We start from the raw sequence: 267,502 nt of genomic DNA on the forward strand, positions 1-267,502 counted from the left end.
AAAAAATCTTTCTCCTCTTCAAAAAACATCAGTGAGTGTCCATCAACTACCAAAATCCATATTCAAGTCTGATAATCAAGGCCCTTATTAAACCTGCATTCAACTCACCTTTTCATATAATTTTTATATAATTGTCCACAACTCCCTTTACTAACTAACTTGCAGGCAGGCTAAACTACTTATCAAACCCAAATATATTCATGCATTGGACTCTACCTCTATATCTCTGTATGTCAAAAATCTACCTATACTTTAAGGTCTCTTCAGAAATTATCTCACAAAGGATAATTCCCCTACCACCACCACCACTAGAACTACTTTCTTCTTTGTACTTTGTTTATGGTGCTTACCACAGACCAGTCCTGTCAAACAAGAGTTTCCTATGGTATCTACCTCAAAAAAGACTGTTTATGCCTCTACTGTCATATAATGCAGCCAGTTCACTTTCCAAGCACACATGTCACTGTTTTCTCTTCTTTCTTTTTCTTTCTTTTTTTTTTTTTTCTTTTAAGAGAGAGAGAGAAAGACAAAAGGGACAGGAGGGGCAGAGGGAGAGGAAGAGAGATAATCCAAGAAGGCTCAACACCCAGCGTGGAACCCAGCATGGGGTTAGATCTCATAACCCCAAAATCATGGCCTAAGCTGAAATCAGGAATCAGATGCTTAACCAACTGAGCTACCAGGTGCCCATCTCACTATTTTCTAATGCCATTTGTGGCAGAATAAAACAAGAAGTTACTGAGTGAAGACTCCTAACAGTTGAATGGCATCTTTCCCTTGAATTGAGAAAGATCTGGAGAAGGTAGGCAGCAGAGGTATATCTAGTTTGGCTTCTGGGCACCAACCTTTCTATATCCCTATACTACTTCCACCTTCATCCCCCAAGAGCCTGATCTACATGTCACTTTTTCTTATCCAAAACACAATGCTAAACCACTCCCCCTTCTCTCATATTCCTCTGAACTACCATTCTGAAATACCATTTACCTTTCCAAGTCTTAATGAAATGAAATAGCTTGAGTAGTTCAATTTAAGAGGAAGACCCTCGTGTCCACTGGCAGATATTTCACTACGTAGGGATTTATTTAGTTTCGTTAACAGATATTCCTGATAAGGCTGTGGGTGTGTATGGAAGGAAGTAAAGAAATAAGAGCAAACTGTCATTCGCATGTCAGTATGGGTTTAAATTATTAGTTTTTTCAGGGGAACATATTGTGGGATTAGGAATTCTAACTTAAAGGAAGCACAGAGAATATAATACAATCATGTTTTAAAATATTAATTTAAGAAATGGTTTAAAAGTAATTAAAACCATTTATTATGTTTAGCTACATGTGGATATGTAAACAAAAAAGCATTATTTTAATATACGAAAAGGAATAATTTGTAGTTCTGAATGTTCCGGCAAGTTTTAACAGAAAAGAATCATTTCTCTGATTTTAAATACTGTAGAATCTCATTCTTTTGTTTCTTTCTTTTTTTTTGGTTTTGGTTCTGATTACTCTTCAAAAAAATATTATCCCATAAGACAAATTCTCCAGCAATTTTGGAAAGGAACTCCGCATTTTTTTTTCCCCTCAATCTCCTATACCTAATAACAACAGCTACCATTTGAGAGACTGTTAGAGGTCAGGTACTGCACCAAGCATTTTAAAGATATCATCTCTAAACATGCAATATACACATTATTACTCCCAATTTACAGGTGAAAAGCTCAAAGAGGAGAGATAAATTGACACGGGCACACAGTTTCCTAACAGCAGTCAGAATCAAAATTCAGGCTCTCCCTGAGTCCCTGTCTCTCCCATTACTCTACTATCCCATGCTGTCCCATTCACATATGGGGACCTTATATACTTACTCAAATGTGAACTGCAGAGAAAAATCAACAAGGACAAAATACATTCTCTTCTCTTACCTTTTTTCTTTTTTTTTTTTTTAATTTAGTTAATCTCTACACCCATTGTGGGGCTCGAACCCACAACCCCAAGATCAAGAAATGCACGCTTTAATGACTAAACCAGCTGGGCATCCCTTTCTTCTTTAAATGGAGAGTTTTTTATGTCAGACCCAATTAATGATACCCATGATTCTTAAACAATGCCAAAGAGGGGTGCATGGGTGGCTCAGCAGGTTAACTGTCCAACTCTTGATTTCAGCTCAGGTCATGATATCAGGGGCCTGAGACTGACCCCATTTGGAGCCCCGTCTTGGGCTCCATGCTAAGTAGGGAGTCTGCTTCTCTCCCTCTCTCTTTCCTTCTGTTCCTTCCCCAGCTTGCACACTCTCTCCCTAAAATAAATAAATCTTCAAAGAAAAATACTACCAAATAAAAAATAAAACTGCTTAACCTTGAAAATGTAACAATAAACACAGCCTGTTCACCAGGCTAAGATAAAATACAAGGTTCTAAAATCAACTTTTCAATTAGTACTTACTATACATTTTTTTAATGTTTGTTTCCTTTAAACAATGACATTAAATGGGTCCTCTTGACTCAACTTCCAAATTAGCCATACATACTGCTATAAAAGCTATCTGATTCTAGATGAGCTTCAAAATAACTCTTTCAAAACTGTTAACAAGAGACTTTTGGTTCAAACTTCATAGTAAATTATTACCATTTCCCACATTTACACAACTGAAATAACACTTTAAAAGGACACTCAAGACTCTTTCACCAAAGTACAAATGTGAGACAATAATGAATTCAGGACTTTTGAGCTCCTCCATTCACATGAACCTTCACATCAAAAGGCTACATTTCTTCTGAACCAGTATAGTATACCTAGTAATATAACCACTAATTTACTTTTTGGAAGGATAACTTCCTTAACCGCACTGAGAACTATTTCTTCACCTGATACTTACAATTATCTTCCACATCTTTTTTGCTGTCTTCTTCTGCAGGGAACACTTGGTTTATGAGAGCCAAAAATGTCTAGCAAACAAAACAAAAGCTCATTAAACTAGAAGCTTATAAATAGTAAGAAAAATAAAGGAGATTAATTGGTCGCATACCTGTAATAACAGCAACAGTATGCTTTTCATTAAAATGTAATACAAGATCCTTCTATTTAATAAGTCACTAATCCAAAAAGAGGATAATAACCTTACTCAAATATTATCCATTTACCATGAATATGAAATCAATAATGGAAATCAATAAAAAAGATCCTATGCTCTAACGCCTAGAATGGGGCAAAGCAAGAAGCATGTTAATATTAAATTTACATGGTATATACTTTAACAATTTTTTTCTTAAATTTAATGTTTGTATATAAAGCAATTTTATTGTTTAAAAATATATATTAAATATGTGAACACTACAGAGTATTATTTAATTAATGCTATTGTTTGAGTAAGGCATATTAGACCCAAATTCCTATATAGAAATGTATCAGAAATCTAAACAGTATCCAAAACTATTTGGTTCATAAAATAAGTCTGTATTTATTATACCACTTAAATTTATTACACCACTTAAGATAGTATCTTGGAAGAGTGAATTAAAGGTAGTATCAGCAGCCTGGTTTTACTCCGTAAACTATAGCAGTAGTCTTATACTCATGCATGTATGTACATGTGTAGAACTCTAAATATTATTTTTAAATAATTGACCATTTTTCCTTAGAGTTTTATTTGATATGGATGGAAAGTTCAACCACAAGAGTAATTGTAATTGTTTGAGAAGTATAAATTTATAGACAACTGTTAGAATGACATGAATAAAATTTAATAGTCTTTAGATGTAATTTGAGATCACTTATTCTAAGTCATACCCAAATTAGAAAACTGTTAGGCCTAAAAACTCTGGACGTTACTTATTCGGAACCCAGCACACATGCTCTTAACGTTATAAATGTGCAAAGGTTTACAAGATAAATCACAAAATCAGAATTGATCCATAATGTACATTAAGTATACTAATGGCAATATAAAGTAATCTATAACTTATAACAATGATTCCATAGGAAAATGTATTAAAAAATAACTGTTCATGTCACAGACATTTGCCTTCTTTCACAGCTGTGGCAAAGGGGGTAAGGACTCGCCAGACCCCAGATTTTGGTTCTTTCTTGTTTGGAGACACAAATATAAGAGGCTCCTGAAAGTGGGGCAACAGTGGAAGACAACAAATTACTAAAATGGGAAGGTTAAGAGCAGGGGTAAAAGGCCAGTAATGAATCTTAAAAGATAGTTTCTCTCTCCCCTTCATCCCCTAATCATCACCAGCCCTCATCTTCTCCCCTTTACTGCCTACTCAGTGAGAAAGAAAATTTGTTTCATTAAAGCAATTGTTTTCTTTTTAGAGGGAGGATGCATTTTCTCCTATCAAGGGAAGATCACATAACAAAGCACACATTGATCACCAGCAGTAAACATCTACCACACATCAAACACAGCATACCAAGCTACAGTGACAAAACGGACAAATAAAAGTCTCTGCATTTGAGACGATTACAGTCTAGTAGGGAGGAGGACAGAAATATAAACAAATATCTCTAATAAAATATTACAGGCAGCTAAGAATTTTTAGCATTCCTCCAAAGAACAAATAATCAACAGTAAATTCTACTACATGGGAGGAGGAAGGAGAGACTGGGTATCTGTGGAAAAATTTCAGAAAGGAGGTGACCTCAGTCTTAAGAGATAAATAAAACTTGCTAAGCAAAAAGCTATGGGGAGTGACAAAAAGAGCCCCGTGAGCAAGGACACAAAGCACCCAAAACTACCTGATATATGGTGAGGGCATGATAAATACTGGAGAGGAAAGATGGAAGGAAAGGAAAAACAGACACACAAGTATAAGCATATGGCAAGAGCATGAGGAGGAGACTGTTGACTGATAAAAGATAAGACTAGCAAAGTGGAGAGAAAAAGACAATGTGGACCCATAATATGCCATATACTTAGGGCTTTAGCCTAAAGTCCAGTTTGCTGCAAATAGGGAACATGAAATCAATTTAGAGGTTCAAGATAGCATTTTTAACAGCAAAAAAGATATTTAAAAACATCAGAATGTATCACATGTGATAAGGATGTTTAATTTATGAGTATGCATACACACACAATACACATACTTGTTGACATATACAATCTATTTCTTATAAATATATACATATGCACAGTACACACATCAAATGCAATGTAAAATCCATTTCTTACTATTGGCCACAATCAAAAAAATGTTAAAGCCATTACTATCATCAGACATGTTCCCCACCAGAGCTACTAATTCCCTCTTCCATGCTTCTACTATATCAGCAAACAGATCTACTTGACTTGTCCATTAATTTATGCACTTAATTTCTTCATATTTAAAAGATGATGTTCTCTCTACCACGAATTACCTAAGCAAAAGACTGCTACTCTTATGGATCTTCTCAACTATATGGTTATTATGACATGTTATAATTTATTAAGACCCTGATGAGAGAGTAAGAGAAAAAATTAAAATTAGAACCAATCCCTGAGAACTTGTTAACTTCCAAAAAAATGTTTATGGAAAGAAGCTTCTTAGTTTATAGAATTAACTACAGATCCACAAAGTTTTCATAACTCCACAATTTAAATTTGAAATATTTTTATTGCTTCTATGTATGTACAGATTAATACTAATAAGGCAAAGTTGAAAGCACACAAATATTTAAAATAGGAAAAAGCATATACTCATAAATGAAGTTTCCTCTATGCCTGAACTGAATTATTTTGTCACCTGTGGATAAAACAAAATATATACAACAGAATATACCTAGGAAATAATACTTTTCATTTCATTGCAGCCTTCAATTTACTGTCCTTATAAAATATGCTACACAAAAATGAAAAAAAACTTTTTGAAGGATACAGAAAAGCTCACTAAATTTCTATAACCCTAAATATGCTACTTTGACATACTGATAATTTTGAATTAAATGCTCTTGAGAAGAAGCAAGTGCAAGAAAGCCATTTTCACCCTCCTTTTTATCCCTGAAATCAGGAGATAAAATTCCTATGTGAAAAGTGCCTGTACCAGGCAGAAAGAAGACATTCTTATCACCAGAGAAAGGAAATCAAGGCCAAGACAAATCTATACAAACTCTGTCATACTAACTCTTACCTTTCTAATTCCTTCACCACAATATACTGCCCCTAACCCAAACCCCTCTGTCTTATCAATTCTTCACAAATTTATTGTTTCTTTGTCAAAAAGGTAAGAGCTTTCTGCTCTGGTCACTTCTTTGGATCTTCATTCTCTTGTGAAGATATACACATACACATATACACATAAAAATATAATAAAAATGGTATGCTTTTCTACTGTGAATCTGTCTTATATCAGTTTTATTCTTAGGTCCACCCGGAGACCTGAAAGAGTAGAGAAAATTTTCCCTCCCCTACAACTTCAAATATATGAAAATAATTGAGCTTATTTATTAGCTCTGTCATTCTTTGAACACGTACAGCACTGTAAGTACAAATAAGTACTTGTTAATAAGAGGAAAAACTAGAAACACTTTGTGTTTTCTTTCTTGAGAGTATCTTTAATTGGCCTCCTCTAACACAGCACATTATATATTATGCATTTAGGTTCCTGGGTTGTTTACAGTAACAGAATAGTTTTCTCTGTGAAAAGACCTCATGAGAGATCCACCTTGTTTTTCTAAGGTTCCCAGAAGGATGGCAGTCATATGGCATTAGTTAACCATGTATCAGTAGAATATAAATTATTCACGTACAGTCTCAGAGTCTAAAGTAAACAGAAATGACATCAACAAATTTAATTCAGTCAGAAGATCTGTTTAACAGGAATATTTATTAAACTAAAAATTGTGAAGCTCTCCCACAAAAACAGACCATATAGTCCCCATGAACACTCAGAGAGACTCCTGATCATATTTTCCCCAAACTCCCATTTCATAATACTATCTAGTCTAAGGAAAAAAAGAAATAGATGCCATGTATACAAAATTAAAATATGCTTTTATGTTTTAAAAACTATCATTATAACAAAAAAAAAACAAATTGTAGTGAAAATATTAATAATAATAGATGGGTTTGCAACATTTAAGTATCTTTAAAAAAACTTAACTATCTTTATTTAATAGAAATATATTTATTCCAGGGGCGCCTGGGTGGCTCAGTGGGTTAAGCCACTGCCTTCGGCTCAGGTCATGATCTCAGGGTCCTGGGATTGAGCCCCACATCGGGCTCTCTGCTCAGTAGGGAGCCTGCTTCCCCCTCTCTCTCTGCCTGCTGCTCTGCCTACCTGTGATCTCTCTCTCTCTCTGTCAAATAAATAAATAAAAATCTTAAAAAAAAATTTAGAAATATATTTATTCCAACCCCACGCTAGTAAATTTGAGTAAATAAAAAGCTAAAAAAAAAAATCATCTAGAAGCTAAAGCAAAAAGCAAAATTTGATAAAATCCCATTTACTTCCCATATTTTTATTTTATAACATGTTGACTACATCACAGATACATGAGCTTTAGCAATATAGTATAAGGAATAAAAATGTTATTGTTCATATTTTATCATATAGCTATATCTTAAGAATGAGATAATAAAAGGCTCACTAGATTTCTGTCTGATTTTATGATAGGACATCGCTTTTTCCCTAGGATGTATACTTACACAATAAATTAAATAACTCACTAGAAAACTAAGATTCACTTACCAGAAAATTGCTTTCCCTTACACTGTGCTAGGAATATCTATTTCATTAAAAAGGAAGATATCTCGGGGCACCTGGGTGGCTCAGTGGGTTAATCCTCTGCCTTCGGCTCAGGTCGTGATCCCAGGGTCCTGGGATCGAGCCCCACATCAGGCTCTCTGCTCAGCAGGGAGCCTGCTTCCCTCTCTCTCTCTCTGCCTGCCTCTCTACCTACTTGTGACCTCTCTCTCTCTGTGTCAAATAAATAAATAAAATATTAAAAAAAAAAAAAAAGGAAGGAAGATATCTCTAGAAAAAAATCAAATTTTGAAATCTCAGCTGAGAAACTCACCTTGCCTTTTTGGTTCAAGGGTTCAATTGTTAAGCTGTCAGGGCCAATATCTACAATATTGCCCATCTGAAATCCATCTGTAGGGTGTGGCGCCCAAACGGGCTTTCCATCCTCCATTTTTGAAGGGAGTGTCCACTATCTCCTGTTTGAAAGGAACAAATAAAACAACATGAATAACTCTGGAAATTAAAAATAAATAACATATCTTTCTAGAAAGCTAACATGTAAGTTGTAATTCATAGAAACACATGTCGGCCCGCCACAGGTAATCCCCACCTCTCTCCATTTTGCCAACCCTGACCCCTTTTATCCACCTCTAGATAAGGACCAAGCAGAGACTATACCCTCAAGTAACATCTGCTCTGCTACTGCCTTCCTTCAACTGTGACTGTAGTGGAGTACTACACTTTGAGCAGTACAAAAACCGGGAAAAATGGTCACAGTTTTTACTTAATGCCCCAGTGTAGCTGATAACAACACTTCTTTTTATTACCTCAAGTATTCTGAATCACACAATAAATTCAACAACTGTCTTAGGAATAGTTGTTATTGTGTGGAGTTAACTAAGAGTTTAACAAAAGTCATCTTAAACCTGAGGGATGGGGCGCCTGGGTGGCTCAGTGGGTTAAAGCCTCTGCCTTCGGCTCAGGTCATGATCCCAGAGTCCTGGGATCAAGCCCCACATCGGGCTCTCTGCTCAGCGGGGAGCCTGCTTCTCCCTCTCTCTCTCTGCCTGCCTCTCTGCCTGCTTGTGATCTCTGTCTGTCAAATAAATAAATAAAAAATCTTTAAAAAAAAAAAAACCTGAGGGATAAAAATGAGACATGTGAAAGACTACCTCCCCTGAGAAACTTATCCTGACTATCTGAGACAACAGGAATGCCTCACCAATGTGGTTCCCTATATGTATCCTCACAGGTTTTTTTTTAACTGAAGTAAAACTTATACATAATACATAATGAAATGTACAAATCCTATGTATACAAGTTGGTGAGTTTCGACAAATACATACACCCATTTAAACGCTGCAATTAAACGCTGCAATCAATATATAGAACATTTCCATCATCCCCTGGCAGTTCCCTTATGGTCAATCACTAACCTCCATAGGGATCCAATGTTCTGGTTTGTCTCATTATAAATTAGTTTTTGCCCTTTCTTGAACTTCATATAAATGAAATTTTATAGATTTTATGTGTGGCTTCTTTCACTCAACAAAATGTTTTTGATATTCAACCATGTTGTTGTATATACTAGCCCACTGACCAATTATACCAGTTATTTACCTATTGTCCTACTGATGGACACTGGGATTGTTTCCAGTTTTTGCCTATTGTGAATTCTAATTTTTCAAGTGTTCTTATAAAGCTTCTTTCATGCTTAGCATATCTAACTTTTATAATTCAACCCAAAGTGTTCATGACATGTAAAACATTTAATTTTTAAAAGCTCGGATTCTATGAGACTAATGTGTAATAGTGAATTGGCTAATAAGTGATCCCAGATGTTCGAGTTTCAGCATCTCAATGGGAACTTATTTTTCTTTACTTATCTATACTTAAAGAAAAGTTGATGTACACACCATAAACTCTCCTCTTTTGCTGAATTTGCAAATCTGGGATTTCCCATGTGGATGTTCTCAGGTCTATTCTCTCATGAAAGTCAAGGACATGTAGTATGTAGTTCAGTCAAAAAGCTGTGAACTGCTGGCATGTTTTCAATATGCTTGTTGTTTAATGTCTTTTATGACATGACTACACAGTGGGATTTGCTTTTCCCAAACAGCAAATGCTATTAGGTTTATGTGTAATTCCAAGATAAGAAGTTTAATGATGATTCTCCATAGAAGTGAATCAGTAACACTGCTTCAGACTTACCACACCTATGTCTACACACTTTACCTAAATAATTCTATGTAGTCCCATGGCTTTAAGTACCATCTTTAGGTGAGTGATGCCCAAATTTATTGCTCTAGCCCATTAACAGCACTCAGTTGAGTTCTCAGGTGTTTATGTGCCTACTGGACATCTTCCCATGGGTACCTCTAAAAGATGTAACATTGCTATGATTATATTATTACTCTCTTCCACCACACCAGCCTGTTATTCCTTGTCTCAGTAAGGGCACCAACAACACTCAATTCAAATCAAACATGGAGTCATCCTCAGTTCTTCCAACTCCCTGCAAATTCATATCACTCCCCTAAACCTGTCAATTCTATCTCCAATAGGCATCTCATTTTCACCCACTTTTCTATATTGCCTCTGTTATCTAGTTAAAACCAACACAGTCTTTTACCAGGACTTCTGTAATTAACTTAAGCTGCCTACTGTTGCTACTCTTGTCAATCTGGATGGATCACCAGAAATCCTACTGAAAGGTAAATCTGATCATGTCCATCCCTATTCCATCAGGGCATGACCTAGTCCCCTCTATGTTCCCGAGGCCCAACACAGAGCAGGCAAGTTAATAGTCACTGAGTGAATGAATGAATTGTGCACAGAGTTTCGAAGAGTAAAAGGAGATGGTGAACTAAAAAGAGGTGAAAGGCCTTAAAAACCTAAGCTTGAAACTAAGCTCCAATGCTGACTAGCTCTTAAGCAAGTTACTTAATCTCTCTGATCATTATCTTTCCTTACCCATAAGTAATATCACTTACCTTACAGAATTGCTATGAGGATTAAGTGACATAAAACTGAGATCATCATCCTAATGGTACCCAACAGATACGTGTCATACTGCTCTCACTTATTTTCCCCAATATCTGTTGTTTGAAGCCACCAGTAAATTTTATAGAAAGTCTTGCTATTCTTCTAAGTACAGAGGGAAATTACAGAAGAGTTATGAAATACCATTTAGCAATAATTAAGTATCTGAAAAAAAAATCACAGGAAAATCCTCAAAGTCCCCCCCCCCCAAAAAAAGGCAAATTCCCTTGAACTATTCAAATTGCTTTCCCATTCTGAACCATTAGCTGCAACTTCCCAGTTAAGACAACAGATTTAAAGGTACACATCTGATGCTGCACCTTCATCAAATTCCTAAATCTACAGTAAACTGATTCCTTAAAAAGAAATCAGCCCACAAGGATGGGAAAAAACAAAGAGGAGACAATAGCAACAGTATTTTGGAAGTTGGAAAGCAAATGGTTAATAGGCAACTGACTCAGCAAACCTGAGAGAGCTGAATCTCAAGTCAGGAATAGGGAAAGATGAAGACAACCCAAATTATACCACTGAATCTCAAAAGACATAATAACTCCCATCACAAAGAAATTTCTAGAACCAAGTCCAAAAAGAGAGAATCTAACATAAGAAAGACTAAGTGAAAGTTGTTTAAGAAAGAGATTTCCTCTAACGTGCACTAACATGCACATACTCCACATTGCAAGGCAAATACATCCCCACTCCCATCACTACCCTGAAAGAAGCTTCGAGGTTACTCTCTGAAAAAGACATTCTCTGGAATGAGAACTAGCAGAACAATTAAGAGTGTGTGTGTGTGTGTGTGTGTGTGTGTGTGTGTGTGTAAATTGCCACATGCTGAAAAAAACTCTCTCCTTAACCAAACTTTAGTTAGGCAACTCTCACCCTGCTTCTTGACAAGGCCAGGCCACTAGGCCTTCCATGTTGGTCCAATCCTTGTTGGGTCTACGTAGGCCAGTTTTAGCAAGAATCCTGATAGGTCAATCTGGAAAAATTCCCTCTCCCTTGATATCTGGTTAAGTTTTTCATCCCCTAACTTTGACGTATAAATCCTTGAACTGCCTTCAAGAATCTCCTATCCTTGCTGTTTTCTCTTAGTTAGTTTGTATTCACTGACCCCCTCACTCTGCTTATTGGCTATATACCCCAGCTATCTTTGCTGTATTCATAACTGAGGCCCATCTCTCTCCTCTATTGTAACACCCTTTGTTATAGACTGTTATGGACTTAATTTTGTTGTCCCCCCCCCCCAGAGAATTCTTATTTTTTAATACATGAACACTAACTCCCAATATGACTATATTTAAAGATAGGGCTTTTAGGAGGTAATGAGGTTAATGACATCCTAAGTGGTGAGATCCTGATACAATAGGCCCAGTGGCTTATGAAAAGAGGAAAAGAGATCCCAGATCCCTCCCCCCACTCCACAATGGCCGTGTGATTATACAGCAAGATGGTGGCCATCTGAAAGCCAAAAAGAGAGTCCTCGCTAGAACTCAACCATGCTGGTATCCTGATCTCAGACTTCGGCCCCTAGAACTGTGAGGAAATAAATTTCTGTTGTTTTAAAGCATCCAATCTATGTCATTTTGTTATGGCAGACCAAACAGACTAATACACTCCTACTGCAATAATCCTGAATGGTCTTCCCTGTCATTTTAACAAGTGTTGAAATAATTTTCCTTTAATGACATAACAGCAGAAATGAAATATTCACTAGAAGGTAAAAAAAATAACGTTGACACAATTTTACAGAAAGCTAAGAAAAAAAGAGATAGAAGGGGGGCAAAGAAAAAGATATGAAAATTAGACAAATAAAAAGATTAAGCATCAAAATACCAGAAACAGCAGACATCCTGCCCCCCTAAAAAAACAGAAGGGAGAAAATTAAAATGCCCAAAGAAACTGAACTGAAAGGCATGATTTTCTAGATTTAGCCAAAATGCCCATTAAGTCCTCAATACAATAACTGGGAAACACACACACACACACACACACACACACACAGACACCACGTCAAATTTCAGATCACCAGAAATAAAGAGAAGATGCTACATGTATCTAAAGAAATCAGAAGAAAAAAACATGAGTCATATCCAAAGGATCATGAATCAAAATGACGTCAGCAATACTGAAGCAGGAAGTCAACAAAGCAATGCCTATAAAATTCCAAAGGAAAATTATTTCCAACTTAGAGCCCTGTACTTAGGCAAACAAGCGGCCTAAACTGGCACAGTATGACCCAAGAAACAGTCATGTTGAGCACTATCATCAAAGACATCCACTGACCTTGGACCTCATGAAGTTGGTCTAGATTCTCATCTAAACTTGTCTTACTCTAACTCTGTACCGATTATGTATTTGTGTCTGGAGAAACTGTGGATACTTCATATCCTCCCCTATTAAATTAAATATTATTTTCTACCTAGTGCATGGTTTATATTAGAATAAATCTCTTTTTTAATAAAGTTTCACTTAATTGTTTTTAGAATCCTACCTATAAGAAATTATCCTTCAACAATGAAGTCCAATTCATTCAACCCACAAAAGACAAAATTATTTTAGACATGTTATTATTTGTTCCCAGAAAACCATTCAGAAAAAAACCCACGCAATCAACGTTCACACTTACTAAAGCATGTTTGCTTATGAAGAATACTTAAAAAGAAACTACAAAGGAAATTTTAAAAAGACATCGCAATTCCCAGTGCAATCATACTGGAAACCTTAAACACATTAAAGCCTGATCACATATATGTATCATTAGAGTTAGGTTAGCAAATTTGAAATTCTTTTTTTTTTTTTGAAGATTTTATTTATTTGACAGACAGAGATCACAAGTAGGCAGAGAGGGAGGCAGAGAGAGAGGAGGAAGCAGGCCCCCTGCTGAGCAGAGAGCCCGATGTGGGGCTGGATCCCAGGACCCTAGGATCATGACCTGAGCTGAAGGCAGAGGCTTTAACCTACTGAGCCACCCAGGCACCCCCAAATTTGAAATTCTTGAAATTCCTTAAGTTTCTTAGAGAAAGAACAGAAATATTTTACAATATGCCGCCATCAATTAAAAATTACCTAGTTTTTAGAACTTAATTGACAACCATATTTTTTTAAGTAAGCATTACAGTAATCTATAGAAGTACAGTTGACCCTTGAATAACATGGGTTTAAACTGCATGGTTCCACTTGTGGATCTTTTTCAATAAATATATTGGAAATTTTTTTTGGAGATTTGTAACAATTTGAAAAAACTCACAGATAAACCACATAGTCTAGAAATATTGAAAAAATTTAAGAAAAAGGTATATCATGAATTTATAAAATATAGATACAGGTCAAATAAAATATATGTAGATGTTACTCTAATTTATCATTTGATACCATAAAATATATTTAAATCTACTAAAAAAGTTAAAATTTATAAAAATTTGCACAAACACAGACCATACAAGATACCATTCAGAGCTGAGAGAACCACAGACAGTACTGAATCATAGCTACATAAAATTAACTATAGTGCATGCTGTACTACAATAATAATTTCATAACCACCTCCTGTTGCTATTGCAGTAAGCTCAAGTGTTACAAGTATCTACTTAAAATACCATGTGACACTAATCATCTCTCAGTGAGCAGTTCATTTCTCCAGTATATTTTGTATTACAGTAAAAAGTGATCTCTTGCAGTTTCCCTATCAATAAAGTTGGGGGGGAGTCTAAAGTTATAAGCAGATGTCCAATTGTTAGGGTGGTGTCAGTACCCCATCCCCCCATGTTTTTCAAGGGTCTATTGTAATCTACAGAAGCACTAATTAGTCTGTAGAAGGAAATCTGTAGCCTTTCAGAGGCATTATGCTAACTTTTCATTTATTCTTTGTTTAAAGGTTAGAAGCGTAGCACCAGAAGTCTCCCTGGGGACCAGACATATTAAAGGTTACAGTAACAAACAATATACATCCATGTTCTTCCTTCTCAACAATTCCAGTGATAATCACAATATAAAAACCCTGGGCCACAAGCAGAAAGGGCAGGCCCATACCACAAAACATGAGCCATCACCTACTCCTTTACCTTCAAAGATTACACCTCAAATATCATAGCTATGATTCATAACAATGCCTTATATTTTATTGTCTAGGGTATTAGGAATTGAGTACTAACTAAAGGTAATTTAGAGCTGGGCTGAAAGAGCCAGAATAAGATATCAAAAAGGAAGAAAAGAGCATTAAGCAGGGTGTGCAGAAGTCTGCCTTCTACATAATTTATTCCATGAATTAATTAGTCTCCTATTATGTATTACATACTGCTAACTAGTAGGGATATAATAGTGAGCAAAAAGAGACACAATCTGGCCTTGTACAGCTTTCTTTTTTCTTTTTTAAGATTTTATTTTTAAGTAATCCCTACACCTAAATGTGAGGTTTGAACTCACAACCCGGAGATCAAGAGCCACATGCTCCACTGACTGAGCCAGCCAGGTATGCCGTCCTCACGCAGCTTTCCAATAGGACAACAATCAGCTGGAATAATGCAGTAAGTAAGACAGGCATAAACCCCTGCCCTCCAGGATCTTACATTCTAGTTGGGGGTAAGAAAGTGGCATAGATGTATCAAATCTGCTACTCTTTCATCTGGCCAGACCCTGGCCTCTCTGGTCAAAAGAATGTTATGCGCACCTTTGGCACACAAGCTTTAAACTGGCAGCTACTCTCCTCTATATCAGTATACCCTGAAGGCTATTAGCTTCTCTGGTGTGCAAATACTGTGAAAAAACAGGGCACCAGGTAACAGCTGGCTATGGTTGGTGTATTCTGTGTGTATCTAGCACAATCTTTCACTGAGCACTTCAGTTTCGTAAGAACTTCCTTATACAACAGAATTCTCCAAAATACTTCAGCAGGGTTCCATCTAGTCACTAAATTACCTTTGGAAAGACCTTCCTAGAAAACATTTCCAAGTTAATCTTGTTCTGCTAATTGTACCAAGTATGGGAATTATATGATTGCTGTAATACTGGATAACACATTCATTAAACATCAGTACTGAAATTTGCTATTACCTTGGTTTTATCAGCAATGACAATTCATTAACAAGGGGGATAAAATACCTACCACAAAGTCCAAACTCATGACAAAGAAATAAAATAAGAGGGGTGCAGCGGGGAGCCTGCTTCTCCCTCAGCTGCTCCCCTCTGGTTCTGCTCTCTCTTTCTCTGTCAAATAAATTTTAAAAAATAATAATAATAACCTTTGAGGGAAAAGGATGTAAGAACAAATATATGTTATGAGGCCAGATTAAATCACCCCACTCTCCTGCTATTGTTTATTTCTCCAAATGATATTGTTCTTTTTCATTGCACTTTTCTGATTAAAAACATTTTTAGGGGCACTGGGGTGGCACAGTCAAATAAATAAATAAGTAAAAATAATAAAATAAAATAAAATAAAGAGGGGTGCCTAAGGGCACTGGGGTGGCACAGTCAAATTAATCACTTAACTAATTAATTAATAAAATAAGAGGGATGCCTGGGTGGCTCAGTTGGTTAACAGGCTGTCTTCAGCTCAGATCATGATCCTAAGGTTCTGGGATAGAGCCCCATGTTGTGCTCCCTGAATCGTGGGGAGTCTGCTTCTCCCCCTCTCTCTCTGCCCCCAAACCCACTTATGTGCTCTCTCAAATAAATAAAATCTTTAAAAAATATAATTAAAAAAATCAGAAACCATCTCAAGATAATAAGATCTAAAACCTACCTCAATTTAATTGAGAAGCCTGATATGCACTCATTTTTTTAGTAAATATTTATCAAGCCCTATAAAAACCCAACCACTGTTTTAGCTTTAGATATTGTTGAGAAAATAAAAGCTCTGTTTCTCAGTCTACATCAAAAAAGACTAGAAATGTTGGGGCATCTAGGTGACTACGTTAAGCATCTGTCTTCAGCCCAGGTCATGATCCCAGGGTCCTGGTATCAAGCTTCATATCAAGTCCCACATTGGGCTCATTGCTAGGGGGGAGCCTACTTCTCCGTCCCCCTCTGCCTGCCACTCCCCTTGCGTGTGTTCTCTCTGTCAAATAAATAAAATCTTAAAAAAAAAAAAAAAAGTAAACAATGTCTAGGTCAGCTATGACACTCTTTCTGGTTTTAATAGTAGTAGGTCCAACTGATCTTAGCCATGATCCTGATGTACAGTTATACAATACTTCCAAATAAACCTCAGAAAGCCCAATGTATTCATTAATATTTAAAGCTAAGTCTATGACCATGTGATTCTTAGAAACAGACTCAGAACACCAAGGCTAACTTCAACTTAACTGGTACAGCTAAAATTAACTTGCCAACAAATAAAAAGAGGGTTAAAAAAATAAAAGCAAATATTTTATTGGTAAGTTCATTATATGGTTATTAAGTATTAAAAATATTTACAAAATGCTTTTAATTTCTCAAAAAACAAGAAAGGTCTCATATACACAACCTAACCTCGCACCTAAAGGAGCTGGAGAAAGAACAGCAAATAATGCCTAAACCCAGCCGAAGAGAATTAATAAAGATCAGAGCGGAAATCAATGAAATAGAAACCAGAAGAACAGTAGAACAGATCAACAAAACTAGGAGCTGATTCTTTGAAAGAATTGTAATAAGATCAATAAACCCCTGGCCAGACTACCAAAAGAAGAGAAAGGACCCAAATCAATAAAATCATGAATGGAAAAACAGAGATCACAACCAACAACAAAGAAATATAAACAACTATAAGAACTTACTATGAGCAACTATATGCCAACAAATTAGGCAATCTGGAAGAAATGGATGCATTCCTAGGAATGTATAAACTACCAAAACTGAAACAGGAAGAAAGAGAAGACCTGAACGGACCCATAACTAGCAAGGAAATTGAAGCAGTAATCAAAAATCTTCCAACAAACAGGGGCGCCTGGGTGGCTCAGTGGGTTAAAGCCTCTGCCTTCGGCTCAGGTCATGATCCCAGAGTCCTGGGATCGAGCCCTGCATGGGGCTCTCTGCTCAGCAGGGAGCCTGTTTCCTCCTGTCTCTCTCTGCCTGTCTCTCTGCCTACTTGTGATCTCTGTCTGTCAAATAAATAAATAAAATCTTAAAAAAAAAAAAGAAAGAAAGAAAAATCTTCCAACAAACAAGAGTACAGGGCCAGATGACTTCCCAGGGAAATTCCATAAAACATTAAAAGAAGAATTAATACCTATTCTTCTGAAGCTGTTTCAAAACACAGAAATGGAAGGAAAACTTCCAATCTCTTTCTATGAGGCCAGCATTACCTTGATCCCAAAACCAAACAAAGACCCCCCCACTAATAAGGAGAATTACAAACCAATATCCCTGATGAACATGGATGCAAAAATTCTCACTAAGGTAGACTAGCCAACAGGATCCAACAGTACATTAAAAGGATTATTCACCTGGGCTGCAAGATTGGTTCAACATCCACAAATCAATCAATGTGATACAATATATTAATAAAACAAAGGACAAGAACCATATAATCCTCTCAATAAATGCAGAAAAAGCATTTGACAAAGTACAGCATCCTTTCTTGACTAAAACTCTTCACAGTATAGGGATAAAGGGAACATACCTCAATATCATAAAAGCCATATACAAAAAGCCCACAGCAAATATCATTCTCAATGGGGAAAAACTGAGAGCTTTTCTGCTAAGGTCAGGAACACGCCAGGGATGTCCACTATCACCACTGCTTTTCAACATAGTACTAGAAGTCCTAGCCTCAGCAATCAGACAACAAAAAGAAATAAAAGGCATCCGAAACGGCGAAGAAGTCCAACTCTCACTCTTTGCAGATGACATGATACTCTATGTGGAAAGTCCAAAAGACTCCACCCCAAAATTGCTAGAACTCATACAGGAACTCAGCAAAGTGGCAGGATATGAAATCAATGCACAGAAATCAGCTGTATTTCTAAACACCAACAATGAGACAGAAGAAAGAGAAATTAAGAAGTCAATCCCATGTCCAACTGCACCCAAAACCATAAGATACCTAAGAATAAACCTAACTAAAGAGGCATGGGATCAGAACTCAGAAAACTATACTGGAGTGCCTGGGTGGCTCAGTGGATTAAGCCACTGCCTTCGGCTCAGGTCATGATCTCAGGGTCCTGGGATCAAGCCCCACATCGGGCTCTCTGCTCAGCGGGGAGCCTGCTTCTCCCTCTCTCTCTGCCTGCCTCTCTGCCTACTTGTGATCTCTCTGTCAAATAAATAAAATCTTAAAAAAAAAAAAAAACTCAAAACTATAGAACACTCATGAAAGAAGCTTAAGAAGACACAAAGAAATGGAAAAACCTCCCACACTCATGGACTGGAAGAACAAATACTGTTAAAACATCTATGCTACCTAGAGCAATCTATACATTTAATGCAATCTCTATCAAAATACCATCAACTTTCTTCACAGAGCTGTAGCAAATACTCCTAAAATTTGTATGGAACCAGAAAAGACCCTGAATAGCCAGAGGAATGCTTTTGATAAAGAAAAGCAATGCTAGTGGCATCACAATGCCAGACTTCAAGCTCTATTACAAAGCTGTAATCATCAAGAAGTATGGTACTGGCAAAAAAAAACAAACACACAGATCAATGGAACAGAACAGAGAATCTAGAAATGGACCCTCAACTCTATGGCCAACTAATCTTCAACAAAGCAGGAAAGAATAGCCAATGGAAAAACGAAAGTCTCCTCAACAAATGGTGTTAGGAAAATTGGACAGACACATGCAGAAGAATGTAACTGGACCATTTTCTATACCATACACAAAATTAGACTCAAAAATGGATAAAAGACCTAAATGTGAGACAGGAATCCAGCAAAATCCTAGGGGAGAACACAGGCAGCAACCTCTCTGACCTCGGCCGCAACAACTTCTTGCTAGACATGTCTCCAAAGCAAGGGAAATAAAGGCAAAAATGAACTACTGGGACTTCATCAAGATAGAAAGCTTTTGAACAGCAAAGGGAATAGTCAACGAAACCAAAAAGACAACCAACAGAATGGGAGAAGATATTTGCAAATGTCTTATCAGATAAAGGCCTAGTATCCAAAATCTATAAAGAACTTATCAAACACAACACCCAAATAATAATCTAATGAAGAAATGGACAGAAGGTATGAACAGATATTTATACAAAGAAGACACTTAAATGGCCAAAAGATGCATGAAAAAATGCTCAACATCACTTGGCATCAGGAAATACAAATCAAAAACCACAATAAGATACCACTTCATACCAGTCAGAATGGCTAAAATTAACAACTCAGGAAATGACAGGTGTTGCCAAGGATTTGAAGAAAGGGGAACCCTCCAACACGGTTGGTGGCAATGTAAGCTGATGCAGTCACTCTGGAAAACAGCAGGGAGGCTCCTCAAAAGTTGAAAATAGAGCTATCCTACGACCCAGCAAATACACTACGAGGTAACTACTCCAAAGATACAAATGTAGTGATCTGAAGGGGCACCTACACCCCAATGTTTATAGCAGCAATATCCATAATAACCAAACTATGGAAAGAGCCCCAATGTCCCTCAACAGATGAATGGATACAAAAGTACAATAGAATACTACTCAGCCATCAAAAAAATTGAAATCTTGCCATTTGCAATGACCTAGATGAAACTAAATGCTATTAGGCTTAGAGAAATAGGTCAACCAGAGAAAGACAATTACCAAATGATCTCACTCATATGTAGAATTTAAGAAACAAAACAGAGGGTCATAGGAGAAGAGAGGGAAAAATAAATCAAGATGAAATCAGAGAGGGTGAGACTCTTAATCAGAGGAAACAAACAGGGTTGCTGGAGGGGAGAGGGATGCGGGAGATAGGGTAACTGGGTGATGGACATAAGGAGGGAACACGATGTAATGAGCCCTGGATATTATATAAGACTGATGAATCAATGAACTCTACCTCTGAAACTAATAATATACTATATGTTAATTAATTGAATTTAAATTTTAAAAAAGTCTTTGTCTAGTAAAATAAAAAAACAAAGTTAGGCAGATTGCACAGCTGAATGCCAACAATAACAATAAAAGGTCTGAGTTGAAATTAAAAATAATAACAATAATGTGGAGATAATCTATACTAAGATAACCTGGTCAAAATGTAGATCATTCTAGGAAAAGTCCTATATTCTCAGAAACTAAACATCTCAGTTTATTTCAGAACCCCAAAATTTCTTTTACAGAGGGTAAAATACCAGAATAGCAAGATATTAATTTATCCCAGGTGATTCAGATTTTCCATACCCTGTGACTAATCTTGTATATTGTCCAATGATTACACCCAGAAGTTACTTAGTTTTGTCCTTAGTGCTAGATTTAAAGGTTACTTCTTAAAAGTTTGTCAGTCTTTTCAAAAAAGGAGTTTCTAAAAGACTGAAGACCTTAATTCACTGTCTCCACCATGGGATAATGTTGATGTCCCAATAAGCAGTTAATGAAATTTTAAGTTGGTCTTCAAACCCAAAAGAAAAGCCTTTTCTCCTGAAGAATCCTGCTGTATAAAATGTCCCCATTCTGCTCAAATTGAAATATTCTACAGTTTAAATCCCAGGCCTTGACTCAATGTTACTCCGATTTTTCAGACTAAAAGATCTTTATGTGAGCAAACCACATTCTGGACAGTACACCATCATTAATCAAGGTCATAAGAAGTTTGAACAATCCTTAGTCTTTTAAACACATCACTGACAACTCTAGCTTTTTACCTCTCCTAAAATGTGCATAATACAAGTTGATTTTCACCCAGAAACAGCAACACCATTTTAAGAGTTGACCCCAAGTCCAATCCAATTCAGTCCACATAGTTCTACTAAGATAGGTACTCATTAAATGGAAAACAAACTCTCAAAGGCTATGATCAGGAGGAATAAACTCTGAGAGACACAAATTACAAAGAGTAGAATGTTTTATTCTACTATAATTTCTCTCACTCTTACATAAACAAGATGACAAAACCTAGGATATTCAATAAAGTTTTCATGTAATTCATAAAACTAAGTGGTTTTTCTTTAACATTACTAACTTGGGCTGCATGTGCCTGGGTATATCACACAAAAACAAGAACTAAAGACAATTTTCTTCTCACAGCTGGTATGGAGTTCAATTCAATTAGTCAAGGAAAACAACAAAATGACAATAATGTTTCACAGACCACTCACTATGTACCAGACATTGCACTAGAGTACTGGAATATGTTATCTCACTTAATTTTTACTACATTCCAGTTTGGAAGTTTGGGGCAAATTGCCCCAACAGAGATAACTAAGAAATGAATGCAGGGAGAAGATAAGAAACCTGTGTGACCCCAAGTCCAAACACATAACCACTGCACTACACAGCTCTGCCTACTCAAACTTCTTACCTGTACCACTGGTTTATATTTATCAGGAGGTCTAAAAGACCTGTTTGTATAATATACTACATTGTCCTAACCTATTTTTTAATGGCACAAGAAATAAACATAACCTAAAAGATATCTAAAGACTTCATGAGGGGCATCTGGGTGGCTCAGTCAGTTAAGTGTCTGCCTTTGGCTCAAGTCACAATCCAGGATCCTGGGATGGAGCCCCACATCCAGCTCCCAGCTCAGCAAGGAGTCTACTTCTCTCTCTTCCTCTCTACACCCCCCACCACTGGCTTGTGCTCTCTCTTACTCACTCTCTCTAATAAAATCTTAAAAAAAAAAAAAAGACTTCATGAAAATCCTCTCAATACTTAAGTTATTTTTTTTCCTCACACCAGAAGTTCTTCACTTGAATGGTTTGTGCTATAAGATAAACATGATGACATGTGGAGTTAATTTTATCTTCCAGGTAACACTGCATTTAAATGACTAGCTGAGATTCAGACAAATATTTAATGGAGTAGAGCACTTCATCAGATTTTCATTTTATTGATTTAGTTATGAAATATTGTTACATTATTGTTTCTTAATTGACATATCAATAAAAATACGCAGTAAGAATATTCAGATATTTCACAAAACGAGAAACTTGAACTATCTTCTAAGTTTCTTTTTTTTTTAATATTTTATTTATTTGATAGAGAGAGAGACAGCAAGAGAGGGAACACAAGCAGGGGGAGTGGGAGAGGCAGAATCAGGTTTCCCTCAGAGCAGGGAGCCTGATACGGGGCTCGATCCCACAACCCTGGGATTGTGACCTGAGCCGAAGGCAGATGCTTAATGACTAAGCCACCTACGCACCCCTTGAATTTCTTCTTTTTTTATTTTTTATAAATTTTACTTATTTATTTGACACACAGAGAGAGAAATCACAAGTAGACAGAGAGGCAGGCAGTGGGGTGGGGAAGCAGGCTCCCTGCTGAGCAGAGAGCCTGATGCAGGACTCAATCCCAGGACACTGAGATCATGACCTGAGCCAAAGGCAGAGGCTTAACCCACTAAGCCAACCAGGCGCCCTTGAATTTCTTTTTAAATGTAATTTAATTAATTACTTCGAATCCCACGCCATAACTTGCTTTGATGACCGTATCTACAAAGCTATCTGTAAAAAAAAAAAAAAGTCTGGTCTCCTTTGGCTGGGATCCCCCTTACCTCTTCAACATCAGAAACTCCTGAGGCTTAATCCTTGGACTGTGTTTGTCTCTCCACTCTCAACCCCCTGCTTTCTTGTCTAGTCTTAAATATTTAAACATTACCTACATGCTAATAATGCCCAAATTTCTATCCTCAGGTAACACCTCTCCACTGAATTCCAGATATCTAGAGTTCATGGCCTACTTAATATCACTACTTAGGAAACCAACAGCCATCTCAAAGTTAGCATATCCTAAAACAACCTACCATCTCCCCTTTCAAATTTATTCCTTTTATAAACCTCTTCTTCTCTCACAAAATTACAATTTCATCCTTACTCCTGCACACACCAAAAACTCTGATGTCATCCTCAACTCTCCTCTCTCCCTAGAATTTCTACATTAAATCCTTTGACAAATCCTGTTGGATTTGTCATCCAGAATCTGACCAGGTCTCATCAGTGCAACCAGCTCCACTCTGTTCCTAGTCAACACTGGCTTTCACCAAAAGTACTGTAGTAACTTCCAGCTGCTTTTCCTGCTTCCTCTGTTGCCTACGCAGAGTCAGTGCTCAGTATGGCAGTTTGATCCTTTTATAACATAAATGATGTGGTATTCTCTGCTCAACATTCTCCAGTGCCTCCCATCTCACTCACATAAAAGCCCAACTCTTCACAGTGGCCCACAAGATTCTTCACAAATTGTACCCCCTGCTCATAAGTATTCTGGCGTAGTCTCCTCCCACTCCCCTTCTCACTCACTCTACTTGATTCATGATGGTCTCCTTGCTATTCCTTGAATGCACTAGGCATGCATCCATTTCAGGACTCTGGCACTTACTGATTCAATACCTCTGCCTAAAAGACACCAGTAAACTTTGCTCCCTAACTTCTTTAAGTCTTTGCTCTATTATCTTATCAAGGAGGCTTCATACACCACCTTTCATAAAGTAGCAACCCCATCCATCCACTCAAAACCAGCACACACTAACAGCCTTGCCTACTTTGTTTTTGCTACAGCCCTTAACATCTGACATATATTATTTACTTATTTAGAGTACAAGCTTCTTGCACCCAGAGGCTTTTTTTTTTTTAATTCACTGCTATGAATGTAGAAGCCTGAAAACAGTGCTTGGCACAGAACAGACATCTGTTAAACTGACAAATTAATTTTATAGCTCTGTCACCTATAAAATAGCTAGTGTTACTACAGTGAAGCAAGAAACCAAAAGCAAAAAAACAACAGCTCAGCTGGCCTACACCACCTCCATCACAGCAAATATAAACCTTCCATCAAGCTTTTTGAAATACTGAAAATAGATTAAGGAGATCCACTTGTACTTGAAGGCCCTTGAGATAGGAATCCTAGTACTTCTTCAGCAGTTCCCAGGTCCTGACTGCTCTTGATTTTGTTAGGGAACATACCTCATGGTATGCATTTGTAAATGGTAGTGTTAATCCATTCATATTCATTCAGCTTTGTACCAATTCCAAACTTTCTTTGGTTAAAGTAAGGCCCGATGTCACTTTTCTTATGTGACTAAATATTAAGCAAACAAGAATCTAAGGAAAAGAAGGCCAATGTCCATTCTTAGCTAGGCATTCCCACTTCACAGGAGAACTTTCCAAAAGTTCATTATATACTGAGATGGGTCTCTGATTAAAAGTTCTTAAATAATGAGAAAGGCTTTTAGGAAGCAGTTTTACAAGAGGGCATAAATTTTAACTTTTAATTAGTCATAGAGTAAATATTGCAGATTCCTCCAGACACTTGAGTTAAAAAAAAAACAAAAACAAAAAAGTCAACTTAATGTAATAGAATCAATAAATCTTTTTCACAGAATTAGTCCTCAACCAGATACCCTAGGATAAATGGGTAAAAGCCTCACAGTGAACCATGTTATCTAATAATATTTTCCAGTCTCTGGGGATAACAGTAATTTTACTCACTTTGAAAGAATAAACTGAAAAATACGAACTTTAGGAACAATTTTTCTTTCTCAACTACCAACCACCAGCAGAAAAGGCAACCATCAGAAAACTAAAATGCTAATTCTCTGACAAATCCATTCTGAAATAGCTCCTATAGAAAATACAGATTTACTTGATATCAGTTCTTCCCACTTTTATGAAGAACTATATAATTCTCTTGTGATGACAAATACTAACCCTCAAGCAGTAATAGAATGATGAGACTCTATAAGTACTTTAACAATAAGTCTTCCTACAAAATGTAATATCTTCAGCACATAATGTCACATATTTATGGGGGAACTGTTTGGGGGAAGTGAAATTTCAAGGGGCTTTGTACCATGAAGTAGTATTATTACAAATACATCCTGTGAGGATGTACTGAATTCCTATTATGATGTCAGGCATAGCACCAAAAAAATAAAAATTGTATTTCTCATCCTAAACAAAACACAAAAGCACACCTTTTTCTAAAACAAAACAAAACAGAAGCACATGTAGAAATAAAATCCTAAAAATCCCTAAAATTACAACATTATCTCCCATTGTCATTAAAAGAATTCCTACTAATTATTTCGGGGCAGGGGGAGGGGAGGTGGTACAGAGGCTAGGAAGAAGTACTCAAGAAGTAAGTGCTGTGTGATGTCTCTAAGTGGACAAAGTTAGTCTTAACCACCATCTCTTTCCTTATCTTTTCTCCAACTGAGAACACAAACTTGGGCCCAAAAAACAGGCAAAAATCAAGGCATAAGGGCTATTTTAATTCCCTGAGATGAAGACTCAAACACCAAACTACAAACCTTACTTTTCATTAAGTAAATGGGGGGCCGGGGGAGAGGGGTTGGGCGACAAAGCAAATATTTTCTTGCCTTATAAAGAAGTCTACATTTGCTTGCCTTATTAATTCCTTAGGACTAATACTTTTTTAAAATATTAATATGAACATTCCAAACACTGATGATATCTACTATGTTCACATTGCTTTTTTCTGATCTTTCATCCTCTCCCTCTCTCACGGATAAACATCTTTGTTCTTCCCTGGCCGAAGTGTTTCATATAATTAAGTGACCAAAGTAAAATACTCTTATATAGGAACATCAAGGCAGGATTACTTTGCCTGAGTGAAGTCAGCCCAGGGGGACTTACTTGGGCTTTAGAAAGAGCAATTTAAGCTGATCCTGAAGGTCCAAGAATTTCAACAAATAGAGAATTATGGAGTGGTATTCTAGACAAATAAAATGGCAAACAAATTAAAAAATATGGACGGTAACTGGAGGACAGACTGTGAAAGAGGAGAAGAAAAAAGATTTGGTGGAAGATGAAGCTGGAAAGACAGACCCATGTCAAAGTATAAAGGTCCTTAACTCTAATTCTTTATTCTATAGGCAATGATGAGCAAGCTAATTAAATTGGCATGTTGAAAAGATTACTGTGTTCTGGTAGAAGAGATTGTAAGAATTCAATAAGATGAGGGGAGAAAAACAAGATAGCAAAATGAGGGCAGTATCAGAGAGAATGACAGAATGGGGTAGATACCAGACAGCAAATAGTTACTAAGTGCATGAATGAACAAATAAACTGAACAGATTTAGTAGCTGACTGGGTACTAACTAGCTGACTGGGTATTTCAAACTCATGCATGCTCACTTGCTCTAATAAATAAAATCTTTCAAAAAAAAAAAAAGGAAAGAAAAATTAATGCTATATGTGAAATCTAATCCCTGATGTATGAAGATAGTTAATTGGCTATCAATTTTATAAGACTTGAGGCTTCTAGGTGGCTCAGTTGGTTGAGCAACTGACTCTTGATTTCAGTTCAGGGGTCCTGGGATTGAGTGCCGAGTGGGACTCCACACTGAGTAGAGAATCTGCTTGGGATTCTCTCTGTCTCTCTCCTTCTGACCCTTCCCCACTTACATGCACACTCTCTCTAAAATAGGCGAATAAATTTTTTTGTAAAGATTTTATTCATTGGAGAGAGAGAGAAAGAGAATGCACACAAGACAGGGAGCAGCAGGCAGAGGGAGAAGCAGGCTCCTGGCTGAGCAGGGAGCCTGATGCAGGACTCAACCCTGGGACCCTGGGACCATAACCTGAGCCAACCGCAGATGCTTTACCAGCTGAGCCACGCAGGCATCCAAGGTGAATAAAGCTTAAAAAAAAATTTTTTTTTACAAGACTTTGTCTCAGAGATCTACTACATAGCAAATTCAGTGTAGCAATCATCTTTTAAGGTTATTGTTCAGCAACTAGATTTTTCTGATATTACAATCTGTTGGACTGCACATAATACCTCAAATCAGATCTATTTGTTGCTGCTCATTCAGCTTAGCATTTCACACAAATGTGTTGGATAAATAAAATTAAGGAAATAGAGCAACACAACACATTCTCAAAACATGGTTAAAAACACAAAGTTTCACCTAACAGCTGCCGAAGTTTAGGCAAGAGTTAGACTTTTTTTTTAAGTAGATATAGATAAAAAGTAGATTTCTAAGTAACCAAATAAATCAAACAACATAATGAGTTAGAAAAATCTACCAGGACTTTTGATTTTCAGAGCAAGACCTGAGATAAACACAATTCATGTGTTATCATGATCCTTCATAAAAAGTATTTTAGGGCACTGGGTGGTGGTTCGGTTGGTTAAGCGTCTGACTCTTGATTTCTGCTCAGGTTGTGACCTCAGGATTGTGAAATGGAGCCCTGCATCAGGCTCCACACTGGGCATGGAGCCTCCTTAAGACTCTCCCTTTCCTTCTGCTGCTCCTCACCCTGCATGCGTGTGCATTCTCTCTCTCTCAAAATAAATAATCTTTTTTTTAACGTGCTTTATGATCCCAGGGTTCTGTAATGGAGTCCCACATCAGGCTCCCTGCTCACCAGGGTGTCTGCTTCCCCCTCTGCCCCTCCCCTTGCTCATGCTTACATACACTCTCTCACTCTCTCTGAAATAAATAAAATCTTTTAAAATAAATAAGTAAATAGAATGCGTTTTATGATACCACAATGGTTTTGTCAAGGTACATAAAAAAGTAATCAAATAATTAACTTTTCACAAACAAAATCATTCTTTTATATGTAAAACAGTGATTATATGATCCAAAGCTTCATACTTCTTTGCAGCTCATAAAGCATGACAGTATCTCAAAGGAATGTTATTTATAGGGTTAAAGGGCTTCAGTTTCCCTAAACAGTTTAAAATAAGCAAATTGTTGTGTTGTTTTTTTAAGTAGATTTCCCAGTGAAAACCCTCTCCACTACCACACACTGGGCATTTTGCCTTCACGCCTAACCACCAACGCAGCTGTGAATGGTTTCCTTTAAAACTGCTGCTTTCCACCTACACCGAAATCCAATCTTGAGCTTTAACAGTATCAACTTTATGAAGTCCCTAGTTATTAAGGTCAATTGAGTCCAAAACTTTAAGTCAGAGTAGTTTTAAGTACTCAGTTACTAGTTTTATAATTCATTCATTTTCTGGACTTAATTACACAGTGATTATTCAACAATTAAAATTCAACTCAGCTACAATTTAGTCTCAATTCACAAGAATTACCATCCTGGAATAGAATCCATTAGAACTACCGAGGAGTACTCTTCATGAAGGAAGAATTTCTTCATACCCATGGTTTGAGCCTGCTTTTTTCCTTCAGTTTAGTTGTTCACATTAAAGTAGTATTAACCACAACATTTTCATAAGCCCCATTCAATACTGATAGTGCTTCATAAAAATGCACTTTCATATTAATTTTTTATTGAAGTGATAAAAAAGTGGTTTTTTTTTTAACATTTTATTTATTTATGAGCACACAAGCAGGGGGAGCAGGAGAGGGAGAAGGAGGCTCCTTGGTGAGCAGGGAACCCCACACGGGGCTCAATCCTAGGACCGCGGGATCACAACCTTCACAACTGGAGCTGAGGCAGATACCATGAGCAGGCTTTTTTTAAAGCCAAATACGCTACTTTAAAAGGCTTTATAACCAACAACAGGGCCCTGCCCTTCGCTCTACCCTTCCCCAGCCCTTACATGCTTGCTCTGTAAACTTGCTGCCTGTCATTCTGGGACTTCCCCTGCACGGATCTCTCCTGGGTATATAGTATAATGGAGTCCTTTCATGTCCAAAGCAGTGTTTATTCTACCTTCAGACTTAAATAACAGATTGAAAACATATACAGACACACACACACACACACACCCCCCTGAATTCCAGCTTGGAAGTTATTTTTCTTCAGGATTTTAAAGGTATAACAAGTATTTTCAGCATCCAGAACTGCTATCTTTCAGATTCCTGATCATTTTATACCCCTCTCTGGTTCCTCCTCCAAGCTGCAAGCTTAAAGGATTTTTTCTTAATGGATGCTCTAAATTTCCATGATGACAAAGCTAAACGTACACAGCCTGAATTCACTATGCTGCCTCACTCTGAGAACAGATGCAGTCTTGAGGCGCACACCATACAAAGCTTAGATGTTCTGATACTACTACTACTACTATTTATTTGAAAACATGTTCCCCTATTTTCTGTTTTCTCTTTCTAAAAGTTCTATAATTTTATGCTCTACCTCTATGAGACTAATAATCTCATGTTCTCCTCTATTACCCATTTCTCTCTCTCTTTATTCTACTTTTATGGAAATGTCTCCCACTTAACTTGTAATTCTTCTACTGGAAATTTTATTTCTACAATCACATTTTTTATATCCCTGCATTACCTTTGTTGCTTTCTCATTGCTTTTTTCCCCTACCATTTCTGTTCTCTTCCGTAGAAAGGTCTTCCTCAACACATCTAGTTTTCCATTCACATTTAGAAGGCAATAAAGCTGGCCAAAAGCTCTGTGTAAATACATCAAGACTATCACCTGGCATACTTCATTCTAAAGCAACTAGGCAGTACTCAACTTTTTTGTGGGGATGTTCCCACTGTTAGCATCTGTTCGTCTTCCTATAATTAAGTTCAGTTTTCCGGAGAACTAGGCCTCTAGTCTTTGGCAAGATAATTAAGGACCTGGAGGCCTAACCTCTTCACCGACAGCTTTGCAACCAACACCACTGTTTTCTGCCCCAAGGCTTCACCCTAACCTTTGGAGATAACTGAAATTTCCAAACCCTACGTCTTTCAGGGATTCTTCAGTTTGATCTATCCATTCTTGTTGGTTTTCCTCACTGCAAGAACTCAGAATACAGATTCCTCTGCTTAACTAAGTCAGGTACTATTCCTCTATCCAAATTTGCTGAAATCCCTCATCTACTTTTACTTCTTCTCTTTGCCCTTTTAGATTTCTTTTTTTTTTATTCCTCTACTATCATTTTAGTGAAGTATCAGGAAAGAAAGAAGAGATAAATGTATGCAAACAATAAATTCGGGTTTAACAAGGAAAAACATTTTTATACAATGCACTGTTAATAATTTTCATGATTGCATTGGAAATATTTAAGAAACCTTGTTAATCTGACAATTTTAATCACTTTTTTTAAAAGCCCCAATATTCTATTAATACAATTATTCCTAACTTAAGAGATGGAGCTTAACCTTTGAAAGTTGCCATGAAATGCATTACAGGAGGGGTGCCTGGGTGGCTCAGTGGGTTAAAGCCTTCGGCTCAGGTCATGATCCCAGGGTCCTGGCATCAAGCCCCGCGTTGGGCTCTCTGTTCTGCAGGGAACCTGCTTTCTCCTTGCTCTCTGCCTGCTTCTCTGCCTACTTGTGATCTCTGCCTGTCAAATAAATAAATAAAATCTTAAAAAAAAAAAAAAAAGGAAAGAAATGCATTACAGGTAAGTGAATTATGCTTTCACTGACCTGTATTCTTACTAACTTTCATTATAAAATTGGAAATGTGTTCCCTAAATGGAAAGAGGTTTACTCCCAGGGTAGAATAAAATCATTTAAGATCTTTTAAATTTTAAAATCATTATGAAAAGAAGTTTACAGGTTGCTCAAATGTATACAATAAATAAAAGAGTACAGGGGCACCTGGGTGGCTCAGTGGGTTAAAGCCACTGCCTTCGGCTCAGGTCGTGATCCCAGCGTCCTGGGATCGAGCCCCGCATCGGGCTCTCTGCTCAGCAGGGAGCCTGCTTCCTCCCTTCTCTCTCTGCCTACTTGTGATCTGTCAAATAAATAAATAAAATCTTTAAAAAAAAAAAAAAAAAAAAAACAATAAATAAAAGAGTACAATAAAAAAAAATATATAAGTACCCAAAACTAGCAAAACCACTACTACTGGTCATCACTCTTCACATACTGTACCCACCACATGGCAGCAATCCCCAAAACAGCCTACATCTTTACTATTTTTGCTTCATTTCAATATTCTCAAATGCAAAATAAATAAATAAATAACTGCTACATTCTAAACGAAGTCTTACAATTGGATAAAAACAAATGTAGAAATATTCAAAGATACTCTATCACTGAATATTTTTTAGCGAAACCACTATTATTTTCTGGCAAAACAACAAAACACATGTCTGGTATCTTAATTTCTATGGCACAAATTCTTTTTTAACTTTACAGAAAATAATTATATGCTTCAGCCTATCTTCTAGAAAATGATAATAGCTTCTTTTGTTAATAAAAAACTAAAAATCCATATCATCATACAGAGTACCACATTAATATCAACAAAGCAAAAACATTTAAAATGTGTTGGATTGGATCAAGTCATGAAATAAATCTATCTTAACCCAAAACTTAAAAACTTCAAGTCAGAAAAAACAGTGACTGGTATGTCAATTCTTCAGCAGAATATCAGAATCTGTTTTTGAAATATGAACAATCAATGACCCATGTTATTGTATTCATTTCCAAATACAAAAACAAAGGCAGGGAAAACTTAAGTGACTCATCCATAGCCACATTAACAAAGAGCACTAAGACAAGGATCCTCTTTGTCCATCCACTTGCTTTCAAAAAAATTGTGCCAACACTTCTATTTTCTTTAAAAATCTGTTTCTATGAGAGCCCACTGGCAGAAATATTTTGTCACAAGAAAATTCTGCATTTTAATACATACTACTTTTTTATTTTTATTTTTTAGATTTTATTTATTTATTTGACAGAGAGAGAGCAAGAGCAGGGGGAGCAGTAGGAGAGAAGCAGACTCCCAGCTGAGCAGGGAGCCCAAAACTGAGCTCAATCCCAGGACCCCAGGATCACGACCTGAGCTGAAGGCAGATGCCAAAGAGACTGAGCCACTCAGGCACCCCTAATATTACTTAATACTAAGTTTTTTGTTCCCAGGAGAAGGATTCAATAATGTGCTGCAATAACATAACTGAAAGCCATTTAGAAATGGATTACAGTCAGTGTGGTTCAAGAGAAATCTTTTTAAATGTTCAAACCAGGGGTGCCTGGGTGGCTCAGTGGGTTAAAGCCTCTGCCTTCGGCTCAGGTCATGATCCCAGGGTCCTGGGATCGAGCCCTGCATGGGGCTCTCTGCTCAGCGGGGAGCCTGTTTCCTCCTCTCTCTCTCTCTGCCTGTCTCTCTGCCTACTTGTGATCTCTGTCTGTCCAATAAATAACTAAAAAAAAAAAAAATTAAAAAAAAAATTTAAATGTTCAAACCAAAGGTTTCTGCCTCAAAAGTATTCAGATTCTATAAAAAATCAGGGTGGCGGGGCGCCTGGGTGGCTCAGTGGGTTAAAGCCTCTGCCTTCGGCTCAGGTCTCGATCCCAGGGTCCTGGGATCGAGCCCCGCATCGGGCTCTCTGCTCAGCAGGGAGCTTGCTTCCTCCTCTCTCTCTCTCTGCCTCTCTGCCTACTTGTGATCTCTGTCAAGTAAATAAATAAAATCTTAAAAAAAAAAAAAAAACAGGATGGCAATACTTTTTTACCAATTTTACTTAAAAATTTAGAAAAAAATTTTTATTGTAATAACCAATGCTGAAGAAGTTATGGTGGGACTTAACAACTGAAAGCACTGCTGTGAAAAAAGTAAACTGGCATTATATTTCGAAAAACAGCGTGGCTATATACATATATCAAGAATGTTTAGACTTTTTGATCTAGTGCTATTTCTAAGCATCTATACTTGAAAAAATAATCAGAAGTTTGTAAAAATAATGTCTTAAGTGGTACTTACAAAAGAAGAGGAAGGAAAGGGAGAGTAGAATAAGAAGAAAACAAATGGAAAAGGGAAAAAGGAAATTAGAAATAAGATGTGACTTTACACAAAGAAAATTTTTAAATCTACACATAAATTACAGCAATAATAAATGAGTTCAGTAAATTTGTGGAATATAAAAGTGATATACAGTAACAAATTACATTTCTATATACCAACAATTAAGAGTTAAAAATAAAATTTTGGGGCACCTGGGTGGCTCAGTCGGTTAATTGTCTGCTTTTGGCTCAGGTCATGATCCCAGGGTAATGGGATCAAGCCCCACATGGGGTTCCCTGCTCAGCGGGGAGTCTGCTTCTCCCTTAGCCCCTCCCCCAGGCTCTCTCTCGCTGTCACTCTAGCTTTCTCTCAAATAAAGTCTTAAAAAAAAAAAAACTTTTAAAAAAGATATTATTTAAGGTAGCATCCAACAACCTCAAATACCTAAGAACATGGGGCACCTGGGTGGCTCAGTGGGTTAAAGCCTCTGCCTTCGGCTCAGGTCATGATCCCAGGGTCCTCGGGGTCTCTGCTCAGCGGGGAGCCTGCATCCTCCTCTCTCTCTCTGCCTACTTATGATCTCTGTCTGTCAAATAAATAAATAAAATCTTTAAAAAAAAATACGTAAGAACAAATCTAACTTAAAATTATGTGCATCTCGGGGCACCTGGGTGGCTCAGTGGGTTAAGCCTCTGCCTTCGGCTCAGGTCATGATCTCAGGGTCCTGGGATCGAGCCCCACATCGGGCTCTCTGCTCAGCGGGGAGCCTGCTTCCTCCCCCCCCCCACTCTCTCTGTGCCTGCCTCTCTGCCTGCTTGTGACCTCTGTCTGTCGGATAAATGAATAAAATCTTTAAAAAAAAATGTGTATCTCCCCAAAAATATTTAATTACAAAGCAAAAAACAGTAACTTTATATGTAAGGAGGCAGACACCATTTTAACGAAATGATCAAAATTCTGCTCAGTACATCATACCATTTCTGTGCTACTAGTGCCAAAAAGGTATGACCTAAATCTCATCATGAGGAAATAGCAGACAAATCCAAATTGAGGGGTGGGAAGGTTTTATACAAAACAACTACCTTGAATTATTCAAAAATTTAAAGGGCCCATGAAACACAAAGAAGATGAGGAGCTGCTCAGATGACAGGACACCAAAGCAACAAGACAACTGAATGTAACACATGATCTGGGATTTATTTTTGTTATGAATGACATATTTGGGACAATTTGTGAACTATGAATAATGTCTGCAGATTTTAAATTATTATAAACATTAATAAGTGTTACTTGTGGTCATGCAAAAGAATGATTTTGTTATTAGGAAATAGACACCAAAGTGTTTAGGGGTAAAGGAGGAGGTATAAGTATGCAACTTACACAATCAAAAAAGTCTAAGTGTGAGAGGTTGCACATGAGTGTGTGTGTAAAGAGAAAGAAGGATAAAGAAAATGTGGCAAAATGCTCATTTAAGGAATCTAGATGAAGGGTATGCAGGAGCTTTGAAAGAGTATTGTTCTTGCAACTTTTCCAAAAGTCTAAAATTAAAGCAAAGTAAAAGTTAAAAAAAAAAATACATGTAAGACTACTGCAGAAAATAGTAAGAATAATTAGCAAAGACCTAAATAAATCTATGATCCTAGATGAGAAGACTCAATATGGTAGATGTCAATTCTTTCCAAAGTGATCTCTAGGTTGAATGTAATCCCAACTAAAATTTCAACAGTTTTTTTTTTTTAAAAAACTCTGTAAAATGATTCTAAAATTTATACTGAAATATAAGGGCCAAGAATAGTGAAGACATTCTTGAAGAAATAGAAATGTAAGATTTACTATAAAGCTACAAAAGGACAGTGTGGTAATGGTGCATAAAGAGACAAACAGACCAATAAAAGAGAACAAAGATTTGTACATATATGAAATATACATATATACGATTTATGACAAAAACAGCAATACAGAATAAAAGCAATCCAGGGGAAAGATTAACTTGTCAATAAATGCTATGAGGAAAACTAAATATACATTTGGAAAAAAATATAATTTGAGATTTACTTCACATTATACTCAAATATACATAAGCAGGTTATAAATCTAATTGTGAAAGGCAAACAATAAAGACTTTAGAAATTCATACAGAAGATTATGTTCATGACCTCAGAAAGGGGAAACTCAAAACAGGAGAAAAAAAACTAACCACAAAAGAAAAAGATGAATAAAACTGACAAAGAATTTGTGTTCCTCATTACTAAACTACTTTTCCTCAAAGAAGGCACTTTTAGCAAAATTTTCATCTTTTTCTATGGCTCACAAGTTGGTATGACTTTCTTCAATATGAGAAAGGTTGTTACCCTATGCTTCAAGGAATTAACTTGTTTGGAAAAATCACAGATAAACCAAAGCAACTTCCACATTATATGAAGCTCATTCCTCTGTTAACCCAGCAATAGAATAGATTATACTTATTTACATTTCTCTTTCCCTTTTCCTGAGCTGGGATACCCTACCATTTAGTTGACACACAACAAAAAAGTCACCAATAAATGACTAAATAAATGAAAATTTACATTTAGTTAATGAGAAATACTACATGTATAATGAATCCATACATGTAAAATACAAGTATGCATTGAATACTAATATGTAATGAATTACAAAGGGATTTCTTACATCATTACACTTGTACCTCTTCCACCATTTCCATGGATTAACAGATTAAATAAATGGCTTTCAGTTTTTCTATAATGGTTTCAAACTCCAATACTTTTCCTTCTCAAGCAGGCTGATATTTTAGTCCTCTCTTCCATCCTCATCTTTTTCGCTGCCTCCTTAAAGCAGTACAAACGTCCCTTTCACCCTGCTCTGCTCTTTACTGCCACATACTACAGTCTGTTAGTTTTCTCCAGCCTGACTTTATTACACTCCTTATTCTAGCTTTCAACTTCACCTCCACGCTCTATATCCAACCTGAGTTGGATCACACTTCTATCCCAACACCCAAACCCTCAAATAAAGTCACCTTCATCCAGGATCTCTTAATCCACTCATACAGAAAGGTCCTTTCACCATGGTCCTACCGAAGGCAAACTGATGAATAAGGACTATATTCCAACTTCTTCCCTCCATTCCTTCACATTAAGGCAGAAACTGACTTCCTAAAACACAGCCTGCCTTTTTGCTCTGCCTCATTTAGAAGATTCACAAATATAAGTAAAATTCATGCAAACATGATTCAATCTAAACAACAAATTTCCAACTCTTTCAAAACTACTACCAAATATTAAATAGCAATAATTCCGGACCTTAATGAGGAGCCTTGCTGTTATTGTCAAAACAGTCAATTTTATTGATCTCTTGATACAGCTCAAGGCCTTGTCTAATTATGGTATGTGTCCAAATTACTGAGGCAAGTAGAATGTTTAAAAGAGCAATAACAAATGAGATATCAAATGTTATCTTAGAGGTGTAAACTACCCCCTCCATGAAATATTTAATTGTTAAAAGAAAGAGCTCCACCCTGTGAGCTGTCACCAAAATATAGGAAGGGTCAAAGGAAGGAGCACTGAAAGTCCCATTTAACAAGGCCACTTCAGTGTCCTAATTTCGTAAGTTGGGTTACTGGTTCAGTGAACACAATAATCATGTAACCCATGTAATATTCCTCATTCAAAATGAACAGAGACCTTATGCCAGCCAGTAGCCTATTTTCCAAAGGACAGAGAAAAATAAAGCTCTGAGAGAAAACTAGAGGCACTTTGAGGAATAAGAGATCTAGGCTATCTAGGGATATCAAAGACTATCACTTGTCTTTTTGTGAAAAGCTAAATTTGCAACACATAGATTTCAGAGACGTTCATCAAAACAGCCAGAATCCTTGGTCAGAGAGAGAATCTGTTTTCAATTTAAGAGACAGGAAGCACAAAAATAACAGATACAGGGCAAGGAAACAAGGACAGATGGAAAACAGGCTTAAAAGGGAAAAGGGAAAGAAGAGAAAGGAAACATGAATCTAGAGATGGGATATCAGAGCAAGGATGATAAATATAACAACCAAAGCAACAAACTGGTTAAGAAAAGAGTAATTTATCTGATATGGTAAACTAAATAAATAGCAGGCAAAGGGAAAATTAGAAAAAAATTTGTAATAATTGCTATGTTAAATACCCAAATTATGTCTTTTTTTCTATTTTTATTTTTCAGCAGCTATATAGAAAAGATTAAAAAAACAAGATTCTGTGGAAGCAGCAATAAGAGACTCTCATCTTGACTACAGGGTAAGGAAGGGACAGGAAAAAAAAAAGATAAATTCACAACAATATAAAGCTATTTTAAACTGATAAGAATTAAGACAATTAATATATGTTAATTGCATTTCAACCTATCACTAACTTCCAACAAAATGTCCAGCACAAGCTCAGGTTCAAAATGCAAAGAAAAGACATTTATGAAAATTCTGTTCAGCCATGAACTGTGAATTCCATTCCAAAGTTATTTCCATTACCCTGCCTGTGCATTAACAGACTCACCTCAGTTCAATATTTGGAGTTAGGTTACTCAGAATAATTAGTTTCACTCTGAGCTCCAGCACAGCTCCTCATCTGTCTATGTGTGGTTTAGGTGACACTCCACTCCTCCCATCCCTTTGTCTTATCTTATCTTGAATAGAAACAGTTTCTCCAAGTGACACTAGAGGAAACACATGCAATCTTGAAAACCTGGAAAGCTGAGTTTATCACAGAGCACAGATCAGCATGTCAACACCATTTTGGAGATGAAGATACTCAGACTGTATCTTTTCTCACTAGACTGCATGGCTTAATTTCTCCAAGTGTACCTTCTACACTCAGCATGTATTCTGTGCCCCAAGTATACTTAAGAGTCACCCTTACACTCACACAATTTACATTCTTTCTGCCAGAAAAACCTCTCCCTTGTTCTTCCCATAATGCATTTCTACTCACTGTTTCAAAAATTAAACAGATATGGGATTCTTAGGTCGCTCAGTTGGTTAAGTGTCTGCTTTTGGCTCAGGTCATGATCCAAGGGTCCTGGGATCCAGCCCCACATCGGGCTCCCTCTCTCTCTGCCCCTCCCCCTACTTTTTCTCTCTCTCTCAAATAAACAAAATCTTTTTAAAAAAAAATTAAGCAAATCTCTCTTCCTTGAAATCTTTCACAAAACCCTTCTCAAAATTAGATGCTTCTCCCTCTGCACCAGCTTTTAACTCCCTAAAACATTAGTTTCTCTCTACTTCGGTACTTTGTTGTTAAATTTTAATATCTCCCAAAGTTTAAAGACAAGAATCATGTCCTGTTCACCCATATACTGCCAGTACTTTATACAGTATATCAAATATAGGGAATTAAGTATTTGTTGACTGAACAGATGAGTAATGAATGCCCTCTTCAAGTCAAATGGCTAAACAAAGCTGCATGTTAGTTCAGATCATGTACAAACAACAAGGTTTTGGGAAAGCAGATATGTATCACCACTGCTTGATCTCTACAGAATTTCAAATCCAACACATACCTTCCCTTGCCTCTGCAAAGAACAAGAGATTCATAATATGCTTTCAGTATATTAACATCACATATTTAAAGTGTCCTATTTTAGCAATGATACTTGACATTATCCAAAAATGTTATTGAATATAACATGTAGTTCCTAAAATAAAACTGACACATTACAATAAAGTATCACAAATGAAAGACAACTTTGTGAATTAAAACATGTAAATATAATACTGTTATAAATATGCATGTTTTGAAAGGCATTTTAAGGGGCACCTGGCTGGCTCAGACGGTAGAGCGTGTGACTCTTGATCTCAGCGTTGTGTGTTTGAGCCCCATGTTTGGTGCAGAGATTACTTAAAAATAAAATCTTAGGGCACCGAGGTGGCTCAGTGGGTTAAAGCCTCTGCCTTCGGCTCAGGTCATGATCCCAGGGTCCTGGGATCGAGCCCTGTATCGGGCTCTCTGCTCCGCAGAAAGTCTGCTTCCTCCTCTCTCTCTCTCTCTCTGCCTGCCTCTCTGCCTACTTTGATCTCTGTCTGTCAAATAAATAAATAAAATCTTAAAAAATAATAATAATAATAAAATCTTAAAAAAAAATTTTAAGTAAGAATTTAAGTAACAAAATTAGGGGCATGGGGGGGTGGGGCAGGTTAATAGGTTAAGTGTCAGACTCTTTATCTCAGCTGAGGTCCTGATCTCAGGGTTGTGATTTCAAGCCCCATATTGTGAGTTCAAGTCCACACCCAGTGTGGAACCTACTTAACAAAAAAAAAAAAAAAAAAAAGGCAAAGTTAAAGGCCCTACTTTTAAAGTGTTTTTCCCCCTCCAGAAAAATAAGAAAAGTGACAGCAGAGTTTTAATTTTTTTTTTAATAGTTGAATAAGTTGGGTTTATTGTTGCAGTAAGGGAGAATTCTCATTATAGAGAATGGTGGGGCTTCTCAGAAAGAGGTATTAGAACCTATTTTAGAATTGTGGCTGGGGTGCCTGGGTGGCTCAGTGGGTTAAAGCCTCTGCCTTCGGCTCAGGTCATGATCCCAGGGTCCCTGCATCAAGCCCCACGTCCGTCGGGCTCTCTGCTGGGCAGGGAGCCTGCTTCCCTTCCCCTCTCTCTCTGCGTGCCTCTCTGCCTACCTGTGATCTCTGTCAAATAAATAAATAAAATCTTAAAAAAAAAAAAGAATTGTGGCTTTGGCTGGGTGATTTCAAGGAGCATCTAAGGATGCAAGGGTTTACTCTGGCCTGGATACTATAAATGAATGAGACCAATTCTGTGCCTCCAAGTGCCTCAAAGGGATTTAATTTTTTAAAGCTATTCCTATTAGTTATTTTCACTAAACAAATAAAGGACACATAAAACTACACACAAAGTGGCACCTGGGTAGCTCAGTTGGTTGAGTGTCCAACCCTTGATTTTGGCTCAGGTCATGACCTCAGGGTCATGAGACTGAGCCCCACACCATGCTCCCTGCTGAGCATGGAACTTGCTTAAGATTCTCTCTCTCTCTCCCTCTCCCTCCATCTCTCCCTACCGCTTGCATGCAGTCTCTCTAAAAAAAATTTTAACAATTAAATACCATAAAAATAATTCAAAAATATTGTTTACTATCTGCATAATCCTCAAGAAACAACAAAATTCAGAAGAAAATATACTATACTGTATAATAATTATGTGGTACTTTAGACCTTGACCATTATAAGAAAATTATAATCAAAACAGACAGAGGAAATCACTAATAAAAGTGAACTTAAGCAGTCCCTGGGTGGCTCAGTTAGTTAAATGTCCAACTCTTGGCTTCAGCTCCATAGTGATCTCATCGTCATGGGATTGAGCCCCCATGAGGGGCTCCGTGCAGAGGGCAGAGTCTGCTTCAGATTCTCTCTCCTTCTGCCCCTCCCCTGATCATTCAAACATGTTCATATTCTCTCTAAAATAAATAAATAAAATCTTTTTTTTTTTAAGTGAAATTTACGTCAGAGGAACTACTTGATTGGGTTATTTCATGATCATCTTTTTTTTTTAAAGATTTTATTTATTTGACAGAGATCACAAGTAGGCAGAGAGGCAGGCAGAGAGATGAAGGGAAACAGGCTCCCCACTGAGCAGAGAGCCCCTATGATCATTTTCTTTTAAAACCATATTCCTATTTGTTTCAGTTTGTTTATCTTAAAGATCATGGTACTACTAACCAAATACCAACAATGCATATATAAATTACTTAAATTTAAAAAACAACCCTCTTAATATGTGAATTCTAATTAATCCATTACTTGCCTATTTTCCACACCATTTTAAAATTTATTCTTTTTTTCTCTATTCCTATAAATCAGAATAGAAAAGGGTATCATGGTTCATATTTCATTAGATAAACTGTGTTTTCTCAAGTTTGGGAATTTTTCCCAAGGTCTTAGATTTTAAAAAATCTGATTCTAGAAACTGAAAAGCAAAGAAGGCTTTTTTCCCCAAATTACAACTCAATTCAAATGTAAACTAAACTAACTAAAATGAATCAGGGAAAGCAAATTCAGTGCTTCTTCATATAAAAATGACAATTTCAACTTTCTTTAAAATCTTTTAAACACAAAGTCTGTTTCAAAGAGCCAGCCATATCTCTGTGAAGAGTTATACCAGAAACCATATTTCACTCATCTTTATCATTAAATTCTGGTGTTTCTCCTTAAGAAAGGTATTATTTTATGTAATTAAAACAAGATACTTTTCACCTACCTTGGTGACAAAAATTAAAAACCTATAATGTCAAGTTTTCTGTTAGTGAGACTATAGTAAATTTTTTGAACCAGCACTCAGTATACACCAAGGATATTTCTTATACAACTGTGAGTAAAAGAGAAAATGCAAACAACCTAAATGTCTTTCAATGATGGTTTAATAAACTATGCTATATCTGAATTACAGAAAGTCATGCAGCATTTAAAAACAGTAAAGGAAGGGGTACCTGGCTAGTTCAGTCAGTAGAGCATTCTACCCCTAATCTCAGGGTCATGAGTTCAAGCCCCACACTGGGCACACAGCTTAAAGAAAATAATAATAAGTAAAATAAAAATTGTAAAGTGAATCTTTACCTTTCAAGATAGACACCTATGGTCTAATGTTACATTAAAAAATGAAGTTGCAAAACATTTGTAGAATACAAGCTCTTCAATGTCAAAAAACATACAAAACTACATTATTTTGGGACACCTGGATGGCTCAGTTGGTTAAATGTCCAACTTTTGATCTCACCTCAGGTCTTGATCTTGAGGTCATAAGTACAAGCCCCATGCTGGGCTCCACGCACAACTTAAAACAAAACATAACCCACTATATTATTTCTACAAGCCCAAAACTGCAATAATAGTAAAAGATACAGAAGTATACAAACAAAAATGATAACAATGCTCAGTTTCTAGATGGAAAACAACAAGGTGGTGATCTAGGGGTATGTCAACTGTATCTGTGTCATATTGTTTTGATTTGCTGTTGGCAAAGAATGCATTCTCTTATAAGTGATCAATTTTAAATGAAGACAATATAAAAAATAATTTTCAAAAAATTTATAGGGCATAACAAAGAATATAAAGAATTAAATAATAAAACTTCCCTAAAAACAGTCTAAAAGATCAGACTTTTCTTTCTCAGTAGAAAGAAAAAGAAAAATGATTATTATAACTTCAAAATAACTTTCCAACCATGCTCCAAAAAAAATTCCAGATAAATTACAATTAATTAGGAAAAAAGAGAAAAGACTTTGAAGAAAATAGAGCATAATATTTATTTGATTTGGCAATAAGAATTAATAAAGTTTTTAAAAACAGAAGATATATAACTTCTAAGTGGTGGCATTATAAATGATTTTTCTTTTCTCCTTTACACATTTCCATTTTTCAAACTTTCTGAAGGATAGCTATTAGTTTTATATCAGAAAAAAAAGTGATCTTTAAAATAACTTTCAGGGATGTCTGCAAGTCAGTTAAGCATTAGACTCCCGATTTCGGCTCAGGTAATGATCTCAAGGTTCTAAGACTAAGCCTGCACCTAGCAGGGAGTCTGCTTGAGAGGCCCCCTGCCCTCACCCAACTCATGAGTGCATGCCCACTTCCTCCCCCTCTCTCTCTCTCTCTCTCTCTCTCTAAAAACAAATAAAACTTGGGGCGCCTGGGAGGCTCAGTCGTTAGGCGTCTGCCTTCAGCTCAAGTCATGGTCCCAGGGTCCCAGGATGGAGCCCCACACTGGGCTCCCTGCTCAGCAGGAAGCCTGTTTCTCTCTCTCCCACTCCCCCTGCTTGTGTTCCTTCTATCACTGTGTCTCTCTCTGTCAAATAAATAAATAAAATCTTTTTTAAAAATAAATAAATAAAAATAAAAATAATAAATCTTTAAAGTAACTTTCTTCCAAAAATGTAATAAACTCTGTGAAAACTCAAACTGGCAGGGGTGCCTGGGTGGCTCAGTGGGTTAAAGACTCTGCCTTTGGCTCAGGTCATGATCCCAGGGTCCTGAGATCAAGCCCCGCATTGGGGTCTCTGCTCAGCATGGAGCCTGCTTCCTCCTCTCTCTGCCTGCCTCTCTGCCTACTTGTGATCTCTGCCTGTCAAATAAATAAATAAAATCTTAAAAAAAAAAAAAAAACCCACCTCAAACTGGTGCTCTAAGTGTGTATGTGTACACAAGTTCAACCTTTCTTATAGAGTCAACTTCTTCAACCCTGAGGCCAGAAAAAATAGCCCAGAAAACCTCAACATGAAGATTTAAAAAGGAGAATGTGCACAAAGTACTACATTAAGCTTTCTAAGTTTTCAAAAGGATTGATCTAACACTAAGAGATATACAAAGAAACACAGCTTAAATTATTTTCACATGTGGAAATGATCTCATCTCTGCCAATGTATCTGGCCATATCATCCCAAATTATCAAAGATAAGGTTCTTAAGAGAAATAGTTACCACTATGGTCTCATCTCCCTTAAAAAATCCTTTCTCAGAGTGCCTGGGTGGCTCAGTTGTTAAGCATCTGCCTTCAACTCAGGTCATGATCCCAGCATCTGGGATCGGGCTGGCAGGATCTCTGCTCAGCAGGAAGCCTGCTTCTTCCTCTCCCCTCCCCCTGCTTGTGTTTTCTCTCTCTCTCTCTCTCTCTCTCTCTGTGTCAAATAAATAAATAAAATCTTTAAAAAAAAAATCCTTTCTCACCATTATTATGAGTATTTTTTCTTTTTTTTTTTTAAGCAATATTCCAGTTTCCTGGGCTCATTAGCCCATGACTATCCCAATTTCACCATCTCTAAATGATTTTATGTAAGTGGGCTGACCTAGAGTTTATATTTGGAGAAAACAATTTTCAAAAGAAGTAGACAGGGGTGCCTGGGTGGCTCAGAGGGTTAAGCCTCTGCCTTTGGCTCAGGTCATGATCTCAGGGTCCTGGGATGGAGCCCCACATCACGGTCTCTGCTCAGCAAGGAGCTTGCTTCCTCCTCTCTCTCTCTGCCTGCCTCCCTACGTACTCTCTCTCTCTATGTCAAATAAATAAAATCTTTAAAAAAAAAAAGAAGTAGACAATATATTCACAGTTCAAATTTATAATTAACTTATTCCCTGAATTGATATTAATTGGGTACCTACCACGACAGGGCAAACTATTAGGCCTTGAACACCCAAGAATAAAACCAGAGTGTTTACAAGTAACTGAAGGAGAAAGACGAGTAAACTGTAGGTGATCAACACTTAAAAGTGCTAACACAAAAGTATTCACAGGTATGGGGACTAATGGTGATGGAGGTAGTGAAGAACAAGGCCCAGGACAAAGGAGATCCATTTCAATGAAGTATTATAAAAGATGAGTAGAATGAAATGTAAAGTGCTGATATGCTATTCATTCCAGGAAAACAAAACAAAACACCAATGTGCTCTACATACCAGAATTCAAACTATCTTGTAATTGTTACTAATTACTGTTACTAGAAATGCACTAGTCAACTCCATTAAAAAGCCACTTTTCATTCCTTTATAAGGGTAGCACTATGAATTTCTGATATACGCCATAGTCCCTCAAATGTATTACTAAACTTTTGACTAGACATCAAAATTGTTAACCAATAACAAAATAACATTAAAAAGTTAACAACCAGTGATGCTTGGCTGGCTCAGTCCATGGCACATGCAACTCTTTATCTCAGGGTCTAGGATTTGAGTCCCATGCTGGGAGTAGAGATTACTTTAAAAAATAATAATAAATAATATAACCCTTTAGGTGTGCCTAGCTGGCTCAGCTGGTAGAACATATGACTCTTGATCTCGGGGTAATGAGTTCGAGCCCCACAATGGGTGTGGAGATTACTTAAATATATTAAGTATTTTGAAAAAATACTATAACCCTTAAAAAATTTTTTTAAAAATAACAACCACACAAAGCTCAAGCTTTGAACAGCCCAACTGGAAAAGCAGAAGATCCTTTTACAGGTCATATATACCTCCTGACCTATATTTGGCAATCTGCTCCCAGACTGTCAACAGATAAGCAGCACAGCTCTCAAGGCAGAAGACTGATCTTTGGCAAAACCAGGCATCCACCTGGGGTACTGCTATCCCCATACACTGCCCTCATACGAGCCAAGGTAGATCTGGAACCTAAGAAGGTGTATTTCCAATCTGGATAGTTGCCAAAGTGTCTCATTCAAAGTATCCAGGGACAAGCGCCAGCCCAGCGTCCCATGCCAGAAGCCAAGGCAGCAGTACTTTCTGTACGTATTCTCAACCCAGAGGTAACCTGCACACATTTTTCTATGCCTGCTGATAGCCACAGGAGAATTTGCTCAGCCCAATTACTATTCTGACTCTAAACTCACCAGTGGCAACCCAGCAACCGCAAATTCCAAGTCCTAGGAGAATCATATTTACTGGAGAGAACACATTGGTCTATTGGGACATAACTAAGTTCTGTGAAAAATAGTAGCTTCTTTACAACATAGAAATGGTTCTATCAAAGTATAATCTTGCACACATTGCAATAAAATAATCCCCCATCTGAACCACCCAAGTTTTTAAGCACCACTTCACAAAATCAGGGAAGGGAGAGGAGATTAAAAGCTAAGGGGAAAACTCTCATTTCCTTGGTTTTCCTCACTAAAGAAAAATCTCTAAGAAATACACCATAACATTCTATACTTAAGAAACCATTTCTTAGAAGGTAGAAGACAGGGAGCCTAGGTGGCTCAGTTGGTTAAGCATCCAGCTCTTGATTTTGGCTCAGGTTACACTTTGTCTGCTCTCAGGGTTGTGAGGAGACCTGCATCAGGAAACCCCGATTCTCTCTCTCACTAGCTCTGCCCCTCTCCCCACCTCTCTCTCAAAATAAATTAAATAAATAAATAAAAGGCAAAAGACAGCTGTTACATGAAAAGTAAAAAACAACACTGCTTTGGTATTTTCATTAAAGATCTCAACACTCACATAACACACTAAATGCTAGTTATTCTCTAATAATGGCAAAAAGATCCAACAGAATATAAGAGGATATGAGCATATAACTATATAAAAAGACCGTGTCAAAAATAAAAGATAAGTTTGTTTAACCTCCTGGATTATGGAAGGAAAATCTCCAATTTCTTTAAATTTGTACAGGGCTATAAATAATGTAAATTCATTAATCCTACTTGGTGCCAAAATACTGAAATCATGTTTTTAAATAATATTCTTAGTAAATATATAATTCGTAACCATTTTTTATAAAAATTAAAAGACAAAAATGTTTATATTATGTTATATATAACACCTCAAGAAAAACATATTTGGTTTGGACTATAAATGAACATTCATCTACATAAATCATCATGCAGTTATTAAGTGGGGCTATAGCAAAGTGTTAAGGCAGCATCTAAGGATATCTAAGTAATTATCTAAGGATAATTACTTTTCTTTATTCAGAAGCAATAGTCACAGAACCCAAAAATCATAAATTCCAGGTACAGAAATGAAATTTCTCGAATCACCTTACAGAGATAAAAATGCATTTAATTTTTAAGGCCGTCCAATAAAGGGGAGGGGACTTATTTTTACTTTAATTTCATTTTTGTTAAAAATACACAGGTGTACATACAGGCACACACTAAAATATCCACCAAAATACCAACAATAGTGATTATCTATACATGGTAGAAATATCAAGGATTCTTATCCACTTCATTTTGGTTATGTGGATTTCCATAATGAACAAACAATAATTGTATAGAGGCTTAAAATAGGATTGATTGGTCCACAAAGTATCCTATAAACTAGATTCAACAAAATTAACTTCTGCTTCCAAATTCTGTAATGAATAACAAGTATGTCATTTTAATAATTTTCTTTTTAAGATTTTTTTTTTATTTATTAGAGAGAAAGTGTGACACATCAGTGGGGGAGAGCGGCAGAGAGAAAAAGAGAAGCAGATTCCCCACTGAGCAGGGAGCCCAATGTTGGGCTTGATCCCTGAATCCTGGAATCGTGACCTGAACTGAAGGTAGACACTTAACTGACTGAGCCATACAGATACCCCTAAAAATTTTCAGTAATTCTTAAGTCTCCACCATAGAATGTGTTCTATTCTTTAATTCCTCCATGAGATATCGAACATTTAATAATTACTATATAAAAACTGAATTTTTATAAAAACCTGGATGGCTGGTTAAGCATCTGCCTTCAGCTTGAGCCCCACATGGGGGATCCTGCTGAGCAGAGAGCCTGCTTCTCCTTCTCCCTCTGCTGCTCCCCCTGCTTGTGCTCTCTGTCAGAAAAATAAAATCATTTTTAAAAATTTTTAAACATTTTCTTAACAATTTTATTTATTTGAGAGAAAGAGCATTCCAGCAAGCATTAGCAGGGGGAGGGGCAGAGGGAGAAACAAACTCCCTGCTAAGCAGGGAGCCCAACTCGGGGCTCAATTCCAGGACCCTGGGATTATGACCTGAGCCAAAGGCAGATGCTTTTTAGGCAGGCACCTCTTTTTAAAACATTTTGATTGGGGCGCCTGGGTGGCTCAGTGGATTAAGCCGCTGCCTTCAGCTCAGGTCATGATCTCAGGGTCCTGGGATCGAGCCCCGCATCGGGCTCTCTGCTCAGCGGGGAGCCTGCTTCCCCTTCTCTCTCTGCCTGCCTCTCTGCCTACTTGTGATCTCTCTATCTGTCAAATAAATAAATAAAATCTTTAAAAAAAAAAACAAACATTTTGATCATCAAAAGTTTTCTCAGTATTTGACAGAAAGTTTTGTTTACACAGATTTAATACTAAAAAAAAAAAGAGAAACAACTGAGCTGCACACTGGAGTCATCTGAAGACCTTTGAAAAAGTACTGACATTTAGGTCTCACCCTCCTCAAATCTCAGATTTAATGGGCCCAGGCTGTGGCCCAGACATCAGGATTCTTTTTAAAGATTTATTTATTTGAGAGAGAGAATGGGAGAGGGAGAGAATGCCTAGGGGGGTGGGGGGGTAGGCAGAGAGGCAGGGAGCCTGAAGCAGGGCTGGATCTCAGGACCCTGAGACCATGACCGGAGCCAAAATCAAGAGTCAGGTGCTCAACCAACTGAGCCACTCAGGAGCCCACAAACATCAGGATTTTTAAAACAACCCAAGAAGTTATTCCTTCACTTGCAACAGTAACAAATATAAATCAAATCACACTTATGTTGATATGGTACTATTTAGAAAGTCACTCCAAATTCTCATTTATACTGCAGATAGGAATAGGGCAAATATTTCATATATTGTCTTATACAATTGGGAATTTTTAATGTTCAGGTTATAACTTTGATTAGCTGATTTCTTCCCCTAAATTTTATTTACCCAGAAATATACTGACCATCTGGAGTCCAAATATAAATACTCCAGCTGGGGTGCCTGGGTAGTTCAGTGGGTTAAGCCTCTGCCTTCAGCTCAGGTCATGATCTCAGGGCCCTGGGATCAAGCCCCATGTTGGGTTCTCTGCTCAGCAGGGAGCCTGCTCCCCGCCCCGCCCCCACGTCTGTCTGCTTACTTCTGATCTCTGTCAAGTAAATAAATAAAATCTTCAAAAAAAAAAAAAAATACTCTCTCCCTGCAGCAGCTCTTTCTACCCATGGGTCCTAATCGCTGTGCTTTAATAAAATCACCTTTAAAATAAATAAATAAATAAATAAATAAATACTCCAGCTTCTTTTGCACAGCAAAAGAAACAGTTAACAAAACCAAAAGACAACTGACAGAATGGGAGAAGATATTGCAAACAACATATCAGATAAAGGGCTAGTATCCAAAATCTATAAAGAGCTTAGCAAACTCAACACCCAAAGAACAAATAATCCAATCAAGAAATAGGCAGAGGACATGAACAGACATTTCTGCAAAGAAGACATCCAGGTGGCCAACAGACACATGAAAAAGTGCTCCACATCACTCGGCATCAGGGAAATACAAATCAAAACCACAATGTGATACCACCTCACACCAGTCAGAATGGCTAAAATTAACAAGTCAGGAAATGACAGATGCTGGCGAGGATGTGGAGAGAGGGGAACCCTCCTACAGTGTTGGTGGGAATGCAAGCTGGTGCAACCACCCTGGAAAACAGCATGGAGGTTCCTCAAAGAGTTGAAAATAGAGCTACCTTAAGACCTAGCAATTGCACTACTGGGTATTTACCCTAAAGATACAAACATAGTGATCCGAAGGGGCATGTGCACCCGAATGTTTATAGCAGCAATGTCCACAATAGCCAAACTATGGAAAGAACCTAGATGTCCATCAACAGATGAATGGATAAAGAAGATGTGTGTGTGTGTGTGTATGTGTGTGTGTGTGTGTATATAATGGAATACTATGCAGCCTCAAAAGAAATGAAATCTTGCCATTTGCAACAACGTGGATGGAACTAGAGGGTATTATGCTTAGCGAAATAAGTCAATCGGAGAAAGATAACTATCATATGATCTCCCTGATATGAGGAAGTGGAGATGCAACGTGTGGGGTTTGGGGGGTAGGAAAAGAATAAATGGAACAAGATGGGATCAGGAGGGAGACAAACCATAAGAGACTCTGAATCTCACAAAACAAACAGGGTTGCCAGGGGTAGGGGGGTAGGAAGAGGGTGGTGGGCTTATGGACATTGGGGAGGGTATGTGCTATGGTGAGTGCTGTGAAGTGTGTAAACCTGGCAACTCACACACCTGTACCCCTGGGGCTAATAATACATTATATGTTTATAAAAAAATTTAAAAATTTATAAAAAAAATACTCCAGCTTTGACGAGAAATAAGTACAGATAAATGTGTCCTCTGTTAAAACATACATTCATTTCTTTCCTTTTTTGTTCATTAATCAATTTCTTGGAGAGAGAGATATATATATACACACACACTTTAACAGAGGCCAGTAAAACAGCCCTCTGCAGAATTCTTTTACAAAGAAAACTAATGTAAGAAACAACCCTGCTAACTTATGTATGTGCCTTATAGTTTACATTTTTATATATTTTGGGGCAAAGGTATCCACATTACCTTTGTTAACAAATCTTAAGATTCTTTTTTCTTTAAAGATTTTATTTATTTATTTGACAGAGAGAGAGAAATCACAAGTAGGAAGAGAAGCAGGCAGAAAGAAAGGGGGAAGCAGGCTCCTTGCTGAAGCAGAGAGCCTGATGCGGGGCTCGATCCCAGAACAGTGAAATCATGGCCTGAGCCGAAGGCAGAGGCTTAACCCACTAAACCACCCAGGTGCCCCAAATCAAGATTCTTTAATTATATTATTATCCATCAAGGTTCAGCTGAATTGTCACTATAACATCAAAAAAACTCATGAAAGATAAATCAGTTATAAGACATATAATTTTTTTAAAAAGAGAGATCTAACTTTCAGTTAGAGAAATAATAGTCACTGGGAAATGTCTATAAAACTAAAGGCATAGGGGGGTAGTTTAGAAGTTTGAATACTAAATAGAAGACAACAAATATTTAATTCTTTACTAAAACAATAAGAGAAAATTATTTCTGGCCATGTTTTCAAATAGGTATCTATGGACTCTCTTTATGTATCTTTACAGTAATCTCCCTATGGTATCATTTTTTTTTATTAAAATGTTATAGATACACAATATTATTTTAGTTTCAGCTGTACCACATTGTTATTCAGCATTTATACACATTACAAAGTCATTATCACAGTAAATCTAGCTACCATCTGTCACCAGACGTATTAGAAATATTAACTACATTCACTGTGTTGTAAATTATATCCCCATATCTGATTTATTTTGGTTAGGGTTTGGGGTTTGTTTTTTTTTTTTTTAATTTTAATTGCAGTATAGTTAACATTGTTACATTAGTTTCAGGTGTACAATATAGTAATTCTACAATCTAAATATTACTCAAGATAAATGTAATCTTTTTTTTTAAAGATTTTATTTATTTATTTGACAGAGAGAGATCACAAGTAGGTAGAGAGACAGGCAGAGAGAGAGGGAGAAGCAGGCTCCCCGCTGAGCAGAGAGCCCGATGCGGGGCTCGATCCCAGGACCCTAAGATCATGACCTGAGCCGAAGGCAGACGCTTAACCCACTGAGCCACCCAGGTGCCCCGAAAAATGTAATCTTAAATGTAATCTTAATCCCCTTCGCCTATTTCACCTATCCCAGCACCCACCTCCCCTCTGGTAACCATCTGTTCGTTCTATTTTATAACTAGAAGTCTGTACTCCCTCTTGTAAAATAAAGAAAAATTCGTGTGTTAAATTCACCCAAAATAGACCAGATTACTGGCGTCTCAATAGTCTAAAACTACCAGGTAAAAAATGTTATTTAGGCATTTTACAACAGACACAATCTTAAAAATCCTAAGAGTAAAATGTTTGGACAGGCAAAATATGATTTTTGTAGTAAATACATTTAAATAACTAAAGTAAAAGGGAGCTCAGTTGATTGAGCATCTGCCTTTGGCTCAGGTCATGATCTCAAGGTCCGAGGATCGAGGCCCACATTGGGATCCCTGCTCAGAGGAGAGTCTACTACTTTCTCTCCCTCTGACCTTCTCCCCACCGCTTGTGCGCTCTCTCTCTCTCAAATAGATAAATCTTTAAAAAAAAAAAAAAACTAAAGTAAACTTATAATAGAAGCTCACAGAGCCTTCTCTTTCAAGAAATTTAGAGTAAGGTTAAGAGATATAAGGCAAAAGAACAAGAAGAATGGCAGGATCAAAAGGAGAAGGATTTTTGTTTGTTTCTGGTTTTTGTTGGTTAAGCTAGAAAAGACTCTGAGAGGTTCTTTCAAATTATTATTTGAATTATATACACCTAATTTGATTATATACACCTAATTACAAGTTTTAAGAAATACTCCCTTTTATAAGCTTAAGTGTTTATAGATGATATTATATAATATCTGGGATCTGATTCAAAATAATTTCAGGGGTAGTTTAAGATAAAGTAAAATAAGATCAGTCATAATAAAATAGTCATAAGTTGCTAACTGTTGAATCTGGGTGATAGGTACATGGTGGTTCATAGATCTTCTTTTCTTAATATGCTTAAAACTTTCTAAAATGATTTTAAGAATATGCATATATTCTTTAAATATGCTCAATTATTTTTCATTTTTATATATAATTATATGCTGTTCTCTCTTTTTTTTTAAAGATTTTATTTATTTATTTGACAGACAGAGATCACAAGTAGTCAGAGAGGCAGGCAGAGAGAGAGAGGAGGAAGCAGGCTCCCCGCGGAGCAGAGAGCCCGATGCGGGGCTCCATCCCAGGACCCTGAGATCGTGACCTGAGCTGAAGGCAGAGGCTTTAACCCTCTGCGCCACCCAGGCGCCCCATACACTGTTCTCTTAAATGTCAAACTGATGATACTGATTTTACAAAGGTATATTTTAAGACTTTTCTTAGCAATGATTATACATTAATTGTTGAATTATCTCAATTTCTCAATTGTCCATGTGACCACCACAATTTCATATTCAACTAGATGGAAAAAAAAGGTGAAAAACAGATGAAAGCTGATCCTAGAGTTCTGGTTCACAGAGTTCAAAAATTTACCCTCTAAGGAATTCTATGTGACAGTATCCCTATTATAGCTTTAAAAAAAATACTAATTTTCTAGTTATAGATTTGGGGGGGAAGGGGGCAGAGGGAAAAGAAGAGAGAGAATCTTAAGCAGGCTCCACACCCAGCACAGAGCCCACAATGCTGAGTTGACTCTGAGATCACGACCTGAGCCAAAATCAAGAGTGAGACCCTTAAGTGACTGAGCCACCCAGGTGCCCCATCTTCTAAGTTTTTAAATTTCACAATATTGGTAGAAAAAAATGAATTCTGAACTAAGAGCCACATGAATTATCTTTTCAGTTCTGCCTTTAATTTAACTGTATGGCCTTCATCAAGTCTCTTAACCTCTCTAAACCTGTTTCCTCAATTTTTTAATGAGGAATTAGAATTAAATTAACTCCAGGGTAATGCCCAATTCTAACTTTCCAGGCTTCTACATGGCTGACCTACAGGAAACCTGAACACATTCACAACTCAAGTGGACAATTACCAAGACCAGCAGTTCTCCAATTCAATGGACCCTTGAAGATCCCTGAGACCATTTTAGAGAGTCAACAAGGTCAAAACTATTTTCATAATACAAAGACATTTGCCATTTTCACTATAGTTATATTTACCCTAATTATGCAGAACCAAAGATAGGTAAAACTTCTACCACTTTAGCCAGAACCAAGACAGTGGTCACTGCACCCACAGTAAAAGAATGCTGGTTTCACTGAAGGACACTTTTGACTGGGGTGCCCTGTGGCTCAGCTGATTAAGCATCAGCCTTCGGCTCAGGTCATGATCCCAGGGTCCTGGCATTGAGCCCCATGTCGAGATCCTTGCTCAGTGGGGAGTCTGCTTCTCTCTCCCTCTGCTGTTCCCCCTGCTTGTGCTCTCTTGCTTTGTCAAATAAATAAATAAAATATTAAAAAAAAAAAAAAAAGAGGGGGCACTTGGGTGGCTCAGTCAGTTAAGTGTCTGCCTTAGGCTCAGGTCATGATCTCAGACACCTGGAATCGAGTTCCACACTGGGCTCTATGCTCAGCAGGGAGTCGGCTTCTCCCTCTCCCTCTGTGCTCTCCCCACTCTCTCTCTCAAATAAATAAAATCTTTAAAAAAAAAAGAATATTTTTGATTAAGCAGTAAAATGTATTAACATCAGTATATCTTGATCCTAAATATATCTTTCTAACATTCTATATGATGAAATAGGAATTGCACATAAAGTACTTCTACTGTAAAACAAAATAAGATGGTTGTCTCAAGGGAAATACTTGTGTGAACGTCTGAGTTGTAATCTTAAGGAACTTTTTTTTTTCCCATAAAATACCATGGTTCCTGGAAACACTGACTAGCAAACCTTGTTTATTCAAACTTGAGTTTTTGGCAAATTTGGGATTTTGTTTGTTTTCTGAGTAAAGCCTGTCACCTCAAGAAAAGCAACTGACAATATCTGTTGACAATAATAAACTTCAAGTGACAAGCAGAATCTGGGAAAACCTGTAGATGCCACCTTAACCATAACAGCTTATGTTATGGTTTAAGTTTAAATAGTTAAGACTTTTTTGATGAAATAAAAATATAATTTTTGATATTACAAAAATTTGGGAGATCTACATAATTCAGCAAAACAGTGTCTTTCAAAGGACCAATATAATCATGTTATAAAATCATGCATGGGTAAAAGATATACTCAGAATACAAAATACACCACAGATTGTAATATAACAGTGTACAAAAGTTCATTAGTATGATTTAAGATTCCACCTTGGCACTCTAAGAAATTATCACCTGCTGAGTTTTGGTGAAGGATCAAAGAAGGATATACACAATTACCTTAAAAGGTACATTACTACTTCCTTTCCCAAGGATTTATCTGTGTGAGGCCAGATTTCTTCATCTACACTTCAACCAAAAACAACAAATGCAGGAAAATTTAATCCAGTTATCTTCTATTAAATTAGATACTATACAGATTTATAAAAATACAAAATAGTGCTATTTTTTTCACAAATCTTTGTCTTGGAAAATATTTTTCTTTTTGTTAATTTTAAGTAATCTCCACACCCAAAGTGGGGCTTACATTCACAACCCCAAGATCAAGAGTCAGATATTCTACAGACTGAGCCAGCCAGGTACCCCAAAAATAGTTATTTTTATAAAATGTCATTTTCTGTTAACAAGCATTTATTATTTATATTTAAATGAATTAAATAAGTTTTTAATTTCTAAATTTTAATTTCTAACACAGTAAATACTGATATAACCAAACAGATAAACAAAATCTTTACAGAGTCCTCAATTATTATTACAAAAGAGTCCTAAAACCTGAGGTCCACTGATTTACATAAAAGCTTACCAAAACTTTTGCTAGGCAGTTCACATTCTCTAGTCTTTCATAATCAATCTAGTGAGAGTAGGGGACAATGAAAAAAGATACACATTTATAACCTGTGATGAATATTATAATACAGGTATAATTCTAAACAGTAAATCTGGGAAAACTATTTTGAAAGATTTAATTCCAAAAGTTCCTAAAAGATAGGTAAGACTAAAAGAAAATGAATTCCAGAATAAGGTCTGTTTGAACAAGAGTAGAAAGATGGGAGAATGGGGACATGTTCAGGGAATAGGTCAATGGGGCTAGAGCATGGCACAGTGGGAGAAGTGTGACAAGTGCTGAAGTGGAAAAGTGAGCCAAGAGATTAGACCATGAAGGGTTTCAACCCCACAGTACAAGTTTGGACTCTGAAATGTATTAATAAAGGCTAATAAGGATTCTTATTCAGAAAGAAAATATTACAATCAGATTTCCACTTTGAAACGCAGCTCTAATGGCAAAGCACAGGACAGACTCTGCTGTGCATGGAGGAAAAGGGCCAAACACGAGATGTGCATGGAAGAAAAAGTAATGAAGTCTGCACTCAGTCAGAGGGAACAGAAAGTGAAGGATGACCTTCCAGAAAGCAGAAAAGAGTTTGGCAAGTGAAAGAATGTGACAAGAGGGAAAAGATGAGTGAAAATTCTGAACCTGAATAACTAGGGCCATGGGGCTATCATACAGAAACAAAGAAACAGAAGAAGATCCAAGTTTCTCAAAGGATGTGCAATTGATGGGAATTATGAAATCTGAAGATGTCTGTAGACCATCAGTTTAGAAATGATGGTCGAGTTGATACAGAAAGAAATCTGAAGGAAATCTGCACTAAAAAATAAGAATTGCAACCATGGGACTAATATAATTATCAAAAATAAGAACAGAATGAGTAGAGCAAAGTGCCAAGTACAGGAGTTTATGAGAAATGAACAGTAATGGCATGCGCAGAGAGACTTAAGCAGTAAAAAAAAAACAGGAAAAGTCAGAGACCTGAGAGAACGCATGACCAAAGAAGCTAAAGGAGGATTAGTTGGTGAATAGCTGAACAGGTTGGAAAAGAATAATGATCTAAATGAGGCCACTGGATCTATTAATTACGAGGTTACAGAGTAGTCTCTGTTGAGTGTTTAGGGCAGAACACAGATTACAATGGCCTCATTAGCATGGTATTAGGTACAGGAAATAAAATTTTTTTTTTAAAGATTTTTATTTATTTATTTATTTGACAGACAGAGATCACAAGTAGGCAGAGAGGCAGGCAGAGAGAGAGGAGGAAGCAGGCTCCCTGCTGAGCAGAGAGCCCGATGCGGGACTCGATCCCAGGACCCTGGGATCATGACCCGAGCCAAAAGCAGCGGCTTTAACCCACTGAGCCACCCAGGTTCCCAGGAAGTAAATATTTTACCCAGAGTTACACGAAAGTATATTTTCCAAAAAACAGTTTATCTGCTTTTCGACCATAATAATTTTTTAATAAAACTATGTCTAAATTTAACCATTATTTTCAATTTATTTCAGTCACATAAAACACTGATTTTAGCATTAAAACAGAACACCATCATTTACCTAATAAATTTTATGACACAAAAATAATTTTAAAAAATATATATATACTACTACGTTACATATTGACCCTACTCTACTGCTTAAAAGAATATTATTCTTAGTCTAGATGGGTCTACTATAGAACATTTAAGGGCAATTCCAACAAATAGCATTTATTTAAGAAAAACCCCTATTACCCAACCCCTTTTTATTAGTAAGTATCAAGCAGAATATGAGATCAAGCTTAATTTAGGCATATTTATATAAAATGTGTATTTAGCCAGACCAAGTTTATATGAGTAATATATGAAATATATATATATGTTAACATAATATAGAAAACACTGTTCAACAAAAAGATTCTTCCATTTACAAAAGAAATCATTACTGAAATACTTTAAATAAATAAATAAGAATCTTTCCCAGGATATTATGAAATTACAATTTAATTTTTATTTAATTTACATGAAACTTTATAGGAATACATCTGTTTAAAGCAAATTCATGAAGTATTAATGAAAATGTATAGTCAAGGGGTTTAAAAACTGTAAAGAATAGTTTAGACACTGTGTGTCCAGAAGGTCTCCCCTCTCCCATCAGCTGGCAGGGGAAGTTGGAACACTGTGTGGAACAGCAATCTGAGGGCAAGGAACAAAAGAGGATATGATAGAGGAGTTATCTGCTTTACACTTGAAAGCAGGCAATAGCTCCAAGAGTATCCTGATGCTACCATCCCTTGTTTGGATACAATAGACAGAAGAGATTAATCCTGAAGGGATTTTCAAAGCTTTTAGTCTTTAAAAAGAACACAGAAAAAGGTAACTTAGAGTTCTAAATGGGGCAAAGGCTCTGGATCCAAACCACCTAAAGATATCTCTCAGCTCTGCACCTTACTACTCAGATCGACCTAGTAAATTGTTTCCATCACAGCTCTCTCAGCTATACAGTGAGATAATAAGAAGAGCTACCTCATAGGGTCAACATTAGAATGAAATGGGAAAATGACTATAAAACACTTCAAGTGGTGGCATATCACTGGCCCTCAAGAATCATTAGAAATATGCTGTTCTACGATCATTCCGGATCTGGATCACCCATTCAATCCAACATTATAATACATTAGCACCTTCCAACCCATGACATAAACCTTTTCACCATTCAACTACTCTACCATACTAAAAATACTATGTCAATGTTGTATGCCAAGAAATAGAATGCTAGAGAATAGAACCAAAGTCCATGAAATTCTGGACAAGTTCCAGAAGTACACGTTTAATTTAAAAAATAGCCCATTTTTTGACACATTAACGTTCTTGTATACAACCATCAGGTTAGCCCCATTTTTGCCAATAACTCATTAAAATCACTAAATTAAACAACTGGTCTATAAATTCCTAACTTATGCTGTACCACACCTTCAAAAAAAACAACTTATCAGTAGAATGTATCTATGCAATATAAAATACTAACTGAAATAAATGGTTTTTTTTTTTTCTGGTTTCTAAAACATCTGTGGTGAAATCTGTCCTATGTTCGAACTCATTCAATTCCCACCCTTCTCTCCCCTCCCAACCACACCTGATAGAAATTCTTTCTCAAACTAATATAAACTCCTCAATTTGCCATTGAATACACGATGCCTACTTCTACACTACGCATTCATCTGTTTTTCCCCAACATCTCATTGGCCAAAACAGCCATAGTTTTGTTTGAAATCTCAAACAAAAGGATTAAAGAGGGACGCCTGGGTGGCTCAGTGGGTTAAAGCCGCTGCCTTCGGCTCAGGTCATGATCCCAGGGATCAAGCCCCGCATCAGACTCTCTGCTCAGTGGGGAGCCTGCTTCCTCCCTTCTCTCTCTGCCTGCCTCTCTGCCTACTTGTGATCTGTCTGTCAAATAAATAAATAAAATCTTTAAAAAAAAAAAAAAGGATTAAAGATACATAAAATCATCTGCTCTTATCTTCAGTCATGGACAGGAAGAGCAGAGAAGCTAATACATTCCTCTTGAAAACACATACACATGAATACACTTTGTTCTTCCCCAAAATACCAAAAGGATAACAGACAGCAAATCATGCCCACAAACCAAAACACAGTTGTTTCATCTAATTTTAGAAAAAAAATAACAAGGAACTGGAGAAAATTTCTCTCTGGAATAACTCAATCCTCAAATCAGGGAAATTCAAAGAGCATAACATGGAAAAACCAACAGCCTCAATTCTCCCCTTCAGGATACTAATTCTATCAGCACCAAATGAAAACAAAGAGTATGTTTTTAGAAGATCCCAAAAAAGTATGAAATCTCTTTCTCAAAGAAGGAAAAAAAAGACCACTTACAGAGAACATTTCTAAATGTATTATTTCAAGCACAGGTGTTCTGTGATTTACCTCAAACCGGTTTCTTTTTGTATCATATTCTTTTTTTTTTTTTCCTTGAGTAGGCTCCACACCCACTTCGGAGCCCAACTTGGAGCCTGAACTCAAGACCCTGAGATCAAGACCTGAGCTGCGATCAAGAGTCAGACACTTAACTGACTGACTGAGCCATCCAGGAGGGCCCCATATTCTTTTACAGTCAAGCTTGTAAACTTATTTGTTTAAAAAAAAAAAAAAAAGACCAAATTATATCATCTATATCCAGAAGTATCCTTTATTTATATTTTAAAGTCTCATAGCCAGGTATTTGTTATTTGATTAATTTGCCCAGCCCTGCAATATGGTTGGTTCTTCCCTTTCTGGAAGCTGCGAACAAAATCCTGTATAGCTGTACTTGAGACAAGCAGTCTCAAGCATTTTGTAAATATACCATAAGATTTTGCTTAATCTGAGAAAATCTTGTACTCTTTTTCCCTGGAACCTTCAAGAGTAGAGAGAAAATATAAATTATAATCTATTGTTTTTGGAGGGAGTAATGCTCATATTAGGGACCTTCATACCATCTCATAAGAAGAGAAACACTTTTCTTTAGTAATCCTCAGGAATTTGTCCAAAATAAAAAACATGGATTTAAACTTGTATCCAGAGTTCAGGTTAACTAGGTAAAACTGGCATTAACAGAAGATAGCTGAATAAGAGTAAACTGCAACAGATTTATACAAAAGTTTAATGTGTCTTTAAAAGGACTTGGGGAGGAAGAACAATTTTTTCAGAACAGTCTTATGTCTATCAACTATTACTACATTAAGCCTGTGTTCTGGTATTTTTGCTATCAAGAGTTCAGGGAAACATAAGATACAAATTCCACAAGGCAAAGACCTCTTCTCCCAATTCTTTTTAAAAAATTAGTCATTAAAAGATCTTTTCTAATGAAAGACATGTACTTTTTCAAACCAAGACTAAGTTCAGAAACCTCACTAAGGTATAATATATTAATAAAAGGGTTTTATGTTAATAGACTTGGGTTATGTTTCTCATTGGGTTATATGGATCATAAAAGTTCCTAAGGGGACCCTGGCTGTGTCAGTCAGTAGAGCATGCAACTCTTGATCTCCAGGTCATACACTGGAGCCCCACATTGGGCACAGAGATTACCTTTAAAAAAAAAAAAAAAAAAAAAGTTCCTAGAATAACTGTCCAATTGGATGAGAAAGTGAATGAATTTTTTTCTAAGTATGTATAAAATAAGCAGTCTCAGCATTTTTGAGATGTATCACAGGTCCCAAAATTATTTAAACTACACCAAGGAAATGCTAAAAATTCCCAAAGGTTCCAATCAACGCCCTATTTATTCTCCACATTTATTCTCGAGACACTTGCTCCATCAAACCCCCCACCCCTCCTATGTATGCTCTGTTCCTGCCCTGGGAAGATGAGCCTGCATAGATCACCACCTAGGCTCCGCAGGTGGGTTCCAGCAGTGCAAGCCTGTGTACAAGACCCAAAGACAGAGGGAGGAGAGGTCATGGAATTTCCCCGTCCCCTCCCTGCCTGACTGCCTCAAAGCCACAGTTCCCTGGGGCCTTCCTCCCCAATGCCAGCTCTCAACTCTCAGTTTTGGTTATCTCTGTAGTATTAAGGGCTTCTCACCATTGCTATTCCCTGGGTGCCCCCGCCCCCCCTACCCTTGTTTGTTCTCTAACCTCTATAATCTCTTCTTTTGCACCATCCAGGATGAAATCTCTTTCCTGCTGGGAGCTTGCCTGATGAAGCTAACAATACCAAAGCTGGTTAATTCAAAACAGTAAATTATCTAAAGAAATCCAATTTAAAAAGTTTAACAAGGTCTTAAGATCTATTCAAGTGCTACTTATTATTATTTGTATAACTTTAAAAATTAAATATAACTAGCTCATTTCTAAATGAAGCTTGTTAAAAGCTGAAAAACTCATTACAATTAAAGTTAGGTGTGCAATTTAACACTGCCCCTCTCAAAGATAAATGCTTATAAACCCCAAAAAAACTTAATACACACACACACACACACACAAAATCAAGGAAGGGATTCCGGTAACTGATATTTCACTTCCTTCTACCATACACTGCTTGGTTAATCCAAACACTTTTTGTTGTTTTACTGAAGCCTTCCCAGGCATCGGATAAAGAAAAGTTTTAAACCAGTGGTTCTCAAATTTTGGTGTGCAAGTATATCAACCGAGAAACTTGTTAAAATGCTAGTGCCCAGGCTTCACCCACACCTTTCTGACAAATGTTTTTACCAGTTCCCAGATAATTGTGATTAACACTACACTTCAAAACTTCTTCAATTTGGCCAACTTTAAGATTCTACCGAAATCTCCAATACACTTTTTTCTTTTTGAATAAACATTCCACATTAAACATGGCCAAAGAAATAAAAAAACAAAAACTAACACAATAACAATAATAATGCACACTAACTACACATCACGGTGATATGTGTTCCACATGTATTATTATCTAATTCCTTCCCCACAAGAACCACACCAGGTAGGTGACACTGTTGCCTCCATTTTATAGATGAGAAAACTGAAGCCCAGAGACACTAAGTAATCTGACTACAGTAGTGACTGGCAAAATCAGAATCATCTCAGGTCTGCCAGTCCCTCTTATCTACAAGCTGGGTAAGCAAGCACTTGTATATAAATGCAACTCTGCAGTTTCAGGACTGTCACAAAAAGGATTACGCCTAAGGGCCAAGCAGTTACACAAGCGATAATCATCCCCATCCACTCCCTCCCCACAACAAGCTCTCTTGACTCTCCACCCATCACTCACCAAGGCCTTCCACCTACACAGTATGCCATCACATACTGGTAGGACATCACAACTCTGTGTGTATATCAGCACTCCTTCTACTCCTACCTACTACATGCTAGGTACATCCAAATTCCATCTCCATCAAGTACTGGCTATGAGCTTGAGCAAATTTAACATCTTATGCCTCTGTTTCCCAATCTGTAAATTGTGGGTCACAATGTCAAATGCACTAAAGTAAGTCATGTAGTGATTAACTGAAATAATGTACACAAAATACTGGCTTGACACACAAACACATAGCAAAACTCAATAAACAATAGCTGCTAATCCAACATATCAATCCTATATTCCTTTTATTTTATCTCAGCCTTGTGTTCCTGAGACTGTGATGAAAATGGAACATACTCTTACTTATCAGGAGCAGACTGGTAACAATGAACTGAAGGCCAGGAGTAGAATATTTTTGAGTAAATAAGTCTTTTAGTAACCCTCAAATTCTACCACTTTGACAACTATCTATTTCCCAACTTTAGGGTCACCCCTGTTGATTACATACTAGTATTAAGAGTCTATAATTTAACTTAATTCAAAACAACAATAAAATATCACTCAGCACAGGAACTTGGTCTTAATATATCACGGTATCATTAGCACTTAGAACTGTACCTGGTTCATGGCAGACACTCAAATATTTGTCAAATGAATGCAGGCATAAAGATACCAATGCAGACACACATTAGCTCATTAGTGAATCTTTACAAAAACAAGCATAATTATCAGGTCAATACCAATGTGTCAAGTAACAAAAGTTATTTTCAAAATTCCCCCAGAATATTTTTCTCCTTTTTTTTAAGAGCAAAACTGCGTGTGTGTGTGTGTGTGTGTGTGTTACAAAAACATAAATCCAAGCAGGCAATGAAATAAACATATTTTTTTTAAGTGTCCCATCCTGGATTCTCTGTCCTAGAATTTAGTAAACAGTTCAAGTTTAGGTTGCTCTTCTGAATGCTATGAGGTCTCCACCTTATAACCCAGTTTCTGTAGTTCAGCTCCTGACTGGAGAAGTTATCATCTACATTGTCTTCATCCCAATCTTCCTCCCAGACATTTGCACCTTCATCTTCATCTAAACCAGCCCAGAGAACTCCTTGAACTCACCGTCTTCCTCCAAGAGACCCAAGTCTACTAGCTGCATTTTTTCTGACACAGCGACCATACCCTCTGAAAACCCCCCAGGCTGAGAGGAAAGTTGAAGTCAGCTCTACCACAGAGTTCTCCTTTCTTTTTATTTACCTTTTTTTTAAAGATTTTATTCTTTTATTTGACAGACAGAGATCACAAGTAGGCAGAGAGGCAGGCAGAGAGAGAGGGGGAAGCAGTCTCCCTGCCGAGCAGAGACCGTGATGTGGGGCTCGACGCCAGGACCCTAAGATCATGACCTGAGCCGAAGGCAGAGGCTTTAACCCACTGAGCCATCCAGGCACCCCTCCTTTCTTTCTTTTTTTTATTTTTTTTTTATTTTTTTTTTTTAAAGATTTTATTTATTCATTTGACAGGCAGAAATCACAAGTAGGCAGAGAGGCAGGCAGAGAGAGAGAGGAGGAAGCAGGCTCCCCGCTGAGCAGAGAGCCCGATGTGGGGCTCGATCCCAGGACCCTGGGATCACGACCTGAACCGAAGGCAGAGGCTTTAACCCACTGAGCCATCCAGGCGCCCCCCTCCTTTCTTTCTTAAAACAAACCATGGGCTTTCCTTTAAAACTCTCCAACCAGGGGTTCTGGGTGGCAGAGTCGGTTAAGCGACAACTCTTGGTTTCAGCTCAGGTAGAGATCACAGGGTCATGAGATCAAGCCCCTCAGCAGCTCTACATTCAGCACAGAGTCAGCTTGAGATTCTCTCTTCCTCTCCCTTTGTTCTCCCTCCCCAAACTCATTCACCTGCATATGCGTGCGCATGCTCTCTCTCACTCTAAAATAAAACAATCTTGAAAAACTCTCCAATGAGGAAAAAAAAAAAAACTCTCCAATGAGAAAAGTTAATCTCCAACCTTAGCTCCATTAATCTACTAAAAATGTTAAAGGAGCCCCATAATAATGCATCCTGCTCATCTCCTACCTTATATTCAAACAAGAACAAAAACAAACCTAGTAAGTATTTAACAATTATCACTTTAGTGATGCTGACTTTTCATAATTTTTGGAACCATCCAAATTGAAGCCACAAAATTAAGTAACTGCTCATTAAGAGGTTAACCCTAACTAACACCTAGAAGATAACTGTGATCTACTATGGGAATACACAGAAGTTACCTTCTTAGCTATGTTTCTAAGCAGCCATATAAGTAACCTTGAACAAGGCACTTAATTTTTTTTGCCAACATTTTATCATCTGCAGAATAAGAGTAAGTTTACCACATCTACTTCAACAAGGTGTTTTAAGGACCAAAGATACATAAAATGATTTCCAGAACAATAAAGTGCCATACAAATGTAAGTTGTTAAATCTGATATAAATATCATCAGATTTTAAATGGATATTTCTATTCATCTTTCTTTTTATGTCTCTGTCACTCTTTATATTTCCTAGATCCAAAGATCTGCCAGTAAAAAGAACCAGTTCCCACCTACAGTCATATTCCCACCCTCAGTAAATATTTGTTGAAAAAGATGTTCATCCACATATAATAGAAATTTTAAAATTCTGCTCTATACAATACCTTACCTTGTAAAGGTTAAGCAGCAGGTTACTTTCAAATAAAATAATAAGTGACGTAACTTACATGAAAGATGCCTGTGGTTTTGTCAAGAGCACCGCCTTCCTTTGTGCACATTACTCAGCCTGGATATAAATATTCACCTATGTGAATATTACCCAAGGAATGTTCCTCAGTATTTTGGTTTCACTGGAGGCATGCCTTCTGTACAGAAAAGTACTTCCCTTCTCTTTAACACTAGCAAGATTTCTAAAGATGTCTGAGTTGTTCTTCTGGTTTTACAGTCTATGCTTCAGCACTTAAAGGGAGAAATTTTTGTGGACTTGTGGTCATTTCCCAAATTACCATGTCATTCTTATACTAAATATGAAACGTTTTCTTTCAAAACCATAAACAGAAAAAAAATTCTCACACTTACATTTTAAGATTACAGATAGTCCATTCAATTTGTCAAATAAAAGTATAGGTGTTTCAAATGACAAACTTCCTGGTTCCTCTGAATATTATATAATTCCTCAAAAACAGAATTTAAGCTTATTTGACCTTAGTTAGTTCTTAATTATCTACACATACATACATACACACATGCAGATGTCTTATAGATAATCCATTAATAATTTATATTAAGCTCTTGGATGATAAATTTTGTATTTACAGTTGAATATGAGTATCCTTGAGATGCAAAATTCCTTAGAGTTCAAACCAAATAATGAAACACCTGTAAACGTAATCACCCAACTCAGCCTTCTTACCATTTTTCTTCTCATTTACCCAACTACATTCTACTGCTGAAATGACTCCTACTTTGTGACAAAAGATGGACTTTGTGTACTCATTTTTGTCCTTTGTGTCTATTATACCACAAGGGACATTCCTGAAATAAACATGGGCCATAAAAATTTGTCCTAATAGTACAGGTGAGAATAGCACAGGTGAGAATGTAGCCATACTTTGAAAACAAGCCCCCTCACAAGGATTACAAAGTTAATTATGCAATATTTTTAAAAAATAGCTACTGCATTTATGGACAATGATCTCTTATTGGAAGAAAATATAAAGTTCTATCTGAAACAAAAAGATTGTACTATTCATTTTAACTACAGTGAAAACCAATGTTACATTACAGCCTAATCCCAATTCCTATAAACCCATCAAAATAAAAAGTGCACAATTTGTATAATATTCTGGAATTTACATCAGAAATGAGAAAGCAACACCGTATCACTGTCAAAGTTGTCAATTTAAGAATGAAAAAAAACAGAAAATTCAACATCAGTTTCAGAACCACATTCATGACCTGTATCGTCCTCACTCCTATGTGCCTTCTTCAAGTTACATTCTTTAACACAGTACCAGTTCTGCAGGTTTATTTGAGCAGTCTACCAAATGAACTGAGATCAAGGCAACCTGGTCTGGTGGAAAAGACAGGGCTTCATGGTCAGAAGACTTAGGTGTGAATCCAGACTTTGTTCCTCTGCAGTTGTAAGACCTTGAGCAAATATTTAATTCTCTAAGCTTAAATTTCTTCATATGTAAAAGGACAAGATGACCAACCTTGAAAATTATTTTATAGATAAATCCCTCAGTTAGTGTTCTGATTATGGAAGATGCCTAATAAAGGGGTAATGATCTTATGCTCCTCAAGTTCAGAAATTATTATGAAGTACCTCATTAAGGGTATCACAAACTATGAAAATTATTAAAGCTGTAATATCTTTTTCAGTCTTTTACTGAAAATGTTTTAATATACAAAAATGAAAAATTCAGAGAGGTTAGAAATCTTTTTAAAACTGACATTTTTAAATATCAAAATGAAGCTTCAATTATCAACAGTGACAACGGGTTCATTTTCCATAAAATGTTTTGGGTGTTTATATTTATTCAAACTTCACATGGTCAAAAATTTTAAAACTTTCTGAAAAGAGCTGTACTTTAGAACCCAGAGACAGCCCAGTTATCTAAACAATGGGCTACATGATACAGCACAGTCTCCAGGCAAAGTCACAACAGGATGAGAAAAGAGCCTTCAGTCTCTCTCAGATTTCCTGGCCACTATTATTTTAAAACTTGATCACATAAACATAAACAGAGGGAAAAGATCCACTTCAGATAAGTGCAATGAGTTATGATTTACGATCTCTGTTTTTAATACCTTGCATTAATTTACATTTTTATTTGTAATTGATGTAATTTTAAAAAAGCTCTTGTTCAGTAGCACCTATATAAACATAATGTAATTTACATTACATTTTTCTTGCTTGTGTTTCTAGACCCTAATGAAGAATATATGTATATTACAGTTTTATATAATGTATACTTAGAGTTTTTAATCATGATAATCTTAAAGTCATTCATCACTTCTTTTACTCCCTTTTAAAATGTCTTTGAAAACGAAAATGTAACTCAAACTGGGAGAACAATATGTCACATAGAATATAGAAATGCAATAGGCAAGTCTAAGACTAAAACGACTTCTGTTTACCACTGTGGGTATAATTTCTGCGCAACTTCAGATACACAAAATGAGCTGGATATTTAAAAGTCAATGAGTTATTTTGAACGGCTGCATTGTTTCAAGCTCTGGCTATGGCCCAGTTTGTAATATTTCTAAAATTAATGATAAAAAACACCAAGGTAATTTTTCCACTAAACAATTTCCAACTGTAAAACCAGAGCCCAACGTATCTATGAAGTTTAGTTAATTTGTACAGATATGCTGTTTTGGCTGCCAACCTTTGTACCATGACCACTCCAGCCCAAGTTCAAGATTCACATTTTATGGTGTGAATAGTTTCAAGTAAATCTTAAGAATTTCTAAAACTCTCAAACCCTGACTATATATTAAGATACACTGCATCTACACCACCAGAGCATAACAGCAAATGAAACTTTTGCTTAGCATGTACAGCGATCTGTGAAGTTGGGACAGTGTTCCTAGTTGTTCACTAATATCTGTAGATTAGGATGTAAGCATTCCTCCACCACAATTTTATGCCAGATAAAATATCACCTGTTTTCTTAAACTGTATAGAAATGGTATTTCTGACACGGATATTCTAGTAATAACCCTACCAAATTATTTTCTACTTAATAATACCTTGCTCCGGAATTGGAGCATTTTAATGGTTTTAAGGAGTTTGGGGAAATTAACAAATAAAAAAAAAACTCTTGTTCAGTAGCACCTATATAAATTAATATACTCAAAGTACTAGACAACCTGAAAACTAAAATTACAGCGTTTGACTGTCCCAGCCTGGTCTCCTACATGATTAAACTATTAATTTAATAGTGGCAGTCACCTGATCCTCATATCTTAGAACAAACGGCCCTATTCCTACACTGAATTTTAAGCTTGTTTACTTAAGAGAAAACTATCACGGAGTGTCAAGTCAGAGTGGGTCACCTGAGAGCTCTGCTTCTAACTGGGAGCGAGAGTAGATATACAAAGGTATCTTGGTGACGATAAACCCATGAAAGGGGACTCTCATTGTCCTGTGGAAATGAGAACCAGCCCTGGCACTACCGCGAGCAGCCGGCCGGGCCCACCCATCACCTGCTTCACCCGAGGCGTCCTCGGGAGGTGAAACTAGCTGTGGGCCCCCGGACTGCCGGAGGAGGCCCCGAAGCAGGGCGGGCCGGGGCAGCGAGGCCTGACGCTGACGCCCCGAAGCAGGGGCACCGCGTCACTCACCCGTGCTGAGGCGAGGGCAGGTGCGCGGCAGCGAGGCAACCTGTGGCCGGAGAGGTGACGGGAGGGGGTCAAAGGTAATGAAGTTGAGCGAAAAGCCGGCGACGTGGACAAGCTCGGAGACGGGGAGGCGGCGATCGGGATCCTGCGAGCTTCCTGCTCGGACAGATCCCGGGTCCGTCTCCGCCCGCCGGCCGGCGCCCAGCAGAGTCCCCGGCCCTGGCGCGCGCACGTCACGGCTACGGCGCGCCCAAGGGGGCGGGGGCGCCGCGGGCCGGGGCGGGCCGATCGGGCGCGCGGGTACACGGGCGCGCGCTCCAAGAGGGGGCTCTCGGCGCCCGCGGCCGCCCCGCCCCTCCGCTCGCCCCCCGCCCGCGGCACAGGGCCTCCGGGGCTGAGGTGGGCGCGCCAGCGCGGGGGAAGAGGCCGCCGCAGGCGCAGCCGATAGTCCCTGTTCCTCCGGCTGCGAGATGGCCTTCTTCGCCGCCGTGGTCTCCAGCCGGTGCAAAGCAAGTTCTCTGCGGTCTGGATGCGGTGACCGCGCAGTCCGGCAACAGCAAGAATCTGTTCTCGGAGGGAGACAGTTGTTCAGGCAGGGGGGCGAGGACCCCGCGTTTTACTAGAGGGCGGGCGGGGACGACGCGGCGTTGTTGCGGAGGGGAGAACCGCTGCAAACTAGGTTCCCGTCCGGGTCGCGTGGGGCTGGGCTGCGGGGCGACGGAGCAACCTTGCTATTCTGCTTTGGGTAGCCAAGGGTCTGAGATGGACATTTTGTATTTCTCTAGCCCCCGGACCGCATTTACTTACTAGAACCCGATCTTTAATGTCGTTGAAATTTTACTGTTTTTATAAGTGACTTACCTGTAAATCATATTTGAAAATTAAATATGAAGTAGCTGTGCAAAATTGAATTAAGTGATGAAAACACACGTCGCTTTTACAACGAAAAGGAGCTTAAGAAAAGGAATTGGTAATGATTGATTGTAATGCTAAATGTCTCCAGTGAAAAAGAGTACCTAAACGTGAGAATTACACTTTTTTCCTCAGCATTTCTGAGTAGCAACTGGGAAACGTGAGGAAATCTACAGGATTCTGATGAGACAACTTTCAGATACTCGGTTTTTCCCCAATTCTTTTGGTGGGAAAGCTAAGTTATGGTGAGGTATTTCAGCATACGACTAAAACAAGAAAGTACTGCACATAAAATAGGGAAGTAAGAAAGAGGAAGAGAAACCAAGAAAGGAAATAATTTACAGCAATCTCAGAAATCTAAATCCTGATTGCCAGGAGGTAAATCTTAACTATATAAAATTACATTTCAAAACAAACTGGAAAAAAGAAACACAAGAATAAGGAGAGAGAAATTTCAGTTCACTGCTTTGACTTCATTTTGGATTTAAGATTAAAAGGCGATGGCAGACCAATGGCAGCTGATATAGTTTATTGTAATAACTTGTTTTTTTCTCTCTGGCTCTCCTTTTTCCCCACTTCCATTACTGAATCCCTTTGCTTCAAGCTCCATATCTCTCCAGTGTACCAATTCTTCCGAATAGCCACTACCATTATCTTATTTCAAGCCACCATCATTTCAGATGTTACATTCTGCTTTAGCCACCTAACCATTTGACCAGGCTGCAATCCTGTCCCCTTCTAACCCAGTCTCTACATTGCCACCAGGTTTATATTTTATAAACGTCTATGTACTCCTCTCTTTAAACTCCTATAGTGACATTCTACTACCCTTAGTATAAAATTCAAATTAATTAAGATGTGTTATGCGATCTTTATACTGTTTTTGTTTAAGAAGCACGGAGGGATTTCTCTTCCTTTTTCTCTTGGTTGAATTTTAATGCCTTTTCATTGTTCCTCAGTTCATCACTGTCCTAAACCCCACAAAGCTGTCCTAATCCAGGCTTCTTAAGTACTTTTTTTTTTTAGATTTTATTTATTTATTTGACAGAGACAGTGAGAGAGGGAACACAAGCAGGGAGAGTGAGAGAGGGAGAGGGAGAAGCAGGCTTAGGCTGAGCAGGAAGCCTGGGGCGGGGGACTTGATCCCAGGACCCTGGGATCATGACCTGAACCAAATGCAGATAATTAATGACTGAGCCACCCAGGCGCCCCCTAATCCAGGCTTCACAGTTACTTGCCTGTCTTTGGAATCATTTGCATTTTGGAACACTGTCTTAGCCCTGCTTACCTATCCAATCTCATTTCCATCCACTGCCTTTCTCCATTTGTTGTACTTTACATAAGCCATTTTGAAGTGCTGATGTGTTCAGAAAAGACAGTTATGCCTTTTATGACATTGGAGTGTTGCCAGGCTAAATCCAATGAATCCTTCAGAACAAAAATTATTTGTGCCCTCTAAGTTTTCCCAGGACACCTGGCTGACTCAGACAGAAGAACACTCGGCTTCTGATCTCACAGTGGTGAGTTCAAGCCCCACCTTGCATGTAGAGATTACTTAAATTAAAAAATAAACTTTAAAAAAGGAAAAAGTAGTTTTCCTTAATCTCCATATCCAAAACTTAGGTGCAGTTTGGTTGTCTTTTTCACGTCTCTCAGGATTCATTGCATATATCTCTTCCAACACTTATTTCACTTTACTTAAATACGTATCCCCCAACTGAACACAGCATCTGAACTCTTCACATTGGCTCTGCTCATTCTAGTCTATTTTCTCTCCACTCCTAGAGTTACCCCTCCTCTTAAATCTGATTATGTCATCTCCTCTACCAAATCCTGATGGCTTTCAGATCAGTTAAAACTCATTTATATCCTTCACAATCCTGAACATATCCTAGTCACAGGAATGCAGACATGCCCAGTCCTTTTATAATGCTCCTCTTAGCTGTCAAAACAGTCTGTTATTTTCTTTGTCCTTACCCTGGCATAATTTGCTTTTCTTTTCTCTGTTTTCCAGAGCACCCTCTTCATACCTATACTGTAACACTTAATTAAGTGGTATTATCATTCCATTTTTGTATTTGTTTCTCTCTGTAACAACTCTCTGAAATACTCAGCTCTTTAATTAGAAATTTTGCCTGTTATTTTTTTCTTATTCCTAGAGATTAGCACAATGCCCAGCTCACTGAATTAAAATAACTGCTGAAATGTATTGAATGCTGTGTGCCAGCACTATACCAAGCACTTTACATAAATCATCCCAATAAATTCTTGGCGGCCTATGGGGTAATACAATGAGGATATGCTTTTTGCCTGCCTACCTTCTTAATTCCCATTCTATTTATGGAGAAGTCTTGATTTTTTAAAATGTTATTTATTTATTTATTTATTTATTAAAGATTTTATTTATTTATTTGTCATAGAGGGAAAGTGGAGGTGGAGGGAGTAGCAGGCTCCCCACTGAGCAAGGAGCCTGATTCCAGACTCAAGGACCCAGGGATCATGACCCAAACCAAAGGCAGATGCTTAATTGACTGAGCCACCCAGGCATCCCGAGAATTCTTAATTTTGAGTCTTGGTGGGAGCAGGGCCCACCTCACACTTTGGAAACTGAGTCTGTCACTATCTGGCAACTATGGCATAGTGATGGCATGAGACCTAGGTTAATTCAGTTGGATGCTCTCACCTGAAACTTGATATCTGGACAAAATGATGCAAAGATGCAGAGATAGAGATAATTCACAGTGGTGTAGGTAATTGTGGCAACCCTGACAGTACTGACAGTGACATCCTAAATGAATGGCTCTACACATCTTACACACCAGTTCTCCATCATCCCCAGTGATTGTGAGCTACATGATACTTGTCCAATACATTCTTCTGTATGAATTAGCCAGAGTTTGTTTCTGTTTTTTTCAACCAAGAACCCCAATTAATATAGAAAGGTTCTATCATTATTCCTATCTTACAAAAAAGGAATAAACAGGTGCCCAAGTGCTTATTTAATGAATAAGTGAGATATTTGCAACACTATAACTTCTAAAAGAAATATTTATCATTGCCTCAGTTATTAGTGAGTTTGCACATGTAGTAATCATCTGGAATTTGTAGGTAAATAAGTTACAGGAAAGAAGCAGATCCCTAAAGAGATAGTCTTGGGATTTTTTTCTTAGGATATATCTGTGCCCATCCTCATACATCAACATCTGTATCTCCCGTACTTTGTCATGGAAAGCTAATGTTTGGTGATCCCTGTAAAATAAAAAATGATTTTGTTAAAAAGACTGAATGATGTTTTAAACATCGTTCCTGAACTTACTCTAGAAAGAAAGTGGCCTAATATATTTTAGAAATCTTTTCAGTATAAAAGACTAAAATTAAAGCTGAAATGTCATTTATCAATAGATACTTTGTCTGACTTTTTTTTCCTGGAGCCCAGCTTGGGACTTGAACTCACAACCCTGAGTTCAAGACCTGAGCTGAGATCAAGAGTTGAACACTTAACTGACTGAGCCCCAGTAGATACTTTAAAATTTTTTTCTTAACCAGATCACCACACATTTTTTTTTTAATCATTATATCTCCTGGAAATTTCTGTAACAATGGTTTCCCTTATTTAAACTCCCTACTAGGGGTGCCTGGGTGGCTCAGTGGGTTAAAGCCTCTGCCTTCGGCTCAGGTCATGATCCCAGGGTCCTGGGATCTAGCCCTGCATTGGGCTCTCTGCTCAGCAGGGAGCCTGCTTCCTCCTCTCTCTGTCTGCCTGCCTCTCTGCCTACTTGTGATCTCTGTCTGTCAAATAAATAAATAAAATCTTTAAAAAAATAAATAAATAAACTCCCTACTAGTTTTTCCTGAATTGTTCTAGCAGCATTATAATTAAAACTGAAACAAAAGCACAAGTGTGACCAAAGATCATCACCTCAAAATATTTAACAGTCAAATATCTTAAAAAACAATTTTTCAAGGGCACCTGTCTTGCTTAGTCAGTAGAGTATACAACTCTTGATATCAGGCTTTTATGTTCAAGCTCCACGTTGGGTGCAGAGATTATTTAAAAATTAAATGATTAAAAAGAAGAGTCAATTGATGGGTGCCTAGGTGGCTCAGTTTGTTAAGCAATTGCCTTCAGCTCCGGTCATGATCCTCGTTCCAGGATCTAGTCCCGCATCAGGCTCCCGGCTCCACCGGGAGTCTACTTCTCCCTCTGATCTTCTCCCCTTTCATGCTCTCTCTTACTGTCTCTTTCTCTCAAATAAATAAATAAAATATTTAAAAAAAAATCAGTTGAGCTCTCGGGTCACGATCTCATGGTCTTGAGATTGAGCCCCACTACAGGGCTCCATGCTCAGTGGGGAGTCTGCTGGGGTTCTCTCTCTCCCTCCCTCTTCCTCTACCCCTCCCTCGACCCTGCACATGCTCTTTCTCTCTCTCTCTCTCTAAAATAAATAAATAAATATTTTTTTAAAAAAATCTTCCATCTAATTTGCCATATCCAGTGATCTTCAGTTCAATTCCGTAATTTGAAAAGGGACAAAGAAGAGTCAGTTATTTTTCTCAGACTTAAATGGGTCAGATATACCCTAACCAAATTATAGAAATTAAAAGAAAGCAAATGAGTGAAGGCATTCTGGAAGTGCAGAATTATGTTTAAACTTGTATAGATGAAGTAAATAGTGTGAGAAGGAAACCGGTTCCAGGCCTGGCTACTAGGCCTGTGACCCATGTAAGTCATTTAATCTCACTGAGACTCAATTTACTCATCAATAAAACAGCAATGATAATAATGCCTCCTGCTCAGGGAAAAGACTAAGACAATGCAAAAATGAAAGCATTTTGCAAACTAAAAAGAGGTTTACAAATATCATGCTATCAATCCCACCAATAGGTAATGTAAATGAATACATTTAAAAGAATACATTCATGTATAATATTGAATTTGCTACATGTTTGAAAAGTTTGTAAATATATATATAGTAAACATATTTGAGCCAAAAATAATCTTTAAAAATCAATGCTAAAACTTATTGAAATTAACTTGTTTTAAACAGAATAGTAGAAGTCATATAGAATTTCTTTTTATATTGTTTTGATGAAATCTGAATATTAAAAAATTCATAGGAACTTACATAAAATATCTAACTTCTAAAACTTTTTCCTAGTCTACAGAAATCTTCCTGCTATAGTTTAGGAATATAATGAGAAACGCAGTTGAATATCTGTATTTCTTGCATATTATAAGTAAATGATTTACACTTGAATTTATGGATATTACTTAATTTTAAAAATCAAACATATAATTTAAGAAGCTTTGAGAAAGTAGAAAAACAATACTGCATTAAATTTGAAGGCAGGAGGGGCACCTGGGTGGCTCAGTGGGTTAAACCTCTGCCTTTGGCTCGGGTCATGGTCTCGGGGTCCTGGGATTGAGCCCCCATGGTCTCAGGGTCCTGGGATCGAGCCCCACATCAGGCTCTCTGCTCAGCAGGGAGCCTGCTTCCCCCTCTCTCTGCCTGCCCCTCTGCCTACTTGTGATCTCTCTCTCTCTCTGTCAAATAAATAAATAAAATCTTCAAAAAAAATTTTAAGGCAGGAAACCATAAATAACGTATGTTATAAATAGATGATCTGCATAAAGAATTCAGTGTCACAATTCAGAAAGTTCTATTCTCTAAAGCCTACATAAATAGTTCATAAAATACACCAAAAAATTAGTGGTGTTTAAAATCTGCAAAATTATATGTTTATAAAACCCTAATTGCTTATAAGTTAATCATTTTCAGTGATTGGTTGGTTGATTCTTATTTAGACATTATCATTAATATGATCAACCCTCAGATTGAACTTAATGTCCCCTGAGATATTTTGTGCAGATCTTTATGTTAGTACACTTTTTTATTATACTGAATGTTTTATGTACAAGTCTGTGAGCTTGCTGAGATCTTACATAACTTTGGACATCCAGAATGAGCTGGGACATAGAAGGCATGCACTCGGTAAATGTTTGTGGAGTGGAACTGAGCAGAATGAACTTGAGCTCTGGCAGGTCCAAACTCTTGAGAGTGGCAGTCCTTCAGAAAAGAGTTTTTTAGGACATTTTAGAACTTTGTCTTTGGAGAGAAGGGGCCTTGCCCAATTCTCCGTGGGAACATGGAATTTAAATTTGAATCACTATCCCACAGACGATTCAATATTTATAAAGAATCTGTATATACATTTTATCTCATTTTTCTAAAAAGTGCATTTTCACAATACTTAGCATTTTTATTTTCACCAGTTATCCTTCAGTTTCATATATGTAAAGCATTTGATATTGCTCTCTTTTTTTTTACTTTTTTGTGTGTGATATTTCTAATAAAAAAAAATGCCAAAATGAAAATAAATCATATCTTCTCTAAAGGTTATGAATGAAATATTCAAAGTTGGTATTATATGATAGAAAAATTACTGTATATATAATATTTAAAAACAGCAAAAGCTTTGGTATGGAGTGTACTGTTTAAACAAACCAGTGATACACAGCAGTCTTCTGAAAAAAATGCTTGTTAAATAAGTGAAAACACTAGTAGTAGCTGTTTTCTTGCTTTAAAAATAGTAGTTTCTTGAAATAGCTCAAGGAAGTATAAAGTAATCACTGACCAGGAAGTATCTACTATGTCAGAGTTAAATATTATCCTACTGTTAACGATAAACATAAGTTTGAAGAGAACAAAGCATGAAATGTATTCACCGAGTAATAACCTAAGTTAAATCACATAGGCTTTTTTGAGATTTACCAAATGATTATTATATTAGTGAGCCTTTGCTGTATAGCCAACCAAATCTCAAAGGCATATAACAAAAAGCATTTATTTTTCTCCTTGGCAAGTGTATAGTTCTCTGGGACAACTCTAATTTAGGCTACTGGTAAATTCAGCTCTGTTCTAGTGTCTCATTCTGCGGTTCAAGATGAAGTTCCAGTGGTTACCTGGGGTATCCTCTCCTTGTGTCAGAGGTCAGAAACGTTCTGTGTCTCTTAAAGTCTAAACATAGAATTGGCACACTGCTGCTTCTGCCTACATTCTACTGGCCAGAGAAGTCAGATGAGCAAACCCAGCATCAGTGGGGCAAGATGAATAGTCTTATCACGAATGCGTAGGTAATGAAAGTTTGCTTAACAATAATCTAATAATCTAAATAACTTATTTGGTTTATTAGTTATATTATTGACTAGTTATTCATATTATTAATCATAGTTAATTATAATTATTAACTTATTTATATTGCTAACTATTTATTAGTTATAAACGATGTATTAAAAAGGGTTGAAGATTAAGAAGAGGTATGTGCCAGACTTCTGAGATGCTAATGATGTTCTATTTTTTTACCTCAGTGGTGATTGCACATGTGGGTTCCCTTGGCTATATATGTTTTGAGCTATATATTCATTCACTATCTGTATAATTCATCATACACTTCAAATGGAAGCTTATATGTAAAAAATTAAACTTTTTCTTATTTTTTAACTTCTGAATTTTTACTTTCTCTTAGAAAATGCAATGATTCTTGAATAGAAAAGTCCTTTTTTAAAAACCAGTGTGAGATGAGACACCTGGGTGGCTCAGTCAGTAAAGGATTTGATTCTTCATCTCGTGATCGTGAGTACAAGCCCCATGTTGGGGGTAAAGTTGACTTTAAAAAATTGCTGTGAGAAACTATGTGTCTTTCCAAAGAAATAATATGTATTCCTGAGATTAATTATTTTATTTGTATATTTATTAATAATGTAAGCAGGCTAAGTTAATTCAAGCAAATTAATAAAAATATCTAAGGTCATTTTTGGATACAATCAAAAATTGTAATTTTGCTTTTGGACATTTTAAAACAAATGTGGAGGGGGTGCTTGGATGGCTCAGTCAGTTAAGCATCTGCCTTTGGCTTGGGATATGATCCCAGGGTCCTAGGATTGAGACCCACAGGGGGCTCCCTGCTCAGCGGGGAATCTGCTTCTCCCTTTCCCTCTGCCTCTCCCCCCGGCTCATGCTCTCTCTCGAATAATTTTTTTTTTAATTTTAAAGATAAAATAAATGTAGATAAATGTATTAGTTATTGCCAATTTGATCATGCCAACAATAATTACAATAAACAGAATTAGAAAACAATCTGCCTCAACATATACCACCCGAAACTTAGTATTATCTTCTAATAAGATTTTAAACCAAAAAATTGGGAATTAAAAAAAGTTTTTTTTTAAGTTTATTTTTTTAAAAAGATTTTATTTATTTATTTGACAGAGATCACAAGTAGGCAGAGAGGCAGGTAGAGAGAGAGGAGGAAGGAGGCTCCCTGCTGAGCAGAGAGTCTGATGCGGGGCTCGAACCCAGGACCCTGAGATCACGACCTGAGCCGAAGGCAGAGGCTTATTAAGCCACTGAGCCACCCAGGCACCCCTAAAGTTTATTTATGTAAGTAACCTCTAAACTAGCATGGGACTTGAACTCACAATCCTGAGATCAAGAATCCCACACTCTTCACGTTGAGCAAGCCAGGTGCTCCCCCAAAATAGTTTTCATAGTTTATAAAGTGTATATAAACATATCCAAATTGTCAGTAGATAAAATTTTACTTGTGTATTTAGATCTTTGGAGCATGCAAGAGTAAAACCTTACTGTTATCAAACTGTGGATGATAATATCAATGTAGTGGATTTTAGGGAGCATCTTTTAAAAAGGCTAAAACAAATTATCAGAATACTTCTCTTTCAAAAGTATAAGGGTGCACCTGGCTGGCTTAGTAAAGTATGCAACTCTTTATCTTGAGTTTAAGCCCCATGTCAGGTGTAGAGCATAAAAAATAATAACAACAAAAACTGTTTCCTGAAACTTTTTAGTTGTGTGTGTCCCCTGGAAGGAGGAAAAGAGGAAGGGAGAGAGGGAAAAAGAGCAGGGAGAGAAGGATAGGTGGGTGGCAGGGAGGGGACAGAGGAGGAACAGAGAGGAAGGGGGCTGTGTAGGAATTGGATTTTATGTAGGGGCAAAATCTAAAATCCAAAATATACGTATCAGTGAAGTCACTGTCAAGAAGTCTAACAAAGAAGAAGTCTATCAGCCATTGCCTATCCCAGGAAGGATGGAGTCTCCCATCCATGAACCTAGTCTGGTTCTGGGTTTTTTGGGGTACTTGACAACTTGAGGAAATCATGACCAATGTCGTGTCTAGGGAATAATTTCTCCCCAGGAGTCCTGTGGTTATCCTATTTGTAGCCAAGTCTCTAATGATTTAATATGAAAACAATTGAAGGACTGTTGTAATATGCTAATTAGTACTTCAAATACTGTTGATGACAAGCAACAATTTATTCTAAGGCCAACAACCTAATTGAACAGCAGGTAGAGATATGGTCACAATGAACATTTGGGTTCCTGGCTTACTTGAGTATTTGCTATATTTTTTCACCCTTTTTGTGTTGTTGGTGTCTCTTTTTTCACGTGGTCTCTTCTGTCTTGCTCATCTTTAGTCTGTTTGAACACACCTCATCTTATACTTTTTTCCTCCCCAGATTCCGATTTCTTGGCAGTGGCTTTGTCATACATACTGATATTTCTGTTCCTGGCTCCTCTCAGGCATTTTCCTTTTTATATAAGCTTTGAGATTTTACATATAAAATAATAACATTACTGATATTATATAAAATCGAATTATAGTTATATAAAATTAGAAATTGATGTTCTTACATATAATGCCATTGCACCTAAAAACATGGTTCTTCATTATCCATTCCTGCAGGTCTTATTTATGGCCATCAATGAAATTGTATGATTTTCTCATTCAAGGTATAAGCTTTTTTGTAAATTTTTTTCCTAAGTATTTTAAAGGTCTTGGCCATTACTGTGAATGATTTTTCCCCAATTTCTTTTCTAGATTCTCATTGTGTATTTCTCAAAGCAATATACCAAAATTTTTAAAAAGTTTTCTGAAGTTTTCTAGTTATACAGGCACCTACTCAATAAAAAACAGTCATCTCTTATCTTCCAAGGTTTTATAGCAGTTATTTCATTCTCTTGTCTCAGTACATTTGCTGTAAGTGCAAAAACAAGATTGAGTAGCATGAGAGCCTGTCCGGTTCTTGATATTATCTTAACTGGTTGGGTTTCACCATTTTGTTACTTGAATATTATAGCCTATATTATGACAGATTTCTCTAATCTCAAAGATTGTGTTATGAATAATTAAATTTTTATATGATCATATAAATTTCCTCCTTTAATCTTTGACATAACGAATGATATATTTTCTGATATTGGACATCCTTAAACTTGGTGATCACTTCTTTCCTCTGTAAACTTTGTTCCTCTGTAAATTGGAAGTAATGACAGTACACACTTCATAGGGTCATTGTGAAGAATGAATTCATACATTTAAAGAAATTTATGTATAAAAACATATATACATTTTTTTTAGGGTAGATCTTTTTTTTGTTGTTGTTCTTTTGGTTATTTATTTGACAGAGAGAGAGCACAAGCAGGGGGAGCAGGAGAGGGAGAAGCAGGCTCCCTGCGTAGCAGGGAGCCCACGTGGAGCTTGATTCCAGGACCCTGAGATCATGACTTGAGCCGAAGGCACTTAACTGACTGACCTATCCAGGCACCCCCACATATAACTCTCTTATTATCTAAAGGAGATAATAAAACTTTATTGTTATTTATTCTCTGTTTTCTCTTATTTATTCTCCTTATTTTATTTATTTTATTATATATCTCACTATATATTCCTTGATCAGGCTATGATAGTATGGAGGAAGTTCTAGTTCATTAATTTTTATTTTTCTTAATTTCCTATTCTAAATCATTTGGGAAAAAAGTATTTTACCGTTTTGTTCCTAACTTTTTTTTAAGATTTTATTTTTTAAGTAATCTCTGTACCCAACATGATGCTCGAACTCACAATCCTGAGGTCAAGAGTTGCATGCTCTTCTGGCTGAGCCAGCCCTTCTGACTCTGGCCCTGTTCCTAATTTTTATTTTTATTTTTTTAAGATTTTATTTATTTATTTGACGGAGAGAGACACAACGAGAGAGGGAACAGAAGCAGAGGGAGGGGGAGAGGGAGAAGCAGGCTTCCCACTGAGCAGGGAGCCTGATGCGGGACTTGATCCCAGGACCCTGGGATCATGACCTGAACCAAAGGCAGATGCTTAACGACTGAGCCACCCAGGCGCCCCTGTTCCTAATTTTTAAATGTGAGCTTTTAGTTCCTTTATTTTTCATTTTTGGATTTAATAATGAAGATGCTTAAGTCTATAAACTTCCTTTAGCTACAGCTTTCACTAAGTCTTACAGTTATTAGGTATAATGAAGTAATGAGTGGACCAATTAAAAAAACAAACAAATCTCAGAATAAATATTTAGTAATATTTAACATATGACAAGATAGAAATTTTTTCTATCAAAAAGATTTTTTTTAAAGATTTTATTTATTTATTTGACAGAGAGAAAGACTATGAGAGAGGGAACACAAGCAGGGAGAGTGGGAGAGGGAGAAGCAGGCTTCCCACTGAGTAGGGAGCCCGATGTGGGGCTCGATCCCAGTACCCCAGGATCAAGACCTGAGCTGAAGGCAGATACTTAATGACTGAGCCACCCAGACACCCCTCAAAAAGGATTTTTAATAAATGATGCTGGCACAAATGACTATTTTGAGGAAAAGAAAATTCTCAAGAGTAAAACACATGTATCTCTTATACAGAAATAAATTCCAACTTTATTACTTAAATTAAAAAAAAAATCTTGAGGAACATATGACTGTATGTATTGTCATGAATCAAGAAGGAGCCCGTTATCCAAGACTAAAGACTCAGAAAATGCATAAAAATAAAAATTTTGCTATGAAAAATGCACAACCAAGTCTATAGACAAATAATAGATTATGAAAAGATACACATATAACATAGATGACAATGTAATATGTGAAAGGCTTAAGTATTAATAGAGAAAAAGAAAAAGATTACTACAACTCTAATAGAGAAATGGACAAATGATAGGCAAAGCCATTTAAAAAAAAGCTCAAATTTAAACTACAGATCAGGGAAATGCAAATCAAAGTAATAATGAAATAGAGCTACCCTGCAACCCAACAATTGCACTACTGGATATTTACCCCAAAGATACAGATGTAGTGAAATGAACCCTAATATTCATAGCAGCAATGTCCACAATAGCCAAACTGTGGAAGGACATGAGATGTCCTTCAAGAGATGAATGGATAAAGATGTGGTTCATATGTACAATGGAATATTACTCAGCCATCTGAAAGGATGAATACCTACCATCTACATTGATGTGGGTGGAACTGGAGGGGATTATGCTAAGTGAAATAAGTCAGTCAGAGAAAGACAATTATCATATGGTTTCACTCATATGTGGTATATAAGAAATAGTGCAGAGGATCATAAGGGAAGGGAGGGAACACTGAAGGGAAGAAATCAGAGAGGGAGACAAACCATGAGAGACTCTTGACTCTGGGAAACAAGCTGAAGGTTGTTGGAGGGGCCATAAGTAGGGGGAGGGGGTAACTGGGTGATGGGCATTAAGGAGGGCCCGTGATGTGGAGAGCACTGGGTGTTATACACAACTGATGAATCACTGAACACTATATCTGAAACTAATGATGTACTATATGTTGGCTAATTGAATTTAAATGAAAAAAAGCAAAGTAATAATGAAAACAGCTTTATATGCACAAGACTTATTAAAGAGAGCTATGATACCTATTGCTGTTAAAAATTGTATTTTAATAAATTGCTGGAGGAAATGTAAATTCTTACATCTCTTTGGAATACAGGCTGATAATATCTATAAAAACTAAAAATACATATTATCTTTGATCCAGCAATCCATGGGAATATATTCCAAAGAAATAAAACTACCAGTGTGTAAAGAAATAAAAACAGGAAAATATATTACATGTTTATAGTTGCAAAAAACTGGAAACAGAAGTGAATACCTGTTAGTAGTGTGGTAGTCACTTAAGTTGCTCAAAGAATAATTGTCTCATTCTGGAAATATGGTAAGAGTGAACTTTTTTGTTCCTTTTGAACTTAGGAGTGGCACCTAACTGGCTTAGGCCAGTATAGTGTGAGTGAAATGATGTGCCAATTCTGAGTAGAAGCTTTAAGTCACTGTGCTGCTCACCAGGTTCTTGTCCCACTCTGTAGCGGCCATTGAACCTTGTACTGATCTAGAGGTTCATCAGCCTGGCAGCTGTGTAGCTGATGAGCAGAACTCTCCTGACTTCCTCATTTGGATGTGTAGCATGACCAAAGAAAGAAAACTTTTTTGGGGGTATAAGCTGCTGAGATCTTGGAATTGTTACTATAGCATTAACCAAGCATATCAGGATTGATAGAATAAAGGCATAGATCAATAAATAATGGTCCATTATATAATTGACTTTGACTTTGATTATACTAGATAGCTGGGATAGATTTTCATAAGATATTGCTGACACAAAAATACTGAAAAATATTTGTATTATTATCCCAGTTTTTATAAGGGAACAATACATCTTCACACATGTATTACTATATGTAGAGATTATATGAATATGGGGAATCATATGAAAGCATACAAAGTTGCTAAAATAGATCATAAAGGAAAGGTAGATCCAGACCATATTAAAGAAGAGCAAAGCTATGTGGTGTGACCATATGCCTCAGTTATTCATGTTTAATTATAAATAAAGCATTATGGAGTAGATATGATCAAGTAATTTCACAAAGTATTTCTTTGATTCCAAGATGTTTTGATGCTGGAGCTTTCTCAGTCTTAACTGCATCAGGAGGTTTTCACACACTGGACTGAAACTGGTATCAAGAAGGACTCTATCAGTGTTTTTCAAAAGTGTGGTCTTGCCAGGAACTTGGAAATGCAAATTTACAGGTCCCAGTAAAAACAATCCTGAATCAGAAACTGGGATGGGGTTCAGTAAATGTCTCTTATCAAGACCTTCAGGTGATTCTGATGCAAACTTGCCCCTTCCTTGATAAAATGTAGCTTTAATTCAGAGGTTAATTTTTAATTCTATCTTAGAAATAAGGTAAATGATCATTTTAACACACTGTCCTTTTTGCTAGTTCCATTTTGCAAATGCTTTTCTTATTTTGAATATAAATTCCCAATGATCCAATCTGATTGGCTTTGTTTTGTTTTTCATCTGGTAGGTCCTACCACTAACTAACCACCACAAACTAACTTTTCTTGAGATTAGGTGTCCACCTTAAACCCAAATTAGCTAAGACAGAAGGAGGTGGAATGAAGAGACTGAGTGATGTAAAACACAGCTGTTACAGGTGGTTTGGGCAGTTTCTCTAAGAAATGTGTTTGGAAATGTCAGGCAGCAATTGACTAGTAAACCCGTTTTAATTCCACTTTGATAAAGTAGTTTTCCTGTTAAGACAATGGAATATTGATTTTTATGCTAATTTTATTTTTATTGTTTATATTTTAAAAATGTAACACTTTGTGGACATCTGGGTGGCTCAGTTGATTAAGCATCTGCCTTTGACTCAGGTCACGGTCCCAGGGTCCTGGGATCGAATCCCACACTGGGGTCCTTGCTCAATGGGGAGCCTGCTTCTCCCTCCTGCTGCTTCCCCTGCTTGTGCTCTTTCTGACAGATAAATAAAATATTAAGAAAATATATAACACTTCGGTGTTTAAAATTTTTTAATGTTTTTTCCTTTGGTAGTTTCACATATTTTATAATTTTTTTATTTTTTATTTTTGTAGGTTTTATTTGACAGAGCACGATGAGACAGCACAAAGGAGCATAAGCAGGAGAGCAGAAGAGGAAGAGGAAGAAGCAGACTCCCTGCCAAGTGGGGATCCCAGTATGGGGCTTGATCCCATTACCCTGAGATCATGACCTGAGCCGAAGACAGACACCCAACTAACTGTTCAGGCACCCCAATAATTTTTTTAAAATCAATTTTCTGGCAATAATATCTTTAGCTAATCATTTTCTGTCAAATTTTCAGTTGTTTATTGCATTGATATTTAAGTATCTTTTCAAATCTGCACTTTAACATTACTAAATTCGGTTCCTTTTCTTTTTCTTTTTTTTTTTTTTTCATGTAAGCTCTATGCCTGATGTGGTCTTGAACTCAAGACACTGAGACCAAGAGTCACACACTCAACCAATTAAGCCAGGCAGGCACCTCTATATTTAATTTTTGTTCATAAAGAAAACCACAAAGTTTTCTTTGTGGTTCAAAGTTCTTTCCCGTTTTTACTGCATTTTTTTTAATAACCTCTACACCCAACATGGGTCTCAAACTCACAAGAGTTTGAGATCAAGAGTTGCATGCTCCAGTGACTGAGCCAGCCAAGCATCCCTTGTTGCACATTTCTAAAAGGAACTTTTCAAATGAAATATTCAAATTATGTCTTATTGTTTTAGCCTTCCTATGATCATAGGCATAATTATATCCTATACCTTAGCTATAGTAATTTATAATTAATTACTATAGTACAGGTTTGCATGTATTCTTGGCCCCCTCTAACACTTCATTCTCATCATCAAAGCACTCTCATCATTTATAGCTGATCATGTTATTCCTTTGCTTAAAATGCTTCAGTGACTTTTTAGGATGGAGACCAAAATCTTGGAACATGTCTTCAAGGCACTGCATGATCAGGTCGCAGCCTAACTTCCCACCTTACTCTTACTCCAGTTATACAGGCCTTCTTTAATTTTACTTTTAAAATTATGAAACTGCTTAAACATACTAAAAAATAAGTTGTATGATACCCCATGCAACAATTTCCAAAATAATATTTAGCTGCATTTTTTTTTTTTAGATTTATTTGATAGAGAGCATGAGAGCACAAGCGGTAGAAGGGGAGAAGCAGGCTGTTCGTCAAGCAGGGAGCCTAATGAGGGGCTTTATCCTCGGACTCTGGGATCATGACCTGAGCCAAAGGCAGCCACTTAGCTGACTGAGCCTCCCAGGCGTCCCTAATTTCACTCCTAATATGGACATTTTATTTTCATCTTCTTTTATTTGGCCAGGCTAACCTAGCTTCTAGGATAAGATGGGATGTCCAAAGCCCAGCCTTGCTGGGGAAACTATTTTTTGGACCTCAGTTTGTTTCTCTGTAACCTGGGAGTACATACCTCATATGGTCACTGTGAAGAACGAATTCATACATTTAAAGAGCTGAGAACTCTGTCTGGCATATATAGTAGGTGCGTGATAAAGGAGTCCATTATCATTTAGGACAAGTTATACATCTCTCAACCTCAGGGTCTTTCCACAGCCTACAAGTACTAGTCTTCAACTTGCGCTCAGACTTTGTTCAGTTTGCCTACCAATAATTCAAATGTGACATCTTAGGGAAAACTTCCCTAACTTCCCCAGATTATGTTATCTTTTTATTTTTTTTAAAGATTTTATTTATTTATTCAACAGAGAGAGAGCGCGCTCTCAAGTAGGCAGAGGCAGGCAGAGAGAGAGAGGAGGAAGCAGGCTCCCCGCTGAGCGGAGAGCCCAATGTGGGGCTCAATCCCAGGACCCTGAGATCATGACCTGAGCCAAAGGCAGAGGCTTATTAACCCACTGAGCCACCCAGGCGCCCCTAGGTTATGTTGTCTTAATATGCTTTTGCTTTTCCTGCATGGCATTTACTTGAAATTAATTTGTGAGGCTGATTAACAATGTGTCCATTACATTGGAAGGAAGCTCCATGAGGGGAGAAGATGGTATCTGTTTGGCTTCCTCTTTTAAATCCCCAACACGTAGTACAAACTAGGTACTCAACACATTTATTTAATATTAAAAGATCAATTTTTTTTCTAATTTGTTTAGATAAAATCCTCTATTATCAATATGTTTATAGCTAATTAGGATAAATGTAGTAAGTTTTATAACAGGCTTAAACAACTTGTGTCCAGTTATTTGAGGGATTAATACTACTAAAATGTATTAACAAAGAATATTTTTCCCACAGATTTCTTAAGAAATGAATGCTTTTTTTTTTTTTTTTTCATTTTTTTTTAAATTTTATTTATTTATTTGACAGAGAGAGAGAGAGATCACAAGTAGGCAGAGAGGCAGGCAGAGAGAGTGAGAGAGGGAAGCAGGCTCCCTGCCGAGCAGAGAGCCCGATGTGGGACTCGATCCCAGGACCCTGAGATCATGACCCGAGCCGAAGGCAGCAGCTTAAACCACTGAGCCACCCAGGCGCCCCAAGAAATGAATGCTTTTAAGGACACAGTTTGTCTGCTATAGCTTAATTCTTAAGTAAATGATAGAGTGGCAGTCAGGGGAGGTGTAAACTAGCAGTTAAATGGTTCAGATATAAACAGAAGGAAAAACCTCCAGATAATCTTTCAGTTCACTTTTGTATTTTTTAAAGTTTACTTACTTAAGTAATCTCTCCACCCAATGTGAGGCTCAAACTCATGACCCTGAAATTAAGTCACATGTTCTTCCAAGTGCCAGCCAGGTAGTGCCTTTCACTTTCGTATTTTTATATAATTTCTACCTGCATATGAATTTAGGGGACTTGATGATCTTACAAAAGATTAGTACCATCAAATCTTTTTTGCTATAAAAATCCATGTGTATACAAGAAATAGATTTTTTTTTTCATTACAATGATTACAGAAAAATGCTTTTCATGAAACTTCTTTTCCCCGAGACACTAGTTACCTATTTTCAGGTTTTCAAATCATATACACAACTATCGGTAAAATAAAATATAAAAAACCTCAGATAAGTTTCAAAAGCACTTTGTCATAAAGTTCAGTTTACAAAACCCCTAAATAGTTAATTCTGTCTTTTTATGAGTAGTATTTATAAATAAGATTGGAGAATCAGTCCAGGAGAGAAAGAGGAGATAGTCAAATTCTGTATCTAGCATTTTGTGTTCTGTATTTTCCTTTTGTTTAATCATTCTGCAAATTAGCAAATTAAAAGCCCTAAAAAATTAGTTCAACTTGGTTGAAATCCTTTCCAAACTTACTTGATGACAGAACTTAGATATGCCTCAAAACCAGTTATCAAATATAATTTTGAGAATTGTTAGTCTGGCTGCATAAACTGGTCAACTAGTCCAGAATCGTATTAAAAATATAGAACCTTGGGGCGCCTGGGTGGCTCAGTGGGTTAAGCCTCTGCCTTCGGCTCAGGTCATGGTCTCAGGGTCTTGGAACGAGCCCCGCATTGGAATCTCTGCTCAGCGGGGAGCCTGCTTCCCCCTCTCTCTCTGCCTACTTATGATCTCTGTCAAATACATAAATAAAATCTTTATATATATATATACACACACACACACATATATATGTATATATACACACACACACACACACACACACACACACATATACATAGAACCTTGGGGCACCTGGGTGGCTCAGTCTGTTGAGCGGCTACCTTTGGCTCAGGTCACCATCCCAGGGTACTAGATTGAGCCCTGTATCAGGCTCCCTGCTCAGCAGGGAGCTTCTGCAATTCCCCCAGCTTGTGCTCTCTGGCTGTCTCTCTCTGCCAAAGAAATAAATAAAATCTTAAAAAAAAAAAATAGAACCTTGACTTTAAGAGTCATTCTTTTTAAAAAATATTATTTTTTTAAAGATTTTATTTATTTATTTGACAAAGATCACAAGTAGACAGAGAGGCAGGCGGGGGGTGGGGGTGGCTCCCTGCTGAGCAGAGAGGCCGATCCGGGGCTCGATCCCAGGACCCTGAGATCATGACTGAGCCGAAGACAGAGGCTTAACCCACTGAGCCACCCAGGCGCCCCAAGAGTCATTCATTTTAGAATCTTATCAAAAGTTGATGTTTTATCTTATAATTTGCAGAATCTACTTACTACCCTTTGAAAAATTAGGTTATCTGCCAGTCTCTAGACTTTGAGTAACTTAGTAATTTTCTTTATATTCTTCAAAGTTTAGTAACAGCAATTTAATAACTCACTGATCAAGTTCTTAGTGAGAATTGTGGGGGAGGCAGTATTAAAGTGTATCTTAAAGCATTTGAGAGCAAAAAATGCAGACAGGCCTTAATATTTTTGGAACCAGCAACTTGAAAGCTGTCAGGAATATATACTGATCCTTTTAAATCAGTGGCTTTGTAGTAGAATTACTCAAGGAATTATCTGAAAATATATGGCACTACTGGGTTGAGGCCCTAGGTATGTGTATTATGGAAAGTTCCAACATTTCTAGATAAAAATCCTTGTTTTGGTAATACGTTCCTCACTGTAAACATTTGCAATAAGGATAGTTTAACTGTTACTTGTAATAAAGATGGTAAAGACCGCTAAACTTTTTTCTGTTTCAGGCCATGAGTCTATGCTATCCTATCCTCCTCTGAGTATATTACACTCTATTTCCTTAATAGTAGTTTAGGGTACTCTACCATTATTCCTTGATCTGATTTATCAGAATTAATGTGGTAGGACTACTTCTCCCCAAGGTACACATTTGTTCCCTTTGACAACCAATTCTTCCTCTGTGGTTAAAGTGAAGTTTTGAAGAGCAGTTTTCACAACCCTTTTTTCTTCATCTTGGGAGTAGGAAAACCAACAAATGTACCACCAAGTCCTGCTGGAGTACTTCAGAATACTCTTTAGTAGATAACATGTCCCAACGCAATCTGGTCTGGCTCTGTGAATTTGGTTGTCTTTACTGGTAAACTATCCATTTATATTCACTTGGCTAGACAGTCTGTAGTATTCCCCTAGAGTAATCTCCCTCTCCTTTAGTTCTCAAAGTGATCTGTAGCGTTATCTCTTTTAGAACCAAAGCACTACATTACCTCATCTCTTAAAGGTTGTTACTTCTAACCAAGTTATTCTTCTATCATTATATTCCAGTAGTTTTGTTTTGTTTAGTAATCTCCACCCCCAACACAGGGCTAGAATTCATGACTCCGAGATCAAGACTCACATGCCCTACCAACTGAGACAGTCTGGTGTCCCTATATTCCAGCAGCATTACTCCACAACCTTTAATCGTATATATTAAAATATATTCTTTATTATTCTTGTTCAGTAAATTGTCTGAGACTTTAAGTTCAATTTTTGATTTCTAAGAAACCGCAACTTACTCTTTTTATATTGTATCTTACAGCCTTCAGAGATCATGGTTTTAAGAAAAAAATACTGAATTTATTTTGGTGACTTAAGAAATAGTTCAATTATTTTATCCTTTCAAATAAAACTTCCTACTAACTGACTAATACTTTAATTACAGGTTACTATGATTAACTGATTTAAAGTTTATGTGAACTTGAAATAATACCATTAAGTTTTCAGCTGTCTTGGCATCATCAAAAGGAAAGGACCAGTTAAATGCTACCTTTGCTCCTAAGCTAACAAGAGCTAAGACACATACAAATTTTATGGCAAGTAATCTAAAACCCTTCTAAAAATGATTAGCCGTTATTCTATCCAACAAGAAAACAAATACAACGACCTATCTAATTAGTTAAGACACCAGATACTCATAGTGCAGTTTCAGTGTCTAGTAACAAACCTCTAAACTGTAAAATTTGTTTGACAACTTTTAAGTACTAATAACACATTTTAAAAGGTTGATATCCACTTTAAACTATATATAGAAGTACCAAAGTACACAATTATCAAGAGAATGTGAATATACACCAAAGATTCTTAAGTCTAGATTTGGAGCTCAACCTGGCAGTCTCCAAAGATTCTACATATTCCAAAGTCATTAGCATAACTTCTTAAAATAGAATTTTGCATGGGGTGGGGGAAATACGATTAAATAGCTAGATACTTTACCTGTAGAAAGTTGATAGATATCAATCTATATTTTTCATGTCAAAATGTGATTGACTTGAGTTGGCTCAAGAAACAAGTTATCTTTTTATCATATCAAAAATAAGAGTGCAAATCCAACCACTAGAAATTAAAATAAAACAAATTCTTTGGAATAGTTTTTTCAGTACCTTTAAATTCTGATAAAATACATTAAAAATTAAATATGCCAATTTTGCTTACTGCTATCAGATTTTAAAAATAATTTTCATTTTTTTGTCCATATTCAGTAAGTAATAAAATTAAACTTTTTTATTTAAAGTAGGCTCCATGCCCAGTGTGGAGACCAATGCAGGGCTCAAATTCAGATTGAGACCTGAGCTGAGATCAAGAATCAGACGCTCAAACAACTGAGCCACCCGAACTCTTAACTTTAGTTTTTCATATCTAAGCTAATAGCTCTAGTGTATTCCTGAAAAAGAAAAAAATATAATCTGAAATTTAAAATCTTAAAATATTCAAAGTAACAAATCTGTAATTGATACCACTAATGGTGACTTTCTTTAAGCTTACATTTTAGTATTTCCTTTAATGAGTGTGTCTCAATAGATTCCTCTTTTTCTTTTTTTGGTTATTGTTAACAACACCCTCATATACCCCAAACACACTCATGGACCTTACTAAATCCAAGAAAATAGCCTAAAACATTGCTTACATTGCTAGATTTGGCCAGATTTTTAAAAAATTGCTGATAAAAATGGCCTTTACTTTATTCTCAACTACTTTTGTTATATGTGCGTTTTAAAATTATTTAACAAAAAAGGACTTTTAGAATATATATTTCAAGCCTCAAAGTTATTTCGAAAGAAATGTATAATATTTCATTTGAAAATAATATTTTCAGCAGATATATGCACAATTCCTACATGAGTTGTAAATCCATCATCAAAACCATCACATTTTAGTGTTTTTAAAGGGGAATTCAAGGTAGATTTTTTTTTTGCATTATGCAACTGACTTAAAGACAGTACTATTACATGTAAAAATAATTTACACTAAAAAACTCAAGCACAGAAATCTGATACTTTGTTTATCAAAATAATGAGAACAAAATGAGCAATGAAAAAAATAGCAAAAGCCATTACAAAAAATAGTAAATTCCTATTTAAATTCCTGTGTCCACACAGCTTAAAAATGTTTATTAGTTAACTATATCACACAGATTGTAGCATACTTTAAGCTATAATATAGAAAGGTAACATGGGATATTTGAAATTTAAGCTGCACTTACCAAAATAGTTTAACCTGAGTCTTTGATGTCTTCAGAAATGTACTTGACAATAAGGTATGATAAAGTATAATTATTATTTAGTAGTATAAGTCAAGATTATTTTTCTTTGAATATTTTTAATACTGCTTCTTAAATATTTGTGTAAAATTATAAATATTACATTTTGGGGGCTCTCTGAACACAAGGGAGTGTATGAATAAAAAACTGTTACTTTTTTCCACTATACAAGCATATGAAGATGTCTTTCTTGTTCAAAATGCCTTATATTTAATCATAGTTTCATGTTTCAAGTTATTTTAGAACAAATGCAGGTCAAGAGATTATCATAGATACTTGAATATTCCCATGAAATATGTCACACCCACTAAAGAATTTAATACAAGTTCACTAAAGAATATCAAATTAATCATTTCCTCCTATAAATATTTTCTTTTTATTTATTTTGTGTTTAGAAGTTGCAGTTTTAAGTACTATTAACAGAAAATACATAACAAAAGCTTCCTAACAAGTGAAAAAAATAATTATAAATGCTGGAAAAATTGGCCTCATTAACATATTTACAAACTTTTACTTAATACATACTCCCATTGGAAATTAATTATATGACATTTATACAAGCATTAACATTTCCAGATCACTCTGAGTAGTGAACACTTCAGTTCTTTACTGTCTATCCCCAAAGGTGAAAGTCACTCAGTTTCTGAAGGCAATACTGACAAGCATCAGAAATGGGTCAATCTGAGATGTTATTGACATATTGTTCTGTTCCTTCACCTAAAGATGTTTCTGTTGAGTAGGTGTCCTTTTGCTTCTTTTTGTCTTTGCTCTGATCTTCCTGAAGCTTCAGAATTATGTTTCGGATTTCTTCTCTTTTTGTTCTCATTCTTGGGGGAGGAAACCAGTTTGCCAAATTCATAGGTAGTTCAAAATTGAGAATTGGATTCTGGAAATAAAAATATTAAATGCACATTAGAAAATTATAATAAATATTTGTCTCAATCACAAGAGCATTCAAAAAAATCAGTAACTCATTTAATAAGCATGCACTTATTTATTATCTATCCCATGCCAGATACTGTGCTAGGCACTGGAAATAATGAGACAGTTTTTGCCTAAAGATCTTATAGTATAGACCAAAGGAAGGTCAGCAAACTACAGCTAGTGGGCCTCATTCTGCCTGCTGTCTGTTTTTGTAAATAAAGCCTTATTGGAACATGCCACAATAACTCATTTACATTGTCTGTCGGTGCTCTCATGCCACAAAAGCTGAACAGAGAGTAGACACAAAAATTGTATGGTCACAGAGCCTAAAATATTTACTACTTGGCCCTTTTATGAATGGTTTGCTGATCCTAGTCTAGATAGAAAGATAACAATTAAAACAATGGACATACAAGTATTGTGAGAGTAAAAGCAGGAAGTCTATAAGAATCCATGCCTGGGGGCTTAACACAATTCCAAGAAGTAAAATATGTACATATTTATTTATTTAAAAGATTTTATTTACTTGAGAGAGAGCCAGAGAGAGAGAGAGCGTGCGAGCACAAGCAGGGGGAGCAGCAGAGAGAGAGAGGGAGAAGCACAGGCTCTCTGAGCAGAAAGCCCGACATGGGGCTTGATCCCAGGACCCTGGGATCGGGACCCAAGCTGAAGGCAGATGCTTTAACCAACTGAGCCACCCAGGTGCTCGAAGAAGTGATATTTAAGCTAAGACCTGAAGAATGAGTAGAAGTTAGTCCAATTAGGAATGACAGAAGCAACTGGGAAGAATATCCTGGGTAGGGACATATGTATCAAGGCCTAGAGGCAAGAAAAAACATGATACAGTATAAGAACATGAATGACATTCAGGTGGCTGATATACAGAATGCTAGCATAAGAAAGGTAGGAAATGAATGAAGCCAGAAGCTTGGACAGAAGTTGGGTCACACAGGCCATGTGAAGGATTTTCATCTTTAGCCTAAAAGCAATAGTAAAACGATTAGATTTCAGTTTCTGGAAAACTGTATAAAATAAAAGGCAGCATGCTTAGAGACTGGTGTAGCAATTCAGAATGGTGATGCCAGTGTACTGGGCTTACAAAGTGGCAGCAGGAATAAAGAAATGAACATATATAACATTAAGTGATAGAATTCACACGACTGAGCACTATACTGATGATGGATAAAGAGGAAGAAGTCAAGGTAATTTTTTTAAAAAGCGGAGTTATCTTTTTTATTTAAATATTTTATTATTTGAGAGAGAGAGAGCACACGCATGAGAGCGTGAGCACGAGCAGCAGCGAGTGGCAGCGGGAGAAGCAGGCTCCCTGTTTAGCGGGGGCTGAATCTCAGGGATTTGATCTCAGGACTCCGGGATCACGTCTGAAGTCGAAGGCAGACGATTAACCAACTGAGCCACCCAGGCATCCCAGGAGTCAAGATAATTATTAAAAATATCCAAGAGAGGTATGGTATTATACCCCTAAAGTCAAAGGAAGAAAGCATTATGAAGAAGGGATGGTCAATAGTGCCAAATGGTGCTGGGAGGTTGGTAACAATTTCAATATAAGGTTGAGAGTAAAGCCAGATTACAAGGATTTGAGGAACAAATAGGACTTGTGGAAATGAAGACAGTGAATATAAATATGAAAAGAGGGTAAAAGTCCAAATCATGGGAGAGATTTCTTAAGATGGGAAGAGCTAGGGAGAGGAAGAGTTGATCAGAGTGATGAGAATGATGTCAACAAACCCTGGATTTGATAAAGTATAGTCTTTTTTTTAAGATTTTATTTATTTGACAGAGATAATAAGTAGGCAGAGAGGCAGGCAGAGAGAGAGGAGGAAGCGGGCTCCCTGCCAAGCAGAGAGCCCAATGCGGGACTCAATCCCAGGTCCCTGAGACCATGACCTAAGCCGAAGGCAGAGTCTTTAACCCATTGAGCCACCCAGGTGCCCCTATAAATAGTCTTTTTATGCTTTAAAAATTCTCCAATTGGGGAGGTTCTGCTTCCTAGAAAAGTTTTTGAAATGTTTTTCAAACTCTTTAAAATATTTCCTTATTGTGTTTTTTACATTAAAATAAGGTCAAATACAGTTGACCCATGAACAATGTGGGGACTTGGAACACTGACCCTGTGAAGTCCAAAATCCACACACAACTTTTTGATGCCTGAAAAACTTAACTACTAATGGTCTAATATTGACCAGAATCCTTACCAATAACATAAGCAGTCAATTAACACATATTTTTTTGTTTTATGTATTATATTATTGTATTCTTACATAAGGCAAGCTAGAGAAAATAAGTTATTATGAAAATCACATGGAAGAGAAAATGCATTTATAATACTGTACTCTATTTATTAAAAAAAAATAAATAGAGCCACTGGGTGGCTCAGTGGGTTGAGGCCTCTGCCTTCAGCTCAGGTCATGATCCCAGGGTCCTGGGATCGAGCCCCACATCGGGCTCTCTGCTCGGCAGGGAGCCTGCTTCCTCCTCTCTCTCTGCCTGCTTGTAATCTCTATATGTCAAATAAATAAATAAAATCTTTAAAAAAAAAAAAATCTACGTAGAAGTAGACCCATGCAGTTCAAACCTGTGTTGTCTAAGGAGTCACTATACGCTATTTTATTTTATTTTATTTTTAAGATTTTATTTATTTATTTGATAGACAGAGATCACAAGTAGGCAGAAAGGCAGGCAGAGAGAGATGGAGAAGCAGGCTTCCTGCTGAGCAGGGAGCCCAATTCAGGACTCGATCCCAGGACCCCGGGATCATGACCTGAGCCTAAGGCAGAGGCTTTAACCCACTGAGCCACCCAGGCGCCCTATACACTGTTTTATTATTTATTATATCAGATCAAACATATTGAAACCCACCTCAAAAAAGCTCTCTACATACTGTAACACATAAACACCACAATCACTGAAGTTGTTTTGCTGGGGTACTTTTGGATTAGAGCCTTTCATAACATCTTTGGAAAAACTTCTTTTGCTTCCTTTTTTAACTTCCCATTCCACCTCTAAATACCTGCAAAAATGCACATAAGGTAAGAATATACATATATAAATATACAAAGTCCCTCATTCCCACCAGAATACAAAATACAAATTACGATTTTGAACTTACTCTCTTAGAATTTTTACAACATTTGATCGAGAAGGGCCTCTGAGTGAGTCCATCAGTAGGATACAAGGTCTGCAAGGTGAAATGACCAAATGTTAATATTTATAATGTTTTATCTTTTCAAGATTATTTATTTATTTGAGAGAGAGCACACATGTGCAAGTGAGAGCAGAGCACAAGCAGGGGGGGAGGGTCAGAGGGAAAGGGAGAAGCAGATTCCCCACTGAGCAGGGAGCCCAACAAGGGGCTTAACCCCAAGACCCTAGGATAATAACCCGAGCCAATGGCAGAAGCTTAACCACTTAACCAACGGGTGCCCCAATACTTTATAATGTTAAAAAGGCATAAAGAGGTAAGCACTATCAACAGAATTTAAAATATTCAAAATTCCCTTGCTTCAGTAAAACTTGGGGGAAAAATAAATCTTATAGACACATATACCCTAACACAATACCTAAATATCCATGGTTATATTAAATACCAGATTGTAGGGATGCCTGGGTGGCTTGGTCAGTTAAGCATCTGCCTTCGGCTCAAGTCATGATCCCAGGGTTCTGGGATCGAGTTCCACACTGGGCTCCTTAATCAGTGGGAAGCCTGCTTTCTCCCTCTCTCTGCTGCTCCACCTGCTTGTGTTTTCTCTGACAAATAAATAAAATATTTAAAAACAAAAACAAAACAAAACAAATTGCATAATATTAATTGAACCACTTCTTATTATAAACATATTTGACTAAAGTTCCATTTTTGGTTCCTTAAAAGAATACGAAATTTAGTAAAAAGTCAAAATAATTCTGAAAATTTGAAAATCCCCCGATTCCAAATTAGCAAAAGTGGGACCATGCAAAATAGAAATAATTCCACTTTTTTAAGCCTTTTTTTTTTTTTTTTAAGTAATTTCTGTACACAATGTAGGGCTCAAATCCACAACCCAAATATCAAGAGTCACACACACTCTTCTGACTAAGCCAGTCAGGTGCTCTGAAACAATCCCACTTCTAACTAAAACCTATTATAGATAACAAAACAGGTAATCATCATATAGAAGAATTAGTTTAGGGGCACCTGGCTGGCTCAGCTGGTGGAGCATACAACTCCTGATCTCAAGGCTGTGAGTTCAAGTACCACACTGAGGTAGAGATCACTTAGGGGTTAAAAAAAAAAAAAAAAAAGAATTAGTTTAGAATCCAGTGTTTTTCGCAAGATTCCACTTCACATTCAAACAGAAAAATGATTATCCATTCTCCCCAACTTGAGCCCTGGACACTAGGCATAACCCAACTCTCCTCATTCATCTTAGACAGGTTTTGTGATTTTTAAGGACTTGTTGAAATAAAAACTGTCCAGTTACGTTTTATTCTATGAGGTTATGTAAATAAAATTCATCATGCAGTATGCAAGATAAAAAGTTCATGCTTACTGTTTACAGATAGTAGGCTTTAAATGCCACTGTCCTATTTCTGAATTGCAGTTGTCATCAGCAAGGAATCCATCATCACTGCTATCATCCTATAAAAGACAGCCTGTTAGTAGTGAAGATATACAATCTAAATAATTAATAACCTCACAAAACAGCACTACTGATAATAAAAATCTTTGAAGCAAATATGTAAATTTTTTCAGACATGAGAAATTGTGGTCACTTGACTCTAATTATCTAATGCCACAAAACTGACATTTTAATAAAAAGAAACCAAGGATCAGAAGGCTATGACATTATTATATCTAATTTTCAATGTAAAAGAAAATTTTAAAGACAAATAGAGTACGACTGATTCTTCTTCAAATACTACTGTTCTGATTTTAGATATTTCTATAAAAATTTAGTTTGTTGGGTAAGATAACTGTTTCTCCACAGGAACATGAATGACTTATTCTTTTACACAAATAATTTTTTAAATCAGAAATATTTAAAGAGTTTTTGGAAACACCTCTGTGACAGAACCATACATGTACTTCACTTAAGAGAAGACAACTTAATGACAGTGTGCCTTATTTTGTAGATTATCTTGAATGTAGAACAAAGCTTTTCCTGTTTTTCAGAAAGCTTCTAGCAACCTTATAAATGAAATAATCAACAACAGAAATAATAACACATATATTAGCTAGTTCATATAACTATTACCCCAAAGGAACATAGTACAGCACTCATTACAAACCTTGAATATAATCCATATATATATGTCTGTGTAAGTTGCAGAGAAAAACTATTTCTTAGACATATACTGTACAGCAAGAGACACCATAAAAAATGGCTTTTGTTCACAGGAGGATTGTGCAAAAAGGAAAAATGGTGCAGTACAAAGCTATCTTCACTATTAGATAAACTCAAAGTTTATTCAAACAACTAAAGAAAAGTTCAGAAATTAAAGAAGTGGAATGCTGTATGAGTCTTACAAACTTTTCTTTCAATATTGCCCTCTTTAACTGAGTCATAAAATATTTTCAAAAATATATTTTATTCTTGGTGTAAGTAAAATTTATTAGAGCAAATGGAACTCTAAGAAAATATGAAAATTTATCAGTTAATTTTTTTTAAGATTTTATTTATTTATTTGTCAGAGAGAGATCACAAATAGGCAGAGAGGCAGGCAGAGAGAGGAGGAAGCAGGCTCCCTGCTGAGCAGAGTGTTAGATGCAGGGCTCAATCCCAGGACCCTGAGATCATGACCTGAGCCAAAGGCAGAAGCTTTAACCCACTGAGCCACCCAGGCGCCCCTACCAATGTTAGTTTTAACTAAATATTATATGTTCGTGCCATGATACATACACATTAAGCTAGAAGAGAAGAATCACTGGAAATATGGAAAAAATAATAATTTTGCTGTGCTCAAATACAAATAATCAAGTATCCACATTTGCCTCCTGAATAAGTTAGACCAAAGGTTAAGTATGACCCATAAATGTTTTAAAAGAGGAAGAGAAAGGGATGGCAGAGTTAGTGGGGCTAGTGGCTGGGTTTAGGTGGGAGAATCAGTTTTGTATTAAAACTTTTCTGAGGTAGGTAATGTTAGTTTAGTCCATGACGGCAGTAACTAAAATAAAAACCCTAGAAGAAAAATAAAACAAAAAAACACTACACATTTACCCTGGCAACTTTTTTTTTTTTTTTAAGATTTTATTTATTTATTTGACAGAGAGAGATCACAAGTAGGCAGAGAGGCAGGCAGACAGAGAGAAAGGAGGAAGCAGGCTCCTCCTCGCCAAGCAGAGAGCCCGATGCGGGACTCGATCCCAGGACCCTGGGATCATGACCCGAGCCAAAGGCAGAGGCTTAACCCACTGAGCCACCTAGGCGCCCCCCTTGCAACTTCTGAATTAAAAACTTAGGTTTGTGCTTTGAGATGAGACCCAAATTCAGAAGGCATGAGTTACTGGTAGAAGGAACTGCTTACAGTACTCCAAGAAAAACTTAGTTAGATAAAATATTGGAGCTTTTTGCAAAGCTTAGGTTTTACCTGGTTATCCTGATCTTCTGAGAAGTCAATGAGCTCATCTTCAAGCATTTTGCTACATTCAGTTGATTCATCACTATAGTTTAGTCTAATTTTGCTTAAGCCATCTATATCAATAAGAAACATTATATAATTTAAAAAAGGACATGCACATACCTTATAGTATATGATGTTAAAATTAATGCTAGTCATTAATTTTATAGTAACTATGGATATAAAATCTGCATTAACATGTAATTTCACAAATATAATTTACTTCTAATAAAAACCTGGATTCAATATAAATTACGAAGTTGTTTCTACAACTCAGACCCTAAAATTCATTAAAATTTAAAACTAGGTATCAATTATAAATATATGTATGTTTAAATATATATAGATATATACATGTATGTGTATTAAAACATTTTTGTGCTAGGTATGCTAGTTATCTTTAGTAACAGAAGCTACAATTGTCTAAAAATAACCTAATGTCCAATAACAGGAATACTTAGCTAATTATAGAACATAAAATATTATACATTTTTAAAATTAAAATTATAAAATTGGGAAAAATTGTATAATACAGATTAAAAAATAAACATGATTAAAATTAAGTTAAACAGCTTGTCTGGGGACAAATAATAGAAAAATACAAAAATGAAACTACTCAAGATGTTAGGATAGTAGCTATGGATGAGTTCTGGAACTCTTGTTTATTTTTCCTTCTTTTTCTTAAATTTATTTTTTTATTATTATTTTGAGAGAGAGAGAGCACAAGAAAGGAATGGAGGGGTAGAAGGAGAGAGAGAATCTTAAACAGTCTCCATGCCCTGCACAGAGCCCAACACACAGGGCTTGGTTTCATGACCCTGAGACCATGACCTGAGCTGAAATTGTCAGATGCTTAACTGACTGAGCCACCAAGGCACCCCATATACTTTTCCTTCATGTTTCGTTATATTCACTGACTTCTCAATAAAATAAAATAACCCAAGACAATTTTAGCATGAAATGACTCATGAATTTGAAATTGATACTTTTAAAAGTCAGTTTCAAGAATCTAAACCCTTCAAAATATTTTGCTGAAAGATGCTGATCACACGTTTCAAAAAAATATATAAGGTTTACATGAAAATAATGAAAACCGAGGACTCTAATACCAAATTTAGTAATCTGTTTATTAAAGAGTATACCTTTTCCACTTTAAAGAGTATGATTTTAAGGTATATTAGACAGGATACAGTTTATTTTTATATAAGTTATTAAAAGGGAACTAAAAGTTATTAAAAAGGAAGATGGGGTGAGAAGACAACAAAATAAAACGCGCCCCTGAAAAGATGTCTTTCTCTCTCTCTAAAAGTTGTGATTGAAAACATTCTATTTAAAATAAATAATAAAGCACTATGGTAAATCCTTTTGTTATATGAAAAATAGCCTTTACAATTTTTTTCAAAAATCTGTATTTTTATGTTTGTTTGAAGCTAAAACATCTATATTTGAACAAAATCAGTCCAAATCCTCAGGAAATTCACAATCAATTATAATCAAGTTATTCTAGCAGCCAATTATTCATATCTACAGAGGCTATGTAATATAAATATAAACCTTATTCAAATTAAATATATGTGCATTTCAAAAAAGGCAGAAAAATAATTCTTTTATTCAGTAAGTAAATGTCCTGGTTTACACTGAGAGGTGATAACTCGACTGTTCTTTTATCAGTCTCAGTTTCTGAGAGCTTCTCATACAGTCAGATCCTCTGAAGATGCCATGTGTGATTCTAGAGTTTAAAACATACACATTTTTCATGTACCATAGTAAGACAACTATTTCATATGGTGCTCAACTGAAAAACTAGCAAATGAAAGTACTGATAACACACATTATTTTCCTACAGTTGGCCTTAACCTAAACCCTATGATGAGTTACAATTCCTACAACAGCATATTATCTGACATCAGGACTCAACACTTGTGACTCTATGTGTTCGATAGTTAAAACTATATTAAAACTAACTAAAATGCTTTGTTTAAGGGCGCCTGGCTGGCTCCGTTGGTGGAGTGTGCAACTCTTAATCTTGGGGTTTTAAGTTTGGGCCCTGCATTGAGTGTAGAGATTACTTAAAAACAAACAAACAAACCAACCAAACAAATAAATAAATAAAACAAAACAGAACAAAATAAAATGTTTCATTTAAATCCTGTCAATTATATTCCCAGACAAAACAGAAATCAATTATTGAGATATTAATCATAATCACAGAAATTTTTGTAAGTTCTTCTTATATTAATTTCTAATATGTTACCATTTCATTTAGGACAGAGACTACCTAACCAACCTCACTGAGGTAGTAAAAGCACCTCTAGAAAGCACTCTTATTTAATGTGAGTGATACCTTGGAAACATCTGATGAAAGCACAGAAATGCAGACTCACTCTAGAGCACTATTTTTCAAACTGTGGGACACTATCATCATTGGATTAAGACGAGCATCAAAAAGAATAGAAAATATCAATGTATCACACCCCATAAAGATAAATTAATTTCCCTTAAGGAAGACAGAGTTGATATGGTTGCACACAAACTAAAAACAAAATAAAAACAAATACACAAACTATAGTTGAAAAAAAAAGGATAAACAGGTATTTAAAAAGGTAAACTTCATAAAACAGAGGATTCTTTACTTCGATCTCCACTAGGATTTGTGAGGATATTTACTTAAATTAAACTGGATACTATTCAACTAGAACATTAATTTGAGGGAGAGGGCCACTAGAAGTTTTTGCAGTTTGTGTATATGAAGCTCTCAGTTTTGTCCCATTGCTTTAGGTCATGAACTTCAATTCATTTTTAATTTGAATTCACATTATAGTGTGAGATTACTGATGAAAGAGGAACTTTAAAGAAAACAGTTCTGTGGAAATATAACTTCCATATCATACAATTCACCCATTATAAGTGTACAATTCAGATGTTTTTATATATTTACACATATGTGCAACTATCAGAGTAAATTTTATTTTTTTAATTATTTTTTTTAAGAATTCTAATTCATTTATTTGACAGAGAGAGCAATCACAAGTAGGCAGAAGTAGGCAGAGAGGCAGGCAGAGAGGGAGAAGCAGGCTCCCTGCTGAGCAGAGAGCCTGATGTGGGGCTCGATCCCAGGACCCTGGGATCATGACCTGAGTCGAAGGCAGAGGCTTAACCCATTGAGCCACCCAGGCACCCCTTAATTATTATTTTTAAATATTTATTTATTTGCGCAAGCACGCACATGCTAGCAGGGGGAGGGGCAAAGATGGTAGGAGAGATAGTCTTAAATAGACTCCGCACAGAGCATGGAGCCTAACGCCAGGCTCAATCTCACTACCTAAGATCACTAGCTGAGCTGCAACCAAGAGTCAGACACTTACCCAACTATTCCTCCCAGGCACCCCTCATCAGAGAAAAATTTTAAACCTCAGTAAGAAACCCTGTACCTTTCAGCTATTCAGCTATCATCTCCCCTTCATCCTCCCCCACTCCCATTTACCACACCACACTAGCCCTAATCTACTCTATAGATTTTCCTGTTCAGGAGACTTCATACAAATGGAATCATATGGTATGTGGTTTTTTGTGACTACTTTCACAACATTTTTAAGACTCATCAATGTTGTAGCATACATCAGTATTTCATTTCTTTTTATGATCTAATAATATTCCACTGAATAGATATATCACTAATTGATTATCCATTTGTCAGATGATGAACATCTGGGTTGCTTCTACATTTTGGTTACTACAGCTACAATGAACATTCACGTTTAAGTTTTTGTGTGTTTTCATTTCTCTTGGATATATATGTTGGAATGAAACTGCTGGGTCATATTATAACTCTACATTTAATTTTGTGAGGAACTATCAAACTGTCTTCCAAAGACAGCAGCTGCACCATTTTACATTCCTACTAATAATATATGAGTTTTTTAAAAAAAAATATTTTATTTATTTATTTGTCAGAGAGAAAGAGAGAGAGAACACAAGCAGGGGCAGTGGCTAGCAGAGGGAGAAGCAGGCTCCCTGCTCAGCAAGGAGTCTGACCCCAGGACTCCAGGATTATGACCTGAGCCGAAGGCAGATACTTAAGCAACTTAAGCAACTGAGCCACCCAGTCATCTCATATATGAGGGTTCTAATTTCCAAAGGGCACAAAGATCATCAATCTGGGACTAATATCAGATTTATGCAGCTAATATGTCAAACAAATAAAAACTATTTTTATAAAACTCAACAATAGCATTCTGAGGTACTAAAATAAGGTGGTAAAAGTATCAAGACTATCTTCAGCATTCTTATTTTTTTTTAAGATTTTATTTATTCATTTTAGAGAGAGAGTGCATTCAGGGATGGACAAAAGGAGAAAGAATCTGAAGCAGACTCCGCACTGAGTACAGACTGTGACATGGGGCTCAATCCCATGACTATAAGACCATGAACTGAGGCAAAACCAAGAGTTGAGAGCTTAACCAACTGAGCCACCAAGGTGCTCCAGCATTCTTAATTTTTGAAAGTCCTTTCTGAATTCACATAATATCTTTTATGTCTTATTCTGACTTTTTCCTCCAAAGAAAATGTATTAGATTTATTCACAGCTTAATAAGCAAGGCATATGTCATAGCATATTATGGATTTTATGAAGTAGATTATTTTACTTTTGGGATGGAGAGAAAATCACAAAATTGATTTGATATGAAATTTAAGTACTGGAAGAGAAACTAGATTTCTCTAACAAGTGCTAGAAATATGGAACTGATTCAAGGGGGAAAAAAATTCAATTCATTAGAACTGAATGGAAATAAAAAAGTAGAGGTTGGACTAGCACCCTTCTTCCCACTGAAACATGAAAGAGAGTGAAGAATAAAGAACTAACCTCTCATTTGAATGTCAACAACTATTTTGGAGGAAAAGGCTTTAATTTCTGACTCTCCCTACTTCATCTCTATTTGCCCATCTGTAAATTGAGAAGAATGAACTAATTTGCCTTAAAGATCTGAGAGTGTCCAACTACTGCTTGTGCCAAATTTAACTGCCTATGAAATAAGAATAAATCCAAGTTGCTATAAATGAAAATGTAGACCTTGTATTACAGTTTTAGACCTTCTCTGGGGTATAGAAAGGCATAAGGGCATTTTTTGGAATGATGGAAAAGTTCTAAATCTTGATTATTGTAGAGATTATATGACTATATACAGTTATCAAAGCTGACTGAGCTATACTTATAAAATGGGTGAATGTTACTGTAAATAAGTCGTACCTCAATAAATCTGACTTTAAAAAAAAAAGTGTGCTTTGAAATCTTAATCCTATGTATAAAAAAGCCAATTTATTCTGAATTCCTTGATTCTTTCAAAACACTTAGACACATACCTGTATGGTGCATAGAACTTAAATATTCATTCTGTAGGCCATTTTCACTTTTAGTCCTATCAACAACTTTCTGGCATGTAGATTCTCCTTTATTCGATTCTTCATTTTCACTTGCAGTATGACTTATTCTTTTCAGACTACATTTCACACTGCCTATGTTTCTCCGAGAATGAGGGTCACTTTCTTCCTGTTCAGCACTTGAATCAATTCCAGCTACGCAATGTTTTCTGTTTAGCATCTTCTTAATTACAGGCTTGACAGAAGAGTTTTGTGAACAACTGTCCATTTCACTGGCTGAAGGAGAAGAAATACAACTGTCCTCTACAGTTGAACATTTTTGCATGACTGTATTTTCATGGTAATGAGGATTGGGTTCATACTTTGGTTTTTCCAAACCAGGGAAACAAACAACAGCCAAAAACCAGTGTGCACTGTAAAAAACAAATGAAACTACTGAATATATTATTAGGAGAGTTTATTATATTTGGCAATAAATATCAACTGACATATTTTTTCTAAAGTCAACAAACTTATAAAGAATGCCCGATTTTTTCAATTCTCAAATGAATCCACTTGTTTATATGATCATTAATAGAATATAATGTCTATTCAAAAAAATAATTTTTTTTTTTTAGAATTATGTAGCCTGCACTCACTTTTGCAAATAATCCCTTGAACTTTTATTGCTTTTTGAATGAAAAAATTCATTCTTACTTTTAGGCAATTTAAGAAAATATAAATTAGATCATTGTAACTCACCATTCCCATTTCCCTTGACCTATTCATGTCAAAGGATAGGAAACTAGCTCAAGATTAAACTATTTTCAGAAGCCTAAACAGACTAATTTTGAACATTTCCAAATATTGCACACATAAAACTTAAAAAACTTATACCCCACATCTGTTTTTCTTAAGAATAAGGTTAGGCATCACTTGATGTTGAAAATATTAAATAATTCTTTGTCTTATGCTTATTGAGATGTATATAATTAAAATGAAATAATGTACCATTTTTTAAGCATTATTATAAAACCTCAGAATTAGTAGAGTCCCAGCTATCAGGTGTGTGCTCCTGATTTAGCTAAATTCAGGTATCACGGTTTCTAACAATAGGTTAGAAGCCATGAGTAAAAAGCTGTACAGCTAACATTGGCTAATACTCATTTAATTTTTTTTTTCAAGATTTTATTTATTTATGACAGAGATAGTGAGAGAGGGAACACAAGCACAGGGGAGCTGGAGAGGGAGAAGCAGGCTCCCCACTGAGCAGGGAGCCTGATATGGGGCTTGATCCCAGGACACTGTGATCGTGACCTGAGCCAAAGGCTTAACAACTGAGCCACCCAGGTGCCCCAATACTCATTAATCTAATGAGGCATTTTATTAGGGGCTTACTATTTCCTAGACAGTGCTATATGCTAGGATACAATGAACAGGCTACAGATGTCAGAGAACTTACTGGCTGAGTACACTGTTTATCATATAACAGGGTATTCAGTAGATGTTTGAGGAGTGAAAAAATGTATTATCTTAACATGAACAAAAGTCATTCTATATTTTCACTTTTATAAAATGTTAAATTCCTCCAAAGTAATATGATGAAAACAGTAATTATGTCTTCATCAGATAGCATGAATACAAGGGTGACAGGGCCTGGCTTCATCCTCAGCACATTAAAGGCCAGATGGAGGAATGCTTCACTCCTGTTCTTTATAAACCCTCACTGTCCTATGGACTTAGGTCAGACTAGGGTATTAGAAAGAGCCACATACCATCTTTCTCACTTTATTCCAAGTTTGGCTGACTGTAAGTCACAGCTCAATGTCAGAAAAGTTAAGTGTGAAAACATGTGTTTTAAAAACTGATTAATATGGTATAATATAGTTCTCAACCTGAAGGTACAACACAAGTTCTACCACAGTTTTTAATAATTCTTAACTATGACAAATATGTATAAGGCATGAATTTTCTGCTATATACCTAAAAACTAAGAAAAATTCTTTCTTTACCTAGCTGAAAGAAGAAACCTGAATCAGCTACATCTGAGGTTATTTTCAACCACTAAATGACAGGATTTTGCTTTTATGAAAAAAAGATTTTAAATTTATTTGAGAGAGACAGCGAGAGAGGGTACACAAGCATGGGGGAGCTGGAGAGGGAGAAGTAGGCTTCCTGCTCAGCAGGACTGGATCCTAGGACCCAGGATCAAGCCCTGAGCCAAAGGCAGACATTTAATGACTGAGCCCTCCAGGCGCCCTTTTAAGAGCAGCTACACATTGACCTTAAACCACCAGTGGGAGAAGAGGCTAAAACAAGTAATTTCACTTAAGATTGATCGGATCTAAATGCTGACATTTTTGCCTTATCAATTTTTAACAAACAGCGTATAAACTTTAAAGTCCAAGAAACTACCACTACCAAGAAAATTAAAAGTAAAACAGCAAAAACATAGCAGCCTATCTAAAATGATTAGTAAACAGAACTATTTGTGGCTTTAGCTCTTCAAAAAGAAAACAAAGCAGAACGAGCCCTCAGAATTTGGAGGCTTTTTTTTCCATCTACTAAGGGCATTGGTCTTTTGCAGAATCCTTTACTGACTCTGTATCTTTGTTCATTCTCTTTCTTTCACCAAGATAACTAAAAGCATTTATCATAGCCTCAATCCACCACAGATGCACTAAGAGGAATGTGCCTCTATTGCTAGAGTATGTATCTTAAATTTTTATAATTCATTTCTGAAAAAGAGCTCTTTGTTTATCTTCCCTTTCACCCAAGCAGGCAGCTCATATGTTACTCTTTATGACAAATTACTGTCAAGACATCTTATTTTTGAGAAATGAAATGAAGAAATGAAGAAATTAAGAATTAGTTTTAAACTTGGTTTTAAATTATGACACTATGTTTGACTTAAATATACAGCTCTGAAGAAGTTGGGCTTTATAGCTATAACCAGTGTTTTGACCTAGCCTACCTATCTTTGGCTGGGCTCATTAGAGAGCACAGGTCTTACGATTAACATATGATTTTTAAATAAACAGAATTTGATTATACTATTGAGTGACTCTGTTTTTCACAGTAAGAAGGAAAAAAAAAAAGAGCACATTCAGAAGCTAGCCTGGCACAGATAGGCTTATTAGACATAAACAATCTTATAGAATACCAACCCCAGACAAACTTACTCTGCAATTGTGATAAATTGAGACAAAGAAAGGACATTTCTCAGTTTTTCTAAGTAGAGACAAACAAGGTCACAATGCAACAACAACAACAAAAGATAAATATTCCCCTTTTTTTGCTAAGTGGGTAAATGCTACTTCTTTACCCAAACAATTGCTTCCTTACATCTTCCCCCACTGACCAAACCAAAGGTCAGGTGCTTTTAAACACACTTTTACTGAGAGGATTCATGGTTGCCCACAATGTGTTTTCTCCTTTGATGCAAGTAATAAACCCAAGGTGTATTCCTGGGAGTTTTTGGCCAGAAGGCATAGGAAAACAGAAAAATGAAATATAAAATCTCTCAAGTCTAAATTGTATACTACTACTATCCTACACATCATTGTCTCTCTAGTCACTGTGGGAAAACGAAATATTTAACCACCCCCATTTACCTAGAAAATAACTTAAAGTAGTCAGCATGGTTTTCAATTTGAGTACATGACATACATTTAGCCATCTTTTTCTCTTTTGGTTAAGAGCCAAAGTGTTTTCAAAGATTCAAAATCCATGTGACCTAGTCATCATTCTCCATAAAGAAATCTGTTCTCTAGGATGTTTGATAGACCATTTTTTAAAAATGACGTTATTCTACATTGGTGAGTAAAACAAAATTAGAAAGATTTCTTGCTAGTATTTATAAAATTCAACATCTTACATGATTCACTAAGAAACTACAGTAATTTCCATAAAATAAGCAGCATAAATATAGCTACACACACAAATTTCAGAAAGAAGTTTAAAAATGAATTCTTCAACTCATAAACACATTTTCTAAAAACAGCCTTCACATTTACATAAAGAAAATTATTACTCACGCTTCATTAAGGGGTACAAAAATAAAATCCTTCTCAAAAATATCTACATGCCGGGTCCATGTTTTTACTCTCCCATGTCGCTTTTGCTGTATTCTATAAGACAAGAGATAAACTATCACTTCCTGAAATGTTTCTAGTACTTCAGCTTATATGCAGCCATTTATAGATTATGAAGACTAAGATGTTAACAAATAAAACAGTGTATAAGATGATTTAACAAGTCAGGGAAAGAAAAAAGAACATCTCAGATGGAGCTAGGAATGTGTGAAACTGCCCATCACTAAATCTGCAAGAAGGAATTATTTAATTCCTGCTACTTACTAGGTGAACCAGTGCTACTATTTTTATTACTACATATCAACAACTATATTGTGAAATGTACTAGACCATGGCCTATAATAACTGAAGAAAAGAGAGCACGAAAAATGAGCATTACCTAAGATGAAATAAAATAGACTATGAACCAATAGTCTAACCAATCACTATCATCAACTCTAAGATGTAAAATTAGGAATCATTGAAACAGTAGAAAATATTATTTATATTATCCACAATAGCCATCAATTCAAGACAACTGATAGCCTTTACGGCATTCTGTATACATCTTTTAACCAAGTATCAGTGCAAATTCGGGCTGGATGCAATCACTGTAAGGACAGGAATTATAAACAAACTAATTGAAGGCTAATACATGGAACAGTATTTCCTTAACTTGTTGGAGCAGTATTATCCAAAGAAGTTATCAAAAGTACAGATTCATAGGTTCCTCTCTTAAGTATTAGGAATGGAAAAAAAAAAAAAGTATTAGGAATGGAACATCTAGGGTAAAACAGAGCAATCTGTATTCAGTAAGTATCCAAGTAATTTTTTTTAATTATCAGGCATATCTGGGGATTACTGATTTAGATATTGGACCAAAAATCCTTATGAATTCCAGGTATTCTTGAAGTTTTAGAGTATTATGAATTTTATTAATTTTGCTAATTGACAATAGAATTAAAAAATGTTGCCTTAATACAAGTGCTTTTTTCATTAACTTGAACTTGAGTGAGTTACTACATCTGTTAAATATTTTCAGAGCTTGACTTACGATAGATTAGTTGTTTCGTGAAGATTTCTTCTTTCTCTCTGATTAAGGCGTTTATAGAAAAAAGAACTGAATATATGAATTCGGTCAGCTTCTTCTTTCTTCAGTTTTTCAAGCACCAAATATCTATTTTATTAAAAAATCCAAATATAATGAATTTAGCTATTTACTTTATACTAAGAACAGTCAGTAATCAAATATCTGTTTAGTCAACATCAACCTTTCTTAAAGCTGAGATTTTATTAGGAAAATTTACTGCATATTCTGGGCAATGGTAACTACTGGATTATTTTCAACAAATGAAATGCTTGAGAGTAAAACTATGATTTGCAAGATCTGATCTTGAAGACGCAAATAAGTAAAATAAAAAATGAAGGAGAAATAACAACCACCAAAGAAATAGAGAACTGTAAGAGAATATTATGAAAAATTATGTCAACAAATTGGACAACCTAGAAGAAATGGGTAACTCCTAGAAATATATAACCCTCTAAAACTGAAGCAAGAAAGAAAAGATAATTAAAACAGACTGATTACCAAGAATAAAACTGTAATCAAAAAGTTCCCAACAAACATCTAGGACTAGATGGTTTCACTGGTGTATTCTTCTAAAACTTTAAGGAAAAGTTAGTAACTGTTCTACTCAAACTACTCCAAAAAATAAAAGAGAAAGTAAAGCTTTCAAATTTATTCCATAAGGCCACCATTACCCTGTTACCAAAACCAGATAAAAACACCACCAAAAAAAAAAAAAAAAAAGAGAGAGAGAACTACAGGCCAATATCTCTTATGGAACATAGATGCAAAAGTCCTCAACAAAATGTTTGCAAACCAAACCCAGTGATATGTTTAAAAAAAATCATTCACAATGATCAATCTGAATTTCTTCCTGGGATGTAAGGATAGTTTAATATTCACAAATCTATCAACATGATACATCACATTAACAAGGGAAAGGATAAAAACCAGGTGATCATGTCAATAGATGCAAAAAAAAGCACAGGATAAAGTATAATATCCATTCATGATAACAACTCTCAACAAAGTAAGTTTAGAGGAAATATACCTCAACATAATAAAGGTCATATGTGAAAAACCCAGTTAACATCCTATTCAATGATGAAAACAGAAGTTTTCCTCTACGATCAGGAACAGAACAAGGAAGTTCACTCCCAAAACTTTTATTTAATATAGTACTAGAAGTCCTACCCACAGCAATCAGATAAGAAAAAGAATTAAAAAGCAGCCACATTAGTAAGGAAGAAATAAAACTTCCACTATTTGAAGATGACATGATACTATATACAGAAAACTCTAAAGACTCCACCATAAGGAGGCACCTCAGTGGTTCAGTTGGTTAAGTGTCCAACACTTGATTTTGGCTCAGGTCAAGACTGAGTGCACATCGGGCTCTGCACTGGGCATGAAGCCTGCCTAAGGTTCTCTCCCTCCCTCTGCACCCCCCTTCTCCCTCCATCCTTAAAAAAGAAAAAAAAAAAAAAAGACTCTACCAAAAACCTAGTAGAACTGATAAATGAATTCAGTAAAATTACAGGAATGAATTTAATCTATAGAAAACTGTTGCTCATACACTAATAATGATGTAGGAGAAAGAAAAATTAATAAAATACCTAGGAATATCTTTAACCAAAGGAATGAAAGACGCATACTCTGAAAGCTGTTAGCACTGATGAAAGAAACTGAAGATGATGCAAACAAATGGAAAGATATTCCACGCTCATCGATTGGGAGAACCAATAGTGTTAAAATGTCTATACTACCCAAAGCAATCTACAGATTTAATACAATCCTTATCAAAATACCAACATTTTTTACATAATAATACTAAAATTTGTATGGAACTACAAAAGACCCAGAATAGCAATCTTGAGAAAGAAGAACAAAGCTGGAGTAATACAATCTCAAACTCAAGAAATACTACAAAGTGGTAGTAATCAAAACAGTATAGCACTCACACAAAAATGAACACATACATCAATGGAACAGAATAGAGAGTTCAGAAATAAACCCACACATATATGGTCAATTAATCTACAATAAAGGATGCAAGAATATACAATGGGGAAAAGAGTCTTTTCAACAAATGATGTTAGGACAACTGGATAGACCACATTCTTTTTTCTTTTTTCTTTTTTCTTTTTTTTTAAGATTTCTATTTTCTTTTCTTTTTTTTTTTTTATTTTAATAAGCATATAATGTATTTTTATCCCCAGGGGTACAGGTCTGTGAATCGCTAGGTTTACACATTTCACAGCACTCATCATAGCACATACCCTTCCCAATGTCCATAACTCCACCACCCTCTCCCGTCCCCCCTCCCCCCAGCAACCCTCAGTCTGTTTTTTGAGATTGAGTCTTTTATAGTTTGTCTCCCTCCCAATCCCATCTTTTCATTTTTTTCTTTTCCTAGCTCCCCCCAACCCCCCCACACTGCATCTCCACTTCCTCATATCAAAGAGATCATATGATAGTTGGATGGACCACTTTCTTATACCACACACAAAAAAATAAACTCAAAACAGATTAAAGATCTAAATGTGAGACCTGAAACCACAAAAATTCTAAAAGAAAACATAAGCAGTAATTTCTCTATCATCAGTGCAGAAACATTTTTCTAGATATGACTCTACAGGCAAGGGAAACAAAAGCAAAATTAAACTACTGGGACTACACAAAAATAAAAAGGTTTTACACAGTGAAGAAAACCATCAACAAAATAAAAAAGCAACCTACTAAATGGGAGAAGATACCATATCTGCAAATGATATATCCAATAAGCAGTTAATATCCAAAATATATAAGGAAGTAATACAACTCAATATGAAAAAGAAAGAAAAAAACCCCCCAACCAAATCAATTAATGGGCAGAAGACATAAAGAGACATTTTCCCAAGGACATACAGATGGTCAACAAACACATGAAAAGATGCTCAACATCATTAATCATTGGGAAAATGCATATCAAAACCACAAAAAGGTATCACTTAATACCTGTCAGAATGATAAAATAAAAAAACACAAGAAACAACAAGTACTGGTAAAAATGTGGAGGAAAAAGGAACCTTCATGCACTGTTGGTGAGAATGCAAGCTGATGCAGACACTGTGGAAAAACAGTAGGAGGTCCTCAAAACTTAAAAATAGAATACCCTATGATCCAGTAATTTCACTACTGGGTATTTATCCAAAGAAAATTAAAACAACAATTGAAAAGACATATGCACCCCTATGATCTTCATAGCATTATCTACAATAGCAAAGACATGGAAGCAATCCATATGTTTAGTCATATGTGAATGGATAAAAATGTGTAAAGACACAGACACACACAGACACACAGACACACAGACACACAGACACACAAACGTACTGCTCCTCAGCCATCAAAAAGAATGAGATCTTGCCATCTGCAACAACATGGATGGACCTAGAGGGTACATGCTAAGTAAAGTAAGTCAGAGAAAGACAAATATCATATGATTTCATTCATGCGTGGCATTTAAGAAACAAGACAAACCTTGAGAAAAAGAGACAACCCCCCTCCTCTACTATTAAATATAAAGAACTGGTGGTTGCCAGAAATGTGGGTGGGCAGATAGATGAACTAGATAATAGGGATTAAGAGTACTTTCATCTTGATGAGCACTGAGAAATGTATAGAACCGTTGAACCATTATACCATTATACACCTTGAACTAATACAATACTGTATTTAAGAAAGTCACAGTGAAAGAAGTTTGCTTCCTACTTGAAGAGTTAGAAAAGAACAGTTCTAGCAGCAGTTGATTAGTTATTTTAATATAGTTAAGTTTAAGAAGAAAGTTTTTAAAGTTAACTTCTAAGTATGTCATGAGACATATAAACAAAATATAAATATATTTATAATATAAACAGATTTTTTTTTAAAGATTTATTTTATTTTAGAGTGAGAGAAAGCGCTGAAGTGCAAGTGGAGGTAGGGGGAAGAAAGAGAGAGAATTCCTAAGCAGATTCTCTGCTGAGTGTGGCATCTGATATGGGGCTCAATCTCAGGACTCTGAGATCACGACCAGAGCAGAAATCAAGAGCTAATGTTCAACCAACTGAGCCATCCAGGTACCTTATAAGCAGATTTTTTTTAAAAAAACACAGATTTTGTTGGGTTTCCTTTTTCATTTGGAATACTGATTTCCAGAAAAGTAGAACTTTTAGATAATGTAACTTTAATGTAGTTTTAATTAAAGTGCTACTATAATATCAAGGGGCCTCCTGAAAATGTAAAGACTTTCAACTTTCAAGAGTACACACAAATACTATAAAATTTCTATCACAGTGTAAAAAGTAAAGATATAAGTATGAAATATAACAAGCTACAATGTAAACAAAATATAGGCATTCAACTTATTTTTCAGATCCAACTATATGCTTTCAGAACCAAAAACTATTTTAAATATAAAAAATTAAGTTAAAAGTAAAAGGATGAAAAATACATACCATGCAAACAAAAACCAACAGAAAACTGCAGTAACTATATTCATTGTGAACAAAGGAGGCTTAAGAACAAGGACGTTATCAAGGATATAGAGGAACATTACAAATGACAAAGGGTTGATTCTCCAAGAAACATAAACTTGTATGCACCTAAGAATATCCAAAATATATAAGGCAAAATGAATTTGAAAGGAAAAACAGACAAACCCATTATTATACTTCAAGATCCGAGTATATGTGTGTGTGTGTGTGTATGCTTTATATATATATATAAAGCATACACACACACACACACACGTGTATATTTGTTATACTTGTTCTATATAATCTTCTCAAGTATACGTAACTATCAATAAATGATAGAACAAGCAAGCATAAAATCAGTAAGGACAAAGATGAGCCAAACAGCCAAATAGCTTGACTAAACTGACATTCACAGAACACTTCATCCAACAACAGTAGTACTGTTCTGCACACTCAAGACTTTATGTTTGGTTTCTTAAGGAAGTATACATTAGAATTAAGAGATAATCTTTTTAAAAAATTATGATAAAAATATATAACATCAGATTTACAATCTTAACCATTTTTTAAAAAGATTTTATTTTTAAATAATCTCTACACCCAAAGTGGGGCTCGAACCACAACCCTGAGGCCAAGACTCATGCTTCACTGACTGCACCAGCCAGGCACTCCTCATCTTAAACATTTAAAAAAAATTTTTTTAAATAATCTCTACATCCAATGTGGGGCTCAAACTCATAACCCCAAGATCAAGAGTCGCATGCTCCACCAGCTGAGCCAGTTAGGGGCCTGCCACTCTTAACCATTTTTATGTGTAGAGTTCAATAGTGTTAAGTATATTCTCATGGTTGTGAAACAGATTTCCAGAACTCCATCTTGCAAAACAGAAACTCCATACTCATTACACAATTCCTTTTTCTCCCATCCCTCAACTTTTAATGACCACCATTTTCTTTTCTATGAATATGACAATTTCCAACACCTAATGTAAGTGGGATCAGATATTACTTGTTTTTGTAACTGGCTTATTTCACTTTGCATAATGTCTTCCAGATTCATTCATACTGAGGCATGTGACCGATTTCCTTCCTTATTAAAACTGATTAATATTCCACTGTATTTATATACCACATTTTGTTTATCCATTCATCCATCAATGGACATGTGAGTGGCTTCCACCTCTTGGCTACTATGAACATGGGTGTGCAATTATCTCGTTGAGACCATACTTTCAATTCTATTGGATATATACCTAGAAGCAGGACTGCTGGATCACAGGGTAGTTCTATTTCTAATTTTTGAGAAGCCACTATACTTTTTTGCTTAATAACTAAACCATTCTACATTCCCACCAACAGTGCACAAAGAATCCATTTTACCCACATTCTCAGAACACTTATTTTCTTTCCTTCTTTTTTCTTTTTTAGCAACACTTATTTTCTCTTCTTACTTTTTTTGGATAGTAGCTACCCAAATGGGGATATATATGATTGATATATATATATATCTCCAAACTCTTTGTGGGTTTGACTATTATTTCCCTGATGAATAACATCGAAAATTCTTTCATACACTTGTTGGCCATATGTGGGAGATAACATTTTTTGTCTTAGCTATGAAGAATTTTGAACTCATTTTTTTTTAACTTTTTCTTATATGTGTTTGTTAGGTTTCAGAGGAGTCTAATATCTGCAAAGTTAAACATTTAAAATCTATGGCAGTTTCTCTTTAAAAAAAAAAAAAAGATTTTATTTATTTGACACAGAGAGAGGGAGACAGCGAGAGAGGGAATATAAGCAGGGGAAGTTAGAGAGGGAGAAGCAGGCTGAGCAGGGAGCCGGGGCTGGATCCCAGAACCCTGGGATCATGACCTGAGCTGAAGGCAGACGCTTAATGACTGAGCCACTCAGGCATCCCTATGGCAGTTTCTCTTGCTAGCAAATCAATGATACATTTTATAATTTAATGAAACATATTCCATTACTATCAAATCTTCAAAAGGAAAAATAATACCTTTGAAAATGGGATATAATTGGGGCACCTGGGTGGCTCAGTGGGTTAAAGCCTCTGCCTTCGGCTCAGGTCATGATCCCAGGGTCCTGGGATGGAGCCCCGCATCGGACTCTCTGCTCCGCAGAGAGCCTGCTTCCTCTCTCTCTCTGCCTGCCTCTATGCCTACTTGTGATCTCTGTCTGTCAAATGAATAAATAAAATCTTTTTAAAAAATGGGATACAATTAACATAAATAGAATATAATATTACCCCCGAAGTGAAGTATATCCTGTCGGCTGATGATGTTGACCTTGCCGATTTTGTTTAGTTGTTCTATCAATTGTTGAGAGGGGAACTGAAGTCTCCAGCTGTATTTGTGGATTTGTCTGTTTCTCTTTTTAGATCGGTTCATTTTTGTAGCTCTACCTATTTTGTAGCTCTGTTGTATGGTATATACCCATTCAGGATTGCTAAGTCTTCTTGGTGGCTCTCTAGCCCCGGTAATTTTTGTTTTTAAGTTTATTTTTCTGATAACAATATAGTTAACTCTTGCTTTAACATCTGCTTCATATCTTTTATCAGACTTTTATTTTCAACTTATACATATTATTATCTTTGAAATTACTTTTTTGTAGACAGGACATAGTTGGGCTATGGTGTTTAATTAGTCCACCACTCTGCTGATCTTGGTCTTCTTTCTTTCTTTCTTTCTTTTTTTAAAGATTTTATTTATTTATTTGATATATAGAGAGAGGGAACACAAACAGGGAGAGGAGGAGTGGGAGAAGTAGGCTCCCCGCCGAGCAGGGTGCCCAATGCAGGACTCAATCCCATGACCTGAGCCAAAGGCAGACACTCAACAACTGAACCACCCAGACACCCCTGATCTTGGTCTTCTAACTGACATAAATAGTGCATTTATTCTTTTTATTATTATTTTTTTTAATAGTGCATTTAAATTGAATGTAATTAGGAGTACCTGGGTGGATCAGTCAGTTGAGCATCTTACTTTTGATTTTGGCTCAGGGCATTTTATCTCCAGGTCATGACATGGAGCTCCACCTTGGGCTCTGTGCTCAGTGGTGAGTCTGCTTGAGATTCTCTTTATCCCTCTCCCTCTCTCCCTGTCCCTCCCCACCTCAAATACATAAATAAATAAGATGCAGTTAGTGATATGTTCTATCTTCTAGATCACTGATTCTCTGTCCTCTCCATTTTTCTGTTGTGCCTATATTTATTTGTTACTATAGTTTTTATTTTACTATATTTGTTACTATATTTTTTTGTTACTATAGTTTTAATTCAAAATTTCCACTTTTTCTTCTTTACATCAATTTTAAGTAAGTTTCACATATGTTCACAATTTTTCTCTGAATTTTAATAATGGATGCTTTAAAATCTGTCATAATTCTAATTCTAATAATTCTAGTATCTGTGCTGTCCTGGTGTTGACTATCTATTTATATTATGTTTTCTCATTCTATCTGAGATCTGCTTGTTGGTAAGAGAAGTAATTTTAGATTGAAAGATGGGCATTTTGAGTATTATGTTACAGGACTCTAGATCTTATTTAATTTTCATGCTTTAGAAGGCTTCCCTGGTACCACCACCTTCTAGTGGGTATAGTGGGCTCCACCTCATTACTGCCAGGTGGGGATGGAAGTTTAGGTTCTCTACTAGGCCACTATTATGAGAGACAGAGGGGCTCTGTGTTACGAGTAAGGATTGGAGTCTCCCCGCTAGGCCTCCACTGATACCATCTCTGCTGGACAGAGAGAGAAATGAGCATCTCATTATCCCCCAGGGACCAGGGTAGACGTCCATGTCTACATTTGACTGGTATTAGCTCAGGGTCACTGGGACCTTAAAGTTATTCTGAGCCTTTATCTGCCCTAACCTCTGCTGTACAGAACCCACTTAACGTATCCTCCTTTAAAGCTTTCAACTCCCTTCAATTTCATGGCATAACCAACTATGGATTTCTCCTCTTACCTCTCAAATCCTTCAGAATTTATTCATGAGAATCTCTTTCTTCCCTAACTCTCCAGATTCTGTCCTTTATAGCTCTTTTTCTCATTCTGTATTTCTACCTAAGCAATTTTACCCATTCTCATAATTACACTACCACTTGCAAAATAAAGCCTCCTAATTCTCTATGTCTCCAGGCCAGAACTCAAATGACCTCCAGAACCATATACTCAGCTGTTTATTGGCACTGTCCCTTTTGTTGTATCACAAACATCTAAAAGCAAACTCATCCCTTCCTCCAACAAACCTGTTCTGTTTTTGTTCATTGCTTCAAAGTCAGTGACAAAATCATTTCGCAGGTCTCACTAGTCAGAAAGCTAGGAGTTACCTGCCAACTATTCCTCTCATTCTTGATATCCATTCACTCAGTTGCTAAACAACTCTACCTCTTAAGAAAACATTTATTTCCTTTTCACTCTAATTAAAATGCCTTACTGAGACTTTTTTTTTTTTAAAGTAGGCACCAAGCTCAGCATGGAGTCCAAGGTGGGGCTTGAACTTACGACTCTGAGATCAAGACTTGTGCTGAAATCAAGAGTTGGAACCAGCTGAGCCACCCAGTGCCCCTTAATCAGGCTTCTTGTATCACCTTAATTAAATTTCCTTAAATCATCCCTCATCTAGACATCAACAATAAATAATTATTGTCAAAATGATCTTAAGGAAGCTCAATTATGATACCACATCTCTGATCAAAACCTTTACTCTTTGTAACAATGTACTCTTTTCCCAAATGGGCGGCTGCAACCATTAGTAGGTTATGAAGTCAATTCCGCAGCTTTCAACAACCATTTCTTCAAAAAAAAATAGTTTTATGAAATACATTTAAATAAACTAGAAAATACTGGCAAGTGCTGGATACACTGATAGTTCTGTTTTGTTTCATATACACACTCATTTTATATCACAAACCAGTAAACACATACAAATTTATACATGTATAAACACACTGCACATACATGTATATGCATGTGTATACTGGGTCATGATGTAAGCTCTTCCAGGAAAGAATCTTGGTCCCTTCTATTTCCCAACCCCCAAAGAGAATGAAGCACTGTTTTGCTGCTGTGTCTATACCATGTTAATACTTCTGCCAATGCTTTAATCCCACATTTGTGTTCCCTATAAGACCATAAATTTCTAACACAGTATGTGGTACATAGCTGGCACTAAATATCAAGTAAAATCATACTTTTGTGCTTGCTCAATAGTTTATTACCTAGAGTAGTAACAATTTTTTAAAGGCCTAAAATAGTATAACAATAACAATACAATAAGCTAGCATTTATGAACATGCTGCATGGGCCAAGTATTTTCCTAATGCTTGACATGTATTATTTAATTTTCATACCCTTTTAGATGTTACTACTCTTCTCACTTTTTTATGAGAAAACACAGGTAGAGACATTAAATAATTTCCCAAACATCACACAATAAGTTGCAGTGATAGAATTCAAAACCCAAACAGTTCTGATTCTAGAAAACAAAGATATACACTACAGAATGTTAAAAGATACGCTTAAAGAAGGTAGAAAATTAACTTACTTTAAATAAAAGTCTATAATAACATCATTTAAAAATTCTCCTTCACTTAGACAGTGCAGGTCCTCATTAGTAACAGAGATGCCTCCCTTAGCTGGAGGTGGTGGATATACTATCAATCTGTAACAAAATAAAACAAACAAATTAAAAAAAAAAAAAACTCACAAGCAAATGAGCAAATATGTATGTGTGTGTGTATGTATATAATTGAAATGTAATAAAAGAGAAAACAAATTTAAGAGCATTGCAAATGTAAATCAATATTCTCACTTTTCTACAGGGCCCATGAAGATGGTATGATTCTCTCCAGTTTCTTCATCATCATCAAAAAACTGGAATTCTTGCTTGTTTTTAAGTTGTATTTTAGATTCAAGGGACACCTGGCAAAGGAAATTATCAGTTTATAAAATCAATTGGGAAATTTTTCAATAAAAAAGCGAGCACAAGGCAAGAATACAATTTAAAAAAATTATAAATTTGAATTTAAAGAGCATATATGATTTTTAACAATTAAAAATAAGAAATAGGCAAAACTAGGGCCTACATTCTTTCTATGTATAGTTTCTAGAACAGTGATATTCTTCCAATTATTGTAACAATGGTTTACTGGTATCTTGTCTATGATCTCTATCATCCTTATGAAATTATATTTGTAAATCCAAAGAACAGATACAGTGGTTTCTGATTCTGGGAGTGGAGCCCTTCCTAAATTCAATGATTAGGCAATCCATGGGGTATGAGAGCAGAGGCTCAGGAAACATAGTCCAATGAGCTTCAGTTCCCCAGAATGAAGAAGTCCTTAAGAAAGAGCCTTGCATTGAAATTTTATTCTATCACAGCTGCATTATGGCTTCAGTTGCTCTTTTCTTCCTCATCAATAACCTCTTGAGGCAAGTTCTGCAAAATAAGAGGAATGGTTCCCCTTTCTTCTGTTCTTTTTGTCAACCCACTAACTGTCTGAATAGCTCTTCTCTGGTGAGACCTTGCTCAGCTTCACCAAGACTGTGCCTTGGATAGCCCTATTTCCAATTTTTAGGCAGGACGAAAGATTTTAAGTACTTCTAAATAAATTAAGTCAGTAAAATTCAGTTGCAGGGTTAGGGGACAAATTTGTGTTATTTAACGTTGTACTATGTATTATAAGAGTACACAGCTTTTGGCTTCAGAGTTACCCACTATATGATTAGGTATTCTAGAAATGGATACATATGTTGATAGTCACAATCAAATGGCATGTATTCTTTGTTTCCCAAATTTTCAAACATGTATGCACATGTTACGTGTAAATGTACATCAAGGACCAAAATTCCTTTATCTGTATTGAAGTCAATGGCATCACTGGGAACCACTACCAAATTTAAGAGTAACAATCAATTTGAATGTAGCAGTATATGAACATGTATGTTCAGAGTGGGGGCGGGCAGTGGAGAAAAAAGGATGAGAGAAAAACAAAAGATTAAAAGGTAAGAATACAGTATGGAAAGGAACTAACACTGCTTCTGAAACTTATACCAAGTACTGTTTGTGTCACAAGTCACCTACCCACCATTAATATTTTGACACATAGTTTACAAATCACATATAAAAGCAAATGATTCTGAAATGGAATTAAAAAGATCTAACTCCAAAATGTGCAGTATGATAATGAAACATATTTCACTTTAAAGCTACCCATTACTTAAAAAACTAAAAAAATAATTACATTTTTAATTTTGTTTTCTTTTTGCACACAACTTCCTTTGATGCTCTCTTCATAGGTTCTTGTACAGGCAACAAGTCTGCTATTGGCTTCTTCAAAGGGAATTTTCGCAAAAAAATTGGACACATTATTCTTTATGCCAATGTCAGTAATGATACTTTCAAATACCATATTTGCCTGAGGATCAAGGCCATTTTGAAAAATTAAGATTATGTACTGTTCTTCCAAATCTGAAAAGAAATCAATATAACTTTAAGTCTAAAAGAAAAAAAAAATGGGCAAACAGATATTAGAAAAAGAGTAACAACTACTTGTTTCCACGGGTATCATCAGAAATCTGGTGTAAATGTTCAAATTACTGTTTGATATACAGTGGATATGTAACAAATACTGGAATAAAGACCAGTGACAGTGTCACCTAACAATGTCACCTAAAAGTTATTAAGAAAAAGGAACCAGAATATATTACCCTAAGAGCAAATTTAAGAACAAATCTATTCATGGATGTAACTAATACATTTCATCTAATAGGATCCATATACAGTTTTAAATATATTTCAATTAACATTTTTGTCAAACACAAATAAGAAACTACCAGGTTTATTAATAGCTCTAGAGAACTTAACTGAAAAAAAAAAATTAAAAAACTACTCTTCACTAATGTACCAAGTCTTGCAGCTTTAATAGTAGCTATCACTTATTCATTATTAAGCTAAAGCAGCAATTACTGCTGAAAAGTATTTACTTTACAATTAGTCAAGCTATGTCATAAACATTAGAAGTGAAGGGAAGCAAAGTGGAGAACTCCATCTATTATTGCAGATGATGAAGACTTATTATAGGAGCCAACCAACTTCCTATTCAAGATGTTTCAAGGATTCTAGAATTATATGGTTGATTTACACTTAGTACTCCTACCAGTGCATTAAAATTTTTCATTTTACTCAGATTACAGTGTTAAAATAAGGAATGCAAACCTTTTTTGCATTTTAACCCATTTTGAAAACTTTCTAAATGGGTAAACCTGGGTTTCACCTTTAGAAATTCCACTTTCTGTGGGCTTTTTCCCTCATTTATAAAATGGTAATTATATAACATATATGTATGTAAATATAGATCTTACAAGATCACTGTAAGGACTGTAGATAATACACATCTAAGGCATCTATTAAAGCACACTCACACTGTGCTATACAATGCACTGTATTATTATAAGGTGTTCTACAAAACTTACTTGTTAACTTATTTGTTCCCTTAGAATCATTCCAAACTTTATCCTCCATATTCATTTGCAATTGCATGCTTAGCTTTTGATAAACTGCTGGTATTGTCTGAAGAAACACGACTGGTAATTTTCGGACATTACACCATTCACATTTAGTTAGATCAGAGGTATTTAAAGTAATCCCTACAGGATCATTTTCTGGTTCTGGGGGAAAATAAATGGAATTAGAAAAGGAATCAATTCTTAAAATCATGAATGGAGAAACTGTAAGGAAATACAAGTTTAAAGTTAACCATGTATTTGCTACGCTCTAAAAATATTAAGTGTCATGAGAAATGAAAAATCTTTATAACTATCTTAAAGAAGCTTCTGCATGTCTTCCAAATGAAGAGGATTCTAAAGAAGTATACTTATAAAATTAAACACAGGTTTTATGATGTTACAAAATAAAATTACACTATTAAAATACATGCCCTTTGTTAAGAAATATGTAATAACTAATCATCTTCATGAACTCTATGAATATCATTTAATATTTTATTCCTGCAAAGTGTTTTATTGTAAAGAAAGCTTTAGTGAGTAAAAAGACATAAAACAGCTTACCTTCTAGCTGTATCTTGATAAAATCTAAACAAAACTAAAAAATAAGATAAATTAGTACAATCACAGACTTAACGAAGATTTTGCTACAAATACCCTAAATGACATATTATTTGAGAGGCTACAGAGGGCAAAAAATAATGAAACCATCTACCATGTACTTAAATATGAGATATCCCTCCCCATGCCAAATTATCTTTCAGAAAGGTAAGTTTCACTTTTTTATTCAAGCACTTAGAACATTTCTTACATTATTGGTTTATTTCTTAGAACTTCAAAGAGATGTTGACTGAGTATCACAGCAAAATCCTGAATACTCCTTACCTAGATTCACTAACTATTAAAACTTTGGCACACCTACTCCCCATTACTCTATGTACATACACACCTCCCTTTGTTAAACCAGCATAAAACAAGCAGAGGGCATCATGATATTCCAACCCCAAATCCTTCAGCATCTATCTTTCAAGAACGACATTCTCCTACACAACCAAGACAGCATTACCACACCTAAGAAAACCAAGATTAACTCTATCCAACATACACTTCTTATTCAAACTTTCCCAGTTATTCAAAATTGTTCTTTATTGTGTTATATTTTATTTTACTTTAAGATTTTATTTATTTAACTGACATACAGAGCACAAGCAGGAGGAGCAGGAGAGGGAGAAGCAGGCTCCCCACTGAGCAGGGAGCCCAACATGGGGCTCAATCCCCAGACCCTGGGATCATGGCCTGAGCCAAATGCAGATGCTTAACTGACTGAACCACTCAAGCACCCCTTTTATTGTGTTTTAACTTCTCCAATCCATGATTCTTTCAAGGTTACATTTGTCTCTTTCGTCTACCCCTGTCAGGACCAGAAATATGCCTTCTTCTGTTCTTCGTAACATGACCTTTGAAGAATCCAGGCTAGGTTCTGCAAAATATACATCTTGAACTTGTGTTGCCTAATTGTAAAATTCAGGCCACACATTTCCACCTAATACAGCATATCGGTGATGTTTTGTACCTCCTACTACATCATACTGGAAGGGATATGATGTCAGGCTGTCCCATTACTGATACAAACTTAATCACCTGGCAAAGGCAATGTGCCAGATCTTTCCGCTGTTAAGATATACTTTTCTCTTAGTAATTGAATAGTAATCTGTGGAGAGATACTTGAAAGCTTTTGAATATCCTGTTCCCTAATAACCTTTCTGCTAATGGCTTTAGAATCCACTGGCTATCTTGCCTCAATCAGTTATTATTGGTAGTCTAAAAGGTGATTTTTAAATATTTTATCTATTTAAGAGTGAGAGACAGAGATAGTGATAAGAGAGTACTAGCTGGAGGAGGGGGGAAGCAGGTTCCCCGTTGAGCAGGGAGCCCCATGTGGGGGATGTGGGGCTCGATCCCAGAATGCTGGGATCATGACCTGAGCCGAAGGCAGCCGCTTAACCGAACGAGCCACCCAGGCGTCCCTAAAAGGTGATTTTCTAACTAGATTTTTAACATACAGAAGACATATTAAGCCCACTATATCCTGAATTAATACTCACTGTGTGTGTTGTGTTAAGAGAATGAAAACATAGACAAGAATTTCAAAATGCATTTAAAAATAAGTTGGAGGCCATCTGCAATGACGTTGATAGAGCTAGAGTGTATTATGCTACATGAAATAAGTCAGAGAAAGATAAATAACCCTATGACTCACTCCCGTGGAATTAAAGAAGAAAACAGATAAACATATGGGAAGGGGGAAAAGAAAAAAAAGGACAGGGAAACAAACCATAAAGAAACTTTTTTTTTTTTTAAGAGCGAGAATGATAGGGGTAATAGAGGCAGAAGGAAAGAGAAAGAATCTTAAGAATCTTAAGCAGGCTCCACACCCATAACCCTGAAATCATGACCTGAGATGAAATCTGAAATTGGATGCTTAATCAAGTGAGCCAGCCAGGTGCCCCCAAACCACAGGAGACTTTTTTTTTTTTTTAAAGATTTTATTTATCTGAGAGAGAGAAATCATGAGGGGAGGAAGAAGAGGAGGGAGATGGAAAAACAGACTCCCTGCTGAACAGGGAGCCAACATGGGAATCGATCCAAAGACCCCAGGATCACAACCCCAGTGGAAGGCAGACACTTAGCTGACTGAGCCAACCAGGCAACCCACCACAAAAGACTCTTAACAATAGAGAACAAATTGAGTATTGATGGAGGGAGGTGGGTGGGAAATGGGCTAGACAGGAGATGGGTATTAAAGAGGGCTTGTGGGGCACCTGGGTGGCTCAGTGGGTTAAAGCCTCTGCCTTCAGCTCAAGTCATGATCTCAGGGTCGTGGGATTGAGCCCCGCATCGGGTTCTCTGTTCAGCAGAGAGCCTGCCTCCCCCCTCTCTCTTTGCCTGCCTCTCTGCCTACTTGTGATTTCTGTCTGTCAAATAAATAAATGAAATCTTTAATAAAAAATAAATAAATAAATAAAAGAGGGCTTGTGATGAGCACTGGGTGTTTTATGTAAGTGATGAATCACTGAACTCTACTCCAGAAACTAATATTGCACTATATGTTCACTGAAATTTAAAAAGTTAATTAATTAATTAATTGAACACTCTAGACTTTGGACATAATTGGCCTGGCTCATTCGGTAGAGCATGCAACTCTTGGACCTCACGGTTGTGAGTTCAAGATCAACACTGGGTGTGGAGCCTACTTAAAAATAAGTAAGTTGGATTGATATATGGAAAGATTAACAGATACATGAAAAGCAAATTTAGTAAAATGCTAATGGCAGAACCTAGCTGGGAGTTTTAGGAGCATTATTTCAACTCTTCTGCTTAAAAACTTTCACAATGTAGAAAAAGGAAGCAAAGAAATATAAAATAAATTTAGTAATTATTACAACTGCAAAGTCTAGCATGTCACAAAACATACCTTCTAAAGATAATATGTTAAGTGGGGACACCTTACTTGCAGCTTGGGAACATTCCAACATACATAGAAGCTGAAGTTATATGCTTTAAAAATTATGTCAGATGACTCAAAAAGTAGCAATAAGGATGACATAAACACAAAATGGAGGCATTTAAATAACACTGGCCTATGAGATGTAAAAAGAAAAAGAAGCATGTCTAAGTATCTGTCATGTAAAAATTTGTGTGTAACTAAATTACAAGTAGACACTAAGCTATTTCACCATCATCCCCAAGAATCTCTAAATTTAAGTTAGGTGAAACTTTATCTTCTCAATTTTCTCACTGGAAAAATGAGGAATTGAATTATAATTGAGTATATATGGTATTCCTAATAATGTAAGCAATTTCCCTGTAAAACGAAAGTATTTACATTTAAAGGCACTACTTTTTAAATAAAACTGGCTGGCCCTCTTGGTAGAGTATGTGAATCTTGACCTCAGGGTCCTAAGTACAGCCCACAATGTGTATAGAGAGCTTACTTAAGAATAAAACAATATAACATAGCATAACAGGGGCACCTGGGTGACTTAGTCAGTTAAATGCTTGCCTTTGACTCAGGTCATGATCCCAGAGTCCTGGAATCGAGCCCAGCATTGGGCTCCCTGCTCACTGGGGACTCTGCTTCTCCCTCTCCCTCTGCTGCTCCTCCTCCCCTGCTTATGCTCTCTGTCCCTCTCAAATATATCTTTAAAAAAAGAATAAAAACACAATAAAAAGATTTAAAATTGGCACTTCTAGATAGTACCAATTCTTCCAATGAATGAATTTAAAATAATTAAATTACCCAATAATAAATGAGATTTGATAAAGTATATAAAACAATAAAACATTTAAAATCTGAGAATAACGATGACATGGCAGGTAAATCATTTCGTTATAAAACCTAAGGAAGTTATACTCAAGAAGAAAATGTCAAATCATCTTTTATTTTTTTAAAGATTTTATTTATTTTATAGACAGAAACACAACAAGAAGGGAACACAAGCAGAGGGAATGAGAGAGGGAGAAGCAGGGCCTCCCACTGAGCAGGGATCGATCCCAAGACTCTGGGATCATGACCTGAGCCAAAGGCAGATGCTTAACAACGGAGCCACCCAAGTGTCCCTCATCTTTTACTTAAAAAATTTTTTTTTTAGAGAAAGAGAGTGAAGAGAGGTGTGTTGGGGGGAGAGAATTCAAAGCAGGTTCCATGCCCAGCTTGGAGCTTGATGCAGGGCTCAATCCCATGACCCTGAGATCATGACCTGGGCCAAAATGAAGAACTGATGCTTAAGTGGCTAGCTACCCAGGTGCCCCAAATCATCTTCATTTTTAATATATTACCTGAAGAAATTACAGATTAATTATACTTCATCAATGAATGTTCTCTGGAACAATTCCATGGTACAAGGAAATTTAATACCACAAATTACAATATTTCACATTATAAACACAACTACTTATTGGCTGAGATATTTCACCTAGCATTTGAAAAAAAAAAAACCCTGTATGAACACATTTTTTATTATATATACTGCCTTTATTTTTTAAAATTAAAAAAAATTTTTTGTCTTTTAAGATTTTATTAAAAAAAGATTTTATTTATTTATTTGACAAAGATAGAGTTCACAAGTAGGCAGAGAGGCAGGCAGAGAGAGAGGGGGAAGCAGGCTCCCCCAAAGAGCAGAGAGCCTGATGTGCAGCTTGATCCCAGGACCCTGGGATCACGACCCGGAGCCGAAGGCAGAGGCTTTAACCCACTTAGCCACCCAGGCGTCCCTTGTCTTTTATTTCTTAAAATAAATTCATGAAGTTAGTTTCCTTCACTAGATCATATATAACCTAACATGCAACTTTCATGTAAAAAACGTTTCACTCCAATTTTAATGTAGTTTCTCTTTTTTTAAGCAATCTCTAAGATGTGTGGAGAGAAGACCTTAAATCCTAGATCAAGTGTCACATGTTCTACAAACAGCCAGCCAGGTGCCCCATGCAGTTCTTGTTAGGTAGCGTTAAGACCAAAAACACAACTTTCAACTAAATGTCTAAATTATCAGCAAAACTTTATGATATTGAAAAGTTCTGAATAACAGTGTTAATGTGGGGAAAAGCCATAAAACCTACAGGGTATCCCTGAGAATTTTTGAGGTATTTTGACTTAGAATGATATTTTTTTGATGGACAGAAACCAGGAAAGATAATCTGTAATATGAAGACTTGTAACAAAACACAAATTTCATAAATCCCTGAGAAGCTTGATATATGTTACAATAGTACTGGGTACTGGATACTGTAGTTTATATGTAATTTGCTTTAAATCTCTGGAGTACTTTTTTTAATGCTGAGAAGCTAGAGTTAATGACTAAAAAAAAAAAAAAAAAAAGAAATCAGGTTTCCCATACAGCTTTGCTCTACATAAGAAATCAGGTCCATAGTTGATTTTCTCCTATACTAACTTACAGGTCTTTTTCTTCCCTTTGATCATATTGTATCCCGAAATTATAACTCCTAGAAAATAAATAACTACTACTTACCATAATTTAAATAATAATAAAACTACCACCTTATAACTTTCCATATGTAATACAATATATGTTCTTATAGACTCTGGCTTTATGTATAAGAAATAATACTATGGGGGCACCTGGGTGGGTCAGTGGGTTAAAGCCTCTGCCTTCGGCTCAGGTCATGATTGCAGGGTCCTGGGATCGAGTCCTGCATCAGGCTCTGCTCAGCCGGGAGCCTGCTTCCCTTCCTCTCTCTCTGCCTGCCTCTCTGCCTACTTGTGATCTCTGTCTGTCAAATAAATAAATAAAATCTTAAAAAAAAAAAAATGGAAAAGAAAAAGAAATAATACTAGGGGACCAGGTTTGAAAGAATAGATGAAAACAGGTATCTGGGGACACAAAGTTTAAGTCATTATAAAATAAAAGGTACAAACTAAATGCAGTGCTATAGGAAGATTAATCTACCAATAATGTGTATAATACATTGGAAAAAAGAAAAATGACTAAAAAGGCTGGTTAATGCTGGTTAAATGTTATGTATTAAAATTTCAAATAGAAAATATGTGTTTGAATTAGACTGGTGGCAGCAGAATTAACAGGTATGACAAGTCCTTTGGGCTTTATGGATACCAAACTAGTCCAAAAGCACAATGTCTCTCGGGTGGCAATTTATTCCAATAATCTACTTCTAAGATTCTTAATGCTGTAAGACATTTTTCTGCAGCCCCCAAAGCTTCTGGATCCTTCTTTCTCTCATTATTGTTCTTTAAAATACTCTTTTCAGGGTGCCTGGGTGGCTCAGTCATTAAGCATCTGTCTTTGGCTAAGGTCATGATCCCAGGGTCCTGGAATCAAGCTATGGCGTCGAGCTCACTGCTCAGCATGAAGCCTGCTTCTCCCTCCCCCTCTCCCCCTACTTGTGTTCCCTCTCTCAGTATGTCTCTCTCTCTGTCAAATAAATAAATAAAATCTTAAAAAAGAAAAGTAAAGAAAAATACTTTTTTCATGCAGTGAGCTGGCATGAGAATAAAACAGTAACATACTGGTTTTCTAACTTAGTGAGAATAAGTCTTTCTGTGATGAGTATGTACTACCTTGAACATGACATTATAAGTTTTTACCCATTGACTTTTATTGTGAGGAGCTGTTTATACTTGTCTATATTCTCTTAAAGCAATACGAAATCTTGAAATAATTTTTAATATCCTATTAAGTTAAACATTTTAATTTACACATTTTAAAATATTATATTTAGCCTTAGCTATGGAATTTTGAATCTCATAATTGGTACAGTAAAAAGCTTAAGAATGTACTTACAATTACAGGCTCTATTAATAGCCGGAAGAGTGTTCCTACTCGTATACTTCGACAGTTTAAAATGACACTGTCGAAGGAACTTTGGCAGCTTAAAGATACAGGATCAACTAAAGTTTCTTGAGACGTCACTTTACGACGTTTTAGAGGTGTGCTGACAATAGAATTACCAAACTGAAAAAGAAAAAAACGTTTTCACTTAATTAAGCAACTAAAACAAGGCTGCAAAACTAAGTACACATATGCAAAGAAGATGCAACATAAAAAATGTAATTATCAAAAGATTTTACTTCAACAGGGGAATAAATATTTATTGATTTCATATAACAGAAATCCCTCCTATTTCAATCAGCTATACCTTACCTAGTCATTACATGAAATTCCATTAATAGCACAGCATTGAGAAATGGTAATTTGGGAATCAGACTGCCTAGGTTCAAATCATAGCTATACCATCTTTTAATTATCTGACTTTTAAAACAAAACTAACTCCTTAAGGTTTGATTTCCTAAACTGTAAAATATTAAGAGCATCTATTCAAATGAGGTAATGCATACAAGCAGCTTAGCACGGTTCTTCATGCACAGTAAAATGTTAGATAAAAGCTGGCTAGTAACAGTGGTAGTGCGGGGTTATAATGTTTGGATTAAATCAGTAATTTTTTTGGTAAGATTTTATTTATTTATTTGAGAGACAGGTGAGAGCAAAAGAGACCACAAGCAGAGCGGGGGTGTGGGAGCAAGGGCAGAGGGAGAGGGAAAAGCAGACTCCCCGCTGAGCAGGAAGCCAGATGCAGGGGGGTTGAGATCATGACCCTCACGTAAGGCAGCCCCTTAACTGACTAAGCCATCCAGGCATCCCTAAATCAGCAATTCTTTAGAAAACAGGTACAGGTACTTAGGGGAATGGTTATTTACAAAAGGATTCTTCTTTATATATTTGAAAATGTTAAAGTACTTGATCTGCTATGTTCCAGTCACTTCCACATGCAAAATAATCATAATAAATTATTTTGAGTATATAATTTAATGGTACTGAAGTTATGATAAAAATTTTATTATTATCACAAGACTAAAACATGGTCTTGATAGAAAGCAAGAAAAAAAAAATCTCCTGCATAGAGATAGACACTATTCTCCCACTGTCCCCCAAGAGACATTTCTATGATATATGACATAAAATAGATATTAAAACAAAACACACACACACACACACACACACACACACACACACATTTCTGCAAACTGCTTTTTTGGGCTTATTAACAGATTAATCATGAATACTTTCCCAAATTATTAATAGAAACCTACTAAGGTTTAAAAGCTTTTTTCTTTAGTTTCAGAATTATTTCTCCAAATGAAATGTTATTTAGGTCAATAATAAACACATAATTTAAGAGTTGCTCCAGTTGAATCCAAAGCGGAGAGATTCAGTCTAGAAGTGGGTGGTCCATATCCTCCCAAGCCTCTAAAAGAGCATTCAGGATCTCTTATCGTTCAGTGTGCCAGTCTGAAAGCTGTTCACCCACACATTCCATCATATGGAAATCTATTATTTATTTAATTGAGCCCTCCTAAGACTGGACATGTGAGTTCTCTCTGACCTTACCCCATGACACACTATGCTCTAAGCATTTTTGCAGCTGAATCATGGTATTTGTAAGTATTGCCAAATTGCCTTCCAACATAGCTGTACCAATTTACACACTCAACTTTACATTTCTCCAAACACTAACCAAAATGAACACTATTATATACTTAAAAATTATCAACAATCTGACAGTTAACAAAACATATTTTAATTTCATTTTCAGTACCTCATCATCTATCAAATCCGGTTTTGGTGTTTTGATATACTGTTCTGTACTTTCCATTCAATAAAATATATTCATCACTTCATTTACTATTTTTGCTTGGCTAAAATGCTTGAAAAGGCATTCCCCAAATTATATTAAAAACAGTAATTCATATTCTTCTATCATCATTATATCATTATAGATACTTTGTTTTCATTTGTTTTCCATCTTAACAACCAAATTTATGTTTCCATATTTTTATACTGGTAACAATTCTTGATATATGTATACACATATGTAATTTCTTTTAACATACAAGTATTTTTTTAAAAAGTTCTTTTTATAAAAATAAGAAAATATGCACATATTTCTGTAATTTGGTATTCCTACCCACCAATACCATGTAGAAATCCTAAAAGTCATTTATACAGCTCTAATTCTTAGCCAATGGCAGTATAACAGTCTATAGTATAGATAGACCATAATTTCTTCAGCCATTTCCATATTAATAAACAAGATTTTGTTTGCATTTGTTTGCCAATAATGTTTACATATACAGTCTTAGACATTCCCTCTCTGTAGTGAGAAGTTTCTTTTGAGACTGAGTTTAGGGAATGAATATTTTGGTCATTCATTACACATTCAAAAATTTTAACAGATGTTCTTATAACTGCGTTCCCAAAAGACTATAACAACTTTCTTTTCCACCTGCAAAATAGAAAAGCACCCTTTCCCTTGGAGTCTAGCCAGCAGTCCATATTAATCAATTTTGTATTAATTTTGAAACTGTTAAGTTCATTTGAATTTTCTCCCCTTTTTGTCTTTTTCTATTACAAATTACAAACATTCCTTTCTAGATCCATTTACTGACATAATTTCTCTTATCTTTTGCCACCTAAATATTTTGAAATTTTTATGTATTAAAATGTAAAATAAAACACAGCAAAACAGTATCATAGTATAATACATCCAAGTTTTAAAAATGACTTCTCCCTGGTCCACTAGATTATACAAATATACTTTTTCATACTTATATTTTACTATAAATTTGATATTATTTCTTCTTTTGAATTTTTCACATCTTAAGCTTTTAACTTAATTGAAATTGATTTTTGTATGTTTTAATATTCTTTTAAATAATCTTCCAATCAATTATTTTAAGCCCCACTTAAGGAATAATTTATCTTTTTCTCCTAATGACATTGCTAAATTTCCCTCTAAAAAAGTATTTACATTCCAAAGGGGGGACTTAATCTGAATAAATGTCAATAAATGTGAAAAGTACCTGGTCTTTCATTCTTGCTTTTCTTGGCAATGTAACTGTATTTAACTCTGAATCTGCTGGAATGCTTCTTAGTTCATGCTCTACTCTACAGATATTTTCATTTAGTGCTGCTTCTACTTTTCCAGTGGATGGTGCTGGGGAAGAACATGCTGAATCAGCAGGTTGAGGAGATATGCTTTCTCTTCTGTTAGTCCTGTCATTGTCATCATCATCATCATCACTGGACAAAATTACTATAAAGAAAATGTTAAATACTTCAGGTATTTCATTTCTGTCAGTTAAATATGTAAATATTTACACCAAAGCGGGAAATATACCAAATTTGCTTTGGATCTCTTCCAGAACTGAGATTAATAAAAACAAATGAAGATACAATCCATTCTATCTGATGAAAAATTAAATTTGGAGACAATTAAAAAATGAAGACAGCATAAGAAACTGGCTTTTTAAAATAGAATATATAAATATGTAATTATTCTGTAGTCCATTACCATCAGCCACACAGGAAATATACACAAGTTACAGAAAAATTTAAATGTTTATCATAGATCTACTTCAGAGTTCTAGAAAGTCTCAAGAATGAAGATAATCTGTATATAAATTGTTCAAAAAATGGCATGCATTTAAATGTATGTGAAACTCCATGTGACTAAATAATTTTATTTCACACAGGAAATCACTAAAATCATAAATGGTCCTTGGGACAGTGTGGACCAGTGTGCACTGCTCAGTAAATTCTTTGGAGTAAATGAATATGGGCATGAGAAGATATTAAGGGAATTTGCTCTTAGACCTTCTATTCATTACTGGTCTTACCAAACCCATTTTTAAATTAGTCCCAAGAGCTACCCACAATGCACTTGAGTCAAACCTTAACTCCTTATTACGGTTTATAAATGTACATAATCTGGCCATTGCCTACTTCAATTTTCTTACACTACGCCATTTCCCCCTCTTTCTGCTCTAGGCACACCATCCACTTATATTCTGTTCCTCAAACTTCACAACTTCTTTTTGTCTGGACTGTAATTCCCCTAATACTTTGCATTTTTGTCATCAAATAGCTTTTTGATTGACTACCCAACTTAAAGTAAGCACATAGGTACTTGGCATATTCACAACAAATGATATACATTTTCTTTTGTTTTTTTGTTGTAGATGTTTACTTGCTCTCTCCCCACTACATATAAACTTGAGAAAGCAGAATCACTGCCTTGTTTACTGCTATATTTCCTGAGTCTAAAAACCACCTGGAGAAGAAAAAGAATTCAAAAATCATATACTGAAGAACACATAACTTGTAGAAGCAATTTTCTTTTTTAGAATCCCACATGTAAATGTTTAGTTAATATTTTTTGAATAATACACATGCCCCAGAAAACCATAATCCCAGCATCACTCCATTTGCCTTTTTTATTTTGCTGTCTAGTCTCAGGAGCAAATGCTAAACTGAATCTTTTCAGAACTATTTCATTAATTAAAAAACTTAAGCCAGATTACTAGGTCTAAGCAGATTTATACATATTTGAAAGTTAGGGTTTTTTAATTTACTATTTAGCTCAGTTTCTCTTCTCTGTGAAATTAGGGTCAAAAATGGCACCTATTTCAAAGAATTGTCACAAGAACAAATGATTTAATACATAAAAGGTTTTAGCACCGTGCCTGACATTATGTAAGCTTTTAAAAAAAGTTCATGAACTGCATCATTTGTTTACAAGAAACATACAGAAACATACATATGAAAGGGGAAGCAAACTGTTCTACTGATATTTTTTTAAGGTGCTTCAGGGACACTAAAACCTCTATATCCACTATTAAAAAAAACCATTTAAAGCCCCAATGCTGCAGCAGATAGAATGATACTACATAGTTCTTGTTTTATTAACTTAAAATAAATGAGAATTGTGCTCAATGACACCATACTTGCAAAGCAAACAGGAAGTGTGCAAAGATACCATATACTTAAAAATCTTGTTCTCATAGCTGATTTCATTCTGTATATAGAACACATTCTATGTGATACATTAAGATTCTGCATCAGCATCTATGATGGACAAGTTGTGTCCCCTCAAAATTCGTATGTTAAAGCACTAACCCCCCTGTTACTGTATTTGGAGATACAGCCGATAAGAAGGTAATAAATGTTAAATGAGGTCATAAAAGTGTAGCCTTAATCTAATAGGACTGGTGTCCTTATAGGAAGAAGAAATGCAGAGATTTCTCTGCGCAAACATAGAAGAAAGACCATGTAAAGACACTGTGAGGAGGTGGCTGTCTACAAAGCGATGGCACCTTGATCTTGGACTTCCAGCTTCCAGAAACATGAGAAAATAAATATCTGTTGTTTAAGCTACTTAGTCTACAGTATTCTGTTATGGCAAACCAAGGACACTAAAACAGGATCTTTGTGCTTATACCCCATCTTGTTCCTATAGATCCTTCTTACTTCATTCTTACCACACCCTTCTCCTTACTTCATTCTGGGCTCTCTTCAAAAGTTACTTTATCAAAGGTGTCTATTTTACCACCTATCTAAAATAGCACTCTTCCTCATCTTGACACCTAACAATTATCACTCTCTATTCCTTGGACCTTGCTTCACTTTTCTACACAGAATTTATCACCACTACTTGAGACACTGTACATTTTATTTATTTGACCACCCAGGACCTAATATAAGTTTCATTACAATAAACTACTTTAATAGGAATACAAATTTAAGAATGATTAAGTAGGTAAGGAAATCAGACTTTAGAACCAGAAAAACTTATTTTATTAAAATCTAAACTCCAACAGTCCCTAAGTATATAATATCAAAAAGTTAATCTCCTTAAGCCTAGGCTGCCTCATTTATAAAATGGGATATATTCATGTCTACCTCACATGATTGTAAAAACCAAAATTGGTTAGTGAATATACCTTTATCAGAAAGCAAGGCATATAGTATTCAATAAAAGATATTTTTTATTATTAATATAAAATGTTCTTAAAACATTTTTCTCTATGTTTTAATGGGAAATACTTAGTCTTCATTTTTTTTTCGCTTTTTTGAGCAGGGGAGGGAAAGAAATTTATGCTTTCTGGTTTTAATTCATGGCTGATATGGTCCTAGGTTAAGATCTAAATAGTAAGCCACTTGAGGACCTCAAAACCACATAAATTTATTTTGTTTTTTTACTGATCACCTTAGCCTTATTTATTAACTTCCAGTTCTCTCATCCTAGAAATCTCCTCTGGATGGTAAGTTTCTTATATAACATTTGGCTCAGTAATAGTACCCAGTAACTACCTAGTGAGAGTTTTCTTCATATCTAACCATTAAAATGTAAAAACCTCATCATTAGAAAAGATTCAAATGACATTAACAATATTTAATATTGTACTGGTATAACATTAAAATGCATCATAAAATATTCATCAAATACCAACACCAACATAGTATAACCGAATGTTGGTTAGACACTCATCACACAGTAATCATTTTCTTAATTGAGTTCTCTTCTTTTTCCCCTTAAGATTTATTTATTTATTTGAGAGAGAGCAAGCACAAGTGGAGGGGTAGGGGGAGACAGAGAATCTCAAGCAGACTCTGAGCATGGAGCCTGATGTCTGGTTCAAGTTCATGACCTTGACTGAGATCATGACCTGAATCAAAACCAAGACTTGGACACTTGATCAACTAAACCATCCAGGAACCCCTGAGTTCTTTTTGAAAAAATAAGCTAATGTACTGGTATGAGCTAAGGTTTTTATATTGAATCAAATTAAAATAGAACTTAACATATTTCCCAGGTTAAAATTTTTAAAAAAATTTTATCCCCTTTTATTTAACAGTTTTTAAAGTAATGATTCGGAATCTAAGCAACCTCCAAAGGTAACCAATGGAGAGCTTTTCTTCTTTTGGGAGACCAAAGGGGATATCATTATGAGCTAATTAATTTTAATATATTTGACATATTTCAAATTTTCATTTTCATTTCATTTTCAAATTTCGTATTTGACAGATAGTAGTCACGATACCTTTTGTGACCTAAGTAGTCCCATTACTGGTCAGTAGGAGCCCTTTCTTTTTAGCTCCTGTGTCCTTTTCACATGTCCATAGTCGTTTTTGACTGTTTCCAATGCTTCCTGATGTGAGTAGATGATCTAGATCTATTAAACAGACACCTGCTCTGGACTTGGAGTCAGCCATTTCTCTGGAAGTTCTAGTTATTTTTAGTGAGAAATGGTATTCAAAAACACAAATATGGGAACTAGGATTGTTCAATTCTATTTAAGAGAATACATTATAATAATCTCACACTATTATCTCCAATTTGAATTTAAAATTATGTAATTTTTACTTCTCTGATTTTACTTTTCAACTCTTTAAAACTGAAAATCTTGGTTTCATATATATATTCATAATACAACTGCTTATTTGCTTTATCAATATATGTGTTTAAAAGTAACAATACCAGTATTATTATTAACAATATTACTAAGTACACTTAGGATTTCTTTGCTGTTCTACTTAACCTTAAAATGTATCACATTAGGAATGTATAGACACAGTATTAATTTAAATTCATTCAAAATAATTCTGTGTGTTCAAGCCACCAACTAGATACATAAATAGGTTTATTAGTTTCATCTTGGTTTGATTTTTTTTTAACTTCCAATTTAATTTTGTTTTATAATCATATAAAACATTTACATAGTTCCAAAGTCAAATCTACAAAAAAAGAGTTTGTTTGGAAATATCTAACATCTATCCCTAATTCCTACATTGTTTACTCCCTTCTAACCAACTACTTTTTAAAGTTGTTTTTTTTTTTTTAAGATTTTATTTATTTATTTGACAGACAGAGATCACAAGTAGGCAGAGAGGAAGGCAGAGAGAGAGGAGGAAGCAGGCTCCCTATGGAGCAGAGAGCCCGATGTGGGGCTCGATCCCAGGACCCTGGGATCATGACCTGAGCCGAAGGCAGAGGCTTTAACCCACTGAGCCACTCAGGCGCCCCTACTTTTTAAAATTAGTTTCTGGGGGCGCCTGGGTGGCTCAGTGGGTTAAAGCCTCTGCCTTTGGCTCAGGTCATGATCTCAGGGTCCTGGGATCGAGCCCCGCATCGGGCTCTCTGCTCAGCGGGGAGCCTGCTTCCCTTCCTTTCTCTCTCTGCCTGCCTCTCTGCCACTTGTGATCTCTGTCAAATAAATAAAATCTTAAAAAAAATTAGTTTCTGGTATATCTTTCCATTAAAAAAATCCTTATATTCATTCTCTTGCCCTTCACAAACAAAGGGCAGCACATACTCACTCTGATCTGTACCTTGCTTTTATTCATGTTATTAAAGATCTCAGAAATCACTCTACAGAATATTAAGTGAGATCTTTCTCTCCTTTTACAGCTCTGTATGCTATAGTTTATTCAACTACTTTCTGATGCCAGACTTTGGCTGTTTATTACAAACAGGACTTCATTTCATATGCACACATATATGTACCTATGTCTAAAGGCAGGAAAAAGATTTAGGGGAAGAGTAAAAGTAAAAGCATAAAAGGGAAATAGTTTTCACTGAGTCCTTTCTGTGTATCAAATATTTTATTTACTGGGCTATGCTAGGCAGTTTAAATTTTATTTACTTCCTCAAAAACACTGTCAGGCAGAAAATAATCCATTTACAAATCAGAGAGATTAAATTAACCAAACCAAAGTTAGAAAGTTGGGCATAATTGGCATTTGACCTATGATTAATTGGGCCAAGGTCTGTGCTTTTCTTTTTTTAACTATTTAAGATGGGCAGGATGAGAACAAAGTCAGTTATTTTCCAACTACATGGACAGTTTTAATCATCTACCCAAAAAACATGTTACATAATTGACACAAGAGATACCTATTAAAACTACACTTCTCAAATATGCTCATGCTCACATTAAAAATATATGTAAAAAATACTGGATTGATATAAGTAATACTAAAGGGAGTAAAATACTTACTTGGATCATTTAGGTCTGACAGGCTTGTTTTCCTTTCTTTCAGGTTTGTGATTTTGGCTACTTTTGCCCTAGATAAAATGACTTTCCCATTAGTCTGTAAATAATTCTGTCTACTATCATCACAATTCACAATAATATCAACTGGAATCTTTCCCACACTGTTGCCATAAAACTTCTTGGATGATAATGCTGTGTTTTGTGACTTCTGTCCTCCAGAATTCTGATGAATTGATGTTCTTAATAATGGTCCAGAAGATTCACTCAAAGTTATAGCTTGTCTGCAATTTCTTTGCAAATCCTTAGGAAAAAGAATACCACAACTTTGGCATTTGGTCTGATTTTCCTTTTCTTTTCCACATTTTGGACAATATCCACACTGTTTAGAAACCTTAAGTTCCAAAAGAATAAAAAAAAAAAAAACACTTTGGCATTTTATTTCAACATCATGGAATAAAAAGTAAGATCTCAAAATTAAGTCTCTTACTCCCCATCATTATCACCAAGGCTACCACAAAATGCTAAATACGAAATACATTATGTTACTTGGGATTTAGCATCAGGATGCTGGAAGGAATTTTTGGGACCATGTAGTCCAACAGTCTTCACAATGGGCCATGCATACTTCTTAATGGCTACATAAAGATTTTCTATGGCATACAGAGCATAAATAATCTTAAATATCTAAATCCTCAATTTCTACATATCATCCCAAAACCTGACTTGATTATGCCTCTGATGGAAAATTATCTCCTGCCAGAACCATTCTCATAGTTTTAAAAAAAGCCCAACTTCCATTTGAAATATTATAATGGCATACTTCCCTGGAATATAAAAACCATGAAACCAAACAAAAGGATAATTTTAAACGTTGGATAAAATCAGTTCTAAATACTGTTTAACAAAAACTTTTACAGGACAACTGATTTTTAAGACAGTGCTTCAAAAATATTTTAAGGATGGCCTAATCTAGGTTACAACTGTAAGATTATTAAAAATATTTTTGATGGTAGAGCTTCCTGTGATTTGGGGCATATAATTTAGGAGTTCAAGGATTCTTTTCAGACTCATGTACTTATTTACGTGAAAAAGGTTCTTTAGGACATATGACTGTAAGAAGGAAAAACATGAAGAGATGTTGAATCCTGTCTCAATATGCAACATAATCTTTATTCATGGACACAGGAATTGAGGAAAACAGTCAATGTCTCTAATTAAGACCCGCATTTCTAATAATTTTACTTTTTATGTCAAATAAGTACTTATGAAACTATAACATAGTTTTAATCAAAGTCTACTATTAATAATCAAAATAACTCAATCAAAAAGAAATTTTTTTTAAACACTTCAAGCCTTATATCATAGGAAATAAGTGGATAAATACTTCTAGCAGTGAGATGATAGAGGCTGTAATTATTAAGTGCTATAGTATTTGGATGCTACCAGATCCATATACGAAGTGAGTTAACTACTCTATTTTAAAATGTTACTCCTTTCATTGTGTCAACTACTACATCCAATGTAACCATTTATACTTGAAACAAAAAATGCTGAATGTCAACTTAAAAATACATAAGAGAATACACAGTTGTTTAATAAAGTCTTTTAGGTGACAGAAATCATCAAGCAGTTGCAGGATTGACCCTAAGTGGTAGTTATATATGATCACTTGTGTAAACACAAATTTCAAAATTCACTGAGCTAAATGCTTAAGTTCTACACATTTTACTCTATGTAAATTTTTAACTCAAAAATATGTAGAAAAAAGTCTAAAACCCAGCATTCTATCTTATCTCCTTGTTTTAAAGATGGGAAAACTGACAAAAATTAATTTCCTTGTCCTACATGACCCACAACAAAGCTGTTCTATTATATCATGTTACCTATTCCAAGAATCTACCACAGATAACAACAAAGAATGAAACCAAGCTTCAACCAAGGCAAAGTTGAACTTAGTAGAACATCAGCTCACTATCTTAGCATAGGTGAATTAAAAAAAAAAACAAAACGAAAAGAAACAAAAACATTCTTTCTCTGCTAGTACACAGCAGAATTCAGTTATACTACTGGTAGAGTCTAGTCCTAAGGAATTTATTCTTCTCATAGCACTTTTGATAGGGCCCCATGTATTTAGGACACATAGTTAGCAGGCAAAGTATGCAAACAACTGGTTAGACACAAATATGGGACAGATTATCTAACTCCAAAATTTTAGCCTATCATCATAAGGCAAAAAATTAATAGTATCATTAAACCTTAAACAACACAGGTTTGACCTGCACAGGTCTACTTACATGATGATTTTTTTAATAAATACAGTACAGTACTATAAACGTATTTTCTCTTTCTTATGATTTTAACATGTTCTTTTCTCTAACTTACTTTATAGTAAGAATACAGTATATAATATAACATGCAAAATATGTGTTAGTTGCCTTTGTTGTTGATAAGGCTTCCAGCCAACAGTAGATTATTAATAAAGTTTTGGGGGAGTTGAAAGTTGTATGAAGATTTTCAACTGTTGAGGGGATCAGTACTTCTAACTCCTGTGTTGCTGAAGGGTCAACTGTATATTAATGAAATAATGCAATTATTCACTGATGAACTGCAAATGGTTGGCCATGTTCCACTGCACCTAAAAGGCAAACTCATAAATAAAGGAGTAGTCTCCATTTATACACCACCCTGCACTAAAATACCTAATTGTCTAAGAAAAAATCTAAACTCTACTATTTTCATAATGAAAATGATCAAGTTGGGTATTGACTGACTCCAATTATTCACTGTCTGTAATAAAGATTAATAGGACATATTTCAATGAACCAACCCCATGAAAAGGTAATACTTCCACATATTTCCTTTTATAAAATTGATATTAAATAGAAAAAGCACATACTACTAAAGTTTCTGATATTAAAATACATAGTGAAATATACTGTGAGCTACTATCATATGCCTTCCATCAGCTAAGAAACGCATACTTGGAACTACTTGCAACAATTAAAAACAAAATGCAGGTTAACTGAACCAAATATATGTTAAATTTTTCATGATAAAAACTAGAGTTTCAGAATTTTTTCAACCTAGTAATCTCAAAACCAGAATCTCAATACTGCTCAATTACTTTTAGTGAAGTGTGTATAAAGTTGTATTTTTCCGTAACAATTTCATGTTAGATACAATTTCTTTTGGAAAATAAAGACTAATTAAAGATTCATTTTCCCCCTGTTGGAAGGTAGACTTTTACAAAATAAAGTAAATCCAAATCACTAATATATATTATCTGCTAGGCTTTATACATAAATAATAACCAATTACACTTAGTAAGAATGAGCCTGTCTCTATTGAGAACCACTGAATCATCATTTTTAGCAAATAGTCTTAATATGTAAAATCTCTTCAAATATCAAAGACTGTGTTTCCTTAAGCAGCACAAAGTGTAGCATTTCACCGACTACATGTGGGGGAAAAAAACCCACTAATCTTGTCTAAGAATTAAAAATTACATAGAGGGTGGCTAGAATCAATTCTTAATGTTCACTAAGAACAGAATAAGAACAACTGGCATGTAAGTGAAAAGTAAAAGGAAGATTTATTTTGGATGTTAAAAATATTCTGAGGTTTTCAGCTTGCATGCCTAGGGAAGGATGGTGTGTCTTGGGGAAAAGCTTTTGTCTTTTCTCTCTCTTCTTTACCTGAATCAAGCAGTGGGCAAGGTAGTGCAGAAATGCCAGTACGGCCTAAGCCTAGCTTTACAAACACGAAAAGTGGTAAAGACTAAGATAAACCCCATGGTTTTAGACTAGAATAGGAATTATCAGTATGAATTCATGAATTTTATTTTATTATTTTGGCAGGGAGGGCTTTTTTTTTTTTTTTTTGCCTCAACTCAATCTCAAGGCAGCTCCAGATGAATTCATGGATTTTAACATGTACTAAATACTAACATATAAACACACATATATTTACTAGTTTTGTCCACTGAGAGGGCCCATAAACATGATACCAAGTAGCAATGAGCATAACCTAATGGGAACAATGGGTCCTTGGAGAAATGAGTGACTGTAAAACCGAGACAGAGAAAATAGAAAGAAGTCTAGACCATCTGGTTACATCAAAAATTAAGGGCAGTACTCAAATGATGTGCATGTGTCAAAAAGAAAGAGGAGCCAGCTTAAATAACTTCCCAGGGGACAAGACTGGAATAATTTAAGTATCAAAATAATAACAGTGACAGAATGTAACTTTTTTGAGTAAGAATCCACGTTGTGTCAACATTTCAATTAAAAAAAAAAAAGGAATCTATACATCTGTGCTGATATAAAGGAATACATTAAGTAAAGATAAGATAAGGAAACCCTCTACCTTATAGTAGCTCATCCTTAATTCATGAGCTACTGGTAGAGTATCTTACCTTACACTAACTCATCTTATTAATAAATAAGAAATACCCACTAATTAACTTTACAGTGGACAAATCTAGGAAAGTACATCTTAAGATAAAAGTTATAATGTGAAAATCAACATTGTATGCATTCTGATATGATGTAATGATAAGATTACAGAATCACTTCAGAGAATTCCTGAAAAATGGATGAAGAAATCATGAAGAAACATCATACTTTCCATAATATCAAGGTGATGAAAGACATGGAAAGACTAAGGAATTATTCCAGATTAAGGAAGACTAAAGATTATACAATTAAATATAACACAATCCTGAACCGGAACCTGTTCTGATAAAGGACATTAATTAGGTGAAATCTGAATGGGGTTTGTGGATAAGACAGTAATTTTTGGATTCATGTTAATTTAAAAATTTTGACAGTTGCACTACGATTATGTAAGAATATGCCTCCTCTCTACCCCCTGCCTTTTTTAAGGAAACATGCACTAAAGTATTAAATGTTAAATGGGCATCATGTCTGTTACTTATACTCAAATGGTGCAGAAACATACACACACACACACACACACACACACACACACCCACACACCACAGAGGTAAGGGGGAAGGAAGGCAGGGAAAGCAATGTATCAGATATGGAAAACTGGAGAATCTAATAGAAGAGTATATGGACAGTCTTTTTTTATTATTTCTTCAATTTTTTGTAATTTTTAAATTATTTCCAAATATTTCTGGTTGACAGCTATTATTTGGAGTATGTTGCAGGAAGGCAATGATCAATTGTTTTCAGAAGACAGGTATTCTACATTTTGGATAGTGAAAAAAAAATGACATAACGAAGGCAGAAAAGTTTGCTTAAATAACTTTTCTAGGTCTTTTCTAGTCCTGTTAAGAAAAGATCACATAGAATTTAGTAAGTACTAAAAATAATATTGATAAAAATATCAACTGATTAACAACAAAGAGTAATTTCTCCACCCACCTCTAAATCAGTTAAACATTTTTTTGAAGCAGGAGACAGAGCAGGTGGAGACTGATATGTGCTACTGTGACGTTTCTGTGGTACCTTCCTTTTAATTTCAGACTCCAGGTGTGATTCAGACTCTTCAGCTTTCTTCATTACACGATCTAAAGGAAGGAGGAAAAAACAGAAGTACTGAAATGAAATTTAATAAATTCCTCATGATCTTTGCTTATAAACAATGCTAATTTATATTGTAAAATTCTTATGTTTTGGTTAAAATAAATTAATGTTTCACAATGTATATAATAAAGAGTAACCAAAACTTGGAAGTAGGGAGAGATGGCTGAGTTAGAGGATCTGGAACTCACCTCCTCCCTCAGGCACCAAGGCAACAACTACATATAATACAACTCACTCTGAAAACAACCTTAAGATTACCAGGACAGATCTTCCACAGTTAAAAAAAAAAAAATAAAGGAAAAGGCATATTAAAAGGAAAGGGTATGAGGGCCAACGGTGCAATCTGGAACAAAATCCCCCACAGGCAACCCCAAAGTGGGAGGGATATTAGTCCTCACTGAGGAGTGAGGGGATCAAGTCAGGCACCTTAACTCTGGGAATCCAACCAAGAAGACAAGCCACCATAACACCTAGCTTTGAAAATCAGCAAGGATTAACTCCAAGAGCTTTGAAAATCAGTAGGCCTTAACTCTGCGAAAGCTGGTGGACTGTAAGTAAAAAAGACTCTGCTCTTAAAAAGCTAGTGCATTATATCACTTAGCACTTTGAAAAGTACCTGGGTTATACATGAAAGAGATTCACTAAGTTTAGGGCAGGTATGGAAGGAACAGGAATATATAGGAGGTTTCTCCAAAAATAAAAATAATGGGAAGCACCATTTTTCTTGTGCTTCAGTCTAGCTGACCAGACACTTGCAGGTGACAATTATAATACTATCTATCTACCTTACTATAGTGCACTGCTTACTCCTCCCCAGCATTTGCCTGTGGATCCACCCTGACCCAAGCAGCCAAACCCCATGTGTGCCTCCAAAGCACCTCCCACAACACCCCACCCAGTGAGCAACCCCTCAGGGACAGTGCCTCTCCTACAAGCACACTCACAGCAGCTGCAGCTGTACCTCTCAGCCAGGTGTGCCAAGAGCTAACCCTACCCATCAGCAAGGCCACCACAGCCACAGCCAGGCCTCTCAGCCAGCCCTGCTCACCAGTATACCCACAAAAGTCATGGCTTTGTCACAATAGGAAGGTGTACACACAACCTATACAGGGGATACGGAGGACCTGTTTCTAGTGACTGGGGTTAATGTGCTACCCGACCTCATAGGATGCCTTCTATATAATACCACTGCTTTCAAGATCAGAAGTAGGTGACCTACCCAATACAAAGAAACAAACACAGAGAGTCAGAAAAATGAGAACACAGTGAGATATGTTCCAAACAAAAGGAGTAAGACAAAACCTCATAAAAAGAACTAAATGAAATGGAGATACACAATTTGCCCAATGAAGAATTCAAAGTAGTGGTCATAAAGAGGCCCACTGGACATGAAAGAAGAGCAGATGAACAAAATAACAACTCTGACATAGAGATAAAAAATTTAAAAAAGAGCCAATCAGAGCTGAAGAATACAACAGCCAAAATTAAAAATACATTAGAGGGAATCAACATCAGATTAGAGAATGCAGAATGGATGAACAATCTGGAAGATATGGTAATGCAAACTACCCAAGCTAAACAGTAAAACAAAGAAAAAATTAAGGAAAAAAAAAAAAAGGACAGGTTAAGAAATCTCTGGGACAACATCAAGTATATTAACATTCATATTATAGGGGTCCCAGAAGGAAGAAAAAGGGGCAGATAACTTAATTAAAGAAAATAATGACTGAAAACCTCCCTAACTTGGGGAAACAGATGTCCAGGTAAAGAAGTAGAGAGAGAGAACCCCAAACAAGTTGGAGTCAGAGAGGTCCATACCAAAACAGATAATAAAATCTCAAAGATTAAAGATAAAGTGAAAATCTTAAAAACAGCAGGAGAAAAAACAAATAGTTACAGAAGAGGGAAACCACATTAAGGCTACCAGCTGATTTTTCAGCAGAAACTTTGCTGACCAGAAGGGAGTAGTATGACTATATTCAAAGTGATGAAAGGGAAAAACCCACAACCAAGAATACTTTACTAGGCAAGCTACACGTTCAGAATTAAAGGAGAGCTAAAGAGCTTCCCAGACAAACACAAGTTAAAGAAGTTCATCATCACTAAACTACCTTACAAGAAATGTTAAGGGGACTTCTTTTTTTTTTTTTAAGATTTTATTTTTATTATTTATTGAGAGAGAGACAGAAAATGCATGAGAGCGAGCGTAAACAGGGAGGGGCAGAAGGAGTGGGAGAAGCAGGATCTTCACTGAGCACGGAGCCCAATGCAGGGCTTGATCCCAGGACCATGGAATCAAGACCTGAGCTGAAGGCAAACTCTCAACCCACTGAGCCACCCAGGTACCCCAGGACTATAAAAGCTTGTGCACAGCAAATGAAACCATCAAAAAAATGAAAAAGAAACCTACCGAATAGAAGAAGATATCTGCAAATAATATTATTTGATAGATTAATATCCAAATATATAAAGAACTCATACAACTCAAAATCAAAAAGACAAATAATCCAAATAAAAAATGAGCAGAGGATCTGAACATTTTTCCAAAGACAGACACATGAGAAGATGAATCAACATTACTAATAATCAGGAAAATGCAAATCAAAACCATGATGAGATAGCACCTCACATGCCAGTTAGAATGGCTAATCAAAAAGACAAGAAATAACAAGTGTTGATGAGGATGTGGAGGAAAGGGAATCCTTGCTCCCTATGAATGGGCATATAAACTGGTATAGCCCCTACGAAAAACAGTACGGAGGTTCCTCAAAAAATTAAAAAGAAGAAATGCAACAGGACCCAGTAATTCCACTACTGGGTATTTACCCAAAGAATTTTTTTAAAAAAATTGAATTTGAAATGATTTATCCACTGCTATGTTTATATAAACACACATACACACACACACAAAAAGGAAATTTTGCCATTCAGAGACAATATAGACCTAGAGGATATAGTGCTAAGCAAAATAAATCAAGCAGAAAGGCTTCATAATTTCACTTATGTGTGGAATCTAAAAAAAAAAATCAATCAAACAAACAAACAGCAGAAACAGACCCATAAACTGATGGTGGCCAAGAGGGGGAAGGGTGGGCAAAATGAGTCAAAAGGACTAGGGATACAGGCTTCCAGTTATGGAATAAATAAGTCACAAGGATAAAAGGCACAGCATAAGAAACAGTCAATGTAACTGTAATTGTGTTGTATGGTGACAGATGGTCGCTACACTTGTGGTGAGCACAGCATAATTTACAGAGTTGTCAAATCACTATGTTGTACACCTGAAACTAATGTGATATTTTATGTCAACCATACTTCAATAAAAATACTATTAATAAAAGAATAATCAGAACTTCAAGCTGTAGCCCTGTCCTGGTAGCTCTACTCTACTTTTCATTCCTCACCAGGATCTCCTCACATGCTGTGGACCACTTTTGTTGAGAGTACCAATACTGTCTTCAGGCTATTCTGTTACTAAGGCAGCAGAAGTACTTTTCACACTGAATCCATCAACTGAATCTCTCTCTCTCTCTCTCTCTCACACACACACACACACACACACAATTTTTCTTCTTAAATTAGTAATGAAAGGGGAGTGTGAATGGCTCTGTAGGCTAAGCATCCAACTCTTATTAGTTTTGGCTCAGGTCGTGATCTCAGGGTCATGAAATTGAGCCCTGTGACAAACTTTCCCTTTGCCCCTCCCTCCCTAAAATAAAAAATAATAATAATTAGTAATGAGAAAAAATTTTAATTCAAACACTGGCTACAACTGTTTAGATGAAGGAAACTAAACTAATGGTTTTTTATGTTCAAGAAATACGAAAGGATTTTCCTCATTACTTTTCAATGTAAATTTAATTTTCATTAGGGATATAATTAGAATTTTTAAGTGAGCAACAAAAATGGGACAGTATTTATTACAATCTGATTTTATCAGTAAAGTGCTCGCTTCGGCAGCACATATACTAAAATTGATTTTATCAGTAAAGATTTAAGTATGTAAGAAGATAATGTATGTTTCTAAAACATGTTAATGAATCTACAAATCAAAATGTTCTACCTGCATGATCCCAAATTTGTTAAATACATCCATATTCCTATCTTCAATATCCTCCTTTTAATTTTTTTTAAATAAGAAGATTATCTGCACATAGAAATCAACATTATGTAATATTTGAGTTTGATATACAATACTGTGTTAAGAAGACTATATAATTATTCTTGTTATTATAATCACACAGAGTTGCACTAAGTGAATTCTACTTTCTCAGCCTTTGGCCGTTCAAACACCTTTACCTTCCTGGACATCAAAGCTGAAATCTAAGTAACAGTTGACTTCTCCTTGTGCCTCCTTCCTCACATTCAAGGAATTCTACTAACAGCTCTTTAATTCATTCTTCCTCTCGAACATCACTGCCACTACATTTCAGATACTTAGCTCTTGTCAAATTGATTTTCCTCACTCCAAATGAGCTTGGTTTAAATCCTTCCCCACTATTGCCAAAGTGATCTAACAAAAAAAATATGACTATCATTCTAATGCTTAAAATAGCTCAATGAATCTAGTAGCTAAGGAAAAAATTCAGAACCAAAGCTCTTCATACAGCATGTCTGTGCTGATGTTCCAGTCTTCCAAACAAACTGTACTTCAAAGGGATGTATTTTTCCAGTGTTTTTCCTTTCATCCTCTTACATATATTGCTATTGTTTCCACATGTAAGGCCCGCCCTATTTATCTAAGTAAATTCAAACTATTCTTTGTCAAGCTATGTCTGCCTCATGCTAAGCACGCATAAGCAATATGTGGAGCTTCCACAGTATTTTATCTGTACTTCTATTAGCACCTCATTTTATTTACTGTTGTTATTTGTACTGATCTGTTTCATCCCATTATACAGTCAGCTCTGAAAGAGCAGAAGTCATGTTTTAGCCACGTATTTTCCCAGTGTCTAGAAATTGCACAAGCTAATAAGGGCTCAAAAAATGTTTACTGGATTAATGAATCACATTACAAAAGACAGAACTATATGACACACTTTTTTTTTTTTAGATTTTATTTATTTATTTATTTATTTGACAGAGATCACAAGTAGGCAGAGAGGCAGGCAGAGAGAGAGGAGGAAGCAGGCTCCCCGCTGAGCAGAGAGCCCGATGCGGGGCTCGATCCCAGGACCCTGGGATCATGACCCGAGCCGAAAGCAGAGGCCTTAACCCACTGAGCCACCCAGGCGCCCTGATGACACACTTTAAAAAGATGAAATTACCTGGGTGAAAAGAATGCTGTTATTATGTTATCTCTGAAAATGCCTTAACTTTGCCACACAGAAATACTGATTCACTCGCACATCTAGAAACATAAAGACAGCCTCCAGACAAAAAGGAGAAACTGAAAGCTTCTCTGAACAACTAATATCTGAGGTTACAGAGAAGCTACTCTAGTCCATAACAGCCAAGTTTCAGTTATCATTCCTATGAAGATTAAATTACTTTGTTAGACTTAAAAATAAAAAGCAGTTTCTATACAATGAGTATTAAAGAGGGATAAGAAGAAAACAGAATGTTCACCTAAGACCACAACACGGAACACCAAGATATTTCTTGTTGGATTTTCTAGCTTAACATCTTTTTTTTTTTTTTTAAATATTTTATTTATTTGAGAGAGAGAGACAGAGACAGAATGAGCCTGCTGAGGGGGAGGACAGTGGGGAAGGGAGAAGCAGACTCCCCACTGAGCAGGGAGCCTGAAACAGGCTTGATCCCAGGACCCTGAGATAATGACTTGAGCTGAAGTCAGATGCTTAACCGAATGAGCCACCCAGCTGTCCCTCAACATCTTTTTAATATACCATACTATCTCCAGCTAAGCAGAAAAGGTGAGCATATGGGAGCTATTATGGCATAAGTACAAGTGATTAATAGGTTGAATAGAGAATAAATTTTTAATCTAATTTTTAAAAAGGTCCTCCATAAAAAGAAATGTTCATGTCAGCTTTATTCATAATAGTCAAAAACTGGAAACAACCCAGGTGTCTAATATCAGGAGAATGAATAAACAAATTGGTACATTTGTATAATGGAATACTAAAAACGAACAAACTACAAATGCATGCAACAACACAGAGCAATCCCCCAAAAGTTATCCTGAATGAAAAAAGTCTTACATAGAAGAGTAATGTATTATTCCACTTAAATGAAGTTCTAAAATAGGTAAAATTCGTCTATGCAGGGAAAAATCAGAACAATGACTACCTTTAACAGGGCAGGAATGAAGAATAACTGGGAAGGAAGATGAAAGAACTTTCTGAGGTGATGATACTATCTTATTATGTACTTACAAGGATTTGAGTTAGAAAGGTTTGTATACTTGTTAAAATTTATTAAACTGTATACTTAAGATCTGTGCATTTCACTGTATTTAAATTTTTATTTCAAAGAAGAAAACTATGAAGAAATATTGAACTGTAAATAATGATAAACCTGAAGTGTTTAGTAGTAAAGTGTACTGGTGTCTGCAATTTACTCATCTGCAGTTTACTCTAAAATGCATAAAAAGATAAATTCATATACAAATAAATGTAATAAAGCAACCATAGAAAAGTGTTAATTGTAGAATCTATGTGGTAGAAACATGTGTATTCACCATAAAAGTCTTTCAACTTTTCTGATGTTTGAAAATTTAAATAACAGAATCTGGAGGTAGAGTGGGGCAAGGAAGGTCCTTAACTTTCTTGTTTGACAATTCAGTTGTGATATTACTAATATGCTGGAAAATATAAACCCCAAGGATAGTGACAGAACACAAACAACTATCTTTATTATCGTTGTACATTTGCTGATTTTTTAAAAAAGATTTTATTTATTTATTTGACAGAGAGAGAGACAGAGCACAAGCAAAGGGAGCAAAAGGCAGAGGGAGAAACAGGCTTCCCATTGAGCAAGGAGCCCAATGTGGGGCTCAATCCCAGGACCCTGGGATCATGACACTTAACTGACTGAGCCACCCAGGTGCTCCTATGTATTTGCTTTTAAATTATTTTTACAGTCTTTCAAAAGATAAAGACAAACCAAAACAGTTAGTTTTCTCCATCAAGTAGCTGCCACCATGACTGATTTTAAATGTAAAATAAAACTAGTCATGTATCATGTTCTCGTTACAACCTCCTTAAAGAAAAAATCACTTTTGGCTATGCTAAATAAGTGATAAACAGGCAAAGCCACAATAGACAGACATAAAATAAAGAAGAAATTCAAATGGCCATTGTAATGCCTCACCAATAATGAAGGAAATGTGGAAAAACAAATGCTATTTCCTTATCAGACTGGCAATGCCTAAATGATAACAGGATAATAGAATGAAAAAACAGACATACTCAAATGCTGTTTGTTGGAAGCTGACACATCCTTTTAAAAAAAGGTCATTTGGCAGTAATGTATCATAAATCTTATAAACTATGTCCCTATAACTTTATTACTAGGGATTTAATCTAAGAAAATAATAGATCCAATATACAAGATGTATATCCTAGATTATTAATCATAATATATGTACTACCAAACCATTGAAAACAACCTAAATTATGGTATGTAAATACAATGGTCACTATTCATTAAAAAATAATTACAGAGACTTGGATACATTAACTTGTAAACAAGTCCACCAAAAGTAAATTCATCCATTTGATTCTTAAACTTCTTTTGATAGTGTTTCCAATGCTGGTTTTCCTCTGATATGTAATATATTTATTTTATTTTATTTTAAAGATTTTATTTACTTATTTGACAGAGAGAGAGAGAGATCACAAGGAGGCAGAGAGGCAGGCAGAGAGAGAGGGGAAGCAGTCTCCCCGCTGAGCAGAGAGCCCGATGGCGGGACTCAATCCCAGGACCCCGAGACCATGACCAGAGCCAAAGGCAGACACTCAACCCATTGAGCCACCCAGGCACCCCGATATTCCATCTTTTTTTTTTTTTTAAAGATTTTATTTATTTATTTGACAGACGGAGATCACAAGTAGGCAGAGAGGCAGGCAGAGAGAGACGGAGAAGCAGGCTCCCTGCTCAGCAGAGAGCCCAATGCGGTACTCGATCCCAGGACCCTGGGATCATGACCTGAGCCAAAGACAGAGGCCTTAACCCACTGAGCAACCCAGGTGCCCCATATCTTTTAACGAGAGTATAGAAACCAGATTTAATATCACAACAAAGTCAAAAAGCAAGTTATAGAACAGTACATATATATAGCATGAATGCTTTAAAAAAAATGAATAGATATGCATAGAAAAAACCTGGGAAGTTATATATTAAGATGCTAATGAAAGATATACAGATTGGTTAAGAATAAGGGTATATTTTTCTTCTGCACATGGATTAAATAGTGTAAATCAGGTGATTAAAGTTGTAATCATAATGTATTTACATTAAGAATATAATTAAATGTTCAACGTCTATCAATTCTCTGTGACGTGGATACAAAGAACAGAAGCAGAAAAGAAAAGAAATCTTAATTTATAGTTATATAGTTATTGTCAGTCTTTATGTTTAGAAAAAATGCAAAAAGGTGCACCTGGGTGGCTCAGTGGGTTAAGCCTCTGCCTTCGGCTTAGGTCATGATCTCGGGGTCCTGGGATCAAGCCCCGCATCCGGCTCTCTGCTCAGCAGGGACCCTGCTTCTCCCTCTCTCTCTGCCTGCCTCTCTGCCTACTTGTGATCTGTCTGTCAAATAAATAAATAAAAATCCGTATTTTTAAAAAAAAAAAGAAAAGAAAAAATGCAAAAAGAACACCAAACAAATTAAGCAACGGAATATGTGGATCTGACCAAAAATTATACTTAATAGTTTACAAGCTTTAATTTTATCCCAGAAAGCTGCTTATCAGTGCTACCAAGTGCTGACATATGACTATAACTTGTCAAAATTCATATTGAAAGTGTCTCTTAAATGCAAAATAAAGGGGAAAAATAAGTAATTGAGAATATCACCTTAGATGTTAAGAACTATAAAAAGACAGTGATTTCTTTTTAGGAGAAAATTATTCTAGGTGCTATGCAGCAACTACTAATCCTGAGTTTGAACTGTCAATGTTTTAAAAACTATCTCCAAAGGAAATCCTAAAATAAAATGCAATCTTTATGCAACAATATATGCAGTATTATTACAGCACTGTTATTCACCTATACTCAAGTATACATGTACCCTCCTGACACAAAAGCTACAAAGTTTATGAGTTAAATACACTAAGTATATATTATCTGAGATGGAAGGTATAAATAAACAAGTAAGAGAGAAAGTATAGCTTTTCCCTACATGAGCATTCCCATTAATAAATGTAAAAGAAATGAAGAAAACAGAAAATTACCATTAGATAAATACCAAGTAATAACAGTTACCAGCAAGATCCACCAATGGATGCTAAAGTGAGCAGGTGAAAGCTTAAGGAAAAACAGGGTATTTGTATAGTTTTAGAGTATCATCACTCAAGGTAACTTTATTAAATGCAAAGAAAAAAAATTTTTCTTTTATAGTGAGAAACCCAGCAGAAACTAACTCCAAGAGATGGTGGTTAACATAAACAGACATCAACATCGCCCCTGATGTGATGTGTTTTAAAGACATATCACTTTTGTAGAAGTCTTGCCAAAATGCATAGTCTCAGTCTAATCATAAGACACCATCATATAAATTAAAATTGAGAGGCATTCTACAAAGTAACTGATCATTATTCTTCAAAACTGTCAGAGAAACTTAAGAGACATGACAAATAATGTAGTATGAGATCCCAAACCGGATTTTAGAGGAAAAATATTAGTGAAAAACTGGTGAAATAGCTCAGTTAAGAATGTTATACCAATGCCAATTTCTTAGGTTTGATAAATGTACTACTGTGACGTAAGATATTACAATAGGGGAAGGTAGGTAAAGCGTAAATGGGTAAAAGGGTAAATGGGTATACTAAAAATGGTATTCCATATCATTTCTACAATTTTTCTCTAAGTCAAAAATTATCTCAAAATTTAAAAAATCTAAAGATTATTCTCACCTAATGAATGTCATCAAATAAATTTTAAAAATTATTTGTAACAAACCTGACTGGTCTCTAAAACTGTAAGAATGGGCCAAATCACTTATATCACCAAAATGCATTTGTGCAATGAGAATGATAATATCTATTGTGCAGTTCTTCTCTGAGGATTAGAAATAACTCTTTCTGATCTATCAAGAAAACAGTAAAGCATAGTGGTAACAAGCATGGGCTTTGGTATCAAATAGACCTATACTGCAATACCAGATCCATGTCTGTGAGCAAGTTGTGTAATCCCGCTGTGCTTCTGTTCCCTCTGTACACAATGGAGGTAAAGTTAAATTAAGCTTAAAGGATCTTGGATAGTAAGTTAGAGTAAAAGTAAATAATGAACATAAAGCATTTGAGTCAGCATCCAGTAGAGTTCAAAAAGGATTTAAGGTATAACAGAATGAGTGTTGAAGTGGGTAGTCACTATTAATAAACTTAATGAGCATAACCATATAGTGCCAAGTACAGTAATTTATATTCATAACTGCAAAGTTATTAAGAAAGGATGAAGTCTGGAATATTCTTATCATAAAATAGGGATACGTTCAATATACGATTTGATTTCCACTCAGAGTAGCAAAGAATATAGGTGCTTTAAAAAACAAACTCCTAGAGAGGGGAACCCTCCTACACTGTTGGTGGGAATGCAAGCTGGTGCAACCACTCTGGAAAACAGCACGGAGGTTCCGCAACAATCTGAAAATAGAGCTATCCTATGACCCAGCAACTGCACTACTGGGTATTTACCCTAAAGATACAAACGTAGTGATCCGAAGGGGCACGTGCACCCGAATGTTTATAGCAGCAATGTCCACAATAGCCAAACTATGGAAAGAACCTAGATGTCCATCAACAGATGAATGGATAAAGAAGATGTGGTGTGTATATATACAATGGAGTACTATGCAGCCATCAAAAGAAATGAAATCTTGCCATTTGTGACGATGTGGATGGAACTAGAGGGTATGATGCTTAGCGAAATAAGTCAATTGGAGAAAGACAACTATCATATGATCTTCCTGATATGAGGAAGTGGAGATGCAACATGGGGAGCTTGGGGGGTAGGAAAAGAATAAATGAAACAAGATGGGATCGGGAGGGAGACAAACCATAAGTGACTCCTAATCTCAGAAAACAAACTGAGGGATGCTGGGGGGAGGGGGTCACGGGAGGGGGGTGGGCTATGGACATTGGGGCGGGCATGTGCTATGGTGAGTGCTGTGAAGTGTGTAAACCTGGCGATTCACAGACCTGTACCCCTGGGGATAAAAATACATTATATGTTTATTAAAAAACAAAAACAAACTCCTAGCTACCAGGAAAACCCAGCTTAAATTGTTAGTTAATTAAACCCAGTTTAAATTATTAGATTTTTGAAATGAACCAACAGTGCTACGGTTTAAGCAAGAAAAGGCCTGGAACAAACAAGACACACAGATTAAGAATCACTATTCTAGATAATAAAAATCAATTTGATGTGACATATTTTCCATAAATATTATTTGCCTTTTTTTTTACTAGTATGAGTATATAAAAAGATATTTCAATGAAAATAAGAATTTCTGCACACAACTATTTTCCAACATATGTTATTAACAAAATTTATCAGGTATGATCTCTTTTTAATTCAGTGGTTGCCTAATATATTCTAAATTTTAGGATCATAACCATTTAAAACTATATCATACAAGATTACAATACAGTTCAATAAAACAATTTTTGAAGCTATAACCCATCTGTAGTAAATATGTGGATGCTGAATTTAATGAAAATGCTAATTAAAAAAAAGATTTCACACTGTAATCTCATTGTGCAACTATTCCCTGATAATTTTAGGTCACAATAAAGTAAGATTTCAAATCAGTTATAAGAAAGGCTTTTCTACATATATCTATATACTTGGAAATATTCTAAAACCAGTGTGTATCTCTTTTACCTTTCATACAACTATTCAAAACCCTTCACAGGTGTTAACAAGTAAAACTGTACACTTACCAACACCTTGAGGCCGACTCAACCTTACAGAATTATTTTCAAATTTTTGGACATGAGGAGGGTATTCTTTCCTAAAAAAGGAAATTTACAGATTTAACAGAAAAAATATTTTCAAAACAAAAAGGCTGAGGGAATACTTAAAATATGTTTACTAAAGGCAAACCATAACTTCTTTGCCACATAAAAAAAGTTATACTATAAAATAATAAAACTATGTAATACAAATATAGTAAAGCTTAATACACCGTAAGGTCCCTAAGAACAGTGACTACATTTTATTTAGACTTAATCTGTCAAAGCCCATAGCAAGCAGACTTTCAAATAGTTAATACTAAGAGAATCCAAATTATTGTCTTTTCCAAGTAGTCACCAAAGTTATATGGTGCACAAAACTTTAATTTTCTTTTGGAACTGCCTTCATAATCAATTTATAAAAACCACATTAAAAAAAGAACATGTAATAGTTCATTGTCACACGTTTTCTGAATTAAAAAATCAGCTTAATAATACCCAATTTGCCAATTTTACTATAAATGCTTTTAGCTGTTTAAAAACAAATCGGTGAATTAAAAAAAAATAAGTGACTAAAGGGAATAAATGGTGATTAAGATACTAGCCTTGAGGAAAATTTCAAAATCAGTATTAAAAATGTTATGTACAAAACCAGCAATTCTGGAACAAGTATTTTAGTCTTACACTATGAATACCTTACGGTGATGTAATTATACCTTAAAAAATACATTAAATTATATTGTCAGACTTCATATACAATTTTCAGGATTTTGAAAGTAATCCTTAGTAAATAAAGATTCTAAAACAGCACATAAGTCCAAATATACACTAATTTGGGGGTAAATTAAAAAAAAAACTATAGCTAGTTATGTGATAAAACTATTAAAGATTTATAAAAAGTGCAATAGACCATGGAGCTATAATAGCTACTTTTCCACCCTAAGTAAAAAATTTCTAAAAATATTCCCATTTTACTTACCCAGAAAATTAAAAATAAAAGAGGCTACACTATTATTTATAAATTCATTCACCCTAGTGATCAATACCGATCAGAGCATATAATTAAGTAAACAAAAATCCTAAAGAAATTTTTCCAGAAAGATTTCAATCTCTTTCATGTCGTAAAAGTCAAAACACCTAAATTAAAAACAAAATAGGAGAATGACACAAGGAGAAAATAGCAAGTGTATTGACAGTAGTGTATCTGTAATAGCAGTTAGCAGATAGTGAGCATCATGTGCCAGGTACTGTTCTAAGGGCTTTATATCTATTAAGTACTTTAATCCTCAAAATTACCTTATAAATTATATTATTAGCACTTTATAGATGAGACTGAGGTACAATACAGTTAGTTAACTTGCCTATACTCACATAACTACTAAATAGCAATGCCAGAATCTGAAAGCTGGCAAACTGCCTCAATACTATGAGTTATAGAATTTTCATGACTATTGAGCAGCATTATTTGTACAACTGGGCAATTTCTACCCTGACAGAATTTTAAGATAAGTGAAGATAGAGTTTTAAGGATGAGAATTTGCTTTGAGATAGTAGTAGTACTAGCACTTATGAAGGAGGTAGGTATTCAGCTAATTATACTAAACTTAAAATAAAACTCATGTTTTTGTATTTCATATACTTTCACACTAAGAGGATATAATACAGTCTTATCTTTAAATCAAACAATTGGTTTTTTAATCTCTAATTTTTATAACTCTTCAGTTTGGAAAAATAAAGATACCAACTTTAAAATGCAACAGAGGCAATGAATTCAAAGCAAAATATGATGATACTAGCATGGTAAACTCCAAAAACTCTTTATTTTTAAAATAGTGGCTAACACAAATAGTATACATTCTTAAATACTAAGGATTATCAATACAAAAAATAATTATTTGACAGAGAACGGGCAGAAAATCTGAAAATACAGATATTTTGGATTTTTTTAGTTTGAACCTACTTGATTACTTATTCTGGGGTATGCTATAAATACAGGTTTATTGACTAATAACTGACATAAATCACCTGACACAACCAATCATACACATGCATGGACTGGTGAAAATGCTGCATTAAATGCACTGTATTCTTTGCTATCTGATAGTGCACTAAACCATGTCTTGCTAATGGGGAACAAACACCACACGGAATGTATCATATAAAATCCCTGACTACCACGTATTATAATGCAAGGTTAATAAACTATTCTGTATATTGGCCAACATTTCCAGATCTTATGGCCACAACATAATGAATATGTACTACATATTTCCCTGTATAAACAGGGAAACTAATTTTTCTTTGTAATAAATAAATTACAGAAATAAAAGTATACCTTCAAATTTAATACACAAAACAAGAATTTCAGGATGAAAGTATTACTGGTAAGAAAATTTTTGAAAACTTTCCAGCATAAACTATCTTGTATTCTTTAAAATATATTTTTTTAAAAAATTGTTAGGTTGTCAAAAATCAAACTTTATGTTAATTTCTAGGCTTGAGGGCTCCATCACTCTACAGATACAAAAATTTCAAACCCCAAACAGCTCAAACCTAGGATTTCTCAGTGGGTATTTCTTTCTCATTTTTAACCAAGCAGCACAGAAACTTCCCTGTCATGTTATCTACAAGGTGGGGAGTTTTTGCTTGTAAGGGTTTGCGTTTTGTGTAGAAGTTAAAACAAAAACAAAAGCAAACAAAAAAAACCCTCACCTCAAGGACCCAACACTTTGTAAGCAGCATAAAACAATTGAAAAGCTTTCCTCTCCTGTGCAGAATTGTTCAAATAACCTCAAAAAGCTCTGCATATTAAGGGCTAGAGAGCCCTCAGCCCTGAAAGTTTTCTTTTAAATAACTTAATTTTGTAATAATTTTAGATATCCAGAAGAGTTGAAAAGACAATTGAGAATTATATCCCTCATCCAGTTTCTCCTAATGTTAGCGCCTTCATCATCATACAAATGTCAAAAACAAACAAAAAACCCAACAATGGTACACTACTATTAAGTAAATCCCAAACTTTATTTGAATTTCACCAGCTGTTCCACTAATATCCTTTTTTTTGTGTTGTTCCAGAATCCAACCCAGGATCCACTGCATTTAGTTGTATAGTTTCTTTAGCCTCCTCTCTCCCAGTCTTACCTGATGTTTCATGAACTTGGCATTTCGGAAGAGAATCGGCAGTTATTTTGTAGAATGCCCCTAAATCTCATGTTTTTCTCATTATTAGACCAAGGTTATAAATTTGGGGGAAGGAGGGCACCTGGGTGGCTCAGTTGGTTAAGCTTCTGCCTTCAGCTTGGGGGTAATGATCTCAGGGTTGATGAAGTCCCACAAAGGGCTCCCTGCTCAGTGAGGAGTCTGCTTCTTTCCCCTATGTTTGTGTGCACTCACTCACACACACACTCTTAAGTAAATAAATTAAATCTTAAAAAAAAAAATTGAGGGTTAGGATATCGCAGAGTTGAAGTGCCCTTCTCATCACACTGTATCAGGAGGTACATAATATCAGTATGATTTCACTGGTGATGCTATCTTGATCATTTGGCTAAGGTAGCGTGTGCCGCGTTTCTCCACTCTGGAGTTACTATTTTTCCCTTTCTACACTCTATTTGTAAATAAACAAGTCAGTCCAGCACACAAAAGGGGTGGGGTAGTTAAACTTCACTTCCTTAAGTGTGGAGTATCTACACAAATTATTCAGAATTCTATAATAAAGAGCTGTCCATTTCTTTCAGTTCATTTTATGCAGCTTATAAAACCCTAGGATAGCTGAATAAATAAATGATATATTCAATCATTTTTACTAATATGACACATGGATATTTATTGTATATTTTAGGTTATAATCCAACTGTTTTAGTTTTGGTCTTTGGGAATGCTTTCAGTTGGTTCCTGTGTCCCCTGGATGGGACATCATTTTTTTCTTTATTCTGGTAAAATATATATAGTGCAATATTCACAGAAATATAGAATGCTTCATAACCTACCTGTAATCCTTACACAAGGCCCATGAAAATCTATGTAATGTTAAAATTTTAGTATATGGGCTTTTGAGGCAAGTATTCTTTTGTTTTTTGAGTACTTGGTTTCTAACACTAAGGGAGTTCATATTCATTCTGTGTTTTCCTTAACCCAAACCAAAATCAGTCATTTCTCCATGTTGCTTTTCTTAGAGAGTGGTATTAGAAACCAGGACCTGGGTGCTGGGTTTTTGTTGTCTTGTTTTCTGCTGGTGGATTTTAATGATAGCTCATTTTATTAATCTTTCCATTGCTCTAACTGATCTAAAAGATGTTTATTTCTATAAAATAAGTGTATTCATATTCAAATGTTAAAATTCATTATTCCAAATTCATGTTAAACTCATAAATCAGTCTAATTTTCCAAGAGATATATTTAAAATCTTCCACAGCTGTGCTCGCTTCGGCAGCACATATACTAAAATTGGAACGATACAGAGAAGATTAGCATGGCCCCTGCGCAAGGATGACACGCAAATTCGTGAAGCGTTCCATATTTAAAAAAAAAAAATAAATAAATAAAATAAAATCTTCCACAGCTGTATGTTAACCAAGAACTTCTTCCATTTTAAATATTTTAAGGAAATTTTATATATTTAATTGCTATACTTTTATACATTATGCCTATTACAAAACATGCTTTTTTCCCACTTAGTACTAATCCATAATTTCATCTTTTTATTAAAATTATACTCATGCTTTCTGTTTGCATCTTTTGTGATACTAAACAACCTTTTTTTTGACCTTACAGAATGTTACTGTATCTCTGATTCTTTTAAACAACACAGGATAACTGGGTTTAATCCAACCAATTTATCTTTTATTAAATATATTCAACCTCACTACAATTACTGTAAAGACTGACAGACCTCATGTTTTCCTTTCCTCTTACTTTACTGTCTGTTGTATATAATTCCATTATTTGTTTTCTCTTTTCCCCTATTTTTGCTGGTTGCACAATTATTATTCACTTGTTTTCCTTCCCTAATTAACAGTTACCTTTCTTCTCAACCTTTATTCTGATTACATCTTCCTGTTAACAATACATTATCAAGATTCCAGCCATTTCTTCAAGCAAGATCTCCTACTCCATCTCCAAAGATCTGAGGTCTTTCAAATTCTATTAATTCTTGCCTTTCCAATTCTCCTCCCAGAAAAAGGGCCAAAGATTCCTTTTATTTCTGCCTTTCTACCTCCCTAACCTCTAGATTTTGCTGAGACAGTTTTGAATATTTAGTCACAGACTATTACCGATTTTCCTTTGTAGCACATCAGTATTTGGAAAGTGGAACATCCTTAGTCTTAACTGAATGCCCCGGACTTAAGGTTTTATTGCACCAAATTATAAATCATATACAAAACACTGTTTTTTAAAAACTCTCAAAGATTTATCAGGTATTAACACTTCCCTATCTAAAATGCCCTGAAAGCTTCTAAGTGAGTATACTGATAAAAGGTCTTACAAAGGCTTTAAGATCTAGGTCCTAGCTGACCTTGCCAAATCCACCTTGTAACATGTTCTCCTTTGTTCCCTAAACTCAGCCACTGTGGTCCTTCTTTATATTCCTAGAACATGTTAAACTCATTCCTCCACTAGTATCTTAGTACCATCTCTTTCCTATCTGGAAAAGCCATCTATGTGATCATGGCATGGCTGACTGTTCAGTTAGTCCTTGTTTAAATGTTAGCTTTGTAGTAAAAAGTTTCTGAGGGGCACCTGGGTGGCTTAGTCAGTTAGACCTCTGCCTTCAGCTCAGGTCATCATCCCAGGGTCCTGGGATTCAGCCCTGCATCAGGCTCCCTGCACAGCGTGGGGGCCTGCTTCTCCCTCTGCTTGCATTCTCTCGCAGTCAAATAGGTAAGTAAAATCTTTTTTTTTTAGATTTATTTATTTATTTGACAGAGAGAGAGTACAAAAGCAGGCAGAGCAACAGGCAGAGGGAGAAGGAGAAGCTGACTCCCCAGCAAGCAGGGATCCCAATGTGGGGCTCAATCCCAAGACCCTGAAATCATGACCAGAGCTGAAGGCAGACACAACTGACTCAGCCACCCATGTGCCCCAATAAACAAAATCCTAAAAAAAAAAAAATTTTTTTTAAAGTTTCTCTGAAAATGCAATCTAAACAAATCATACTGACACTCTCTATAACATCACCTAATTGTGTCTTTACATAGAACTTATTATTTCAGGATGCCTGGGTGGCTCAGTCAGTTAAGCAACTGTCTTTGGCTCAGGTCATGATCCCAGGGGGCTGGAATTGACTTTCTTTTATCAATCCCTCTCAGCAGGGAGTCTGCTTCTATACTCGTCTTTTCAAACACAACCTTTATGTAAACATTCCTAGTATTTCATATATTTTCTTTCATTGTATTCTATTCATCTTTGTACTTTATTATTGTTTCAAAATTCCCTATAATACACACATGCTTTTCAAATTTTTTAAAAAATTTTAAATTTGAAAATCACTCTGTGCTTCAGTTTCACAATGGGTCAACAGACTGTTTATCTACACAGGAAAAAAAGAACAGCTTTAATACCAGTTTAAATATTCCAGATTGCTGGTACTACCACGTACACTGTATTCACAACCAATTTGTCTAGGAGTCAGAGAAGAATTTGAGTCATTCAAATTGACAAAGTCACCTACAACAACAACAATAAAAGTGGTGGCAATTTTTTGAATTTTGCAAGCTCTAAATCTTAATATTACTATTTATTATTTATTCCACTGTGGTTTTAAACTCCATTCTGCCCAGTGTACATGTAGGAAAAAACCTGGAAAAGATTAACCTTCCACAACTACCTAGTTTTTGTTTATTAGATAAACCATTCTCTTGTAAATAAATCATTTAGTTCAGAGGTTTATAGTCTCTCATGTGTTGAAGGATAAAGATAAAGGATCTTCTCCATAAAGATGAGAAAAAAGATGTGACTTAGTGTTCACAAGAAGGAGACAAAAAGTGTTATGTGAAAAGAATTCACAAAGTAAAATGTATTGATGCAAAAGTTCTTTTCACCTAATCTATGTCCAACAAAGATAACCACGAAATAATTTTATGTAAGGATCCAAAGGATTAATGGGCTAAATTCAACCTAAAGATAACTATACTGCTGAATAAAGCACCCAGGTATATTCACTATAAGGTATTTTATAAACAGTTACTGCTTCATATCTAGTCCCTGACAGTAAGCTTAATACAAAAGACTGAAAGAATTTCAAGATCTGTTACTATTACAAAAATTTCAAATTTCACAGTATGTAAGTCAGTTTCACATAATTATCTCACTTGTTTCTCACAAATCTTTAAAACTGGACAAATATTATCATCCCCATTTACAGTAAGTTATGTGCCTAAAGGAATTGTTGGTTACTCAATTCCACATCTTCTGACCCCTATTCCAGTATTATTCCAGTAAGACTGTAAGTTCCAAGAGGGTAGGGATTTCTGTCTGCTCCTAGAATAGTGCCTGGCACATAGAGTCATGAAATATTTGCTGAATGTATCAATAAACAAATTTCCACTACAGAAATATGTGTAAGCCAAAACAGTGCAAATAATCAGTATAAACCCTCCAAGGCTATTGTGAAAAACCAAATAATCTAAGACCTTAACATTAATTTGAGAATATTAGAATATGAGAATACATTTTATCTGGTATAGCATACAGGGAAAATATTTATATAAAACAAGAGGCTATTCTGAGTTATGACTGTATAAAGAGTTATTTAATGTACATTCTTCAGTAATTTTATTTTGAAAATCTTATTAATGGCTTTCAAAAGAACATGTATGTAGTGATTTACGAGTCAAATATTTTAAAGGTAAAATGACTCAGCTACATCTGACAAAAAATAATGCTTTACTCAAAGAGAAAAATAGACACAATAGGAAAATAATTTTTCTTTCCCAGCAGACAGTAAATAATCTGCACAACCCATTCACCTAAAAACATGTAAGAATTGTGAAGTATTTCAGAATCATAAAATATGCCTAAAAATTTTGCTAACAGAACCATCTTTATATTTCCAAACCTTAAAGAACCTTAAGGAAGGTGGAATATACAGCATTTTATAAAACACTGCAAGTTGTCCTCTTTGATTTCTCTACACCTTTATAGAAATTATGGAGTTAAAATTATATAATTAAACAAACTTGGAGAACTTACTTCCCTTCTTTTGACCTTCACCAATGACATTGTAAGTATTGGTTTAATACAAGGACTGTTAACCTGTTTTTTGTGCCAAGATTCATAAAAAGTTTTTGAAATTCTCATAAAAGAAAAAAGATGTACATGCACAAAAACTTCTACGTAATACACTGAGAAGAGAAGCTATTTTTACAAACATTTGCTTTAAAACAATTATAATCATTTCACTACTCAAAGAAACGTGCACTCTTAAAAAATGTGTTTCCTTGTTCTTTACATCATTCAACACTCCTGCTAAAGAACATGTGCCTACCAATGTTTTCACAAAGGGAACAAACAATGATCATAAATTCTGCTTGGGGTCAGAATAGAATACGCTGGTTTCTGGAATTTTAAGTCCATGTGTTAGGTATTCTAATTCCATTTTCCTCCTCGACTCTATCTAGTAAAGTGTAAAAACAAAAGTATTATTGGTAAAATATAACAAGATTTTAGTGCTATTAACGAAAACCACTGATCACTAAGGCATTAAAATGTTCTACTTCTAGAAGGAAAGCAGTCACATCACCATAAATATATAACCATATTGAAAATTATGGTAAAACACTACCCATATAAGTCAAATATCATGTTATGCCATTAATGTTTCCTTTTACTAAAATAATTTACAGGCTTTATGATGAACTCTAATTCAATGGATATTTTTCAAAGCATAAAAATAATCTTGGCATCTTACTGTTATATCCATGCTCTAATTTCATCAATATTAAGCTTACCTTTCCTTTTGGTCCAGACTGCTTAAAACATGAAAAAGAAAAAAAGTGTAAGAGGCAAGACCTCATTTTTGATATATCATTGTAGTTTTAGTAATTGTGGTCAATAAGGCAAAACTCTAAGGTGATTAATTCTTTTTAAATACATTATATACACGTTATATACCAAGTTTTGAACCTTGTCAGATATGTAAACTGTTTTTCAGTTTTTGTTAATACAGAAAATAATTTATATCTAAACATATTTAAGAAAAAAGGATGTACAAAGAGATGAAAAATTCTTGAAAGAGCTTTATTTAACCATCAACCATTTGAGGATATGTTATTTTAGAGTAGTTACATAACCAGTCTTCTAAGAACAATATAATTTCCTGAAATGAAAGCTTTAAATTTTTAGTGCTTCCAATTCTGTTACCAGATATGATAACTAGCTTCTAAGTAAGAAAAAAAGAATTATTTTAAGGTTGAAACTTTTGTTATTTTAATTATTATTATTTAATTATTTTAAGGTTGAAACATAATGCCATATGTTAAATATAGCAGCATATGGTTTTGGACACAAGGAAAGGCCTGGGATTTAAAATCATGGCCTCTAATTAAAAACCCAATGTATCACAGATCCATCCTTCACAGTTCACGGAAAATCTAAAAAGTTATCAGTATCAATTACTCAAGAGTAAAATTAGAAAAACCTTCAATTTAGAGTAAGATCCATATCCTATAATTATTCTTTAGTATAAAATGAACAAAATATTCAGAATTATAAGCAAAACATAGTTTACAAATTCCCCGAGTCCCCATATTAACTCTAATATTCCTATAGCATGAAGCAAAGTATCAATCCTAGTAAATTAAAAAAAAAAAAAAAAAAAAGGTTATGTGGTTTTACATAAGCAACACTGGAAAGAAACTCTTATTTTAAAAGTTTTTCAATAGTAAAGAGTTGTAAGCTTACATGAATAACATATTTGAGAATTTACATTTACGATTAAAAAAATGGGACAAGGATAATGTATAAAATAAATTTATGTTGGATAAATGACAAAAAAGTGAGGGGATATTACCACCCCTATTAAAGTAAATAAAACAAATTATAAACATGAAAGTTTAAATACAGTCCAACTTATCTTATATATTTATTTCTACTGGAGCTCTATTTCCAGGAAAAGTAAAATAAAAACAGGAAGTTAGGTATTAATACCTAATAAAGCTATTTTCAGCTCTATACTGTTGTGTCCAAGAAGTGAGAATTTAGTAGTCTCTTGTTTTTTGTTTTTATAAACTCACCTGTATAGAGTAAAGGAAAGAGGTAGAAGACAGAGTAGCAGTAGAAGAAACAGGTTTGGTTCTTTCCAATAAACCAAGGGAGTTAGGAAGAAAACAAAAAACACAAAACAAATATATGTATATGCCCATGCTCATTTCTCTTATCCTTGAAGAAACTGCATTTATTATGATATATCTAAATTAGTCACTGTGCTTCTATAAGATTCCTCAATGTGTTTCTTGTCAAGTCCTGACCTAGAGCATACATATTAAGAAAACTTTTAAAAAATGGAGAGGGAAGCCATTATTAGTAATTAGGACTTTGTAAAAATGTCAACTTACATTCTTGTTGGACTATTTCATTCTTGTACTAGTGCTGTACTAGTGTTCTTAAAATTTTTTTTAAAAAGAAAGGAAAAAAGAGAGATTGATTGATTCTGGTATCCATGACCTGATTTAAGACTTCAAAAACTCTTTCAAAGTGATGCTTTTCATTAATAATTAAGTCTTGCTTATTCCAGGAGCCCATTTTCCCATTTATGGATTATATATGCTTTTGCAGACATTCATTTTCCCCTATGGTCCTTACAAGTCTTTTCACCTATCCTTAATGAAAAACAAAAACAAAAACAAAAAAAAAGGTGAAAATGTAAATAAAATATAAACCAGTAAATGTGCTCTTTTAGCAAGTCTCATTGAAGTGAGGTGTGGAGATGGTATAGAGTTATAAAGATTTTTTAAATTTCTACATTTCATCTTTCTATACTAAGACTATCCTCCTCCATTACTATTAGTACATAAACAACCTATCTTTTAAATATGATTTATATTAACATTTGTAGTAGCAGTAAGAAAATAGACCAAAATCGTAATGTTCTCCCAAATAGTAGCTAATCTAATTAGATATTTTAAAAATTTCCATTTATTCCCTTCAGATTAAAAAAGTGTGATGTACTTGTTCCCATATCTTAATAAAGAACTACAAATTATTCAAAATGCAGGTGTGATTTACTTTTAAAAGACAAGATATACCATTCTCTCCAAGAGGACTGTGTGAATTACAAACTTGTGGCATTTCCTTTAATTTCAAATTAAGAGGTGAGTTGTAAAAACCAGGGTGCTCACCTCTTCTGAAGCCTGGCAACTGTGCCAAAACTACACTAATTAGAACCAAAGGTTTAAAAAAAAGGAAAAATAAAGAAAATAAAACCAAAGGTTTGGTAGGAACCTTTTTTTTTTTTTTTAAAGTGGTAGTAACCATCTTAGGTGAAGGCTTTCTTCATGCCTTTGAAGATGTGATTCCTACTACATGGAGTGTTCTCTTCTAGCTAGTTCACGCAAAAGCTTCTTTAATACTTCTTTGTGAATTCTTCACAGCTCCCTTCTCTGAAACAGCACTATGCAAACTTTATCTACTACACTGTGCTCACCATGTAATTATTTGTTTACTCATCTTTCTATCCTCTACCCTAATCAAACTTGAGACTGAAAGCAGGGACTTCGTCATATACACCTTTGACTACTCTGTACCACATCTATGGCTGGCAGGTAGCATAAAATCACTCAATGATTTTGAAGGAAGAAACTTAGAAAAGCTCTCAATTAATTGTTTGTGAATGTCAAAATATTTTTAACGACACACTGTGCCAAGAATAAGGAATGTTTACTCTATAAATAACAGACAAACATAAATAGAATCTGCTAACATGACTTTTCAGTTTTCCTTACTGCCCCCAGTTGTTCTTGTCAGGTATTTTCACTCAGGAGTGTTTCTCTAAATACAAACTAATTCAGGGTTTTGTTTATTTTTTAAGAAATATTTTACTAGTAAATGTCATTTCCTCTTAACAGAATCTAATCTTTTATGCAGATATCAGTAATACATATGCAAGGTGTAACAGGTGCCAAGACCTAGAATAAAACAAAACACAAACCAATTTCCAGACTGAAATCAGTTTTTTAACATTACCAATGATGAAAGCAGAGATGGAGAGAATAGGTCACACTGCAAATAATTCCAAACTAATAAATAAGCTCAAAAGCAATAATAATTTTGGTTGTAGAATATATCACTTAATTATAAACCATAAATAATATTTCAACAGGGACCAATTTTCAGAATATAAAAAGACAAATCTTTGTCAGCAATGGATCCTATCAATGTAATCAGTGTGTGAAAAACACTGTGTCTCTTCTTTTTGCCTCCCCACTAATTATTCTTTTATTATTCTGTTTGTGCGGTATGTCAGCTAGAGAGTTTGATTTGTGTACTTTACAGTAAAAAAACAAATTTTTTGGTATGTGCAATAAGTTCTCTTTCTTTCTAGTTGAATTTCTCAAATATCTAATGTTATAATCTTTTATCTATGATAAAATATTTAAGCAAAAGAAAGATCTTAAAGTATGAGAAAGATTTAAGGTTTTTAAGTTAAAAATCTATGCTATACCAAATCTATGTACACAGCAAATAAAGAAAGGGTTTCTAAGAGTCAGGACATTTTCTGAATAAGCAACAATCTAGACTGACATTTTAAAAAATGAAGAACAGCATTTAGCATAGATACCAAATCCTTAAATTTTACTATTTATAAAAACATTTTATCTATTCATAATGCAAAAATTATTTTATTGTTGGATCCTAAGAATTTCTTAGTCAATCAGAACTGGCTCAGAACTGAAATTCAACTGAAATTTCTTAATTCAAAAACGGTCATGAAAAACCCACACTTAAAGCAGTAAGATTTCCCCATTGTTACTTTCATTATTTCAAGGTTCAAGTATTACTTTGATGATCAATGAGAACCACCAAATCTACTAAAACCAAAATTTTCTCAGCTAAAACTAATAATGTGAGTTATTTTGGTACTGTGAAATCCAATAAATCTTAGAAAGAAAGTAAGCTAATAACTGTAGTTTTACTCATCAGAGCTAAACCACCAGCTGAAGATTTCTTGTCAAATGTTGTACAGTCAATGTTGTAAAATCAGATTAATTTAACTGGAATATAATGCAATAAAAAGGCCCTTATTTACGTCTCTACTTACAAATATGATTTATTCAAAAATAGATATATAATAATAAAATTCTAAAATATGAATTATTTCAGAGACAGGAGTATCTCGTTACAGACAAGAGAAACACAGTAAAGTTCCACAAAGTAAAAAATTTGGTTAAAGGAAAAAGAAAAAAAACCCTGCCAAACAATTAAAAAGGATGTACACACACACACACACACACACACACACACAACAAACGCAATTTGAATCCTTACCTTTGAGCTGCTGTTTTTACTAGTGATATCTGTGCATTAGCATGTTGAAAACGTCTACCATGAACTACTGTTCCGGAACATATTGATGCATTTTGTGCATTTTCACTGCAGATGCAAGAGACGAAGAATAATTTGAACTAAGGAAAATTACACAAACATATGCAAAAGAAATCCTTTCGAATCTGAACATACACACACAAAAACCTTCACACTAAGAAAAATACATATATTTAAATATATTTATATATCAATCCAACCCAATTGACCACGTGAAATTGTCCATTAGGAGTTTTCCACTCTCTGAATTTGTCTCTGAAATGTTTCCAATACAATTCATGAAAGATAGAGAGTAGAAGAACACTGGAATAGAAAGTAGGAACCCTAAATGAATGTTCTGCACTATACCTTATAAATTAATTCAGATATATTTTATTTTCTTCTTCTCTATTAGGGACTATCCATATAAAAAGCTTTTAAACCATGAGTATTATAAAGTTTTCTTACATGCCAAAATAAAAACAAAATGTACTGCTGTAAAAGAAAAAAAAAGTGAGAAGTCCCAAATTCTACTTCTGACTCTGCCATTGACTTCAAAGTTACTTAGCCTTTATGTACCTCAGTTTTCTATCTATAAATTGACAAAATTGAAATGAAACAGTGATTTTCAAACTTATTTCTGGAAAGTATAAGAGCCCAATCATATCAGTAACAGTGGTTCCCTATGAGTACGACAAAGGAAAAGTAGGTTGTATCTAGAAGAGAAGAGGAATAAGATACCTAAAAAAAAAAAAAAGGTCCCTTACTGAGACAATCCTGATTAAGTATCCCCTAGAGGAGACGAGCATTCTACCCTCCAATGCCTTCTACTTCTAATATTATGACCAAGACTTTACTAATTATGTGAGAGCAATTTCATCTTATGAAATCCTATTCTACTGTATATATTTATATATATACACACACACATGCATATATATATTACAGTATTTTTGTAAATATACTGTAAATTTTTGTAAAAATACTGTAATATTTTTATTCAGAACCAAGAAATCACTGAAATCAACCCTAATCCCAGGATTCAAAGCAAAGAATACACACTGGAACAATTCTACCTCTTGGCATTGCTAATAAAGTGAAAAGAAAAGATATAGTTTGGGTCAACTGGCCACAAAGGTAGTTAGTTTTTGGTGTCAAACATTTTATCTTTTCTATAGGAATGTGTAGTGAAGTGCCTATACCTCAATTTCTTATTGTTGCTCAACATGTTAAGTCCAACTGGGTTGCCTTTCAAGGGTTTTAAACTTTCAGCCTTGTTTCGTCTTGCACATGCCTTCCAGGGATCACCAGAACTGGTAGAAACAATTTCAGATTGACGATTTAACTGTAAAAAATCCATAAATGTTGAAGAGTCAATAAACACCATAGCATGATTGTTTGAAAACCCACTTACTAAAAAAGCTACAAAAATGTGTACCAGCTATTATAGATGGGAGAGAGGGATTACAGTGGCATGAATTTAAGAATAATTCAACTGTAGTACTTTTTTTTTCCCTAAGAATAACACAAATATGTAGGAACATGGATGTGTACAGTATTATTTCCTTTTCATTTAAAAGTCTCCAAAGGTATTCGAGATAATTAAAAGAGAAAAACAGAAGACTTGAGGGTAGAGTATCTTAGAATAGCTCTCTCCTAAGAGTAAAAAAAAAAAAAAAAAAAAAAAAAATCCCTTGCTGCTGCTATCTGTAGGACAAGTACAGTCAAATATGGCAATAAGTTACCACTTCAACTTGTACAAGGAGTGTGGCCTTAACATCAAAGTTTCTATACAAACACAGAAACTGAAATGTCTTGATACTTTTATATCATAGTTGCATAGTTTCATATCATAGTTGCAAATGATCATGTAAACACATCAATAACAATCACTTTGGGGGGAATCACAGTATGACAACAGGATGGGCATTTCTCAGGAAGTTCTTTTCAACAAAGAAACCAACTTTTATTCCATTCATTTCACCAGATATTTAAAAGCTGCTTTCAGACTCATTGAGCAGAAAAATCTTCAGTTCTGAGTGATAACTGACCCAAACAACATTTTAAAAATCATTGCTATCTACTTGATTTTGAAACAATAGTTTAATATTTTATTTCTCATGCATTTATAAAATACAGTCATAAGAAGATAGGAACATGGCTCCCCCCCAGCTGATCTCCATGGAAACCTAACAGAATTCCCTAAAAAAATAGCTCCCACAAAAAAGGTCCTCCTGAGTACAGAGTTCACTGTGTCAATACCATTCCAATTTTTAGGCATATCTACATTACAAAGTTCCAAAAAAGACCTATTTTGACACACTGCTTATCATTTCTCCTTCTCGAAACATTTCTTTACTTCCTAACCTTTTACAGCCATGGGCTTCAGACTCCTCCACTTCTGGTAATGGTAGATTAAGTAATGCAGATCAATTTCCTTCTACTCTCTGAAAACAACTAGAAAAATGCTAGACAAAATACAAATTAAAAAAATATGTATGTTTGAGACACCTGAGGGCTCTAGAAGTAGTGAATAATTAAGAATTAAGATAGGAACAAGAACCGCAGAGCTCTAAGCCCAGATTTGTATTTTCCCCGAGGCACCTAGTGATTCCAGAAGATGCAACTGAGAGGCTAAACTGAACTTCCAACAGAGAGCTAGAGACACAAAAAGTGGAGATGAAGCTCCACCATATAGGAAGGGCCTCATAAACCTCTCGAACTTTGGATCAGAATTACAGCCTAAGAATAGCAGCCATTGTATAGACGGAAATTCACCTTGTAATCATCTCAATCTTCCGTTCAATTAAGGCAGTTCTCAAATTTTTAGTGTAAATCAGAATTACCCGAATGGTCTGTTAAACTGCTGTGTCCAATCTTTTACAGTTTATTCTTATTCATTAGGCCTGGGGTGATCCAATCTGTACTTCTAGCAAGTCCCCAAGTGATGCTGATACTGCCAATCAGAGACCATACTTGGAGAACCACTGAATTAAGATGATCTGAGACAGAGATTGCTAATGCTCCTAGTAACCAGCCAGAAGTAAATATATATCTCCTTCAGAAACAGGTAATTTTCTAGGCCTCAAAGTATCTCTATGACTTTTCATATGCAATATTTACCATTCATAGCAGGCTCAAAGAAATTAGACAATGTGATCAAAACCAAGAAAAACAACTAATAACAGAAAAAACAACCATAGGGGATAAAGACACTTGAATTATTATACTCTTTTATTTCTGTTAGTAGGAGAATACAATCACTTTTGCATTTGGGGACCTTTTTCATAGGAAATAAAGCATTATTGTGGAAATAACAATTTAGCAATCAAATAGACTTGTCTTTCAGGCCAAGTAACTTTCCTTGTAATCATGGGGTTATTTCATGCATTAACAAAAATATACATAAACCACTGAGCCCTGAAATGGGCAGATAGGCAGGAATTCAGTAACCAATAGTTCCACTCAATTAGAAATACAGGTATCTTTTCTTAGAAAGTTCATAGATTGGGGCTCCTGCGTGGCTTAGTTGATTAAGCGCCCAAATCATATTTTTGGCTGAGGTCATCATCTCATGGATGGTGAGATCGAGCCCCATGTCAGGCTCCATGCTCAGCACGAGTTTGCTTAGAGATTGTCTCCTTCTGACTCTCCCCCCTCAAATTAATTAACTAATTAAAATAAAGCCCATAAATTATTTTATCATAAACAGCTGGTCATTATGATGCATTCAGCTGATAAAAATTAGGCCTATCCGGTCACTATGACATTGGTCAATTCCCATGTTATTAAAAAAAAAAAAAAGCCCTAAATCTATGAAGAGTTGTCAAAGTATGGTTCACTGGACCAGAGAACCAGCATCCTTTGGGAACACTTAAAATGAAAATTAGCAGCCCCACTCCAGATCTCCTAAATCAGAAACTCTGAAAGTGGGGTCCGGCAATCTTGTTATCAAACATTCCAGGTGATTCTGATGTACACTAACACGGGAGAACCACTGCTTTGGATGATTTTGATACATATCCTGTTAAAAATCTCAGAAGCATGAAAAAATGGTTATCACTCATCATCAGGGAAGTAAAAATCAAAACCACAATGAGATATCACCTCACACCTGTCAGAACAGCTAAAATTAACAACTCAGGAAACAGATGTTGGCAAGGATGCAGAGAAAAGGAAACCCTCTTGCACTGTTGGTGGGAATGCAAACTGATGAAACACTCTGGAGAATGGTTTGGAGGTTACTCACAAAGTTAAAAACAGAACTACCCTATAGCCCAGCAATTGCACTATTTAACCAAAGGATACAAAAATGCTGATTTGAAGGGGCACATGCACCCCAATGTTTATAGCAGCACTATCAACAACAGCCAAATTACGGAAAGAGCCCAAATGTCTGTCGACTGATGAATGGATAAAGAAGATGGTGTGTGTGTGTATGTGGGTACAATATATATATACACAATGGAATATTCCTCAGCCATAAAAAGGAGTGAAATCTTGCCATTTGCAAGGATATGGGTAGAGCTAGAGGGCATAATGCTAAGTGAAATAAGTCAGAGGGGAAGGGAAGGAAAAATAAAGTAAGATAAAAACAGAGAGGGCGGGGCACCTGGGTGGCTCAGTTGGTTAAGCAACTGCCTTTGGCCCAGGTCATGATCCTAGAGTCCTGAGATCGGGTCCTACATCTGGCTCTCTGTTCAGTGGGGAGTCTGCTTCTCCTTCTGACCCTCCCCTTCTTGTGCTCTCTCTCTCACTCTCTCTCAAAATAAATAAATAAAATCTTAAAAAAAAAAAAAACAAAAACAGGGAGGGAGACAAACCATAAGCTACAGAGAACCATTAGCTACAGAGAACAGATTGAGAGTTGCTAGGGGGAGGAGAGTGGGTAGATGCACTAAATGGGTGATGGGCATTAAGAAGGGCACTTACTGGGATGAGCACTGGGTGTTATATGTAAGTGACAGATCATTAAATTCTACTCCTGAAACCAATACTACACTATATGTTAACTTACCTGAATTTAAATAAAGATATAAAAGTAATAAATAAATAAAGATCGATAAAGTAATGCACGGCAAATGGTAACATAACTACAATACTTGAAATTCTCATTGAGAGAGCTTAATAAAGAAGACATTCTGACTAATATAACTGAAAATGATTTGATGATGTTCTCAAATGAAATACAACAGTGAATTTTATATAACCTTTTATGTTACTCAGTCTTATGAAGTAGACAGCACAACATCAAAATACAAATGAATGAACGTATTTCACCGGTAGTCCAATCATTTTGACCCAACTTCATAGCCTTTGATGCCTTGATACAAAACTTAGACTATTTAAAAGACTGCATGTGTTATAAATAAAGAACTATACATAATACTTCTTATAACCAGAATTTTCCTACGGATTGTTGAGAGAGTTCTAGGTGATATTCTTTGTCAAAATCTCATATTGGTACTAGGTCTCTATTAAGGAAACAACCTTTCACCTTAGCATTTAATAAAGTGAAGTGGTAGGGTGTCAGAATTTGGTAGAGTACCTTTTGAAAGATTAAACAACCTATCCGCTTCAAAAAATGTTATTCTCTACTGCTTATAGAACCTAATTAAGGCCCTTCCCCAAATGGTTCCTGTTTAGACTTGATTTCCAGATCATTCTGGGGCAGGAATATCCATTCACTTGGTGCCATCAGTCAGTCAGCAAATATATATCCCATGCCTATTATGTACTTATTTGTCCATGCTCTGAGGAAGCAGTACTAAACAACAGTAAGCAGCCCCCAGTTTGAACAAAGCCCTTTTGTCATGAAAGACCCAAAACAAACAAACAAACAAAAAATCCAATGTACTTAAGCAGAGAGAAAGGGATAGGGAACAATGAGACTGGGGAGAAGAGTAGAAAGATCCTCCAGGAGATATTTTACCAAAGAGGGTGAAGCTTGTCCCGTTTGGCGGGACACCTGGGTGGCTCAGTGGGGAGCTTGCTTCTCTCTCTACTTGCCTCTCCCCCGGCTTGTGCTGTCTCTCTTTCTCTGACAAATAAATAAACAAAATCTTTAAAAATAAATAAATAAAACACCATCTGGCAGGATGTGTGAGGTCCCTGTAGTAAGATATTCACAGACTGTTGAGTTCCACACAACAAAATGAGATCATAAATTGATCTCAGGTAACACAGGCTAGATACAGAGAGAACCTGGCACAAGCTGGGGAGAACAGCATTATATGAACTAGTTTAGATGGTTTTAGCTTTAAACTTTTGTGTGAAAGGATGAACTTAGGGATATACTTTATGGAAGTATGTATGAGCTCCATGGTGTAGTGGACTTGAGTGGGCCAGAAAATTCCAACTAGCCTCCCAAATATAATATTTATATTTCAATATAAACCCTCAATCTTTGCACATGTTGTAATAAAGTATTTAACATTAAAATAGAATCTCAGACACAAAAAGTCTCCATTAAAGACTGATCATATAATTCCACTCCTATCTAGGCAATTATGAAAATTAGTATTTAGTGAACACTTACTATGAATAGGCATTATGTAAGTTACTTTATATTCAATCTCCTTATTTTAGACATTTCAGTAGTTCTTTAGATTGTGATTCAACAACCACACCTAAAACATCAGGCCAATTACTTGCTGCTACTGAGTGATGGGATTAACACATTCAAATTTCCCACTTCAGTTCTCTTCTCTCAAAATCTCTGCACATAAGTCATTTAAACTTTACTGAAATTCTATCCCTCTGTTACAAAATTTATTGAACTTAAAAAGCAAAGTAACTTGTCCAAACTAGCTAAATGGCTTTAAACATTTAAAGACTGGTCTGATTCCAAAGCCTGATTTCCCATGCTATACTGCATGAGGAATTTTTAAGTGTTTAAGGAAATAAAAATAGGATGCTTAACAACAACAACAAAAAAAGCTAAGACAAACTGTGTTATCCAAGAAGAATTCATCATTAGGATACAAAATATCTCAAAAACAAAGGAACTGTGCTAAATACTCCTTTATATAAATGTAGAAAGTTAATCTTACCTCTTAAGAACTGTTTAAGCCAAAATTATCATACCTAATATGCAGGTACATAACTCAGCTAATTCAACCATATTTGATTAAATGCCCATACATTTTCAAAACTTTTTTGAGAAAGCATTAGGGCACAGCAACAAACAACCCAACAAGCCCACCATTAAAGCAAGAGGATCTATATAACTAAATTCTTAAATTTCCCAATTCCGTTGCCTAAAGGTTACTATTAAAAACTACATACACTTCAGTTGGCAACAGAAAACCAGTACTTTGAGCTTTGTAAGAGATGATTTACCTCAAGAAAATCTCTTACTATACCATCAAATTACCTTAGAAAAAGTTCCCTACCACCTGCTACACTTAGGAGGTAGCTCCGGGAAAGGTGGGGGAGGGTAGGGGGAAGATTTATTCCACAGGAGAATCATAGGATATAAAGTTGTAAAGATTCTCTTCACACAAGTAGACCTATAGGACATAATTCTAGCTTGCAGAACACTTAAAAATAACTACTGAATTAAAATACAACATATAAATTATTTTAAATCCCTAATACATCTACTTCTCTCTGCCTAATAATTTTTATTTTCCCTCATTTTATTTGTGCTCTTAATTTGCTTATCTACATCAAATTCCTAGGAGAAATAACATAAATAAATCTAAAAAAATCAAGCCATTAATTTATGGATGACTATTTCACAGAGATGAGAACTACCACTACTCAAATTCAAGATGATATATTCAATCTGGAGGTTCCCAAAAAACTTTAATTTTCCTTCCCGTTTGCCACCCCCCCCCCTTCAGTAGCCTAAGACAGTTTTCTAGCTAATGCGAGCATAAGATCAGGAGAACAACCATCTATCTTACAACATCCTATGAAGTGGATATTAGCATGCCTAGAATCTGATACTCTCTGTCTAACTAACTCAAATATTTATTACCCATCCAAAAAAGCTGTTTCTCTTAACTGGGTGTCAGTCTACATAGAATGCTTTTACATGGTAAAGGTAAAAACAACAGGATAGGGATCAGCAAAACTTTTTTGTAGAAGGCCACATAACATACAATCTCTACTGGGTCATACAATCTCCACTGAAATCACTCAACTCTGTGCAACTAATTCAAATCTGTGTTGTACCATGAAAGCAGTAATAGACAATACATAAATAAACACAGCTGATTTTCCAATAAAATTTTATTTATGAACCAAAATTCAAATTTCGTGTAATAGTCACATAGCATTCTTTTGACTTTGGGGGAAACCATTTAAAAATGGTTCTTAGGGGACACCTGGGTGGCTCAGTTGGTTAAGCCGCTGCCTTCAGCTCAGGTCATGATCCTAGGGTCCTGGGATTGAGTTCCGCATCAGGCTCCTTGTACAGCAGGGAGCCTGCTTCTCTGTCTCTGCCTGCCACTCTGCCTGCTTGTGCTCTCTCTCTCTGACATATAAATATATAAAATCTTTTTTTAAAATAAATAAATAAATAAATAAAAATAAAAATGGTTCTTAGGCCATAGACTGTAGGCCAGATTTGGCCTCTGAGCCTTAGTTTGCCAACTTTGTATTATATTACTCATTAAGTAACAAATGAGTATAGTCAGTTACCAGAATTTAAGCTCCATAGGAAAAAGAAACTTGCCTATTTTGCTTGCCAGCAAAATATGGAACACTGTAATCAATACATATTTTTGCTGCATGAATAAATATTTCATTGGGACTATGGAAATGTGTAAAAATTATCAATATGTGGTTACCATCCACCCAAACTTATCAGACATCAAATAAGTCAATTTAACAACAACAACAAAAAACAAGTATTCAGAATATTTAGCACCTAAGAACTTCAGAAAATAAGATAACCTAAAAGAATCTATTAAAACAAGAACCTATTAAATTAGATACATAAAATGTACATTAAAGACATTTAAATTCTTAAAAACAAAATGGATATTGAAACAATAAATAGAATAGAATTAGACACTAGGGAAAAAACAAAATTTTGAAAGAGAACCAACAGAAGTTCTACAAATGATAAATGCCCCCCACCTTTTTTTTAAAGGGGCACCTGGTTGGCTCCGTCAGTTAAGTGTCTGACTCTTGATTTCCACTCAGGTCTCAATCTCAGGGTCATCAGTTTAATCACCATGTTGGGACTCCAGACTTGGCGTGGAGCCCACTTAAAAAAAATTATCAAAAATTTTTTAAAAAGAAAAAAGACGAATGCAACAGAAATATTAAATAGCAGATTAAGACAAAGATAAAGATAAAACGTAGTGAATTACAAGACAGAGCTGAGGAAATTACCTAGAATATGGTATAGGAATGATTTTGTTCTTTACTCTTTATCCTTTTCTTTTTTTTTTTTAATTTTATTCATGTATTTGACACAGAGACACAGCGAGAAAGGAAACCCAAGCACGGGGTGTGAGAGAGAGAGAAGCAGGCCTCCTGCTGAGCAGGGAGCCCGATGTGGGGCTTGATCCTAGGACCCTGGAATCATGACCTGAGCCCAAGGCAGACGCATAACGAGTGAGCCACTCAGGCGCCCCTTTTTTCTTTTGTATATAAAATACAAGTTAAAGGATATGAAAAAACGATATTATTAATTCTAATAAGTTCTGGAAAGAATAATGTGGAAAAGCAATATCCACAGATATAATGATTAAAATTTTTCCAGAACTAATGAAAGACATGTATCCTTTATCTAAAGAGACACAAGGAAACTGCAGAAACCCAAAGGTAAAAAGATTATTCCGTGAAAGGGAAGGGGAAGAATACTAAGACATTTTTAATCCAAGAAAAAGCCTACTCCTAATTCCAAGCTCATTTGAGAAGAGGAATTGTATCAGTTTAAACCAATGATCCATATGGACCTATATATTACCTACAAGCCATTAAAAATCCAGGAATATGTAACCCCTTAGGATATACAAAGACTTTCTAAGGGAATCAATTCCTAAATCCTCAATCTCCATTTTTACACTTTCTTAAAACCGATTTACTTTAAAACCCATCTATAGATGGGTTTCTATAGATGGGTAGGTATATCCTACTAGGAATGTGTATTTAAACCCATCTACAGAAAAGGCATTATACAGTACTTCCTTTCCCAATAAACCTTTATCTGTTTTACAAGGGAAAAACATAATTCTCACCTATTGTATTAAAATCTAAAAACTTCCTGAAAGGAACAACTAGAAACACTGGGATCTCTTTTGGCACAAAAAAATAGTAATAGGTCTTCATATCTTTCCCCATTTTATAAATATTTCTCTTAAAATACATATATTTCTAATCATGGGTTAGAAACTGGATATTCTAGACCAAGGTTATTAGATTTCCTTAATTTAATTGCAAATGGAAAACAAAAGTGCTAAAAATTTGTACTTACCGGCTCTGTATATTCTATTCCAATTATAATCAAGAAAAGCATTGTCCCAAGGAGAAAATCAAGTGAGAACTCAAAGAAAACCCAAGTTTTTTTGTTTGTTTGTTTTAAAAATTTTATTTATTTGTCAGAGAGAGAGAGAGAGAGCGCGCGCACAAGCGAGCGCGCACAAGCGAGCACACACAAGCAGGCAGAGTGACAGGCAGAAGTGGGGAGAGAGAAGCAGGTTCCCTGTGGAGCAAGGACCCCAATGTGGAACTCGATCCCAGGACACTGGGATCATGGCCTGAGCTGAAGGCAGCGGCTTAACCAACTGAGCCACCCAGGTGTCCCAAAAGCCCAAGTTTTTTTTGCTTTTGTTTTTGTTTTTAAAGATTTTATTTATTTATTTGACAGACAGACATCACAAGCAGGCAGAGAGGCAGGCAGAGAGAGAGGAGGAAGCAGGCTCCCTGCCAAGCAGAAAGCCCGACTTGGGGCTCTATCCCAGGACCCTGAGATCATGACCTGAGCTGAAGGCAGAGGCTTTAACCCACTAAGCCACCCAGGCGCCCCCCGGAAAGCCTAAGTTTTTAAAACAAGATTGAAATCTGCTGTGGCTTATTACAACCAAGTAACAAACTCAGGTCAAAACCAAGGTTGTATTTTTCTACCTTAGAATTCTGAAGTGAAATGAAATGCTTGTCATGAAGATACAAATTAGCATGTATACTTGCAGTGAAAAACGAAAACAAAGATTTATAGATAAATAGTATACTTAATTTAACTGACTGGCAGGACTACATGGACTGACCTTGTCAAATAAATTTTATATATATGTATATATGTATATATACATATATATATTCTATAGAGTAAATGAACAAAATATGTAGTTCCAACATTTTAAAAAATACACAAAACAAAAATTACAAAATAGTTCACAAAAAAAATATCATATTGGCATAGGCAGCCTGCAGTTAACAAGATTTCAATTTTTTAAATTATTTCTCACAGTATCTAGTATAAAAAAAAAAGGGAATCTAAAAGTAGCAAGTATAATTACTGGTCACTTGTCAAGTGTGATAAAGCCTTTTTAATATACTTCCCCAAATTCAGAAGAGCAATGACTCTAATGACTGGACCATAAATTATTTTTACCTTTTAAATATTATGTTGCTACGTGATTTTTGGCATTTAATTCAAAAGGAAAGAACTGAAGGATAATGCTACAGAAAAACTCTATCCTTATCTATTTATTATATGACCAAATTTCTCAGCATTTGGTTTAAAAAGTTTAAGAAGAAAACTGCAAAGTGCCTGAATGGCACAGTTGGTTAAGCTTCCCACGACTCTTGGTTTTTGCTTAGGCTGTGATCTCAGGTTTGTGAGATCAAGTCCCGGGCTCTGTGTGGAGTCTGCTTTAGACTCTCCCTTTCCCTTTGCTGCCCCCCATACTCGTTCACACACGTGGGCTCTCTCTTACATAAATCTTTAAAAAAAAAAAAAGAAAGAAAGAAAATTGCTACTGAAAGTCTTATTCTAGCAATAAATAATACTTGTTCATGGATATATGAACCAAATGAATAAAGAAAGAAAACAGCACCACCCATTTTAAGAAATACATTTCTAATATAATTTTACATAATAAATTTAATAATTACAAATAACTATAACATATTTTTTGATTAAGTCTTTAATAATAAGGATAACTCAATCCAGTAAAAAAAATACTTAGAACCTTGTAGTGATAGTTTTTTAATGTTAAATTTCAATACATGTGTATCTATTAGTGTGATTAACTAAAAGATTTTCAATTGCATAAAAAGACATGAAGTTAAAATACATATACAAAAATATATATATGAAATTAAAGTTCTATGGGAAAATTGAACAGAAATATGAATTTAAGGAAAAAAAGGCACAATATAAAATTCCCAACTGTCAAAGAGGAGATGGTACATGTATTTTTAAAATAGATGATGCTGAGCCACAAATCAGATTTAAGAGATCACTAGATACACATAAATATCATTTAAGTTTTTTTTTTTAAGATTTTATTCATTTATTTGACAGAGAGAGAGATCACAAGTAGGCAGAGAGGCAGGCAGAGAAAGGGGAGGAAGCAGGCTTCCTGCTGAGCAGAGAGCCGGATCCGGGCTCCATCCCAGGACCCTGAGATCATGACCTAAGCCGAAGGCAGAGGCTTAATCCACTGAGTCACCCAGGCGCCCCTATCATTAAAGTTTTATTTTAAAATATCAACACTTAACATCCTTAAAAATGTGTAAGGCATTTTTTTTTTAATTAAGGGCATCTTCAAGAAAAAAAACAACAACATGTAAATTGAAAACCAATGTCACAGAAGTTAGTAATTAAAAACACCTTTAATTTTTCCCTGCAAAGTACACTGTATTTCTATCTGACTGAAGAACACCTAAACAACACAATCTAAGCAATCAAGATGTTAAAATAAAAGCTAAAGAAAACCGCAATATGAAAAACCTTATAGTTTTTCAATATAACTTAATAAAAATTTTAGAGTACTAAGAGAAGAACTTTTTTTTTTTTTTAAAGATTTTATTTACTTGACAGACAGAGATCACAAGTAAGCAGAGAGGCAGGCAGAGAGAGAGGAGGAAGCAGGCTCCCCGCCAAGCAGAGAGCCCGACTCGGGGCTCGATCCCAGGACACTGAGATCATGACCTGAGCTGAAGGCAGAGGTTTTAACCCACTGAATCACCCAGACACCCATAAGAGAAAACCTTTAAATTCTGTAATTTCCCTTAAATGACAAAACAGAGATGTTGTGGAAGAAAAAAACCCCACAAAGATGGGGGGAGAAGAAATTTAGAAGTCCCAGTATTATTCAACTGTTAAGTATAGGAAATATGCGAATAGGGTGCTATCCCAGATTGGTAAAAATTCAAGTCTGACCACACGCTTCCCAAGATTACAAAAACATAGGAACTCGTATTTATTATTAGTGGGAATGGCAAATGCTAATTCCTATGAATGAGGCATTTAGCAGTAACTAGCAAAATTACATGTAAATTTATCCTCTGAAATGGCAACTGCAATTCTAGGAATCTATTCCACAAATATACCATAAAGGTACGAGAAAACGTAAGCATGAGGCTTTATTTAAGCATTGCTTATGATAGCAAAAGACTGGGAAAGACCTCTGCTCATCACTAGGGAACCAAGTAATTATCTACTGTTCATCCAATCACTGGAGTACTATTTAACAATAAAAGAGATAATAAAGATTTCTAAATAGTTTGTTAGTGGAGTGATCCACAGACCATACTGTTAAGTAAAACAATCAAGGTAGCAGTGTGGATGGTTTCTCTGAGAAGGGTTGTATATTCCATTAAAAATGAAAGGAAAGAACAATGAAAGGCTATAAACAATGTAATTTTTTTGGTCAAAGAGAAAAGGATAGAAGGAATCAAACAAAACCTAGACTTCTCTGAATAAAACTTTCATAGTTATGACTTTGGAATCATGTAAATATTTTTTTGCATAATTATAAAACAAATTAAATCATTTCAATTGATTTAAAAACAGTAATTTAGAGGTGCCTGGCTGGCTCAGTCAAAGGAGATAACAAGGTTATGAATTAAAGCTCCAGGTTGGGTGTAGAGATTACTTAAAATAAATAAATAAATTTTTTTAAAAAGTTCACTTAAAAAAAACGGTAATTTGGGGCGCCTGGGTGGCTCGGTGGGTTAAAGCCGCTGCCTTCGGCTCGGGTCATGATCCCAGCGTCCTGGGATCGAGCCCCACATCGGGCTCTCTGCTCAGCAGGGAGCCTGCTTCCTCCCTTCTCTCTCTGCCTGCCTCTCTGCCTACTTGTGATCTGTCTGTCAAATAAATAAAATCTTTAAAAAAAAACAAACAAAAAACGGTAATTTATCAATCTTTTTTTTTTAAAAACGGTAATTTAAATACACATTCCTAGTAGGATATACCTGATGGTGCCACCAAACACCAACAAGCAAAATAAGGAAAAAAATTTAAAATCATTTTATTAGCAATTATATTTGTATTGGCATTGTGAAACTTTTTATCTAGTAGGACAAAGCAAATAAGTAACTAAGTTAACATCATCAGGAACAAAGACTCTAACCCAGAAGCCATAAAAGGAAAAAAAAATTAATATATTTTGACAACATAAGAAAATATATTTTCTCGAAGGTAATAATCACCAAAAGCAAAGACAAAAGATTAGTGAAAAAAAAAAAAGTGGTTTAAAATATTAGCTGATAGTATCACAGCAAGGGGCCAATTTCTCCCAAACACCGTATTTCATCAAACCTAAGGAACCACTGTTAAGATACATATCATTGTAAATACTAATGTGCAAGAAAAAAAAAAAAAATTTTGGATTTGATTTATTTACCAGAGAGAAAGAGAGAGCAAGCGAGAGCACGAGAGTACAAGCGGGAGGCGGGGGCGGGGGGGGGGGGCGGCAGGCAGAGGGAGAAGCAGGCTCCTGAGCAGGGATCCCCATGTGGGTGGGAGTAGATCCCAGGACTCTGGGATCATGACTGGAGCTGAAGACAGATGCTTAACCAACTGAGCCACCCAGGTGTCCCAAGAAAAATTTTCTAATTAAACCACATCATGCCATTATTATAAGGTGCATTTAGACAGATTTCAGAGCTGTCAAAAATGTGAGAAAATGTGTGCCTGGGCTCAATATAAAAAGAATTCCTATGACTCAGTAATATTCTAAAGACTAAACAGAGGGGCACCTGGGTGGCTCAGTTGTTAAGTGTCTGCCTTCGGCTCATGTCATAGGATCGAGCTCTATATCGGGCTCCCTACATTGGGTTCCCTGCTTGGTGGGAAGCCTACTTCTCCCTCTCCCACTCTCCCTGCCTGCGTTCCCTCTCTCGCTGTGTCTCTCTCTGTCAAATGAATAAATAAAATCTTTAAAAAAAAAAAAAGACTAAATAGAAACATAGGCAAAGGATATTAACTAGTAATCATCAAAAAGGAAATAGACTACACATATGAAAACAGTCAACTTATTCATAACAAAAGAAATGCAAATTAAGACTATACCAAGATACTATTTTTGTCAACAAAGATCAAAAGGTTGGTAACACTGTGACAAATTTATGGGGAAACAGGCATACTCAGATTTGCTGGTAAAAGCAAAAATCAGGTATAACAAAATTAGAAATGTACCTGTCCTGATACAGCAGCTCTCCTGCCAGGAATTCATCTTACAGATATGTTTGTATATATGCAAATTAACCCATACAGAAGGAGACTTTATTCAACTTATTTTAGGGTGCGAAGAAAAGGTAGACAACACCATAAATATCCTTCAATACTGTTGTATTGGACAAGAACAGCACATCATACAATGGAATACTATACACCCATGGAAAATAACAAAGGTCTTTAAATGGATGCTTATAGGTGGTCTCTAAGACACATTAATTTTAAAAAGACTAAAATTCATGTACAGTATGCTATTAATTGTGTTAATGTAAGAGGGTAGGGCAAGAAAAATATACTTTCTTTGTAATGCATAAAATCTCTGATGGAATAAACAAGACACTGGGAACACCACTAGCCTTGGGTGGGGAAGTGGGTGGTTGGGAATTTCAATAGAAGAAATTTAAAAAGGGGCGCCTGGGGGGCTCAGTGGGTTGAGCCTCTGCCTTCAGATTGGGTCACGATCTCAGGGGTCCTAGGATCAAGCCCCGCATTGGGCTCCCTGCTTGGTGGGGAGACTGCTTTTCCCCTCTCTCTCTGCCTGCCTCTCTGCCTACTTGTGATCTGTCTCTCTCTGTCAAATAAATAAAAACATATATATATACGTACATATATATACAGGTACATATGTATATGTACCTGTATATATATGTAAAAGTCTTCTTTTGAAGTATTAGTTTTTAGTATATAACCTAAAAAATTTACCAAAAAAAGTCAGAAAAGCACACTTGCCTTTTTTCCTTTTGAGGTCTCAGAATCCTCATCTTCGTCTACACTGAGTAGATTTGCCTCACTACACAGAAAATAAGGGGGGAAAAAAACCTTAAGTGACAATTACAACCCATACATTAAATTCAGAAGTTTTATTCTCTTTGCCTACCTAATTCAGGGATCAGCAAACTTTTTCTATAAAGGGCCAGAGAATAAATTAGGCTTTCTAGGCTATTCAGTCTCTACACCAACTACTCTGCTATTTTAGTAGAAAAGCAGCCACGGATCATATGTGTGGCTATATTCCAATAAAACTCTTAACAAAATCCAATGGTGGCCCAGATTGGGTCCATGTGCCTATTGTTTGTTGACCCCTGCTATAAACAAACGTGCAATTTTTGTTCCTTAAATGTAGATTTCATATATACTCATTTTTCCTTTCTGTCTTAGATTTAAAATTAGGGGGAAAGAACAGAGAAACAAAACAGATAGAAAAAAATCGTAAGAAAACCTTAGCTGATGTTGAAAAAAAAAAAAAGCCTGTTACCTTTGCAACTCTTAAAAATATCAACGCTCTGGAATGATTGGTCTAAGACTCTAAAAGACCAGAATGATGTATCTATTAATAGCTCATGTTAATCTCAAGATATTAAAAAAGCTGAAGCTCTTAAGGAGCCTCTTATAATGATGAGCCAAGAGTGTAATTCATAAATGAAATATACAGAGTAGGTAACACTTTAAAAAATATAAAAAATTTTTACATAATCATGACAAATCTAACAAAGAAAGTCAAAATACCTTCTTCTAAAGACAACTCTGTAGAGCTATTTTTAGTAAAATCCTATTTAAAATAAAAATATTTAATAAAAATATAAAATGTTTGTTCCATTACTGTTTATACACATCCCAACTTTTTTCATACTAAAAATTTTCTTCCAAACATATTACAAAAATGTTTAAAAGGTGAGATGCTTTCTACTCAATTTCAGATTTAATTCCAATTTTTTGAAACTACATAAATGCTAAAAATTTATCTTAGTTAAAAATAGAAATAAAAAAACAAGAGAAAGACAACCATAAAATACCAATTTTAGCTGAGAAACATACCAGTTCAAAGCTCTCCTTAAAAGTTCACTTCAATTCAGTATCTCATAGATGAAGGCACATAAAAGTGGTAATTATGAATGTAGCTGTTCCCCAGACAGAAGTAAAGCTCCCACAGTATTCAGCCAATAAACTCTGAATAACTTCTTGTGTAAAATGTTTTTAAAAATACGTAGTTTTGGTATAACTTTATGTATTTATATATAACATGTATGTGTATGTATACGTGTGTGTATACATGGAAGTGTGTGTATGTACACACACACATACCATATATATATATATACACACACACACACACACAAATGTACATATACTTGTGTATCTCTGAACTAGTACTAGCCAGTGGAAAACCAGATCAATAAATCAAGGCACCTAATAACAGCAATGGTGAATTTGCAATACAAATTTCATGATATGCAAAAGGTTCTATTAAAACTATCAACTATCATTTAAATTTTACAAAGCAGACATTTCAAGCACACTAACAAAATGTAATGAATAATTTCTGTCTGGATCAACATCTGTGTTTATCATTTATATTTTTTCTGCTTTCTCTGGTGGTAATGTGATCTAAGATGGATGGGACAATTATGAAGAAAGATACTACAGGATATAAACTTTCACACAAAATTCAGGAGCTTTCATCTGAGTTAACTTATTCATGATAAATGGTAGCTTTCCAAATCACTGCCTGAAGAGAATGTCCTTTAAAAACAAAAAAGCCCAATTTCTTTAATTGGAAATCTTCAATAGTCAACTTTTAATTGTAAGCCTGTATGTATCACATGCACATATTTACACATTTCAAAATACAGAGAAACATAACAGCACGATTATTTAATTTAAAAAACTGCATTTTCTTCCCTTGATGCTACTATAATAGACATTTTTTTAAAGTAAAAAATACCATACTCTTAGAAATACTTCCATGGAATATAAATCATTTTTAAATGAAATTCTTATAAAACATCTGGGGGGGGGGAGTTCTTACTCTTTATCTGTATCGCCTTCACTTTCGTCTCCATGATCAAAGCTCCAATTATTTTTAAAACCTCCATCTCTCTTAGATTCTGATCTAGCCAAAGCTGAAACAAAAACAAACTCAGATAAGTATTCCATAGAGCTATTCAATATAAAATAAAATTGAGCATTTCCCAAGCTCTTTGGTTAGTCTAAATTTTCTCTTGTCTTGCTATTTTACTATTTCTTATAAACATCTTATTTCCTCTGAAGTGAAAAAGAATACATTAAAATCTGTTTTTGCTAATTTAGCAGTTGTCCATATGCATGAGTGTGTTACCAAGAAGAAGCCCAAATTAGTAAGATACAATAAAAATGGGTGAAGCACATGAGTATATACGAAATACATAAAAATCAACCCAGTATCTCCATATTTGATCACTGATCCTAGAAATTAGTACCCATTAGTTAGCCTGCTCTATTTATGAGACATATATCCAGACTACTAGCCTTTTCTTTACTTCAGTCAATCACCTCAGCCTTTTAACAGAAGAGAAACTAGGTTTTCTGCATTGACAATATGGTGAACTCGATGGCCAGGCACTCTCTAGATCAGAACACCAAGCATGCTCATGAGTTTTAAAAAATTCTTAAGTGTATGGCCGAAACCCCCTGAAGCCATAAACGACCGAAAGTTGTGTACTCAGAGAGATAAATGAAGTTCTGAAGCTGGCATTTGTCTTGGAGTCATACGACAAAAACCTGATGTCCTAGGCCTTGGGCTTTAAGATCAGGTTTGGGATGACAGCAAGATGAGAAGTCAGACTGAAGACCAAAAAAACCTGAAGGGCAACCTTCCAACTAGGTGAGCAAGGGGGGAAAAAAGAAACTGAAAAATAGAGGAAATAATAATGACGTCTTGTCTTTGCCCTGGGTTTTGGGGTTGATTTGAAGACAAAGTATATTTACCCCATGGTTAAATAATTCCTAACCGTAAGATCAAAATTACTCAGGTTTGGGACCACAATTTTCATGACCATACCTACGTAGGCCAGAAAAGCCTATAATTAAAGAGTCTCACAAGATCCTGAATATCACTAAATGTAAGGGAAACGCAAATTAAAACTATGAGATACTTCTTCACACCCATTAGAATGGTCATTATTTTTTTAAAATATTTATTTATTTATTTGACAGAGAGAGAGAGAGAGAGAGTGAAAGAGAGAGAGATCACAAGGAGGCAGAGATGCAGGCAGAGAGCAGCGGGGGTGGGGGGGTAGGGGGTGGGGGTGGGGGGTAGAGCAGGCTCCCTGCTGAGCAGAGAGCCCGACGTAGGGCTCCTGAGATCATGACCCGAGCTGAAGGCAGTGGCTTAACCCATTGAACCACCCAGGCTGAATGGCCATAATTTTTTTAAAACATAAAATACTGGTAAGGATGTGAAGAAACTGGAACTTCTATGCATTGCTGGCGGGAACGTAAATTGGTGCAGCTAACATGGAAAATATGGCAATTCCTCAAAAAATTAAACATAGAATTTACCCTATGATCCAGAAGTCCCTCTTCTAGATATATATCCAAAATAACTGAGCGCATGGACTCTGATGCTTGTACACCAACGCTCATAGTAACATTAAAAATAGCCAAAGGTAAAAACAACCCAAATATCCATCAAAAAACAAATTAATAAATAAAATGTACTGTATGCATGTACATATGCACACACACACACAGGAATATTATTCAGCCATAAAGGAATGAAATTCTGATACATGCTACAACATGGATGAACCCTGAAAACATTACAATGAGTTAAATACTAGACATAACAAATACAACATGACTCCATTTAAATGAGGTATCTAGGATGGGAAAATTCAGAGACAGAAAGCAGAACAGAAGGTAACAGAGGCTGAAGAAAGAGAAGAATGGAGAGTTATTTCTTAACTGGTACACAGTTTTTGTTTGGGTTGATGCAAAAGTTCTGGAAATGGGTAGTGGTGACGGTTGCACATTACTGAAATACTTAATGACAATCTAAAATTGTACACTTTAAAAAGGTTAAAATTATAAATTTTATGTTATGTATATTTTACCACAATAAAAAGCTATTTTTAAAGGCAAAAAAAAAAAAAGCTTCTCCATGACGAACAGAATCAAATATAAATCCCCCCCCAAAATATAAAATTTCAATACAAGCCTCAAAAAGTTTAAAAGAATATGAGTTTACAACCGAAAATATCATGAAATAGGAAGGAACAAATCACATGAGCAAATCTGAAACTTCCTTACATGCATACTAGAACTGGACAAATAATAAAGAGTACATAATAGAAGCAAGGTTTCTCCCTATCAGAGAAAAAGGTTACAAATAAGCAACAAAGAAAACTACAATGAACTCTATTCATTCTAATGGTACTGGAGTAAGAGTTATCAGTATGAACTCATATTTCTTTAATATACATACAGATAAATAAAAGGAACATATACAGGTATGTCTTGTACCATGGGTTAGGAGTCTACAAAACTAAGGCTTTGCCCTCTGAGATCTACAAAATAGTGACACCCCAGAGGCAACAAGCACACTTACAACCTGATCTTGATTTCTAAATACCATTCTCTAATAAAAGGAGTCTGGGCTCCTAGAAGAAATAACTGACTACAGGGATGGAGCAGAGAAAATACAAGATCAGTCCAGAGTATTCTGTATGCCAGAAAATAAGGAGGTTTTTTGTTTTTTTTTTTTTAAGATTGTTTCAGGAGCCAAACTGAACCTCCCAACAAACAGGTGAACAAACCTGAAACAATTTTAGCAAAAATAAACAACAGCCCTGGATTATAACCCCAAAAATAAAACAAATATTCACAAATCCATACTGACATAAATGATTGAATAAATAAATAAATCGGGAGAAAAGACCTATTTTCCTTTTTTTTAAGTTTTGGTTTTTGTTTTTTTTTTTAAATTTATTTGAGAGAGAGTGAGTGAAGAGAAGCAGACTCCCCACCAAGCAGGTAGCCCAATGTGGGGCTTGATCCCAGGACCTCGAGATGATAACCTGAGCCAAAGGCAGACACTTAACCAATTAAGCCACCCAGTGCCCCAAGACCTATCTTCCTTAAAAAAGAATTCCAAATGATATATGCACAAACTCTTTCCCGCAAGATATGAAACTTAATTCCCCTCCCCTTCAGTATATACTGGACTTAGTAACTCGCTTCCAAGAACTAACTACAGAAAGGAGAAAAAAGTAAACTGACAGTGAAAAAAATCTGACAATCATTACCTTGGCCATGATTAAGGAAGGTTAACATCAAAAGTGATGTCTTATTCATAGGATACACTGTTTAATATGTGATGAAAATGCCATTTCAGTCCTGTGATCTTCTTCCCCAAAACTCATGCCTGTTACTCATGAGAAAACATCAGATAAACTCAAACTAAGAGAGTCTACAAAATACTTGACTAGTATGCTTTTAAAACCATCAAGGTTATGAAAAACAAGATTAAGAAACTACACACATCAGAGGAGACTAAGGAGATGTAACAACCAAATGCAATGTGATATCCTGGATTGGACCCTGGAATTAAAAAAAGGACATCAGTGGGGTGCCTGGGTGGCTCAGTGGGTTAAGCCTCTGCCTTCAGCTCAGGTCATGGTCTCAGGGTCCTGGGATGAAGCCCCGCATTGGGCGCTCTGCTCAGCAGGGAGCCTGTTTCCCCCCTCCCCACCTCTGCCTGCCTCTCTGCCTACTTGTGATCTCTGTCTAACTAAATAAAACCTTAAAAAAAAAAAAAAAAGGACATCAGTGAAACAACTAGGGAAATCCAAATAAAGTCTGTTTTAGGTAATGGTATTATACTCACATTAATTTCCAAGTTTTTGACAAACGTACTATGATCACGTAAGGTGTCAACACCATGGAAAGATGCATAAATGGGATACAAAAACTCTGAATAACATCTTTGAAACTTCTCTATGAATTTAAAATTATTCCCCAAAAGGACTTAAAAAAAAAAAAAATCAAACGTAAAATGAACCCGGTTTAAAAAATGATGGCTAGGGGGCACCCGCGTGACTCAGTTAAGTGTCTGCTTTGGCTCATCTTGGGGGTCTGGGATGGAGGACCAGGTCAGGCTCCCTGCTCAGCGGGAGTTTGCTTCCCCTCCCCCTCTGCCTTCACACCCGCTTCCCACCGCTTGTGCACGTGCGCGCGCTCTCTTTCTCTAATAAATAGGTAATATCTTTTTTAAAAATAAGGGGCACCTGGGTGGCTCAGGGGGTTAAAGCCTCTGCCTTCGGCTCAGGTCATGATCCCAGGGTCCTGGGATCGAGCCCCACATCGGGCTCTCTGCTTGGCAGGGAGCCTGCTTCCTCCTCTCTCTCTCCCTGCCTCTCTGCCTACTTGTGATCTCTGTCAAATAAATAAATAAAATCTTTAAAAAAAAACCTTTAAATAAAAATAAAAATAAAAAAATACGGTTAGGTGAAAAGTTACGTTACCAAGACAGAAAGGGTAATGAACTATAATAATTACTAGCCTAATAAAGACTCATAATCCAACAACTAGTATCCAACAAATGAGTCAGGCAAGTTAATCAAAAAAGTCACTAGGTAGCAAAAAGTCAAGAAATGTTCATTATTTACACACTAAAGGAACTAGGACCCTATACACACAATTCAAATAAATCTAGTCATATGATTTCCTGACAGCAGATTAGAACCTACAAATGAATAAATGAAAGAATAACCTCATGAAAGCGATTATTGTCAATAAAAAAATAAATTATAAAACACAAACAAATTTTAAAAACATGAATTTAGGGCAACTTGGGAGTAGAAACAAAAACTTGAATCCTCAAAAGTCTTTGAGAGTATTACCATATTTCAATATCCTGCTATGGTTCATTAGAAATAATGAGAGTAGAAAATTATGTCCACTGTACTCCACTTACAAAATTGAGTGGAAGGAGAGATAAAAGGTTAAGACGGATCCTAGTTAAGTATCACAAATTAAATAAATGCATTTTTCCATACCCTTCACTAATATGACAGTAATGGAGGGAGGGGAGAGAAAGGAGAATCGCTTAAGAACAAAAAGAAAACCAGAGGGGCGCCTGGGTGGCTCAGTGGGTTAAAGCCTCTGTCTTCGGCTCAGGTCATGATTCCAGGGTCCTGGGATCGAGCCCCACATCGGGCTCTCTGCTCAGCGGGAAACCTGCTTCTCCCTCTCTCTCTGCCTGCCTCTCTGCCTACTTGTGATATCTGTCTGTCAAATAAATAAATAAAATCTTAAAAAAAAAAAAAAAGAAAACCAGAAAGGACATAATGATAAATGAGAGATACAACTAAATTGATGAAAGATTAAAATGGTGGATGAGGAGGAACTGACTTATTAGCTGACTAGAGAAAGCAATCCTAAATACCTACAAGCACAAAAATATTACCAAACTGGCACAACGAGATCTGAACGCTGTTGCATCAATAAAAGAAACTGAATTATTATAAATCTTTCCATAAAGAAATATTCAGACCCAAAAGGCCTCTCTGTAGCTATTTCCTTAAAAAAAAAAAAAAAAGGTTATTTTGATTTTACGGGAAATAATTTAGTTCTCTGCTGTTACTGCTGTTGTTCTTAAGTATACTCTACTCCCAATATGGGACTTAAACTCATGACCCCAAGATCAAGAATCATGTGCTCTGGGGTGCCTGGGTGGCTCAGTCATTAAGCATCTGCCTTCGGCTCAGGTCATGATCCCGGGGTCCTGGGATTGAGCCCCACATTGGGTTCCCTACTCAGTGGGAAGCCTCTTTTCCTCCCACACCCCCTTCTTGTGTTCCCTCTCTCGCTGTGCCTCTCTGTCAAATAAATATATAAAATCTTAAAAAAAAAAAACACATGCTGTAACAACTAAGCCAGCCACACACCTCTCTAGTAATTTCTTTCAATCTTCTAAGAAATAGCAACAAATTTATTTTCCCAGAATATTAAAAAAAAAGAAAAAAGGAAACATTCTACAGTTCATTTTGCAAAGTGAGAATACCTAATTCCAAACCTGACTATGACATTCAAGGAAGGAAAATCACCACTTTCTCATGGAGACAGATATAAAACCCTAATTAAATATTAGCAAATCAAATCGAGTAATATGTAAAGAGTAATGTATTATAATCAAGTAGAGTTTATTCCAAAAGCAACAGTTAACATTTGAAAATTATAAATATAATTCACAAAACAAAAACACTTCACAACAAATAGAAACACTAACAGATACTGTAGACATTAATCCAACTCTATCAATAAGCACTCTGAATATCAATGGTTTAGATGCACCAATCAAAAGACGGAGGTTCTCCAAGTGGATCAGACAAGACTCAACCATATGCCACCGACAAGAAACACATTTTAAACAGACACTAAATAGACAAATATAGATTAAAAGTAAAGAGATGGAGAAAAACATACCATGCAAACAATAATCAAAAGAAAGCAGGAGTATCTGTATATTCAGACAAAGCAGATGTCAAAGCAAGGGAAGTTATTAGAGATAATGGGCATTACGTTATAGTAACAGTCAATTCTTAAAGAAGACATAACAATCCCTAACAGGTATACACTTAACAACACTGTTAAACTATGTGAGGCAAAAACTAAAAAACTGTAAGAGAAATATATGAATCCATTATCACAGTTGGAGACTGTAACATTCCTGTATTGGAAATGTACTGTTCCAGGTGGCAGAGAATCAGTTGAGAACATAGGTGACCACAGTAATGCTATCAATCAACTGCAGATTACTGACATCTACAGACCACTTCATCCAACAGAAAAAAAACACATTTTGTCTCAAGCTCACATGGAACAATCACGAAGACTACATTCTGGGCCATAAAACACTTTAATGAATTTATAGGAACAGGGGCACCTGCATGGCTCAGATGGTTAAGCATCTGCCTTCGGCTCAGGTCATGATCCCAGAGTCCTGGGATGGAGCCCCAATTAGGGCTCCTTGTTTAGTCGGGAGCCTGTTTCTCCCTCTCCCTAAAGCTCCCCTTGCTTGTGTGCTCTCTCTCTCTGACAAATAAATAATATCTTAGAAAATTACTTTCCAAAACAGAAAGCACCAAGCCCAGATGGATTCATTGTTGAATTCTATCAAACACTTACGGAAGAAACTGTATCAATTCTCTAACTCTTTCAAAAGATAGAAGCATTCTATGAGACCAGCATTACCTTAATTATCAAACCAGAGACATTGTAAGAAAACTACAAACAATATCTCTCATGAACACAGATGCAAAATATTAACAAACTGAATCCAACAATGTTTAAGAAGAATTATACCTGATAACCAAATGGAATTTGTCCTGGCTTTGCAAGGCTGAATAAATATTCAAAAATCAATTAATGGAATCCATTAAGTCCATCTATAGGCTAAAAAAGAAAAGTCATACAATTACATCAACAGAGGCAGAAAAAGCACTTTTTTTAAAAAATGAGATTTTATTTATTTATTTGAGAGTGAGCGAGAATGTGAGGGGGAAGGTGAGCCTGATGCAGGACTCAATCCTGGGAGTCCAGGATCATGACTTGAGCTGAAGGCAATCGCTCAACCAAGCCACTCAGGCATCCCAGAAAAAGCACTTGATAAAATTCAACTCCTATTCATGATTTAAAAAAACAAAACAAAACAAAACAAAAAAATCCAGTAAATTAGGAATACCTGGGAACTCCCTAAACTTAATAAAGAATATCTACAAAAATCTACAGCTAACATTATATATAATGGTGAGAAATTGAAGCTCTTCCACTAAGATCAGGTACCAGGGAAAAATGACACTCTCATTCTTTTTCAACACTGCACTAGGAATTCTAGCTAATTCAATAAAACAAGAAAAAGAAATAGGAAGGATATAGACTGGGAAGGAAAAAATAAAACTCTCTTTGCTCACAGATGATATGATCACTTACATAGAAAATCCAAAACAGTCGGTCAAAAAAACCTTCTGCAACTAATAAGCAATTATAGTTAAGACTGCAGGATACAAGGTTGATACAAAAGTTCATCTGCTTTCCAATACACCAATAATGAAAAAGCAGGATTTGAAATTAAAAACACAATGCCACTTATATTAGCATGCCCCAAAACATAATACTTAGCTATAAAGCTAACAAAATACGTACAAGATCTATATGAGGAAAACTATAAAACTCTGGTAAGTGAAATAAAAATAAAACAAAATAATATCATGGATGGCACAATTCAATATTGTCAAGCTACCAATTCTTCCCAACTTTACTTATAGATTCAATGCAACCACAATCAAAATCTCAGCAAGTTATTTTGTAGATAGTAAAATTCTAAAGTTTATGTACAGAGGCCAAAGGCCCAGAATAGGCAACACAGTATTTATGAAGAACAAATCTGGACGACTGACACTACCCAACTTTGCATCTTACTATAAAACTACAATAATCAAATCAGTATGGTGTTGGCAAAAGAACAGACAAATCAGTGGGAAAAAGCAGAGCAACATGAACATCATAGAACTTACCTTTGACAAAGGAGCAAAGGCAATACAATGGAACAAAAATTAGTCTTTTAAAAAAATGGTGCTGGAACAACTGGACATCCACATGCAAAAAAAAAAAAAAAAAAAGACTCTAGAACACAGACCTTACATCCTTAAAAAAAAATTCAAAATTGATCATACACCTAACTGTAAAATGCAAACAAAACTATAAAACTCCTACATGGTAACACAGGAGAACACCTAGATTACCTTGGGTATGACAATGATTTTTAGATACAACACCCAACAGACACTCCAGGAAGGAATTGATAAATTAGACTTCATTAAAATTAAGAACTTCTGGGGGAAAACTCTTATACTATTGGTGGGAAATGTAAACTGGTGCAGCCACTCAAGAACAGTATGGAGGTTTCTCAAGCAGTTAAAAATAGAATCACCCTACTACTCAGCAATTGCACTAGGCTTTTGTATCCTAAGGATACAAAAACACAAATTCAAAGGGGTACACACACCCTGATCTTTATAGCAGCATTATCAACAATACCCAAACTATGGAGAGAGCCTATATGTCCACTGACTGATGAATGGACAAAGATGTGGTGTATGTATACAATGGAATATTACTCAGCCATCAAAAAGAATGCAATTTTGCCATCTGCAATGATGTGGATGGAGCTGAAGTATATTATGCTAAGGGAAATAAGTCAGTCAGAGAAAAACAAATACCATGATCTCACTCATATGTGGAATTTAAGAAAGAAATCAGATGAACACACTGGAAGAGGGGGAGGGAAGAAAGGGAAATAAACCATAACAGACTCTTCAAGAACAAACTGAGGGTTCATGGAGGGAGGTGAGTGAAAGGTATTAGGGGGGACACTTGTGATGAGCACTGTGGGTGTTGCAGTTAAGTGATGAATCACTTAATTCAACTCCAGAAACCAATACTGCACTGTATGGTAACTAGTAAAATTTAAATAAATAAATAAAGTAGAATCACACTACCACTTAAACTTAAAAAAGAAAAAAAAAGAACTTCCACTCTAAAAAAGATAATGTCAAGAAAATTAAAAGACAATCCACAGACTGGGAGAAAATATTTGCACATCTGATAAAATATCAGACACATCTGATAAAGGACTATATCCAAAATACAAAAAAAAACTCTTAAAAGTCAATAATAAGGGGGTGCCTGGGTGGCTCAATTGGTTAAGGGCCTGTCTTTGGCTCAGGTTGTGATCCTGGAGGCCCTGGGATTGGGCCCCATATAGGGCTCCCTCTCAGCAGGGAGTCCACTTATTCCTTTGCCCCTCACCTACTCATGCTCTTGCTTTTTCTCTTTCTCTCAAATAAATAAATCCTTTTTTAAAAAGTCAGTAATAAAACAAACTCGTTTTCAAAATGGGAAAAGAGAGGAGGGTTGTAGGATAGGCAAATGGGTGAAGGGGGGTAGGAGATACAAGGCTTCCTATTACAGAATGAGTCACATGTATAAAAGGCACCGCACAGGGTGCCTGGGTGAAGCATGTGGTTAAGCGTCTGCCTCTTGGTTTTGGCTCAGGTCCTGATCTCAGAGTCTTGCGATCCAGTGGAGTCTGCGGAAGACATTCTCCCTCTGCCCTGGCATACCCCCTCCCTGCTCATGCATGCATACATTCTAATATGTAAATAAATCTTTTCAAATAAAAGGCACAGCATAGAGAATATAGTCAATAGTATCGTAATAGCATTGTATGGTGACCAATAGCAGCTACATTTGTAGTGAGCATAATGTATAGACTTCTGGAATTACTATGTTATACAGCTGAAACTAATTCACTACTCTGTGTCAACTATTCCTCAATTTTTTAAAAAGGGGCCAAACATCTTAACAGACACCTCACCAAAGATATAAAGATGGCAAATAAGCATATGAAAAGATGCTCCACATCACAGGTCATCAGGGAGATGCAAATTAAAACAATGAGATACCACTACACACCTAGCTAAACTCTGAAAACACTGACAACACCAGCTGCTGGTGAGGATGTGGAACAATAAGAATTCTCACTCACTGCAGGTGAGAATACAAAATGGTAGTTCCGTGGTTTCTTGCAAAACTACATATACTGTTACCATACAGCAATTGCACTCCTTGGTATTTAAGGAGTTAAAAACTTACAGCCACACTGAAATCTGCACACAAATGTTTATAGCAGCTTTATCATAACTGCCAAAACTTGGAAGCAACCAAGATGTCCTTCAGTAGGTGAATGGATAATTATGTGCATCCAGACAATGGAATATTATTTCCCTAAGTAGGAATCAGCTATCAACCCATGAAAGACATGGAGGAAACTTATATGCATAATACTAATGGAAAGAAACAAATATGAAAAAGCTACATACTGGGGCACCTGGGTGGCTCAGTTAGTTATGCAACTGTCTTTAGCTCAGGTCATGATCCTGGAATCCCAGGATCGAGTCCTGCACTGGGCTACCTGCTCAGGGGGGAGTCTGCTTCTCCCTCTGGCCCTCTCCCCTCCCCCTCTGACCACTCTCTCTCTCAAATAAAAAAATAAAATAAAATCTTAAAAATAAAAAAGCCACATATCATATTATTTCAACTATATGACATTCTGGAAAAGGCAAAACTATAGGGACAGTAAAAAGATCAGTAATTTCCAAAAATGTGTTGGGAGAGACAGATTTGAAGGATAAACAAGTGGAGTACAGAATTTTATGGCACTGAAAATACTCCATATGGTATGGTGATGATGGATACAAGTCATTACACATTTGTCCAAACCCACAGACTCTAAGACAGCAAGAGTGAATCATATTGTAAATATGGACCTTGGGTGATTATGATATGTCAATGTAGGTTTAAGTAATCTCTATACTGAACATGGGGCTCAAACTCACAACCCCAAGATCAAGAGTCACACACTCTTCCACCTGAGCCAGCCACGTGCCCCTATGTCAATATAGGCTCACCAACTGTAATAAATATACCACTCTGCTGGGAGATGTTGATACAGGTGGAGGCTATGCATGTGTGGAAGTAAAAGGTACACGGAAAATCTTTGTATCTTCCTGGCAACGTTCCTGTGAACCTGAAACTGCCCTTTAAAAAGGCGTTAAAAAAAATAAATATTTTGCATGGTTAGGAAAAAAGTCTGGTTTTTTGCAGTTTTGTTGAGATATAATTAGCATATACCACTGTATAAATTCAAGATGTGCAGCATAGTGACCTGACTTACATGTATTGTGAAATTACCACCACAGTACGTTCAGTTAACATCCATCACCTCATATAGACACAAAGGCAAAAGTTCTTTTCCCTGTGATGACAAATCATCACATGAAAACTCATGAGAACTTTTTCCTGCGATTATTTACTCTCAACAACTTTTAAAAGTACTATGTTAACTATAGTCATCATTTTGTACATTAAATCCCCAGTATAAGTAGTTTGTACCTTCTGACCAGCTTCTCCAAGTCTCCTACCCTTCACCTCATTCCCTGCCTCAGATAATCACAAATTTGATTTCTTTTTTCTAGATTCCACATATAAGTGAGATCATACAGTATCTGTCTTTCTGTCTGACTTATCTCACTTAGCATAATGCCCTCAAGGTCCATATATGTTGTCACAAATTGCAGATTTCCTTATCTTTTATGACTGAGTAATATTCCGTTGTATATATGTACTACAACTTCTTTATCCATTCATCTGTCAATGGACACTTTGGCTTTTTCTATGTCTTGACTATTATAAATTATGCTACTATGAATATTGGGTGCAGTTATCTCTTTGACACAGTGGTTTTTTAAAAAGTTTTTACATACAGTGTTTAGTTTCATGTGTAAAATACAGTGATTCCACACTTCCATATAACACCCAATGCTCATCACAAGTACATTCCTTAATCCCCACCATCTATTTAATCTTTACCCACCTCCCCCCTGATACTGTTTCCTTCAGATATATTTTGAATGATGAGTGGATAGGATGAGTGGAATGGTGAGTGACAGTTGAGCACCTTTTCATATATCTGCTGGCCATCTGTAGGTATTCTTTGGAAAAATGTCTATTCAAGTATTTTCTCCATTTTCTTTCTTTCTTCTTTTTTTTTTAATGGTGCCTGAACTCACAGCCCTGAGATTAAGACCTGAGTTGAGATCAAGGTTGGATGATTAACCAAATGAACCACCAAGATACCCCTTTTGTCTACTTTTAATTGGATTATTTGGATGTTTTTGCTAATGAGTTATAGGAGTTCTTTGTATATTTTGGATATTAATCTTTTATAATATATCACTTGCAAATATTTAATAAAGTCTTTAAAATATCTCTTAATATAAAGGAAACATAATATACATACTACAAACAGATTTCCAAATTCTGTTAACCTGACCTGTATACCTGACTGGCACTCTTGCTCTCATAAAAACTAAAGAACAGTAATTATTAAAACAAAAAAGTTATAATACAAAGGACCAAAAAGCACAAAGGATGTCTTACATCACAAGAAGCACAAGCCATTGGGGAAAAAACAACAACAAATAACTACAGTACATTAAAAAATTCTGTTCATAAATTATTTCATTCATTGAAAAATAATTTCATAAGATATGTTCAATTCATATAATTCAACCAATCCAATTTACTATCCAGGGTATATAATGAACCCCAACACTCCAAAAGAAAAACAAAATACGTAGAAGATATGAATGAGCAAATAAGAACAGAACACAAAAAAACCCTACAAGCACAAAAACAAACTTATAGGGTATTTTGTTTACTTTACTCATGTGCCCCAAACTCACAGAACAGGGATTAACTCTAGGTGGGCACTTAATATATATATATTTTTAAAAGATTTTATTTATTTGACAGAGAGAGAGAGACAGTGAGAGAAGGAACACAAGTGCAGAGAGCTGAGAGGGAAAAGCAGGCTCCCTGCTAAGCAGGGAGCTTGATTGCTGGGCTTGATCCCAGATCATGACCTGAGCTGATCTGAAGGCTTAAGGACTGAACCACCCAGGCGCCCCTGACACTCAATATTTTTTGAATCCTGAATGAATAATTAATTAAGAGGTTTTTTAATGCAGCAATAAAGATACTTAATCTCACTATAAACCAGAGTATTATAAATTAAAACCATCATCTGATAATCCCATCAGATTAGCAAAAAGTAAAACACCAAACACTATGAAGTGGGTGATGATGTGTATAAATTGGAAAACTTATTTTTTTTTAAGATTTTATTTATTTATTTGACAGAGAAAGAGAGATCACAGGTAGGCAGAGCAGCAGGCGGGGGGAGGTGGGCCGGGGAGCAGGCTCCCTGCTGAGCAGAGATCCTGATGTGGAGCTTGATCCCAGGACCCTAAGATCATGACCTGAGCCAACGGCAGACGCTTAACCCACTGAGCCACCCAGGCGCCCCGGAAAACTTCTTTTTTTTAATTAACATTTTATGTTTTAAGATTTTATTTATTAGAAAGAGAGTGCCCTTGAGCAGGGGCATAGAGAGAGGGAGAAGCAGATACCCCTGCTGAGCAGGAAGCCCAACACAGAGCTTGATCCCAGGACCCTAGAATCATGACCTGAGCCAAAGGCAGATGCTTAACCGACTGAGCCACCCAGGGACCCCTAAACTGGAAAACTTAAAAAGTTTAGTCTAAACACTTGGGGATCATTTTGACAATATCTACATGAAGCTGAAATTGCACATGACCTAATAATTCCATCACTAAGGGATACACTAGATCATGTGTCAGCAAAATATGGCCCTGCCAAATCTGGCCTCCCGCCTGTTTTTATGAGGCCCATGAGCTAAGAATGGCTTTAACATTTTTAAATGGTTTGGGGGAAAAATCATATGTTTCATAACATATGAAAATTATATGAAATTCAAATTTCAGTGTCTGTCAAGTTTTACTGGCAAAGCCATACTCATTTGCTTATGTCTCATCTATGACTGCCTTCTTGCTAAAATAACAGCATTGAGTAACTGCAACACGGTTAAGTTCAGACTGCAAAGTGTAAGATATTTACTATCTGGGCTTTTACAGTAAAAGTTTGGTGACCTCTGCCCTAGACACACACACACACACACACACACACACACACACAAGCAAAAGTACTATTAAAAGATTTCACAATAGCAATATGAAACACATGACAGTATATACAGTAGCAATGTAATAGTGAAAAGATGGGTACAACCTAAATTTCCACAAACAGGAATGTATAAATTATTGTATATTCATATTAGGAAATCCTAAAAGGCAATGAAAATGGAAGTACTAGAGGGGCACCTGGGTGGCTCAGTGGGTTAAAACCTCTGCCTTCGGCTCAGGCCATGATCTCAAGGTCCTGGGATAGAGCCCCGCATCGGGCTCTCTGCTCAGCGGGGAGCCTGCTTCCCCCTCTCTCTCTGTCTGCCTCTCTGCCTACTTGTGATCTATCAAATAAATTTAAAAAAAAAAATGGAAGTACTAGAATAATTCTCATAACATTAATCTCTCAACCAATGCTGTAAGAATGAAAAATTTCTGCAAGGTGCAGAAAAATACAGAATGTGATTCATAAAATGTTCTAAGACATGCAAAATAATTTACACACACGGAGTCTAGAGATACATACATAAAGAATAAAAAAGTACATGGGGTGTCTGGGTGGCTCAGTTGGTTAAGTGTCTGACTCCAGATTTTGTTTCAGTCATGATCACAAGGTTGTGAGATCGAGCTCCACATCAGGCTCCACACTCAGCCTGGTGTCTGCTTGAGATTCTCTCTTTCCCTTTCCCTCAGCCTCTCCCCCAACTCACCCATGCATACTCTTTATAATAAATAAATAAATCTTAAAAAAAGAGAAAGAGTAAAGTACAATGAACTGCATGAGAAAGATAGTTACCCCTGGAGGTAGAGGATGCAAAAAGGATGGGGATCACCCCAGCTTCAACTGTACTGGTAATGTTTTCTTTAGTCTGGTAAGCATTCTTGGGAAATATTTCCTAATAATTTTTAAACTATCACTATAAGGTTGGAAAAATAAGAGGGGCGCCTGGTGGCTTAGGTGGTTAAGTATCTGCCTTCAGCTCATGTCATGTTCCAGGAGTCCTGGGATTGAGTCCTGCATCAGGCTCCTTGCTCAGCAGGGAGTCTAGTCTGCTTCTCCCTCTGCCTCTGCCCCATGCACCACTCACAGGCATGCACTTGCTCAGAAAAATTATGAAAAATAGGATAATTTTTTTTAAAAGGATCACTATGATAGAATTTCTGAAACTTAGAAATGTAAGAGCAATAAAAAAAATAAAGAGGAATTAAATGCAAATGTCAGAAAATCTCAATTAAAGCAATTTCAGGTGATTCTATAGCAGTATAGCCCCGGTCTTCCTCAAGAACCTGTCAGGATTCTCCAAGGAAGTCTCTTGGAGCTCTGACCAACCATGTTACAAGTCTGAGTACCCTGTTGAAGAGACCATGTGAACAGGCCTTTACACTAGATGGAGAGACAAGAGCCTACCTTTCCATACCCACCAGAGTCAGACATTTGAACGAAGACATCTTGTAACCTCCAGACCAGTCAAACTACCACTGAGAAACACTCACAGATGCTACATGAAGCAGAAAAATCACCCAGCTGAGGTGATTCTCTCTATAAAACCTTTGTACGTTGGCACAGAAGACCAAGAGATTATTCAGTACTACCTCAAGATGAAGTCTGAATATTATATTCTTGGGAGTGATACGAAATTCAACTTCTGTGGGAGTCACCAAAACTACATATCCTTTGCCTCAGAATCCAGCTACTGTTTGGAGTTCTCTTGGTTTATCTACCTACTTCTTCATTCCATTCAGTGGGTTTCTATGGACCTTTTGGCAGGATGCCAGCATACACTTAGTTTTGTCCAAGGTCATTATCAGGCAGCTGTCTGGTGCTGCTGGTGTTTCTGAAAGCCCCCGATCTTCTATAGAACAGAAATATCAAGTGGTGCTATCTTATCCCAAAGTAATGCAGTTGGTTCTACCTTAACACAGAAAACACAATTCTAAAAACTCAGTTATCTCAAGCCTCATGTACACAAAATTGCAAAGCCAGGACATGAACAACTCAGAAATGATTGTCATATTGTTCCTTCTGCTCCAAAGAAAGGTGAGAAGATCATCAGAGTAAGAGATGGCTGCAGTATACAGGGAAGTGGACCAATGACACTTTAATTCTGAACATTAAATGTAGAATTCAACAAGGAAAAAATTGAAAGAGTTTCACAGTAAGCTTAAATTAGAAGGTAAATTTTAGAAACAGATAAAGCTTGTAAACAGTGAAGACAAAGGAGACTCAAGAGTTGGTACTGAAACTGTGAAGGAAAAGCTGATATTCTCAGACTTAACGGCTATTAGGACAAAACTAAATCATTCTTTGATAAATACCCTATGATGATAATAGGGAATGGAGACCAACCTAGGGTAAAGAAAGGATTAAATGACAAAACACCTGGAATCCCACTTCATCCGAACAGTGGACACAGGAGTTACGGAGGCAGAGAAGATACTGTTTTTATGGAGGCAGAGTCAAAGTAGTATCTTCGCCATGTTTTCAAGATTTAGTGGCAGATTCATACATAGGAGGCTGTGGGGTAGAAAGTTTGCAGATTTTTGAATAAGGAAAGACAACACGGTTACTACATTGTCTACAAAAAGTCTCAAGGAATTTCTAGCTCTTTATGTCCTAAAAAATGGTTTCAATCTTTGCAAAAAATGAAGAAGTGAATTTACTATTTACTGGACACAATACTGCTTTTTTTCCTCCCTGCTCTATTTCAAAGATTATAATATAGTTAATGTGTGTTGGGGGGGTGGGGGGGAGGAACTCAACCATACTAAAAACCAAGCATGAAATGTATTTGAAATAGCAAAACAAAACAAAACACCTACAAAAGCAAGATCAGAATATCATTTATTGTATTACTAATCAAACCTTTAACTTCAGATGGCCTCAGAGCAATTGTTAACTTGGAATAAGGCAAAGTGTCTACATGTCCCCATTTGCTTAGAACTGTCCCACTTTTAGCACTGAAAGTCAGTATCCTCAGGAGACAAGAGGTCCTAATTTTTGGTGATTGGATGCAGAAAATTCTGTGAAGTACAAAACCTAAGATAACCCAAAAAGTAGGGGCTGATGCAACACCATTTTTAGTGTCAAATGGATACTGCATAGCTTATCTACCTTCTGTACTTACTTGCTGCCTTTCTTTGTTGTTTTAGCTGATGTTGGCAACCATAATTTGCAGTTCACAGTAAGAGATCACCATCCATCCACGCTGCATCATTCTCAGCAATATATACAATGTAGGTGGGTTGTAATTGTGCTCATTAATATTGTGTCTTTGACTTTGTACATAGACTGTTGTGTTTTGTATTGAGATAGTGTTAGTTTATTTTTAATATAAATTATGTGACCATGCTTCCTAAGAGTTTAGGTAATGACAAAGAGAAAGATTACAATAACAACTCCCATGACCCACACATCACTGAATGAACAAAAAAGGAAAGAAAAGTTTCTAACATTCTTCCTCCTTTCTTACTTCCACTTACCTGGATTCAGAAATTCTTCAATCAGCCCCTTACCAAAGAAAAGTCAAACCAATAACTGTTTATGTTGCTATTTATATCTGTGAAACAAATTACAAATTGTGTGGCCAACTTTGTTCTGTCTTTCTGTAGCTTCCCAAACTGCCCAGATATCAGAAACTTTGGGATCTTGTAAAACTGTCCTTTTCAAGTTTAAGAAATACTATAACTTTGTTGAAAGAATTAAAAAAAAAAAAAATACCAGGGATGCCTGGGTGGCTGTCCAGCATCTGCCTTCAGCTCAGGTCATGATCCTGCCTAGGGCTCCTTGCTCAGCAGAAGCCTGCTTCTCCCTCTGCCTGCTGTTCCCACTGCTTGTGCTCTCCTCTCTCTGACAAATAAATAAAATCTTAAAAACAAAAACAAACAAACAAACAAAAAAAAAACCAGGTAAATGGGAGAGGAAAGGTACCTGTGTAGATTAAAGAGGACTACAAATTCTTTGCCACTTTTCCCACTGAATGGTAGTCCACTTCCCCTCCCACCGATTTGGGGTTGATTCTGTGACCTGCTTTGCCAACAGATATGGCAGAAGTGACTAGGTAATTTCTGAAGCTGGGCCTTAAGAGATCTGTGACTTCTGCTTTTACCATTTTATTTTTTTTTTAAAGATTTTATTTATTTATTTGACACAGAGAGAGATCACAAGTAGGCAGAGCAACAGGCAGAGACAGAGGGGAAGCAGGCTCCCCACTGAGCAGAGAGCCCGATGTGGGGCTCGATCCCAGGACCCTGAGATCATGACCTGAGCCGAAGGCAGAGGCCTTAACCCACTGAGCCACCCAGGTGCCCCCTGCTTTTACCATTTTAGAGTGCTGCTTCATCAATTACTGGTAATTCCCTATTATTTTTCCTTCTCTTGTCCAGCCCCTTTCTCAAAGGAAAAGTAGGTAGAAGGAAGAAAGGGTGAAGCAAAGGGATAAAAAAAGGGAGGGAAAGAGGAAAGAAGGAAATGCTGAAGGAAGTTTAGGCTATAAGTCAAATCACAAGCTCCAGTTCCGATTTTCCCACCGACTTCTTCTAGGTCACATAACCCCTCTACGACTCTTGATTTCCTCAAATACTCAACACAGTTAAGTAATGGCAACAGAAACAATCAATTTATAGAAGTGCAGACATGTGGACTATATAATTTCATTCCCTCTTGCCTCTCTGACTACACCAGTCAACCTACAACATCAAGAACAATCAACTGGCTGGCGCAGTCAGTAGAGCACACAACTCTTGATCTCCAGGTTATGAGTTCAAGCCCCATATTGGGTGTCGAGATTACTTAAAAGATAATAAAATGTTAAAAAAAAAAAATCTAAAAACCCCATAATAATCAGCTAATACCCAGAAAGAGAAGGTTATAACTGAAAGAAAAATAGTAAAATGAATTCAAATAAAAATGAAGGCAATATGAAAGAGAAGGAAAGCAAGAAAAGGAAGTCTTCTCTTCCCTAAGAAAATCAATATAATAATACCAACTAACATATAGTGCTTGGGATTATATGCCTGGAATTGTTCTAAGAATCAAACATATAATAATACATTTAATGTTCATGGCAACTTTATGGGGTAATTATAATTACTATCCTTGATTCACAGATGTAAAAACACAAAGAGGTTAAGAAATCTATCCAAGATCACACAACTAGTAAGTTAGACCTAAACGTTGAATCCTGGCCTTCTGGCTTCTGAGTTCATGTTCTCATTGCATTTCTAATGAAAATGCCATTCTAAGTGATGTTCTACTCTACTGTCCCACGTGAGTACACCAAATCAATTCAACTGGGAGGAAACCAGGAAATAAACATTCTTACTTAAGGAGTAAAAAAGGAATGGTAGTGTGATTAGTTTCTAAAAGTGATGCTATCAAAAGAAGGAGGAGCAGGGATAAATGGAGAACTCTGGTGTGTTCCACTTAGCAGGTGGAAACTAAAGACCTTGCTCATATTCAGGGAATATCAATCACTTAGAATAAGTTGTGCTTTAGTTCAAGAGATCCTATGAAGTATTTACAGTCCCCAGTAAAACTGACAAACTGACTGGGTTATTACACTTATATGTAAGACCGAAGTATGGTTAAGGGGAAATAGAAAACACTTCGCTTGAAGATAATAGATTTTGCTGGTATAGAGGGCAAGAGCTCAAGTTCAGCATCTGGCTTTTCAAGCCAGGGGTCAAAGTCCAAAATGGAGCTGAACTGAAAAAGAAAGCAAAGTAGTTACATACATATGCACATGTATGTATACATATACACATATATGCAAAAGGGAAGACCAAAAAAATGGGAGAAAATACTGGTGAGGCAATTAGTTGGTAGGAAAAAAAAGGCAAAGAGAAAGAAAATTAGATGTAACTGCATTATAAAAAAAGAAGGAACAAATGAGAGAGAGTGTAGATTTGTTAAAGGTTCCACAGAGGAGAAAAAAGAGGGGGAGGATTATTTAAAAAAAAAAAAAAAAATGTTACAAGAACAAGCTAGTTACTATCACCTTTGCCCTAACTGAACTTGCTGATAATCTTTGCTCTTCTCTAAAGCATCCTTTCCCATGTGGTAGCCAATGACCTTTTGAGAAGCAAATCGATAATGCTACCTCCAGTTTATCTCATACCACCCTCTTTGCCAGCATCATACTGTCCTTGTAGTTCCTTAAACGTGCCATGCTCCCTCTATTTTATTCCCACTGCCTGGAAAGCTCTGCCTTCCCACCTTTCCTTTTCCTACTCACCCTTCAAAGTGCCCTAATTAGATCAAATTCTTGTTATTATAAGTAATTCCTTCTGTTGTATGCCTGACAGTTGTAATTTTACATTTGTAAGTGTGATTATTTGATCACTGACTCTCCTCACCCATGGAACCCACTTCTTTTTCCCCTAATCACTGTGCCTCTCACAGTACCTACAAAACTGCAGTTGCTCAATAAATACCTGCTGAATGAAGGAAGGAAAAGAAAAACGGCCAACCTATTATCAAATGTAGAAAAGGGGTATAAGACAACCTTACATGTATAGAAGAGAAAGAAACAAAGCGAAAAAAAAGTTCAATGTAAATTGTAGCCTAACTAAATTCATACAATTTTAGTGTGATACTATACTAAAAAAATTGAATAGTAGCCAGTAGGTCTCCTTTTCCCTAATGAAGTCAGAAAAGGAAACAGAATTAACATTTTACTTAGTTATAAGGAAATAAAACACAATTTAGAACACGGAAGACAAACAGGCATCTCAAACTTAATTTGACCAAAGCAGAGGCATAAACTTCTCATTCCTCTACCAATCTACTCTATTTTAGTATATGGAATTACCCCACAACACCTCCAACCAAAATTCTCAAAATACAATCCATCAAGAAGTTCTGTAAACTCTACATCCAAACATATCTTCAGTCTAACCACTGTTCCCCAATCTCCACTGCTACCATTCTAACCTAAGCCCCTCTGATGGTTTTACACACAATGTTATATTCGTATCAGGTGTACAACATATTGATTTAACAATTCTATAATTACTCACTATTCACTACTCTAAGTGTAGTCACCATCTGTTACCATATAACATTATTACAGTATTACTGACTATATTCCCTATGCTGTACTTTTCACCTGTGATTATTTTACTACTGAAAGTTTTTTACCTCCTAGTACTTTTTTTTTTTTTAAAGATTTTATTTATTTATTTGACAGACAGAGATCACAAGTAGTCAGAGAGGCAGGCAGAGAGAGAGGGAAAAGCAGGCTCCCTGCTTCTCTGGGCAGAGTCCGATGCAGGGCTTGATCCCAGGACTCTGGGATCATGACCTGGGCTGAAGGCAAAGGCTTTAACCCACTGAGCCACCCAGGCGCCCCCTCCTAGTACTTTTTATCTACTTATCTATTCTAACCCCTCTATTTTAGAGTACTCCAATATTCTAACTCATGTCCCTGCTTTTATTATTCCTCTTCTCTACTTCGTTGTACACAGAACAAAGTGATTTTTATTTTTATTTTTATTTATTTATTTTTAAGATTTTATTTATTTATTTGACAGACAGAGATTACAAGTAGGCAGAGGCAGGGAGAGAGAGAGGAAGGGAAGCAGGCTCCTGCCGAGCAGAGAGCCCGATGCGGGCCTCGATCCCAGGACTCTGGGATCATGACCTGAGCCGAAGGCAGAGGCCTTAACCCACTGAGCCACCCAAGCGCCCAACAAACTGATTTTTAAAAAGATAAATCACTCCTTGGCTCCAAACTCTTCAATGACTTCCCACTTCTTAGAATAAAATAAAAATTCATCACCTTGGCTAATAGATCTGCTGACTCTCTTTTTTAGCACTCTCTCCTTTGCTTTCTACATTTCAGCCATAATGATCTCCTTTTTGTTTCATAAATGGAACCATGTATCATCTCAAAACTTTACAGGCATCATCCTCTCTGCCATACTCTGAAATACCTCATAGTTAAGGTGTTACCAAATTAAGGTGAACTAAGGTGTCACCTCCTCAGAAGGGCCTTTCCTGATTTTAATACTATATAAAATGGCTTTTCCACTCCTTTACTGCTCTGTGTATTTCTTCCAGTCTTTACCATTTTGCTATCATCTTGTTTATTTTATTAACAACAAATCGTTCCAAGTGCAAGAAATATGATAGTGAAAAGACAAAGTCACTATTTTCATGGAAGTCATATTTTAATAGGATTGAAAAACATAAATTTATCAAGTGATAAGCGCTATTATGAAAAATAATACAGTATAAGGGAATACCATGTTGTTTGTACAGTGCCCAGCACAGAATAGGTGGCTATAAATATCTGATGAGTAAATGAAAATCTACTTCAGTTTTTTTCAGTATGTCTACCAGAGTAAGGAAAGTATGCTCTATTGATGTTTAAATATTAAATCCTAAGGCTTATGGGGAAATATTCTGAAAACATAAACATGGTAGTACAAAATGTATAGCAAGTTACAGTGAAGTATTTTATCTTATTATTCAAAGTATAAAGAAAAGAATTAAATACAAAAAGTACCAGCATCATTCCATTTATTTAGAAAGACTCAGTACAATATATAAAAATCAGATATGAGAAACTGAAATCCTTGCTTTCTCTTAGGCTCATACTGTAAGGAGTCACTGTCTGCTTTCTTCGAGAATGCTAAAGGAGTATGGTGAAACTCAAAATTTATTGTAACTGTACATTCCTAGACCCTTAAGTTAGATTCAACTAAAAGCAACAGTTTGAAATTCACCACCAGCTTCATATTTGCTGGCTTTATTTATGCTCTTTCCATCCTCCCTGTGTTCATCTAGTCAAAATCATAAACTGAATCAGGGGCGCCTGGGTGGCTCAGTCAGTTCACTGGCTGCCTTCAGCTCAGATCATGATTCCCAGCATCTTCGACAAGTACCGCATCAGGCTCCCTGCTCAGCAGGGAGTCTGCTTCTCCCTCTCCCTTAGCTGCTCCCCCTGCTACTGCTCTCTTGCTCATGCTCTCGCTCAGAAAAATAAATAAAATCTTAAAAAAAAAATTTAAACTGAATCAGAAGACTGTAGAAGTCCAAAACTTACTGCAGTACAAAAATACAATCAATCTTCTGCATACTGAATGTATTAATAAGTATCCATCAACAAGCCATCTTTGGAGGTTCCAATATCAAAACAAAAAAACAACAGCACAGCACCACCTGTAACACAAGCTGCACCACTCTCAGTCTCTGACAGGTTATCTATTCTGGCCAAACAAGAATGGAGGTAGAACGGAGGTAATATGAAACAAACCCAGAAAAACTTAGAAGCTTTCCACATCTTCTTACTAGGAATCTCATAAAGCTCTCATCACCTTTAAGTTTGTCTTTTTGTTTGGTTTTGCTTTGCTATACTCAAGGAAGAATTAAGAAAATTAAGCTTTCTTTCCCTATCTGCCTCTGTTAGGCCCAATTGGTTCATTAGAGTAATACTGAGGACCTCTGTGGTCCAGGCACTGTTCCAGGTGCTGTTAATAACCGTAAGCAAGGCAATACCTACTCCTCTACACCCTCTTATAGAATACCTGCAGCACAGTTAAAATACACTTTCTTAATTCAGAAACATTTCTAATTAATTATTTTTTAGAAAGTATTGCTTATACTGTATATGAAAATTATCTTTGTGAAATTATCCAGTGGTTAATCCTTTTAAACAATCACTGCCCAGTAGACTCATTTTTCTAAACATATTTGTGAACTCAATTTATATTTAATTCAGTGTAAACAATGAACCCATGGTCAAATTCAGCAATGTGATGAACATTCAAGTCCCTGGTCCACAACCACAACGAATTTATGAGTATTTGGGGGGGTCCTTACTTATATTATATAGGCAAAGAACCAATATTGTCACCCATTACCACCATTCCCAACAATAACATACAGCCTTTCTTAAGACTACTTAGTCCCACCTACAGCAAATGTTTAACTTTCCCTCACAAGTGAATAAAAATGGAACCACCCAAACTTTGTCTATTAGCTTTGGTGACCGTCCCCAAATTGACATTGTGAATCTCCTTCTCTACTTTCAGATAAACTATTTTATAAAGTATCTTTAACAAAACACATTTCGTAAGAATATCAGACATGGCCAGACTTAATCTGAATACTGGCTGCAAAAAGAAGCCTGAAGCTCTGCGAAACAGAAATAGCAGAGGGCATATATAAAACATACCCAAGTAAAACTACCTAACTGCCCCTCAATTTCACCCGACCTTAGCAATCTTTAACTTTCCATGAACACCAAACAAGATCGGAATGCTATCTGCTCTCATCTTTAGGCCATCACCAAAATATTTCAAAATGTCAAAGATTAAACCCGTGCACTCTCAAAGGGCACCCACCAACTCCAGCTCGTATCTGGATCCACCTGCGCCCTCTCGGCTATGTGTGCCCGGGCCAAGCCCCCCGCATCGGCGGACTCGAACCCAACGCGCTCGCAGCACATTCCCTCCCCGCCATCGCCCCATCGGCCCCCGCCCCCCGGTACCTCTGCCACCTCCCCCATCCCCCAAACCCACCCAATGCGAATAACTGAATATCCGGAGACCAGGAGGCCACACTTTCCTGTATTTCCCCATCCCTCCCCCTGCAGGGGCAGAAACAGACGTACCTTCCAGAAAAGTAATCTCCCCAGCGCTGCCACCGCTCTTGCCAGCCGCCATCTTCCTCCTCCCACGCCGCCTCCTTCTTAATCCATGGCCCACACCACCGCCGCGGTCGCCGGGATGAGGGGCCGCGCCGCAGGAGGGTAGCCGCCGCAGGGTTGCGGGCCTAGAACTCTGCCGTCAGGGGGGCGGCGCTCCCACGTCCAGATGGGCCTACACAAAAGCAGGCCAGGCGCTCCTGGGCCTATCCGCGGGCTGGCGGGTGGCGAGGCCCGCGGCCTGGGCTTCTCCTCAGGCCCCTCCGGGGGAACGCGAGCGGCGACGACGGCGACGGCGCTTCCCGGGCCCGGTTCCTCTCGGCCCACGACTCCCCATCCACCGCCTACCCAGGCCGCCTGAGACGCTCTCCCCAGCCGCGGGCCCCAGGAAGAGAGGCTGAAGGCGAGCCCACAAACACACCTCCCTTCGTCCCGGGCCGTAAAATGGCCGCAGCCGCCGCGCCGGGGCGGCTAGGTTTTCGCGACCGTCAGGCGCCCCCAGGCCCTCTGCTCCCTCTGCAGCCGTCGCCGCCGCTACGGCCGTCCGCCCACCCCGCCCAGGCGTGAATGCATCAGCGGAGGCCTTTGCGACTGTCCATGTGGACAGGGGTGGGTCTCCTCTGCCACCGCCTCGCGTCCGTCGCCACAGCAGCTCCAGCCGCCGCCGCCGCCGCCGCCGCCGCCGCCGCCGCCGCTGCCGCTCCTCCCCCACGGCCGCTGGAGCTGCCGCCCGGCTCCCGCCCCCACCCCGACGCCGCCGCCCCCAGCGCCGCTCCCCTTCTGGAGCCCGGGCTCCGCTCGCCGGCAGAGCGGTCTGCAGCGCCGCACCGAACGCCGATTTGCGGCTCCCGCCGCTCTGGCTCTCCGTAGGGCCGGCCCTGCGCGGCACCAGCTCGGCCTGGACGCGTTTCGCCCAAAATCTTGACCGCGGGGGCCCCATGGCAGACTTGGTGTGTGAGCGCTTCTAAGCCAGGCCGGTGATGAGTTTGGTTTCTGTGGCACCACAATTGCCTCAAAAATGTTAAAAGTTCCTTTCTTTGACCAAGTCTTAGAATTTAAACCATAGCCAAGTGAAGAGGGAAGCTATAGTGGAGTAGTGTAATCACATGTTTAGAAAATGACTTGTGGTCCCCCTATATTTTTTAAAAGGTATAATAATTTATCAAGGTAGATTCTACAGTACATTTTGGATGACAATGTTAAAAAAAAATGCTGTTATGTGTGCCTAAGATTTCAAAAACCATTCCCTATCTTACAAGTCAGTCCTTATAATTAATTGCAGGTGATTACATCACGTTTGCTTTTCCTTCTTTTCCTTTTTCCTTTGGCGTTTTAAAATTATAAAAATAAGACATTCTTTAATGAAAATCCGCAATACAGAAAAAGAAAGAAGTTATGCTTAGTTCCACCACCAAAACTCAATTCCTTTAGGTGTGTAGTCCTCTAAGCGAACATTTTTCTTAAATCCCTCGCTATCCCTCTTTAATAAACAAAAATCCCTGTGTGTCAGTGAAAATTCAACAGCTAAAACGATGCAGAAAAACCATGATTCTGTGCAATCTTTGAGGAATGAACTGTTCTAATTAGTTAAATTGTCCTGTTAGCTAAGGCATAAGCAGAAAACCTTTCCCTTTAAAACTTCTGTTAACATCTTTCCTAATTTTGTAAAAGTAATATAATGAATATAATTTGTTATACTTTGTTATTTATGTTATTTGAGTATATTGAATGATCTGGTTGTGATGCTCTATGACATAGAGTCTGTGCCAGTGACAGTATAATACTGAGGCGTGTAGATAATAGACAGATGTGGGTGACTGGACTCATTTTACAGACTACAAAATGCAGTTTTAAAAAATAATCTCTGATTTAAAAATACATGCATACTGCCTTTGAAAATGGGAAAAGGTGCCAGAAGTCAAGGAATGTGGGTGGCCTCTGGAAGCCAGCTTCCAGAAAAGGCAAGGAAACTGATTCTGCCTTTGAACTTAAAGAAAGCAAAGCAAGCATCTTGATTTTAGCTCAAGAAAATAATGAGTTGGACCTCTGACCTTGTAGAACTGTAAGATAATACATTTTTGTTAAGTTGCTAAATTAGTGCTACTTTATTACAGCAGCCATAGAAAACTAATATACATATGGAATGGGTAACAAGGTGGAGTTATAGATAAGATGTCTTTTAACCAATCTGATTTAGGATTTTAAGACCAAGTCCATTGTTTTATTTTTTGTGTGTGTGAATTTCAGCTAATCTCTATGGGAGCACATAATTCCGACTTTGAAAGTGTGGCATCAAAATCACTTGGAAAGGCTTGTAAAACAGATTGCTCTGCCCCACCCCTAGAGTTTCCAATTCAGTGGGTCTGGAGTGCACCTGAAAATTTGCATTTTTAGTAAGTTCCCACGTGATGCACGATGCTGCTGATTAGGGGACGACATTATGAAAATCACTAGATTAAACAATTTCAAATTCCTTTCTGTTCAGTTTAATTTAGTCTATGAGTGAAAGTGAAAATGATCATTTTCCATATTCAAGTGTAAGATTAAAGATATTTTCAGGAATCACTACTCTTCCATATATATGAACCTTATCCATTAAGAATTGATAGTATCATGTATCTCCTTATTTAGGTATTCAGGCCTAGAAAACTTCAGATTGAGGACATGTCCCTGAAATGTAGATATATTTAGTATAAATATATAAATATATATTTAGTATACTTACAAATACACAGTTAGTGGCCCTTCTTTATACATACATTTTGAAAGACACCCACAGATGCAGCTGAGAATGCTTTTGAATATTAGAAATAGGACTGATTACAAAATCAATTCTCTGAGTTAGAAATTTTTATTAAAAGTCTAACATGTCTTTATTGTTTAAATTTAGCAAATGTTATTGAGATGTAAGCTATCTTGTTAGTTGTCATATTAATTCTGACATAAAAGATAAAAAGATAAAATGGAGATAAGTTAGGTTATTTTAAGTTTGAATGTGTGGATAATTGCAGTGTACATAATAAGCTACTTTATTTTTTCTAATTATTTCATTAAAGAAAGTTTAGAAAAAAGAGAAAACAAAGCAGGGTATGCCACCCACAGTTCTAATTCTAATGCCCTATCTTCTCCAGTGTCTTTTTACTCACTTAGTCTGGTCACCCACTGCCAAGTTTGAACCCTGAACTTACTCTTCCAAATTCAGTAAAGCAAACATCCCATCTCCAACCACGGTGGTCAATGGCGATGACTAATGGACCAACATCTGCAGCGCTAAGCAATCATCCTGTGCAAACAGAATTAAGAAGAAAACAGAATTAAGACTGACTACAGGATCCTTTAGAAGGATACAAAAGCATCAGATCCTCCCCAAAGCTACTTCTCTGCTGTGCTTCTTGCTCAGTACAAAGTGTTTCATGAACTGGAAACCTAGGAATCACTCTTGATTTGCTTTTTTAATTAAAGCTATGTCCTTGAATGTATCTTAACTCTATTCACATTTTTTCCAATCCCAAGGAGCCCAACCTAGTCTTAGCCATCATCCCCTCTCAGCCATACTACTGCAATAACAGCTTCAAACAGGCCATTCCATGCTCTGTACCCATCCTCTAATCCATTTCTCACACAAAAACTACAATGATCCTTTACGGGGGCGGGGGGGGGGGGCGGGGGGGGTGTCAGATCAAAGCACCTACCTGTTTAAACCATTCAAAGGTTTCCTGTTGCTCTTAGGATAAAATCCTAAATCCTTACTTGATCTACTGGGCCTTCCCTAACTACTTTGTGACCCTCATCTTAATAGCACTTTCACCTTCTCAGTTAATATCCAACAATTTTGTATTTCTTTCAGTTCTACAAATGCTTCATCTTCTTTTCTACTTTAGAGCCTTTGAACATGTTTTATCCTCCATCCTCAATGCACTTTTTGTCTAAATAGAGTCTTGCAATAGTAGGTTAATACATATCTGCTGAATGAATGAACAAATGAAAACAGCATCTTTAAAATAATCTTTGCCAAGGAAAATTCAGAATCATGGAATTCTAGAATCTGCATTCCTTAGAAACCATTTAATTCAGTCTTCTCAGAAGTCCAGAAAACATTTTTGTCCTAAGTAATATTGTGGTAGAAATCTGTGATAAATACACTGAAAAGGATCAGTAATCCAGATGTGAACCTAGGGCCTGGCTTTGAAGATTACAATGCTGAAACAACTTTTAAGGAAACTAGGAGCTGACAGAAGGAGGAGTTTGTAATAAATACATAATAACAAGGCTTCCTCTCTGTAAATGGCTACAAATTATTCTTTTGTATCAGGGCTGGCCATTTCCTCTATTTTAGTCAGATTTAAAATGTTGCATATAAAACTATGTTTGGCCCTTGAGCAAGTTGGGTTTTAAATTGCATGTGTCCAGGGGCGCCTGGGTGGCTCAGTGTGTTAAAGCCTCTGCCTTCGGCTCAGGTCATGATCCCAGGGTCCTGGGATTGAGCCCCGCATCGGGCTCTCTGCTCAGCAGGGAGCCTGCTTCCTCCTCTCTCTCTGCCTGCCTCTCTGCCTACTTGTGATCTCTGTCTGTTAAATAAAAATTAAAAAAAAAAATAAATTGCATGTGTCCACTTACAATAATGTGGAATTTTTTCAATACAGTTACAGTACTATAAGTGTATTTTCTCTTTCATATGATGTTTTTCTTATGATTTTTAAATCGTATTTCCTTTTGTCTAGCTTATTTTATTGTAAGAATACAGTATATAATACATATAACATAGAAAATATGCGTTGACTGTTATCAGCAAGGCTTCAGGCAACAGTAGGCTGTTAAGTTTTGGGGGAATCAAAGTTATATGCAGATTTTCCATTGCGTGGGGACGTGGATACCCCTAACCCCTGCCTTGAATAAATTGATTCATATTTTATGCTGGTAGAGCTTAATAGTTATCAATAAAATAGTCACCCAGTTTAAATACATATATTTCTTTGAAAACACAGTACTCAATCTTGTTCCTTCAAGCACTAAAAAATGCAGTACATAGTCCATGACTAAATACAAGTTTCAGAAGACAATAGCAGGTTCTGTAAATTCTGTCTGGTTGATGGTTTTTGAAGGGTTAAGTGCATTCGTGTCAGATAAAAAGAACAGTGAGTCTTCTTTTTTTTTTTTAATTTTTATTTATTTATTTGACAGACAGAGATCACAAGTAGGCAGGGAGGCAGGCAGAGAGAGGGAGAAGCAGGCTCCCTGCTGAGCAGAGAGCCCGATGCAGGGCTCGATCCCACGACCCTGGGATCATGACCTGAGCTGAAGGCAGAGGCTTTAACCAACTGAACCACCCAGGTGCCCCTGAACAGTGAATCTTATATGAGAATAATGTATATACGTTTGTTATAAGTATGTTTCAAGTTTCTGTTTTATCATAATTCTACATTATAATATTCTACCTCGCTTTCAACTTGTTACCTTATTTTTGCTCTTGTTTACTGCTACCATGCTTCCTATGAAGCTCCTTTGTTGTTTCCAGTTCTTTTAGTCCATGCTTTCTGTCCCTATTCCATGTGGCGGATTTTTTCCTAGAACTTCAGCAGGTAGTTTATTAGCTAAAACTTTAATGTTTAGGTTTTTAAACTTTTGATTAAGTGAAGCTCAAATTTATATTTTTAAAATTGTCAGTGATTATATCCTCAAAATAACACAGATTTCTTGTAATAGTTCCTAACAGATAGTTTCAGTTTCAACATTAATAAATGAACAGTGAAGTTTTTTCTGGGGTTGAATTATGACTTTCTTGTATCCTAGTAGGCACTTTTGCTTTCTTGGGTCCCTTCTTCCACAAGAAATACTTAAAGATTTTTTTTAAAGTTTTATTTATTTGTCAGAGAGAGGGAGAGAGAGAGACAGAGCACACAAGCAAGCAGGGGTAGTGGCAGGCAGAGGGAGCCTGATCAGAACAGGAGATCAGAACAAGGAGCCTGATGCAGGACTCAGCCCCAGGACACTGGGATCATGACCTGAGCTGAAGGCAGATGCTTAACCGACTGAGCCACCCAGGCACCCCAAGAAATACATTAAAGATTTTTAAAGTCAGATTTATAGTGTTATATATGAAACTATATTATTGATAAAAATTTAAAAACCTAGTTTTTTTGCTTTTTTTTTTTTTTTTTCAAACTGCTTTGGTCTAAAGATACTATCCAGGCTGGATGCATTATTATATATTAATTATCATTATGTTATTTTTTCTTCTGATTTTAAAAGAAATAATATTAGAACTTTTTTTTTAAGCCTTTAAAAGTATCATAGGCCACAAGCACTGTGCTTTCTGTGCCTAATGGATAAGTCAGTCATGTACACGACTGCTGGATCCTTCAATATTCATTAGAGGAAATTATCACATGAGAATAATGTCTAGCTGAATTCTGAGGCAGTGGTTCTCAAACTTTAACATGCACAAGATTCAACTGGAGAGGTTGTAAAACAGTTTCCTGGGCTCCATTTCAGACCATCTAATTCAGTAAGTCTGAGTGGGGCCCATGAATTTGCATTTCTAATAAGCTCAAAGGTAATGGGAGTATGCTGTTCTGACAACCACATTTTGAGAACCAATGCTTGGAGTGATGTATCTAAGTGTTTCATTTATGCTAAGGCAGTGCTCTCAATGTGGTATAGGTATATCATATTGGTATAATAACTAGGTATAATAACTACATATCCTAACCAACATTTACTGACATATACTAACAACATCTATGTTATTTTTGTTTTAGAAATGGAAACTGAGACCTAAAAGTTCACATACATTTTCCAAGATGACTCAGCTAGAAAAGTATAGCTGGAATTTGAGCCCACATCCATCTAGACTCCAAAGTTCATGCTCCCCTATTTTCATTATCATATGGTAGTGATCCCAAAGGTAGAATATAATCATTGGCTTAGAAGCAAAATTTTAAACATGAAATAATGCAAAAAAAATGGTAAAGAACTGTATTTATCTAGATCTTCATTGTTGTATTTGCCCTGTTTTAGGAAATCTGCTGGTGGCCTTCTTTCTGGTTCTTTATCCCTCAGTTTTTCTCTCCAGTTAATAACAGCAAAAGGAATATAATAATAGCTTGCAACGTAATTTTCTGAAAGTGCTGTGCTGTAATGCTGACTTCCAACTAAAGCTGATTGGCATTTTTCATTTTTCATTAACTTCACTTTCCAATTTAAACTGTTTCATCTCTTGAACAAGTCAACAAACTTAAATCCTCGAAGCACAAAAAAATTAAGAGCCTGCACTCAGTTTTGGACTTTAAACACCTTTGCCTTATGAGATTAAAAATCTCATTTTAGGGGCGCCTGGGTGGCTCAGTGGGTTAAAGCCTCTGCCTTCAGCTCAGGTCATGATCCCCAGGGTCCTGGGATAGAGCCCCACATCCGGCTCTCTGCTCAGCAGGGAGCCTGCTTCCTCCTCTCTCTCTCTCTGCCTGCCTCTCTGCCTTCCTGTGATCTCTGTCTGTCAAATAAATAAATAAAATATTAAAAAAAAAATCTCATTTTATAACTAGCTTCCTCACTCATTTTCTTAATATTGTCTTACTATAAACACAGGAGATAATCACTTTTTCTTTCTCCATCTACACATCTGTTTATGTATGTGTGTATGTATGCCTCTTACTGCTTTTCTTTCTCTGACTCTTTTATTCCTCAAGAACAATCTAAAACAAATATAGGTTATTTTCTAAGTTGTATTTTTCGAGAAGATGCTTTGATGACCTCAAAGTTTACCAAACTTTTGCCCATAACTCTGGTGTAAAGGGGACAGGGTGATTTTCCAATCACATAGACATAATAAAATAAGAACGGAAAAATACATTACAAGGATAAAGAAATGATGAAATACATCAGAGAGCATTTGTTTAATGAAGTGCTTTACAGCTATTCTAACCAGTGGAATAGATCTGTTTGTACTCATCAGGAAAGCAGCCATGGTTAATTAAAAAAGAAAAAGCAAATTGCAGTCTATTTCACTTTTATAAAAATAGATTATAAGTATATATAGCTAATCTGTGTAGCATGGGCTATTTCAATGGAAAAGGGTTAGAAGGTTGATATGAAGGACTTAGTCTTTTTTTTATGGAATTTTAAGTAGTTTTTGGATTATAGGTAACTTACTTTCTTCTTAGTGTTTTTCAATATTTTTGAATAATTTTAGGCTAATAAAGCTATGTTTTTTAATTTTTATTTTATTACTTTCTTTATTGAGAGATAGTAAAATTTATTGAATGACAGAGTACAAGGCTCCCAAGGGGTATGGAGGACCCAAGAGTTTTGCCCTAAAGCTATGTTTTTTAGACATCTTTCTTGAGCTTCCAAAGTTTAACAGTGTTATCTTACCATTTTCTTTTTTAAAAAGTCTTTTCTTGAAACAAAAATATGGTCATTGTGAATTTTCCTAGTTTGTATATTTATCCTCATCTGTCAGGACTTGCCCATCCTTAAGGGTTTAAAATTTTAGGTATGAAAACCATACAAGTTCTATAATTTTGGAAGTGGGAAAACTATTTTATGTATCAGTTATGACAATTCTAGGTAGCTGTAGTTGATTCCTCTGCTATTTCTCTGTTATGATGATTAGTATTTGGTTTCTGCACATTATTCTTGAAACTATCATGGAATTAGGTGGAATCAAATAAAGTTGCTGGTTTTGTAAGTCAAAAATGGTCAAATGTTGGTGCTTTCATGTGGCTTTACCTAAAAGTCTATAGCTGTCTTGAATTATGTCATTTAATACCTTTACCTAGAAAATAATTATGGAAAGTTAAAATTTTTCTTAATTTGTGAAAACATAATATTGCAAAACTTGGTTTATTAAAGGTATAGAATTTACATGGTGACCACATTAAACCTATAATATAAGCATGTACTGCAACCTTGGTTTCAAAGTATTAGAAAAGCAAACAGTATAATATTATTAAGAATAGATACCAGCAATTACCCATAATGTGACAAATTGGAGATTTAGGTTCTTATGAAATTGTTTCATTTGTGGAAATGGAAGGAGATATCAGAACTTTAATGAGGAATTACTTAAAGAACACTTATGATTATTTCCTCTTGGGAAAAAGTCATAATTTAGTAATGTTTTGGATTGGAAAGTATTCTATCGTGAATTAGAGAATATTTTGTATTGTTCAGCAAAAAATCGTGCTCATGAAAGTATTTTTCTTCCTACATATTACTGAAATTTGTGAACCTAAGCAAGATAAAGCATTTAGGTATTTGGTTGTGAGAGTGGGTCTTCACTATACAATGTCCCCTGCCTCTTATGTAACAAACTTGGCAGTGTAGGACAAATCCCATTTCTGATAGGAACAAGCTAGAGAGCATTATATAAAATCTGATCTAGAGGTTCAAAGACTACTGCTGAGACCTAGCTTGCTTCTCTAGCCCCTTCCCCAGAGAGGGCTTTGTGGATGACTTATGGACAAACCATTGTCTTGGGGAGCCATTAATACCATGTCAGTAGCCTGTCATATCTACCAAAAGGGGAAACTGTTTGGGCTGGGAGAGCAGTCTATCCTGAGGCCAGGCATGAAAAAAAAAGGTGAACAGGAAGTTAATGTTATTTCCTTATTACCTACTGTGATGACTAAATCAGCCTACTTGAAAACAATTTTAAATAGCTGATCTATTTGTTTTTTTTTTTTTTTCAAAATTTTATTTATTTATTTATTGGAAAGAAAGAGAAAGAGCACAAACAGGGGGAGTGGCAGACAGAGAGAGAAGCATGTTCCCCACTGAGCAAGGACCCCAATGTGGGATTCAATCCCAGAACCCTGGGATCATGACCTGGGCCAAAAGCAGACACTTAACCTACTGAGCCACCCAGGCATCTCTGATCTATTTGTTTTAAGTCATATGTTTAGGTGAGGCTACCTTTGGTGTCTGATTTAGAAGGAATATGTGGGGCTAATATTCCTAAGAATTTTTTTTAAAATTGCTATGATAATGTAAAATCTTCTGCAATAATACTATAATGGAAGAAAAAGAATCCTGGCCCACAGTTCACTTGGCTTTTTGATAAGACTGTGAAGGACTATAGTCCTCTTTATGACGATATCATGCAGAATAAGTATATGGATTAAGGTAGGAGACAACTGAAATGAAAGTACAGAAGGAAAAAACAGTTTTTAAGAAGATAAGTCCTATAAAAGTCATAAAAGTCCTGGAACCTGAAAAGTTCCAGGAACACTTCTGTAGTTCTTACCTCCTAAATTGATGCACTTCATATGCTGTGATCAAGTAGGATTTATTCCAGGAAACCAAGGATAGAGTAATATCTGCAAATCAATCAAGGTGATATCCCACATTAACAAAGAGAAGGATAAAAATCATCTGATCACCACAATAGAGGCAGAAAAAGCACTTATAAAACTCAACATCCATTTATGGTAAAACTCTCAACAAAGTGGATATAAAGGCAACATACCTCAACATAATAAAGGCCATGTATAACACACCAGTAGTTAACATCATACTCAGTGGTAAAAACTGAGAGCTTTTCCTCCATGATCAGGAACAAGACAAGGATGTCCACTCTCATCATTAATGGTTAACATAGTACTGGAAGTCTGGCCATAGCAATAAGACAACACAAAGAAATGAAATGCATTCAAATTGGTAAGGAAGAAGTTAAACTGTCACTACTTGCAGATGACACAATATTACATATAGAAAACCCTAAAGACTCCACCAAAAAACAACAACAACAACAAAAAACAAATTCTAAGAAGTTTAAGTGAATTCAGTAAAGTTACAGGATACAAAATTAATATACAGAAATCAGTTGCATTTCTATATGCTAATTATAAACTACCAGAAATATAAATTAAGAAAACAATCCCATTTGCAACTGCACCAAAAAGAATAAAAAACTGAAAAATAAATGTAATCAAAGAGGTGAAAGACTGGTACTCTGAAAACTGTAAGACATTGGTAAAAGAAATTAAAGATGACACAAATGAGTGGAAAAATATAACTTACTCATGGATTGAAAGAATTAATGTTTTAAAATGTCTATTCTAACAAAGCAATCTATAGATTTAATATAATCCATTTCAAAATATCAGCAACATTTTTCGTAGAACTAGAGCAAATAATCCTAAAATTCGTATGGAACCGCAGAAAAACCTAAATAGCCAAAACAATCTTGAGAAGAAAAACAAAACTGGAGGTATCACAATCCCAGATTTCAAGATCTGCTATGAAGTGGTAGTAATCAAAACAGTATGGTGCTGGCACAAAGACAGACACATAGATCAGTGGAACAAAATAGAGAGCCCAGAAATGCACCCTCAACTCTATGGTCAACTAATCTTTGACAAAGCAGGAAAGAATGTCCAATGGAAAAAAGACAGTCTCTTCAACAAATGGTGTTGGGAAAACTGACAGCCACATGCAGAAGAATGAAACTGGACCATTTCCTTACACCACACCAAAAATTGACTGAAAATGGATGAAAGACCTAAATGTGAAACAGGAATCCATTAAAATCCTTGAGAACACAAGCAGCAACCTCTTCGACCTCCACTGGAGCAACTTTTTCCTAGAAACATCACCAAAGGCAAGGGAAGCAAGGGTAAAAATGAAATATTGCGACTTCATCAAGATCAAAAGCTTTTGCACAGCAAAGGAAAGTCAACAAAACCAAGAGACAACCAACAGAATGGGAGAAGATATTTTCAAAGGACATATTAGATAAAGGGCTAGTATCCAAAATCTATAAAGAACTTAACAATCTCTACACTCAAAGAACAAATAATCCAGTTAAGAAATGGGCAGAAGTCATGAACAGACATTTCTGCAAAGAAGACATCAAATGGCCAACAGACACATGAAAAAGTGCTCAACATCACTCAACATCAGGAAAACACAAATCAAAACCTCAATGAGATGACACCTCACAATCAGTCAGAATGGCTAAAATTAACAAGTCAGGAAATGACAGATGTGGGTGAAGATGCAGAGGAAGGGGATCTCTCCTACACTGTTCATGGGAATGCAATCTGGTACAGCCACTCTGGAAAACAGTATGGAGGTTCCTCAAAAAGTTAAAAATAGACCTACCTTATGATCCAGCAATTCACTACTGGGCATTTACCCAAAGATACAAATGTAATGATCCAAAGGGGACGTGCACCCCAATGTTTATAACAGCAATGTTCACAACAGCCAAACTATGGAAAGAGCCTACATGTCCATCAACAGATGAATGGATAAAGAAGATATGATTACATATATATTTATATATATATAAAATTATATATAATAATATATAATGGAATATTATGCAGCCATCAAAAAGGGAAATCTTGCTGTTTGTAATGATGTGGATGGAACTAGAGGGTATTATGCTAAGCAAAATAAGTCAGTCAGGGAAAGACAATTATCATATGATCTCACTGATATGAGGAATTTGAGAAACAAGGCAGAGGATCATAGGGGGAAAGAGGAAAAAATGAAAAAGATGAAAACAAAGAGGGAGACAAAGCATAAGAGACTCTTAATCTCGGGGAACAAACTGAGGTTTCCTGGAGTGGAGGGAGGTGGGAGGGATGGGATGACTGGGTGATGGACACTGGGAAAGGCATGTGCTATGGTGAATGCTGTGAACTGTGTAAGACCGATAATCACAGACCTGTACCCCTGAAACAAATAATACATTATATGTTAATTAAAAAAAAAAAAAACCTAGGGCAAAACAAGAAACTAAAAACAAAGCCCCAAAAACCAAACACCTAAGATAATAACCCAGTAACATTATTATCATGTATGTACTATATCTCTTTACTTATTTATTTTTGTGCATATTGAAAAAAGGGATTTTTTAAGTGTAGTTGACATGCAATATTATATGAATTTTAGACATACAACACAGTGACTCAACATTTATATACATTATAAAGTATATGTCATGTACTGTTTAATTTCTTTCATCAGTGTTTTATAGTTTTCAGAGTATAGGTCTTTCATCTCCTTGGTTAATTTTATTCTTTTTGTGCCATTGTAACTGGAATTGTTTTCTTAATTTCTGTTTCTGCTACTTCATTATTAGTGTATAGAAACACAATCAATTTTTGTATATTAATTTTGTACTCTGTAAATTGACTGCATTCACTTATTAGTCTTTTTGGTGAAGTTTTTAGGGTTTTCTATATATAGTATCATATTATCTGCAAATTGTGACAGTTTAACTTCTTCCTTACCAATTTGGATGCGTTTCATTTCTTTGTGTTGTCTTATTGCTATGGCCAGGACTTCCAGTACTATGTTGACTATTAATGATGAGAGTGGACATTCTTGTCTTGTTCCTGATCTTAAATGAAAAACTCTCATTTTTTTACCATTGATTATGATGTTAGCTATGGGTTTGTCATATATACCCTTTATTATGTTGAACTTTTTTTATCCCCTACATCCACTTTTTTTTTTAAGATTTTATTTATTTGACAGAGATCACAAGTAGGCAGAGAGGCAGGCAGAGGGGGAGAGGAAGGGAAGCAGGCTCCCCGCTGAGCAGAGAGCCCGATGCAGGGCTCGATCCCAGGACCCTGAGATCATGACCCAAGCTGAAGGCAGAGGCTTTAACCCACTGAGCCACCCAGGCGCCCCTACATCCACTTTTTTGATGTTGAATTTTATCAAATGTTTTTCTGCATCTATTGAGATAATCATATATTTTATCCTGCATTTTGTTGATGTGATTTATCAATGATTGATTTGTGAATATTGAACCATTCTTACACAAAATCCTACTGAATTGTGATGAATGATCCTTTTTTTTTTTTTTTGAATGATACTTTCTAAAGAAAATAAGATTTATTTATTTGAGAGCGAGAAAGAGAGAGAACATGCACATGACTGGGGGGTGGGGGTGGAGGGAGGGGCAGAGGGAGAGGGAAAGAATCTTAAGCAGACACCCAGTGAGCACAAAGCCCCAAACAGGGCTCGATCTCACAACCCTGAGATCACAACCTGAGCTGAAACCAAGAATCAGACACAACTGACTGAGCCATCCAGGCACCCCTGAATGATCCTTTTAATAAATGTATTGTTGAATGAGGTTTGTTAATATTTTGTTGGAGATTTTTTTTTTTAAGATTTTATTTGTTTATTTGACAGATGGAGATCCCAGAGAAGCAGGCAGAGAGAGAAGGAAGCAGGTTCCCTGCTGAATAGAGAGCCCAACGCGGGGCTCGACCCCAGGACCCTGGGATCATGACCCGAGCCAAAGGCAGAGGCTCTAACCCACTGAGCCACCCAGGCGCCCCTTTGTTGGAGATTTTTGCATCTATGTTCATCAGGGATATTGACCTGTAGTTTTCTTTTTTATAGTGTTTTTTTCTGGTTTTGATATCAGGGTGATGCTGGCCTCATAGATTGAATGTATGTACTATGTATGTATGTATGTATTTTTAAAGATTTCATTTATTTTTTGTGAGAGAGAGAGTGCAGGTGAACATGAGTTGGGAGGGGTGATGCAAAGGGAGAAGCAAACTCCCTGCTGAGCAGGGAGTCCTATGTGGGACTTCATCTTAGGACCCCGAGATCATGACCTGACCAAAGGCAGACACGTAACCAGCTGAGCACTCTGGTGCCCCACATAAATTGTATTTAGAAGCCTTCCTTCTTGGGGCACGTGGGCAGCTCAGTCATTAGTATTTACTTTTGGCTCAGGTCATGATCCCAGGATCCTGGGATGGAGTCCCATGTTGGGCTCCCTGCTCAGTGGCGAGCCTGCTTCTCCCTCTCCTACTCCCCCGGTTTGTGTTCCCCTCTCTCGTTGTCTCTTTCTCTGTCAAATAAATAATTAAAATCTTAAAAAGAAAAAAAAAAGAAGCTTCCCTTCTTCTTCCATTTTTTATTTTGGGGGGGCAGGAATAGTTTGAGGAGAATAGGCATTAACTTTTCTTTAAATATTTCGTAGAATTCATCTGTGAGTACATCCGGTCATAAACTTTTGTTTGCTGGGAGTTTTTTTTGGTTATTGACTCAATTTCATTACTAGTAAATTATCTGCTCAGATTTTTTTACTTTTTCCTGATTCAGTCTCAGAAGATTGTGTATTTCTAGGAATTTATCAGTTTCTTCTAAGTTGTCAATTTGTTAGTGTATACTTTTTCAAGGTAGTTTCTTATATCCTTTGTATTTCTGTGGTGTCAGTTGTTCTCTTCTTTCACTTCTGCTTCTATTTGTTTGTTCCCTCTTTTCTTCCTGATGACTCCAACTAAAGTTTTATCAATTTTGTTTATCTTTTCAGAGAACCAGCTCTTAATTTCATCGATCATTATTTTATTTTATTTTACTTTTTTAACTGGCTCCATGCCCAGTTTGGGGCTTGAACTCACAACCCTGAAATCAAGAGGCACACGTTCTACTGACTGAGCCAACCAACTGTTCCTCATAGATCTTTTCCATTGTTTTTTACTCTGTATTTCATTTATTTCTGCTCTGATCTTTATCATTTCTTTTCTTCTACCAACTTTGGGCTTTGTTTATTCTTCTCTTTCTAGTTCCTTTAGGTGTAAAGTTAAATTGTTTATTTGAGATTTTGTTTGTTTTTTGAGGTAGGCTTGTATTACTACCAGTTTCCCTCTTAGTACTTCTTTTGCTGTATTCCAAAGATTTGTGTCCATAGTTTGAAAAATATTTTAATATACCTCTATTTTAATGAAAAATTCTCATATGTCAGTTTTACCATAGTTAGAGTAATCTTTCCAAAAATACTTAGCTTTAATATTTTTTGATCATCACAATCTCAACTATTGACACAGTAAATGCTAAAATGATGACATTTTATTTAGCAATCCAGCTTTTCTTCTGAAAGTATTATAAAAACAAGATACGCTCAACTGACATAAAATTGCTGCACTTTGGAACAAATAATACATTCCTCAAGGACATGAAATATTTTTAAAGATCTCTTTATATGTCACAGTATAGTATCTTGAACATAGAAGATATTTGATGAGTAGTTTTTCATCAATCGATGAACCAAAGATTCTAGCATTGGGATAGCAGTAGAATCTAAATATCCACTTTTTGAAAAAGTAATCTTGCTGTTAATAAAGATGAGATTGTAATATCTAATATGCAGCTACTTAGATCATGTTTCCACTGCTACTCAGCATGGCCACAACTCGTAGTTTTATATTTTTCAGATATTCCTAAACCTTTTAATGTAATTTTAACCTCTAGTCGCTAAGATTAAACTCCTTAATCACAAAATTATTTTAAATACATGGTGTGTCCATGAAACAAACTCAGAGGAATCCTAAAACATGATACAATATTATTCTGACTTCAAGTACTAACTAGCCTCCCACCTGACTTCTTGTATGTATATTTGTATTTGTATGTTTATGTTATATTTATTATAATTCAGTCTTTGTTCTAAAGAAAAATCAGCCAGACTTCCAACTTAATGTGTGCAATCCATGAGCTTTAAACACACAAAAATGCTGGACTCCCTCAGGAAAGTTTCCTATATCCATGCCAGAGTATTGGAGATGACATATAGGCATACATTGGAGATAATGTGAGTTCAGTTCCAGACCACCACAGTAGAGTGAATATTGCAGTAAAGCAAGTCAAATGAAATTTTTGGTTTCCCAATACATATAAAAGTTCTGTTTACACTATGATGTAGTCTATTAAGTGTGCAATAACATTATGTCTAAAAAAATACGTATCTTAATTAACAATACCTTATTACTAAGAAGTGCTAACTCTCATCTGAGCTTTCAGTGAGCTACTTGTAATCATTTGCTTGTGGAAGGTCTTGCCTTGATGTTGATGGTTGCTGGCTGATCAGGGTGGTGGCTGCTGAATAATGAGTTGGCTGTGGCAATTTCTTAAAATAAGAATGCAATAAATTCGCCATATGGATTAACTTTTCCTTTCATGGGCACTTCCTCTGTAGCATGGAATGCTGTTTGATATCTTTTTGTAGACAGTAGAACTTTTTTCAGAATTAGCATCAATCTTCTCAAACCCTGCAGCTACTTTATCAGCTAAGTTTCTGTCATATTCTGAATCCTTTGTTGTCATCTCACTAATCTTCGCAGCATCTTCACCAGGAATAGATTTCATTTCAAGAATCTACTTTCTTTGCTCATCTATATGAAGCAACTCCTCATCCATTGGAATTTGATCTTGAGACTGCTGCAGTTCAATCACATCTTTAATTCTAGCTCTTTTGCTATTTCCACCACATTTACAATTACTTCCTCCACTGAAGTCTTAAACCCCTCATAGTCATCCATGAGAGAATTTCATCCAAAATCCTGTTATTATTGATATTTTGAACTCTATGTATCACAATGGTTCTTTCAAAAAATTCTTTAAATTCAGTGTGGTTAACATATACTGTATTATTATTTTTAAGGGGTAGAATTTTCAGGGATAGAATTTAGTGATTCATCAATTGCATATAACATCCAGTGTTCATTATATCAAGTGCCTCCTTAATGCCCATCATCCAAGTACCCCATCCCCCAACACAGCTCCTCTCCAGCAGCTCTGTTTGTTTTTAGAGTTTTGTGTCTCTAATGGTGTGCCTTTCTTTCTGTTTTCATCTTATTTTATTTTTTTCCCTTCCCCTATGTTCATCTGTCTTGTTCCTTAAATTATACATATTAGTGAAATAATATGACATTTGTCTTTCTCTGACTGACTTATTTCACTTACCATAATACCCTAGTTCCAACCACGTTGTTGCAAATGGCAAGATTTCATTTTTTTGATGGCTGAGTAGTATTCCATTGTCTATATATACACCACATCTTTTATATCCTTTCATCTGTCAGTGGACATCTGGGCTCTTTCCATAGTTTGGCTATTGTGGGCATAGCTGCTCTAAACACTGGGGTGCATGTGCCCCTTTGAATCACTATGTTTGTATCCTTTGGATAAATACCTAGTAGTGCAATTGCTGGGTCATAGGGTAGCTCTATTTTTAACTTTTTGAGGAAACTCCATACTGTTTTCCAGAGTGGCTACACCAGTTTGCATTCCCACCAACAGTGTAAGAGAGTCTCCCTTTCTCTCCAGCCTCAACAACATCTATTGTTTCCTGAGTTGTTAATTTTAGATATTCTGACCTGTGTGAGGTAGTATCTCATTTTGTGGTTTTGATTTGTATTTTACTGGTGCCAAGTAATGTGGAGCATTTTTCATGTGTGTGTTGGACATTTGGATGTCATCTTTGCAGAAATGTCCATTCATGTCTTCTGCCTATTTCTTGACTGGATTTTTTGGTATTTGGGTGTTGAATACTAGATTTTGAATACTAGACCTTTATCTGATAAGATGTTTGCAAATAACTTCTTCCATTCCATAGGTTGCCTTTTAGTTTTATTGACTGTTTCCTTTGCTGTGCAAAAGTTTTTAACTTGATGACCTCCCCATAGTTCATCATTGCTTTTGTTTTGTTTGCCTTTGCATATGTGTCCAGCAAGGAGTTGGTGCAGCCAAGGTCAAAGAGGTTGCTACTGTGTTCTCCTCTAAGATTTTGATGGCTTCCTATCTCATATTTAGGTCTTTCATCCGTTTTGAGTTTACTGCTGTGTATGGTGTAAGGAAGTGGTCCAGTTTCATTCTTCTGCGTGTGGCTGTCTGATTTTTCCAACACCGTTTGTTGAAGAAACTGGTTTTTTTCCATTGGATATTCTTTCTTGCTTTGTCAAAGATTTGTTGACCATAGTATTTGAGGGTCCATTTCTGGGTTCTCTATTCTGTTCCATTGATCTATGTACCTGTTTTTGTGCCAGTACCATACTGTCTTAATGATTGCAGCTTTGTAATAGAGCTTGAAGTTTGGCATTGTGATGCCTCCAGCTTTGATTTTCTTTTTCAACATTCTTTTTGCTATTCAGGGTCTTTTCTGGTTCCATACGCATTTTAGGATTGTTTGCTCAGCTCTGTGGAATATGCTGGTGGTTTTTGATAGGGATTGCTTTGAATGTGTAGATTGCTTTGGGTAGCATAGACATTTTAACAATATTTATTCCTCCAGTCCATGAGCATAGAATGTTTTTATATTTCTTTGTGTCTTCCTCAATTTCTTTCATAAGTGTTCTATAGTTTTCAGAGTACAGATTCTTTACTTCTTTAGTTAGGTTATTCCTAGGTATGTTATGGGTTTTGGTGCAATTTTAAATGGGATCAATTCCTTGATTTCTCTTTCTTCTGCCTCATTGTTAGTGTATAGATGCGACTGACTTCTGTGGATTGATTTCATATCCTGGGACTTTACTGAATTCCTGTATCAGTTCTAGCAATTTTGGGGTGGAGTCTCTTGGGTTTTCTACATAGACTATCATGTTGTCTGTGAAGAGTAAAGCGTGGCTTCTTTGCCGATTTGGATGCCTTTTTTTCTTTTTGTTGTCTGATTGCTGAGGCTAGGACTTCCAATACTATGTTGAACAATAGTGGTGAAAATAGGTATCCCTGTTGTTCTCCTGACCTTAGGGGCAAATCTCTCAGTTTTTCCCCTTTGAGGATATTTGCTGTGGGTTTTTCATATATGGCTTTTATGATTTTGAGGTATGTTCCCTATATCCTTACAGGTGGAGTGTTTTTATCAAGAAAAGATACTGTATTTTGACAAGTGCTTTCTCTGCATCTATTGAGAGAATCATATGGTCCTTGTTCTTTCTTTTATTAATGTGGTATATCACATTGATTGATTTGTGGATGTCAAACAGCCCTTGCAACCCAGGAATAAATCCTACTTGATCATGGTGAAAAATCTTTTTAATGTACCATTGTACCAGTGGATCCTATTATCTAGTATCTTGGTGAGAATTTTTGCATCCATGTTCATCAGGGATATGTAATTCTCCCTTTTTAGTGGGGGTCTTTGTCTGGTTCTGGGATTAAGGTAATTCTGGCCTCATAGAATTAGTTTGGAAGTTTTCCTTCTGTTTCTATTTTTTGAAATATTTTCGGAAGAATAGGTATTAATTCTTTTTTTTTTTTAATGTTTGGTAGGATTCTGCTGGGAAGATATCTGGCCCTGAGCTTTTGTTTGTTGGGAGATTTTTGATTATTGCTTCAACTTCTTTGCTGGTTATAGGTCTATTCAGGTTTTCTACTTCTTCCTATTTCAGTTTTGGTAGCTTGTATGTCTCTAGGAATGCATCCATTTCTTCCATTTCTTCCTGCCTTATTTGTTGGCATATGATTGCTCATAATATTCTCTTATAATTGTTTGTATTTCTTTGATGTTGGTTGTGATCTCTTTTATTCATGATTTTATTTATTTGGGTCATTTCTCTTTTCTTTTTGATAAGTCTGCCTGGGGGTTTATCGATCTTATTCTTTCAAAGAACTAGCTTCTAGTTTTGTTGATCTATTCTACTCTTTTGTTTTGTCTTTGCTTTTATTTTATTTCTATATCATTGATTCCTGCTCTAATCTTTATTGTTTCTCTTCTCTTGCTGGATTTAGGCTTTATTTTTTTTAATATTGTATTTATTTATTTGTCAGAGAGAGAGAGAGAACAAGCACAAGCGGGGGAGTGGCACATAGACAGGGAGAAGTAGACTCCCAGCTGAGCAGGGAGCCCAATGCAGAACTCGATCCCAGGACCCTGGCATCATGACCTGAGCCAAAGGCAGATGCTTAACTACCGAGCCACCCAGACATCCCACAAAATGTATTTCTTAAATAATAAGACTTGAGAGTTCAAATGACTCCTTTATCCATGGGTTGTAGAATGGATGTTATGTTAGGCATGAAACAACATGAATCTCACTGTACTATTTTTCCATCAAAGCTTTTGGATGACCAGGTGCATTGTCAATAAGCAGTCATATTGCTATTTTGCTCCCTTATCATTCATTTGTTCACTGGAATAGCATTTTTAACTTCCTTCAAGAACTTTTCTTTTGCATTTACTTCTTGACTAATTGGCCCAAGAGGCTTAGATTTTGACATGCCTTCCTCACCAAGCTTAATCATTTCTAGCTTTTGATTTAACAGAGATTCTTTCTTTCACTTGAACACCTGTAGGGTTATTAATTGGCCTAATTTCAATATTGTTGTGTCTCAGGAAATAAGGAGGCCCAAGGAGAGGGAGAGAGATGGGGGAACAGCCAGTTGGTAGAGCAGTCAGAATATACACATTTATCAGTTAAGTTCATTGTCTTATATGGGTGCAATTTATGTCTTCCCATCAGTTAAAAATACTAACATCAAAGGTCACTAATCACAGATCACCATAACAAATATAATAATGATGACCAAATTTGAAATACTATGAGAATTACTGAAATGTGACACAGACATGAAGTAAGCAAATGCTGTAGTAAAACTATTGCCAACAGACTTGTTCTACTGGGGGTTGCCACAAACCCTTCAATTTATAGAAAATGCAGTAGCTGTGAACTGCAATAAAGTGAAGGGTAGGGGTGCCTAGGTGACTCAGTGGGTTAAAGCCTCTGCCTTCAGCTCAGGTCATGATCTTGGGGTCCTGAGATCGAGTCCCGCATCGGGCTCTCTGCTCAGCAGGGAGCCTGTTTCCCTTCCTCTCTCTCTGCCTGCCTCTCTGCCTACTTGTCATCTCTGTCTGTCAAATGAATAAATAAAATCTTAAAAAAAAAAAGTGAAGGGTAATAAAAAGAGGTATGCTTGGACTAGTAAAACAAGGTCTTTTGGTAATTTGAAAAACAAACATTTAGATGTCTTGACATTTGATCCCTTATATGGTCACATCTATGGTGTAATGTGTCATGTGCTAAGATGGTTCAGAATACACATACGAATGTATAAATAAACATCAAATATTCTTTAGACACAAGACTGTTTAGATTATTATTACTAATACTGATTTTATTTTTTATCACTAATGTGATTGATACGATCAATGTTAATGTGATTATTTCCTTAAGTATTTATGGCTGATTACACCAATAGGTAATCAACATTCAATGTATGAAGAATATGCTTTGGTTGGGAGACATCTACCTCACCCAACATATGAAATCCTCAAAGAAACAATCTCACTATTTGCTAATCTATGAATGGGATTTGTTATTATTATTGACTAGCATTCCACCTCTATAAATTTTAAATCAATACTCAGTAATTTCTTAATGATCATAACAGCATCAGAGGTTTGTTCCTTTGTTATATTTTGCTTTAATATACCTGTAGCAATGTTTGGCCCATACTGTGCACTGAATCCTGGTAAATTACCACAGGCTAGGATGTGGTGGTCTCTCTTCTCTAGAGTTCTGGAACTTTGGTAATTACAGCTCTCAAATTAATTGGTTTATTCTGGTCAAGCACATATCAGGCTGCTGTGTGTGTATGTGTACACATGTGTGCACATGCATACTAGGAGATCACTTTATTCATTTTTTTAAAAGATTTTATTTATTTATTTATTCATTTTTTGACAGAGATAGACACAGCAAGAGAGGGAACACAAGCAGGGGGACTGGAAGAGGGAGAAGCAGACCTCCCGCTGAGCAGGGAGCCCTATGCGGGGCTCGATCCCAGAACCCTGGGTTCATGACCTGAGCTGAAAGCAGACACTTAATGACTGAGCCACCCAGGCACCCCCACTTTATTCATTTTTTAAAGATCAGGGTTCCCATCAGCTGGATTACTTGTGTCTGTTATCTACACCCATTTGCTGGGCCCCAAGTAACCAAGAAATCACACAATATACGTATGAGAGAAGAGTAAAGGGAGTTTGGTGATTTGCAGAGGTTTTTCATCCATGCTGTGGTAGATCCAGACAAAGAAGGCCATCTTCACTATCAAACATACCTTTCTAGCCACTGTACTCTTATCTACCATATACAGAATTTCCTTTGTATAAATTCTAGATTAAAAAACCAGTGTTGCTGTTCAATTTTGTTTTCTATTTTTGGTATGCATATTTAAAAAAATCACCAATACTGTTTTACTAATTCAGAATTTAATGTATGTTTATAACAATAATGAAGTAACAAGAAGCCCATGTGCTTCAGTGTGGGAATGGTGTTACATTTAAAACACAGCTCCAAAAGAAATTCCAGTCTTGATTCATGTCTCTCTCAGACTTTTTTTTCTAACAAAGTTTATTTATTTATTTTTGTTAGAGAGAGAGAGAAAGAGGTGGTTGGGCAGAAGGAGTGGGAGAGAGGGAGAGAATCCCAAGCAGGCTCAATGCCCAGCACAGAGCCCAATGTGGGGCCGGATCTCACAACCCTCTCATGACCTGAGAGGAAACCAAGAATTAGATGCTTAACCTACTGAGCCATCCAGGCACCTCTCTCTCAGTTGTTTAAAGGGGTCCAATTACTCAGGTCATGAAAACTCTTATTAAATCCCTGTTTACTCCTATTTTCAGTGCTTTGAAACTCCTAGAAATCTGTCACTCCTACCCTAAAAGAATGTTTCCAGTCTCTGATTATTTTCTTCCTGCTTCAAGAGCAGTATGCCATAAGCTCCCTGAAACATGCAGTGCCCTGAGAACAGTGGTTCTTTTCAGATCTTTCTTTTCCATTTGTAAAGCAGGAAGTACAAAGCTTAATTAAGTAGGCAGTACCTGAAAGCTTTGTGGAAGCAGTTGGGGGGAAAAGAAAGAAAGAACTATGCTTATGTTAATAATTTTAATCTTGTCACATCTACAGGACAATAAGAGAGCCCCCATTATTTGTGGGGATTATGGAAACCACCTTGATTTTAGAATCTGTAATGTGATTATTTATATTCAACGAAATGCACCTGCCTAAACTAGTCTATCATTTCCACAGTTACCAACTAGAGTCTCTCTTCTAAACAGTGTCTTTTAATTTTCATTGTTGAGGAACTTGGTGTACTTCAATGGCCTGAAGGTAGAGCACAAATTACATCTCTCCCATTCACATACCATAATAGCCATTGTACCCTTTGAATATGAAGCTGGTAAAAAAACATTTTCATTATTACAATTTTTTTCATTACAGAAAATTTGAAAATTAGAGAAGAAAAAAATTTATATTTCAACACTCAAAGAAAAACACTGAGCTGTTGTTCTCTTGGTCTTTCTCTATCTCTCTCCTTTCCTTCCTTCCTATTTCTCTCTCACCCTCCCTTCCTTCCTTTCTTAATATGCTTACATAGAGCCCACAGTTGGAATCACAAGTACTATCTTATGTTTAACTTATAACCCAAGCATTTTCCATTTACTCCATATTCCTCTATTTCTTTGAAATCATTTATCCTAGTTTGATTAGTAATGAAGGAGAGCAGAATTTACCACCCCAAAATATGTCACTTTAGCATGAGGATCATTTTGACCTAAAAGTATTCAAAACCCAGCAGATTCAGAAAAAGCTTTTACCTTCCCTTCAACTGCCTTAATGTACTTTGGAAAGGAGTTCTCTACCAAGAAGAGAGCTATTTCCAGAAATATGTTTTTCTCTAAGAAACTTATCTGCATAACAAGACAACCTTTTTTCTCTAAACATCTCCTCCGCCTTTCTGTGAATGACACTCCCCCCTTGTATCCCCAAATCTCTACCCCTTTCCTTTTGCAGGATGTTATATAAACCTCAATTAACTGGTTGCCAATTGAGTCTTCATATTTTTATGGAGCTCCTGTGTATTTTGTTTGTTTTTATCCTGCTAATCTATCTCATGTCAGTTTAATTATTAGACCAGGTAAAGACCTATAGAAGGGAAAAAAGTAAAAATTTTCTGATCCTACAGTAACTTTCCTTTAACTAGGCACTAAGTATGACTATTATTCCATCTTTTGCTTTCATATTGGTGAATGCCAGTTCCCTCAAAACACTTCCAACACAATCTGGTGATAAGGCAAAGTTGAATTTATTGCTTACCTCAGTAAAAGAGACCAGTACCTTGACAGAATCTTAGCATCTCAGAAGAATGAGAGGAAGTTGGGGATTTATAAGGCTTTGGGGGATCTGATTTAAAGTGGGTCTTTCAATAAGAGGGATTGACTAAGACAGGGTAAGAATCATATAATGGTTTAGGATTGATTGGACTATAGACAAGGTGAAAATTTGAGGCTAAGCTTTTGGAGACTAGAAGAGAAAACAGTTGTTTTGTCTTATCTATTTAAAAGTTGACTAGTTGGATGTTTCTTTAAATGTGTTTGCAGGATATGCCAGAAATGAAAAATAAAGATATTTCCAACTCTTATCTTCCAAGAATTTCTTAGAATAATAAAGTTATGTTGATGAAGACAATGGAATAGTAAAGTCATGTTAATGAGGATAGCTGAATAGTAAAGTGATGTGGGTATAGATGTTTGTGTCTCTCAATATATAATGCAGTAGACATTTATAAAGTGAAATTACTGACTTCAGGGGGTTCAATGAACATTTTTTAAATTGCTGAAATTTACTGTCAAATAACTTACTGTTATACTGTACCAATTTACTCTCCAGTGCCTATGGTATCTTTCTTTTTTCTTTTTTTTCTTAAGTAGGCTCCACACCCAGCGTAGAACCCAATGTGGGGCCCAAACCCACAAAGCTGAGATTAAGACCCAAGCTGAGATCAAGAGATGATTAACCACCTTAGCCACCCAGGGCCCCCAACTTTTGGTATCTTTTTTTTTTTTTTTTAAAGATTTTATTATTTATTTGACAGATAGAGAGATCACAAGTAGGCAGAGAGGCAGGCAGAGAGAGGGAGGAAGCAGGCTCCCTGCTGAGCAGAGAGCCCAATGCAGGGCTCCATCCCAGGACCCTGAGACCATGACCTGAGCTGAAGGCAGAGGCTTTAACCCGCTGAGCCACCCAGGTGCCCCCCACCCTTTTTAAGATTTTATTTATTTATTTGACAGAGAGAAAGAGCACAAGCAAGGAGAGAGGCTGGCAAAGGGAGAGGGAGAAGCATTCCCCATGGAGCAGGGAACCAAATGTGGGGCTTGATCCCAGGACCCTAAGATCATGACCTGAGCCAAAAGCAGACAGTGAACCTACTGAGCCACACAGATGCCCCTTTGGTGTCTTAAAAAAAAAAAAAAAATTTAGAAGACTAATGATACATATTTGACATCTTTTAAATTACCACTATACTTACATTGCTTTAAGAATCAGACTCAAGGGGGCACCTGGGTGGCCCAGTCCGTTAACCAGCTGCCTTGGGCTCAGGTCATGATCCCAGGGTCCTGGGATCGAGCCCCACATCTGACTCTCTGCTCAGCGGGGAGCCTGCTTCCACTTCTCTCTCTGCCTGCCTCTCTGCCTACTTGTGATCTCTGCCTGTCAAATAAATAAATAAATAAAATCTTTAAAAAAAAAAAAGAATCAGACTCAAGGGGCGCCTGGGTGGCTCAGTTGGTTAAGCGACTGCCTTCGGCTCAGGTCATGATCCTGGAATCCCAGGATGGAGTCCTGCATCGGGCTCCCAGCTCCATGAGTAGTCTGCTTCTCCCTCTGACCTTCTCCCCTGTCATTCTCTCTCACTCTCTATCAAATAAATAAATAAAATCATAAAATCTTAAAAAAAAAAAAGAATCAGACTCAAAATAAGTAATCACAGGCAAGCAAATTCTATGGGAAAAAAGATACATTATTGATATATTATTATCATCATTTTTTATTGAGATATAATTGACAGGTAACATGTTAGTTTCAGGTGTACAATCTAATGATTCAATATTTATATATATTGTCGATGATTACGACCATGAATCTTGTTAACATTTGTCACTAGACATAACTACAAAAAACCTTTTTCTTATGATGAGAACTTTTAAGATCTATTCTTCAAAATATTAACTTTCAAATATGCAATACAGTATCAACTATAGTGACCATGCTGTGCATTACATCCCTAGAGCTTACTTATTTTGTAACTGAAAGTTTGTATATTTGTCCCCTTTCACTCATTGTTCCCCTTGCCCCCGACCCCTCTCCCTTCTCCCAGGCAACCACCAATATGTCCTGTATCTGTGAGCTTGGGTTTTTGTTTGTTTGTTTTGCTCATTTGTTTTTTTTAGAAACACATGTAAGTGGAATCATATGGTATTTGTCTTTTTCTATCTGATTTATTTCAGATAAATCAAGGTCCATCCCTGTTGTTGCAAATGGAAGGATTTTCTTCTTTTTTAATGGCTGAGTAATATTCCATTACATATCTACATATCTATCTATCTATCTATCTACCTATCTATATTACAACTTCTTTATCCATTCATCTGTTGGTGAACACTTAGATTTTTTCCAATTTTGGCTATTGTAAATAATGTTGCAATGAACATGGGAGTGCTGATATCTTTTTGAGTTACTGTTTTTGTTTCCTTCTGATAAATACCCAGAAGTGGGACTGCTAAATCATACAAGAGTTCTATTTTTAATTTTTTGAGGAATCTCCGTACTGTATTTCCATAGTGGCTGAAACAATTTATATTCCCACCAACAGTGCCTAAGGGTTCTGATTCCATCCTTGCAAACTCTTATTATTTCTTGTCTTTTATTATTATTATTATTATTAATTTTATTTCATTTCTTGTCTTTTTGATGATAGCTTTTTTAACAGGAGAAAGTGATATTTCACTGTGGTTTTGATTGCTTTTGATTGTTTTGATTTGGATTGGTGATGTTGAGCACCTTTATTCTTTTTATTTTGAGAGAGAGAGAGAGCATGTGAACAGGAGGAGGGACAGAGAAAGAGAGAATCCCAAGCAGACTCCACACTGTGAGATCATGTCCTGAGCCAAAATCAAGAGTTGGATGCTTAACCAACTGTGCTCCGCTGAGCGCATTTTCATGTACCCATTGTCTGTCTATACATGTCTTCGAAAAAATTTCTATTCAGGTCCTCTGCCCATTTTTAATTGGATTGTTGAGTTTTTGTTTTGTTGTTGTTGTTATTTTGCTATTGTATGAGTTTTTTTTAAATGCATTTTGAATTTGCAAATATTTTTGTTCATTTGATCAGTTGTATTTTTATTTTGTTGGTGATTTTTTGGGCTTCGCAGAAGCTTTTGATCTATGGTATCTTTTGTTACTTTTGTTTTGCTGATAGCGAAAAGAAAATTATATCAGTCTTCTACTGCTTTCTGACAAATTACCCTCCAAAACTTAGTGGCTTAAAACAACAATGATTTTTTAATTTTTCATAATTCCATAGGTTTATGGGGGAGGTTCTGTTCTATATAATATAGCTGAGATTCTTCCTATTTGGTTTATTTAGCTGGGAGTTCAGCAGAGTATGGGATGTCCAAGGTGACCTTTCATCCTCTAGGGTCTCAATACAGCCTCCAGTGATTCTTTGGTTCAGCTCCATCTTCTTTCCAGGTTGGCAGATGACCTCCAAGAAGGAGGGTGTCCAAGAAGAGTGGTGCCAATATACAAGTCCTTATCAAACTTTTGCTTATATCACTCTTGCTAGTGTCTCATTGGCCAAAGAAAGTCGTATGGTTAAGGCCAGAGTCAAGATAGGGAGGGCTCCACAAGGGCATGAATATAGCAAGGCATGTTTAGTGGAAGCTTCCAAGGTAAGAGTCTACCACAAATATTATCTTGTTTTCTTATGTAGAAATGTTGCTTTTTAATTACTTTTTTCTTCGACTAGGTATGAGAGCATTTTCTAACTTTTTATTGTGTATTTTTATTCCTTCATTTGACAATTCCTGGCTAGTATCATTTGTGGTTTTCTTACTGATTTGTATGAACTTTTTGCAAAGTAAAGAAAAAGCCTTTTTTGGGCGGGTGATCTTTGCTATTGAAATTTTTTTCCAGTTTGTTACTTTCTTTTATATTTCAGTTCATTTTTCTAGATACATACTTTTTATATTGTCAATTTTATGTTGCTTGTGTGTTTAATAAGTTTCATCAGACATTTGACAAATATTTACTCTTGTTTTCTTTTTTTTTCTCCTTTGGTTTTGATTTTTAAAGTTTCTGATATATAAATATTTGAATTTTATTTGGGAATACAGGGTGAGGTGAATAGAGATTGACTTTTTTTTTTTTTCAAAATTCACAAATTGCCATTATTTCTTTTCTCCATTCCCGCTGATTTGTAATTCCTTCTTTATCTTATATTGTCTTGGTCTTTTTTTTTTTTTTTTTTAAAGTAAGCTCCAGTCCCAGCATGGGGTTTGAATCACAGGCACTCCCCCTCATCCCCAGATCAAGTCACATGCCCTACTGACTGAGTCAGCCAGGCGCCTCCTTATATTAAATCTTATAACAAGGTCTGGTTTTCTGCTCACCATTTCATATTATAATATATTTGAATTATTGATAAGGCTATCTTCCTCACTCCCTATTGCTTTCTATTCTTACCTAATCATAATACACGATTTTCACTATCATATTTTTCAAGTTCTGAGAGAAAAATCCCATTGGAATATTGACTAGAACTATTAAATCTATGGGAAAACAGAGAACATAAGGTTTCAAGTTCACAAAAAAATGTTTTTAAGAAACAGGAGTTTTTTTGAGAGACTTCTAAAAAAAATCACTAGGCTTTAAAAATATTTTTCCTTTTTATTCCCCAAATGGCACCAGCTGTGCAGTTTTACCGCCAGCCAGAATGTTGTTTTCAACTTCCACTGAGGTTTTATTTCTTGCACTCAATCTGTGGGCTCTTCTTCCCATTGTATTTGCCAACATGACATGACAGTGAAGTATATTTTATCATGTATTGCACATATACTGTATTATTACATGCATTACATATACACTGAGGTAAATTATATTTTCACTGGACATATATATTTTATATATTCTCTGGACAATTTTAAATAAATAAACACAGTGTTTTATCATTTTGTTTTCTTTTTTTTCTTTTTAATGAGGTTCTTACTTAAGGTATTCTTTTAGTCTTTGATTTTGGTCAATGATCTTTAAGAAAAAGAAAGAAGAAAAATATTTTTTACCCCTTTTCTAGTATAAGTAAGATCTCATAAATGCTAACTGGCTCATTGCCCACTGGGGAAGGAATAATCTGAACATAGTTGCATTGAAGAAAATCTTAAAACCATGCCTTTAGTTCCAATTCAACACATCAAGACTCTTTTTTGGTTTTCTCCCATTCCACATAAGCACATTCTCCAGCAGTGAGAAATCTGGCTTTCATTATTTTCAGTATAATTATTGATGGTTTCAATTAGTTAATTTATTTTCCCATTGGATCAATCTCCCAATCTTATTGTCTCCTTCACCCATCATCTCCATACAGCCCCCAACACTCCCCATCCTGCATCTTTTGGTGCAAGTGTTCACAGCACTGATGAGCCTCTTCATGACTTTATCTCCCTGCTTTGCACTCTGTCTGAATGGGCACTGGCAGCTGATGGACCTCTGCGTAATGTCCCCTTCACCTCATCATCACCCTGTATGGAGAAAGGAAGGGAAAAGACAGGGCAGGACTGAGAAGGGAAAAGAATGGGAAGGGAAGTGAATAGGAAGGGAAAAAAATAGGAAAGGAAAGAAAAGGAAGAGAAAGTCATGAGGAAAGCTTAAGGTCTTCATTTGATTTTTAAGAAAACTATAGAGTAATTAGATCTATGAAAAACGAACTCCTGATGACTCTAGAAGTTCTGGTGATAAGTGAATCTCCAGTATTTGTAGTATAATATTTTGTGTCCTTCACAGCTTTATTTTATTGTTTGAGTGCTGCATTTGGTCAAGGGACACATTTTTAGCTCTTCTTAGCTAGTGGTTTCTGCTTGAATTCTAATTTACTGAGGCTTTATTGTTAAGATCGGCAAGGGAACAGTAGGCTGGGCTGGGATGGTAAAGTCTTTCTTTTCTAATCTGCTTTGGAATAAATTGACCTACACTCAAGTATCTGTATTCCCTGAAGCATTTTCCTTCTCTTCCTGTCTCCCTTCTTTCTTCCTTTTTCCCTTCCTTCCTTTCTCCCTTCATTTTCTTCAGGCAGAATGACATTATTTGACACAAATTTCTAATACATCAAAATAAGTCAAAGAATCTATTATAGTCAAGAAGATGATCAAAACGTGTGACTATTCCAAAGTACTAGAATCAATAAAATTTGACCTACTGGGGCGCCTGAGTGGCTCAGTGGGTTAAAGCCTCTGCCTTCCGCTCGGGTCATGATCCCAGAGTCCTGGGATCAAGCCCCGGATTGGGCTCTCTGCTCAGCTGGAAGCCTGCTTCCCTTTCTCTCTCTGCCTGCCTCTCTGTCTACTTGTAATCTCTGTCTGTCAAATAAATAAATAAAATCTTTTAAAAAAAATAAAATATAATTTGACCTACTATAAAAGAGGGAATAAAAATTTGAGGTTTGTTTTTCTTTTTCAGTGAATTACCATTGAAAAGGAGGGTTTTTGTTGTTGTTTATTTGTTTGTTTTAAAGCTTGAACTGCACTTTCATAGTAGAGTAAGTAATTCTTCTTTGGGGTCAACTAAATTCATGTTGCCTAAATTTCCATATAAACACTATGATGGGGCTCAGTCAGTTAAGTGTTTGCCTTCGGCTCATATCATAAAGTCCTGGGATGGAGCAAGGCATTGGGCTCCCTGTTCACTGGGGAGCCTGCTTCTCCCTCTTTCACTTCTCACGTGCTATCTCTCTCTCAAATAAATAAATAAAATCTTTTAAAAAACACCACAACTGTGATAATACCCAGTTTGGTTTTTTTTGTAATGTCATTTTGAAAAATCTTCAGGTAGGGCGTGGATGATGAACTCAGTTAAGTCCTATAAGATTTTAGGTGCTGGGAAAATATCAGCTATTATTCTACAATACATTTACTATTCCTGGTGATTTGCATGCTGATCTGTGTTTCCATTTAATGTCATTTTCTTTCAGCTTGAAGACTTTCCTTTAACACTTCTTTTTTTTTTTTTAAGATCTTATTTATTTGACAGAGAGAGATCAGAAGTAGGCAGAGCAGCAGCAGGCAGAGAGAGAGGTGCAAGCAGGCTCCCCGCTGAGCAGAGAGCCCAATGCGGGGCTGGATCCCAGGACCCTGAGATCATGACCTGAGCTGAAGGCAGAGGCTTAACCCACTGAGCCACCCAGGTGCCCCAACACTTCTTAAGTATAAGTTTTCTGGTGGCAAACCCAGGTTTTATCTGTAAATATGTTTATGCAACTACCTTTTTTTTACACCATTAAAAAATTTGAGTAATGATGAACATACAGCATTTTATTAGTTTCAGGTATATAATATAATGACTCAACAGTTCTATACATTACTCAATGCTCATCATGATAAGTGTACTCTTCCACCATCATTTTTGAATAATATTTTCTTTTCTTTTTTTAAAGGTTTCATTTTTAAGTAATCCCTCAACTAACATGGGGCTCAAACTTACAACTCCAAGATCAAGAGTTGCATGCCCTACCGACTAATCCAGCCAGGTGCCCCTTGAAAGACATTTTCTATGTCTACTGAACACAGAATTGTAGATTCAATTCTAGTTTTATTTCTCTTTTAGCAATTTAAAGATGTCTTTTTATTTTCTTCCTGCTTGCGATGTTTCTTATGAGATCTCAGTGATAATTGTTATAATTTTTCCCCTACATGCAATGTATTTTTTTCCCTCTGGCTGCTTTTAAGATTGTTTTTCATTCTTGGTTTTCAATCATTTGACTGTATTTTGCTGTGGTTCTCTCTTCTCTTTTTTATTATTGAGATTTTTTCCAGTTTTGTTGGAATGTAGTTGACATATAAAATTGTGTAAGTTTAAGATATAATGTAATGGGGGCACCTGGGTGGCTCAGTGGGTTAAGCCGCTGCCTTCGGCTCAGGTCATGATCTCAGGGTCCTGGGATCGAGCCCCGCATTGGGCTCTCTGCTCAGCGGGGAGCCTGCTTCCCTCTCTCTCTCTCTGCCTGCCTCTCTGCCTACTTGTGATCTGTCTGTCAAATAAATAAATAAAATCTTTATAAAAAAAAGATATAATTTAATAGTTTGATATACATATATATTGTGAAATGATTATCACAATAAGGTTAGTTAACACTTCCATCACTTCACACAACTACTTTTTTTGTGTGTGATGAGAACATTTAAGACCCATTCTCTTTGCAACTCTCAAATATATAATATTGTAAACTATAGTCATCATGCTGAATATTATACTCAATTTACTTGCCAAATGAAATTGGTATTTTTAAGGTTCATTTTTAAATGTCATTAAGGCTGCTATAGAGTAGCCCTTGCTCTATTGTGTAACAACCCTCCCTGTAAGGTGTGGGCTTCTCTGACTTCAATCGAATGCCTAGGCTGTTCAGTGAAGTTTCTCCACTCTGGCAGCTGGAATTCTATCATCTCTTGGACTATGCAAACCTCCAGAATTTCCATTCAGTTCTCAGCTCTCTGGTAGTTGGTCTCTGCCAGGCCTAGCATTATCTCATCTTTTATTGGTACTTGCCCGAAATCTCAAGGAGTCTTTGATGCATATTTCTAGGGTTCATTCTCTACATAACTCCTTCTTCTCTAGCACCCTACTCCACCAGTTACGGACCCATCAGATTTGGACTCTGATCTGTTTCCTTAGAGGCAGGGCAACCTCTGTATTGTACTTGGGCTCCACCTTTCTGTGCTGTAGTCTGAGATGTGCTTCCAAGGAAAAGTTCAGTCAAATATGCGGTTCATTCACCTTGAATGTTTCCCTTTTCTCAGGGATCACTGTTTTGTGCTCTAGTTGTTGAACATCTGATTTCCATACATCTTGTCCAGTGGAATAGTTGTTTTCTTTGTTTCTTTTAAATGCTGTGAGGGCCAGTCTGGAACCAGTTACAATGTCATGAACAGAAGAGGAAGTTGCTTTTATGTTTTTATTTCCAAGAATTAAAAAAATATTGAATGCTCTCTTCTTTCTGCATATCTTGTTATCCCAAGTTCCTTTTATTTCTTTTTCCCATTACTGTCTTCATATTAAAGACTTTTCCTCAAATATTTGGTTATCCTTGGCCATCACTCATGTGAAATGGTAAGGCAGTGAAAGACTATCTGAGGTTCAGGGTGTGTATGGAGAACTAGTCAACAGGTGAACTTCATTGTAGGATTATATGGCAGGGCCTGATTTCAGGATTTTTAATTAATTTCTCTTGGACTTAGAAGAAATCCTCTATTCTTCTGGGAACAGGGGTCAAAGATCTCATTATTGATCAAGTTAACTTTCACTTGATCATCTTGTTTCAGTATCTATCTTTTCCCTGAGTTTAAAGTCTCTATGTTTCAATTTTCCAAAGAACAAATCTTTAGTTGTCTTCCAGGACTGGGGAAAGGATAGTAGCTTGGGTATTGAGAGATATGTCTGGGGTGGGGGTGAGAGGGGGTTGTCTAACTATAGTATTTCAATCTTTCAAGGTCAATCTGTACCAGCTTTGACTTTCAGACATAATTGATGCTTCAATTTTCTGAGCATTGCTAGGATCCCGCAGTCTCTTTCTGTATTTCCCTTATGTTGGGTTAGGTTTTTAGTATTCTCAGGTTTGTGAAGTCAATTATCACTCAACCATCTGTTTTCCAGCCTCCAAAATGTTGTTGCTCTGATTTTTTTTTTACACATCCTCTCTCTCCTTATGGCTAAAAAAATCTGCTTACTGTCATTTTAGTACGGCTTCAGGAGGGGAAGACTGTAAATTCTATATTTTCAATATGCTGAATTTAATTGGATACCCGTGTTCAAGATTTTAAGTCTACAAATGTCACACAATTAGGACCAAATATTTCTGTGGCAGCCTCAACTCAGTCCTTAATGTATCTGCATTATGGCAGAGTCTTTTTTACTTTTTTAAACTTTACCATATAGCAATGACTTTGTAACTTTTCATCAAATGTAGTATTGATTTCTTAAATGTAAGTTGATATTTTAAAAATAAGGAAAATATTTTTGATACTAAAAAAGACAAAGAGGGCTTATGGATCCCCTCAAAGTCTGTCCACAGAACTCAAGGTTCTGAGTAAGCATTAATTATTTTATACATACAAACATATTCTTTGACATCACAGAGGAATCACTTCAAGATATGAAACATTTTAATAGAGGAAATACGGATTTGTGAATTCCTTGCTTTATCTGTTGTTAACTTTAAGACTGCTTTTACAAAGCGTAGGTCACTGGGAAGGTCAGTTTTGATAATGATATGTAATAGTAATTATGATAAGATTAATACCTTACATATTTTTTTTTGACAATTTAAAAAAATAATTTTATGCAGGGGCACATGGTGGTTCTGTGGGTTAAGCCTCTGCCTTCGGCTCAGGTCATGATCTCAGGGTCTTGGGATCGAGCCCCACATCGGGCTCTCTGCTCAGCAGGGAGCCTGCTACCTCTTCTCTCTCTGCCTGCCTCTCTGCCTACTTGTGATCCCTCTGTCAAATAAATAAATAAAATCTTTATACAAATAATCTCATTCGTATGCATTCATATAGAATTATATCATGTCTTTAAAAATGTTACTGATTTCTGATCATGCTTTATCTTTGGATGTATGAAAATTGGTTAAAAAAGAATGCATAAAATAATAAGAATTATTAAGAAATTGTAAGCAAAATGTTAAGGATAATGCTTGTTTTTCAAGTCCATAAAAATCCTCCTTCCTTCTTCCCACACTCACCATCTTTCCTCCCACAACTATTTACTAGTAAAGAAGTATTTCATTTAGGACTGAATTAGGTGCTGTAAGAGATTAAAAGCAAGAAGTTGAGTATTGTGCTGTAAATTAAAATTTGAATAAAAAATAAAATAAAATTCCTTTTTCAACTGTGTATAATTAAAAAAAGAACCAAGTTTGCATTTCAAAAAAAGCAAGAAGTTGAAAATATAGTCCAGTGTTAATACAAGATTAATAACATATATTTTGGGGTATAGTGTTTGTATTTATGGTTTGTCATTATTTAACCAGTGTTGATGCTTCAGATTAGCTGAATTTTTTAAAAAAGGATAGGTTGTTTTGCTATGTTGAGCCATTCACACAGAGATAGCCTGGGAAAACTATATTGGAAACTAGGTTTGAGAATTAATACAGGAGTCAATGTGTTAGAGAGACAGTGGGTGGCGAGAATCACAAAATGGAAGCCATAGTGTCTTTGTGAACTAATCATGGAAGTGATATTTCATTACTTTGTGTTCTATTTGTTGGAGGTCAGTCACTAGGTCCAGCCCATGTTAAAGGAGAAGGTATAATGCAGGGTATGACTACTAGAAAGTCTCTGTGGGCCATCTTATAGGTTTGTCTGCCATGACTGGCTAATAATTTATGGGACCCAATGAAAAATAAAAATGCAGAGCTTTTTCTTCAAAAAATATTGATATTTTCAATATGATGTCAGCACTGCATTAAATCAAGTATGGAGCCCTTCCAAGTATGGGTCCCTGTCTGACTTCGTAGGTCACATGTCAGGAAGCTGGCCCTGCTGCCTACCAGAGGGCTCTTAATTTTCTGTCCTGGTCACTCACTCAGTCAGGCAAAGCTGTAAATTACCTGGGGTTAGAAAATCTTTACTGGCTTATACAGAGATAAAAAAGTCTCTTTTTAAAAATGAAAATAATTTGAATGCTGAAGTGAAAAATGAAGAAAACAAGGATTCTACAGATATTTTAATCAGTTCTGTGAAATATAAAGAAAGAAGAATATCAGTGTGAAGTTAGATGAGTCTTGAATTGCATCTTGAGAGAAAAAGGAGAAAAGAGTTGAGGCACAGAAAGTGTAAATATTAGTTGGTACTGGTAAGGCTTGAAGTGATTTATCAGTTGGGATTTGCCGTGAAATGATATATTCAAAATATGTAATTTAAGGAAAGTTTTGAAGAAGAATTATTTATACAGATGTGGTCAGTGTACCAGAATGCTACAAAGAATGGAGCAGTAACCTTATTGAGTATAATGAGATGGCTACCATCCCTGTGAAGTCATATGCGTGGTGTGGTGGGTTTGGGAGTAGGGAATGAAGGAGCGAGCACTGCCACACCCGTCAGGCTCTTGTTGGAAGACCCCATAACAGGAGCTGTGACCTGGGGTGGACAAAGACAGCACTTCCTGGTATGACTGTAAAGGATAGAAACCAGGCAAATAATGCCCAAACCTCACTGTGAGGTTACCCCTTGCATCTCCAGCTGAACCCAAGGAAGGATGGAGAAGAGATCAGAAAGGACAACCAAAGGTATCTGGCACAGATACATTCCAAGATGGGGCAGTAGTGGGAAAGCTTAATAGACAGGACAGAAATATATCATCTGTCTTCTGCTTTTGTAAGGACAGACTTAGATCTGGGTAGAGGGGAGTTGCCTAGTGGTTTCTTCTTTGGCCAAAATACATTTATAGTCAAAACCACCTTTCAGTGAATATGGATTCTATTTTGAGGGTACTTAAAAATTATTTTTAAAAATTGAATGATATATTTTGTTTTTTTTTGTGTGTGTGTGCAACTCTATGGTTATAAATTTGAAACGAAAATAGTATCTTGTCTGCTTTTATTTCCAGTTCCTGAGAGCCTGCCTTAGAGGCAATTACTCTTATGTTTCCCATGTATCCTTCCTAAGATATATACTTAATAAATATGTTGACAAGCCATTTTTCACTTCTTAAGATATTAGGCATACTTTTCTGTACCTGAGTGTTTTCACTTAATATGTCTTAAAAGTTACTTTATATCAGTACATAGAGCTCTGTTATTTCTTTCTTTCCTGCATTCCTTCTTTGTTTGTTCCTTCCTTCTATTCACTCAGTGATTTATCCACTTATCAATTATATGCAAGGTATTCTGCATATCCCCCACTTTTCCAGGTGCATAACTTTACATTATGGGGGCACCATAATCTACTAATTACTCTCTATTGGTGGGCATGGGCATTTAAGTTATTTTAAACCTCTTAATAGCATTAGTAAAACTGCTGTGATTAATATTAGATAGCCATGATTTTGCAAATAATGGATATATTTGGAGGATAAATTACAACAATGCAATTGTCAGGCCAGTGGGTAGATATATTTATCATCATGATAGATATTAAGTGGCCTTTCATAGAAGTTGTGCCAATCTATACTGGAAAACAAAGTGTATCGATTGTTTTATCTTTGGCAATTTGTAGATGAAAAATTAAGTCAGAGTTCTTTTGCTATAATCTTAACATGAAGCAAGTAGACTACTTTTTCAGTAGTAAAGGAACCATTTGTACTTATGAATATTTCTTGATACAATTTGCCTATAGGGCTGTTAGGCTTCTTACTGATTTATAAAAGGGATGTAAATACAGACATATTAGCCATTTTTCAGTGGTATAAACTGCAAATATTTCCCCCCCAATGTATCTTTGTTTATGGAGGCTTTAATTGCAATACTTCGGATTTTTTTTTTTAAGTGGTTGAATTTATAAATCTTTTATCTGCCAGTTTCTGGGTTTGTGTCATATTTAGGAAGACTTTCTGAAATACTGATTTCATCTTTGCATTCCCTAGTAAACCACACTTAATTGCAGGGTATTCTTCCTTTAATGCACTGCAGAGTTCCCTGTGCTAATTGTATGTTTAGCATTTTTGAAGAGATATTTCCCCTCTTCCTTCCTTCCTGTCCTCTCCTCTCCTTCCTGCCCTCCCTCCCTCCTTCCTTCCTCTTTCCCTCCCTCCCTTCCTCCTTTTCAGTTCTAGTGGCCCCCAGGGGCAGACTCCTTCTGACAAATTTTGTTTACTGCTACTCATCACTTAGCACTTGCTTTTCTGCCTTTTGGAACAAAAGGAGTGATCTTGGTGCTAGTCAGTGCATGCTGTCTTCTGTTTTTTGACAGGATTTCAGCTTTTTACCTCAATGTGTCTATGATGGTTGATTTTATGTGTCAACTTTACTGGGCCATGAGGTGCGAGATATTTGGTCAAACATTATTCTGGATGTTTCTATGAGGATGTTTTTGGATGATATGAACATTTAAATGGTAGACTCTGACAAAAGTGGATTTTTCTCCTAACATAAGTGGGTCTCATCCAATCAGTGGAAGGCCTTAATTGAACAAAAAGACTGACCGACCCCACCCACCTAAGAGAGGTTTTCCAGCCTGTCTTTGGACTCAAACTAAAGCATCTTCTTGGGTCTGGAGCCAGCGGATGTTTGGACAGGAATTACACCGCCTGTCCTGTTTCTTGGGTCCTTAGACTCAGGCTGAAACTAAATCGCCAGCTCTTTGGGCCTCCAACTTGTTGATTTACCCAGCAGATTTTAAGACTTGCTGATAAAGGATAGTTGGAAGAAAGGCAGGCAGGGACAGGAGGCCCCGTCTAAGAGGAAACCACCCTTAAAAGGATTTTACACCACCCTCCAAGGAGTCCTCCACCCTTTCCGACAAAAACCTGACTGGATGACAGACTAAGGGAGGGTTAATCAGATTAAAACAGCCTGCCCACAAGCCTATAAAAACCCCTAGATTTAGAAATTCTGGTGGCAGCCCTCTCGGTCCCCTCCCTCTTCTGGAGCTTTGTACTATCACTTAATAAACCTTTCTTTGCTGCCCATCACTCTGTCTGGACTTCATTCTTTGAAGCAGTGTGACCAAGAACTGTGGGCATGGAAGGAGAAGGAAATTGTTAGCCTCCATAATTGTTGGAGCTAATTCTTTAATATATCTCTTAATATATATGTATTATGTATTTATTATATATGTACTATATGTATGTAATAACCAAATGATTCTATTTCTGTGGAGAACCCTGACTCATACAGTGTCCTGAGAAATGTACATTGCTGGTTATTTCTGAGATTTGTAGCAACAGATACCTTCTTTTTGATTTTGTCTTCTGTGGTTTTGGCCTCTTTCAACTATATTGTGATATTGTGGGTTTTAATATCAGTTGCCTCTAGTCTCCTCAAAGATGTGCTATACATTTCTTTTCTCGTTATCTTGGTGGCTTTATTTATATATTTATTTATTTACTTATTTTAATCTTAAAAAATATTTCATTTATTTATTTATTCGTCAGAGAGAGTGAGAGAGCACCAGCAGAGGGAGCAGCAGGCAGAGGGAGAAGCAGGCTCCCCGCTGAGCGGGAGTCTAAGATCTGAGCTGAAGGGAGACGCTTAACTGACGGGAGCCACCCAGGTGTCCCTATCTTGGTGGTTTTTAAAGTGATTTATGGGAGAACAGGGAATTACCTACTTTATTCTTTAAACCAGAAGTTTAGATCCAGTTAAACTAAAGGTGTTACTGTTCTGCTCATCCCTTTCTAGGTTTGTTGACTAGTGTTCCATTATAGAGGAAGATAATTTGGTGATGTGAAATGTTGGGGATCAGGAGTGAATAGTCAAAGAATTCTTTAGACAGCTTCAGTGCCAATAGGGTGGTTTTATTAAAGCATGGGGATAGGATCTGTGGGCAGAAAGAGCTGCACTGGGATTGTTGAGGAGTGACTGATTATATATACTTCCAAGTTGGGAGGGGATTAGGGAGAGCATAAGTCTAAGGAATTTGAAAGCAAGGTTTCTAGGGCTGTGAGGGGCTAACTGTTGTTAGGAGAAGGTCATTTACTATTCTTTAGTAAACTCTAAGTCATGGGACCCTTCAGGTATATATCAGTGGGCCACATATTTGGAGAATGATTGCTAACATATATCTTTGGGGTATTGTGGGTAGAGTTAAGGGAAATTTCCAAAGGGATTTTTACAGGATCCTGGAGGTTGGGCTAATGTCAAGCTAAAGTTGTCTTCCTCTAGCAAAGTATTTATATATTTTTGTTTATTTATTTATTTATGGAGAGAGAGAGCGAGCTCGCATGTTTGTGAACAAGGGGTAGGGGCAGATGGAGAGGTAGAGAGAGAATCCCAAGAGGGATCCATGCCCAGCTCGGAGCCTGATACATGTTCATGACATCATGAATATGAGCCAAAAATCAAGAGTCAGACGCTTAACTGACTGAGCCACCCAAGCACCCTGTCTCTGATAAAGTATTAACATTGAGGCAGTTGAGTTTCTGGAGGAAGCTTACCCTGCCTATCCCAAGTACTTGTCAGAAGGCTGTAAGTTATAAGGAAGTTTAATTTTTTTTTGTATTTCTTTTACCTTTCTTCTCCACATCATTGGGACAACTTGGAAAGAAAGAACTGAAAAATAAGATAGAAATGAAAGAGAATGGCTTTAGGCTGGGCATGATAAGAATAAAACAACTGGGGGTGCCTGGGTGGCTCAGTGGGTTAAAGCTTCTGCGTCCGGCTCAGGTCATGATCCCAGGGTCCTAGGATTGAGCCCCGAATCGAGCCCCGCAACAAACCCCGCATCAGGCTCTCTGCTTGGCAGGGAGCCTGCTCCTCCCTTGCTCACCCCCCCCCCCCCGCCTGCCTCTCTGTCTACTTGTGAACTTTGTCTGTCAAATAAATAAATAAAATTAAAAAAAAAAAAAAGAATAAAACCACTGGTGAAAAGTTACCAGTATAACCTTAAAAGGACTTTCATGAAGAGTTATGTCCACCATGCTATTTGAATTTCTGTTTACATGGTAGTTCCCTGTTATCTGCAGTTTTGCTTTCTCTGGTCAGCTCTAGTCTGGAAGTAGGTGATCTCGCTTTTGACAAAGTCAGGTCAGTAGTAGCCTGAGGCTATATCACAATGCACCACAATACACCTCACTTCGTCTCATCCTGTAGGCATTTTATCATCTCACATCATGGCAAGGAGCACAATGCGTTTAGTACGATAAGGTATTTTGAGGGGTGCCTGGCTGGTTCAGTCAGCATTTGAATCTTGATCTCAGGGTCATGAGTTTGAGCCCCACATTGGATGTAAAGATTATAAATAAAACTTAAAAAAGATATTTTGAGAGGGGGGGGAGACCACATTCACACAAATAAATATTTATTACAATATAATTGTTCTATTTTATTATTAGTTGTTATTTTTTTAAGTTTTTATTTATTTATTTGAGAGAGACACACACAGCAAAAGAAGGAAAACAAGCAGGGAGGAGCATGAGAGGGAGAAGCAGGCTTCCCGCCAAGCAGGGAGCCTGATGCGGGGCTTGATCCCAAGACCCTGGAATCAAGACCTGAGCTGAAGCAGACACTTAATGACTAAGCCGCCCAGGTGCCCCTATTAGTTGTTATTAATCTGTCACTGTGCATAATTTATAAATTAAGCTTCACTATAGGTACATAAGTATAGGAAAAAACATAGTATGTATGTGTAGTATGTACATAGTGTGTATCAGATTCAGTACCATCTATGGTTTCAGGCATCCATTGGCGGTCTTGAAACGCATCCCCCATGGAAAACAGGGGGATTACTATACTAAGAAAATCCTTCCTGAGACACATGTCTCTCAATCCTCTGTAATTTTACTGGAATCAGGAAAAGTTTGCTAAATAAATTTTCTCTCTCTCTCTCTTTGGGGGTGGCAGGTGGTGGTATGTGCTTTGAATTGAATAAAAGCCTGAGTTTCATGCCTGAGTGTTCTTGGTGCAAAGCAGGAACAGTGAAGAAACAAACATCAAAATAGAGATGACAATGAACAAAACGCCCCACAATAGATGCGTAGAAGAATTGAGGAAGGTTAGGGACTCACAAAGAATGTGGAACAGTAGTTCTAGCTGATCATACCTAGATGTGAAGGGTTTGAGGGACCTGGGTAGATATCTTGAAGGTGTCTTATTCTGAATTGAGAATATGCATTTCTTTTACCATTCACACATACCTTAGGATAGATGCTTTTGGGGGATATGAACATAAAACGTGGCCCTATATTTGAGGAACTCATAAAAGTAACCCAAGCTTAGAATAGAACAATGGTTTGATATGTTCTGCTTCTTCTCCTCTTTAGCCAGCAAGCTGCTCACAGAACTGTGACCCTAACTGTTTTTCCCTATTTAGGCATGACATAGGAGAATGTGTGTGTGTAGGTACCATATTTGGCTAGAGTCTTATGTCTCTAAAAGTTTTTGGACAGCATAAGAGCATCTTAAAAATGGGGTCCTCGGGGTAGCTGAACAAGGCTATTCTATAGTCAACTTCTCTTTTTCCTACTATCTTCCAGCTTTCAATGAAGAGAATGTTCACAAGTTACTAGGGAAAAGGCAAAGTTAAAACCTTGTTCATTTATTATGATCTCTGTAAAAATTGTATTTGAGCAGAAAAATAAAGGAATTATCTGTTGGTGGTGGTACTTTAAATGATTGATTTCTTAAAACTTTCTGTGTGTCCTAAATTTAAAGACTACTTTCAAAATTTGATTTATATTTCTTCTTAAATTTAATGGCCATGGGGTGCACATGCATAAGCTGTGGAGAATTGATTGCTAGAAATATAGCATTCTTCCTTACTTGACCTTTACTCTACACCAGATGAATTTTTTTCTGTCAATTTTACCTTTCTATTGTCATGCTTGTGAAACATAAACTTCACACTTTGCTTATATGGTAATTTAATCAACCAGGAAAATGTTCAAGTAAATATTTGCAAAAATTTATTTGCTTTTATGTTTTACCTCTTTTAGTTATTTTTTAAAAGATTTTTTAAATTTTGGGGCATCTGGGTAGCTCAGTGGGTTAAAGCATCTGCCTTTGGCTCAGGTCGTGATCCCAGGAGTCCTGGGATCGAGCCCTGAATCGGGCTCTCTGCTCTGCGGGGAGCCTGCTTCCTCCTCTCTCTCTCTGCCTGCCTCTTTGCCTACTTGTGATCTCTGTCTGTCAAATAAATAAATAAAATCTTAAAAAAAAAGATTTTTAAAGTTTATTTGACAGACAGAGATCACGAATACGCAGAGAAGTAGGCAGAGAGAGGGGGAAACAGGTTCCCCGCTGAGCAGAGAGCCTGAAGCAGGGCTCGATCTCAGGACCCTGAGATCCCAGAACACTCAGAGGTTTAACCCTCGGAGCCACCCAGGCACCCCCTCTTTAAGTTTTTTATTATGAAATTTTTCCCAGCTTTATTTAGATGAAATTGACATATAACATTGTGTAAGTTAAGGTGTACAACGCAGTGATTTGATATGTATACATTATGAAATAATTACAATGTTTATAAAATTTTAAATTCAAATGAGCTTTTTTTTGGTCTGTAGGTTTGCATAAATACTTTCCTCACAATCAAAGAATTAAGATTGATAGGCTTTTACATCCTACAAAAATACAGCCCCCCCCATTAGTGAAAACCAAAATTTGACCAATAGTATATAATTATATTATGTAATGGTGGTACCCAAATATTTAAACAAAATTATTCAATAACATATTGGATGGGAAGTTAAAGTCCGAGTTTATCCAGTGTCTAAGCTAAGATTATTTCGGTGGAAAGTAACAAACTTGCTAGGGCAAGATTTAGCAAGGAGTACAAATTTATTTTAAAGATTTTGTTTAAAATTCAAGGGCAGGGTGTAGTTCTGACCATTTTCCAATCTTGAACCAAGAGCTGGGACTCTAGGCAGCTTGTTCCTCAAAAGAAAATCCTATTTTTATGGAAACACATGGATTTTCTCATCTCTGCCTCTCTTTCTGTTTTTTGTTTTTTCTTTCTAAGCAGACTTTTCCTATTTCTCTGTACACATGACCACCTTACAACACATTTTACATCCTTCACTCAAGCAGACATCTCAGACTAATGAATATATAAACATTTCAAGTGCTAATTTATAGCAGCAAAAAATTGATGGGCTCCGCCTCAGGACAGGTGTCCAACACTGGGTCAATAGTTCACGGCCAGTGACTAGGGTCACAGACTACTAATACAGTTGTTAAAGATCTGTATCTGAGGAAGGAGCAATTTTTAGAGAAAACATTCGACAGGAATTGATGTCTCCCTTTTGTGTGTCTTCCATACATCTACTAACCCTGTTTATCATAGACCTATTAACTCTTCCTTTTTTTTTTTTCTTCCTTCTACACTCCTGTACCCTGGGGACAAGGACAGCTTGCTTAGTGTCCCTATCATCTAGCAGACATAAAATTAGTCAATAACCAGAGTTAACATTTATTTAGCACTTGCATGCCAGGCATTAGAGTTTTCTTTTTCTTTTACTAACTTATTTAATTCTCACAGCACCTCTAGGGAGCAATGCTGATTTTTTTTTGTTTGTTTGTTTAAATGATTAGTTGGAAGATGGTATTGACAATGAGTCTCAAACGGTAACATAGCAATGACTATATAAATTATTTGGTCTACCAAATATCCCAAATACCAGCTCAGCATTTTTTAGTCAGAGCTTATATTTTTTTTACCACTTGGTGTCAGAGTTGTACTATTTGAATATAATGTTGCATTTGGACATCTTTGGGGTGCATTTGTGTGTTTTAAGTTTTTTGCTCAGTGTTTTAAGAATTTGCTAGAATATAACTGTGTTTTTTTTGGAAGTCTCTGAGGAGAGAAAACGTTTTCTTTGTCTTCCTTTGGTATTTTTAGGTTAAGCTGCATTTGCTACCAAATTAGAAGGAGAGGTTACAACCACGAGAAGTGCACACAGAATTTTGAAAGAACTCCTGGAGGATCAAGCAACTTTTCCTAATCTTTGCAGGAGACGGGAGTAAGTCAGTCTCTCAGATTAATCTGCTATAACAGGAACAAGTTGAATACTTCTCCCTCCTGGTGGAATCCAAGAGGATACATCTCAAGGTTTATGTCAGATTGATCTCTAACTAATGGATCGAGAAGTAGGATAAATACTGGATCAAAGGATCAAACTCTTAAAATATGGAAACAGTGCTAAATGATGATCAGAAGTAATTTGTTAATTCATTCAACAAAGGTGGATTGATCTGCTATAATGTGCTTCTCTTTACAGCCCACCCTGGGGTTCTCTTTATGTCAGTGCTCTTCACACATCCTGGGTTTGGCAAAATTGCCTGTTATACAGAGACTCAGTCCGGACTTATTACAGGGAAAAAAATCATCTTGGTGCCCAGAAAACTCAAGGTATATTTTTTCTTTTTTAAAAATTGTGGTAAAATACACATAACGTAAAATTTATAATTTTTGACATCAAGCTATTCTTAAGATTTGACTATTAGGTTCAAGGTTTTTGCTGTGAAATTTTAATGAAAATAGAATTCTAAAAATGTGATTATTTAGTCATATCATGCTTTATGTATTGAAAAACAGATATAAAGAATAAAGAATTAGGAAGTAGGTAGGGAAAAGAGACTCTAAAAAGTAGAGGGAGGTTTCTGTGGTTACTTAGCATGTGGAAGTATGTAAGCTTTATGCTATTTTTTCTTTTAAAAATTACTTTATTGACTGAAAAATATAATCTGATGTTTCAAAATTCAAAAACATAAAAAGTTATATATGTGTATATATTGGAAAACTTCTCACCACCGATCTCTTGTCTTACTGTTATTTTTGCCAGAAGCAACCAATAGCGTTGGTATTTAAAATCTTTCCAGAGGTATTTCATTCACATATATACAAAATATACATATTCTTTATGCCCACATCCTTTTTACTTTATGGAACCATCTTTGGTCCTTACTTTTTTTTTTTTTTAATAATAGTAGACATTTTTCCACATCATTACATACAATTTTTTGGTTCTTATCGTCTTAATGATATTTTGTGAGTGGTCAGGCAAAATTGTGAAAGATTTTGGAATGGAGGAAAAAAGAAAGAAAAAAGATTACTGAGTGTCTTTTCAATGGAATACTAGACATTCTTTAGTGAACTCTTCCAGGTTATCTGGTGCTGTAGTGGTCTGTTATCATTCATTATCTTTAACAGAGCTCTTTTATATGTTGTAAGTTGGACAAAATTGAAAATAATAAAAATGAATTTTGTGTGGTGGAGAGACCTCCCTTCTATATCTATTAACAAATTATTTCAGCATTTTTGATGACCTATATATGTCTGTTCTTTAGATTCTTCTTTGAGCTATTTGTAACATCTTTCTGGCTCCCTCATTAATCAATCAATTAAATCTTTGATATGTGTTAATTTTTATTTGTGTGATAGTCATTTTACCTTAAAAAAGGATAATCCTTAAGAGTTTTGGTGATCATCCACTGAGATGCCCAATGACAAAGCCAAGTAAACTGCATTGCTAGAAAAGTGCACTTTGGGGCATCTGGGTGGCTCAATCAGTTAAACATCCAGCTCTTGGTTTAGGCTTAGGTCATGATCTCAAGGTTGTAAGACTGAGCCCCGTGTGGGACTCCATACTCAGCAGAGTCTACTCAAGATTCTCTCTCTTTCTCCCTCCCCCTCTGCCCCTCCTATCCCCTCTGCTCACACATGCTCTCTCTTCTTCTTAAATAAATAAGTAGGTAAATAAATAAATATGTACCTTATGGGTTATTTAAGCTCAGGTACAGTTTTTCATGGATCCCAGAATAATCTCAAGTGAAAGTAGAATTTTAACTTGCTTGACTCTATTTCGCTAGCTCTTTCCTCTCTGCAGGTTTTGTCCTTTGTTTTTGTTTGGGGTTTGTGCATGGCAACTAAGTATTCCCTATTGATGGCAGCAATGGGGGAATTTAGTCTTATAGTATGGTAATCTCTGTAAATGCATGATAAATTTATTTCTCCTGGGTGAGAGATGATAGGAAATTTGGTTTGTTAGTCTCTTTTCTGTGTCTGTTTATTTTGAATTCAAATCAAATAAGAATTTTATGCTCACTGGGAAGGAGTACAGCTCTTTGATATCTGCACTGGTGAGTTTTTGTATTTATGTGTTTACTATTACCACATGGAACTTAAGCTATAAGTTTGCTATGTGTCTATATCTACGTGCCAGTTTATTTGAGTGTCTGTAATTTAGAAAGACCTTTTCCTCATTTTGGGCATATGAAATGTTTTCTTACGTTGGAGAATATTAATAAGTTAGATTACACAATCTCTTAAAGAAACTCTGTTCTGAGTTACAGAGTTAAATAAGTGCTTGTGTAAAACAAATGTTCCTAAAATTCCCACAATACAACAAACAAATAAGCTAACATTACTCCTCTATAATGTTTAAAATTATAAAAAATATAAATCTGTGTGCAATAAAATTGAATCATTTTTTGACAAACCTTTACATACGCAATAATTTTTTGGAGTGTGGCAGTTTAAACATAATTTCTAAAATCTTTAGGTAGCTTATCCTTCAACTAATATTAACCTAATTTCTGTGCAATCACTTGATATCAAATACTTTCTTTTTTGTTTTTTTTTTGTTTTTTAATTTAATTTAATTTTTTTTTTCAGTGTTCCAAGTTTCACTGTTCATGCACCACACCCAGTGCTCCATGCAATGCGTGCCCTCCTTAATAGCCACCACCAGGCTCACCCAACCTCCCTCCAAAACCCTCAGTTTGTTTCTTGAGCCCACAGTTTCTCATGGCTCGACTCCCCCTCCGATTTCCCCCAACTCACTTCTCCTATCCAACTTCCAGTGTTCTCTGTGTTATTCCTTATGCTCCACAAGTAAGTGAAATCATATGATAACTGACTCTCTCTGCTTGACTTATTTCACTGAGCATAATCTCCTCCAGACCCATCCACGTTGATAAAAAATTTGGGTATTCATCTTTTCTGATGGAGGCATAATATTCCATTGTACATATGGACCATATCTTCTTTATCCGTTTGTCTGTTAAAGGGCACCTTGGCTCTTTCCACAGTTTGGCGACTGTGACCATTGTTGCTATGAATATTGGGGTACAGATGGCCCTTTTTCCCCCTACATCTGTATCTTTGGGGTAGATACCCAGTAGTGCAATTGCAGGGTCATAGGGTAGCTCTATTTTTAATTTCTTAAGGAATCTCCACACTGTTTTTCCAAAGTGGCTGCACCAACTTGTATTCCCACCAACAATGTAAGAGAGTTCTCCTTCCTCCACATCCTCTCCAACACTTGTTGTTTACTGTCCTGTTAATTTTGTCCATTCTATCTGGTGTAAGGTGGTACTTTCTAACTAGGAAGCAGTTCTGAAATTTTGGTTACTAAGCATTGTATTAAATTTATACACTTTTGCTAATATGCTTAATATGCTATAGAGAGGGTAGATCTTTGGGTTGAATTAATGAATGTGATCATGTTTGCTACTCTAATGGTGTGTTTAGCTGTAAGAAGTTGTTATGTATGTCTATGAGCTTTGTTATTCTGCTACAATGCTTGTTTATGTTGACAAGTTTTCAATTATTTACTTTCCTCCAATTCTTTATGTGAAGTAGAGGTTAACTACTTTGGTTAAAAGCTATAATTACTGTAAGTGGTTGAAACTGTACTGTGAACACTGGTGACAGAAAAATATAAATGTTTATGAGCTTTTTTTTTTTTTTCAAAGAAAAAGAAAATAGGGGCGTCTGGGTAGCAGCTGCCTTTGGCTCAGGTCATGATCCCAGGGTCCTGAGATCGAGCCTCACATTGGACTCCTTTCTCAGCAGGGAGCCTGCTTCTCCCTCTGCCTCTGCCTGCTTCTCCCTGTGCTTGCACTTGCTCTCTATCTCTGTCTCTGTTTCTCTCTCTCTCTCTCTCTCTCTCGCTTTGTGTCAAATAAATAAATAAATAAATAAAATCTTTTAAAAAAAGAATATAATTTTATCTTAATGCAGAGATTCTCAAACCCTTTTGTCTCAGGATCCTTTCAAATTTTGAAAACTTATAAGGAAAACTAATGAGCTTTTGCCTTAGCAGGTTATATTTATCATTATTTATCATTACTTTCAAGTGTACAACATAGTGATTTGGCAAGTTTATACATTATGCTGTGCTCCCCACATGTGTAGCTACTGTCTGTCATCATGTAGTGCTGTTACAATATCATTGACTCTATTCCTTATGCTGTGTTTTTTATTCCCATGATTTATATATTCCATAACTGGAAGCCTATATCTTCCAATCCTCTTTACCCAGAGAGTGTTTCTTTTATATTGAGTAATAGTTGTATTAAGTAATAGTAAAGAATGACTTTAGTGGGAATTATCTGGCAGTGTTGGAGGAGGGAAATGCCATCTGTGCCTGTGACAAGACAGGGCCCAAGGTAACTTTTTGAGACATGAGGTATAAACATGCAGGTATTAACTTGGAGTGAGGTGAAGTTTGCCTGTTTAAATTAGTGGATGGAATATTCTCACTAGGAACTTCTTTGGGACCTAGTGGCTGCTAGCATAGACATGTCATTCTAGACAAGCTTACACACTCATACATTTGATGGATTAGACTATGGTCCAGAAAATGTAAGATGCATGAAAATTTTTTTTAAAGATTTTATTTATTTATTTGACAGAGAGATAGAGATAGAGAGTACAAGTAGGCAGAGCGGTAGGCAGAGGGAGAGGGAGAAGCAGGCTCTCCACTGAGCAGGGAGCCCGATATGGAGTCAATTCCAGGACCCTGGCATCATGACCTGAGCCGAAGGCAGATGCTTAACCGACTGAGCCACCCAGGCACCTGCATGAAAATGTTTGATAAGAGACTGTTTACATTTTTCTGGCTGAAGAGGGAGATTAACACTTTCGAAGCAGGAATGTTTCCTTACAGAGGGATTTTTAACTAAATAAAAGGAGTGTAGCACCTTTTCCTTGTGAGTGGAAGAGATTCTTGAGTAGATTAAAGTTGGCTACTGGTGAAGAAAATATTACACATTCCTGTATGGTTTGTGCTTATGGTCATTCTCCAGATCCTATACAACATAAAGTTTAATGTTAAAGAGGGAATGAAAGATGATGTTATACTTCTTTGGGACTTTTGGTTGGGAATGTTAATCAAAAGGTAATGAAATCAAGGTAAACTGAGTAGAGTCTTTGTATTCAAAGCTGATTCTGATGAAAGAGGTCAGACACTTTTGCAGGTAGCACATGTACAAGGAGCTAAAGGGTGGGAGAGTCTGAAAAGAGATTGCTATGGTTTGTGGAAGTGATCCTTAGAAGAATGAAGAGTTGGTGAATTTAAACTTATATTACTTTTGGAAAAAAAAAAGGAAGAAAAGAAAAAAAGTGGAGCTGAATCAGTATCCACTTTTTGCCACCTTTTGGCACTACAGCCAGAAAGTGTAGAAGACTGGGGAATTTCTTTAGAGTAGATAGGAAAGCTTGACCTGTCTCTAAGTAGATAGAAAGCTGGGGACTGGAGGCTTGTACTATCTATAATTATCTGCTATCCTCATTTCTAGTTTGTTGAATGTTGTTACTAGGGACATTAATTCCCCAACACTTTTGGGGTGGGCCTATTGTAGGTTGCTCAAACTTCTCAAGCTTTAGAAGGCAGTGGTCGGAAAAGTAGGGAAACATGGTGCCAGTGCTTGAGGTAGGGTGGATTCAGCATGCACAAAAGTTTCTATCATGACTGAAGCTGAAATGAGAAGAGGGACAAGAGGGAACCTAAGTGTCTGCTACAATAGCTTCTTTGTTCTCTGGTGGGATGCTTTTTGAAGTCTATTTTGTCTGGTATTGATACGGCCACTTCAGTCTTCTCATGATTATTATTTTCATGGCATGACTTTTCCTTCCATTTCCTTTCAACCTGTGCCTTTATATTTAAAGTGAATCTCTTGTAGACAGGGTATTGTTGGGTCTTACTTTTTTGTTCATTCTAACAGTCTGTCTCTCTATTTTTTTTTTGAAGATTTTTTATTTATTTGACACACACAGAAAGAAATCACACGTAGGCAGAGAGGCAGGCAGAGAGAGAGAGGGGGAAGCAGGCTCTCTGCTGAGCAGAGAGCCCGATGCGGGACTCGATCCCAGGACCCTGAGATCATGACCTGAGCCGAAGGCAGAGGCTTAACCCATTGAGCCACCCAGGCGCCCCAGTCGGTGCCTCTTAATTAGAGTATTTAGTTCATTAACAATTTTTTAAAAGTAGGCTCATGCCCAGTATGGAGCTCAATGTGGGGCTTAAAGTCACAACCCTGAGATCAACACCTGAGCTAAGCTCACAAGTCAGACACTTAACTGACTGAGCCACCCAGGCAACCCAGTAGTTCATTACCATTTAATGTAATTATTGATGTGGTTGGACTTAGAGTTGCTATTTTATTGTTTATTTTTTGTTTGTGTCCTCTATTATTCCTCTGTTCTTCCTCGTCTGTGTTCTTTTTGATTATTTGAATCTTTTTAAAAATTTTATTTTATTTATCTTGATTTTTTAGCTAAACCTCTTTGCATTATATATATATGTACATAAATATATGTATAACATATATTATATAAAATATATTTATGGCTGCTTGACATAAAAGTGTAAAAACCATACCATACAATTCTATAGATCAATTAACTACCTCCTTTTCCATCCTTTATGCTATAGATGTCATATGGTTTACATCAACATATATTATAAACTGCACAAGACAATATTATATTTGCTTTAAAGTCATAGTTTTTAAAAGAACAATAATAGTCTTTTATATCTATCCATTGTAATCATTTCTAAAGCTCTTTATATCTTTCTGAAGATTTAAGTTTCTATTTGGTTTCAATTTTTTCAGCCCACAGAATTTTTGTTTTTTACATTTTTTACAGTTTTTTTGTTTTCTGTTGCATAAAAGTATATATTATTTTTAACTTTATACTTGAAAGACATTTTCATTGAAACAGAATAGTGAATTGACAGTGTATTTTTTTCTTTCAGCACTTTAAACATTGTTTTACTTGTCTTCTGATGTCTACAGCTTCTGATGAGAAGTCAGTATATAGTCAAATAGTTCTGTTCATAGTCAGTTCATAGTCAAATAGTTGCAATGTATCATTTTTCTCTGACTGCTTTAAAGATTTACTCTTTATTGTTGCTTTTTAGAAGTTTGCCTATGATGTGTCCAGGTGTGGCTTTCTTTTATTTCTCCTTTTGAGCATCTTGAATCTGTAAATGTTTGTCTTTCACCAAATCTGGAAGATTTTGGTGATTGTATTTCAAATATTTTTTCTTCCCCTTTCTTTCTATGCTTTCTTCTGGGGACTCTGATACATGTATGTTAGACTTCTGTTATTGTTCTAAAGTTTTTAAAGACTTGCTAATATAAAACAACAATAAAAAAGTCTTTGTCCTTCAGATTGGATAATTTCTATTGACCTATCTTCAAGTTCACTTATTCTTTCTTCTATATCCAATATGATGTTAAGCACACCAATGAAATTTTATTTTCAAAATTGCATTTTTGTTAGTTCATGATTTTCCCGCTGGTTCTTTTTTTTTTTTTAATAGTTTCTGTTTTTTTTTTTTTAATGCTGAGATTCTTTATGTTTTTATTAACACAGAATTTTTTTTTATTTTAATGAACAGAATTATAAAATCTGCTTTAAAATTCATGTCTGCTAATTTGAGCATGTATATCATTTTGAAATTGGTCTTGCTTAATGGTCTTGTCTCTTGAAAATGGGTCACACTTCCCTGATTCTTTATAAACTGAGCAATTTTTTATTGTGTCTTGGACATTGTAGAATGTTATGTAGTGAGACTCTATGTTTCTCCAAAAATTGTTCATTATATTTTTGAGTGGAACATTGGTCAAACTTAAACTGTAAACACTTTATCTTAAGCAGAAGCTCATCTTTGTTCATTCCTTTTGTCTTTAGCTGAGGTACTGGAGTCTGCCCCATTCGTGAATGGTTCAGAGACCGTAACAGAGTTTATAAATAGAATTCAGGGCTCCTACTTTCTGGTTTACTTCTTTTTTAGCTCCCACTCTCCCAACTTTCCAGGATCTGTGGCTGCTCTAAATTCCATCCTCTGATTTTTTAGGCCAGAAAGACTGCTTTGTACTAGAGTTTAGACACACTGTGTGGTGCTAACTTCAGCCTGCCCTCAGGGTAACATCTGTAATGATGGGAAACTCACCTGTTTTGGTCCTTCCAAGTTTTGATTCTTCCAGAATCCACTTGTTCACTTTTTTTTGGTTCACTTTTCAGTGACTTCACTTTCCTGTTTTTGCTTGCTTTTTTGTTTGTTTGTTTTTGTTGTTGTTTGTTTTGTTTTTGTCT

General features: G+C 36.1%; 2 protein-coding genes across 10 annotated transcripts in view; both read right to left on the bottom strand.

The window, feature by feature from the left end:
* The window catches only part of MYO6 (myosin VI), a 148,559-nt gene extending 79,931 nt beyond the window's left edge, over positions 1 to 68,628 (bottom strand). For both annotated transcript variants that reach the window (XR_013966971.1, XM_080805710.1), the window contains exons 1-3: positions 68,406 to 68,628; positions 7,992 to 8,133; positions 2,872 to 2,941 (exon numbers count right to left, since the gene is read on the bottom strand). Coding sequence is in view for 1 of the 2 variants with exons in the window: in XM_080805710.1 (XP_080661836.1) it covers positions 2,872 to 2,941; positions 7,992 to 8,108 (187 nt within the window). In the remaining variant the exon portion in view is untranslated. The remainder of the gene's footprint in view (positions 1 to 2,871; positions 2,942 to 7,991; positions 8,134 to 68,405) is intronic.
* A 23,132-nt stretch (positions 68,629 to 91,760) lies between these two features.
* On the bottom strand, positions 91,761 to 214,414 carry SENP6 (SUMO specific peptidase 6). 8 transcript variants are annotated; one of them, XM_080805760.1, is made up of 24 exons: positions 213,688 to 214,414; positions 188,455 to 188,548; positions 186,378 to 186,438; positions 171,202 to 171,344; positions 169,964 to 170,068; positions 165,430 to 165,450; positions 156,470 to 156,540; positions 144,240 to 144,385; positions 138,853 to 139,150; positions 132,877 to 133,109; positions 129,800 to 129,970; positions 123,045 to 123,078; positions 122,451 to 122,645; positions 121,220 to 121,446; positions 119,788 to 119,897; positions 119,521 to 119,637; positions 109,445 to 109,567; positions 108,355 to 108,447; positions 104,321 to 104,751; positions 98,930 to 99,033; positions 96,892 to 96,980; positions 95,475 to 95,543; positions 95,225 to 95,375; positions 91,761 to 92,306 (listed from the first exon to the last, which is right to left on the bottom strand). In XM_080805760.1, the coding sequence occupies exons 1-24, from the start codon at positions 213,737 to 213,739 to the stop codon at positions 92,097 to 92,099; spliced, it is 3,348 nt and encodes a 1,115-aa protein (XP_080661886.1). In that variant the 5' UTR covers positions 213,740 to 214,414; the 3' UTR covers positions 91,761 to 92,096. The 8 variants fall into 8 exon arrangements, with proteins under 8 accessions (XP_080661886.1, XP_080661884.1, XP_080661887.1 ...); XM_080805758.1 differs by having other exon boundaries at positions 138,853 to 139,240; XM_080805761.1 differs by lacking the exon at positions 165,430 to 165,450.
* Positions 214,415 to 267,502: the final 53,088 nt, after the last annotated feature.

Source organism: Martes martes, assembly GCF_963455335.1.
Source record: "Martes martes genome assembly, chromosome: 6".
Lineage (NCBI taxonomy): Eukaryota > Metazoa > Chordata > Mammalia > Carnivora > Mustelidae > Martes > Martes martes.

Bases quoted from the DNA above. Each gene is read 5' to 3' on its own strand.
- SENP6 (XM_080805758.1), bottom strand. From the start codon at position 213,739: ATGGCGGCTGGCAAGAGCGGTGGCAGCGCTGGGGAGATTACTTTTCTG. The intron at 165,451-169,963 runs GTAAGGATTCAA...TCATGTTTTAAG, and splicing joins GTAAAAACAGCAGCTCAAAG to CAGTCTGGACCAAAAGGAAA. The intron at 92,307-95,224 runs GTGGGTTTCAAT...TTTTATTTCCAG, and splicing joins ATGTAGAGAGCTTTTTTGAG to AATCCAATTCTCAATTTTGA.